Below are 288,358 nucleotides of genomic sequence, written 5' to 3'. Positions count from 1 at the left end.
TGATACCTCAGAGTTGTTTTGATTTGCATCTCTTTGATTATAAGAGATTTAGAACACTTCTTCATGTGCTTATTAACAGTTTTGATTTCTTTATCTGAGAACTGCCTATCCATGTCCCTTGCCCATTTATCAATTGGAGAATGGCTTGATTTTTTGTACAATTGATTTAGCTCTTTATAAATTTGAGTAATTAGACCTTTGTCAGAGGCTTTTGTAATGAAGATTGTTTCCCAATTTGTTACTTCCCTTCTAATTTTGGTTATATTGGTTTTGTTTGTATAAAACCTTTTTAATTTGATGTACTTAAAATTATTTATTTTACATTTTGTGACTCTTTCTATGTCTTGCTTGGTTTTAAAGTCTTTCCCTTCCCAAAAGTCTGACATGTATACTATTCTGTGTTTACCCAATTTACTTATGGTTTCCTTCTTTATGTTTAAGTCATTCACCCATTTTGAATTTATCTTGGTGTAGGGTGTGAGGTGCTGATCCAAACCTAATCTCTCCCACACTGTCTTCCAGTTTTCCCAGCAGTTTTTATTGAATAGTGGATTTTTGTCCCAAAAGCTGGGATCTTTGGGTTTATCGTATATTGTCTTGCTGAGGCCGCTTTCCCCCAGTCTATTCCACTGATCTTCCTTTCTGTCTCTTAGCCAGTACCAAATTGTTTTGATGACTGCTGCTTTGTAATATAGTTTAAGGTCTGGGACTGCAAGGCCCCCATCATATGTGTTTTTTTTTTCATTATTCCCCTGGATATCCTTGATCTTTTGTTATTCCAGATGAATTTTGTTATGGTTTTTTCTAAATCAGTAAAGAAATATTTTGGGAGTTCAATGAGTATGGCACTAAATAGATAAATAAGTTAGGGTAGGATGGTCATTTTTATTATATTGGCTCTTCCTATCCATGAGCAGTTAATGTTTTTCCAATTGCTCAAGTCTAGTTTTAGTTGTGTGGAGAGTGTTTTGTAGTTGTGTTCATATAGTTCCTGTGTTTGTCTCGGGAGATAGATTCCTAGGTATTTTATTTTGTCTAAGGTGATTTTGAATGGGATTTCTCTTTCTAGTTCTTGCTGCTGAGCTGTGTTGGAGATATATAGAAAAGCTGATGACTTATGTGGGTTTATTTTGTATCCTGCAACTTTGCTAAAGTTGTTGATTATTTCAATTAGCTTTTTGGTTGAATCTCTAGGATTCTTTAAGTAGACCATCATGTCATCTGCAAAGAGTGATAATTTGGTCTCCTCCTTGCCTATTTTGATGCCTTCAATTTCTTTATCTTCTCTAATTGCTACTGCTAGTGTTTCTAGTACAATGTCAAATAGTAGAGGTGATAATGGGCATCCTTGTTTCACTCCTGATCTTATTGGGAATGCGTCTAGTTTATCCCCATTGCAGATGATATTAGCTGATGGTTTTAGATATATACTGCTTATTATTTTTAGTAATGACCCTTCTATTCCTGTGCTTTCTAGTGTTTTTAATAGGAATGGGTGTTGTATTTTATCAAAGGCTTTTTCTGCGTCTATTGAGATAGTCATGTGGTTCTTGTTGGTTTGCTTGTTGATGTGGTCAATTATGTGGATGGTTTTCCTAATATTGAACCAGCCCTGCATCCCTGGGATAAATCCTACTTGATCATGGTGGATGATCCTTCTGATCACTTGCTGGAGTCTTTTTGCTAGTATCCTATTTAAGATTTTTGCATCTATATTCATTAGGGAGATTGGTCTATAGTTTTCTTTCTCTGTTTTTGACCTGCCTGGTTTTGGAATCAGTACCATGTTTGTGTCATAAAAGGATTTTGGTAGAACTCCCTCTTTGCTTATTATGTCAAATTGTTTGTATAGTATTGGGATTAACTGTTCTCTGAATGTTTGATAGAATTCACTGGTGAATCCATCAGGCCCTGGGGATTTTTTCTTAGGAAGTTCTTTGATAGCTTGTTGGATTTCATTTTCTGATATGGGATTATTTAAGAATTCTATTTCTTCTTCTGTTAGTCTAGGCAGTTTGTATTTTTACATATATTCATCCATATCCCCTAAATTGGTGTATTTATTGCCATATAATTGGGCAAAGTAATTTTTAATGATTGCCTTAATTTCCTCTTCATCGGAGGTGATGTCCCCTTTTTCATCTTTGATGCTGTTAATTTGCTTTTCTTCCTTCCTTTTTAAAATTAGATTGACCAGTACTTTGTCTATTTTGTTTGTTTTTTCAAAGTACCAGCTTCTAGTCTTATTTATTAGTTCAATAGTTCTATCACTTTTGGTTTTATTAATTTCTCCCTTGATTTTTAGGATCTCTAGTTGGGTTTTCTTCTGGGGGGGTTTTAATTTGTTCGCTTTCAAGTTTTTTGATTTGTATTTCCAATTCATTGATCTCTGTGCTCCCTAGTTTGTTAATATGTGCACTCAGGGATATGAATTTTCCTCTGATTACTGCTTTGGTTGCATCCCATAAGGTTTGAAAGGATGTCTCACCATTGTCATTTTCCTCGATGAAATTATTAATTGTTTCTATGATTTTTTCTCTAACTAACTAATTTTGGAGTATCATATTATTTAATTTCCAATTAATTTTTTATTTGGTTCTCTATATACCCTTACTGATCATTATTTTTATTGCCTTATGATCTGAAAAGGATGCATTTATTATTTCTGCTTTTCTGCATTTGTATGCCATGTTTTTGTGACCTAATGTATGGTCAATATTTGTGAATGTGCCATGTGGTGCTGAGGAGAAGGTGTATTCCTTTTTATCTCTATTTACTTTTCTCCATATGTCTATTAACTCTAATTTTTCTAAGATTTTATTCACTTCTTTTACCTCCTTATTTATTTATTTATTTATTTGATTTATCTAAATATGCTTATGGTGCATACATGTTGATGAATGATATTTCCTCATTATCTATAGTGCCTTTTAACAAAATATATTTACCTTCCCTATCCCTTTTAATCAGGTCTATTTTTGTTTTGGCTTTGTCAGATATCATGATTGTAACTCCTGCCTTCTTTCTATCAGTTGAGACCCAGAAGGTCTTACTCCATCCTTTAATTCTGACCTTGTGAGTATCTACCTGCCTCATGTGTGTTTCTTGAAGACAACATATGGTAGGGTTTGGATTCTAATCCATTCTGCTATTTGTCTACGTTTTATGGGTGAGTTCATCCCATTCATGTTCAAAGTTATGATTGTCATTTGTGGACTCCCTGGCATTTTGATACCCTCCCCTAATTCTGACCTTTCTTTTTTAGCTATAACCTTTTAAGCCAGTGATTTACTTTAAATCAGTCCCCCTAGTCCCCTCCCTTGATAGGTTTCCCTTTCTATCCCCTCCCTTTTTGTTCCCTCCCCCTCCCCCTGTCCTTCCCTCCTCTTTTGTGTCCCTCCCGTACCCCCCTTGGTTTTCCCTTCTCCATTACCCTGTTGGATAAGATAAAATTCAAGATCCCAATGGATTTGGATGCTCTTCCCTCTCAGAGTTGATTTCACTGAGAGTAAGGATTAAGTAAAAACTTTTTTCCTCCTCTTCTTATAGGAGAATTCTTCCCCTCCCCTTCTGTGAATTTTGAAATTTCTCAGACTTGTGAACCTTAAAAATTTCCCAGACCCTACTTCATAAGGCTGGGTTAAGACCATTCCCCATTTAGGCAGTGAAGGTACTTGATCAGGAATGTGAGAAATCTACTTCACCATACTTAAGCATGCCCTAGGGGAAGATAAAGTTGTAAACTCTTTTCTGAACAATGAAAAGTACTTAAACCCATACTTAACCCATGCCTATTTTTAGAACTAATACAAAGGGGTACTAAATACCTATAAAGGTCAAACAACTTGTGAATTTACAAGGAACAAAGAGCTGAGAAACTTACTCAGAGCTTTCCTGGTGTGAATTACTCAAAAGTTCACACCTTCTTAGGTGTGAACTAAGAATGGTCTGTCCTTTGAAAAACGTCTACTGTGATTGCTAGATTTAAGAATTTAGGGGAGGTGACAAAGGAGAAAATGCCCTTTAAAAGGAGACGAAAAGCTCTCTCTGAAAAAAAGTCAGCTGGGGAAGGCTGCCTTGAAGGGTCTCTCTCGAGACTCTCTCAGGGACATTTCAGATTGAGGATTGAGCTGGTGAAGGCAGCTGAGATGGAGCTGGCCTGGTATCACTAGAATCCTTGCTTGGACAGATCTTGTGGTGAGTGATTAAGGACTGACTGATCTTTTCTCTTAAGGGCTTAGGCCTGGGTTGGCCAGGACTGGCCAGGGCCAGCTTATCCCTTTCTCATGATTTCCTTTTTCTCTCTTTCTTTAATTACTCATTGTATTATTAATGAAATTCTCTATAAAACCCAGTTGACTTGGGTATATTCATAATTGGGAATATTTCCCTGGCGACCACCTTATATTTGATTTGAAACAAGACACTGTAGTGAAAACATAATTTCTGCAGTCACAACTTACTCATCCACTCTTATATCTGTCACAAATTAAGTCTTCCACTATTTTAATCATTACAGTTTATAACCTCAACAATTTTAACTGCCACAGTTTATGGCTCCTACTCTTTTAAATGTTACACTTCCCATGTGTATCTTTGTGTGAGAAAGATTATTCTATTTAGTTTTTTCCTATTTCTTGGAGTATATCTTAGTACCATCGACAATTCCCCCCTCCCTTTTTCTTTCTATCCCCCCCTTTTCTCCCTATCATCTTGATGCCCCAAACTTTCCCTATGTGTGATTCTTCTTACTACTCTAATGATGCATATAATTTTTGAGAGTTACACATTACATTTTCCCCACATATTAGTATATATAATTTGATATAAATGTAGTCCTTATAGAAGAGAGTTTGAATTAAAAAAAAGATAACATTTTTCTCCTTTTCCCTTTCCTTCATATTTACCTTTTCATATTTCTCTTGCTCTTTGTGTTTGGATGTCGAACTTTCCACAGAGCTCTGGTCTTTTCTTTATAAACACTTGGAAATCTTGTATTTTATTGAATGCCCATACTTTCCCATGGAAGTATATAGTCAGTTTTGATGGGTAGCTGATTCTTGGTTGAAGACCCAGCTCTCTTGCTTTTCTGAATATCATGTTCCATGCCTTACGGTCATTCAGAATAGAAATTGCTAGGTCCTGTGTGACCCTGATTTGTGTTCCTTTGTATCTAAATTGTCTTTTTCTGGCTTCTTGTAAGATTTTTTCTTTTGCTTGGAAGCTTTGGAATTTGGCAATTATATTCCTGGGAGTTGTCTTTTGGGGATTTAGTGTAGATGGTGTTCTGTGAACTCTTTCAATGCATATTTTGTCCCCTTGTTCTAGAATCTCTGGGCAGTTTTCTTTGATGATATCATGTATTATGATTTCAAGACTACTGTTTATTTCTGGCTTTTCTGGGAGACCAATGATTCTCAGATTGTCTCTCCTTCCTCTGTTTTCCAGGTCTGTCACCTTGTCAGTGAGATATTTTATGTTATCTTCTAGTTCTTTAGTCTTTTGACTTTGCTTTATTAATTCTTGCTCTTTTGCAAGATCATTATCTTCCAGTTGCCTGATTCTGACCTTTAAGGACTGGTTTTCCCTTTCAGTTTGGTCTGACTTGTTTTTTGAGACTTTGAGCTGTTTCTGCATTTGCATATTTTGGTTTCTCAGATTGCTGAGTTCCTTTTGCACTGTTTCCCATTTTTCCTGCCAGAAGACTTCCATCTTTTTGATAATTTCCAATTTAAATTCTTCAAGAGTTTGTGGAGAATTTCCATTTCCATTGGAAGGTTTTGGAGCATTTGTTTGTGTTTCCTCTTCTATACCCTCTGTATTTTGTATTTTTGCTCCATAAAATGTGTCCAAAGTCACTCCCTTCTTCTTGTTTTTCTTGGTGTTTGGAGGCTTTTGCACTTCTTACTGTTTGCCATCTCTATGCTTTTCCTTCCTCTTTCCTGTCAGAAATCTGAGTGAGGAGGACTGGCTCTTAGTATATCTGTCTGATGGTCTGAGGCTTTAGCTCTAGGCAAATTGTCCATTCTCCGCAGCTGCCCTGTCTTTCCTGGGAGGCCCAGGGTCTGTCCTCCCCTGCCTGCCAGCATTTCGGGTGTTACTGCTCTTAGTTCCCTCCAGTTGCTTCTCTGCTGCCTTAGTTCCATGCTCTGAGCCTGGCATAGCACTGTCTGCAAGGTACCTTAGTGCCTTTGCTGGCCCTGAAGTTCCTGTCCTTTCAGAGGGCCCTGCACTCTAAGGGGGGAAGGGCCCTGGCGTCCCTGAGCTCTGAGGGCTCCTGATGGGATTAGGTTCATCTGGGTTGGTCTGGATGTGCCCCAAGGCAAAAACCTCCAGTGAGACTCCGATGGAAGGACCCAGCCAGGTAATTACAGTCTCTCCCCTGTCTCTCTCAGGGTGCCTCCCTGCCATCTGTGTTGGATTCTCCGAGACTGGCCCAGGTTGCTTTCAAGGTATGTCCTTCAGAACAACCCCTTTGCAGGCCCTGAGGTTCCTGTCCTTTCAGAGGGCCCTGCACTCTAAGGGGTGAGGGGTCCTGGCCCCTCTGAGCTCTGAGGACTCCTGATGGGATTATGTTCAGTTGGGTTGGTCTGGATGTACCCCAAGGCAAAAACCTCTGATGAGACTCTAATGGAAGGACCCAGCCAGGGGACTACAGGCTCCCCCCCCATCTCTCTCAGGGTGCTTCCCTGTCATCTGTGTTGGACACCCCGAGACTGGCCCAGGTTGCTTTTAAGGTGCACCCTTAAAAGCAGCACTTTTGCTGGCCCTGAGGTTTCCGCTGCTGCTGCTGTGGGCTCAGCGCTCTGGGCTGGGGGGTAGGGGTCCTGGGACCTTCCTTCTGCCTTCCCCTTAGACCTGAGTGTTCTAGGATTCTGGCTTTTGGGGGGTGTACCTTTTGATCTGAGTTCAGAAGGAGGGTTCCCCAGCTCTGTCCTTTTGTTAAGTTTGAATTTCAGTCCTCTAGGAGCATTCAGTTTGTGATTGGTAAGGAAGGGTTTTCAGAGGTCTGAACTTTTGCTGCTTCTAAGCTGCCATCTTGAACAGAAATCTGAGGGTATACCTTTTAAGTTCAGTCCAGCAAGAGGGTTCATTGGCTCTGTCTTGTTGTTAGGTTTGCTTTTCAGACCCCTAGGAGCATTTAGTTTGCAATCAGTAAGGAAGGGTTTTCAGAGGTCTGAACATTTGCTGCCTCTTGGACAATTTTATCTCAAGATCCTGGCCCAAACAATAAACCTGATTTTTATGTGTTTCCTTTTTGTTCATTCCCCTACCAAATCCCACTATTACAGCTTGGAAGAGCCGGCTAGGTTTATTGTATGTATAGTGTGGGTATAATATTTCTTAAGTATAGGAAAGTAACCATAGGGAGTTCAGTTTGAGTCAACATTCTAAACCATCTCTGAGACACTAGAAGCTCAAGGATAAAGCCAAATAGAATTCTGAATGCTTGGCTTGCCCACGGCAGGTTATTTTTGATTGCATCACATATTCCCAGTGGCCATCTTGGAAACACTTTTTTTTTTTAATTTGAAAATTGTAGCATCTTATTTGTTATCTCTAAAAAGAACATTGTAACAATATTATTTCAAATTCTACTGTACCTATGGATGCTAATATGTTATCAGGCATGTTAGATACTATGTTAATTTTGTTATATGAATTTGTAATGTGTATTCCTTATTTTATATTTGTTTATTTCCCTAATTATTGTCATTATATATTTCAAATGGACTGTATGAAGCCTGTAATGGATATGAAGTTAAGTTTGCAGACTTAATCTTGAATTAAAACTCATAGAAAGATAGAGGAATATACATGCTCTTAATCCTTGGATATTTCCTCCTTTATCCTCCATCTCCCATTGGAAGAACTAGGGAGAAAAAACCAGCATTTTCACTTGCTAGTGTGGATGCTGCTGTGTTTGGGCTGATAGCTTATAATCACCGACTCTCAGAGCTTGAAGATACCTGAGATATCTACTCCAACTCATAATGGAACAACAGTCCTTTCTACATCTTTACCAGGTGGCCATTTTGAATCCCCTTGATGACCTCTAAGGAGGGGGAAGTTATTACTTCCAGAGACATCCCATTACACTTCTGGATAGACTAATCCTTAGGAAGATTTCCTTGTCTAGATGTGAAATCAGTATCTGTGCAATGTTCACTCAGGTCCTAGGTGTATCCTCCTATAATACTTTGCTTCAAATATTCCTTCAAGTATATGAAGACAAACATTTTATCCCCTCCATATTTTCTCTTCTCTTCAGTAAACATCTCCAATCCCTGAAATCAACACTCCATAACTTTTTCTAGTTCCCTCATCATTCTGTTCTAAACTATTGTGCCAGAGACTGGACATACTATACCAGATATAGCTTGAGTAAGGAAGGATATTACAGAGTACTGCTTAAAAGAGTTTGGTGGGGGACAAAAGAGAACAAGGAAGATTCTGAGAGGTAGGAGAGTGTTGGCAACTGAGGGAGAGAAGGGCTAAGGAGACTTATTCCTTATATTTCACAGAGGAAATGTTACTAGAAGAATGGAAAAATTTATAGACTTTCCTACATTTTTTTCTAGAAAACTGGTGTCTACATGAAGGGAAGTACAATGGAAAATGACAAATTTTTTCTCATGATAACATTTTTGAAGCTCTGTTGGGATCAAAAGAAGATGAGATAGGAGCCTGAATAAATGTTCTGATAGCAGAAAATGACAAATAACCAAGTCCTTCAAATGTTCCATTGCCTTTCCAGGCAACATCAACTTCAACATGGTTTAAAGGATTAAGTTGTATGGGAGGCTTCCTATTCAGGAATATCTCTAGACTAAGCATGTTGTTGTGGAAAGGGGAGTGAATTTGGAATTATAGGATGTAGGTTCATATTTCAATTCTGCTACTCACTATCTTTATGACCTTTGAAAAATCTTTTAACATATTTATTGGTCTTCAGTTTTCTAATCCATAGAGTGAAGATTATCTCTAAAATACTTTCTAGGGTTAAATTTACAATCTCCATAAAACTTGTAGCTTCATGTTTTCCAAGTTGGGGTGATAAGAAGGAAAATGTTACCAAAGGGTCCATATCCCTTGCTTCATGAATCTCACAAAAATGTTACCAGGAAACCATGTCTTCATATTTGAGGTGGTTCAAAATCAACCTGATATTGAATATTTCTTCTCTTCTCCCTCCCCAGACTAATAAGTAAGTTCTTTTATTTCTGTCTCGACAAAGATACTGGAGTGATTTACTATTTCTTTCTACAGCTCATTTTACAGATGAGGAAATTGAGATATACAGGTGAAGTGACTTGCCAATGGTCACACACCTGGGAGGTATCTGAGGCTACATTTGAACTCAGGTTTTCCTGAGTCCAGGCTTCCATGAACTCTATCCCAGGGCTTTATCCACTGCTCCACTTAGGTGTTCCTTTTCTCCTGAGACAAATCTTCTACTCTATATCCAAATTCCAGTTATTGGTCTCTAGTTTATTCTTGGGTCTCTGGGTTATCTACAAGGTCTGATGAGAGACAGTGACATGACTGAGTCACAGATTGGCTGAATATCCTTAAAATGGAGGTATTAAGCCAACACAAATTGTTCTGCAGTTTTCTTTCTCCAGTCATCAGATTCCTCAATTGTCTGTGCAGAACATTCTTCCCTCATCTCAAGGAGAGGAAAGGGCAACACAGAGGAGGACTGGAGGCAGGAAGGCCAGCAGAGAAAGGGAGGAAGTTGGGAAAAGGGTTGAGGCTGGGATCTTATTTCTCAGGAAGTTTCTGGTTCAAACAGGGAGCAGAGCTGTGTGTTCCCGAGGGCGTATGGGAGGCGGAAAGTGCTACCCAGAATCAGAAGCTGATGGGTGAGTAACAGACAAATGAAACAGCTTTCTTGCTGTGGATTTCCTGTCAGTTTCAGTTTTGCTCTCCTAACCCGCGTGTGTTCATTCTGCCCACTGAACGCTGAAGTTTTCGGTATTCTATTTGCTATTGGGTCACTGAGCCGGAGTGGAACCAATTAGAAGTTCTATAAACCCGGGTACATAGTTTTCAGGGATCTTTCGGCTTCCTCTGCCCCGGGACCATGGAGCCTTCTGTGCTGTCGCTCTTTGTGCTGGGGGTTGTGGCCCTAACCGAGACCCGGGCAGGTGAGGAGAGAAGAGTATTAGAGGGCAGCCTGGATACGGGGCCAAACATTCGGGGTTAGATATGCGGGTATCCAGGTGCTCTGCTACCTAGAGCGACTCCAACAAAGCCACGAGGGGGCTTCCCGGAAAGGAGCTGCTTAATCTAAGTGCAGTCTGGGTGGAGGGAAGGAACTAGAAATAAGCGGGTGTGTGCACCAGGGGGCCTGGCAGACCTTAGATGTGCCTTGGCAGGAGGGTGGGGGTCCTTCAGGGTCTCTTAGTTGGGGTAGGAGAGCGGACTGGTGACTGGGTGTGGGGACAGGCAGTGAGGGCAGAGCTGGCCAGAGAGAGAAACGGTGTTACGGAGGCGTCTGGGAACTGCGACATCCAAGGGCGAGGACAGAAGTCAGGAGCAATTTCGTTAATGAGTTCTCTGGGCAGTTGGGGAGGGTGGGAGGAGATGAGGGCCAGGTGAGGACATAAGTTGGGGCTGGGGAGTATGTGAGACATGGGACCCAGGGCAGACGTGGGGCGGGGCAGTCTACCCTTTCGGACACTAGGACCTGCGGGATTGTTTTCAGTGCAGGTAGTTTCTTGATCTCAAAGCACTATAGCAGGGATGGCAAGCCTATGCAGGAGTGCCAAAGGGCGTGCAGAGGTCCCTGTGGCCTGGCGGTCTGCCCTCTAAACTCCACCCCCCAGAGTTTGTTACTAGAAAGGCCGAGATTCTGGAGCTGAGCTGCTCCCTCCCCTCTCCAGGGTGCCTGAGGACATTTCTCACATCACAGCCTCTCCCCCAGCAGCCCAAAGGGAGCTTCCTCCCTCCCCTGTGTGGGCTTCACCTTCTCTAAAAGCTACCCTCACGGAGCCATAGTCATGAGATTACTGTGGCCCAGGGAGGGACCTGCAGTGTGGGGGTGCAGAGGCTGGGGGTGGGCAGCCAAGGTGGGGAGGGGGAGCCTGGAGTCACCCATGGTGTGAGGGAGGTTCGGGGGTTACACCCCGGCCTGGCTGTAGACACCCCAGGGGGAAGGAGGAGCTGCCCTGAGCCCGGCCTGTGATCTCCTGCTGTCTCAGGCTCTCACTCCATGAGGTATTTCTATACTTCCATGTCCCGGCCTGAGCTCGGGGACTCGAAGTTCATCTCGGTGGGCTACGTGGACGATCAGCAGTTTGTGCGCTTCAACAGCAGCAGCGAGAGTCAGAGGATGGAGCCCCGGGCGGCCTGGATAGACAAGGTGGATGAGGAGGACCGGAACCACTGGGAGCGGAACACGCAGCGCTCCAGGGGAAAAGCAGAGATTGACTGAGGGAGCCTGGAGAACCTGCTCGGATACTACAACCAGAGATGGGCGTTGCATGCTGATCCCGGGTCACCCCCAGCAGAGCAGGGAGGGGGGAGGCGGGTCACTCCCACAATCAGCTGCGGCTCCCACTTGGAATGGGGGGGGGTGCTGCACCCTATCTTACCACGCTCTCTCAGGGGAGTTCTTGGGGGGGGGGGCAGCACCAGGTGGGGCTCTTCCTGAGGTGCTGACCAGGGCCGGGGGCGGGGCAGGGCTTCACACCATCCAGGGAATGATGGGCTGTGAGGTTTCCCCTGATGGCAGCTTCAGGAAGGGGATTTACCAATTCTCCTACTTTGGACACGACTACATTGCCCTGGATTGGGAGACTGGCTCGTAGACAGCAGCAGACACTGGAGCTGAGAACACCTTAAACATAAAATGAAGATCATAATAGAACCTACCTCTAAGGGTCATTGTGAGGATCAAATGAAACAACATGTGTAAAGCACTTGGCATCTAGTGGTCAATAAATGCTTATTCCATTCCCCCTTGCCCTTTCCTGAAGTCCCAATCTTCTGCCTCTCCCATTTCTCCTCCTAAACCACACCCATAACCCTGTATCTATAATAGTCCAAATTTCACTTCTGTTCCCAGGCAACAGTTCTAACACTTCTAGAAACTGTTGATTTTTCACTCCCTTCCCAACACCAACATTCACCAACAGATTCTTCTGAATGATGCTAGACACCTGCTCTTGTGGGTAATCACAGTCACAAGCTCCCCACCATCGTCCTCATCTCTGTAAGTATAAGTGGCAACATGTTGAAGAGGGGGCAACCCCACACTTTTGCCTTATTCTATTCCATTCCAAAGGCCCAAGGATCTTCTAAAAGACTTTACACCATTAAAATAGTCTCAAAACTTTATTGGGTCATTCTCTTGGTGTGGGGAATAAAAGCACAGAAGAAAAAATACTGTGTTCCAACAAAGAGTAACCAAAAGAAAAAAAATTCAGAGGATGAAAAAAGTCAGAAATTCTAGACTTTTTCTCCTTTACATGTTCTGAGTCTCAGATCTTAATGATCTGGATCAGAGGAGTTAAATATGTGTCAGGAACCATATTATAATGCAATTGTGGAATAGCTATGTTACTTGGTGGTTAGAAAGCCAGGACTAAAAACAGGAGGTCCTGAGTTCAGTTCAGACCTCAGTCATTTCCTAGCTATGTGCCCCTGGGTAAGTCACTTAACCCCAGTTGTCTAGCTCTTACTGCTCTTCTGTCTTGGAACCAATAGTTAGTATTGATTCCAAGACAAAAGGTAAGGTGCAATTGGGAAATTTTTTAAATTATTTTTTTTACAGTTTTTGAAATTTATTTAGTCAATTTAGAACATTATTCCTTGGTTACAAGAATCACATTTTCCTCCCTCCCCTCCCCCACCCTTCCTGCAGCCAACACGCAATTACATGTGTCCTTGATCAGAACCTATTTCCATGTTGTTAGTGTTTGCATTAGGATGTTCACTTAGAGTCTACATCCCCAGCCATATCCACATTAACCCATGTATTCAAGCATTTGTTTTTCTTCTGTGTTTTTACTCCCACAGTTTTTCCTCTGAATGTGGATAATGTTTTTTCTCATTGATTCCTCCAAGTTGTTCAGGATCACTGCATTGTCACTAATGGAAAAGTCCATTACATTTGATTGTACCACAGTGTATAGGTCTCTGTGTACAATATTGTCCTGGTTTTGCTCCTTTCACTCTGCATCAATTCCTGGAGGTCATTCCAGTTCACAATTGGGAAATTCTTAACAATATCAAGATACAATAAAACATAAATGTGAATATGGAGTTTTCTAAGGCAAAATATAGCCCAGGGATCCTTATTTACCAAGCCAGGCACCTAGAAAATGCTTGTTAATGACTTGAGTGTTTGATTATGGTACTAGAGCGGGAGCAGACTGTGAATTTGATGAACAGGGAATGTTCTTGGCTCCTCGAAGAGACTGGATGGTTCACATGGTAATGAGCATGGTGGAATGGGGATGGTAGTTTGGAACCAGTTGTCACACACTGAGCCTAGAGGAAAAGAGCAGGGAAATGAGGGCAGTTTAAAAAAAATAAAGATCTTTAGACAAGAAGATGTACCATATCTTCATTTTATAACCTACTTGTTAAATGATGAAAGTATAGAGAGATGCTCAAGTCCCACCTGGCTGGTTAGCTGGGAGAGGGAGAGCATGTGGCCATCTACCCAGAGTTTCTAATCATTAGCTATCTCAGCAAGCCCAGAGTCAGATGGAGGAATAAGGGCCCATTTCCTGTCTTCTCTGTCAACTTATGCACTTTGTGATATCCCTTTCTAGAATCTCTCTCAGACCTCAATTAGACTCACAAGAAGTGAGTCTTCTGGACTTTTGAGGGTTCCTCTTTCCCTTTGCCATTTGGCAATACCTGATTGATTTCATTACCAAAGAGATTCCTTGTTTACAGATAAACTGAGCAAATACATTGCCCCAAGTATCAAGAATGTGGCTTCTTTCTTTTTTTTTTTTAAATCCTTACCTTCCATCTTGGAGTCAATACTGTGTATTGGCTCCAAGGCAGAAGAGTGGTAAGGGCTAGGCAATGGGGGTCAAGTGACTTGCCCAGGGTCACACAGCTGGGAAGTGGCTGAGGCCAGATTTGAACCTAGGACCTCCTGTCACTAGGCCTGGCTCTCAAGCCACTGAGCTACCCAGCTGTCCCCGGTTTATTTCTTCTTTAGAGAAGTCCTTCAACCTTCATAGCCTTCTTCCACCCAAAGTGTTCATAAATGAGGAAGATTTCCTCCTCCCCTATTTGGGAGCAGGGGTCAATCTTCATCCTAAGTGCCCAGGTCCTATACTACACCCATCTCTATGCCTTTGTCAATACCATTCCCTGTGCCCCAAATGTCCCCTCTCTCACGAAATCTATAGAAATCCTCTTCATCTGTTTACTATTCTTAACAATTTTCACACCTTCCAAGAACTCTTCCCCAAATGTCTCAGATGGAAATGATTCTCTTCAAGACTCAAGTAGCATTTTGTTGAAGCTTCTGTATGCTTGTGTCTCCAGCTGCTTGTATGTTAGAGTGATTGGCTCTCAAGACTGGAAGCTCCCCAAGGGCAGAATCCATAGTTTTTTGCTTGATTACTTCTGAAACTGCACAAGCTGTTAATGGATTGGCTGCTCTTTTGAATGAAAATCACCAGGAAAGAGCTACTAGAGATTAGGAGTAGCTCCATCCTCTGGGCCATTGGGAAAGCCTACAGCTGCTCCTCTCCCAGTCCTTGAATGATGGCAGGGAATGCAGGCCAATTAGTTGCTGGTAGCCAACCAGCTTCTTTCTGCTAATTTTCCCCAGTCACTCAATCCAAGAGCAAAGTCTCCCAACCCCCAAGCACAAGCCCTGCAGGAAGAGCCAAGTAGAGGGAGCACCACTAGACTAGGGATCTCCCCCTATTTGCTTCCAGAGCTGCCTCTCCCCTTACACTGTCCTGGGAAGGAGTTAGGGTGAGGATTCATGATTCTCAGAGAGATCCCCTACTCCCCCCTACTCCTGCCCCCAACTCATAGCATTGCAGAAGCTAACTTACCTAGGGCACAATTACTGCAGACCCATTTCACCCTTCCTGTGTAAGATTCTCCCCAGAGACAGCTTTCCTTTACTCTCACCCCTATCTCCACTCCCAATTATCACACTATTCCTGAAGAGAGCAAAGAAGAAATGGCGTGGGAGGCTCTTCTAGAAACTAATGCCTAGTGGGGACCCCCCACCCCGACCTCACTCACAGACTCACACTCCTTCCATCCAGCCTGAGTTCCGTGAGTCAGCCGCCAGGAGGAATGGTTTCACTTGCTACCCTTCCCTCTTTGTTCCTGCCAGAAACACCCATTGTGGCTGCTGTGCACATCCCTTCTGGCTCCAGGAAAGTGCTCAGCGCGCTCACCCTCTTGCATCCTCCAGACACTGAGCCCTGCTCCTTTGAGGCCCCCGGCTCTCCTTTGAACCAGGGACCTGGAGCCCAGACTGTCCTGCATTGCGTATAAGAGCGCCCCTGCCCTGACTGGTCCTCGTACTCCAAGCTTGATCTGCTTTAGCTGCGGGGTGACTTGCAGTATCTGTGGGCTGGCGGTAGGGGCCAGAGAAGCCGGCAGATCCGAAGAAACTCCTGGCAGGGGCTCAGCTTGGACCTGGGTTCTTCCCCCTCCTTCAGGACTCCGGCGGTCTCCTCTTGCCCCCAGGGCTTGTCTTTCTCCTCTTGGGGATCCAAGGACCCTCCTCCACTTTCGCTTTCTTTTCCCAGAAGAGACTCCCATTCTCGCTAGTAGTGCGTGTTGGCTCAGTTCGAGTCACAGAGTAAGGAGGTATCTGAGGTCAGATTTGAATCCAGGTACTTCTGACTCCAGATTTGTCTCTCTATCCACTATACTTCCTATCTGCTCTTCTGTGATGAGTTTTGCAGTGGAGAAACTGTAGCTGGACTATTTTTCTCTGATGATTCATAATCATACCCAGATTCTAACAACCTTATGCAGGATGAAAGTATCAGTGGAGATTCCCTAAAAATGAGCCAGTTTTCTAAAGGACATCCAGATTGGAGTGTCCAAGAGAGCATTCATGGTGTGGACCTTTAAGATAGGGAAAGAGACTAAGGATAGATAAAGTGATCTGAGAATTATCAGAAATGGATCCAAGGCAGTACCTTTGGGGACCCCAGCATTTAGCTGATATGGCATGCATGAAGAAATTGTAAAAGTGATCTAGAAGAAGTAGACAGGATAATATAGTGTCATGAAAATCTGGAGTGGAGAGCACATCCAAGAGGAAAAGCTGGACTACACTGTCAAGTGATTCACCCAAGTGAAGAAAGATGAGGATTAATAAGAGGACATGTCATTTGGCAATGAGAAACATTATTGGCGTCTTTGGAGAAAAGTCCCAGTTGAATGTTGGAAGGCAGATTAGAGAGGATTTAGAAGAGAGGAAGAAGAGAAAAAATAGGGACACCATTTGTATGATTTTTTTTCCAGAAGATTATCTGAGAAAGTTTGGAAACATAATCTAAATCTTTTGATTTTTTTTTCATACTCCTTTGGTCTTTTTAAAAAATATTTTATTTTGTAGTAATTGTCAGTATAGGCCGGTACTGGCCAAGTAATAGAATGATTGATCAATGGAATAGATCAGATACCCAATATACACAGGTAAAAGATCTTAGCAACCTAATATTTGCCAAACCCAAAGTCCCTAGGTTTTGGAATAAGAGCTCACTGTATAACAAAAACTGCTGGGAAATTTAGAAAACAGCATGTTAAAAACTAGGTATAGACCAATATTTCATACCCTATAGCAAGATAAGGTCCAAATGGGTATATGATTTAGATATATTGTGATACCATAAGTAAATTAGGGGAACATAGAATAGTTTACCTTGCAGATATATGGAGAAGGGAAGCATTTATGATCAAACAAGAGACAGAAAACGTGAGATGTAAGATGAATAATTTAAATTGAATTAAATTTAAAAGTTTTTGGACAAAAGAAAACCCTATGTAAACAGGATTATAAGGGAAACAACTAACTTGGAAAAAAGTTTACTATAAATTTCTGTTAAAGGTCTTGTTTTTCAAATATATAAAGAGCAAAGTTAGATTTATAAAAATGCTAGATATTCCCAATTGACAAATGGGCAAAAGAAATAACAAGCAATTTTCAGGAAAAGAAAGTAAAGTTATTAATAAACATAAGAAAAAATGTTCTGAAATACTTTTAATTAGAGAAATGCAAATTAAAACAACTTTGAGTTACCACCTTACACTTATCAGATTGATCTGTATGACAGTAAAGGAAAGTAATAAATGTTGGAGGGGATGTGGCAAAATTGGGACACTAATGCATTGTTGGTGTAATTGTGAACTGCTCCAACCATTCTGGAGAGCAATTTAGAACTATGCTCAAAGTGCTATTAACCAATGCACACATGCCCTTTGATCCTGTAGTACCATTATTGGGTTTGTATCCAATAGAGATTTAAAAAAGGGGGTGGGGAGAACCTATGTGTATAAAAATATTTCTAGTAGCTCTTTTTGTAGTGTTAAAGAATTGGATATTGAGCAGATATCCATCATTTGGGGAATAGCTGAACAAATTTTGGTACATGCTGGTGATGAAATACTATTGTGTTATAAAAAATGATAAGCAAAATGATGTCAGAATACGCTGGAAAGATCTGCATGAACTGATGCAGAATGAAATAAATAGAACCAGGAGAACATACAAGAGTAACAGAAATATTGTACAATGATCACTTGTGAAAACTTGGCTACTCTCAACAATGCAATGATCTGGGACAATCCTGAAAGATTTTTGACAGGGAATGCCCTCCACCTGTTGTAGACATCTCTCACATTAGTGTATTTTTGGTTTTATTTTGGGGTTTTGGTTACATAAGACTTTGCTCTTACAACAATGAACAATATAGAAGTATGATTTCCATAAAAAATGCAATAAAATAACTGTAGACAACATAAAATTCCTGGGGATACATCTGCCAAGACAAACCCAGGAACTATTTGAACACAATTACAAAACCCTCTTCACACGAACTAAGTCAAACCTAAGGAACTGGAAAAACCTCAGTTACTTATGAGCAGGCAGAGCCAATATAATAAAAATGTTGATTTTATCTAAACTAATCCACTTTTTCAGAGCCATACCAATCAAACCACCAAAAACTATTTTATAGAGGTAGAAAAAATAACCACAAAATTCATCTAGAAAAGTCCAGAATATCAATGAAATAAAGTGTAAAGGAAGGTCACCTCTTACTACCAAACCTCAAGTGGCAGTCATCAAAGCAATCTGTAATTAGATCAGAAGTAGATTGGTGGACCAACAGAATAGAGATGGGACACAATACACAGCAGAAAATGACCGTAGTAATGTTTGATAAACCCAAGGATTCAAGCCTCTTTGTTAAGAACTGATTCTTTCACAAAAACTGCTGGGAAGAATGAAAAATAATATGCCAGAAACTAGATGAAGACTAACACCTTCCACTGTATATACCAAAATACCGTAAAAATGAGGATACAACTCAGACATAAAGGGTGCTACAGTAAGCCAATCTGAGGAGCATGAAATAGCTTATCTTTAGTCAGATCTATGGATAAATGAAGAATTTATGAGTGAAATAAGGGAGTTACTTGAGCTGTATAGATGGTATTTGATCAAGTGCTTAGCTTTGTCTGTGTCAGGCTGCAGGCTGGTCTGGTGGCCTCAGACCTGATTCAGTGATACAAGGCAATCTGACTCCTGTCTTCTTTATAAAAGGGTTTATTTGTGTACTTTCACACAGGGAAGGAAGGAGGGCCAAAGGAATTTTCCCTAATCTCTAATTCTCTAGTTCTCCTCCCACCAAACATAAGAGATTCTCTTAGATCTCTTCTTCTGGTCTTGGTTCTGCTGACTGCTACTCTGACTGTCTTTGAACCCCCAAATCCCTATCTGGCCTTCTTGACTATTGGTCCTCCAAATATGATTGGTAGATGAAATCTAGTTCAGGTTGCTTTGATAGGGTCAAGCTGAATGACAAAGTCAACCTAAATGGTCCAATCAAGTGGCTGCAGCTTCACTTGATGGCAGACTGATGTTCTTGCCTCAGGTTGGTTTCTTCTCAGTAAATAAGATAACAAGTAGTAAACTGAAACTCAGGAACACAGTCAGTGGGAACAGATGTAACTCTGGTGGATAAATCTCCATTTGGAGACCGAATAGATGGTGAGAGCAATCTTGGGTGCAGGGTCAAGTGGCTTCCAACTGAAAGTTTGTTATTTTCCTTGTCAGGAAGGGATTTCTCTGAGCTTTCAGAGAGACAGGAACCAAAGTGCCCCTGCTATATTCTGTTATTCTTTATATATATTCCTGACACTCATTGGAACTTTTCTCTTGTGTTCAATGCATGAGCCACCCTGGATTGCAAAGAAATCCCCTGACTTTTGCAAAACTTCTCCCTTCTCTATTATTCTTTTATGAGTAAACACTAAATAGCGAGTGTTACACGATATAAAATGGATAATTTTGACTATGCCAAATTTAAAGAGTTTTGCACAAACAAAATCAATACAAGTAAGATTAGAAGGAAAACAAATTTCTGATTTTATATGAGAGGGGAAAAAGAAAAAAAATTTACAGAAAGTGTCTCTGATGAAGACCCATTTTTCAAGTATATATAGAAGAGTCAAAATTAAGAAAATATAAGATATTCCTCAAGTGAACAATGGCCAATGGACATAAATAGTTCTCAGATGAAGAATTCAATGCTATCTATAGTCATATGATCCAAATCATTACTGATTAGAAAAATTAACATTAAAACAACTCTGAGGTACCACCTCATGTCAAGCAGATTGACTAATATTACAGAAAGGGGGAATGATATATGTTGGAGGGGATGTGGGTAAAATGGAACACTAATGCACTGTTGGGGAAGTTGTGTATTGATATAACCATTTTGGAGTGCAATTTGTAGCTATGCCCAAAGGATTATAAAACTGTGTATAGAGTTTCATCCAGCAATACCTGGACTAGGTCTGTATCCTATAGAGATTTTTAAAAAAAAGGAGAAAAGGATCTATTAGGACAAATATATTTCTAGCAGTTCTTTTTGTAGAGGAAAAGAATTGGGAACTGAGGAAGTGCCTGGGAAGTGGTTGAACAAATTATGGTATATGAATGTATTAGAAAACTGCTGTGTTATAAGAAATGATGAGCAGGAGGAGGATTTTAGAGAAACCTGGAAAGACTTAAGTGAACTGGTGCAAAGTGAAGTCAGAATAAGTAGGAGAACATTGTAACCGGGAAAATGTGTAAATGGCCAAACTGTAAGGGTTTGGCCACAGTGGTAAGATAATTTTTAGTGTCTTGATTTAAATAAAAAATAAGTGGTCACAATGGGAAAATTCCCAAATATGAAAACACCCAAGTCAGCTGGGTTTTATGGAGATTTAAATTAATACAAATGAAGGAATTAAGAAAGAGAGAATAGATAGTAGCCAAGCAGTAGGCCTAGGACAAATGGCCTAGGCCTGAGCCTAAGGGACAGTGTCCTTATTAACTCACCACAAGATTGTCCCAAGCAACTTCTAATCCATCACTGAAATCCTTAACTCCTGAACTGAGATCCTCCTCTGAACTCCTCCACCTCCAGAGGAACTCCAAAACTCTCTCCTAAGTTCAGAGAGCCAGCTCCTTTTAAAGAGAAATTTTTCTTATGTCACCTCCCCTAAATCTTCACATCTACCAATCACAGTAGACAGTTTCCCCAGGACTGACCATTTTTAGTTCACATCTTCTTTTGTTATCACCTTCTCTGAGTAGACTAAAACTTCACACCTCTTTGCTAAAATTGCCCTTTGTAAGTTGCTTGACCTTTTAGTGATTAATTTATCTTTATAGGTACTTAGTACCCTTTTGTATTAGATCTAAAAATAGACCTAGCTTAAGGGTTTTTACTTCACTATAAGTATGAGTTAGGGACTTTTCATTGTTCAGTAAGGAGTTTACAACTTTATCTTCCCCTAGAGTATGCCTAAGTATGGGTGGAGTGATTTTAAAGTTCTCAATACATTCCTGACCAAGTACCTCCATTGTTTCAAATGGGCAATAGCTTAACCAAATCTTCTAAGGTATAGTCTGAGCAATTTTTAAGATTCACAACATTATGCAAAACAACAAAAATATTATATTATGAACAACTGTCAAGGATGCAGTTCCTCTCGGCAAAACAGTGATGCCCAGAGCACTTATGATGAAAAATGCTATCCACCCACAGATAAAGAACTGATAGAGTCTGAATATAGATAAATATAGATAAAAGCACTCCATTCTTCACTGTATTTTCTTTATTTTTAAAAATGTCTTTTTATAAAATGTGAGAAAATATGGAAATATGTTTTGTATGACAGAATTTGTATAATCAATAACAAATGGCTTACCATCTCAGAAAGAGGGGAAGAGAAGAAGGGAGGGAGGGAATGGGGAAGTCAAAATGTTGAAAATGAAGCTGAAAATTGTGTTTTTTTTTCTGTGTAAGAGGGAAAACAAAACATTAATAAAGAAAAAAATGGTTATGTCAGTTAATATTTTTACCAGTAGTGTAGGTGTCCCAATTTTTCTACATTCCCTCCAATGTTTCTGATTTCTTCTTTATCCAAATAGATAGATGGTTGATCATATCTCACAATTGTTTTGAATGGCATTGTTCTAATCAACAATGATGTTGGGAACATTTCATATGACTATTTATAATTCTTAAATGTTCTCTTTTGACTATTTTCCAGCTCAGTTGTTTTTGCAATGAGAAATTTCACATTTTCTTTTTTTATCCTTTTCTTTTGTTTTATTATTTTTAACTTTCCAATAATTTCATTTATTCATTCATTTTTATTATAAAGATATTTTATTTTGCCAATTACATGTAATAAAAAATTTCAGTTAAAATTTTCTAGAATGATAGTATAGTGGCTGGCCAGCAACTGATATCTAGTGGTGGTAACTTAAGGAGGAGAAAGAAGTCAGGAGAAAGGGTTAACAAATTGAGAGAGACACACAGATTAATTGAATGATAAGGAACAGCACTTGTTCCTTTAATATCTTCCTTTGTAGGGCCTTCAGTGAAGGAAGATATGGATAACCAAGAATACGTGGAATGGAGAAATCCTAGATAGGAATACAAGTGGCCAAGAGTGGTTGTAGGAAAGATGGGGAACCTAAACTCCTGGTGAGTGGGAAACAAAAGAACAAAGGAAGAAGATACTTAGAGAACCAGAGTAAGGCTCCTGATAAGGAGAGGTTCAGAAAGCCATACCCAGGACTAGAGAGAAAAAGAAGGGAGAAGTGCCTTCCTGGTTGTGATTAGGAGGTACGTAATGCATATGTAACAATGCATAGTGGATTTACATTGGCTTGACATATTAATGATGCACAAGCTAGAGGCATGGGTAAATTCAGCCTGCGCTTTCCAAAGTCCCAGAACAAAGACCGCATGGCCTGCTCATAAATCATGCATTGGAATGCTGTTTGACCAGGCCAGAGCTAAGCCTTGTGTGGCTCAGGCCCAGAGATTCTTCTGGCCTCTTAGCTGTCTCATTAACTGCTCTGACCAAGTATAATATAATATCAATACATCAACCATATTTTCCAGATGTATATGCCTGGAATCCTACAGATAAGATCCATATTTTCACACTTCCTCCTTTTCCTCCCAAGCTGTCAACAATTTAATTTGGTTATTTATGTATTATCATGCAAAACATATTTCTACATTGTTCATTTTTGTATGAGAATAATCCCAAAACCAAACCCCCAAAAGAAAAACTCAAATAAGTTAAAGCGAAAAATCATATGCTTTGATCTGCATTCTGACTCCAACAATCTTTCTCTGGAGGTAGATAACATTCTTTGTCTTAAGGTCCACAGAATTTTGTCTTGGCAGACAGACTCCCAAACATATTCTATTGTCTGTAGTTACTTTTTTATTTTGTTGAAAATGTCTTCATTTATTCCAGAAACAAATTTACACAAGTTTCCCATGGTTACATGATTCCTGTTGACTCCCTTCTCTCTCCCCTGCCAGAGTTGATAAGCAATTCTACTGGGTTATATGTGTTATATCACTCAAAACCTATTTCCATATTATTTATTTTTGTAACAGAGCAATCTTTTAAAATATAAACCCCAAACCTTATACCCAAATAAACAAGTGATAAATCATATGTTTTCTTCTGTCTACAGTTATTTAAAAGGAAATTTCTTTTTCTGTCTCTTACTGCTAAGTTTTTTGGTAATATATAAAAATGCTGATGAATTACATGGGTTTATTTTCAAATTTACCAAAGGTGTTCATCATTTCAACTAGTTGATTCTCTGACTGCACTTCTTTCTGTCTCTCTTCCTCAAGCACTAAACCAATGGGTAGAGTCTCCCCAGTGGGCACAAGACCTAAAGGCAGAACTAAGCCTGGGTTGCATCACTGGACCAGGAGAATGCCATCTGCTCCCAGACTTCTCTAATACTTCATGAGTATCCTGAGAAGCAGTCCTCATGTCTCTTTAGCTCTATTCCTGAATGCACATACCCAGTACACCATTCTTGCATTCTGAGCTCTACCTTGCCTATCCAGACACAATTTCTCTTTCCTCTTTCTCCTTCTCCTCCACAATTTCCTCAGGAGAGAGTAAGGTAAAATGACCTAGGAGCCTCTTCTCCCAGACACCAAAGTCAAATTTATGACTCCATGTCCCTGTCACCCTTTCACCAGCTCTATATGGAAGTTTCCCCATCCATTGTGAATTCATTGGCACAGGGGTGGATTGAAGCCGTGGGGGTGGGAGTGGGGTGGAGCAGGAAGAATGGCTTCATTTGTCTCTTCAGGACGCTCAGGCTCAGCCAGACTCTAATTTCTGAACCTCTTCCTCCATCTCCCTTTGCTCCTGTCCCCCAAATACATTTCTGAACCTATGTACATTTCTGGGCTCTACAAGTCTCCAGCATGCTCATCCTGCCACATTATCAGGCCACTGAGTCTTGCTGCTTGAGGACCAAGTTCTGCTCTCAAATTAGGCACCTGGAGCCAACTGTATCCTTTTTAGCCTTTCCCACTCCTGACGTGGTTATGATATGGCTCCAAGCCTAATCTCTCTAGTTGGTGGTGATTTTAATAATTCACAAATGAAGGGAGCTCAGTTTGTGTCTGGGTTCCTTCCTCATTTTCATTAATACTCCTATTTGTGCCTCCAAGGTTTGGTTCTCTTGAGCTGTGGATCAAAGGACCCATCTCAGCTTTCAGGCTCTTTTCCCAGAAACTCTTTAAATTCTTGCTAGTAGTATTGGCTGTCACAGTTTGCTCTGGGCCAGGGAAGGTCCCCTCATTCTACCTCTCTCCCCAACCCTAAGCCACTCCAGGATCTTGCTTGGGATTCAAAGTCACCTTCAGGATTCATATCGTTGGCTTAAATGGAAAGAATTGGGAAAAGGATAAAGAGTTGGGATCCCAGGACTGTAACCTGAACAATCACCTCTTTTCACCTCCTGTTATGGCCTCAGATCTTCTTTGAATTTCTCTGCTAGAAAGATCTGTGGGAGCAGAAACACAGAAGAAAAACAATTGCTTGATCATATGGGTTGATGGGGATATGAGTGAGGATTTAGACTAAATGATCACCCTCATGCAAATACTAATAATATAGGTCTTGATCAATGACATGTAAAACCCAGTGGAATTGAGCATTGGCTATAGGAGGGGGGTTGGAGGAGGAAAGGAAAAGAACATGAATCATGTAACCATGGAAAATTTTTCTTAATTATTCAATAAAATTAAATTTGAAAAAGGAATTTCTCTGCTGTTGCCCTTTCAGAGTGAGTCCTAGATGACTGTGTAACAACTCTGTGCTTCTACTGCTTTATGTCCTGCCTGCATGAACAAAGGAATGAAGGGCTCTATTTTTGGTGATGACAAGCAGGGCAGGATAGAGAGATTCCTTTGCCTCTTTTGACCTCAGTTGTTTCATCCAAGAAGTAAGGACCCTCTGTGGTTTGGCTTCCTTATTCAACTGCCACTTTTCCTGGAAGTTACCAAGGATCTCTTAAATTGCCAAATCTAATGTTTTGCCCCAATCCTCCTTCTTGACCTGGCTGCATCATTTGACAGTGAAGATCATATTTGCCTCCTGAAGAGGCATGATATTGCTCTTTCCTGGTTCTCCTTCTATCTGTCTGACTGTACCTTCTTGACCACCTTTACTGGTTATTCATGGCATATCTTATCCACTAACTGTGAATGTCTCTCAGGATTTTGCCTTGGACCCCTTTTTCTTTTTCTTTACTCTGTTGTGACCTCATCAACTCTCATGGATTTATTCATTGTCTCTATGCTGATGATTCTCAGATCAATTTATCTTGTCCTGCTCTATTCTCTCACCTTTAGACCCATGTTACCAGTTGCCTCTTGGACATTTCAAACTGGATGACTTCTAGGTGATTATCTCATTCTTTGTGACTTCCCACTTATTCCTTCATTTCACATAGTGGTCCTATTTTGGGCTTGGCAGTGGAGAATTAATAGGTTGGTTTTTGGATTTCTGATTCCATTGCCAAATCCAATATATCACTACTACATAGAGGATTTTAATCAAAACTCTTGAGAAGAAAGAAAGTGAAAAAGAAACAGAAAGAGCTAGAGGAGGAGGTCCAGGAGGAGAGGGAGGAGAAAGAAGAGAAAATAAAAAACTCCATGACCGTCCCCTTGAGCTTGTTTCATTATTGAATACTCTCATTTTTAAAAAACGGAGAAAGACATTCATTTCTTTCTGGAAAAGAGTTTTATTTTCCTCAACAGAAGCTGGAGTTAAAGGTCAGAACCTGCCAAAATGATTCAGATGTCAAACTTTCAGAATATATTTGAATGCCATTTATTTCCAGCATGACTGGAAAGGAAAACAAACCAAAGATAAGCTCACCTATACTGTGAGTGGATGAGAAGACAGAGAGGGATGATAGTTCATCCTGAGGGTCCTAAAAGCTGTTGGACTTTCGATAATCCCTGGGCTGACTATCTAGCATCAAGATACTAAGATATTGAGCAGTTGATTAGCTTTCCCTAGTATTAGATGTCCTCATCTGCCAACACAGATTTCAAACTATACACCCAGGAAGCTACAAAAATTTACATCAAGTTGAAACTGACTACTCTTAGGCAGACTAGATCCCTACATTCCCAGGGTGCAGAGACAAAAAGACAGACTATAGCAATCCGACCTGTGGCAGCTACATAAAGTATTTCCTTAGTGGGTTTGGGCTCAAGGAGAAAGGAGTCGGAGAAAATGGGTGATAAATCAAGAGACACAGACAAGTTAAAATATATATGGGGAGCGGCACTGGCCCCTGATAATATTTTCCTTAGAAAAATAATTAAAGGAAAATATGAGAAATAAGAGAACATGTGGAAGTAAGAATTACTAGATAGGAAAAGAGAATCAAAGTGATGATTTTTTTCTTTCCTTTTTTTCTTTTTTCTTTTTAAATTTTATATTTTATTTGATCATTTCCAAGCATTGTTCATTAAAGACATGAATCATTTTCTTTTCCTCCCCCCTACCCCCCATAGCCGACGCGTAAATCCACTGAGCATTACATGTTTTCTTGATTTGAACCCATTGCTATGTTGTTAATATTTGCATTAGAGTGTTCATTTAGAGTCTCTCCTCTGTCATGTCCCCTAAACCGCTGAATTCAGGCAGTTGCTTTTCCTCGGTGTTTCTAATCCCATAGTTTATCCTTTGCTTATAAATAGTGTTTTTTTCTCCTAGATCCCTGCAAATTGTTCAGGGAAATTACACCGCCACTAATGGAGAAGTCCATTACGTTCGATTATACCACAGTGTATTAGTCTCTGTGTACAATGTTCTCCTGGTTCTGCTCCTCTCGCTCTGCATCACTTCCTGGAGGTTGTTCCAGTCTCCATGGAACTCCTCCACTTTATTATTCCTTTTAGCACAATAGTATTCCATCACCAACATATACCACAATTTGCTCAGCCATTCCCCAATTGATGGGCATACCCTCGTTTTCCAGTTTTTGGCCACCACAAAGAGCGCAGCTATGAATATTTTTGTACAAGTCTTTTTGTCCATTATCTCTTTGGGGTACAGACCCAGCACTGCTATGGCTGGATCAAAGGGTAGATATTCTTTTGTCGCCCTTTGGGCATAGTTCCAAATTGCCCTCCAGAATGGTTGGATCAGTTCACAAGTCCACCAGCAATGAATTAATGTCCCTACTTTGCCACATCCCCTCCAGCATTCATTACTTTCCTTTGCTGTCATGTTAGCCAATCTGCTAGGTGTGAGGTGATACCTCAGAGTTGTTTTGATTTGCATCTCTCTGATTATAAGAGATTTAGAACACTTCTTCATGTGCTTATTAAGAGTTTTGATTTCTTTATCTGAGAACTGCCTATCCATGTCCCTTGCCCATTTATCAATTGGAGAATGGCTTGATTTTTTGTACAGTTGATTTAGCTCTTTATATATTTGAGTAATTAAACCTTTGTCAGAGGTTTCTATGAAGATTTTTTACCAGTTTGTTGTTTCCCTTCTGATTTTAGTTACATTGGTTTTGTTTGTGCAAAAGCTTTTTAATTTGATGTAGTCAAAATTATTTATTTTACATTTTGTGATTCTTTCTATGTCTTGCTTGGTTTTAAAGTCTTTGCCCTCCTAAAGGTCTGACATGTATACTATTCTGTGTTTACCCCATTTACTTATGGTTTCCTTCTTTATGTTTAAGTCACTCACCCATTTTGAATTTATCTTGGTGTAGGGTGTGAGGTGTTGATCTATTCCTAGTCTCTCCCACACTGTCTTCCAATTTTCCCAACAGTTTTTATCGAATAGTGGATTTTTGTCCCAAAACCTGGGATCTTTGGGTTTATCGTATACTGTCTTGCTGAGGTCGCTTTCCCCCAGTCTATTCCACTGATCTTCCTTTCTGTTTCTTAGCCAGTACCAAATTGTTTTGATGACTGCTGCTTTGTAATATAGTTTAAGGTCAGGGACTGCAAGGCCCTCATCATATGTGTGTTTTTTTTTTCATTATTTCCCTGGATATCCTTGATCTTTTGTTCTTCCAAATGAACTTTGTTATGGTTTTTTCTAAATCAGTGAAGAAGTATTTTGGTAGTTCAATGGGTATGGCACTAAATAGATAAATAAGTTTGGGTAGGATGGTCATTTTTATTATATTGGCTCGTCCTATCCATGAGCAGTTAATGTTTTTCCAATTGCTCAAGTCTAGTTTTAGTTGTGTGGCGAGTGTTTTGTAGTTGTGTTCATATAGTTCCTGTGTTTGTCTTAAGAGGTAGATTCCTAGGTATTTTATTTTGTCTAAGGTGATTTTGAATGGGATTTCTCTTTCTAGTTCTTGCTGCTGAGCTGTGTTGGAGATATATAGAAAAGCTGATGATTTATGTGGGTTTATTTTGTATCCTGCAACTTTGCTAAAGTTGTTGATTATTTCAATTAGCTTTTTGGTTGAATCTCTAGAATTCTTGAAGTAGACCATCATGTCATCTGCAAAGAGTGATAACTTGGTCTCCTCCTTGCCTATTTTGATGCCTTCAATTTCTTTTTCTTCTCTAATTGCTACTGCTAGTGTTTCTAGTACAATGTCAAATAGTAGGGGTTATAATGGGCATCCTTGTTTCACTCCTGATCTTATTGGGAATGCGTCTAGTTTATCTCCATTGCAGATGATATTAGCTGATGGTTTTAGATATATACTGCTTATTATTTTTAGTAATGACCCTTCTATTCCTATGCTTTCTAGTGTTTTTAATAGGAATGGGTGTTGTATTTTATCAAAGGCTTTTTCTGCATCTATTGAGATAATCATGTGGTTCTTGTTGGTTTGCTTGTTGATGTGGTCAATTATGTGGATGGTTTTCCTAATATTGAACCAGCCCTGCATCCCTGGGATAAATCCTACTTGATCATGGTGGATGATCCTTCTGATCACTTGCTGGAGTCTTTTTGCTAGTATTCTATTTAAGATTTTTGCATCTATATTCATTAGGGAGATTGGTCTATAGTTTTCTTTCTCTGTTTTTGACCTGCCTGGTTTTGGAATCAGTACCATGTTTGTGTCGTAAAAGGAGTTTGGTAGAACTCCCTCTTTGCTTATTATGTTAAATAGTTTGTATAGTATTGGGATTAACTGTTCTCTGAATGTTTGATAGAATTCACAGGTGAATCCATCAGGCCCTGGGGATTTTTTTCTTAGGAAGTTCTTTGATGGCTTGTTGGATTTCATTTTCTGATATGGGATTATTTAAGAATTCTATTTCCTCTTCTGTTAGTCTAGGCAATTTGTATTTTTGTATATATTCATCCATATCCCCTAAATTGGTGTATTTATTGCCATATAATTGGGCAAAGTAATTTCTAATGATTGCCTTAATTTCCTCTTCATCGGAGGTGCTGTCCCCCTTTTCATCTTTAATGCTGTTAATTTGATTTTCTTCCTTCCTTTTTTAAATGAGATTGACCAGTACTTTGTCTATTTTGTTTGTTTTTTCAAAGTACCAGCTTCTTGTCTTATTTATTAAATCAATAGTTCTATCATTTTCGATTTTATTAATTTCTCCCTTAATTTTTAGGATTTCTAGTTTGGTTTTCTGCTGGGGGGTTTTAATTTGATCGCTTTCGAGTTTTTTCATTTGCATTTCCAATTGATTGATCTCTGCTCTCCCTAGTTTGTTAATATAAGCATTCAGGGATATGAATTTACCTCTGATTACTGCTTTGGCTGCATCCCAAAAGGTTTGAAAGGATGTCTCGCCATTGTCATTTTCCTTGATGAAATTATTAATTGTTTCTATGATTTCTTCTTTAACTAAATGATTTTGGAGTATCATATTGTTTAATTTCCAATTGGTTTTAGATTTGGTTTTCCACGTACCATTACTAATCATTATTTTTATTGCCTTGTGATCTGAGAAGGCTTTATTTATTATTTCTGCTTTTCTGCATTTGTGTGCTATGTTTCTGTGACCTAATGTATGGTCATTTTTTGTGAATGTGCCATGTGGTGCTGAGAAGAAGGTGTATTCCTTTTTATCTCTATTTATTTTTCTCCATATGTCTATTAATTCTAATTTTTCTAAGATTTTATTCACTTCTTTTACCTCTTTCTTATTTATTTTTTGATTTGATTTATCTAAATTTGATAATGGTTGGTTTAAGTCTCCCACTAATATGGTTTTACTGTCTATTTCTTCCTTCAATTCTCCTAGTTTCTCCATTAGAAATTTGGGTGCTATATTATTTGGTTCATACATGTTGATTAGTGATATTTCCTCATTATCTAAAGTCCCTTTTAACAAAATATAATTATCTCCCCTATCCCTTTTGATCAGGTCTATTTTTGCTTTGGCTTTATCAGATATCATGATTATCACTCCTGCCTTCTTTCTGTCAGTTGAGGCCCAGAAGGTCTTACTCCATCCTTTAATTCTGACCTTGTGGGTGTCAACCCGCCTCATGTGTGTTTCTTGAAGACAACATATGGTAGGGTTTTGGATTCTAATCCATTCTGCTATTCGTCTACATTTTATGGGTGAGTTCATCCCATTCACGTTCAAAGTTATGATTGTCATTTGTGGACTCCCTGGCATTTTGATAGCATTCCCTAATTCTAACCTTTTCTTCTTTGGCTCTACCTTTTAGTCCAGTGATTTACTTTGAATCAGTCCCCTTGTCCCCTCCCTTGATGTTTCCCTTTTTAGTCCCTCCCTTTTTGTTTCCTCCCCCCTCTCTTTCCCTCCTTTTTTTGTTTTCCCTCTCCCCCTCACACCCCCCCCCCTTGGTTTTCCCTTCTCCCTACCCTTGTTGGGTAAGATAGAATTCAAGATCCCAATGGATCTGGATGTTTTTCCCTCTCAGAGTTGATTTCCCTGAGATTAAGGTTTAAGTAGAAAACCCTCTCTTCCTCTCCTTCTTATGGGAGTTTTCTTCCCCTCCTCTTCCCATGTGAATCTTTGTGTGAGAAAGATTATTCTATTTGGTCTTTCTTTACCCCCTATTTACACTTTACATTTTCCCCACATGTCAGTATACATAGATTGATATAAATGTAGTCCTTATAGAAGAGAGTTTGAGTAAAAGAAGAAGATAACATTTTTCTCCTTTCCCCTTTCCTTAATATTTACCTTTTTAGGTATTCCTTACTCTTTGTTTTTCAGTATCAAACTTTCCACAGAGCTCTGGTCTTTTCTTTGGAAAAAGTTGGAAGTCTTCTATTTTTTTGAATGCCCATACTTTCCCTTGGAAGTATATAGTCAGTTTTGCTGGGTAGCTGATTCTTGGTTGAAGATCCAGCTCTCTTGCCTTTCTGAAGATCATGTTCAATGCCTTACGATCATTCAGAGTAGAACTTGCAACGTCTTGTGTGATCCTGATTGGCATTTCTTTATATCTAAATTGTCTTTTTCTGGCTTCCTGTAGGATTTTTTCTTTTGTTTGAGAGCTTTGGAATTTGGCAATTACATTCCTGGGAGTTGTCTTTTGGGGGTTTAGTGTAGAAGGTGTTCTGTGAGCTCTGTCAGTGGCTGTATTGCCCCCTTGTTCTAGAATCTCTGGGCAATTTTCTTTGATTATATCTTGTATCACGATGTTGAGTTTGGTGTTTATTTCTGGCTTTTCTGGGAGTCCAATTATTCTTAAATTATCTCTTCTCCCTCTATTTTCCAGATCTGTCACCTTGTTGGTGAGATAGTTTATGTTGTCTTCTAATTTCTTGGTATTTTGGCTTTGCTTTATTAATTCTTGATCTTTTACAGGATCGTTGTCTTCCAGCTGCCTGATTCTGGCCTTTAAAGCGTGGTTTTCCTTTTCAGTTTGGTCACACCGGTTTTGTAGATGCGTGAATTTCTTTTGCATTATTTCCCACTTCCTCCCAGAAGGCTTCCATCTTTTTGGTCATTTCTGATTCAAATTCTTCATGGGTTTGTGGAGAGTTTCCATTTCCTTTGGAAGGTTTCGGAGCATTTTCTTGTATATCGTCTTCTATCTCCTCTGTATTTTGTATTTTGGCTCCGTAGAATGTGTCCAAAGTCACCCCTTTCTTCTTATTTTTCTTGGTATTTTGGGGCTTCTGTGCTTCTGTGGAGTTTGCCATCTCTGAATGTGGAGGATTAGCTTTTCTTATCTCTGTCTGGTGTTCAGAGGCTTTAGTCCTGGGCAGATTGTCGGTTCTATGAGCTTCCCCTGGGTTAAACTGAGTATGCCTTAAGGCAATGACTTTCACTGGAACTGGAATGGAAGGGTCGGACCAGGGGGCCACACTCTCCCCCGATTCTCTCTGTTTCCCTGCTGCTAAGGTGCCCCCTCGACTGGACTGGGTCGGGTTGCTTTCCGGAAGTTGCCTTCAGAATAGCTGGCCTTGAGGCTGTTTTGTCGGCCCTGAGGTTTGCTGTTGTTTCAGAGGACCCTGCTCTCTGTGGGGGAAGGGGCCGCGGCTTCCCAGAGCTCTGAGGGCAGTGACTTTCACTGAGACTTGGATAGCAGGATCCAGCTAGTGAGGCTGTCTTGCCCGTCCTGAGGGTTGCTGTTGTTTCAGATGTCCCTGCTCTCTGAGGGGGGCGGGGCTGCGGCTTCCCGGAGCCTTGGACTCTGTGCTCCTAACCCTTAGGTCCGAGTGATCTCGGGTTCTGGCTTTTGAGGGGGGCTATACCTTTTGATCCAGGTCCAGGTCCAGGAGGAGGATTCCCAGGGTCTGTGCTGTTGATCATTTTGAATTTTGGCGCCTTAGGAGCTTATAGTTTGAGATCGGTTGGGAAGGGTTTTCCGGAGATCTGAACTTTAGCTTTCTCTAAGCCGCCATCTTGACCGGAACCTCTTTTCTTTCCTTTTTTAAATTAGACTGATTAGTACTTTGTCTATTTTATTTGTTTTTTTTCAATGTACAAGCTTCTAGTCTTATTTATTAAATCAATAGTTCTTTGACTTTCAATTTTATTAATTTCTCCTTTGATTTTTAGGATCTCTAATTTAGTCTTCATCTGAGGATTTTTAATTTGTTCGCTTTCTTGTTTTTTAATTTGCATGCCCTATTCATTGACCTCTGCCCTTCTTAATTTGTTAATATATGAACTCAAGGATATAAATTTGCCCCTGAGTACTGCTTTGGCTGCATCCCTTAGGTTTTGAAAGGATTTCTCATCATTGTAATTTTCTTCAGTGAAGTTATTAATTGTTTCTACAATTTGTTATTTAACCGGTTTTGGAGAAACGTATTGTTTAATTTCCAATTAATTTTTGATATACCCCTCCATGTACACTTACTAATTATAATTTTCATTGCATTATTATCTGAGAAGGTTGCATTTATTATTTCTGCCCTTTTGCACTCTTTTGCAATGTTTTTATGCCCCAGTACATGGTCAATTTTTGTGAGAGTACCATGTGCTGCTGAAAAGAAGGTATATTCCCTTTTGTACCTATTTATTTTTCTCCACATGTCTACTAACTCTAATTTTTCTAAGATTTCATTCACTTCTCTTACCTCTTTCTTATTTATTTTTTGGTTTGATTTATCTAGTTCAGATAGAGGAAGATTCAGGTCTCCCACTAATATAGTTTTTCTATTTCATCATTGAGCTCCTCTAGTTTCTCCTTTAGAAATTTGGATGCTATGCTATTTGGTGCATACATGTTGAGTACAGATATTTCCCCATTGTCTATACTGCCTTTTATCAGGATGTAAATACCTTCCCTATCTCTTTTAACTGGATTTATTTTTACTTTGGCTTTGTCAGATATCATGACTGCGACTCCTGCCTTCTTTCTATCAGTTGATGCCCAGTAGATTTGGCTGAATCCTCTTACTTTCATCCTATGAGTATTTATCTTCCTCATGTGTGTCTCTTGCAGACAGCATATGGTAGGGTTTCGGATTCTAATCCACTCTGCTATTCACTTGCGTTTTATGGGTGAGTTCATTCCATTCACACTCAGAGTTATGATTACCAGCTGTGTATTTCTTAGCATTTTGATTTCTACTCCTGGTCCTGCCTTTTATTCTTTCACTATTTCCTTCTACTCCAATGTTTGTTTATAATCAGTCCCCCTATTTCCCACCCTTATTTTACTTCCCTTTCTACCCCCTCCCTTCTTGTTGCCCCCCCTTATTTTTCCTGTAGTCTTTCTAAAATTGCCCCCCCCTTCTGTCCCTTGCTTCCCTCTCCACCAGTCCATTTGTTACCCTTCTATTCCACTATAGGGGGGAAATCTATTCTCTGCCCCAATGGATTGGATTGTTCTTCCCTCTTTGGGTCAGTTTCAAAGCACATAAGAGTTGAGTATTTCCTTTCTCCAACCTCTTTACCCTTCCAGTGTATTGATGTTCTCCCCCCTCCTGCCATGAGCTTTTTTGTGACATATAAATTTACCCCCATTTGTTTCTTTTCCCATTTCTTTTAGTATTAATCTCTTTTTTTTGCTCTAGTTGTATATATATATATATACACACACACATGTATATGTATTTTTGCATGCATATATCTATATACCTATTTATGTCTTGTCCTTTCATCCTATACAGTTTGTCACTGTTCCCTCAAAGCATAATTCTTCTAGCTGCTCAGGTGATAGCAACAGTTTTTAAGAGTTACCAGTGACCTGTTTTCTTATAGAGATACATATCATTTTAACTCAATGAGCCTCTTAAATTTGTTGTTGTTGTTGTTTTGTTTTATTTTTCTTTCCCCCCTCTTTTTTAATTACCTTTTGATGGTTCTCTAGAGTTCTGTGCTTGGACATCAAATTTTCTGTTCAGGTCTGGTCTTTTCTTTACAAATTCTTGGAATTCTTCTATTTTGTTGGATGACCATACTTTCCCCTGTAAGAATATAGTCAGTTTCACTGGGTAGTTGATTCTTGGTTGTAGACATAGTTGCCTTGCTTTCTGGAATATCATATTCTATGCCTTTTGGTCCTTCAGTGTGGATGCAGCCAGATCCTGCATTATTCTCACTGTGGTTTCGTGGTATCTTAATGACTTCTTCTTGGCAGCTTGTAATATCTTTTCTTTGGTCTGATAGTTCTTGAATTTGGCTATAACATTCCTGGGTGTTGTCAGTTGGGGATTAACTTGACACAGCCCTGCCCACAAGGTACACCCTCCAGACCAGCACCTTTGCCTGTCCAGAAGTTCCCACTGTCGCTGGAGTCTCAGCGCTCTAGGTGGGAGGGGTATGGTCCTGGGACCTTCCTTCTGCCTTCCACTTAAAACCGAGTGTTCTTGGATTCCGGCTTTTTAGGGGGCTTTTTAAGGGACCTTTTGAATTAAGTCCAGCAGGAGGGTTCCTTGGCTCTGTCTTGTTAATTTTGATGTTCGGTCCCCTAGGAGCATTCAGTTTGTGATCGGGAAGGAAGGGTATTCAGAGGTCTGAACTTCTGCTCCATCTAGGCCACCATCTTGACTCCACCACTCCTTCTTGATCTGTATTTTTTGATGGCTGAAGAATGAATGACAAAAAGTGAAAGGTAAAGTCTTTGAAACTTCTATGTCTTCCATAGAAAGTTTCTAAATGTATTGTGTATTTTATAATACCTATAAAATAAATCTCTTGTTTAGTATTGTGAAGCATGCTCTCATCATTGAATCATTTGTGTGAATAAAATGGTTAAATGACATAAAGTACAGGATCCTTAGATCTAATTTTAAATGAATCCTAGTGTTAACTACAATATGAGAAAAGACTTAAACTGTAACATGTAACATGAATAACATTTTCATCCTCTCAGATTAAAAACCAGAATTCCACAATTTGTTGTCTATAAGAAACACATTTAAAGGAGGGGGATATACACAAAGTAAAGGTCAGGGACTGGAGCAGAATCCATTATGCTTCAGCAGCATTAAAAAAAGAAGAGTAATGAATATGATCTCAGATATAGCAAAAGAAAAAATAGATCAAATAAGAAAGTGCTGATACCTACGTGAGGAAGAGCAAAACCAGAAAGAAAACTGTATGTCAATTTCTCTAGTGAATATAAAAAAGAAAATACTAGCAAGGTTACAAGGAAAATTGACTAGGACAAGGTAGAATGGATATCAGGAATGCAGGGCTGGTTCAATATTAGGAAACTAATCAGCATAATTTACTATATCAATAACAAAACCAAAAGAAATCTTATGATTTCTGTCTTTCCCATTAGATTGTAAACCCTGTGAGGACAGGGACTCTCTCCTCTGTGTATCATCATTGTCTCACACAGGAACTGTTACAGAATAGGTGCTTAATAAATATGTTGTTGTTCTTTTTTGTTTCATGGGGTGATGTCTTGTTTGTAAATTGGAATTCTAGGAGGCTGAATTACACAAAGTCTTCTGGCTCCTTCTCTCTTCCAGAGCCACTGAAGTGGCAAGACAAAAGTCAGGGTGAGTGGCAAGGGTCCAGGATACACTAGATGACATTGTCATTGTTGATGTCTGTCCAAGTTCCAAGTGCTTCTCTGCAGCACCTGTTTCAGCTGCCTCCATGGCCACACATTGTTTTCATCTGCCCATGCTTCCCAGGGAAGTCTTCACGTGCCTGGTTACACATCCTCCTAACTCTGGATAGGATTCAGGCCCCTTTTGCCCTCCCTGGACCTGAACTTCTTCCTCTGTAAAATGAGTGAGTTGGACTAGCTGTTTTCTAGAGAGCTTTTTAAGCTCCAAATCCCAGGAGCCTCCCATTTTTAATGAAAATAGGACTCAATCCTTAGATTTTAATCAATTGATGAAGATTGTCTGGATAGGTAGAAAAAAGGAGAGATGGAAGAGAAATATCCTATTCTACTTTTTCCTCATAGCTAATCACAGCAGTCCCCCTCACACAAGTTACACCAGGGAGCCAGAGTTCTGAGGAAAGGCTGGTTCCACTCCTTCACTGAAGCATCCCTTTTTCCTTTTTCCTTTTCCCAATTAACTTTATTTCTTTCCTTCTCCAAGGGCTGCTGACTAGCATGTGTGCCACTGACTTGATGAAGGTCCCAAGTTGAGCCTTGGAGAATAGTTTCCAGTCGACAAGTGCTGGTGATCTTTTAAATGCTAGACAGATTAGGCCAATTTAGGTTAGAGCCCAAGACAACCTTTATGGCCTCAATCAGTGTTTTCCATATTTTATGTATGAATGGAATGGGGGTGCAGGGTCCCCTGGAAACCCCAAGTCTCTAGATGAATCCCAGGTAAGGAAAGAGTATATGAGGAATTCCTCCTTCCTGGACCTCAGGAATGCTGCTGGTGGAAGAAAGCTAGCTCTGGTGCAACCAAAGAGACAACTGCATCAACAAAGAATTCTTTGATACATTTCCTTCTGTTTTAGGTGCATTTCCTCTAGTTTTATGATGAGGGCTTAGCACAGATGTATACCTTCTGTTTATACCTCAAACATCACCAGATTCTCTTAGATATACAACTCATCCACCTTTATGATCAAGACTTAATATCATAAACAATGTATACCTATTTATACCCCAGACACCAAGGCACCTCACCCAGGAATATCATCCAGTCCTCCTCATTTGTCACCTTCCCCACCTTCATTTCCTGGTCATGAAGTCTCTGTACTTGAAGGTATAAAATCCTGGATCCCTTCCTCCCAAGGAAGGTTGACTTCACCTGCTCCTGTCTTCCTTCCTTTCATTCAATAAATTCCTCAATGCTTAAAGATAATACCAAGTTCTCCCACAACAGCAACATTTCCTCCTTCCTATTCCCTCCTTTTTTATTTTATTTTTTTTTACAAAATTAAATATTTCGACAACCTTTAGTTTTAGACAATAAATTCTACTAGTTGAAAATTTCCAACTATTTTCAGAGTGTTATAAATGAAGAACACTTGCAAAAAGCCAGACTCATGGTCAGGTGCCCATGAAGGCTCTGTTTCATTCTAGCAAGAATGGGCAACCAGTGGAATATAAGGCTGAGTGCAAAGTGCTCATTTTAGCAAGCACTCTTTTATCCTATTGCCAATACACAGAATTCCCTCTCCTGCATTCCCCAATGGCTGACCACTGGGCATTGGGAAGTGTCATGGAAGAATTTCACCTGAGGACCCCTTGGTATGATCCCACTCCTGTCACATACATTTCCATGTATCATGGGTAGAAAGTGGCTGCCACATTGGAAGAGATTATTTATTAGTTTCATTAATACCTATTAAGCATGTGAATAAAGTATTGGGTGACCCTTCCAATGTCATTGTTGTCCCAGCTGTCCTGAACCTGTTCCAGCTACCCCTGGCCTCCTCCCCATTCCTTCTTCTGTTGATTATTGTCTTGTTGGAGAAGAGCCACATTTGCCACTGCTTAGGAGATTTCTGAAAGTATTTTAATTTTTGTAAAGTTAAAGTTTTTTGAAATCAAGATAATATAATTTCTCTTCCCCAAATGAATGATACTGATAAATATAATAAATATTGAATAATATGGAAATAAGTACTATAACATTTGTGTAACCCAGTGGAATTGCTTGTCGGCTCTGGGAAGGGGGAAGGGAAAGAAAATGAATCATGTAAACATGGAAAATATTTTTTTAAATTAGAATAACAGATATTATAATGGGTGCTTTAGTACTTTTACCATTTCTACAGGGTTTACCTCCATCTTTTCATAGAACCAGTTCAAATGCAGCCAGGACTGGGGAAGAGAGTCTCTGTGTGTCATGAACTGATTCTGAGGAAGATGGCGGCTGGGTGCATTCATTGTGGGCTGGACCAGTTTTTTCTTGCTAGGCTTCATTTTGGGGACTGATTTCAGTTTCACTTACTGTAAAAATTGGAATGATTTATCTCAGTGGGACCAATAATACCGGTGATTGCTTTACTTCCTCCCCCCAATATCCCTCCCCATAGAAAAGGGTCTGGCACTCTGGCTGCTGGGAAGTCCTACCATATTAGATACCAGTCTGTGTGCAGAAGGGCAGGGCTTAGGGGAGAAGCAGAGGCCAGAAGGTGGCTGTAGGGGGAGTGTAAGGGGAGAACAGAGAAGCAAAGCTGGGGGAAGGAGAGAGGAATGGAGGTGGGAAGGGCAGAGATGGGATGCTGTAGGAGTCTCCTCTCCCTTTGTGTCACTCACCTTTTTCCTACAGTACTTTCTCCCCAGGCAGAACAGTCAGATCCAGGTAGGTTGGCAGTCTGGAAGGTGGTCCAGGAGGCTGTGGGGAGCCTTAAAAATGTTGGGCATTTGGGGGAAGAAAAGGATGAAACAAGGTAGTGAGGGCTGAGGGGACAAGAAGACCATCAACCTCAGTGCACTGTGGAATGCTTTATGGAGTGAACACTCTTTCCTCTCTCCCTGACCTCCATTCCTGGTGAATCTGCTCTCTTGTTGGACTTCCTCCATGCCAAGGTGCTGCCTTCCTGCTCAACACAGACTCAAGAAAGCCAAGAATGCCAAGAACCTGGGACAAAGAAACAGAATTCCCAGAGGGTAAAGGAGGCTGTCTCTAGGGTGGGAATGAACACAGTCACAAGAAGAAAGGCCACCCAAGAGGTTTGCTGGGCTCCTGCTTAGAAATGGACACAGGACAGTGCCCCAGAGGGAATGGGGGCCCTCCACTGAAACCAGCAAAGTCTGGTGAGTTTTTATGGAGTTCTCTAGGTGGGATGAGCCCAGGCATGAGGAATGGGGATCAAAAAGCCCAGAGACAGTTGCTGATTCCTGCTATGGGGGGCAGGGAGGACTCTTGGGCCAGGGGAGGTCAACTGATCCTCACATTCTGTGTTGGCACAGGAAAGAACTTTGGGGAGTCACTGCTTTTCTTACACTGCCCCTGTGACTCCTCATCCCTGTTAGAGGTTCTGGACTTCCCTGGGGCTTCTTCCTTTGGGGTCTCAGGGAGGCAGCAGCATTGCTTACACCTGCAACTCCTAGGAAATAGAGGGGAGAGTCATGAGGTCTAGGCAGAGGGAGTAGCCATTGCTTGTCTCACCACAAGGGCCCCCTTTGGGCAAAGTCACATTAAGGTTAGGGAAATAGTTGGCATCTACCTTGGAATTGAGGACAGCAAAGCAAGGGAGAGAGAAAGAACTGAGAAATCATTTCTTGTAATGACAATATCTTTATATATGTTTACATAAATAATCTAATTACAATGGGTAGAGTCCTGATAAGCAGGTCTACAAAGAGAGGGTTCTTCCTTTGTGATAGGGACCCAAGGAGAGGCAGGGAGTCTGGGAACCAGGGTGAAGAATGACAGACACAGACAAATCAGTGATTAAATAGGGCAGGCAAACCCCTATGATATTTCCTTGGAAGGAAAATATAAGAACTAAGGAACATGAGGTAGAGGAGGAGATTAAGGTAGAAATGCAAGCCGAGAAGGGCTATAGCCTCGAGGGAGGAGAAGATTTAGAGAGAGACAGAGAGGGAGATTCCTAGAGCAGATTGAAGGTCCAAGAGAGATTCATGGGGGCCACCTCTGCCTTTATTCCCGAGTGATTAGGGTGGTGTTCTCAAGCACGTTACAAAGCATAGACAATTAAGATTGGATGATGAGGTAAGAGTAACATCTTTTTGGGCGTGTGGATTTCAACCCTTGCTTTCTCAATGGAATGTGACTCCCAGCCAAAATGTTAATGAGTTTGTCTTGGGCAATAGGCCACATGGCCTGGTCAAGATTTCATTCACAAACATCCGAGTATAACCTTGTGTCTAAAGACACAGTAATCATACAATCATTTATATTTCATAGATGTGAATATACTTGGAATGCTACACAAAGCATAATGTAGCATTCCAGACATATAAGCATCTGGGAAGTATGGTTGATGTCTTAAATACTTGATCAGATCAGTTAATGATCAATGTATAGACAGTTCTAAGGGCAGGAGAATTCCTGAGCCTAAGCCACAAAGGCTTAGCCCTCACCTTGTCAAACCACATTCCTCTGAAAAGAGCATGTCAGGTGAATCCCCACCTCCTCTGATCTTGTCATTGTCTATTCAACCAATGTTAAGACCTCCGTGCTATGTTACTTATTCATTGATCACCTCTCAATCCACAATAAATGCTGGAACATGGGCGCTATTCTCCTTCTTGATTCCTGCAACCTTGGAGTTCTTCCTTCTATTTCTCTTTATCTTTCCTAGTGCCACTCTTGGCCATGTGCTGTCTATCTCGGAATTCTTACTTCCACGTGTTCTCTTATTTCACATGTTTTCGTTTAATTATTTTACAAAGGAAAATATCATCAGGATCAAGCGCCACTCCCCTTATCAATTAACTTGTCGTGTCTTCATTTATCACCCATTTTCCTCAGATTACTTTCTCCTTCTCAAGACATAACCCACAAAGGAAAATCTTTATGTAGCAACTGCTGGTCAGATTGTTATACACGAAAATGCAAAATAATGGCAGATGAGACAACTGAGGCCTGAGGGGATCTGACTTGCCTCACCCAGCAAGGAGGCAGAAAGGAACTAGAGCCCAGCTTCTCTCCTTCCTTCCTTTCCTTTACAAGGAGGGACAGCTGAGATTCAGGAGGGGGCAAAGGAGACATGCCTAATGCCACAGAAGGCTTGATCCATAGCTTGTTCCCCCTCATCAGCCTCACCCAATGAGACCCCTCGATGCTGTGCAGTCCTGGTTCCTCCTGGCTGGTCTGGTTAGGGAAAGTGCTTAGTCTAGGAAAAAGAAACACAGGCTTTCCCTAGAAGCAAGGGACTTCCCTCCCTGTGACCACCTCATGTGATCACACCCTCATATGAAATCCCTTGGACCTTAGAATTTTCTAACCCTAAATTAGAGGAAGCAGAGATAGGAGGGAAACTCTATATAGAGGGGCAATGAGCATTTTTTTTTGTTTTGCACCCCTCGGCAGTATAATAATGACTAAGAACCCCTTCTGGGAATAGTACATTAATTTATTTGTTTATTTTTGTGAACATGATTTATTCCCAAGTGTTTTAGGTTTTCCCTGCTCTCCCTGCCTTCTGGAAGGCACCATCTGGAAAACATGTGTAGGTAAAAATTAGGTCTTTCATATTATCATTTAACTCTTTAGCTGTATATAATGACTTCTTGGTTCTATTCATTTTGCTGTTTATTACCTCACATAGTTCTTTCCAATTATTTTTAAATCTTGCCTTCCATCCTAGAATCAGTACTGTGAATTGCTTCTAAGGCAGAAGAGCAGTAAGGTCTAGGCAATGCAGGTTAAGTTGCTTGCCCAGGATCACACAGCTAAGAAATGTCTGAGACCAAATTTCATCCCAGGACCTCACATCTCTAGGCCTGTTTGTCAATCCACTGAACTACACTGTTGTCCCCTCCAGATTTTTAAGAAATTAATTTATTTTTCATTTCTTATGGCAAAGTAGTGTTCCATCACAATCATATACCCCAGTTTGTTTAGTCACTCTTTAATTGAGTACCAAACCTTCATTTTCCAGAGTAAACCTCAAAATTTCTCAGACTTATGAATGTTAGGGGTTTCCCCCATTGGGGAATCTTCTACTTAAAAAAATTCCCTAGCAGATGGTGAGAACTCTACTTGAGTGTGGGGGCTCCTAGCTATGGGAGTGTCCCTGCTCCACCCTACTTAAGACTGCTTTAGGACAGAAAACTGCTGGCTAAACAATGAAAGTACTTTGATCCATGCTTATGGAAGGGACAGGAAGTTCTTTGAGTCATGACTGTTTTGGAATTGATACAATGGGATACTAAGTACCTATAAAGGTGGGGCAACTTGTAAACTACTTAAACCTAAAAGGGTGATAACTTATTCAGAGGTTTTTTCTTAATGAAATTTGTCGACACAGCAGCATTTTTTCCTGACTTACTAAAGAGATTAAAACTACTCAGCTGTGAATTCAAAATGGGCAGTCCTTTAGAAACATCTACAGTGATTGGTAGATGTAAGGACTTAGGGGAGGTGACAGAGGAGATTTTGCCCTTAAAAATAAGAGCTCAGAGAAGAGCAAAGGATCTCGATTTCTGATTAGCATTCTGGAGGATCTCATTCTGAGAGACCCATTTCCTTGAGGACTGATGCTTGAGGGCTCTTTCCTTGGAGATAGGTCTCTTTTGAGGAGAAGTGCTCTTGGAGGAAATCTCATTCTGAAGGAGAGCTCCTTGAGGAGCTCCTCTGAGGGGCTCTGTCCCTCTGGGGTAGGAGCTCTGGAGGCTCTTGAGAGAGGTCCTTTGAAACAATCTCTGGCTGGAAGACTCTTTGAGGAAGGATGCTGGCCTGGTGTCACTAGTATCCTTGTTTAGTCAGATCTTGTGGTGAGTGATAAAAAACTGACTGATTTCTCTTTTAAGACTCAGGTCTTGGCCATATTGGCTTGAGGCCCTTCATACTTATTCCTTTCTTATTCTCTCTCTCTTTCTTTGATTACTCATTGTATTGTTAATTAAAATCTCTATAAAACCCAATTGACTTGGGTATTTGAATAATTGGGAATATTTCCCTCTCTACCACCTTATATTTGATTTTAAACCCAAGACACTGTAGTGAAACATATTTCTGCGGTCAAATTTACTCACCCTCTCATATCTATCACAATTTATATCTTCCACTATTTTAATCACTACAGTTTAAGACCTCAACCATTTAAAATCTCACACCAGTTCTTTGCCACCACAAAGACAGCTACTATAAATATTTTGGAAGGAATAGATCCTTTTCCTTTCTCCTGATCTTCTTGGGGAAAATACCCAGGAATAGTATTCCTAGATCTAAGGGATTACACATTTTATGACTCTCTAGACATAATTTAAAATTGCTCTCCAAAATGGTTTGATCAATTCACAGTTCTACCAACAGTGTATTAGTGTCCCCATTTTTCCATATACACTACAACATTTGCTCTTTTGGTTTATTTTTTTGTTCTTTTGTTTCACAAGGAAAAATACTTTCAAATGCACCAATAAAACACATAAGATCACAAAAGATATCCATTTACATAGAAATAAAAATGTGATCCCCCTTACTAGTCCATGTTCATTGACACCTTGATGTTGATCCTTGAATTCCTACAAAGGTAGAAGAGTTGATCTTGGATCTTAGGTATAGAACCTTTATGGTAGATAGTGAATGAGAAACTGGGCACCTCCATTCGGTTTTTGCTACTACTATCCCTCATTAATATGTCAAGCATGCTCTTGGGCACCTCCTCCCAATTCCATGAATCTGCACAATTTTAGTAATTCTAGCACTTGTCAAGTCTTACAAAGTCTAGCCTTGTCACTGGAGTCATTAGGGAGGAAGTGTGTGAAAAAATTCCTGGCCTCAAGCAACAATAGAGGTGGACTCTAATGGAAGCCCAAAGTGGAAGATAGTGGCTTTGATATCCACATCACTGCCATAAACTCTTTTGTATGGATTTATGAGTGGGGAGTGTGGATGAAGTCAATTTATTAGTCAGAAAAATTTCAGGCAGGTGTAATGTTTCTGTATCCACCCCATCTCTCTTCTTCTCCCTTCCTGAACTTACGTTCTTCCCCTTCACCTCCTGAAACTCAGGGCAGAGAGATTTTGGGCACAAAGACAGAGAGTTTGTCAAGGATATGAGCAACTACATCCTGGAGTCATCATGGGAGGAAGTCTATGAAAAGACTTGTGGACCCCAGTAAGAATGGAGTTTGATAAATTGAATAATTGTGACTATATTAAATTAAAAAGATTTTGTACAGACAAAACCAATGTTACCATGATTAGAAGAAAAACATCAAACTGGGGAAAATGTTTTTCCAATGATAATTTCTTTTATGATATTTTACCAAAAGATGAATTTGCATAAGATATATTTATGTGAAGCGAGAACTCTGTGTATAGAAATTCCAAGTACTCAGAAAGGTGCTTTAGAGCACACTTCCCTGGTTCCTTTCTACTAAATGGACCCCTGTCTGATGTCTCTCAGTTCTGTCCTGCTCTTACATGAGTTATACTTAATATCAGTGCATGTATCTGAGTTGTAAATTGAGTCCTTTTCTCCTCTTTCCCATTTCCCAATAAATCTTTGTATTGAATAGATTCCCATCATTTTACATGTTTTCTCAGTTTTGGAATTATTTTTTTCAAATAATTTGTATAATATTTGGATTAGTTTTTCTTTAAATGTTTGATAGAATTCACTTGTGACTCCATCTGGCCCTGAGGATTTTTTCTTAGGAAGTTCCTTGATGGTTTATTCAATTTCTTTTTCTGAGATAGGATTATTTAAGTATTCTATTGCCTCTTTTGTTAATCTAGGCTGTAACATACCAGGCATGTTGGCATCTGGGAAGTATGGTTAATGTATTAAATACTTGATCAGATCAGTTAATGATCAATGTATAGATAGTTCTAAGGGCAAGGGAATTCCTGAGCCTAAGCCACAAAGGCTTAGCCCTCACCTTGTCAAACCACATTCCTCTGAAAAGCACATGTCAGGTGAATCCCCTCCTCCTCTGATCTTGCCATTGTCTATTCAACCAATGTTAAGACCTACGTGCTATGTTACTTATTCATTGATCACCTCTCAATCCACAATAAATGCTGAGGCAGGGTGTGCTATTCTCCCTCTTGATTCCTGCAACCTTGGAGTTCTTCCTTCTATCTCTCTTTATCTTTCCTAGATCCACTCTTGGCCACGTGCTCTCTATCTCAGAATTCTTACTTCCATGTGTTCTCTTATTTCTCATGTTTTCCTTTAATTAATTTTCAAAGGAAAACATTATAGTAGCTACTGCCGCTCCCCATATCAATTAACTTGTCTTTGAGTCTTCATTTATCACCCATTTTTCTCAGGCTCCCTTCTCCTTCTCAAGCTACAACCCTCAAAGAAAAATAATATAGCAACCGCTGGTTGGGTTGTTATATAGGTAATTTTTATTTTTATAAATATTCACCCAGATTGTCATATTTATTGTCATATAATTGAGCAAAGTAGTTCTTAATGATTAACTTAATTTCCTCTTCATTAAAAGTGAGATCATCCTTTTCATCTTTGACACTATTAATTTGCTTCTCTTCTTTCTTTTTTCATTAGATCAGCTAGTACTTTATTTTATTTTTTTCAAAGTACCAGTGTAAAGAACATCAGGGTAATCATGGCAGCAGTCTAGGTGCAGGAATCCTCCTCTCCTCAGCACTTATGGATATAAACTGCCTCAAAAGACAAAAACAAAAACAAAAACAAAAACAAATTCTTATGAACAAAGGGACTCTACAGTAGGGAGCAGAATTGAAGGTACGTGGCATTTGGGCATTTCCACACTATAAGGGTGTGAAATAGCTTCTGACAAAATGAGAGCTAATCTATACCCCCGACCCCATCTATGAAGCCAGAGTCAGAGCCAGAGTGTGCAAGAATCAGTGAGTGAGTGAGGGGCACCTCTAGGTCCTTGGCAGCTGACTAAGAACACCAAAGACCAACCCCTGAGAGTAGGTAAATCTGAAACTCCAGCAGGCTGAAGAGCTCAGACTGTGGGTGCCTGTGGGGAGATAGCACAGAGAAGGGCAGAAAATAGTAGAAGCTTCAAAGACTCCAGATGTGACATTAGGCAAAATTCTTGCTTCTTAGCTCCATACACAGAGTGCATGCCCTCCTCACTTAGATTTCTAACTTGAAAGGGAAGGAAAAACCACCATAGTGATGGCAAACAGTACCCAGGAACAACTTTCCAACACCAAGAAAAAACAAGAGGAAGGGGTTGACCCTAGATAATTTTTATGGAGGAAAAATCTAGACTACAGAGGAAAAAGCAGAAGAGAAAATACAAATAAGTGTGCTAAAACCTTCCAAAAATGGAAATTGGCCACAGACCCTTGAAGAATTTAAATGGGAGGTTATCAAAAAGATGGAAACCTTCTGGCAAGAAAAGTAGTGTATAGTTCAAAAAGAAAATAACAGTTTAAAGGACAAGGACTCCCAATGGGAGAAATAGCTGGATGCCATGTAAAGGAGGATAGACCAAACCAAAAAGGAAAACCAGTCTTTAAAGACCAGAATTAGGCAATTGGAAGTCAGTGATATTGCAAAACAGCAAGAATTAATAAAGCAAAGCCAAAAGTCTTACAAAATAGAAGAAAACATAAAATATCTCATTGGCAAGATGACAGATCAGGAAAACTGATCATAAAGAGACAATTTGAGAATCACTGGTCTCTCTGAAAACCCAGAAATAAACAGAAATTATTCAAGAAAACTGCTCTGATGATCTTGAACAAAGGGGCAAAACAGACATTGACAGATTTCATAGAACACCCTCTACACTAAATCCTCAAAAGACAACTCCCAGGAATGTAATTGCCAAATTTAAGAGCTTCCAAGCTAAGGAGAAAATTTTACAAGAAGCCAAAAAGAGACAATTCAGATATCAAGGAGCACCAATCAAGATTACGCAAAACCTGGCAGTTTTCACACTAAAGGTCCTCAAGACTTGGAATATGATATTCAGAAATACAAGAGAATTTGTTTTCAACCAAGCATCACCTACCCATCAAAACTGACTACATACTTCTAGGGGAAAGTAAGGGCATTGAACAAAATAGATGATTTCCAAGTACTTGTAAAGAAAAGACCAGAACTAAGTGGAAAGTTTGATATCCAAACACAAAAATCAAGAGAAACATGAAAAGGTAAATAAGAGAGGGAAAAGGGGAAAATGTTTTTATTTAAATTTTCTTCTTTAAGGTCTTCAATAAGATCAAATTGTTTATATTATTATAGGGGGGATGTTATTTGTAACTCTCAAAAATATATTCACTATTATAGTAATTAGAAGAATCATTCACAGGAAGAGATTGGGGTAATAAGTGGTATAAGATGATATGCAAAAAAGAAAAAGGGAGGGGGAAATTGAAGATGGCACGAAGAGAAACCTGAAGAAATAGGATGAATAGGATAATCTTTATCACACAAAGAGACACATGGGAAGGGGAAAATACTCTTATAAGAAGGAGAGGAAGAGAGTACTAATAGGTAATACTAAAACCTTACTCTCAGTGAAATCAGTTCTGAGAGGGAAGAACATCTAGATCCATTGGAATATTGAATTCTATCTTACTGTACAGGGAAAGTAAGATGGGAATATTAAGGGGGGAAGGGTGGCAAGGAGTATAAAAAGGGAAGGATAGAGAGGGGGGAAGGAACTTAACAGATCCTAAAAAAATTGTAAGAAAGGAACAAAAAGGAAGGGGGCAGAAAGGGAAGCATATTAAGTATGGGGATTAGGGGAACTGATGAAAAGCAAACCACTGGTTTAAAAGAATATAGCAAAAGAAGAAAGGACATAACTAGGAAAGGATATCAAAATGCTGGGGAATACACAAGAGGCAATCATAACTTTGAACGTAAATGGAAGGTACTCGCCTATAAAAGGAAAAGAAATAGTAGAGCAGATTAGAAACCAAAATCCTACCATATGTTGTCTATAAGAAACACACATGAGGTGGGTAGACACTCACAAGGTTAGAATTAAAGGTTACAGCAAAATCTATTGGACCTCAATTGAGAGAAAGAAGGCAGGAGTTGCAATCATGATATCTGACAAAGTCAAAGTAAAAATAGATCTGATTAAAAGGGATAGGGAAGGTAACTACATCCCGATAAAAGGTAGTATAGGCAATGAGGAAATATCAGTAATCAACATGTATGCACCAAATGGCATAGCATCCAGATTTTTAAAGGAGAAACTAGTGGAGCTCAAGGATGAAATAGAATGAAAAACCATACTAGTCAGAGACCTGAACCTTCCTCAATCAGAACTAGATAAATCAAAACAAAAAATAAATAAGAAAGAGATAAGAGAAATGAATGAAATCTTTAAAAATTAGAATTAATGAATATATTGAGAAAAATAAATAGCGACAAAAAGGAATACACCTTTTCAGCAGAACATGGTACATTCACAAAGATTGACCATGTACTAGGGCATAAAAATATGGCAAACAAATGTAGAAAAGCAGAAATAATAAATACAACCTCTTCAGATCATAATGCAATAAAATAATAATCAATAAGGGTACATGGAGAGCCAAGTCAAAAATTAATTGGAAATTATATGATTCTACAAAATTAGTTATTTAAAGAACAAATCATAGAAACAATTAATAATTTCATTGAAGAAAATGACTCCTTTCAAAATATATGAGATTCCGTCAAAGCAATACTCCGGGGGAAATTTATATCCTTGAGTTCATACATTAACAAATTATGGAAGGCAGGGGTCAATGAATTGGGCATGCAAATTTAAAAACTAAAAAACAAATTTAAAATCCCCAAGAGAAAACTAAATTAGAGATCCTAAATATTAAAGGAGAAATTAATAAAATTGAAAGTAAAGGAACTATTGAATTAATAAACAAAACTAGAAATGGGCACTTTGAAAAAACAAATAAAATAGAAAAAGTACTGTTCAATGTAATAAATAAAAAGGAAAGAAGAAAACCAAATTGACAGTATCCAAGATGAAAAGGGAGACCTCACCTCTAATGAGGAGGAAATTAAGGCAATCATTAAAAATTATTATGCCCAACAAGCAATGAATTAATGTACCTACTTTGCTACATCCCCTCTAGCATTTATTACTTTCCTTTGCTGTCATGTTAGCCAATCTGCTAGGTGTGAGGTGATACCTCAGAGGTGTTTTGATTTGCATCTCTCTGATTATAAGAGATTTAGAGCACTTTTTTCATGTGCTTATTAATAGTTTTGATTTCTTTGGCTGAAAACTGCCTGTTCATGTCACTTGCCCATTTATCAATTGGAGAATGGTTTGATTTTTGGTACAATTGATTTAGCTCTCTATAAATTTGAGTAATTAGATGTTTTTCAGAGGTTTTTGTTATGAAAATTTTTCCCAGTTTGTTGCTTCCCTTCTCATTTTGGTTTCATTGTTTTTGTTTGTACAAAAACTTTTTTATTTGATGTGATCAAAATTGTTTATTTTACATTTTGTGACTCTTTCTATGTCTTGCTTGGTTTTAAAGTCTTTCCCTTTCCAAAGGTCTGACATGTATTCTATTCTGTGTTCACCTAATTTACTTATAGTTTCCTTCTTTATGTTCAAGTGATTCACCCATTCTGAGTTTATCTTGGTGTAGGGTGTGAGGTGTTGATCCAGACCTAATCTCTCCAACACTGTCTTTCAGTTTTCCCAGCAGGTTTTGTGCAAAAAGGAATAATAAAGTGGAGGAATTCCATGGAGACTGGAACAACCTCCAGGAAGTGATGCAGAGTGAGAGGAGCAGAACCAGGAAAACATTGTACACAGAGACTGAAACACTGTGGTACAGTCGAACGTAATGGACTTCTCCATTATTCAATACAATGTCCCTGAACATTCTTCAGGGATCTAGGAGAAAAAATACTATCCACAAGTAGAGGACCATTTGTGGGAGTAAAAACACCAAAGAAAAGCAACTGCTTTACTACAGGGGTGGAAGGGACATAAATGAGGAGAGACTCTAAATGAACAGCCTAATGCAAATACCAACAACATGGAAATGGGTTCGAATCAAAGACACATGTGATACCTAGTCGTTGGCTATGGGAAGGGTTGTGGGAGGGGGGGAGGAAAAGAAAATGATCTTTGTTTTCAAGGAATAATGTTGGAAAATGACCAAATAAAATAATGTATAAAATTAAAAAAATTATTATGCCCAATTATATGGTAACAAATATGGCAATCTAGGTGATATGGATGAATATTTACAGAAATATAAATTGCCTGGATTAATAGTAGAAGAAATAGAATACTTAAATAACTCTGTATCAGAAAAAGAAATTGAATAAGCCGTCAAAGAACTCCCTAAGAAAAGATTCCCAGGACCCAAAGGATTCACAAGTGAATTATATCAAACATTCAAAGAACAACTGATCCCAATATTACATAAAGTATTTGACATAATAAGTAAAGAGGGAGTTCTACCAAATCCCTTTTAGGACACAAATATGTTACTGATTACAAAGCCAGGCAGGTCAAAAACAGAAAATGAAAACTATAGACCAATTTCCTTAATGAATACAGATGCAAAAATCTTGAATAGAATAGTAGCAAAAAGATTCCAGTAAGTCATCACGAGGGTTATTCATTATGATCAGATGGGATTTATACCAGGAATGCAAGGATGGTTCAATATTAGGAAAACCATCCACATAATTGACCATATCAACAAGCAAACCAACAAAAATCACATGCAGAAAAAGCCTTTGACAAAATACAACACGCATTCCTATTGAAAACACTAGAAAGTGTAGGTATAGAAGATCTTTTTCTAAAAATAATAAACAGTATTTATCTAAAACCATCAGCAAACATCATCTGCAATGGGGATAAGCTAGATGCATTCACAATAAGATCAGGAGTGAAACAAGGATGCACATTATCACTTCTATTATTCAGCTTTGTATTAGAAATACTAGCAGTAGCAATTAGAGAAGGAAAAGAAATTGAAGGTATTAAAATTGACAATGAGGAGACCAAGCTATCATTCTTTGTGGATGATATGATGGTCTACTTAAAGAATCCTAGAGAATCCACTAAAAATCTAGTGGAAATATCAACAACTTTAGCAAAGTTTCTGGATGCAAAATAAATCCACATAAGTCATCAGCATTTCCATACATCTCCAACAAATCTCAGCAGCAAGAATTAGAAAGAGAAATTCCATTTAAATTCACCCTAGACAAAATAAAATACTTGGGAATCTATCTTCCAAGACAAACACTATATGAACACAACTACAAAACACTTTCCACACAATTAAAACTAGATCTAAACAATTGAAAAAACATTAACTTCTAATGGGTGGGATGAGCTAACATAACAAAAATGACTATCCTACCCAAATTTATTTACTTATTTAGTTCCATACCCATTGAACTACTAAAAAACTTTTTTACTGAATTAGAAAAAAACACAACAAAGTTCATTTGGAAGAACAAATGACCAAGGATATCCAGGGAAATAATGAAAAAAAATGTGAAGGAAGGTGGCCTTTCTAAAAAGGTTAAAATTATGGTTGAGACTGAATGTAATAATTATTTTGGTTGCCAAGGATTTTATTTATAAAGTACTAATGAAACACCCAAGTCAGCTGGAAATTTTATGGTGATTTAATTGATAGTGGAGGAGATTAAGGAGAAGGAAGAAGGAAAGGAGTAGGTTTTCTTCCCTACCCCTCCTCCTGCCCCCCACCGCCCTCCCCCCACTCCCTGACTGGCTCCTGAGAGGCACCATTCACTTCCTTGGATTTCTGATCCAATCCTTCGAGGGAGTTGGACACTGCATACTCTCCAAGTCCACACGCAAAAACACCCCCAAAGGGGGTTTGCGACTCCTTCACAGGCTCTGATTTAGCAAAAGCTGCCCACATATGATTTGGGTTATAACCCCAGCTGTTTAGCTGAATGCTGTGAGCCTAGAAAACTCACACATACAAGCACAAGCACACATGCTTTCACAGAAGCACTTTCCAAAGTCCTTACCTCCTGGTCCTGGGCCTCTAGATCTCACTGGGGGTCTCCAACTGCAATGGGGCACTTCATAGATTGAGTATGGACACTCAGAACTTCAATTATTTGAACTGTGATTTATTGATAGAAAAAATAAAGAATAAGCTGAGACAGCCTACCCTACTGGAAGCTGCATCAGACTAACATTATAGGATAGTTAAAAAACTTTTTTTTTAATTTTTATTTTTGTTAATATTTTAATTTATTTTTATTTGGTCAATTTCAAAATTATTCCTTGGTTACAAAAATCATATTCTATTTCCCCCCCCCCCCCCCCCCGCCCGCCCTTCCAGTAGCTGATGTGCAATTCTACTGGGTATTACATGTGACCTTTATCAGAACCTATTTCCATGTTGTTGATGTTTGCACTAGGATGTTCATTTAGGGTCTATATCCCCAATCATATCCCCCTCAATCCATGTATTCAAGCAGTTGTTTTTCTTCAGTGTTTCTACTCCCACAGTTTTTTTTTTTTATTATAAGACAGTTCCTATAGGTTACAAGACACAAAGTTATTTCCTTTCACAAATAGGTTCTTGTTTGAGAATCAACAAACCTTATCACAAACACAGGTATGTGTAGTCAGAGACAATACTTAGATTACTCAGGGGTTGTTATCTTTTACATGTACTTAATTCATGGACCCCTGGTGAACTAGGGCTTTACTCACCCAGCATGTGAAGACTGTTTCGGCAGAACAGGCGGAAGAAACCAACAAGAAGGTTTAACGGCTGAGATGGCAATGCAGCAAGGCACTGTGGAGTGCTTAGGGCGTGTTGGAGCACAAAAGACAACATGGCCATCCATTGCAGCTGAGGAAGTCTCCAGGTGTAACGACTGTTACCAGGTGCCACTGGACTCAGGCTTCCAATGCTGAGAGAGTGGGACTGTCTCTGTGCATCGACTTTTCCACTTAAATCTTCATGCACAAGTGTCTTTGTGCACAAAAACACACAAAGACAATCGTCATCCTCAGTTACCGAGAGACGACTACTACTACTACTACTACTACTACTACTACTACTACTACTACTACTACTACTACTACTACTACTACTACTACTACTTAATTCACTTAGCCCTGGTTAGCTAAGTGTTATCTTGCATTCCATCCTGACCTCTTTGATATTCCTGAAATTTCTTTGTTTCTTGACCCTCCTACTTCTCATCCCTAGGCTAATTAGAGTTTAGTCTGCTGCCTGCATAAGTGGCTTGACCTTCTTGGGGGGCAGAGCTGGGTCTGTTTCCTAAAAATGCAGGAAGGGTTTGATCTGCTTTATCTATTTCAATTTTATTATATTCCCTTATTGGGACTACTTCACCAACTCCTTGTCTTATTTATTAGTTCAATAGTTCTTTTACTTTCAATTTTATTAATTTGTCCTTTAATTTTTAGTGCTTCTAACTTGAGGATTTTTAATTTGTACTTTTTCTCATTTTTTAAGTTATAATCCTGATTCATTGATCTTTTCCCTATCTATTTTGTTAGTACTGGCACTCAACAATATAAATTTTCCCCTGAGTACAGCTTCAGCTGTATTCCATAGGTTTTGATATGATATCTCCTCATTGTCCTCTTTAATGAAGTCTAGGATTGTTTCTAAGATTTCTTCTATGACCCACCAGTTTTGAAGAATTAGATTATATAGTTTCCAATGAACTTTAAATGTGCCTTTCCATGAACTCTTGTTCATGTGCAGACTTTTTCTCTTTAGGGAAGGCAAGAGACTATCTACTTCGGATATTTTTCTTCAAAGCTGTATCTCTGTCTCAGGAAATTACATAAACCTGAATCCCTAGACCTGAGCCTCAACCCCTGAAGAAACTTTTGGTGGAAAATTGAATAGGGATCTCCTGTTTCCCTCTTCCCTAATTTGCCATCCCAGACCTATTGACTAATAAACAGATCATATAATTTACCAAAGAATTAGACATCTTTTCTTCAATGTACTAAGGGGATCACAGATAACAATTATCTAGAGAAGAGATTAGAAACCAAAGACTGAAGGGGATTTTCTCTTACACTTAAGTTCTGGTCAGAGATCCACCTCCATTTTCTCTGGGACAGCTCTGCCTGGGAGGGAAGTGGTGTTTCTCTTTATCTGTTCCCTCCTTCAGTTACCTGTCATACTTTGGTTCCTGATTCCTAGCTAGTACAAAGGGAAAGTAGAAAGGGAAAGATATATGCAACTGACTGCAAGATTCCAGAGAAGAGCAAAGGGATGAAAGGTTTTAGTAGAAAGGGAAAGATATATGCAACTGAATGCAAAATTCCAGAGAAGAGCAAGGAGAGGAAAGGCTTTCTTAGATGAGCAATGCAAAAGACCAGAAGTACACAATAGAACGGGAAAGGCATGAGATCTGTTCAAGAAAATTAGAGATATCAAAGGAATGTTTCATGCAAAAATGGCCAAGGTTTTCCTACTGAGCTCAAGGATCAGCACATGTTGTGCTGCTCTCCCAGTGACTTACTCTGTACCTTGTCCAGTGGAGCACTCATTGTTCAGAACCTGGTAGCAACCTGCCTTCTTAGACTTCTTTCTATTAGTGTCTTTTGGGGACTCTCTACTTCAGTCAAATTGGTGTTCCCTCTCCCTCCAACAAGAGGCAGAGGACCCAAAGGTAGAATTCTCATTTGGCCACTAAAGCCAAATGACATGTTCATATCTTTAGATCTCCTTTTCCTGACTTCCATTCTAAAGTCCCTTATAGCTCTTAATCCTATTTAGGCAACATTCTGTACTTTCCTACCTCTGTACCTTCATCCATACTGTTCCAGGATGACCAGGATGCCCCTCAATGACAACAGCAGCAGAAATCTTACTCATCTGTTCAGACTCAGCTCAACAATTGTTACCTCCTGTAAGAAGACTTCCCAGATCCCTTCAGCTGGGAAATGATCAGTTCATCCATAGGCCTGAAACAGCATGAACTTTTATTTTACTGTATTTGCTGTTGTTGCTTGTGTTGTGAAGATTGGGTTTAGCTATCTCCTAAATGTAACAGTGAAGATACTTAGCTCTTTCTTTTTTGTGAAGATAAAATTGTAATCTCCTGATTGTAACAATGAAGGTACTTAACTCTTCCTTTATAGTGAAGCTAGAATTGTAAGCTAAAATCTATTTTTAGATTTTAACTACAAAAAGGTGTTAAGTAACTACAAAAGGTGAACTTAACAAAAGAGATATTAAGTAACCCAAAAAGATATAATCTAACCAGAGAAGGTGAGAACTAAAGAATGAGCAGTCCTGGAAAAAAGCATCTGTTGTTATTGGTAGACATGAAATTTAGGGGAGGTAACACAAGAGAGAAAGATCTTTAAAAAGAGGACCAAAAAGGAGAAGGAGATTTTTGAAAGATGGTTAGTCACCCGGGCTTGGAGTGAAGGATCATTCATGCGGATTCAGACATCTCGACATTTGTTTGGATATTCAGGCACTGACTCAGAGGAGCAACTGGAATACAGACACCCAGACTTCTTTTTGACTGTCATCTTTGGTGAGTGAAAAGCTGACTTAGTGACTCCGCCTTTCTGGAGGCATGAAGCCTCCAGGAAAGGCCTAACTTCTTGAGACTCTCTTCCCCTGGTGGGACCTAGAAATTCTAACAGATATAAGAGGAAGCTAGAGGTTTTTTTTTTCCTCTCTCTCTCTCCTTAATAGCATCCTTCTATTGTAATCATTGCAAATAAACTACTACAAATTCCATTTACTTTAGTAATTCATTTTGGGATTTAGAAATTAAATCCCTGGCGACCACCGAATTAATATATTATCAGTCCAACCACAATTTAATTTTAACAGTATGTTGTACTGATTGCTGCTACCAAGACCTATCTGGACCCATGTTTTATCTACTTCATTTCTTTTGACTATGCATGTACTCTGCATGGAATGGGTGCTTTTTTTTTTTTTTTACTAAACTAACCAGGAAGGGAGGTACAAAATTTTAGGAGAACCTGAATAGTGGTTCTTGGCCTCCTCCTCCAGGACTTGACTGGTGGCAGTGAATGCAAGCCTTCTAGCTACTGGCAGCCTACCTGGTTTCCTGCTCCTCTTCCTCAGGCTCTCAACCAATGGGCAGAGCCTCCTCAGTGTGCAAAAGTCCTGAAAGCAGAAGCAAGCAGGAAGAACCACCAGGCCAGGAGACTGTCAGTTGCCCTCAGAGTTCTCTGTTAATTCATGAGTACCCTGAGAAGCACTCCCTGTGATGACTTACTGTTCTTAGATGTTCTCCTTAGCTCCATTGCAGAATGTACATACCTGCCTCGCAACCGGTGCCTGACCCCGCTATACCACCATCAGATGATGCCTCCTCACTTGGACACAGTGGAGTTCTACTCTCTACTGGATGGAGTCACTCTTCATCATCTACTATCTAGAGGGCCCAAAAGCTCAGTACCTGGCCACCAAGGCCCTCAAGAAACAGTCCTGGTGATTTCACACAAAATACGTGATGTCATTTCAGTGGCATGAGGAGCCCAAGACCATCACAGATGTGTTTGAGCAGGGCATCTACATCTACTGGCCAGCAGAAGAAGGAGGGGTTCACCTTCGAGTACTTGGAGGATGGGTACCTGCAGAGACCCCTGCCCGCCACCCCTCCCCCTCCCCTGGCCCACACCACAGCTCTGCCCTCCCTGCCTGCCCCATCCCTTGGGGGCCAGGGAGGTTCTCAGTGCCAGGGACTCTCCCCCCATCCCCAGCTGGGGAAGGACTTGTGTTTCATAAACCTATTTTCATTTTTGAAGATATTTATGAATAAATAGTTTTATATGAAAAAAATTACTTTATTTATTATTTTATTACTTCATTCCCAACTCTTCCTTGCCTGTGCAGTGCTCCTCCCCAGAGATAATTTCCCTTTACTCTTTGCTCCTTTTCCTTCCTTCCTTCCTTCCTTCCTTCCTTCCTTCCTTCCTTCCTTCCTTCCTTCCTTCCTTCCTTCCTTCCTTCCTTCCTTCCTTCCTTCCTTCCTTCCTTCCTTCCTTCCTTCCTTCCTTCCTTCCTTCCTTCCTTCTTTCCTTCCTTCTTTCCTTCCTTCCTTCTTTCCTTCTTCTCCCTCCTCTCTCTGACTCAATGAGAGAGGCCTCCAGAAGTGTTAGAGGCCAAGGGTTCAACTCATCTCCCTGGGAGGAGGCCTTCTAGCCTTCTCTGTCTCCTTGTCAGCCTCCAGGCTCCGTATTCTCCAGTCCCATAGACATCTCTGTCAAGACAAAGTGGACTTCCTTTCTGCTACGACCAGCCCTTGGCTCCCTTACACACCCCTACTGGAGCTGGTGAAGATAATTCAATGTGAAGAATAAGAAACTCAAGTCACTAGTGGCCCTAATGATGGGGAGAGAGGAGGAAGGGAATTGGCCTCACTGGATCCTTTCATCCCTGACAACTCTCATCCTCTCTCTCTTCTGCCCTTTGGAACTAAAGTCCTTGAAAAGGCATCTACAAAAGGCATCTCTGCTTTCTCTTCTCTCTCCTTTTTACAATCTATCCTCTGGTCTTATTCCACTGAAGTCACTCTCTTCAAATTTCCTAAAGATGTCTTAGTTACTACATCCAATGGCCTTTTCTTCATTCTCATTCTCCCTGATCTCTGCAACCTTTGACACTGCTAATCCCTCTCTCCTCCTTGAAACTTTCATCTCTCTAGAATTTGGGGGGCACCACTCCCTCCCCGTTTTCCTCCCATATATCTGACTGCTCCTTTTCTGTGTCCTTGGCTCAGTCCTCCACCATATTATGACCTATCACTGTCGCTGTCCCTCAGGGGTTGTGACCTGAAACCTCTTCTCTTCTTCCTTTATAGTGCTTCACTCTGTGATCTCATCAGTTCCTGAAATGATTCGCAAGTTGACCTTTCCTGCCCCATTATCTCTGCTGACCTCCAGTCTCCCATCTCCACTTGCCTCCCAGACATCTCAAACTGGATGTCCATTAGACATCTTCAATTCAATAAGGCCAAACAAAATTAATTATCTTTCCCCCAAAGCCTTCTTTACCTCCTACTTTCCCTCTTCTTGTAGAGGATAATACTATGTTGCAGTCCTTCAGGCTCCCGACCTAGTTGCTATTCTAGAGTCCTTACTATTTCTACCCCTTAACTCCCATTTCCAAGCTGTTGACCAAGTTTGTTCATTTTACTTTGTCAACAATTCCTGAATACTCTCCCTTCTGTCCTCTGACACTCCAATGCCACCTCATTCAGGATTATACAATAACCTGCTGCTGAGTCTGCCTGCCTCAACTCTCTGCCCAACCTGATCATCCTCCTTTCAGTCATTAGAATGATTTTTCTAAAATGTAGATCTCATCCCCTCCCCTCCCTACTCAATGAACTCCAGTGGCTTTCTACTGCCTCCAGGTTCAAATACAAAATGCTCTATTGGGTATTCAAAGCTTTATGTAAATTGTCCCCTTCTTGCCTTTCCAGTCCTCCTACACCTTACTTCCTGGCGTTGACTTTTCTGTTCAATGACATGGTACACCTTGCTGCTCCATGAAGAAGACACTACATCTCTTGGCTCTGTCTGTCTGTCCTGCTTGGAATGCTCTTCCTCCTCTACTCTGACCACTCACCTCCCTGACTTCCTTTCAGTCTCACCAAAAATCCCACCTCCAACAGAAAGTTTTCCCCAGTTATTCTTCAATCTACTGCCTTCCTTGTGAATCATGTCCCATCTATTCTATATAGTGTTCTGGCTAGAGTAATATAAAAGGTCAGAGGAGAGTTCTAAATTGCTGAGGGACTGAGAGCATGAAATATGGAATTTAAGAAAAGAAGAAAAAAAAGAAAAAAGACTCCAACATAGTATTAGGTTCAGAGAATCTCACTTGCCTCTACCTAGCTTTTGGCTAGTGCCTTTATTTATTTATTTGTTTATTTGTTTTTCAAGTATTTTAACTAGTTTATCAATGCAAGTAAGAAACTATGGAATCAAATGAAAAAATCCTTCTCCATCCCATGCACATATGATATGTTTCTTTTTAAAAATTTTTTCATTTTTAAATATTTTTCTAAATTTACATGATTCATTTTTTTCTTCCCTCTTCCCTCCCCCCTCCCAGAGATGACAAGTAATTCCAGTGGGTTATACAAATGCAATTCCTTTATATCTATTTCCATATTATTCATTTTTGTTATAGAGTGATTTTTAAGGGCTAAACCCCAAATCACATATCCACAAATACTTGTGATAAGTGACGTCATTTGTTCTTCTTTTGCATTTCTACTCCCATAGCTCTTTCTCTCAATGTGGTTAAGCATTGCTTCCCATAAGTCTTTCAGGAGGGTCCTGGCTTGTTGCATTGCCACTAGTAGCAAAGTCCATTACCTTCAATTGTTCGACAATCTTTTACTTTCAGTGTACAATGTTCTCCTGGTTCTACTCATTTCACTCTGCGTCAGTTCATTGAGGTTCTCCCAACTCATTTAGAAATCCTCCAGATCATCATTTCTTACAGCACAATAGTATTCCATCACCATCATATGCCATAATTCGTTCAGCCATTTCCCAATTGAGGGACAAACCTTCATTTTTTAGGGGTTTTTTTTTCCACCACAAAGAGTGTGGTTATGAATGTTTTTGTACATGTATTTTTCCTTATTATCTCTTTGGGGTACAAACTCAGCAGTGGTATAGCTGGATCAAAAGACAGGCAGTCTTTTAAAGCCCTTTGGCATAGTTCCAAATTGCCTTTCAGAATGACTAGATTAATTCACAACTCCACCAACAGTGCAGTAGTGTCCCAATTTTGCCAAATCCCCTTCAATATTTATTATTTTCCTTGACTGTTATATCAGTCAGTTTGTGGCTAGCATTTCTATTAGCATATCAACATTCATTGATTATCTGATTGATATAACAAGTATAACAGAATAAACAATGCTGTGGGTTACATCAAAATAATCAGTTACGTTATAACTTGGTTAATAACAAATTTCTATTATACTCAAAGGCCACATTCTTCATGTCTCTGTAACATTTGCTAAGGAAATAGAACAGATGAAACAAAGAAGATACTTGACTGAGAACTTACCTGGAAGACAGGAGGACTGTCAGATGCTTCTACTGTCTATCTGGAGGGAGCTTTTGGAGTGTAAATTCGAGAGTTGTATAGAAGGATAATCAGAAGTGCCATAATGGTCACTCTTTGAAGGTGAGGAAGTTTCCTTTCTAGTCTGTTGAGCAATTCCAGATAAAGTTAGTCAATTTAGTAAAGCTCCCACTAATTAAATTTTCTATTGAAGTTCTTGGCATTTATTAACCCTGTCAATTTCTGATATGGCCACAATGAGACAATTGGCTTTTGTGTAATTAGGATTTGCTCCCCAGAACTCTCTTTCCTAGCACCCATCTCTGTTCTCACATCATGTCCTCATGTTTTAGAGATAAAGTTGTGAGTGTAGCTCCGCCCTCTCTCTCTTCTCCCTGAAATGTGGCTGTGGTGGTTGTGTGCTTGCCAGGCAGGATAATTTTTCTCATGTGGCTTTACTCAGGATTTTACTTTTTTCTTTTATTTCTCCTGCTTCAAGTGATTATTACTCTTATAAAATATAATACTTGGAGATATTGGATAATAATGTAAATTTAACATTGTCGGCAACCAGAAGTCTGGAGTTTACAACCCTTACTCCTCTGTAAGTTGGTGGAGCAATTTTTTTAATAGCCAAAAAGACAGATTAGTTTTAAAAGCCTCTGCTGCTCTCACTCCTCCTCTTCATCCTGCTGCCACCATTGCTGTTGCTGCTGCCAGCCATTGCTACTGCCTCCCACATTTAATCAGATGCTGCCTGGGGGTCCTTGCCAAGGCTTCCCAGCAAGGCTGCCACAGCTTCTCCAGCACACTGCCAGTCTGGTAAGAGGTTTTCTGCCTGGAGGCTAATGCCTTAAATCCCCCTTTCCATTACATTGCTAATACTTGAGTGCTTGCTGCTGCCTTGGAAGCCCAGGTGTTTCTCTTAAGCAATAATTAGCTTCCTCAGGGCTTTCTCCTGGGGGAAAGCTTCCACTCTCTTAACACCCTCCTCACATAGTTTAGGAGAACAATCATGGGGAACAGCAGTCCCCTACTCTTGTGGCAGTGAAAGCAAGAGGCTCCCTGGTGTTTTTATCCCTAGTGGGGGAGAGGAAGGAAGGTTACTCTTCTAAAACTCTTAACTTTACTCCTAGCTAGTTCATACTATGGTAGTGCCACCTCTGGGCAGGAAGTAGAATTGCAAGCATAGCCCAGTTTTCTGTCTATCTCAAACAGCTCCCATTCCCAGAGGGCACTTCCTATCTCACACAGTTCAAGGTCTTAGGATGTCTTTTCTTACTACCATTCCTGAGAGTACTTGCACAGATTGGATACTTTGAAATTTATCCATTCCTCCCCAAGAAAAAAACAACTAAAACATATCTTGAGGAATCTCAAGATGCAGAAGGGAGATTCTACCCAGTGTCTGCAACACATCCAATATGGGATTCATTCACACTCACTGCAGAAATCCATCCCTGTGTGGGGAACCCCAGAAGTGTGACCAAAGGAATCTAGATGGATGAAGATTTTCAGGTGGGGAAGGAACCTCAATGAGTCTGGAGCTGAATTTCAAGCCTTTTCAGACTCCATTTGCCTTATTGAAGTTAACTGTTTCAGTATGTTCCTCTCCAAATAGTGAAGTCTATGTAACACAGCTACCCAAATTGCAGAAATGGACTCGCATTCATTTCTCACATCCTGTCATCCTTATTGTATTTGCTGATTGTTTGCTTTAAAATTCAATTTCGTTTTTTTTTAAGTTCACATATCAATCTAATCTATAATATTCTGTTACACTATGTCATTTTCAGCTACTGTGTTTTGACCATTAGCCATATGTTCTGTTACATTGTCCTTATTTGCACCCTTCCCCTATGACTGGGCTAGAGAAAGTACCATTGTAACATCTATACATGACTTGGACAAACCTTCTTGTAAGTTGAAGGTCCTGAGTTCCATCCTCAAAAGGAGGGTGTGATACAGTGGGAGAGGCTTCTGGAGACAAGAAGAGTCACTTAGCTTGGACTTGGTCCATCTGAGCAGATTGTCTTTTACCTTAGGGTCCATTATTCAGTATGAAACTGCTAGCCTGAGATTCCCTTCAGGGCAGATTCTCTCTGGAACAGAGAACAAGAACAAGCTTTGGGGTCTGCAACTTACAAGGTAATCCTAAAGCTTGGGGCTCATCAGATATTACTAGGCTACAAGTTTAGTGTTTCTAGATTCCATGTTGATCACATGTATAAATGATCCTCTCTTTTCCTTTCTCCTGATCATCCCCATTTTTCCCACTTAGATTCAAGCTGTCCCTGCCTCTGGGCTGCTTTTCACTGCCTACATCCAATACATTTTCTATAATTGTTATAGTTTTAGAGCATTTCCCCATATAATTGTTGATAGTTTTGATTTCTTCCTTTGAAAGCCCCTAAGCCCATGTTTCCTATATATTGATTTGGAATTTTGAATCCTAGAGACTATATTTCCCATAATCCCCTTTTTCCTTTTCCTGTTTGTGCATCTCCTTTTGTGGATTGAATTTTTAAGTTTCTGTTTCCACCCACATGGCTTCTTGGGCTTGTACCAGCTGGAAGTAGGGAGCAGCTTTTTGCCTTCTCTTTTTTTTTTAATTTCTCTGGTTGTTTTTAATTTCTCTCTGCTCTAAGTAGATTTTTAATAAATAGTATTAAAATAAGACTTGGAATATTAAATATTAATTTTAATCTTTACACCAACTTGTTCATAAAACTCTCACTTGGCCAGCCATCCCAACTATTTCCCTACTTTGGCTAAAATCCTTGAGAAGGCATTCTACAACCAGTGCCTCATTTCTATTCCCCTTAACTCTCTTCTGAAGTCTGCACAGTCTGCCTTTTGTCCTTATCCGTTCAACTCAAGTTGATCTTTCCAAAACTAGGAATGTGAGTGTAGTGAAGATGGTAGACCCAGAAAAAGCATTTTTGCCTCATGAATTCAGCTGGTATCCTTCATGACAACCTAGAAAATGTCAGACCAAATTTTGATTGAGAATAGCAAAAGAAATCACAGTGAGCAATTTTTCCAGTCCAAGATAACTTAGGAAGATAGAGAGATCTATAGATACTGGGGTTGGAGATGGCAATGAATGGGCAGAGTGGGCAGGCAATAGTGAAGAGTATTTCATTGACAAGGGAAAAAATGGAATTCAGCTAGAGAATCTAGGCAGGAAGTTCCAGAGTAGAAAGAGATCCTAGGGGACCCTGGAACTAGTGCTGAGAGCAGGCATGAATGCCATCTGATAGCTTTATCACTTATTTCCCAGCTTTGGGTAACAAATTTAAGTTGGAGAGGAAATATGCAAGATTTCCTTCTGTTGTGGAGTGCAGAGGTGAACCCTGGGGGTTTGGGAAGGGTACCTTTTGTAAGAATGCAAGACTCTGAAATTTAGCTTAAAAATAAAAAGTGAAATTTATTAATTTGGAAGGTAATGTTGAATATGGCCAGAAGGGCAGCAAAGGTGGAAGCCTGCCTCCTACGTGGAACATCATGGATAGAAAAGCTGTCCCCAGAGGGCATCAATTCTGGGGGTTTTATACTCTTGACAACAGTGAAGACAAGACTCTAGTGGTAAGTACTGAAGCAAGGAGTGGGGGGAGGTTTGCCTGAAGGCATAGAGGGTGGACCTTTTGATTTAGGACAGATGGATGAGGTGTGTAGGATTCCAGGCATATACATCTGGAAAATGTGGTTGATGTATTGATATTATATTATACTTGGTCAGAGCAGCTAATTAGACAACTCAAAGGCCAGAAGAATCTCTGGGCCTGAGCCACAGAAGGCTTAGCTCTAACCTGGTCAAACAGCATTCCTTTGAAAGGAGCATGGTCAGACCTCTGGAGGGTCAGTGAAAGTTGGGCTTCACCATGTTTCCTTTGTTCTCACCATTCTTAACATTCTGGCAGGAATCCAGACTTCTTTGTCTTTCCTGGGCTAGAGTTATCCAGGGCTGGAATGTGTTGTCATTAGCATCTCAAACCAATGTGTATCCACTACATGTTGTTACATATGTATTAGGTACCTCACAATCCTTGCTATAATAAAAAACAGGAAGACAAGTGGCGCTGCCCCTCCCTCTCTCTCTGACTCTGGCTTTCTGCCATCTGGATAGCTCCTTCTCTGGAGCCCCACTATGGTCTCTAAGGATCTTAACCTTTGTTCCTTCCCACTTGGAAGCCTCTTCTCTGTAACTCTGATTCCTATTATCATGCTTGCTCTCTATTCCTATCTAGTAATCTATTCCAGGCGTTCTTTGTTATTCATATCTTCCTTCACTGAATACCCTATAAAGGAAGATATTACAAGGGTAAGTGCTGCCCTTCCATCACAATTAATCTGTGTGTCTCTATCAATTTATTAACCCTCCCCCCCCACTTCTTTCACCTCCTCAAGTTACTATCCACTAGGAAATCCTTTATGCAACAGTTGCTGGTCAGCCTTTGCAAGGTGAGTCTCTCTGCCTATCTCAAGTCAATGGGACTCTCATAGAAGGGTAATCCTCAAGGTCAGAAGTTTGGGGTTGGGAGTCACCAGGGCCTAAGGGAGGAAAGGAATTTCCCTGATAATAGTTTGCCTGAGTTTCTGGGGGGTACAGTGCCCACACCACTTCCCCAGGCAGCCGATTTCTAGGTGTTTTACTTAAAGTCAGAAGGTTTTGGCTCTTTTAGTACTTGGGTTGCTTGGAGGCACAGTGGATAAAGTGCCAGAGCTGGAGTCAGGCAGATTCCTCTTCCTGTGTTCAAATATGGTCTCACCTAGAAACTGTGTGACCCTGGGCAAGTTCATCTTGTTTGTCTTAATTACCTGAAATGTAAAATGAGCTGGAGAAGGAAATGGTAAATCACTCCAGTATCTTTGTTAAGAACACTTCAGATGCTGCCATGAAAAGTGAAACACAACTGAAAACAACAGAGCTCTTAGTACTTACTTCTAACTATTTCCTTTGGAGCACTGGGATCCCTAGCTTTGCAGAGTGCCCAGAGTCTATTGTGTCTCAAATGGCTCCCTGTGTCCCTGCAGTTAACACAGCTTATGACACTGAATTCCACCCCAGCTCCCAGTTTGCAGACTTAATCTTGAACTAAAACTCATAGAAAGCTAGAGGAATACACATGCTCTTAATCCTTGGATATCTCCTCCTTTACCCTCCATCTCCCATTGGAAGAACTAGGGAGAAAAACCCCCAGCATTTTCACTTGCTAGTGTGGATTCTGATGTGTTTGGGTTAATAACTCAGAATCATTGACTCGCAGAGCTCCAAGTACCTGAGATCTCTACTCCAACTCATAATGGCACAACAGTCCTTTCTATATCTTAACCAGGTGGCCATTTAGAATCCTCTTGATGACCTCCAAAGAGGGGGAAGCTATTACTTCCAGAGACATCCCATTACCCTTCTGGATAGGCTAATCCTTAGGAAGATTTCCTTATCTAGATATGAAATCAGTATCTTTGCAATGTTCACTCAGATCCTAGGTGTGTCCTCTTTGTATCATCTAATTCTTTCCTCCAAACAATTCTTCGAGTATATGAAGACAACCATTTTATCCCCTACATATTTTCTCTTCTCTTTAGTAAACATTCCCAATCCCTGAAATCAACACTCCATAACTTTTTCTAGTTCCCTCACCATTGTGTTCTAAACTATTATGCCACAGACTGGACATACTATACCAGATGTAGCTTGAATAAGGAAGGATATTGCAGAAGTATTGCTTAAAGGAGTTTGGTGGGGGATAAAAGAGAACAAGGAAGACTCTGAGAGGTAGGAGAATGTTAGCAACTGAGGGAGAGAAGGGCTAAGGATATTTATTCCTGATTTTTCAAGGAGGAAATGTTACTGGAAGAATGGAACAATTTTAAGGACTTGCCTACATTTTTTTTTCTAGAAAACTGGTGACTACATAATTGCATTATGGGGAAGGAGAGTACAATGGAAAATGACAAATTTTTTCTCATGATAACATTTTTGAAGCTCTGTTGGGATCAAAAGAAGATGAGATAGGAGCTTGAATAAATGTTCTGATAGCAGAAAATGATAAATAACCAAGTCCTTCAACTGTTCAATTGCCTTTCTAGGCAACATCAACTTCAACATGGTTTGAAGGATTAAGGTGTTGGGGAGGCTTCCTCTTCAGGAATATCTCTAGACTAGCATGTTGTTGTGGAAAGAGGAGTGAATTTAGAATTATAGGGTGTAGGTTCTGATTTCAATTCTGCTATTCAGTACCTTTATGACTTTTAAAAAATCTTTTAATTCATTTATTGGTCTTCAGTTTTCTAATCCATAGAATGAAGATTATCTCTAAAATATACTTTCTAGGGTTAAATTTACAATCTCCATAAAACTTGTAGTTTCATGTTTTCCAAGTTGGGGTGATAAGAAGGAAAATTTTACCCAAAGGTCCATGTCCCTTGTTTCATGAGTCTCTCACAAAAATGTTATGGGGAAATCATGTCTTCATATTTGATGTGTTTCAGAATCAACCTGATAGTGAATATTTCTTCTCTTCTTCCTCCTCATACCAATAAGTAAGTTCTTTTATTTCTATCTCATCTAATTTGTGACCACATTTGGGGTTTTCTTAACAAGGATATTGGAGTGGTTTACTATTTCTTTCTGCAGCTCATTTTACAGATGAGTGAATTGAGATAAACAGGGTGAAGTGACTTGCCCAATGTCACATACCTAGGAAGTATCTGAGGCTACATTTGAACTCAGGTTTTCCTGAGTCCAGGCTTCTATACACTCTATCCCAGGGCTTTATCCACTGCTCCACTTAGGTGTTCCTTTTCTCCTGAGACAAATCTTCTACTCTATATCCAAATTCCAGTTATTGGTCTCTGGTTTATTCTTGGGTCTCTGGGTTATCTACAAGGTCTGAGGAGAGACAGTGACATGACTTGACTGAGTCACAGCTGGACTGGATATCCTTAAAGTGGAGGTGTTAAGAGGGCAACTGGGTTGCTCAGTGGATTGAGAGCCAGGACTAGAGATGGGAGGTCCTAGGTTCAAATGTACCCTCAGACACGTCCCAGCTGTGTGACCCTGGGCAAGTCACTTGACCCCCATTGCCTAGCCCTTACCACTCTTCTTCCTTGGAGCCAATACACAGTATTGACTCTAAGATGGAAGGTAAGGGTTAAAAAAAAAAAACCAAAAAACGGAGGTGTTAAGCCAACACAAATTGTTTTGTAGATTTCTTTCTCTGGTCATCAGATTCCTCAGTTGTCTGTGCAGAAAATCTTCCCTCATCTCAAGGAGAGGAAAGGGCGACACTGAGGAGGGCTGGAGGCAGGAAGGCCAGAAGAGAAGGGATGAAGTTGGGAAAAGGGTTGAGGCTGGGATCTTATTTCTCAGGAACTCTCTGCATCAAACAGGGAGCAGGAGAGCTGTGTGTTCCCGGAGGGCGGATGGGAGGCAGAAGGTGCCATCCAGAATCAGAGGCTGTTTGATGAGTAACAGACTGATGAAAGTCTCTGCTGCTGGGGATTTCCTCTGGGTCGGTTTCGGTTTTGCTCTCCTAACCTGCATGTGTTCATTCTGCCCATCCACCGATGACGTTTTTGGTGTTCCATTTGCTATTGGGCTGCAGAGTCCGAGTGTAGCCAATCAGAAGTTAAGGATTCGCCCATATATATATTAGCCGGGGTACTTTATTTCAGGGATCTTTCGGCTTCCTCTGCCCCGGGACCATGAAGCCTTCTCTGCTGTCGCTCTTTGTGCTGGGGGTTGTGGCCCTGACCGAGACCCGGGCAGGTGAGGAGAGAAGAGTATTAGAGGGCAGCCTGGATACGGGGCCAAACATTCGGGGTTAGATATGCGGGTATCCGGGGGCTCCGCTACGGACAGCGACTCCAACACAGCCCCGAGGGGGCTTCCCGGAAAGGAGCTGCTTAATCTCAGTGCAGTCTGGGCGGAGGTGAAGGGAAGAAAGAAGGAATAAGCGGGTGAATGTCCTGGGGGGGGGGGAGTTTGGCAGGTGCTTTGCAGGAGGGTGGGGGTCCTGCAGGGTCTCTGAGTTGGGGGAGGGGAGCGGGCTGGTGCCGGGGTGTGAGGCCAGGACAGTGAGGGCAGAGCTGGCCGGAGGGAGAAACGGTGTGACAGAGACGTCTGGGAGCCCCGACACCCAGGGGTGAGGACAGAAGAGGCGGGAGCAGCTTCGTTAAGGAGCTTCACAGGGCAGTGGGGGGTTGGGGGTGGGAGGAGATGGGGGCCAGGTGAGGACTTAAGGAAGGGACTCAGGTGCAGAGAAGGAGAGACGTGGGGCGGGGCAGTCTACCCTTTCGGACACTAGGACCTGCGGGATTGTTTTCAGTGCAGGTGGTTTCTTGATCTCAAAGCACTATAGCAGGGATGGCAAGCCTATGCGGGAGTGCCAAAGGGCGTGCAGAGGTCTCTGTGGCCCGGCCGGCTGCCCTCTAAGCTCCACCCCCAGAGTTTGTTACTAGAAAGGCTGAGAGTCTGGAGCCCAGCTGCTCCCTCCCCTCTCCAGGGTGCCTGAGGACATTTCTCACATCACAGCCTCTCCCCCAGCAGCCCAAAGGGAGCTTCCTCCCTCCCCTGTGTGGGCTTCTCCCTCTCTAAAAGGTGCCCTTGGGGGCAGCTGGGTAACTCAGTGGATTGAGGGCCAGGCCTAGAGACGGGAAGTCCTGGGTTCAAATTTGGCCTCAGACACTTCTCAGTTGTGTGACCCTGGGCAAGTCACTTGACCCCCATTGCCTAGTCTTTACCACTCTTCTGCCTTGGAGCCAATACACAGTACTGACTCCAGGAAGGAAGGTGAGTGTTTAAAAAAAAAAGGTGCCCTCACAGAGCCATAACCATGAGATTACTGTGGCCCAGGGAGGGGCCTGCAGTGTGGGGTGCAGAGGCTGGGGGGCAGCCAAGGTGGGGAGGAGGAGCCTGGAGTCACCCCCGGTGTGAGGGGTTCAGGGTTCGCCCACGGTGTGAGGGGGTTCAGGGGTCACACCCAGGCCCGGCTGTAGACACCCCAGGGGGGAGGAGGAGCTGCCCTGAGCCCGGCCTGTGCCCCCCCCGCTTCCCCTCTCAGGCTCTCACTCCTTGAGGTATTTCGACACTTCCATGTCCCGGCCTGAGCTCGGGGACTCGCAGTTCATCTCGGTGGGCTACGTGGACGATCAGCAGTTCGTGCGCTTCGACAGCAGCAGCGAGAGTCCGAGGGCGGAGCCCCGGGCGGCCTGGATGGACAAGGTGGACCAGGAGGACCCGGACTACTGGGAGAGGCAGACGCAGAACTCCAGGAGGAATGCACAGACTTACCAAGTGAACCTGGAGACAGCACTCGGATACTACAACCAGAGCCGGGGCGGTGCGTGCTGGTCTGGGTCACCCCCAGCAGAGCAGGGAGGGGGGAGGCGGGTCACTCCCACAGTCAGCTGCGGCTCCCACTGGGGCATGGGGGGGGCTGCACCCCGCCCTGCCACGCCCTCTCAGGAGGGTTGGGGGGGCAGCACCGGGTGGGGCCCTTCCTGAGGTGCTGACCAGGCCGGGGGCGGGGCAGGGCTTCACACCTTCCAGAGAATGATCGGCTGCGAGGTTTACCCTGATGGCAGCTTCAGGAAGGGGTTTTACCAACTCGCCTACGATGGACACGACTACATCGCCCTGGACAGGGAGACCCTCACGTGGACAGCAGCAGACCCTGGAGCTGAGAACACCAGGCGCAAGTGGGAGGCAGAGAGGAGCATCGCAGAGAGAGTGAAAGCCTATCTGGAGGAGGAGTGTGTGCAGTGGCTGAAGAAGTACCTGCAGATGGGGAAGGATGTTCTGCTGAGGACAGGTACTGCCCCACCGCAGTGTGCTCGGCATTCAAGGCCCAGCCTCAGCCTCCACTGGCCTCTCTGCACCCCCCCTACAGCCCCAGCCCGGGTGTCCAGACCCCCAGAGCCCCCCTTAGACCTGGGGCCGGAGGTGGGGTCCCTCCTGTCCCCCATCAGACCCTCCCCCAGGGCAGGGACAGAAGGGGAGCCCAGAGACGCCTCTGACCTTCTCCCCCAGACCCCCCTTCTGCCAGGGTGAGCCGGCACAGCGGCCCAGACGGGGAGGTGAGCCTGCGGTGCCAGGCCCAGGGCTTCTACCCTGCCGAGATCTCCCTGACGTGGCTGCGGGATGGCGAGGAGCAGCTCCAGGACACGGAGTTCATTGAGACCAGGCCGGGGGGAGATGGCACCTTCCAGAAGTGGGCCGCTGTGGCCATGGCCCCGGGCCAGGAGGACAGATACAGCTGCCGGGTTCAGCACGAGGCCCTGGCCCAGCCCCTCAGCCTGAGATGGGGTCAGTGAGGAGGGCCGGCCAAGGGGGAGGAAGAGGGAGCTCTGGGGGGCCTCTGGGGAGGGCCCAGAGAATGCCAGGCACACCCAGCTCAGGCCTTTCTCTCTTTCCCTCCTCAGAGCCCGAGGCTCCCTCCGTGTGGGTCATTGTGGGGGTCACTGCTGGGGTCCTGGTCCTGGTCACTGCAGTGGTGGCTGGAGCTGTGATCCTGAGGAGAAGGAATTCAGGTAGAGAAGCCTGGAGGGGGCCCATCAGGCAGCAGGAGGCTGGCCCAGGGGGGAAACTGCTTCAGCTTCAGAGCAGAGATGAATGGGGGGAATTCAGCCAAGGAAAGGGATGTGTCTGTGGCTGAGGGAGACACTGGAAGCTCCTGGATAAAGGCCTGGAGGTTGGAAATTGCCCATTTGGGGTTCCTTTTGTTCACTTCCTCTTGGATCTGGATTCTGTACTGGAGTGGTCATCGAGTCACACTTGTAACCTGTTGTGTCCAAGAGACAAATCAAGTGAACTTCTGGGCCCTTCAGAGGGTTTCCTCTCCTGGGTGCCCAGCTGCCATTGCTTTATCTTTTCTAGGTGGAAAAGGAGGAGCTTATGTTCCAGCTGCAGGTAAGTGAAGGGTTAACATGGAGGCTAGAAAGAGGAGGCTCAGCCTCTATGGCCTTTGAGACAGGAGAAGTGAAAGGCAGAGGAAAGACTCACCCCAGCAGCCTTTTGGGGTCCCCTTCCCTTCCCACACCCCCTTTCCCTCAATGATGCCCCTCACTGGGTCGTTTCCCTCCTTTGTCTCCAGACAAGGACAGCGCCCAGGGCTCAGACGTGTCTCTCACAGTCACAGGTGAGGCTCTGGGGGCCCTGGAGCTAGAGGGGGGCTGGGGAGGGGGGACAAAGCAGAGGACCAGCGGGGGAGAGATTCAGGGAGAAGGTGGGTTGGGGGGGAGGCTCCAGGCCACTCGTGACTTGGAGGATCTCCTTTAATCTGTCTCTGTATTCTGCAGCTTGAGAGAATCTCCTTGTGCAGAGCTGAGGAAAAATCCTGGAGATGTTGAAGGCTGCATTTCCTGTCTTGTTCCTGTTGACCTCTGGCCTCTCTCCCCATCACTGGCCCCTGGGATCATTACTGTAATCTAGTGATCCAACCCCAGGAGAATCATTGCTGTCCTCACCCTGTTATCTAAGATCCCCCCCTGCCTTCTCTCTGCTTATCTCGGCTTGCAGGGAAACAGCCAGCACTGAGGGCCAGATGGGGCTAGAAACGAGCTTCCTTCACACTGGATGCTGCACTGAACTCTGTGATTTTTTCCCTTCTGTAAAAAATGAATCATGAATTATTTTCTCAAATCTTCTTTTCCCCCCATAATCTCCATTGAATTTCGTGAGCACAAACTAGGTCCTTTGTGCGGCTCCTCTAAGTCATTACCTCCGTGCTTCACGAGGAAAGCTCTCCTGATCCCCTAGTCTGTACCCAAATCTCTCTACCAGCAGAGCTGTGAGGAAATAAACGTCTCCATGATTCACCATCAGTGTCTTGTGGTCCTCCCGATCCCAGAAAAGCCCTCCGTCCCGCCTACACCGGCTCCTAAACCATCAATAACCCCCCTGGCCAGCCTGGCAGAGCTTTACACTTGTGGGGACAGTCTGGGGGTGGGATGATGGTGTGGAGGCCTTCTGGGTGTGTCAGGGGGAAAGAAATGAAAGCTGAACCTGCTCAGGATTCTCTCTCTTTGCCCAGTCTGTGATTGCATGGGGGAGCTGGGACAAAGAGGGGGAGGAGCCTGAGGGGGAGGCACAGTGCATGGCACAGGGGGAGTTTGGCCGGGATTTCTCCTGCTCAGGGGCACTTTCTGACATGAGCTAACCTGAGCTACTGAGGCTTCCAGACAAAGGCCAAGCTCCATCCTCCTCCTGCAGCTGGAACTCTACACTGACAGGCTGAGAGCTTGTTACCCCATAGACCTGCCCTCAGCTCTGACTTCCCAGGTAGATTTAATGAGCTGTTTTGTTGTCCTTTTCCTTCATCATTTGTGTGTGTGCATATGTGTGTGCATGCGTGTGTATATACACATGTGTGCCTGTGGGCACGTGTGCCCTTGCTTTGCTTTTCCTCAGGTGCAGGAGCCTCCCTGAGACCTCAGGACAGACTCCTGGGCCCATCTCAGCTGCTGATGGCCCCTGCACTGGGTACCTTAGACCGTCCCAGGGTTGGGGTTCTTCTTCCCCTCTGCAGAAGGGAAAGGCCTGAATTTGGAGCTCCTGAAGGGGAGCATCTGGTTTCTGAATAGGAAGAAGCCCCAGCCGGCCCCTCCTCTGTCTCTGAGGTCCTGCCCTAGATGTGTTAGAGCCAGCTTGTCCCCTTCCACCATCACTAACTGCCTCCCCATCTCTCCTTCCCCTTGTGAGTGACCCTCCCTGCTGGGACAGTCTTTCCCTCTTTTCTTCTCTCCAGGATACCTTCCTAAACAAGAGAAATACATTTTAATTACATCTATTTCTCTCCCCATTTTCCTGTCAGAGTCAGTCTTTCAGTCACTCCATCCGCTAAGCTTTGGGTAATTTTCCTCTCCTCTGAGGTCTCCCAAGTGTTGGTCACGTTTTGGAATCCTTGTGTGGGAATCCCCTCCCCTCCCTTCATGCTTCCCTTTGAGACTACCTGCGACACCCTGTGTGTGTCCTATATTTTGTCCATACAGAGATTGGGGGTGCTGTGTCCCCCCTCAGTCGGGGAGCTTCTGAGAGAAAGGGTTGGTTTTTTGCCTTTATTTTATCCCTGTTGTTTAGGGCTCTGCCTAGTACAGACTCTTCAGAATGGGGTGACTCAGAGTTTCTACAATATGGAATTGGCCATTCTAACTACGGAGCTGTGAGCAGATGGATTTCCTCATGCTTTTATCTATAGAAGATAGTCATGGGGATGAGCTGATAATCCCTGAACTCCTTTCCATGGCTGATGCTCAATCATTGGGTGAATTTTTTCATTTTTCATAAATAAGACATTTTGAAGTTACTCCTCCAGCCAGAGTTTCCATCTTGTTTCTCCTCAGAATTGCTCGCAGCAGTCTAGAGTTATTCCTGCTCCTCCTTTCTCAGTCCATTTCCCAGGACCTAGTGAAGGCCTCTTTCCAAGCCTGAGGACACTCATCTTCTAGACTGTTCAAGGAGGGCTGGGTCTTGAGTCAATAGAGGAGGGGATTGTTCTTATTAGTGCTTAGAGAGAAGCCTCGTCCTAGCTCCATCCCTGAGTCCTGAGACCCACAGAACTGGAAGGGACCTCGGAGAGAATTCAGTCCAGGATTCTTAACCACTTTTCTGTCTTGGGCTCTGTTGGCAGTCTGGTAAACCTGATGGAGCCCTTCTTGGAATAATGGTTTCAGGGAGAGGAAGTCTTCCTAGAGGGATTGGTAGTGTGTGAAGTAGTACCTGGAGGACCTCCAACCCAGTCCAATTCCAGAAGACTCTTCACAGTGAGTGAACATAGAGGTCACAGAGTCAGGTGTCTGTGTCTCCCAGTGGGGCAGCACCACTACAGAGGCCAGGAGATATGCCATATGGAAGCCAGGGGCCAATGGAAGCATCTTGAAGGATCTGGGGAAGAGCTTAGAGGGAGGCTTAAAAGCTAGTGTGTGGAGCTCAGGGACCTCTTGGCTCTCTTCTCTGTCTCTGTCTTTCTCTTACTATGTGTCAGGCTCTCTGCTGAGTACTTAACAATCATTACCTCATTTCATTTGTACAACAACCCTGGGAGGCAGGTGCTGTTACTTTTCCCATTTTATACCTAAAGAAACTGAAGTAAACAGATGAAGTGACTTGTTCAGGGTCACACAATTATGAAATGTCTAAGATCTGATTTTAATTCAAATCCTGCCTCAGATAGTTATTAACTGGGTGACCTTGGGCAAACCCCTTAACTTGTATTGCCTCAGTTTCCTCAAACATAAAATATAGATCATAATAGAACCTACCTCTAAGGGTCATTGTGAGGATCAAATGAAACAATATGTGTAAAGCACTTGGCACCTCGTGGTCAATAAATGCTTATTCCCCTCCCCCTTGCCCTTTCCTGAAGTCTTAATCTTCTGCCTTTCCCATTTTTCCTGCTAAACCACACCCAAAACCCTGTATCTATAATAGTCCAAATTTCACTTCTGTTCCCAGACAACAGTCCCAACACTTCTAGAAATGTTTGATTTTTTGCTCCAGTCCTACAACCAACATTCACCAACAGATTCTTCTGAAGAGTCCCTTATGGGTAATCACAGTCACAATCTCCCCTGTTTCTATAAGCTCCCCACCATCGTCCTCATCTCTGTAAGTATAAGTGGCATTGCGGTGGGCAACATGTTGAAGAGGGAGCAACCCCACACTCTTGCCCTATTACATTACATTCGAAAAGGCCCTAGGATCTTCTAAAGGACTTTTCACTATTAAAATAGTCTCAAAACTTTATTGGGTCGTGGTGTGGGGAATAAAAGCACAGAAGAAAAAATACTATGTTCCACCAAAGAGTAACCAAAAGAAAAAAATTCAGAGGATGAAAAAGTCAGAAATTCTAGATTTTCTCTCCTTTACATGTTTTGAGTCTCAGAACTTGATGACCTGGATCAGAGGTGTTAAATATGTGTCAGGATCCATAGTATAATGCAATTGTGGAATAGCTAGGTTACTGGGTGGATAGAGAGCCAGAACTAGAAGCAGGAGGTCCTGAGTTCAGTTCAGATCTCAGACATTTCCTAGCTATGTGGTCCTGGACAAGTCACTTAATCCCATTTGCCTAGCCCTTATTGCTCTTCTGCCTTGGAACCAATAGTTAGTATTGATTCCAAGATAAAAGATAAGGTGCAATTGGGAAATTCTTAACAATATCAAGATACAATAAAACATAAATGTTAATATGTGGTTTTCTAAGGCAATATGTAGCCCTGGGATCCTTATATACCAAGCTAGGCACCTAGAAAATGCTTGTTAATGACTTGAGTGTTTGATTATGGTACTAGAGTGGGAGCAGACTGTGAATTTGAAGAACAGGAAATGTTCTTGGCTCCTGAAGAAGGTAACTTGATCATGGTGGAATGGGGATGGTAACTTGGAGCCAGTTGTCACATACTAAGCCTAGAGGAAAAGAGCAGGGAAATAAGGGGAGTTTAAAACTAAAGATCTTTAGACAAGAAGATGTACCAGATCTTCATTTTAGAATTTATTTATTAAATGATGAAAGTATAGAGAGATGCTCAAGTCCTACCTGACTGGCTAGCTGGGAGAGGGAGAGCCTGTGGCCATCTACCCAGAGTTTCCAGCCATTTGTTATCTGAGCAAGCCCAGAGGCAGGTGGAGGAAAAAAGCCCATTTCCTGTCTTCTCTGTAAACTTAAGCACTTTGTGATATCCCTTTCTAGAGCCTCTCTCAGACCTCAATTAGAGGTGAGTCTTCTGGACTTTTGAGGGTTTCTCTTTCCCTTTGCCATGTGGCAATACCTAATTGATTTCATTACCAAAGAGATTCCTTGTTTACAGATAAACTGAGTAAATAAATTGCCCCAAGAATCAAGAATGTGGCTTATTTCTTCTTTAGAGAAATCCTTCAACCTTCATAGCCTCCTTCCACCCAAAGTGTTCATAAATGAGGAAGATTTCCTCTTCTCCTGTTTGGGAGCAGGGGTCAATCTTCATCCTAAGAGTCCAAGTCCTATACTTACCCATCTCTATATCTTTGTCAATACCTTTCCCTGTGCCCCAAATATCCCCTCTCTCACTAAATCTGTAGAAATCTCTTTATCCATTTACAATTTTCACCTCTTCCAAGTAGTCTTCCCCAAATGTCTCAGATGGAAACAATTCTCGACAAGCCTCAAGTAGCATTTTGTTGAAGCTCATGTATGCTTGTGTTTCCAGCTGCTTGTATGGTAGAGTGATTGGCTCTCAAGACTGGAAGCTCCCCAAGGGCAGAAACCAAAGTTTTCTTGCTTGATTACTTCTGACAATGCACAGGCTGTTCATGAAGTAGCTTCTCTTTTGGATGAAAAATCACTAGGAAAGCATTACTAGGGATTAGGAGTAGCTCCATCCTCTGGGCCACTGGGAAAGCCTAGAGCTACTCCTTTCCCAGTCCTTGAATGATGGTAGGGAATGTTAGTTGCTGGCAGCCTTCCTGCTTCTTCCTGCGCATTATCCTCAGTCACTCAATCCAAGAGCAAAGTCTCCCAACCCCCAAATACAAGCCCTGCAGGAAGAGCCAAGTAGAGGGAACACTACTAGCCTAGGGATCTCCCCGTATTTGCTTCCAGAGCTGCCTCTTCCCTTACAGTGCCCTGGGAAGCACTCAGGGTGAGCATTCATGATTTCCAGAGAGATCCCGTACTGCCTGCTACTCCTGCCCCCAACCCACAGCATTGAGAAGCTAACTTACCCAGGGCACAATTACTGCAGACCCATTTCACCCTTCCTGTGTAAGATTCTCCCCAGAGACAGCTTTCCTTCACTCTCACCCCTACCTCCACTCCCAATTATCACACTATTCCTGAAGAGAGCAGAGTTGGCTTGGGAGGCTCTTCTAGAAACTAATGCCTAGTGGGGACCCCCCACCCCGACCTCACCCACAGACTCACATTCCTTCCACCCAGCCGGAGTTCTCTGAGGCAGCTGCCAGGAGGAATCCTTTCACTTGCTACCCTTCCCTCTTTGCTCCTGCCAGAAATACCCATTGTGGCTGCTGTGCACATCCCTCCTGGCTCTGGGAAAGTGCCCAGCGCACTCACCCTCTTGCATTCTCCAGACACCGAGCCCTGCTCCTTTGAGGCCCCCGGCTCTCCTTTGAACCAGGGACCTGGAGCCCAGACTGTCCTGCATTGCGTATAAGAGCGCCCCTGCCCTGACTGGTCCTCGTACTCCAAGCTTGATCTGCTTTAGCTGCTGGGTGACTTGCAGTATCTCTGGGCTGGCGGTAGGGGCCAGAGAAGCCGGCAGATCCGAAGAAACTCCTGGACTGGGGCTCAGCTTGGACCTGGGTTCTTTCCCCTCCTTCAGGACTCCGGCGGTCTCCTCTTGCCCCCAGGGCTTGTCTTTCTCTTCTTGGGGATCCAAGGACCCACCTCCACTTTCGCTTTCTTTTCCCAGAAGAGACTCCCATTCTCGCTAGTAGTGCGCGTTGGCTCAGTTCGAGTCTGCCTTGCCCTGGGCGCTGCCCTCACCCTGACCAAGATGTCAGTCAGAGACACAGTCCAGGCTCGCTGTTACTATTCAGGTAATGCCGCCTCCAGAACCAGGTCCTTCACAGAAATAGGAAGAACGTGGGCAAGCTTCTTCTCCCGCCCCTGGCTGTGGCTCCTCAGAGCCCTTGAATGGCGCTGCTGTCCCTGAATCAATCCTGAATCACTGCAGATACATTGCCCCCCGCTGCTCTTGCTGCCTGCTTGCCTGACTGAAAGAAGGAACAAAGGAACGAATGAATAGCCCGATCCTGGGAATAACAAGCTGGGGAGCGCTGAGGATCCAACTAAGCAGAAAATGTTTCAGGTTTTTCATCCCAAGAGTAAGGAGCCTGAGCTGGGTGACGGCGCTGCAGTCAGTCTGGGAAATGCCAGCCTTGATAGAGGAACTTCGTGTGGCGATCCAGATGTGCAGGATTTTTTCTGTGTGTAGAGGCAAAACTTAGCAGCTGCTCAGTGTCTCAGCATCTTCCCACCCCCAAGGCTCCTTGACTAGCCCAGCCTTACCCAAAGCCCCGAAGACCCCAGTGCCTTCAATGTCTCTCTACTCATTCCCACATTGCAGAATTCATTTTTGTTTTGTTTTCTTTTCCAGTTTCTCTGTATCTGGAGTACAACTGGTATTCAAATACATTCTGAAGATAGTACGAACCTTGTTGATTGTCTCTGGCCTCCATTCCCAAGATCTGTTGAGGAAAATAAAATCTTTTTTTCATTTAAAGAATAAGTTCCTTCCCTTGTCTCTGAAACAGAGGGTATTCACTAATGAAGAAAGCTCAAACTGATGGCCATAAAGACTTTATTTTCTCTTCTCTTACCTCATTTCCTCTTTCTTTTAACTCATCCTCCTCCAATATCTCCCCTTCTTTAATTCCTCCTCTTTCAGCTCTTCCTCCTCTTCTTCAGTTTTCCTCATGCTTCTTCACTCTCTCTTCCTTTTTCTTAAAAGTCTTCGTTAAACATACATATGTTTAATATGTATTGAGAGTTTTTTTAAAAACCCATACCTTGGGGATTAAGAGGAGAGGGGAAGGAGAAAAAAAAATCCTACCTTCCATCTTATTATCAATTCTAAGACAGAAGAACAGTCTAAGGAGTAGGAAAATGGTGTAAGTTAAATGACTTACTCAGGGTCACACAACTAGTAAGTATCTGAGGCCAGATTTGAATCCAGGTTATTCTGACTCTAGACTCTATCCACTGGACTTTTTAGCTGCTACTATGTGTTGAGTTTTGCAGTGGAGAAACTCTAGTTGGGCTATTTTTCTCTGATTCATAAACATACCTGGACTCTAACAACTTTATGTGGGATGAAAATATCAGTGGGAATTCACTAAAAATCATTTAATTTTCTAGAGGACATCCAGATTGGAGTGTCCAAGAGGGCGTTCATATTTGTGGGTCTTAAGATAAGGAAAGAGACTAAGACTAGATAAACAGATCTGAGAATTATCAGCATAGAGATGATCATTGAACCTAAGAGAGCTAATGAGATTACCAAGAGAGAGAAAGTGCTTAGAGAAAAGAGAAATGGATCCAGGGCAGCACCTTTGGAGACCCCAGCAGTTAGCAGACATGACATGCATGAAGAAATTATAAAAGTGATCCAGAAGAAGTAGACAGGAGAACCAAGAGAACATAGTATCATGAAAACCTGGAGAGGAAATCATATCCAAGAAGAAAATCTGGGGTACACTGTCAAATGATTCACCCAAGTGAAGAAAAATGAGGATTAATAAGAGGACCTGTTCTTTGTCAATGAAACATATCATTGGTATCTTTGGAAAAAAGTCCAGATAGAATGTTGGAAAGCTGATTAGAAAAGGTTTATTTTTTTTAAACAATTAACAATTTAGTTTTATTAAAATAGAGATAGTAAAAAATATAGTAAAATGAACATAGTAAAGGAGGGAAATGTAGGAACAAGGTAAAGAAATTTTCCTAATGTCTATACTAGTTATCTTATAACTGCCTATAACTACTATCTAAAACTGCCTATATCTACCTGTAATAATAACCACCCCACAAAGATCCAACCCAATCTACCACCAATCAAAACCAACCCAAAGAATGTTTAATCCAACCCCAATTAGGTCTGTCAATGAAGACCAACCACCTCCCAAAAAATTCAAAAAAGAAAAAAAAGCCTAACAGCCCAAACCAAAAGCCGAAAAGCCCTCTAAATAGGCTATAAAGCCCTCTCAGTAAGCTGAGGTCTGCCTTTATATTGCAGCAACTAAATGCCAACCACCAACCCAACACACACCCAGCAGCCAACTTCCCTGCAACTGCCAGCACCCAACTGTCAGCAACTAACCAGTACCCCTCCCCCCTTGACCAACTGATGCTGGCCTCTTTTATATCCCTTCTTACCTCACTTCCTGTCTCTCCGGTTTCTACTTCCTTTCACTGTGGGCTGGTTAATCCCTACATATCTCTATGGTAAGAGGGCCTCCAGGTCTTCCTTTCACTGTGGGCTGGTTAATGCTTACATATCTTTATGGTAAGAGGGCCTCCAGGTCTCCTGTCAAATTAGAGAAAAGGAATAAAGAATTCCTTTTTACAATACTAAGTATGGATTCCAAGACAGAAGAGCAGCAAGGGCTAGGCCATGGGGTTTAAGTGACTTGTCAGGATCACACAGCTAGGAAGTATCCGAGGTCAATTTTGAACTCAGGACCCTCCATCACAGGCCTGGCTCTTTATCTACTAAGCCACCTAAGTGCCCTGATCTGTTATAATCTTAAGACCCTTTACCACCCTCTGAATGCTTTCCATTTTGTCAATGTCCTTTTCTTCCTCCCTCCCTCCCTCCCTCCCTCCCTCCCTCCCTCCCTTCCTTCCTTCCTTCCTTCCTTCCTTCCTTTCTTCCTTCCTTCCTTCCTTCCTTCCTTCCTTCCTTCCTTCCTTCCTTCCTTCCTTCCTTCCTTCCTTCCTTCCTTCCTTCCTTCCTTCCTTCCTTCCTTCCTTCCTTCCTTCCTTCCTTCCTTCCTTCCTTCCTCCCTCCCTCCCTCCCTCCCTCTCTCTCTCTCTCTCTCTCTTTCTCTCTCTCTCTTTTCTCTCTCTCTTTCTTTCTTTCTCTCTTTCTTTCTTTCTCTCTTTATTTTTTCTTTCTTTCTTTCTTTCTTTCTTTCTTTCTTTCTTTCTTTCTTTCTTTCTTTCTTTCTTTCTTTCTTTCTTTCTTTCTTTCTTTCTTTCTTTCTTTCTTTCTTTCTTTCTTTCTTTCTTTCTTTCTTTCTTTCTTTCTTTCTTTCTTTCTTTCTTTCTTTCTTTCTTTCTTTCTTTCTTTCTTTCTTTCTTTCTTTCTTTCTTTCTTTCTTTCTTTCTTTCTTTCTTTCTTTCTTTCTTTCTCTCTTACCTTTTATCTTAGAACCAACACTGTGTATTGGTTCCAAAGCAGAAGAGCAGTAAGGATAGGCAATGGGGATTTAAGTGACTTGCCCAGGGTCACACAGCCAGGAAGTATTTGAGGTCAGTTTTGAATCCAGGACCTCCATCTCCAGGGGTGGTTCTCAATCTACTGAGCTACACAGCTCAGTAGTTGTGCTCAGTATTGAACCTGATACTTGTGGTATGGTCTGACTAGAGCAAACTAAAGCTGGATTCTCACCTCCTGTTTTAACAGTCTATGACAATTTTAGCTTCATTGGCTGCTATATATCATAGTTGACTCATCATCAATTTTCAGTGAGGCTTGCTCCTGTAATCCCCTGCTAGTGAGGAGGGCAAGGCTTATGAGATACTTGAGCTCTGGAGTTCCAAGCTGTATCAAGCCAGACTGATAAGTAGCTTCTCTAAGTTTGGCACCAATATGGGGAAACTTTGGGAGCAAGGATCCACTGGGCTATCTTAGGGGGCAACTTGATGCAGTCAACAGAGGGCTGTGTCTGGAGTCAGGAAGACCTGGGTTCAAATCCAACCTCATTCACTTACTACTTGTGGGACACTGGGCAAGTCACTTAACCTCTCTCCATCTCAGTTTCTTCAATTGTAAAATATGAATAATAATAGCATCTACTTTGCAAGGTTTGTGAGAATCAAAGGACTTAATATTTGAACAGCACTTAGCACAATGCCTAGCACATAGTAGAGATTATATAAATACTTTTTTCATTCCCCTGTCCAAGGAGAGGCAAACCAACCTAGGTCAGAAATAGAACAGGTCAGGGCACCTAGACAGCTCAGGAGGTAGAAAGCCAGGACTGGAAACAGGATGTCCTGAGTCATGCTCCTTTTATCTTTTATTTCTTTTTGAAAATTTTATTTAATTAAATGATTTAGAATATTTTTCCATGGTTATAAGACTTATGTTCTTTCCCTCCCCTCCCCACACCCCCTTCCTGTATCTGATGCACAATTCTACTGGGCTTAACATGTGTTATTGATCAGGACCTATTTCCATATTATTAATATTTGCACTAGGATGATCTTATAAAGTCTACTTTTGCAGTCATAGCCCCATCCATCCACGTGATCAAGCAATTGTTTTTCTTCTGTGTTTCTTTTCCCACAGTTCTTCCTCTGGATGTGGATAGTGTTCTTTCTCACATGTCCCTCTGAATAGTTCTGGATCATTACATTGTTACTAGAAGTCCATTACCTTTGATTATACCACAGTGTATTAGTCTCTGTGTACAATGTCCTCCTGGTTCTGCTCCATTCACTCTGCATCAATTCCTGGAGATCTTTCCAGTCTCCATGGAATTCCTCCAGTTTATTATTCCTTTGAGCACAACAGTATTCCATCACCAACATATACCACAATTTGTTCAGCCATTTCCCAATCAGAGGGTATCCCCTCATTTTCCAATTTTCTGCCACCACAAAAAGTACAGCTATGAATATTCTTGTACAGGTCTTTTTCCTTATTATCTCTTTGGGGTACAAATCCAGCAGTGCTATGGCTGGGTCAAAGGGCAGACAGTCTTTTAGTGCCTTCCAGAATGGTTGGATCAATTCACAACTCCACTAGCAATGCATTAATGTCCCTATTTTGCCACATCCCCTCTATTACTTTCCTTTGCTGTCATGTTAGCCAATCTGCTAGGTGTGAGGTGATACCTCAGAGTTGTTTTTATTTGCATCTCTCTGATTATAAGAGATTTAGAATATTTTTATGTGTTTAATAATAGTTTTGATTACTTTATCTGAAAATTGCCTATTCATGTCCCTTGCCCATTTATCAATTGGGGAATGGTTTGGCTTTTTGTACAAATGATTTAGCTCCTTATAAATTTGAGTGATTAGACCTTTGTCAGAGCTTTCTCCCATACTGTATTCCAATTTTCCCAGTAGTTTTTGTCAAATAGTGTCAAATTTTTTTTACAGAGCACCAGGAATTTATTATACCTGCCTTCCCCAAAGCCAGGCAACATCTAAGGTCTAGCTAACAGTCCACCTTGCCTTCTCCACCCATGGCCCTGTCTGGGCATCGAGACCCAGAACAGAGGTAGGCCCTGGGCATCAACCCTCCAACCCAAGTCCCCTATCCCATGGCTGAGATAAGAGGGGAGGGGAAGGGAGGCCCAAATATACAAATATCAACAAGAGAGACTGTTGCTGGCCAGAGGGGCCCCCAAGGATCATCAAGCTCTGAGTCCAGGGTCCCCAACTGGCAAACAGCTCCTGAGGAGGGCTACTGGGGAGCCAGGGCCCAGAGCAAGGGGGGAGGCCAAGGGCCCTGCAGCTTCACCTGCAAGTGATAACAAGTAAGTCTGCAAAAAAAGCACCACAGGAAGACACAGACAATTTAAAAAACACCCCCCCCAAAGTGGAGTCCCTGGCACCCTTTGGCCCAGGGTTACAATATAGGGTTTTAAAAAAATTCATTCTCTAGGGGATGAAGGACAGAGCTGTCCCACTAGGGATGGAGGGGTGGGGAGGGGGCAAGCATCAAGGCCAAACACACACACACACACACACACACACATACACACACAACACACTATAGAAAAAGTATGGTCATAGTATGGGCAATAATGAAAGGCACCCCCAGCCCTGCTGGCCACAACAACTCACAGGACGGCCATCTTCCCTCAGGTCCTGACTAGACCAAGGGCCACTCTGGCCAGCCTGGAAATGGCTCAATTAGTTGCAGGGGGAGGAGGGAGGATTTTTGTCTCAAAAGCTGGGATCTTTGGTTTATCATAGACTGCCTTACTGAGGTCACTTACCCCAAGTCTATTCCATTCATCCGCCCTTCTGTCTGTAGGCCAGTACCATATGGTTTTGATGATCACTGCCTTATAGTATAGTTTAGGATCTGGTACTGCTAGGCCACCTTCCTTCTCTTTTTTTCATCATTTCCCTTGATATTCTTTTTTTTAAATTATGGAATGTCCTTATTAATAAATCTATGATAGGGGGCAGCTGGGTAGTTCAGTGGATTGAGAGCTAGGCCTAGAGACGGGAAGTCCTGGGTTCAAATCTGGCCTCAGACACTTCCCAGCTGTGTGACCCTGGGCAAGTCACTTGACCCCCATTGCCTAGCCCTTACCACTCTTCTGCCTTGGAGCCAACAATACACAGTATTGACTCCAAGACGGAAGGTAAGGGTTTAAAAATAAATAAATAATAAATGAACCCATGACAGACATTTGGAGGTGAGAATATGCCAAAATGAGGTATTCGCTTACATAAGTGTGAAGAAATTCCAAGGCAGTAAGAGGACAGTTTGGGGAAATAAAACTGTAGGTTGTCACAAAAAGGTATAATTACATTCTTCCCGGTTTTCTTGTGCTGTGTGCTATAAGTGACAGCATCCTTGCCTGCAGGAGCCACTATGTCATGAGTACAGAGGTTTAAAAGAAAAACCCAACAACAAAACAAAACACAAAACAAAAAAACCCACCATGACTGGACTTAAAAAATTCAAATGTTATCTATACATAAGAAACCAAAACAGTTTTAAATATTATCAACTTTTAAATTAAATTAAAAACAAAAAGGTGAGTTTAAGAATAACGTATATTTTTATACCACATAAACAAATGAAAAAGTATTACATGAAGAAAAATAATGGAACAGAATTTATGTAGGTACCTAACATACTGGCATGCTCTTATATCTAAAAACAAAAATGTAACATTTGTAATATATATGTATATATATATATTTGTCAAGTATTCATTTAATTCTCTAATATAAAACATTTAAAATGTGGAGAATACTTTTTCAAGATACATTAAAGTTTTGTTTAGATAGGCACACCTGCTATTTTTATAAAAACATGGTTACAAAGTGAAATTCAATTGAGTACTCATTTCCAAGATATGCAAAAGTTATTTAACTGTTTAATTGTATTGAAGTTGTCTCCCCTTTTTTAATTGCTTAAGCTCCAACACTGATTGGTATGATTTCCCTTGATATCCTTGATCTTTTGTTCTTCCAAATAAACTTTGTTATTATTTTTTCTAATTCAGTAAAAAAGTTTTTTGGTAGTTTGATGGGTATGGCACTAAGTAAATTAGTTTGGGTAGGATTGTCATTTGTATTGTGTTAGCTCATCCTACCCATGAGCAATTAATATTTTTCCAATTATTTAGATCTAGTTTTGTGTGGAGTATTTTGTAGTTGTGTTCATATAGTTCCTGTTTTTGCCTTGGCAGATGATTCTTAAGTATTTTATATTGTCTATTGTGCTTTTGAAGGGAATTTCTCTTTCTAACTCTTGCTGCTGAGATGAGTTGGAAGTATATAGAAATGCTGATGATTTATGTGGGTTTATTTTGTATCCTGCAAGTTTGCTAAAGTTGTTGATTATTTCCACTAGCTTTTTAGTTGATTCTCTAGGATTCTTTAAGTAGACCATCATATCATTTGCAAAGAGTGATAGCTTGGTCCCCTCATTGCCTATTTTATTTATTTATTTTTAAACATTATTTTATTTGGTCATTTCAAACATTATTTATTAGAAACAAGGATCACCTTTTTATTTTCCTCCCCCCCTCTCCTCACCCCTCCCATTGGCGATGTGTGATTCCTTTGGGTGTCACATGCACCCTCAACCTGAGCCCATTTCCCTGCTATTGGTTTCCCTAGTAGGGTGTTCATTCAGAGTCTCTCCTCAATCATGCTCAATCATGTTCCCTCTACCCCTGTAGTCAAGCTGTTGTCCTTCCTTGGTGTTTTTACTCCCACTGTTTGTCCTTTTTTTTTTCTCCTTGGTCCCTGCAGGTTGTTCAGGGACATTGCATTGAGACTAATGGAGAAGTCCATCACCTTCGATTGTACCACAATGTATCAGTCTCTGTGTATAATGTTCTCCTGGTTCTGCTCCTGTCGCTCTGCATCACTTCCTGGAGGTCGTTCCAGTCTCCATGGAATTCCTCCACTTTATTATTCCTTTGAGCACAATAGTATTCCATCACCAACATATACCACAATTTGTTCAGCCATTCCCCAATTGATGGGCATCCCCTCGTTTTCCAATTTTTTGCCACCACAAAGAGCGCAGCTATGAATATCCTTGTACAAGTCTTTTTCTTTATTATCTCTTTGCGGTACAAACCCAGCAGTGCTATGGCTGGATCAAAGGGCAGACAGTCTTTTATCACCCTTTGGGCATAGTTCCAAATTGCCTTCCAGAATGGTTGGATCAATTCACAACTCTACCAGCAATGAATTAATGTCCTGCATAACAGGCCGTCCAGCGGCTGTTATAAAAAGAATTTTCCTTTGTCGGTTGGGGCTCAAGAAGGAACAAGGAGTCTGAGAAAATGGGTGAAGAATAAGGGACACAGACAAGTCAATATTTTTGATAGGGAAGGCATGAATCCCTGAGATATTCTCCTTAGAAAGATAATTAAGGGAAAACGTGAGAAGTATGCAGACAAGAGGAAGTAAGAATTCCTAGATGGAAAGCATGTGGCCAAGAGTGGCCTTAGGAAAGATAAAGAGAAAGACAGTAGTGAGAACTTCAAGGTTGCAGGAAACAAGAGGAGGAATCATGCCTCACCCCAGGCTTTATTGTGGATCCTGAGGATGAATGAATATGTAACAAAGCATAGTTGATACTCATTGGTAGCATAGATAATGACAAGATCAGAGTATGTGGGGATACACCTGACATGCTCTTTTCAGAGGAATGAGGTTTGACCAGGTAAGGGCAAAGCCTTTGTGTCTTAGGCCCAGGAATTCTCTTGCCCTTAGAACTGCCTATACATTGATCATTAACTGCTCTGATCAAGTATTTAATACATCAACCATACTTCCATGCCTGGTATGCTACATCCCGACTTTGCCACATCCCCTCCAGCATTCATTACTTTCCTTCACTGTCATGTTAGCCAATCTGCTAGGTGTGAGGTGATACCTCAGAGTTGTTTTGATTTCCATCTTTCTGATTATAAGAGATTTAAAACACCTTTTCATATGCTTATTAATAGTTTTGATTTCTTTATCTGAAAATTGCCTATTGATGTCCCTTGCCCATTTATCAGTTGGAGAATGGCTTGATTTTTTTGTACAATTGGTTTAGCTCTTTATAAATTTGAATAATTAGACCTTTGTCTGAGGTTTTTGTTATGAAGATTGTTTCCCAATTTGTTGCTTCCATTCTAATTTTGGTTACTTTGGTTTTGTTTGTATAAAACCTATTTAATTTGATGTAATCAAAATTATTTATTTTATATTTTGTGACTCTTTCTATGACTTGCTTGGTTTTAAAGTCTTTCCCTTCCCAAAGGTCTGACATGTATACTATTATGTGTTCACCTAATTTACTTATAGTTTCCTTCTTTATGTTCAAGTCATTCACCCATTCTGAGTTTATCTTGGAGTAGGGTGTGAGGTGATGATCCAGACCTAAACTCTCCCACACTGTCTTCCAATTTTCCCAGCAGTTTTTGTCAAATAGTGGATTTTTGTCCCAAAAGCTGGGGTCTTTGGGTTTGTCATAGACTGTCATGCTGAGGTCACTTACCGCAAGTATATTGAGGTCACTTACCCCAAGTGTATTCCATTGATCCTCCTTTCTGTCTCTTAGCCAGTACCAAATTGTTTTGATGACCGCTGCTTTATACTATAGTTTGAGATCTGGGACTGCAAGGCCACCTTCCTTTGTATTTTTTTTTTCATTATTTCCCTGGATATCTTTGATCCTTTGTTCTTCCAAATTAACTTTGTTATGTTTTGTTTTTTTTTTTCTAATTCAGTAAAGAAATTTTTTGGAAGTTCAATGGGTATGGCACTAAATAGATCAGTTTGGGTAGGATTTTCATTTTTTATTATATTGGCTCATCCTACCCATGAGGAATTAATGTTTTTCCAATTGCTCAAGTCTAGTTTTAACTGTGTGGAGAGTGTTTTGTAGTTGTGCTCATATAGTTCCTGTGTTTGTCTCGGGAGATAGATTTCTAAGTATTTTATTTTGTCTAAGGTGATTTTGAATGGGATTTCTCTTTCTAATTCTTGCTGCTGAGATGTGTTGACAATATATAGGAATGCTGATGACTTATGTGGGTTTATTTTGTATCCTGCAACTTTGCTAAAGTTGTTGGTTATTTTGATTAACTATTTTGTTGATTCTCTAGGATTCTTTAAGTAGACCATCATATCATCTGCAAAGAGTGATAACTTGGTCTCCTCATTGCCTATTTTAATGCCTTCAATTTTTTTCTTCTCTAATTGCTACTGCTAGTGTTTCTAGTACAATGTTAAATAATAGAGGTGATAATGGGCATCCTTGTTTCACTCCTGATCTTATTGGGAATGCATCTAGTTTATCCCCATTGTAGATGATGTTTGCTGATGGTTTTAGATATATACTGTTTATTATTTTTAGGAAAGACCCTTCTATTCCTATACTTTCTAATGTTTTTACTAGGAATGGGTGTTGTATTTTATGAAAGGATTTTTCTGCATCTATTGAAATAATCATGTGATTTTTGTCAGTTTGCTTGTTGATATGGTCAATTATGCGGATGGTTTTCCTAATATTGAACCAGCTCTGCATTCCTGGTATGAATCCTACTTGATCATAGTGAATGACCCTCCTGAGCACTTGCTGAGGTCTTTTTGCTAGTATCCTGTTTAAGATTTTTGCATCTATGTTCATTAGGGAGATTGGTCTGTAGCTTTCTTTCTCCGTTTTGATCTACCTGGCATTGAAATCAGTACCATATTTGTGTCATAAAAGGAGTTTGGTAGCACTCCCTCTTTGCTTATTATGTCAATATTTCAATCTTCACTTTTCCCTCTTATTCTAGAATCTTGGGGCAGTTTTCTTGGATAATTTTCTGTAGGATGATGTTCAGACTTTTTCTTTTGTCATGGTCTTCCAGAAGACCAATGATTCTTAAGTTGTCTCTCCTGGACTGATTTTCTAAATCTTCTGTTTTTTGAATGAGGTGTTTCATATTTTTCTCAATTTTTTTCATTTTTTTGATTTTGTTTTAGTTTCCCGCTGCCTTGTGAAGTCACTTGTTTCTAATTGTTGCATTGGGGTTTTTAAAGACTGAATTCCATCCCTGGATTTTTGGTCATCCTCCTTCTGGTCTGATTTTCTTTGGATGTCATATTTCATTTTCTTTGCTTCATCTTTCATCTTCTTTGCTTCATCTTTCTTCTCCTTTGCCTCATTTTCAAGCTGATTAATTTTGGTTTTCAAGATACTATTTTCGATTTCCAGATGACTTATCTTGCTTTTTAAGTTCTTTTCCCAGTTGTCTTCAGCCTTTCTTAATTGTGTTTGGAATTGTATTTTGAGTTCTTCCAAAGCCTATGTCCAATTAGCTGGAGTTTCTGTGTTTTTGCTTGGTGTTCCTTGATGTGTTATGTTTGCTCTTTGTTCATTGCCTGGATAGAAGCTGTCAATTGCAATTTCTTTTTTTTCCTGTTGTTTCCTTATATTTACCCCTTCTTTTCCCCCTGTAGTTGCCTGCACTCTTGCTCCTCTCATTATGTTTTGGATCTGTGGGTTTGGGCTTTCCTGTCAACCTTCACCCTTGGAGCTTAGCAAGGCACTCAGAGCAGTCTGTGGGGTAGGGGTGTTGGAGATTGAGCTTCCCTGCCTTTTAAAAGCTTTATAAGATTAATCCTGGGCATAGTTGAAGTTGCAGAGCTGGATGTACCCTGAGGCCAAAACCTCGGGAAGAGGGGGGGGCAATATGGAGTGTCTAGGCTGCTCTGCGCTTCTTATCCAACTGCTTCCCCATGCCTATGTTCAGAGCCCTGAACCAGGCACAGCTTTGCCCACAAAGATTCCAGCCACTGCTGGAGGCTCAGTGTTTTAGGTGAGGGAGGGGTCCTGGGATTTTCCTTCTTCCTTCCCCTTAAACCTGAGTGTTCTTGAATTCAGGCTTTTTGGGGGCGTACCTTTTAAGTTGAGTCCAGTAGGAGTGTTCCTTGGCTCTATCCTGCTGTTAGGTTTGGTTTTCAGTCCCCTAGGAGCATTTGATTTTGAATTGGTAAGAAAGGGTTTACAGAGGTATGAACCTTCCCTGTGTCTGTGCTGCCATCTGGACTCTGTCCTCGCCCCAGCCATGTTTCTAAGATACCAGAATGAAACATTAAAATATGGTAGCTGGAAATTGGAAAATACCTAAATCTGGTTTGTGTAAAATTTGCCCTTTAACCCTGCACCTAGCAGCAAATGTTTTTTGCTACCTATCTCCTAAGGAATTCTGATTGATTGTGAAAGCTGATTAAAAGCAACAATGATTTTCTTAGCTGGTCATCCCACAGGTCAGTGGGAACCTGTACAATAATCATAGCAATTTTAATAGTAAGGGAAGTTAGTGGGAGAAGTCACATAAGGGGGGGGCTGAGTGGGTGTCTCATCTTTTCTGGAGACTGCTTTGCAGCCTCAGTTTCCACCTGTGATCATGTCAGAGAGTGTGTGTTTGATGGCCCTCAGCACTTCTCTTTTAGAACCAATACATAATATTGATTCTGTGACTGAAGGTAAGGGTTTAGGAAAAAACAAAAAAAACTTCAATGGCTCCCTGTTCATTCTAGTATAAAACACAAACTCCTTTGTTTGACATTGAAAGCACCAACCATTTCCACATTTTATTTTACTAGATTCCATTCACTCTACCTTTTAGTCAGACTGACTTATTTGCTATATCCTGACCTTGACACAATCTCACACCTCCATTCCTTTGTACAAGCTAAATGCCATGTTTAAAATGTCCTTCCTTTAATTCTGTCTCAACCTTCTAAACTGTTTTGCTTCTTTTAAATTTCAGCCCAAATTCCTGGTTCTCTGGGAATCCTTGCCTGCTTCCCTTACCTGCTAGTGTTTTCTTACTCCTTAATTCATCTCCTGCTTGCTTGTTTATAAACTGCACCCCCTAATGACATGGAGATTTCTTGTAGGCAGCTGCTGTTTATTAATTTTTTCTTTGTGTTCTCAACCCCTTATCTTCCCCACAGGAGGGTTTCAAGTGCAAATATTCAATGGAGCTGAAGGGGATAAATCAGTAGATTAGGATCCCAGGTCCTTTCTCTCTCCCTCATTTTTACCTTTTCCCTCTGTAAAATGGGTTAGATAATATGTAGGACCCTTTTAGCTCTAAGCCTTTAGAGCCTCTTCTGTAAAAGAGGGGTGGAAGGTGGTAACTGAGGAGTTCTTGAGAGGAATGAATAAGATGGTGAACATGTAGACCTGAAGTATAAATAAGAGGAAGCTGCTGCTGCTATTGCTACCACCATCCCCACCAGCAGATGAGAATGTACAAGTGTGTAAGCTCAGGAAAATGCAAGGTATAGGCAAATGCAACAATGGTTTAGGATGGCTTCCTTTCTACTACATGGCTTAGGACCATGCTCAGTATTCCTTTTCCCATTTCCACCCTACCCCCTTCTCCTTCCCAGGAGAGATGTACCCAGTGCCAGGCAAGGATCTTGTAGCTGTCACTATGGAAGGAGAGACTTTCCAATATGGTGAGTGAATGAGGAGTCAGGAGAGCTGAGCAGGGACAGCCAGCACTCTTGGGAGAAAGACTGATGAGTTTCCTTTTTCTTTCCTCTTCTTTCCAAAGGGCTCCACTGCTTTCCTTCCTTGAAGGCTTCTGACTGCCACTTGTGCTATTGCCTGAACCAAAGTCCTGGGTTAGCCCCAGAGAAGTTCCTCCAATCAACAAAGGGCTTTGCTTTATGATATCTTAGTTACTAGGCAGATTAGGATGACACAGTTTAGCACCCCAAGCAACCTTCATAGCCTCACCCAAGATTTCCCTAACCCCACCCCAGCCCCCTTTAAAAAAAAATCAAATTCATATCACTTACAATTGTAGATAGTGAGTTTTACTAACTGAAAATGTCAATTTCTTACTATTCTCAAGTTAAAGTTCTTTGGAAACCAAGTTATAATTGTATTGAACAAAATGACGTTAAGAAACATAACAGATGATACAACAAATGCTTTAGTACTTTTAACTTTTATACAAAGATTAACTTCATGTTTACACAGGACAAGTTCAAATGCAGCAAGAGACAGGAAAGAGGGTGATGCTGACTGACTGGACATTCATTGTCAGTAGGAGCAGTTGACTTAATTTTGGAGACTGATTTAAACTTTACTTTTATATTTAAAAACCACCTAGTTTGGAAAACTGTACCCCTCTAAAATCCTGGCCAGAGTTGGGGTGGTTTGTATGGGAAGGGACAGAAGGTCTTAGGAGGACTGATGGGTGGAAAAATGCTTCTTCTCCTGATGTACTGTCCTAGTAGCCGCTGACCCTAGACATCTCAGAATTCAGTGTTCCCCCTGTACTTCTTCTAGGTCCAATTCATCACTATTTCAGCTCAAATATTCTCTGTACCTCCCTGCAGAGGGTGATACCACCACCACCATCTCCATCTCTTTTCCAGAATTCCCTAATACTATTTAGTTTCCTAACAATTCAGTCCCTCCTCCCTTTGTATCAACTTTTTTGGGCTTGACCATATCCCAGTCTTTCATCTCTTTCAGTCACTCCCAAATTCATTCACTATTTTTAAAAATAAAATTTTTATTTCTAGCTTTATATTTTTAACCTCACCCAGATTTCTTAATGCATCTCTCTTCCTCTCCTTATCCAGAGAGGCTTCCTTTATAATAAAGGGAAAAAAAGGGGGGGGGTAAACAGCTTATCAAATGTACTGTCCATATTGAAGAAGTCTGATATATTTAATGTTCCACGTCCAAAGTAGTCCATATCTGCAAAAAGACAAAAGAGAACGTCTTCTTGGGGTGGGAGTGGGGAAATATTAATCGTTTTAATTAAGCATCAACGGGGCAAAAGCTTCCAGGAGCTGCCATACCAAGTCTTTCCCGGGTGGGATAGGCAGGGAGGACCATCTCAGGAATAAGGTAAATTCCGAACGAGAATGTCGGAATCCTGGCCTTGAGGGTTTTGTGCGCCCCCTCCTGGCCAACTCAGGGGGGAGCGGATCTCCAGCTTGCTGGTTTCAGATCCCGGAAGCGAAAGTGAAAGGGACCGGAGATTGGGGTCCCGGACTGAAGCAGGAAGGACTGGAGCCCCAGAGCAAGCCCCGGAGACACTGGGCGCTGCTAGGAATTCAGATCCCGCCGCGAGCTCCGCTGCTGCTTCTGCGGCTTCTGAGTCCGCGCTGCAGGTAGGCAAGTCCTTGCTGGGGACCCCCATGGAGCTGGACCGCTCCTCTTTCCATCCTCTGTTCCGCCCCGGTGACCTTCGGAGTCACGGGCTAGAAGAGGGGAAAAGGAGCAGGGAAGTTGCTGAGGAGGCTCACGTTGGGAGGTTTCAAAGGTTCCGTTTGGCGTCACCAAATGTTAGGAGAATTCTCTGCCTCCCCCTCCTCCCAAGAAACAGCCACAACCTCCGAGTTCTGGAGAAGTGGAAAGATCTCTGGCGGAGGGTGGGCTCACACCGGAACCTCTCCTCCTCTCTCAGACCCTGGCTAAAGCGCTTCTTTACTTTGAACATGTTTCCTCATCTTTGGAAACAATGGGATTGGGCTAGTATCCTAATTCCCGGGAGCCCATTAAGCAAGCTACTATGATTGGGAAGCTGCGGAGGATTTTGGGGTTCCCTTTTGGTAGGGAGGGATGCTTTTCTGAGAAAGGAGTAAATGGGGGCCTGGGATGACCATGCTCTCTGCCACAATCAAGCCTTTTTCTTTCCCAGGTGCCAGCATGCAGCTCATTACCTTCAGGCCCTGGGCTCCCCTCCTCCTGACTGACCTGACCCTGCTCTGGTTATTGCAGAGGCTACTGGGAGCCCTGTTCCCTCTGGGACTCCTTGGCCTCTGGCTGGAGGGGCTTTTTCGGATGGGAGTTCTATGGGGGGTTCTGAGTTTATTGGGGGACTGTGGGAAGATCAGGGAACTACTGCCTGTCTTGTGTCTGAGCACCCCCCTTTTCCTGTCCCTGAGGACTCTGGTTCCAGGGGCCCTGAGTGCCCCACCTGTGCTCCTAGCCTCAGCCCCTTGGGCCTGGTTGCTGGTGGCTTATGGAGGGGCAGGCCTGGGCTGGGCTGTGTGGAAGATGCTGAGCCCCTCTGAAGCCCCTTCCTCAGCACAGGAGAAGGAGCAAGGCCAGGAGAACAAAGCCATGATGGGGAGGCTGCTGAGACTGTCCTGGCCTGACTTGCCCTTCCTTGCTGCTGCTTTCTTCTTCTTGACTACGGCTGTCATAGGTGAAAGGACAGGCAGGGAGTGGGGAGAGGTGGGGGGGCATGAATGGAGGTGAACATGGCAATGGGTCCTTGATGTTACTCCTGCTCATCCCCCCCTCCAGGTGAGATGTTCATCCCCCACTATACTGGCCGTGTGATTGACATCCTGGGCCAGGACTTTGAAGCTGATGCTTTTGTCACTGCCATCTTCTTCATGTGCCTCTTCTCCCTTGGAAGGTCAGTGGCTTGGTGATGGGGAGGGGAGGAGGTAGGGAATCTTTCAGTCTCTGCTGCCACTTACTGTCTGTGTAACCTTGAGACGATTACGTCATATCTCTGGGCCTTAATTTCCTCATCAGTGAAATGAAGGAGGTTGGAGCAGATTCTAAAATCCTGTGATCCTGAGGGAATTTCTCATCACCCAAACCTTTGTGATTTCCATTGACCTAGAAGCACAGTCTGTCCTCAAGTGCAGGGAAAGCATTATCTCCCACAAGACCTAGATCTGGGTACGCTACTTTTTTAGATGCTCCTAATCAGAGGTAGGAGACATGAAATAGCCCCCCCCCATCTTTGGGTTCCTTTTCTGTTGTTGCAGATGTACTAATCTGTAGTCCTAGAGCTATGACTGATCAGGGGAAAAGAGGCCATACATTTGACGAAGGGTTCAGCTACATTTGGATGTATTCATTTGATTATTCATTCATTCAGAAATATTTATTTAGCAGTGATGACAGTGGAGATATTATTTTGTTCTTGTAGTCCCTTGCCTTCTCTGCCATGAGAGGGGAGTTATGGCTCATTATCTGCTCTTACTTTCTGCCCTTTTTAGATATGCAGAGTTGCATTTCCTTTCAGTGATTCTTTCATGTACTTTGTGGCATCACTATATATATTATTCTCTTGGTTTTGTTTATTTCATTTTGCCTCAGTTTATACAAATCTCCCCATTTTCTCAGAATTCCCTGTAATTGACATTTCTTACTATAAATTATATTCCACAGTCATATATTTTCATTTTTTTAGTCATTCTCCAGCCAATGGGTTTTTACTTTGTTTGCAATTCTTTGTTACTGTTTATGAACATTTGAATGTATATATTGGACCATTGTTTCTGTTTTTGATTTGCTTAGCACATAAAACCAATCATGAGACTGGATGGTGTAGTCACATTATGTGCATGATCTGTAACTGTTGGACCACTTCATAACTTAGTGTGTCTGTCTTCCCACAGCCCCTCCAGCATTGACTTTGTCATCTTGATCAGTTGTATTCAACTCTCTCCACTTGTAGACATGCTCAGGCCTACCCAGGAAGCAAAAGAAGCTCATGTTTGTTTCCATTGTTTTCCCTAATCTTCTAATTTGACCTATATTCTCTGCCATCAATGACCTACCTTTTGCTAATCCAAGACCCTTTCTAAGATTTATTCCATCTCAATCATTCTGCAGTATTTGACATACTCCCTCATCCCTAAACTTTTGTGTCACTGCATTACACTGGTATTCCCTTAAATTTCTGACACTTTTCCTTTTTTTATGGACAAGCTCTCCAGGCCTATTCATATGGGAGTTCCTTAAGGTTCAAATTAACTCTACAGACCTTGAATTTTTCTCACATTTTACTTTCTGGGGTTGATTCATGCTGTTGGTTTCACACTTACTTTCCTTCTGATGATTCCCAATGCCATGTTCTGTTTCCTCACCTGAGCTCAGGCCAACATCTTCAGCTGCCTGCTAGACATCTTTTTCACCTCAGTTCAACCTATCCCAAATCAGGGTCATCACATTTCTTCTCAGACTGTCTACAAGAGAATCATCACTTCTCAAACCTATTTCAGTCCCTACTTCCTTATATCCACCTATGGCATCATCATTCTATTCACTGACTATCAGAACTTTAGGGCACCTTTGACTTCTCCCATCATATTCCAACTGAGTCTTGCACATTCATTATACATTATTTCATTACAATTTCTGGTTTCCTTCTCTTCTTTCCATCCCCACTGCCACTGCCCTAGCCTAGGCTCTCATCACTTCATGCCTGGATTGCTTCAAGTCTTCTTCCTGGTGTTCCTGACTCTAGTAATGCTCTCTCTTTTAATTCATACTAGATTCATATTTTTTTTTCATTTTTCATTTAATTCATACTTAGATTCATTTTCCTGCAACCAAATTTTTATCACATTCATCTCTTCCTCAACATCTTTCATCCTTCTTTTGCCTGGAGGGTCACATCAGCTGACAGTATGGTCCTGTAAGAAATAATGTAACTCCTACCCTATTTTGATTAACCCTTGCCCAGGCTAGATCAATGATTTTATCCATGTTATCCAATTTAATGTAATTCCATAGGGGTAGTGATTAAGTTCTAGAGATTTCTTTTTTTTTAAGTTCTTACTTTCCATCTTAGAATCAATACTGTGTATTGGTTCCAAAGCAGAAGAGCAGTAAGGGGTAGTTAGGGTTAAGTGACTTGCCCAGGGTCACACAGCTTGGAATTATCTGAGGCCACATTTGAACCCAAGACCTCATTAGATATTTCTTTTAAGGATAATCAACTAATCTTAAAGAACAATATAATTAGAAGTAATTAGATGTAGGTTATAGTTGAATAGGTTCTTTCCTCTCAGGTTAACCTTATGCTAAACTTTATAGCTTATCAGCATGACTTGCAAGATTAGAAAAAGAAACTCTCTCACCCTAGGCCTGAACATTTAGGCACTATAATAACCTTACTCATCCAAATCAGCTCAGGGTCTGTTGCTAGAGTACCCAGGACCCATTGCTAAAGTAGGTGTCATAAGGATGGGGTATAGATGGGCTGGTTGCCTTGTGCCCATTTTATGGTTTGGTAGCAACATGACTTCAGGGTATACCAAGGGTTTGGAACCAACAGATGAAATAACACATGACTACCTGGACTGCCAGGGTATATAAGGATAAGTTTGGTCCCTAAAGGGTATAAAAGCTATACTGAAGAAAGGAGGGCTCTCAGACCCGGAGGAAGGCCTGGGATCATATTTGTTGAATGGAACTAGGTCCCTCTAATATGTAGTTACTGGCTCGGAGCTCTGCCACAGTTGTTTTATTGCACATTGAACTCATTTCTGGTATTACACCATCCACTCTTATGTCTCACTTCTCCCCACTGAATACCCTCTGCTGCAATCAGGCAAGTTTCCTTACCATCCCTTAAATATGCTTTGTTCCTTCTCACCTCTGTGCCTTTCTTTGATTGGATTAATGAATGACTTAAGTGTTTAAAGGCTGGCTATGTGAGAAGCACTGAGATAAGCATTGCAAATACACTTAGAAGAGTAAGAGAGTCCCTTATTTCAAAGAGCTTCCATTCTAGTGGGAGAGAGAATATTTCAGCTGCAAGTCAGATGGAAAGGTTCTTGGAGCATAGCCATGAAGCCTTACGAATCATTTCTGGGGGATTCTTCATGATATTGTGTAGCTCTTGGTGTATAAAGGGTTCCATCTTGGAGTGAAATTGACTCATCAGCCAAAAAATAGTCTAATTCTATCACTTAACTGTTTCTGATAACAAGGGAGGGCAAAGTGTAAGCTCTGCAAAAGTGGTCTCTGGGTAGAGTTTCAATTTCTCAAGAAGCACTGAAGTGAAAGAATGACACTTTGAGCAACATGTCCATTTATCTCCATCAACCAGATCAGTTTGTGGGGGGACTTGAATTAGTTCATAGAAACATCATTTCACAGAACTCATCCAGTTCTGTGCTTTCATTTTTTCTCTCTATTTTTTCTCTTTCTTTCCTTTCCTCCTTCCCTCCCTCCATCCCTCCCTCCCTCCCTCCCTCCCATCCTTCTTTCTCTCACTAAAATTCAGAAGTATCTTCCATCCTTACCAGAGAAGACATCATTTAACAAAGAGATGTTGTTTCTATATCATCCTCAGTGTTTGTTTTCTTTTAGCATCTCAATAAGACTGAGAGACAGCTAAGTAGTACAGTGTACAAAGCAATGAGCCTGAAGAACTGAGTTCAAATGCAGGCTCATATACCTGAGCTATGTAACCTTGAGCAAGTCACTTAACTTTTGTTTGCCTCAGTTTCCTGTAAAATAGAGATAATAGCAATAGTATCTAAATCTCAAAGTTTTATGAAGGATAAAATAACATTTGTGAGAGCACTTTACAGTCCCTGACATATAGTAAGTGCTTTATAAATTTGACTTTCATTATCATTATTTTTTTTTGGAAAACTTTCTTTCATGTCTGTTGACCTAATAGGAAAAGGGGTTTGTTTCTCTTATGTGGGTAGAAAGGAATCCTTAGGAACATGGTGGGCAGTTAATCAACCAAGTCAATAACTCAGAGAGCACCAGGAAAATTGAGGTAGGGAATAAGAATCTTGGCTAGTCAGATGAAGTATATGTGAGGGTCCCTTTCTGATGGTTCTATGTCATCATACCATATCTTTCACTTTTCCTACAGTCCCAACAATCTTAAGTGGTGAGCCAAACATCAAACACGAATTCATTAGGACTGTGGAATTGAATTTTACTGTCCTCTTTCTACACAGGTTTCCCCTGTTATGTCTCTCCTTCATCCCCATCCATCCACTCCTATTCTTTCTGGTGCTATTTCCCCAGGTTTGCCTCTTTATGTCTCTCCCTTATATATATATAACCCTCCTCTTCAGTTGATTTTCTCCTCTTTTCCTCATCCATTCTTCCCACGATTCTTCATGCTAACTCATTTCCACCTGCATTTCTCCTCATTCTTTTGTCTTTCTCATCCCTTAGCTCATTATCTGCAGGTTTCCGAGGAGGTTTCTTCATGCTTGTCCTCTCTCGGATCAACCTGCGCATTCGGCGTCTGCTCTTCTCTTCTCTACTACACCAGGACCTCAGCTTCTTCCAGGAGACCAAGACAGGTGAGGTTCAGAGTCTGGCCCTTTAGTTTCTTTGGGCTTTTCCTCAGGTCCCCTTTCATGTTACACTGAGTTGAGTGCCTGTCAGAATGGGTGGTGGTAACGTCGTCCCTCTCCCAATAGCAATGGGGAGGAGGCAGGGTCTTAGAGGTGGAATTTTGAATTTTGATGACCCTGATTGTGAGTTGCCCCAACTGTGATTTCTGGGTCTGACCCATGTTGGAGCATAATCTCATTCTCTCCTCCCCAGGTGAGTTAAATTCACGCCTGTCTTCAGACACCAACTTGATGAGCCGTTGGCTTCCTTTAAATGCCAATGTATTCCTGCGGAGCCTAGTGAAGGTTGTGGGACTGTATGGCTTCATGTTCAGTCTCTCACCTCGACTCGCTGTCCTCTCCCTGCTGGAAGTGCCCCTTTCAATGGCTACTGAGAAGATCTACAATGCCCGACATCAGGTATGTGTGGGCAGGAGCACAGCTTAGAGAGGCATGGAGTGGTGCTGGTGCCATGGGCTGCAGGAGGAGCCTTGAGAGAGAGAATGGAGGCCAAGGTGGGGGAAGCAGGGAGCTGGGGTTGAGGTGGGGAGTGGCTCCAATATGGGAGGTAGGAACCTTGGGTGGAGTGGGGTCTCTTATCTCTTTGCCCCACTCACCTTCCCTCTGAAACCTTCTCCCAGACAGTGCTCCAGCAGATCCAGGATGCTGTAGCAAAGGCTGGACAGGTGGTGAGGGAGGCTGTGGGAAGCCTGAAAACCGTGAGGAGTTTTGGAGCAGAGGAGGATGAAGCCCAGCGCTATGAGGAAGCCTTGGAGCATAAGCGTCAGCTGGAGTGGCGCCGGGACTGGGAGAGAGCTGCATACCTGCTCCTCCGTCGGGTGAGCCAGACCTAATAGTGTAGTGGGACATAGTGTAAAATGGAGATTTGAACCCTAGACTTCAATCCCCAGAAGTCCTTGGTACTTCCCAGAATTCCCTATAATCTCACCTGAGTTTCCACCTGGAGGAGATCACAAGGAGTATTTAACTGGCAGCAACGCCTACTTCACCCTCTCCCATTGCAATGATGTAGTGGGTAATCTAAGCGCAGGGGCTTTGAATGGGCTAATCAGTCCTAGGCACGTGGTTTTGTATTTTGTATTCTTAATTCTAATAATCCTTAATAAACCTCTTTTAAATATAATACTTCTATATATTAGAGACTAAAATTAATTTTACAATAGCCAAGGAGGTTCAACAAGTAAAAGTGCATCTCCAGGTGACCCTTTTCTCAGAACTCTGATCTTTGATACTTGACCCTTCATCTTCCGTTCCTAACTCCTTGGTCCCTTCTCTCCTAATCAGTATCCTCACTATTGGTCTCTCCTTGTAGAGAGAGGAAAAGGGATATGAGTTGGAGAGGGACCCCCAGGTGAGGTGCTCAGCCCCAGCCTCATCCCACTTTCCCCTTCTCCAACAGGTTCTTCAACTGGGGATGCAAGTGTTAATGCTGAATTGTGGGCTAAGGCAGATCTTGTCTGGAGAGCTCTCCAGGGGAGGCCTTGTCTCCTTTCTGCTCTATCAGGGGGACGTGGGGAGTTATGTACAGGTAAGGCAATAGATTCTCTGAATTTATTTCAGATTCAGGCCTGCTGGGGGTGGGATGTAAATTTTGGAAGAGTGGTTTGCCATATACCTGATTTTGTGTTTGTGAGGAAATAGGAAGGACTCTATAACTCTGTTGTTGAAGTCTCTGTGACTCTACTTCATTGACTCTGTACCCTCATGTTTCTCTAGACTCTAGTGTACATCTGTGGGGACATGGTGAGCAATGTGGGTGCTGCAGAGAAAGTTTTCCACTACCTGGACCGTGAGCCACAGATGCCTCGTCCTGGGGTACTGGCCCCTCCTTCCCTCCGTGGCCTCGTGGAATTCCAAGATGTCTTCTTTGCCTATCCCATGCAGCCAACCAAACCTGTGCTCAAGGTGCCTGAGATGGGAGGAAACCAGGCATCCAGTCCTATAGCCCTCAGCTTTCTTCTGTCTGAAAGGGGTGATGGGTCTGACCCTGGTTTTCAACCCTTATTCTTCTGAGCCACAAGGAAGCGATTCCTTCATGGCGAGAGAGGAAGTCTCTGGCTACTTTCCTCATTGATTATTGCCTCCTATTTCCTTCCTCTTTAGGGAGTGACATTCACCCTGTATCCCGGAAAAGTGACAGCCCTGGTGGGGCCCAATGGGGCTGGGAAGAGCTCAGTGGCTGCACTGCTGCAGAATCTCTACCAGCCCACAAGGGGCCAGCTGCTGCTGGATGGGGAGCCCCTGCCCCAGTATGAGCACAAGTACCTGCACTCACAGGTGACCATGGATCAAGAGGAGAGGGAGATGAAGTTGAGGAAGGAAGCCCTGGGGAGAAGAAAATCAGGGGATGGATAGCGCTGGGGAAGAGAGAAATTTCTTCTCCTGAAGACCTTTGGAGTGAGGGAGGGTCCTTTGCTCCCTGCCCTGGGGTCGCTCACCCCGTGTACCATTTCCACATAGGTGTCTGTGGTTGGGCAGGAGCCTGTGCTGTTCTCAGGGTCTGTAAGGGACAACATTGCTTATGGGCTGGAGAGCTGCAGAGATGCTGAGGTGATGGCTGCTGTCCGGGCAGCTGGTGCTGACGGATTCATTGACAATATGGAGCACGGCCTGGACACAGGTACCTTTACCAAGCTTTAAGACTCTGGCAGTGCTTACAAAAGCATTATTATATTATTATTATTGTAGACAAAAGGGAATTTGACCGTTTGCTGATGAGGGCGTCCGGGCGGCATTGGGTGTATTAATTCTAAAGCTGGCATTGTTCCCTGTACTTCCTTCTACCCTGGGGCTTCTCATTTATATAAAAGTTCTTTGGGCCTGCTCACCCAGGCTTTTTGCCTCGGATACTATGTGATTTGTGTGAGACACAGGAGTGATGCCGCCTTTCCCAGGATGGCACCATTGGGCACACATCCGTAGGATTCTCTTAATCTGATCAGAGAGGAGATGGTGGAGGGCACGACTGGAGACAAAAGTGTTACCTCTGCACGGAAGGGTCACCGACCTCATCCCTGACGAAGGCATGTTTTCTGTTTCTTCAGCTGTGGGGGAGAAGGGGAGCCAGGTGTCTGCAGGACAGAAGCAGTGTCTGGCCATTGCTCGGGCCCTGGTGCGGAATCCCCGAGTCCTCATTCTAGACGAGGCCACCAGTGCATTGGACACGGAGTGTGAGCAGGCGGTAAGGGCGAGGTGCTGGGCAAGAGCCAGAACTCTTGAGGCCAATGAGGCCAGGCCTGAGCCACATATGGCAGGGTTGGTAGGGAAAGACAGCTCTGCAAGGGGTTATATGGGGCAAAGGAGATGGGGGAAGCCCGTCTGGGTTAGGTCCCTCCAGGCCTGGGGATGGCTACAGATCCTGGCAGTGAAGAGGATAGTAGGGACATTGCGTTTGTATCTCTTCTCAGCTTTCTGCCTTCTGGTCAGTGGAGCACAAAGGAGGCTTCTGAGTAGATGCTGGATATTGTGATAGAGGTGGATCTCCATGGTTCTCTCCCCTTTTCCTCACACATTCCACCCTAGAAACCGACGGGCCGCATTTCCATTATTGTCTTAGGTGCAGTAAGCAGTTCTGGGGTTGGCAGAGAGGTTTTTATGCTTGTTTTTCTAACACCCTGCCTTCTCACCCCCAGCTTCAGGAGAGCATGCTGCAAGGGCATCGGACAGTGCTGGTGATTGCACATCGTCTGCAGACAGTGCAGGCTGCTGACCACATCCTGGTGCTGGAGCAAGGGAAGCTGGTGGAGCAGGGGACTCACACTCAGCTCATGGCCCAGAGAGGCCTCTATCACCACCTGGTACAGAGGCAATTTGAAGCCTGAGTCCCTGAAGGAAAGTTGGGGGGAGGGGCCTTTTTATATTGTTTTTTTTTTAGGATCCACAGCAGTCCTTAATTTGAGTGCCTCTAGACTGGGCTCCTGTACAATAGCTAACATAAATGGAGAGAGGAGAGGGATTTGGATAAGAGGTAGCTTCAGGGCTGTCCCACTGGAGATTTGGTTGTTTTCTTGCTTCTGTACAGAGTCCTGCATACCCCTGTGTGTGAATGTGCTAATGAATGGTTTTTCATTTTTTAATTGAAAAATTTTATCTAATTAATTAATTAATTTAGAATATTTTTCCATGGGTACATGATTCATGTTCTTTCTTCTCTCCCCCCCCCCCCATAGCCAACACATAATTCCACTGGGTTTTATTTGTGTCATTGATCCAGACCTATTTCCATATTATTAATATTTGCACTAGAGTGATCTTTTAGACTCTACATCCCCAGTCATATCCCCTCAACCCATGTGATCAAACAGTTGTTTTTCTTCTGTGTTTCTAGTCCCACAGTTCTTCCTGTGAATGTGGATAGTGTAATAAATGGTTTTTCTAAGGATGTAAATGATGGTGAGGAGAGAACTAAGTTGATATTAGTACTAAACTCTATGCACTTATGGAGAGAAGGTCTGGACTAGTCTTGCTGGAACTTCCTTATGGTGTTAAGTGCTCTTTTATTCTAGGTTTTCAGGGATAATTCAAGATGGAGTCCTGCCAGCTCTCAAAGTTGTTTGATCTAGGTCTGATAGATGCCCCTGCTCCATAAATAAAAGGTCATGAATCTCTAGAAAAATAATGAAGAAAATGGGAAGGAAGTTGCCTAATAGTAACAGATCTCAAACTATACTACAAAACAGTATTCATCAAAGGTGATTTTTGATCTACATCAGAGGAAGAGATTAGGTACCCAATATACAGGTATACAGGAATGGTATAACAGAGGGTTTGATGAATGTAAAATTGTCAGCTACTGGAGTGGGAACTCATTTTTTAACAAACACTGAAAATACTGGGAAGTAGCCTGTCAGAAACTAGGTCTAGACCCATGGTGGTGAACCTATGGCACATGTGCCACAGGTGGCCCACAGAGACCTCTCTGTTGGCATGCCAAAGCACAGAATTTGCCAGAGTTCTTTACTAGAAAGCCAGAGGGAGGCAGGCCTGGGCTGATCCCCTCCCTCTCTCCATGCATGCCTGTGGATGTCACCAGCCCCTCTGCCCAGCAGCCCAATAGGAGCCCTTTCTCCCTTCCCTTTCTGGAATAATGGAGGGTGGGGCAGGGTACTCCATCTTTAAAGGGTTTGCATTCATTGGTCTAAACCAACATTTCACACACTATGTGTGTGTGTGTGTGTGTGTATATATATAACAAGGTAAGCTCCAGTGGAGTCCATGGCTTAGACATAAAGAATGTTATCCTAAACAAATGAGAGGATCAAGGAAGAAATTACTTTTCTGATCTTTCTGAAAGAGAAAAAGGTTTTAACTAAAAAATGGATAGAGAGGATCACATAGAGGTTAACTAGATATTTCTGATTACATAAAATTAAGAAATATTTGCATAAATAAGATTGAAGCAGATAAAAATAAATTGGGTAAGAGGTTAACTGGGGGGAAATATTCATTTCAATTTTTCCAGTTGCTCTCATTTCCAAAATATATAAGGAATTTATTTAAATTTATAAAGTTAAGCACCATCTTCAGCTGATCATCAAAGTATATGAATGAGTAGTTTTTAAAGGAAGCAATCCAAGCTATCAATAGTCCTGGAAAAATGCTCCAAATTATTAGAGAAAGTAAATTTAAAGCACCTCTATGGTTCCACTGCACATTCATCTAATTGACAGGGTTGATAAAAAAGAAAGTGCTAAAAGTTGGAAGAGTTGAAACAAAGTAAACATGTGAATCACTGCTAATGCTGCTGTATGTTATATAGTCACTCTGGAAAGTCACTGAAACTAGTTTAGAAAATCATTAAATTGTGCATAAACTTTGCATTAGCAACATTATACCTAGGCTTATACCTTAAAGCAGTGATGGAAAACCTATGGCACATGTGCCAAAAGGATACTCAGAAGTTTCTCTGTAGGCTACTATAGCCACTGGCCAGAGTTGGTTATTAGAAAGCCAAAGGGTCTGGGGCTGAGCTGATCCCCTTCCCCTCTCCATGCACCTGAGGACATTCCTCATTTCACCCACCCCTGTCTGAGATAAGGGGGTAGAGTGGGGGAGGGGAGGTGGGGGATGGGACAGGGCACTCAGGCTCTGGGGAGGTGGGACCTGGCCCACCATCTCCTAAAAGTTCACCATCACTGCCCTAAAGAGTTCAAATAAAGAGGAAAAGATCCTATCTGCACAAAAATATTTGTAACAACTATTTGTCTTATCAGGAATCAAAATCAATTCCCCATCAATTGGGGAAGTAATTATGGCATGTTAATATAATGGACTATTCTATTCTAATCACAATATATTATCACATACATATATAGGTGTAATTGCAATATAATTACAATATATTAAAATACATTTATGGTATATAGAAAAACTTGGGCCTGAGGAGGTGAGCTAATTCACTACTCACAGTGAGGTGGAAGAAAAGGAATTAGACTCCAGGAGTCCTGGATACCAGCCCAGAAACCTTGTCTTTCTAACAGACTGTCTGTCTCAGCCAGGACCTTTCTTGTTATTTTAGTTTGATCCTTTTTTAAACCACCAGCCAAACAAGGAAGCAGAACAGAGATTCATGGGGTGGGGGTGGGGGTGGGGGGAAGGGTGGCGTTTCTACCCACACATTCCCCCCAACCAATGGGACTTCGAGATGCTGAAACGTCACCGGTTACTGCCCCCATTAGGTTAGGGAAGATTCCTATTCTAGGAAAAAGAAACTCATGTTTTCCCTTAAAAGTAGGGCCTTCCCAGTCCGTGGCCAAGTCCCGTGATCATAGCCTGATCTGAAAACCCCTGCGCCTTGGAATTTTCTTTGCCCTGTGCGGGAGGAGGCAGGGATCCGATGGAAACTGCCAAGAAAGGGTGCTTAAACCTTTTTTGGTGTCATTATGGCAGTCTGATGACGACCTTCTGGGAATAATGTTTTTAAATGCACAAATAAATACAAAGTATTACAAAGAATATTTATTATATGTAAAGATGTGACTCCCCACCCCACCCCAGCCAACTTCACGGACTCCCTGAAATCCATCCACACAGCCCGGGGGTCTTAGACTTGAGGTTAAAAGAATCCTCGCTTAAAAAGAATGATAGATAAGCACCCCAGAACCCCTCCCGGGTTCCTAACCACCAGCGTCCTTCATTGAGGAATAAGTTATTTATCTGCAAGCGCCATCCCCTCTTTTTGAACAATCCTTACAATCCTGGCCCTAGTCCACTTTTGGAGATCGAGCCCCGGCGGCCCGGGGCGTGGTCTGGGAAAAGGCTCCAGCGCCCTCTGAGGAAAGGAGGGAGATCTGGAATCCAAGGGAGGGGGCAGAGGCTTCGGCGTCCTCCAGCTGAGGTGAACCCTTTTCCCAGGATCCATCGTGGGGGCGAGGTTGAGGGACGGGGATGAAGCCTCTTCGATAGGCAGGAAAAATTCAGGCTTACGGATCCTTTGTCCCCACTTTTCCGGAGTCAAACCGCCGAGTGCCTTCAGGGACGCAATTTACAAATCAAGCAATTCTGTCCAGGATGTGCGTTAGCTCTGAAGTCCAGAATACCGGTTCCCCCCCGAGATTTCCTTAGGCTTTCTAGAAAAGACCTCCTGCCGCTTTCCTCTCTCCGCCCCATCTTTGGGTTTCCCTTTATTTCCTGGTCCTAGGTCACCCCCAGAATCACGGCTTGTTTTAGAGGCTCAGAGAGAGGACTGTGCCCTGGGCTTTCCTCTCCAGAGCTTCACCCCTTTGCAGCCTTTTCGTTGAGAGGAGGGAGCTTTCCAGTTAACTGGAGGCAGGAGGTGGAGCGGAGCTGAAAGTCTTCCAGCTAAGGACTTTATGGAACTTCCCTACCTAGAGGAAGCAACGTTTTGAATTATTGATCCTTCTTGTCCTATGCCAAGGGAAGACCAGGACTAAAGAACTCAGTCAGCCCCGCACTGAATCTTGACAAGTTTAAAGACTATATTCGCAGATAATTGTTTGAACTGGGTTCCCTCTGCTGGTCAAAGAAAGTCCTGTTTGGACTCCTTGTTCAAAGTTCTTAAAAACACACACACACAGAACCTTCTGTCTTAAAATTTGTATATTATTAGTTCCAAAGTAGTAGAGCAGAAAGGGTTAGGCAAATGGAAAAAGGAGGCATGTTCACGGTCATACAACTAGGAAGTGTCTGAGGTCAAATTTGAACTCAGAACCTCTGCTCTTCAGCCCTGAATCTCTATCCACCAAACCACCCTAAAATCTGGTCTTTGAAAGGGGATTATTGGACCTTTGCTTCCAGAGGCAGAAGGGAAAGTACCAGTGGTGAGATCAAACAATGCTCCATTTCTTATTTCTTATGCATTCATCTTGTTTGTACAGAAGCTTCGGTTTCATACAATAACAATGATCAATTTTATCTTTCATAATTGCAAGGAGATCATCTTTGTTTCAAAGACCTGCTTAGGGGTTAAGAATTCACTTCCTGGGGGCAGCAAGGTAGCTCAGTGGTTTGGGAGCCAGGTCCAGAGATGGGAGGTCCTGGCCTTAGACACTTCCCAGCAGTGTGACCCTGGGCAAGTCCCTTAACCCCCATGTCCTAGCCTTTACCACTCTTCTGCCTAGTGTGAAAATTTATAACTACAGAAAGACTTGCAAGCAATGGAAGCTTGAAGATCTGTAAACCAGGAAGATTCCGAAGGAGAATGTGACCAGGTGGAAGGCAGTATGAACAAGCTGGCACAAACTGTTTTTACTACTTCTTTTTCTTCCTTGAAACTCTGAGGAAAAAAGTTGACAGAGAGACTTATTTTGTAGTTTCTGGCTACTGGTTTCAACTTGAGGACTTGGGCTTAGCTCTGAAGATCCTTTAAAATTATTAGCAATATTCCCTTAAGAGACAATTCAACTCTACTTTCTTAATATTGAATTTCTAATAGATTAGGGAAACCCCAAATTTCCCTCTCTCCTATCCCCATTCCTTTACACCTCTTCTTTACAAATAAAATAAAAAATAAATCCCTATATTCAGTACTAGAGAGTGAGATTTAGTCTGTTAAAACCTGCAGTTAACTTATCATCTCTGAATCACTGTTGAAACCAACAGAAGGAAACAGGAAGTGGGTGTGGGGAGGAGAGTTGAGAATTCAGTCTCTCCTGAATCTTATTTCTTAGAGTTATTGTTCCAGTTTTCTCTTTACCTTAAATACCCTAGTAATTGAGCCTCTAATACACTTGGAACCAATACTCGGTATTAATTCTAAGATAGAAGGTAAGGGTTTAAAAAAAAAAAGAATTCACCTTCTACCCAGGTCTTTGAAGCAATGACGATCTCTTCCAAACTGGAAAAAAAAAAAAGAAATGATATCAACTATTCAGGTCTGTGTCCATTTTGAACTTATTATGGAATATGGTATAAGCCATTGGATTGAGACTGATTTCTGACAGACTGCTGACCACTCTCCCCAGTACTTGTCAAATCTGGAGTTCACTCCTAGATAATTTATGTTTTTAGGTTGATCAAACATTGAAACATTGAGCCCTTGCCCTCAGGGAGTTTACATTCTAAATGAAGAAACAACATATGCCATCAATGGCATGTTATCAAATTTGTGGACAACCACATAAGCTGGAAGGGATAATTAACACCATGAAGGACAGATTTAGAATTCAAAAATGTCTTGACTGGATTAAAAAAAAAATTTAGAAAAATTTTCAGAAGCAATGTCTGAATTGATATCTGGAGGTCTGACTTACAACTTAATGTGTGAAAGGGCAGCTGGAAAAGCTAATATAAATGTAGGCTGTGCCCACAGTGACATAGCTTCAGGGAGAGGGTGGGGATGGTTCTGTTGGGCTCTGCCCTGGACAGACTGCATGTGTTTTACTAACAAAGACCACATACCTCGTGACCCACTGTCTTTATTTAACCCAAAGGTTTTTTCTTTTTAACTTTATCTAATGATCAAGCAGGGGGTCTCCAACAGGAGTCCTTTAAGATCTTGCCACTAAGGAACAGGAGATTATAGAAGCAGCATACAAGTAATCTAGTTGAGACTCATGTCAGTAAGACTGGAGGGTCCCTCCTATGTTGGCTCATTCTTACCTCCCAAAGCACAGCAGTGAAATCATCCTTAAGATTTCACTGATCCATTAATTCATTGCTGGTGAAGTTGTGAATTGTTCCAACCATTCTGGAGGGAAATTTGGAACTATGCCCAAAGGAAGCTTAAGGCTGTCTGCCCTTTAATCCAGCCATAGCACTGCTGGGTTTGCATCCCAAAGAGATAATAAGGGAAAAGATTTGTACAAGAATACTCATAGCTGTGCTCTTTGTGGTGGCAAAAAAATTTGGAAAATGAGGGGATGCCCTTTGATTGGGGAATGGCTGAACAAGTTGTGGTATATGTTGGTGATGGAATACTATTGTGCTCAAAGGAATAATAAAGTCGAGGAATTCCATGGGAACTGGAAAGATCTCCAGGAAATGATTCAGAGTGAAAGGAGCAGAACCAGGAGAACATTGTACACAGAGACTGATACACTGTGGTACAATCGAATGTAATGGACTTCTTTACTAGCAGGAATGAAATGATCCAGAAGTATTCAGAGGGACATATGAGAAAGAACACTATCCACATCCAGAGGAAGAACTGTGGGAAAAGAAACACAGAAGAAAAACAACTGCTTGATCACATGAGTCAATGGGGATATGACTAGGAAAGTAGACTCTAAAAGATCCCCCTAGTGCAAATATTAATAATATGGTAATAGGTCCTGATCAATGACACATGTTAAACCCAGTAGAATTGCACATCAGATATGGGAAGGGGGGAGGGGAGAGAAAGAACATGAATCTTATAACCATAGAAGAATATTCTAAATTAATTAATTAAATTTTTTTTTTCAAAAAAAGATTTCAGTGATCCAGAGGACTAAGGCTAGAACAGCTGCTTTACGTTCTTGGGCATCTAAGGCATATAGACCCAGCCAATAGTAATTGGTGTCTCTCAGACTTGACAAAATTCCCACTGGCATTAGAGTTCCCATACCTGTCTAAGTAGGTGTGTATGAATTTGAAAGTAGCCCACTGTTCCAAAGCTGGGCTTCTGCTGACTATTCTTTCCATGCTGTTATTGAGTTAAATTTTCTATTATGTTGTACAAGTGTCTCCTATTGCAATCCTGAACCTTATGCCATGGCCCAGAGCACATAGGAGATTTTTCTTTTGGGTCCCAGCAGCAAAACTAAAAGCATGATATAGAAATTAAAAAGAACAATTGAGGTTTGTCATCTTGGAACATTTCCTTGATATTGCTTCCCCAGAGTGGAAAGGTTTCCCCAGGAAAGAATAGATTTCTCCCATTGAAGGTCTTCAGATAAAGACTAGAATGATAGAATGACCTTTTTCTTAGTATATAGAGAGATATTTTTCAGATCTCTTTAATGGACCAGATTGGCTTTTCCCTTTTTTTGAAAATAATTAGTTAATTTAGAATATTTTTCTATGGTTACAAGATTCATATTCTTCCCCTTCCCTCCCCCATTCCTTCCCATAGCTGATTCACAATTCCACTTGGTTTTACATGTCATTGATCAAGACCTAATGGACCAGATTAAAGGGCCATTGTTGTCTCCTCCAACTCTGAAATGTTGTGATTCTTCCCTTATCTTGTCTCTGTATCTCTGTATCCTGGACTAAGTCTCTCTCCACCTTTCTGGGGCTGAGGTTCCTCCTTTTAAAAAGGAAGATGGGATGATCTCTAATCTCCGAGGAATTTAGCACCTAGGAAAACAGGGCCAGGCCATGTCTCTGTATTTCCAATGGCTCATTTCCTGAGAGATTGGAAAGAAGGAATCATCAAAGGTCCTGTGGGTGCCTATCCTTCTACCCTTCAGCCATTTCCAGCTATCGAACATGATCCTGGTCTCCTCTCTTCTGCTACTGAGCCTCTGTGAGTCCATCTAGTCCTCCTCCTTATCCCCCACTCTCCCTTCCACTCCTTAGCAGTGATTGAAGGAAGCAGGAACTAATATAGTTGAGTGCCCAATAAAAGAACTGTGGGGTGGGGGTGGGGGAAGCTGTGTAGCTCAGTGGATTGAGAGCCAGACCTAGAGACAGGAGGTCTTAGGTTGAAATCTGGCCTCAGTCACTTCCCAGCTGTGTGACCCTGGGCAAGTCACAACCCCCATTGCCTAGCCCTTACTGCTCTTCTGCCTTGGAACCAATACACAGTGTTGATTCCAAGATGTAAGGTAAGGGTTTTAAAAAAATAAAAAATAAAAGAGCTGGGAGGATGGGCTTCTGGGACTTTGGAGAAGCATAGGCTGAGGGACAGACATCTACATCCATGAAAGAGTCTCAAGTTATGAGATGGACACTTAGATCATTCAGTGGTTAGGGACTGGGAATGCGAGATACTTGTCTCATTGAGGGGTCAATTTGACTGAAGGCAAATTGGAAGCTGACCTCCACCCACTTTCATTGTAGGGCATTTGGGTTACACGGCTGGCACACCACCTGGTGAGTAACTGCATTGATTCCCTACTCTTCCTCCAATCTATCCCCTATTTCCCTTTGAATTCTTGCAGTCTTCAGTCACTAATATCTTCTAGGGACCAGGCATCAGCTTGTCCTTGGATCCTGTCCCCCATTTCTTGCCCTTATCCTGTTGTAACCTATCCTTACTCCCTCTCCCTTGACCGGTCCCTAAGAATCACAGAAGGAATGCAAAGGGGACATAGAGAGGGTTAATTCTAATTCACCCACCCTCAACTTAACAGATGGAAAATTCGAAGTTTAAAGAGCTCACCTCACTCCAAATCCAAGCTTCCTGAGCCTTAAGGCACTGGCATTTACTGAAAGTATTCACTCAAATTCTTCTCTTTCCTAGGAAAAGATTTTTACCCCAAACCCACTCTCAGTGCTAAACCTGGGCCTGTATTGGCCCCAGGGGGAAACTTAACTTTGTTGTGCCAAGTGCCAGTTCCAGCCACAAGATTCATCTTGAACAAAGTGGGAGAGGTCCAACCAGTCCAGATTCAGGAATCCTCGGAGTTTGGAGCTGAGTTCCTCTTTGAAAGGGTGACCCCCACTCATGGAGGCAGTTATAGCTGCTGCTACCAGACTTCTTATAACGTATGGTCTCAGCCAAGTGACTCCGTGGAAGTGTGGGTGACAGGTGAGGCTGGGGAATGGGAGAGAAGATGCATGAAACCTAGTAAGAGTACAAAGGTAGGTGGAGGGAGAGGAAATGATCAGACCTTAAAGAACCCTTGTAAATGGTCACCTCTCTTTTTCTGCCATAAAAAAGTGAGCCAAATGTGAAGGATTGTGTCCATTCTGAGCTGGGGGCATTCATAGGAGGGGTAGAGCTGCCTGGGGATCAGGAGACTCAAATGTCAGTCCCGATATGGGCACGAGCGTGGATATGGACAAGGCAAGTTATGTCCAGAAAGGAATGACTGGAATAGGAATGTAAACCAACTCATAGGAGAAGCAGTCGAAGGTGTGGGAGAAATTTAGGATACAAAAGAGGTCCGTGGCGGCAGAGGGTGACAAATGGTTGCTGTTTCTCAGTATTGTAAAGGGGTACTATGGGAAAGGGGGGATTCTTATCCAAAGGAGCACCTGTCACAGCTTAGCACTTGAAAGTGTTAGAACCTAGAGATGGGGCCCAACTATGTCATCTGTTTAATGGGTAAATTGAGTCTTTAAAAAACAGTAAGACAATCAAAGTATCAGAGTCTAAGATAGAGGCATACATGGAATAATAGTCACAAATGTTCAAGATGGAAGGGACTTAGAGATCCAGTCTAACTCCCTCACTTTATAGATGAGGAAATTGAGTCCCAAAAGAAGGAAAGACATTTACCTGAGGGGACACAGTAGGTCAAACAGAACTGAACCAGCATCTTCTGAGGCTCTTTCTATCACTTCATATTGGGATTAGACAGAAAATCGATCTGGGGGCACTGGGGGCAGAACTGGAGGGCTAGAGGGCCAGAGGGGCAAGAATAGAGGGGAACCTAAGCTTTTCCTCTTCCTTCTACAGACATGTTACCAAAGCCCTGGCTCATAGCAATGCCAGGTCCCGTGGTGGTACCAGGCACCAATGTGAGCCTGCGCTGCCATGGCCCACTAGGGGGGATGAGCTTTGCTCTTTATCGTGTGGGCTTCCCAGGGCCCCTACAGTACCTCAGTTCCGCCCAGCCTTGGGCTGACTTTTCCCTTCAGGACTTCATGGCTCCTGGAACCTACAGCTGTTACTACCATACACCTTTTGCTCCATACATCTTGTCTAAGAGGAGTGACCCTTTGATCATCAGCTGGTCAGGTGAGGGGACCCAGGAAGTTGAATGCCATCTCTCTAACCCTTTCGCAAAATCTAGTATCCTGTCCCATAGACTTCTCAGGGACCTTAATATATCCCATTCCCTGGCCTTGGGCCTTTTATTTTTGGAATCTAGGCAGATTATCCTTACATCTCCTTTAGCCAGGTATCCTACTACACAATTCTTTTGGGAACATGTCATCCTTTCTAGCTCCCAATGCTTTTTGAATATCCAGGCATTCTTCTCTTAAAAAAAAAATTAAACCGAGCTAAGAATCCATCTTGTCCTTACCTCAGACTATGCCCCCTCAGAGATTCATGTAGTCATTCTCCCAGTTTCCCCAATACTCCTGAAGTTCTACTCATCAATGGATCTGGGTAATCCTTTCTGCCCTTTCAGGTTCCACTCCCCAGGATTATACTACAGGCAACCTCATTCGAATGGTCCTGGCTGGACTGGTTCTCCTCACCCTGGGGACACTGGTGTTACTAGACTGGAACAGAGGAAGGGGCTGCCAAGACTGAACCTAGAGATCCCCTTGAGCAACAGAGTTAAAGTAAAGACACTGGGTCTTGAGGTGTGGAATGGGGTGACATGACCTGGAGATATGAGGGTTCTTTGGAGAAGGATGAAAAGGTATTGTGGGAAAGCTTGATGGGTTTAACTTGTATTATTGGGACTAGAAGCTAAAATAATGGAATGGAATGGAATGGGCCTCTGCTGTTGGACTTAGAGGTTGGGATAAAGGATGGAAAAATTTGCAAACTTTTCCATCCTTCATCACAAGGTGTGATAAATTCCTGACAGTCACATGCTACATTATTACAATTAAACATCCACATTTATGTCCATATTGTATTTTGAATATTCAAAGTTGTCTATGTATTTATATATCTACTTTTTGTATATTCTATGATCTAGTAATTTTCTTTCTGCAAGCAGAAATATATGTGTATATATATATGTATGCATATATATATACATTTTAAAACAAACTATATATCTATCATGAGTGAATGACCGAACAATGACAATTCTCTATAGCTATCTATCTGTGGGTTTTAAAATTAGTAATCAATAACTAAGTATTATATTTTATAAAGTTTTATTAAAAATAACTAAAACAAAAGAACTACCTGACTTCAGCCTGATTGCAGGTTCAAAAGAGAGAGTGAGGGAGGAGTTACAGCCACTGAAATACAATCATGAATAATGTGGGGACACAGGAAAATGGGGAATATTAAGGGACTTCTGGGGGATGAAATCCAAAGGCTCAAAATCTCCATTTATACATACATATCTATCTATCTATCTATCTATCTATCTATCTATCTATCTATCTATCTATCTATAATAAGTTCACATTTTGGGACCAAATAGAATAATTCAATACCTTAATCACTTAAAATCTTAAACATAGTAATAACCAGTGGATATGAACTAGATATGAACTCTGACAATTTTGTTCAAAATTCAAGGTTCTTTCTACTATATTGTGTGGCCAGAGGGAATATAGCAAATGCTAAACTACCTTCCCTTCTGTAAAATTGAGATTTGAAATCTGGGCTACAAGCCCTTGCTCCACTTCCCCAAAATGCTTTGTAATCCTACGGAATTCTGAGGTGGGCGAGATCGAGAAGGTATTTAAGCTGATTACAAAGGCTTTTGAGGGCTCTTTTGGACTTCCATTTTGGAGCAGATGCATCTCTTCTGTGATGTGAGGTTATCTGGCCTAGGCCTCTGGCCTAGGCATGTGTTTTTTCTTATTCTGTATTTTCTTTAATCTTTAACCTTTAATAAACCTCTAAAAAATATAATACTCCTTGCAGAGAGAAACTAATTTCTACCTGCCTCAGTCTCCCAAAATTTTAACTGTTACACTTCTTTGCCCTCCCCTCCCCAACTTGTACCCACCCACTCGAGCAAGTTATAGATTCTACTATTTCTCTCTCACTCTCTCTCTCTCTCTCTCTCTCTCTCTCTCTCTCTCTCTCTGTCTCTCTCTCTCTCCCTCTCTCTCTCGTCCTCTCTCTCCATGCTTTGTGTGTGTTGCTGAATTTCTAAAACTGTTCCTTTTGAACCCCCTGATAACATATTTCCTGTTACAAATTAGTTGCCTACCTCAATTAGCTCTTAATAAGAGGCATTTACTCAAAAGGAAAAGCAAGAACAATAATTATACAACACTATTCCCAGAAACCGGGGATGCAAGATGCTACCAGTGCACACAAGTTTGTGGGTGACAGTGAACACAAACTGACATTACCATGGTAATAAACCATTTGTGTAGAGAATCCATGCATCCAGAGAAACTAACAACTCTGGAAGTGCAGGATTTGATAATCTTTTTCATTCTTGGGATCAGTCTTCACCAAGGTCACTGATAGGGATGGTGGCTATGCAGTCCTCTTCTTGTGATACTGGTTGCCCTTCTACGAACCTCTCTTTGATTCCTCTTGGATGCTACATTAGGCTAAGTTTCCTTCCAAAAGGGCAGATCTCACAGGAAAGCTGCCACAGTGTCTTCCTTCATCATACATCCCTTATACATTATTGCTAAAAGTGTCCACAACTTGGCATGTGAACTAATAATTAATTTATGCAATTTTGAAAAGGGGAAAGGCATACTTGGTTCTTTGAGTAATTGCCAGGAAAGACCATGATGGCAAAGGGAAGTGAGGCTTCAATTGCATTTTAATAAGGCACAGAGGGCATAGGGACAAATGGAACCAAGAGTACAGAAACAAGTGGTAAGAAGGGAATGTAGATGCAGATGTTGGACTGAGGGATAGAGTGGTGAAGGAAGATAATCCTTACCAGGAAGAGGATGAGGTGTTGGGAAAGGCACTGAAAATCAATCCTATATCCATGGATTAGACTTTAGAGCACTTGGCAGCATGGACACAGATAGAGAAGGAGGAGTGCTTGGGAGTCCAGTTTGAAGTCTCATTTTATAGGATTTTTGAAGGAAGAGACTAATCTTATCTGTGCCACCTTGGGGTTAGTTAATTAACATATACTAATCATTGTTTAAAGAAAAAATCTTGATTAGGGCTTTGCCCTAATAAATCAGGCAAGTTCAGGAAAATGAGGCAAAATTTTTTTTATTATCACGTACAAGGCATCCATATTGTAAGGGGTAGCCTCAAGCGCAAGATTCGGACCATTTTTAAAGATGTATTTTTGTAATATAAGAAGAAAATCAGAATAGGTTCACATTTCTTTTTTTAAACCTTTTAAACCTTTAAACCGTTTAAACCTTCCATCTTGAAGTCAATACTGTGTATTGGCTCCAAGGCAGAAGAGTGGTAAGGCCTAGGCAATGGGGGTCAAGTGAGCCCAGGGTCACCCAGCTGGGAAGTCTTGTAGGCCAAATCTGAACCCAGGACCTCCCATCTCTAGACCTGGCTCTCAATCCCCTGAGCTACCCAGGTGCCCAGGTGCCCCCTAGGTTCACATTTCTTAAAGGGGATGAGCTACTATATCTATCATGGACGATATCCAAGTAGATGTTGATTTCTAAAAAAGGCATCAAGGCAACTGTGACTTCCCTTTCCTATGTTTGAGTTGACATGTGAGGGTTGCCAGTACATCCATGAAGTCCCCCTTATGAGAGGGCTGTTATAGCCTGTGTAGCTCCATACCTTAAAAGAGGGCCAAAACATATATTCATTAAAGAAGGATGGGAAATCATGGGCTCATTTGAATTACCTTCATAGTAGTAGATAAATTCTTCACAATAATTCAATATCATTTCAGAGCTGTTTGTAAAAGTTTAAAGTTTACATATCTATATAATTTTAAAATTATCAGCACCATGCAGTGTTCTGTTGGTCTTCTGAAACTTTTCTGAGATGAAAATCTAATAAAGGACCAAAAGTCCCTGACAGCAAAGCTTATATTAACAGGATATGGTTTTTGTTTTATATATAACAACATATATTACAATATAGTTAGTAAATTATGTTCCTTTGATCTTTGAGACAGATTACATGTGACTTCCAGGTTTCCCTTTGCAAATTATATTGGCTACTTGTAAACATGTTATACTGATTGGTGAGGGGTGGTGGTTCAGGGGATCAGAACAAGATACAATTTTCACACAGTACAAAATCCATGCTCTATCTTTATTACAGTCAACATATTCCCCAAGCTAAACCTTCAAAGAGTCCTTCCTCTAAAACCAGTCCTCCAGTAACAAAAGAGTCATTGTCTATTGATCCCTGAAAACAAATATATAATGACAACTGAACAATGGCATCTTACCAAACACCAGCCAGTTCAGAATTAGACAGGGATATGATTGGAAAATAAAGACATTAGACCAAGAAATAGAAAAGACAAATGAAGAGTTGAATCAGAATGTAACAAGATTGGGGCATATAGAAGCATAGGGGTGTTCAGGGAGTACTAGAAGTCCTGGTATGAGGACTTGCTAAACCCTTTTTAGAATTGCTCATCCACCTTTGGTGCCCACCTTTCACCCAATTCTCATCTGTGGCTCAAAGAAGCTATAAAACGGACATTGACCATACCCTGGTAAATCATTCCAGAAAGGTGGGCTAAACCATTTTGAGGTTAACCAATAAACCCCAAACCCATCAGTGATTTAGGGGAATGTCAGCCCCACATGTGAAGAATTCCTCTGGTAGAATGAGCAGATGAAGACAATTTGTTCCAATAACCATGAAAGTGGCTGAACTAGGAGGCTGTGGAGTACTTAGAGTGTGGTCAGACTTGGACTGTATCCTGGGACATCACTAGTCCTTTTCACTTTTGTCCTGTCACTGGACTTCAAAGATTTTGTAAGAGAAAGTGAGCCTGATAACTTTGCACAATTCTGCCTTATTTAAATTGGATCTACTAGACCACCCTGGGATGCCATTGGTCCTCTTTGGAAAAGGAGGAAAAAGAACAACAAATAGTTAAAAACTGAGTCTCCTTGGGGGAAAATGAAAACATTGTTAGAGGAGGGAACACCTCCTGGACAACTCATAACACAAATTGAGGAAACATTGCACCTCGTCTGCAACACATTTCACAGATTTGTCTCCAACATCTGGCAGTACTCCCTTCCCAGATTTGCTTCTTGAAGGTCCCTTGGCCTGGCCTCAGAGTTCCTCACACTTCAGCTCTGCAGTCAGCATTCAGTGAAGTCCCATCCTCTGATACTGCTGTCTGAGTTTTCTCTACTTACTGCCTTCTGTTTAAGCAGTGACTTGCTTCTCTGCCACTTTCTTCCTAAAGGAAAATGTTATTCTTTGTGAGAAATCCCTGGAGTCATCATACTTGGTAACCAATCAACATGTTGTCACCAACATGTTAGAAAGGCCTGGATCATACCCAGATGCCACCCCAAAGAGAGGCTCATGTAGGTGTCCAAAACTCCCCAATTTCCTTCTCTTAGGAGCCTTCATCAAAGAGTCCCAAAGTGTCTCTCCTAGCTTTTTGAGGGTGATATCCTTAAAGGCTGTTCTGTCCCATGGTCAAGCTGTGTGTTTCTTGTCCAACAGCTCCCCAGTAAGGCTTTCTTATGCTTCAGTTAAACTCGTGTACTAATTTTTATTTTCCCTTTCAACTCCCATCACGCTTTTCCTCATCCCATTTTAGCTCCAAATAATGTAACATGCCATGAAGCTTCAATGAGCTGCAAGGAGAAACGTGATAATGGGGGGGCAGAGAGAAAGAGAGAGAGAGAGAGAGAGAGAGAGAGAGAGAGAGAGAGAGAGAGAGAGAGAGAAAGTAAGAGAGAGAGAGAGAGACCCCTTTCCTAAATGCCTTCTTGAGATCTATTGAAGTTCTGGAAGAGCTGTCTCCTCTTCCTTCTGGGCTGGCAAAAAGTCCTGGTGCCCTTACAAATGAGTGACACTTCTGTGCCTCATTTGTTTTTTCCAATTGCATGCTCTGGCGTCCCCTTCTTCAGCACTGAGTGACATCACAGCTTTTTTTTTTCTCTTTATGCTGCCTGCCAAGTCTTTGTTCCCCTAGGAACCCAAATCAGTGTCTGCCCTAGCCCAAATTTCAAATCAAGCCAAAACAACAAGCATTTATTATTGCTTCCTCTATGCTTTAATTACTAGAGATATAAGGAAAGGCAGCAAAAATGACTGCCCTCAAGGAGCTCACATTCCAATGGCAAAGGCAACATGTAAACATCTATATGAAAACAAGATTATACATATACATATATAGAGTATACATGTGTTATATGTAACACATACAATATTACATATAATATATACATATGTATATGTGTATTTTTTAATTGGAAGTGATATCAGAGGGAATATATTATATTAATATTGAGGCTAAATTGATAAAAGGGAACAGTCACCCTGGGCTTTTTGGGTACTCACAGGGAAAGGCCATGATTGTCAGTGGGAAATGGGGTGTACCTCAAAATTTAACAAGGCACAAACTGGGGAAAGGTAGAGAGGGATATAAAGGCAGACTAGGTGGAGATAGAGGATGGAGTGGGGGAGAGAGGTATGGAGAAGAAGCATGGGGAAGAGGGTAGGGAGGAGGAAGAGACAGAAAGTTTCACCTATGTAACCATGGATTAGGTTAGGATCACTTTGTACCCAGAGGAGATGGATGAATACTGGAAGCAGGAGTTTGAGGTTACATTTTTATAGTTCTTTTTTGAGTGCAGACTGATTCCTATCTGTGCCATCTTGGGATTAGTTCATTAACATATCCACATCAAGTCAAAGTTATCAGTATCTTTTGAAGTTCTGCTACTCTGGAAATATGGAGGTCTGGGATTTATTTGGAATTTACATACAGAAACCTTGACAGCAGCACCTAGATGGCTTTTGTTGATTCAGCACATTCCAACAGTATGTAAAATTTGGTTAATATGTGATATAATTTACAAATTATGCTCCTTTGAACTTTGGGATGATTGTGTGTGACTTCTATGTTCCCCTTTTGTGCTCTCATTTCCTGCTAGTGCCCCTTGATATTCGCTACATATAAATTTACTTACTATACTGACTAGAATTGGGAGGGAGTTGTCATTAGGACCAGAACAAGATCTAATTTTGATACAATCCATCCCCTGGTTCCCTGGACATGATTATACACTACCACAGCTACAAAGTAATATAAACAAACAAGCAAACAAAAAAAAACACAACTAAAATCATAGCAATTTACAACAACCACAATAACACCAAAAGATCATTGCAGGAATCTTGCATATTTGTCTAGAAAAAAGGAAAAAGATCAGAAAACATATATTAGCCTTGACAAAATGTTTTTGAAATCTGTGATGAGAGCATCAATAGTTTTTTTTCTTGGGTGCTCATATTGTCCATGATTGGGGCTCTTTTTTTAAATGGGATCATCCCACACCAAAGCACAAACTTCTCATTGGCTATATCATCGATAGTTCAAGACTGGCCAGTGGTCCCATCACTATAGCTCCCAAAGAATGGTGTCTTTCTATCAAGTTCTCTGATGGAATGATCAATTTGATCCTTTAGTTGCTCTGCAATTGCAAACTATGCATCATTTAGCTACCTATGGACCTCTTCCTCTACAACACCCCAGAGGCAACATGTCCAATAAGAGTTCCCAGATCTATCAGGACACGTCCTACTGTACTCCAGTCACAGTGCAAATCATGGAGCATTTCTATAGAAGGTAAGGTTTCATAGTGACTAGGACACATGATCAAGTTAAACAAGAAAGGTATCCAAACAATGCTCTCCAATTTGCATATGGATAGAGTGTTGAGCTAATTGGCTAAAACAGGTAAGATTCAGGCACCATGTGCCTTTCTAAGTGTCCCCATGTTCCCTAGGTTGATATGACAAAAGGAATGAATGAGGCTGTGTAGGCTGTATTTTTCTGTGTTCAGGGTCCTGGTAGCCATACTTTGGTTGGCAGTCTTGGAGACTAGTCCCATATATTTTGTGGGATCTTTGGGCTTGACTCTGGGTTTTAATTGATCCATTGACCCTGTACCTCAAATGACTATATCCAGTTGTTGAGCCTTCTCCTGTTGAACTACCAATAGCTACTGTGCATCCGGATCCTAGGATGATAATAGTGTCTCCAAAAAGTCCCTCAAAACTTATAAGAAAGAACGCTATCCACATCCAGAGAAAGAACTGTGGGAGTAGAAACACAGAAGAAAAACAACTGCTTGATCACATGGGTTGATGGGGATAATATGATTGGGGATGTAGACTCTAAGCGATCATCCTAGTGCAAATATCAATAATATGGAAATAGGTCTGGATCAATGACACACGCAAGACCCAGTGGAATTGCTCATTAGCTATGGGAAGGAGATGGAAAGAGGGGAGGGAGGGAACATGATTCATGTAACCATGAGAAAATATCCCAAATTAATTAATTAAATAAATAAACTTTTTAAAAAGTCTCTCAAAGATACCATGATGAAGATGCTCACATGTAAGGAATTTCCTCATTTTACAGGGGGTACTGGTTATGCTACTACATGAGCTATGGTGATGAGGGTGAGCACAAGGCTGTTACCTAGGTCATGATGGGATACAACTCTGAGTGCCTCTTTAGCTGATGCTCAAGGTGAGAAGTTGGTTGACAGGGCAATGCCTGGGGGCTCAGGGGACATTATCCCTTGGGTAGTGAGTTCAGTGGTTGTGAGCTTCGGGATGGTTAAGGAGAGGAAGTTCTGGATTTTAGAAAGAGTGGATTGTATTGAGAAAAGAACTGAGAATCTATGAGTATCCTGCACCATAAGTGGAGTAGATTCTGTGTCACTCTCCATGGTTCTTGATACATTCTTCAAGGTGGGGGACATGTCTGAATTTCCTTCTGGCATGGACTCAGTACCCCTGGTTAGAGCTGAGATTATTACCTTGGAGTTGTTAGGTAAGAGAGTTTTCCTGGTCTCATTCACTCCCCTTAGTGGGTTTGCCGTTACATTGGGGGCAATTATGCCATTAGAGCTTAGGGGTACCCCTACTGTTCCACCTGTTAGTGTGAAGAACACAGGAGCCCAAGGTGGTCTGATCCCTATTACAATGGGTGTTTCCCTCCCCTCTTTGGATAAGGGATTCCACTGTGCTACCACTGCCTTATTTGACATTTATACTGTTTCACTCTCTTCTACCCCCTGGTCCCTGATCACTCTGAAGGAAAAGTAATGTGGTTGCCCTATAGAATAAGGGTGAGGAAGTCCAGGATTCCATTATGGTACCATTTTTGGCTATTAGTATTGGCATGAAGAATGAGGGAAGGGTCAGGATGAGTTGTAGGCATTGTGATGGGAGTTCAAGGAGTCATAGAGTTCAGTGTGCAGATTGCTTCAAGAAGCATCTCTTCCCACTTGAGAATCTACTTTTCCACTAAAAGCTTGAATAGGGTGATTTTTAAGTATTCCTTATAGGGGCAGCTAGGAGGTTCAGTGGATCAAGAGCCAGACCAAGAGATGTGAAGTCTGTGACAAGGAAATTTCCTTCAGATGGTGTCATCTGAAGGAAAACCCCTGCTCCCTAGAAGTTTCTATAACCAAATTTGTCAATCTATTCATAAAAATGGTCATTTTGACACCCAGGGCATCGTGGACTCTGTCAAGAGAGTATGGATAGCCCCTGGTATAACCACTATAGCCTCTAAAGTATGTTCAGCCTGTCCTATCTGCCAGGCATATAACCAACATGCATATCGTGGAAAAGCCTTTGGGGGACTTCCTCTGGCTTACACACCTTTTGAACATCTACAGATAGATTTCATTACAATGCCAAAGGCTGGACGTTATAAATTTTGTCTAGTAATTGTAGATCAACTAAGCAGATGGCCGGAAGCATTTCCTACAACCCGAGCCACAGCAGATTTTGTTGCAAAGATACTTTTAAAAGAAATTATTCCTCGTTTTGGCCTGCCAGCATGTATTGACTCCAGTAGAGGGAGTCATTTTACCGATTCTGCCTTAAACCAAATATATTCTTGCTTGGGGATAACTCCAAAATTCCATGTTCCATATCACCCCCAGAGCTCAGGCCAAGTGGAGAGGATGAATAAAGAACTTAAGACTATGATTGGCAAATTATGCACTGAGACCCATTTAAAATGGCCTGAAATTCTCCCTCTGGCCCTATTTTATCTTAGAAGCAGGCCTAGAGGAGACTTACATATTTCACCATTTGAGATGCTTTTTGGATTTCCGCCTATACAGGCTAAGCCTTTCTCCCCGGCTTATACATCGCTATTAGGGGGAGATATTACTATTGCTTTCTATATACAGGAGTTACAGCACAAACTATGTGAACTTCATGAATCTGGAACTGCAGTACAAGCCGGACCATTAGACTTTTCTCTGCATGACCTGAACCCAGGAGATAAAGTTTATATCAAGAATTTCAAGCGAACTGGAGCAACTCAACCTTCATGGGAAGGACCATTCCAAATATTATTAACTACTCCAACATCTATAAAGATTGGAGAAAGAGACTCTTGGATTCACTGCTCACATGTGAAGAAAGCATCTTCTGCTGAGACCGATTGACTCTATCCTATCATATGAATTGTGACTCTATCTTATCATATGAATTGGAGATAATAATCCATAGACAAATGGATGCTGTTTTTTTCAAGAATATATTGAATTACTTATTTTTTTCTTATTTTTCTTATTTATTTTCTTTTATTTTTTGATCAGAATATTTGAATTTTTTTCATATTTTGAACTGAAGGTACACATAATTAATATTAATATTATTTTTTCCTGCAGTAATACAAGTTATATATATACTCTTGCTATAATATCAATATATGCCTAAAAGCTTTAAACTATGGGAACCTGCCATTTATTGATAAAATATTATAGGACTGTGATTAATGTTTGTGTCTGATTCCAGGAAAAGGGATAAAAACAAGGAGCACAGACTAAACCTGAATAGTGCCAATAGAGCACACAAGAAATATTAAAGTGAGACTCGAGGTTGCGATGCTTAACTTATGTTTAAGTTGTAGGACTTCCTTGTATCTACACTCTTTTCGAAGTACTCAAACAAGTACAAAGCTTGACTATCATGCTGGATCCCTATATCCCTGAAGGAAAAAAAAATCAGACAAGGGAATGACATTTCCCCATCAAAATAGAATTCTTATTCTTTTCTTCTTATATTATGGCAACTTCCTGTAGTCTTGGCTACAAATGGCTAAGTGAAATATTACTGCATCCTGTCCTACATACTTGTGGGATAGAAATTACTTTAAACTGGACCTATACAAGGTCTATTTTGAATTTTTATTATGTTTTTTATTATTTTTCTATTTTGATAATTGACACATACACCCCCATAACTGAACATTACATTCTGAACTAAACTTTATATATATATATATATATATATACATATGTATTTATATATATATATATATATATATTTAATACTTACTTCAGGGGGGATTGTATTTTAATTTAAAATCTAAGAATTTTTTTTTGAAATTTTTTTGTTTGAGATTGTATTTTTATAAAAATCCAAGAATTTTGTTTAAGATTTTACTGTTATAAAAAATTCAAAGATTTTGATTCTGTTTGAGAAAAGATCTTCAAGAAAGAAGCTTGAAACTTTTATATCCAGAGAATGAACTGTTGCAGAAAGATGCCGAAAACCTACACTTCATTAAGAAGATCAAGAATGAATTTTGGATGTGATTGATTGGACTGAACTTTTGATTGAACATTTATTGTAACTGTACACATTTATGCCAAAAGGGACTGCCCCTAATTTGGCTTTCTGTCAATGCACCTAGCAAACATTGGTTTTGCTTTCTTTTCTTTTCTATTTCCTCTCTCACTATTCTAATTTCTCTTAGAAAATTGAATATTGTGTATATCTTTAGTTAGAAGTGAATTTAGAACTACAAAATGATTATGTTAAATGATCAATGGGGAGACTAGTCTCCCAATGATCATCAGGGGGGATTGTAAACCTTAAAATTTCTTAGACTTATAAATGTTGGAAATTTCACCATTGGGAAATTTCATACTTGAAAAATTTCCTATTGAGAGTGGGAACTCTATTGGAATGTGAACCCCATTGGCATGGGAGGTTCCTCCTCCTCTCTTCTTAAGATTACTTTAGAACAGAAACCTTTTGCTGAACAATGGAAAGGGCTTTGACCTATGCTTAAGCATAGAACAGGAATTTCTTTGAGTCATGATTGATTTTAGAATTGATACAATGGAGATACTTGGAATGACAGAACCAGGTCTTGGAAATTGCAATCTCCACCCTACTCAGTCCTAACAGAATTTAGGAAGGGCTGCAGCATAGATCAAAATTTAATTATTCCAATCTCTACCCTACTCAGGGTAACAGGATTTAGGAAGGGCTGTAGCAAAAGATCAAGATTTAATTATTTGAGAATATGACCTTCAACAGACATGTGCAAAGCCACAACACTTCTGGGTGGTCCTGGGTTAAGCTAGAGTCACCATTGGCACAGGGAAGACATGGACAGTGATTGGTATATGTGAGAACTGAGGGGAGGGAACTTGGATGGTTTCCTTAAAGATAGAGGGGTCTGAGGACTGGGGGGTGGGTTTGAGAGTTTTGGCTCTGAGTGGTTGGAGAGGTGCTCTGAGAAGCTTGCTCTGAAGGAAGCTGGAGGTGGAGGCCCCTGAGACTGTTTCTCCATTTTGGTCACATGAGTAATAGGGACTGATCTCCTTTCTTTGCCCCAGCTATCTAAGGGCTTGGGCCTTTTGGCCCAGCCTAAACAGAAGGGGTATTTAAGCCCTATTCCCTTCTCTCCCCTTTCTCTCTCCCTCTCTCTCTCTATCTCTAATTCCTTTCTTCCTCCTGTTTGTAATTAAACTCTATAAAAGGTTGATGGCTGACTTGAGTTTTCATTTAGGAATTACATAGCTGAATTCCTTGGTGATCTTAAATTAATATATATCAGTTTTTAAAAGTGATTTCCTTGTCACAAGTCCTGGGTTCAAAACTGGCCTCAGACACTTCCTAGGTGTGTGACCCTGAACAAATCACTAAAATCTCATTGCCTAGCCCTCACTATCCTTCTGCCTTGGAACCAATACACAATATTGATTCCAAGATGGAAGGTAAGGTTTTTTTTTTTAAAAAAGCATTAATTATGTTTTTCAATCAGTCCAGAAGCCTAGGGATTATAGGGCAGTTAGAACTACTACAAAATACCATGACCTTTGCCCATTGCTACATGGCCTACCATTGATTTTTTATCTGAAATAGAAAGTCAGAGGTTCGAAGTTCTGAACATAAATGTTTTATTTGCAAGCCTAGCAAAAACAAATTAGGTCATTTGACTCTTAAGTAGTAGTCAGAGACAAACTGAAGGATTTACAGAGAACATTTTTATTATCAATAAAGAAGGATCACAAGCTACAGAATCTGTTTTGATTGATGTCTTTAAAAAAAACCTCATCTTCTGTCTTAGAATCAATATTAATTATCAGTTCTAAGGCAGAAAAGTGATTAGGGCTAGGCAACTGGGGTTAAATGACTTGACTAGAGTCACATAGCTAGGAACCGTTTGAGGTCATATTTGAACACCCAACTCCAGCCTCAGCACTGCCTGACTGTTCCTCTTGAATGATTTCTGATTGGTTAGGGGTTAACAAAGATTGGAATGAGGAACTTGAGTGCTTTGTAATATTGGACTGGTGAACATTTTGAGGGCATAAGAGGACATTTCTATGTAATTGGCTATAGAATTACAGCGGTTACAACTGATTATCATGGAATTACTTAGCTAAATGGAAGGTATGATGCTTGTGGTAAATGTGGTTAAAATGTTATCTTAGATGAACAGAGAGCTAAAGCAGAGGGTAACTTAGACTTGAGAAATGAGGAAATGAGAAATGAGCAAGGAGCTCAGTTCTGCAAAAATGAGGAACTTAGCCTACGCTGGTTATATGTATTTCTTTGTCTGAAAGCTATTTGAATTAGTTGAGCTAAAAAGAAATTATTAGGGAACTCAGTACTAACTTGATTGAGAATTGTTTCTTTCACCACATTGTAAAATGAGTATGTTGGTCACTGTGGATGGCTGTGGGAGAACCAAAAGGTGAGAGGATTTCCTTTGACAGTCCAGTGATGACATTCAGGGCTGTGGGACCCCTACATCGACCATTCTGCCAAGAGGAAGGCATATTTCATAGCTCCTTGCCCAGAGGATAAAGGTCCTCTAAAGCCCACTTGACTAATTGGGTGATGTGCTTGCCTTTTAACAGTTCTGCTCTTAAATCCATGTTCCACGGGTATAATGCAGTACCTATCTCACGTTCCCCAGTGACCAGGTCAATGAGTGCGGTGGAGGCTGTCATACCCCACCTCCTCTACCAGTATGGAAGACTGGTTGTCCCTAAATGTCCAAGGCACTCATGTACCTATTTCACAACTTCTTTTTCCATATGGGGTTTGTCCTATGTAGTAATGGTGTGGTCTGGGCTGCTGGTCATATGAGACTATTGATCACTTGGTTGAATTCTGCTCCCTCTATATTTCCTCCCCTGGAAGCAGAGACATGACCGACCAAGACTGGGTGGGTTTGTGTGTATGCCCAAACCATAGCCATGAAGTGAACTTGGACAAGGTCAGGAGCAGAGTCTCCAATCATGATGTCATCCACACAGTGCCCTCTGCAGAGTCCCTCTGGTACTGAGAGGTCCTCCAAGTCCTGATGGCACAGTGTGTGGGTGATGACAAGGTCCTTCCACAGTTCAGTGCCTCATACTAATTGGCTTTGAATTTGCCAATCATCCTTGGCCCACTTGCTTGACCAAAGTGCATTTGGCAACTGTCCAGAAATCAGCATAGATGTGGAGGAAGCTCTTCTTCCCTTGCTTCAAGAGTCCCTCAAGGCTAAGTGGATGGCCTTGTAAGAATTAAAAGTAATTCCCAAATCTCCAAGTATTATATTTAATAAGATTTATTGAAATAAAAAGCTAGAGTAAAGCCTGCCTTCCCAGTACCACACGAGGGAAAAGAGAGAGAGAGCGAGAGGGAGGAGCCACAAAATTTATATACAAACAACATAAAAACGCAAACGTGAGGACAAAGGGAAAAGGGATGTTGGGAGATGAAGTCCAAAGATACAAAATTTCTAATTAATACAGCCTTTAACTATCCCAGTGGTGCTATGTCCTCTGCCAAAATCCATATGGATATCACAGGGCATAAAGCTGCAACTACCCAATGGAGATTCTCACTGGAACCAGAGGCACCGCCATCTGTAAAATAAGCCTCTCCTCTATTGTCATTTGCCAGTTGAACCTATTGTGGGCTCTACTTAGTGAGTGGGTCAGGCACTGGGGTTGGGGAGCATATCTCCTGGGCCTGGGCTTGTTTCGTCTGCTGAGGTAGATTGCTGACTCCTTGGGGGCCCAGCTTAGCCCAGTCCTGTAAAAACCATTTCTATTTTAACAGGGTGGCTTCAGTGACTCAACTTCCTGGGCGTGTTTTCCGTTACCTAGGGCAGTATGGATAATTCAGCCCTCAGAGGGACAAGAGACTGTGCCTGTCAAGAGCTCTGTGGCCATCAGAGCCCAGGGGACAACCAGCACCTGCTTCTCCAGGAGCAAATACCGGGTAGCAATATCTGGGAACTTTTTGCTTCAGATCCCCAATGGCAGTCTCTTGCCACTATGGAGAGTCCATAGATTCCAGAAGGCATCAGAGGATGTTGCTGAGGCCTCTATCTGGAACTCATCATCTTGGAGGCACTAAAGACAATCCCTGTGATGTCCAGCTTGACTGCAGCAAGAGCTTTCTGTTGCTCTAGACCCCACTGAAAGGTGGAGGATTTACGTACCACCAAATAGATGGGAGCAAGGAGGGCTGTGAAATGGGGAAAATATCCCCAAACCCAAAGACGCCCACCAGATAGGCTTTCTTAACATCAAAGGGAGTTTTGGGGGGGACTAACTTTTTGAAGACTGGGTTGGGGATGTCCCTGCCTTTATGGGCTCATAAGTACCCTAAGAATTTCACCTAGTGGAAAGCAGCTTGTATTTTATTAGGGGCCTTTTATTGCCCAGCCACGACTGGCCAGATATCCAAACTGTAATCATAAAGTGGACTTGGACAGGGTGGGGCAGAGCCTCTGGTCATGATGTCCTCTACACAGTGCCCTCTGCAGGGTCCCTCTGAGAGGTCCATGAGACAGCAGAGTGTGTGGGTGATGACAAGGCTGTTCAGATCTCTCATGGGTAGCCTGGTGAAAGCATGTTGTACTTCCTGAAATGGAAAAGGAAATGGGTGTTGGGAGTCTGAGAATATGGGCCCAGAGGAAAACAGATTAGCCAAGCTTAGTACTTGCTGCAAGCCAAGAGCAGCCCGAGGACCTCCACCACATTGGGCAGCGGGGCATTAATCGGAGGGGCATTCCTACAGTTAGTCGCTATTCATCCTGGGTTGTTTCTGGACAAATCAGACTGGTGAATCAAGAGGGGAGACTGGGAGTAATCACACCTTCAATAAGTAAATCCTTGGTGAAGGGACACAGATAATCTCTCTCTCCCTAAGCTTAAACTGTAGGCTGTTCACAGTTCTCGTGGGGCAGGTCATGACACTGCCTCCCCCCTGGCCTGGCCGACGTTCAGTTCTGATACCTTAGATTTGGTCCAAGTGGCCAGCCGCCCTCCTAGGACGTCCATGACAAGCAGGGGAAGGGGATGGCACACAGGGACTTTAGCTACTGATGCTCAGGGCACTGTGGCTTCTGCTACGACATCTGGGCTCTTTGGAGAGCGGCACCTCCCTCTCCCTGGATGAGGATAATGGGGTCCCAGGAGGCAGGGCTGCTGGGACTAGAGCGATCTGAGACCTGCTACACTTCACTGCTGCCGGTTTCTGGGGGTTCTCCATACGGTGAATGCCACGAAGGGGTGATTCCAGTGTTCTTAGGGCTGCCTGGATCCCAGGAGGTCCATCAGGGGCTCTGTCGGATATAGAGGTCTGGGGCCTCTGGGGAGAGCCTCTTGTAGGAGGCGAGATCTGATCTGTTGTTTCAAGAAAGCCAGAGAATCCAGGGAGCAGAGACCGAGATGGGGAGCATTCCAGGTCTGAGGGACAGCCAGGGAAAGGGCACAGTTAGGAGATGGAGCGTTCTCTTCAAGGAATAGGAAGGAAAACCAACATCGCAGGATCTTAATGTATGTGGAGGGGATTCAAGCCAAGACAACTAGCCTTTATTAGGTACCAGTTATGCATCAGGCATGGCGCTAAATGCTAGGGATACAATGCTGGGAAAGTAGGAAAGAAGCAGGTTATAAGGGCTTTACAAGCCCCAAAGGGGACTTCTATTTGATTATATACAGACTGTATTGGTTATATATAGAATATAGAATATAGAATATATTGAATATAGAGAACACATATTGAATATATATTGATTATCTAATGAATACATATCCAGGCATATATAATATATATAATGAATATCTAATGAATATATGTCCAGGCATACATAATATATAATGAATATATATAATATACATAATGAATACCTAATGAATATATATCCAGGCATATAATAAGACTATATAATGAATATACATCCAGGTATATATAATATATATGATGAATATCTAATGAATATCTAATATATAATGAATATATAATGAATATATATCCAGGTATATATAATATATATAATGAATATCTAATGAATATATAATATATAATGAATATCTAATGAATATATATCCAGGCATATATAATATATATAATGAATATTTAATGATTATATATATAATATATAATGAATATTTAATGAATACATATCCAGGCATATATAAGACTATCTAATGAATATACATCCAGGTATATAAAATATATATAATGAATATCTAATGAATACATATCCAGGTATATATAGAATATACATAATGAATATCTAATGAATATATAATATATATTGAATATCTAATGAATATACATCCAGGTATAGATAATATATATAATGAATATTTAATGAATATATATATAATATATAATGAATATCTAATGAATACATATCCAGGCATATATAATAAATAATGAAAATCCAATGAATATATGTCTAGGCATACATAATATATAATGAATATCCAATAAATATATATATAATATACATAATGAATATCTAATGAATACACATCCAGGTATATATAATATATATAATGAATATCTAATGAATATACATCCAGGTATATATAATATATATAATGAATATTTAATGAATATATATAATATACATAATGAATATCTAATGAATACATATCCAGGCATATATAAGACTATCTAATGAATATACATCCTGGTATATATAATATATCTAATGAATATTTAATGAATATATAATATATAATGAATATCTAATGAATACATATCCAGGCATATATAATACATAATGAATATCCAATGAATATATGTCCAGGCATATATAATATATAATGAATATCCAATGAATATATATAATATATAATGAATATCTAATGAATACACATCCAGGCATATATAATATATATAATGAATATACATCCAATGTAGGGAGCCAGTAGGGCTTAGGGGAGTGACATGACCCCAGTGTTAGAAGATGATTTTGTTATTTGAATTTGGAATGAGGAGAGACTTCGGGGCCGGGAGACCAATCAGAAGGCTACGGAGGGGCAGCTGGGTGACTCAGAGTGTAGAGCACCAGGCCTCTTTGAGGTGGGAGGACCTGGGTTCAAATATGACCTAGCTGTGTGATTCTGGGCAATTCACTAGACCCCAATTGCCTTGCCTTTACCCCTCTTCTACCTTAGAACTGATACATAGTATCACTTCTAAGATAGATGGTAAGGTTTTTTATTTTATTGATTTTTTATTTAAAAGAAGGCTATTGATCAATTTTGAGGTGATGAAGGTCTGTCTGTCCCAGGGTAGGGCAGGTTTGGTGAAGAAAAGGCCTTTTTCAGCAGAGTTTATAGTTTATAGTTTTTTTTTCAGCTCTTGGATCTCTTAGTCTGGGATGGGCAGAAGCCTCTCCTCTGATTCTCTCAGGACCTCTACTTTGAGGTCGTCCCTCCCCTATATTAGGTGGGGAGACCCAGGGATTCTGTTTGACAGTCCTTCCTGACTCAGAGGAAGTTCTCTTCAATAAGAGGAGTAACATTTGAAAACATACAATATTGATTCAGTTATTTCTGTAAAGAAAGAAGAAAGTGGTAAAATGACAGAAACTTCATGTTTAGTAATTTTGAATTTTAAAAAATTGGGGAAATGCAAACAATTGCAGCGAAGTTAATAATTTTGCTGTGTGACAAAACAATTGTCAAGTATGTGTTTAGAGAAGATTTTATTAAGAACTTGAAGTGGGGGGAGGGGGCATCTGGTAGCTCAGGAGATTGAGAGCCAGGCCTGGAGACAGGGGGTCCTTAGTTCAAATCTGACCTCAGATACTTCCTAGCTGGGTGACCCTGGGCAAGTCACTTAACCCCCATTGCCTAGTCCCTACCACTCTTCTGCCTTGGAATCAATACACTGTATTGACTCCAAGACGGAAGGTAAGGGTTTAAAAAAAATAAAGTTGAAGTGGTGTCAGACATGTCCTAGCTGTGTGACCCTGGGCAAGTCACTTAACCCCATTGCTTAATCCTTCCTGCTCTTCTGCCTTAAAACCAATACACAGCATTGATTCCAAGACAAAGGATAAGTACTAAAAAAACAAAACTAAAGAAGCTACCCATTTCTATCAATGCAGTGTCTAGTTCAATTCAAGATATGTCTAGTAGGAGTAGTAGTCTCTCGGTAATGAGGATGACGATTGTCTTTGTGCGCTTTCATAGATGAGTGTGCACAGAGACACTTGTGCGTGAAGGAGATTTAAGTGGAAAAGCCGATGCACAGAGACAGCCCCGCTCTCTCGGCGTTGGAAGCCTGGGTCCAGAGGCATGAAAGGTCGTTACGCCTGGAGACTTCCTCAGCTGCAGTGGGTGGCCGGTCTGTGCTCCGACACGCCCTGAGCACTCCACGGTGCCTCGCTGCGTCGCCACAGGAGCTTAACATAGTAAATTAAACCATAATCATAGAAGGAAGAAGCTCAACATGGATAACATGACTGAAGTGCGATGGTGGTGATGATATTTATATAGTATTTACTATGTGCCAGGCACGGTGCTGAGCACTTTCAATTATTATTTCATTTGATCCTCACAGTAACCCTGGCAGGTAGGGTGTTATTATTTCCCCATTTTAGAGATGAGGTAACTGAGGAAAACAGATTAAGTAGGTGCTAATATTATTCCCATTTTACAGATGGAAAGTGAAGCAAATGGAATTTTTAAATGACTTTCCTGGGGACCTTCCTTCAACAAGTTTCTGAAGTTGGATGGGAACTCGTCCACTTGCTTGGAGACCTAGTGCTCCATCCATTGTGCCACCGTGCTTTACTCAGAAACTGGTGAAGAAACAGATTGAAACAGATTGATAGAAAAGTTTTTTTTTTTTTAATAACCCTTACCTTCTGCCTTGGAATCAGTTTGAAGTATTGACTCCAAGGCAGAAGAGGGGTAAGGGCTAGGCAATGGGGGTTCAGTGACTTGCCCAGGGTCACACAGCTAGGAAGTGTCTAAGGCCAGATTTGAACTAAGGACCCCCGTCTCCAGGCCTGGCTCTCCATTCACAGTAGTAGAAAATTTTAAAGATGACATTTATGTTTTCCACTTACATGAGTCAACTTATTCTTGTAACCTAGCAATTTTAATTGTATTTGTAAGATAATTATAGGATCTATTTAATAGGACAGACAACTAGGGAAGAAGTTTTTAAATAATTCATACTTCGAATGAAAGCAATTCAGTTTGCCCCATAGTGAAATTTCCACACATGAAGCAAAATTAACTTGAATAGAGCGTGGACACATTGCAGAATACACAAAACAAATTTTGGCATCAAAAAGAATGTCACAAGACTGAGAAGCATACTAGCTGATACTGTCAAAATAATCAATTTTATCAAAGCAAGACCAACTAAATTGATTATTTATCATTTCATGCAGAGAAATGGGCAGCAAGCATGTTACACATGTAACATGCACAGATGTTGGGTGGCTTTTCCATGACAGAGTTAGGACTTATCGGTGTGAACTGAGAGACGTTCTTTGTCTTCTTCACTGAATTTCCTTTTCATTTGAGTGTGCCAATGATATAACGTGTCTGAAAAGGCAAGCATATTTAGAGGCTATCTTTTCAATAATTAACTAACATCATATTTATTTCTTATATGAAATAGAAAAGGGAGAGGCTCCAAGTTTCTGAGTATAATGATTTCTTTTTGGCAAGGCTAGGAGGCTCAGTGGATGTAGAGGGAGGTCCTGGGTTCAAAGCTGATTTCAGGTAACTTCCTCACTGGGTGACCCTGGGCAAGTCACTTAACCCCAGTTGTCTTGCCCGTTAGTGCTCTGCCCTGGAACCAATATTGATTAGTATAATATTGATTCTAAGAGGTAAGGGTTTGTTTGAAAAAATTACAGCAATATATCACAAACATCTTATACTATGACCAGACCAGAGGGGATTTATATATGGTTCAACAACAGGAAAACAATAATTGATCACATCAATAACAAAACAACAAAAACTGTATAATTATTGTCAATAGAAGCAGAAAAAACTTTTGATAAAATATAGCCTCCATTTGTATTAAAATACTTGAAAGCATAAGAATAACTAGAGCATGAACTCTGAATAATGAGTCTTTCTGAGTTCAGGCATCTGTCTCCTGTGTCACTGAGCTGCCTCTTGCTAAATTACTTCTTTTAACCTTACAGACTGTCCTACATAAAATATTCATAATTATTTAAAATTAGTTTTCTAATTGTATATTTAGAGTTTTGTCATAGAGTAAATATTTATATTTTATAATTCTAATTATATAATATAAATTTTATTTTGGAGACTTTTTGGGCAAAAGTTATTATTGTAATTATTTGAAACATTTGATGAATAAGCCTAAGAGAGTGCATACACAATATATTAAATTATGCTGGGAGTTCAGACAACATTGCTGTTTTTGCTGAAAGGAGATCTCAGAACAACAACATGAGAACCATTGAGAACTCAGGGACATATCTAGATGGTAGGAGGGTTCTCCCTGCAGTTCATGTCAGGCACTTTGATTCCTGAGGTATATAATCATTGAATTTTGGAGTTGAAAGGGCTCTTGGGTATATATATATATATATATATATATATATATATATATATATACATAGAGAGAGAGAGAGAGAGAGAGAGAGAGAGTTATACTAGAAAAATATATTTTTATAATTTTTTATAATTGAAGGAACTCAAAATTGATTACAATTCTGTCTATTCTGAGGCTTAGAATTGTATTGAAGACCTACCTCGACATTTTCTCGGCCTTGGGGTAGTCATTCTCTACAGTGAGGAAGAGCCCCAGACAACTGAATGGAGTGTAGAGTACTGACTCTGAGGTCAAAGGAGCCAGACTCAAATCTTATGTCTGGCACTTACTATTGTTGAAGGATTCATTCAATACTGTCTATTTGTTGCTCCACTAAAACATTATTCTGATGACAGACATACTCACCAGAAACCACGGCCACACTCCATCTGAGCTGAATATCCCTTAAAAATACTAATCATAAAATAAAACATTAAACATACAAAACATACTAAATTTTGATTCCAAGACAGAAGAGCAGTAAAGGGCTAGGCAGCTGGGGTTAAGTCACTTACTCAGGGTCACACAGTCACTTGGAAGTCTCTAACACCACATTTGAACCCAGGACCTCCTATCTCAAGAACTGGCTCTCTATCCACTGAGCCACCAAGTTGCTCTGACAACCTTGTTTTATGAAACCCCAAACTGACCCTTGTCTGAAAGAAACTACCCTGACTGACCCTTGTCCCAAACTGAACAATAAGCCCTCAAGTACCCCTTGATCTCCTTAGACAGAAGTAGCAGATATATAATCAAATATTAAATACTCTTTTTGTTTTCTTAGATTCTCCTTTGATATCTAGATCTCTCCCAGGTCCCCCAGTCTCTGGCTATCGTGTCTATCATGTCCCAGACATTTTAGACTATGGCTAGTGCTGTTTCCAAGTGGGTGACAGAGCATAAGCCCTCTCCAAAAATTGATAAAAGCACACCATATTTTGTACTTCCCTGGAAGTCCCAGAACTGAGGTTCTGTGTGTCTTCCCAGATGAATCTTCTTACCTTGATTAAAGATCTTTCTTATACCTACTTTGGTAGTTCTATGTTTTTTTCAGGTTGTCAGCTCCTATTTTTACATTTTGTAATTACTTAAGAATATCGGAAAATCAAAAAACTAAAAAAAGAATATAGAAAAACCAAATGAGAGCAATATGAAGTAGATGAGGATAGGTGGTAGGCACAGTGATGAAGCTGAAATTTGATTATTCTGGGAACAAAGGCTTCAAGCTGAGCAGGAGCTTTTCTATTACTCCTGCCTAGTGGTAGCAGAATTTCCTATGAGAAAGGCAGTTTACCTTTGATCTTTTGGATGGCAACGGTTAGCCTACCCATAACTCTGTGCAGCAGGGTCAAGATCTATCAGATGGCAATAAAACTAGCTATTCCTAAATCCCTGATTCCACATTACTTGTTTGATGATCTTGTCTTAGAGGGTGGAAAATTCTTCATAACTCTTGTTTAATTTTTTAAACATTATTTTATTTGGTTATTTACAAAAATTATTCATTGGAAACAATGATCATTTTCTTTTCCTCCCCCACCCCCTCCCACCACTTCTCCCATAGCCAACGCACAATTCCACCGGGTTTCACATGTGTTCTTGATTTGAACCCATTTCCATGTTGTTGGTATTTGCACTAGAGTGTTCATTTAGAGTCTCTCCTCAGTCATTTCCCCTCAACCCCTGTAGTCAAGCAGTTGCTTTTCATCGGTGTTTTTATTCCCACAGTTTATCCCCTGCTTGTGGATAGTGTTTTTTAGATCCCTGAAGATTGTTCAGGGACATTGCATTGCCACTAATGGAGAAGTCCATCACCTTCGATTGTACCACAATGTATCAGTCTCTGTGTACAATGTTCTCCTGGTTCTGCTCCTCTCGCTCTGCATCACTTCCTGGAGGTTGTTCCAGTCTCCATGGAACTCCTCCACTTTATTATTCCTTTTAGCACAATAGTGTTCCATCACCAACATATACCACAGTTTGTTCAGCCATTCCCCAATTGATGGGCATCCCCTCGTTTTCCAAGTTTTGGCCACCACAAAGAGCGCAGCTATGAATATTTTTGTACAAGTCTTTGTGTCCATTATCTCTTTGGGGTACAGACCCAGCAGTGCTATGGCTGGGTCAAAGGGTAGATATTCTTTTGTCGCCCTTTGGGCATAGTTCCAAATTGCCCTCCAGAATGGTTGGATCAGTTCACAGCTCCACCAGCAATGAATTAATGTCCCTACTTTGCCACATCCCCTCCATCATTCATTACTTTCCTTTGCTGTTATGTTAGCCAATCTGCTAGGTGTGAGGTGATACCTCAGAGTTGTTTTGATTTGCATCTCTCTGATTATAAGAGATGTAGAGCACTTCTTCATGTGCTTGTTAATAGTTTTAATTTCTTTATCTGAGAACTGCCTATCCATTTCCCTTGCCCATTTATCAATTGGAGAATGGCTTGATTTTTTGTACAATTTATTTAGCTCATTATAAATATGATATATTTATATGAACATATGAATATGATATATGAAATATAAAAATTAAACCTTTGTCAGAGGTTTCTATGAAGATTTTTTCCCAATTTGTTGTTTCCCTTCTGATTTTAGTTACATTGGTTTTGTTTGTACAAAAGCTTTTTAGTTTGATGTAGTCAAAATTATTTATTTTACATTTTGTGATTCTTTCTATATCTTGCTTGGTTTTAAAGCCTTTCCCCTCCCAAAGGTCTGACATGTATACTATTCTGTGTTTACCCAATTTACTTATGGTTTCCTTCTTTATGTTTAAGTCACTCACCCATTTTGAATTTATCTTGGTGTAGGGTGTGAGGTGTTGATCTATTCCTAGTCTCTCCCACACTGTCTTCCAATTTTCCCAGCAGTTTTTATCGAATAGTGGATTTTTGTCCCAAAAGCTGGGATCTTTGGGTTTATCGTATACTGTCTTGCTGAGGTCGCTTTCCCCCAGTCTATTCCACTGATCTTCCTTTCTGTTTCTTAGCCAGTACCAAATTGTTTTGATGACTGCTGCTTTGTAATATAGTTTTAGGTCAGGGACTGCAAGGCCCCCATCGTATGTGTTTTTTTTCATTATTTCCCTGGATATCCTTGATCTTTTGTTCTTCCAAATGAACTTTGTTATGGTTTTTTCTAAATCAGTGAAGAAGTATTTTGGTAGTTCAATGGGTATGGCACTAAATAGATAAATAAGTTTGGGTAGGATGGTCATTTTTATTATATTGGCTCGTCCTATCCATGAGCAGTTAATGTTTTTCCATTTGTTCAAGTCTAGTTTTAGTTGTGTGGCGAGTGTTTTGTAGTTGTGTTCATATAGTTCCTGTGTTTGTTTTGGGAGGTAGATTCCTAGGTAATTTATTTTATCTAAGGTGATTTTGAATGGGATTTCTCTTTCTAGTTCTTGCGGCTGAGCTGTGTTGGAGATATATAAAAAAGCTGATGATTTATGTGGGTTTATTTTGTATCCTGCAACTTTGCTAAAGTTGTTGATTATTTCAATTAGCTTTTTGGTTGAATCTCTAGGATTCTTTAAGTAGATCATCATGTCATCCGCAAAGAGTGATAACTTGGTCTCCTCCTTGCCTATTTTGATGCCTTCAATTCCTTTATCTTCTCTAATTGCTACTGCTAGTGTTTCTAGTACAATGTCAAATAGTAGAGGTGATAATGGGCATCCTTGTTTCACTCCTGATCTTATTGGGAATGCGTCTAGTTTATCCCCATTGCAGATGATATTAGCTGATGGTTTTAGATATATACTGTTTATTATTTTTAGGAATGACCCTTCTATTCCTATGCTTTCTAGTGTTTTTAATAGGAATGGGTGTTGTATTTTATCAAAGGCTTTTTCTGCATCTATTGAGATAATCATGTGGTTCTTGCTGGTTTGCTTGTTGATGTGGTCAATGATGTGGATGGTTTTCCTAATGTTGAACCAGCCCTGCATCCCTGGTATGAATCCTACTTGATCATGGTGAATGATCCTTCTGATCACTTGCTGGAGTCTTTTTGCTAGTATCCTATTAAAGATTTTTGCATCTATATTCATTAGGGAGATTGGCCTATAGTTTTCTTTCTCTGTTTTTGGCTTGCCTGGCTTTGGAATCAGTACCATGTTTGTGTCATAAAAGGAGTTTGGTAGAACTCCTTCTTTGCTTATTATGTCAAATAGTTTATATAGTATTGGGATTAACTGTTCTCTGAATGTTTGATAGAATTCACAGGTGAATCCATCAGGCCCTGGGGATTTTTTCTAAGGAAGTTCATTGATTGCTTGTTGGATTTCAATTTCTGATATGGGATTATTTAAGAATTCTATTTCCTCTTCTGTTAGTCTAGGCAGTTTGTATTTTTGTATATATTCATCCATTTCTCCTAAATTGGTGTATTTATTGCCATATAATTGGGCAAAGTAATTTCTAATGATTGCCTTAATTTCCTCTTCATCAGAGGTGCTGTCCCCCTTTTCATCTTTAATGCTGTGAATTTGCTTTTCTTCCTTCCTTTTTTTAATTAGATTGACGAGTACTTTGTCTATTTTGTTTGTTTTTTCAAAGTACCAGCTTCTTGTCTTATTTATTAAATCAATAGTTCTATCACTTTCGATTTTATTAATTTCTCCCTTAATTTTTAGGATTTCTAATTTGGTTTTCTGCTGGGGGTTTTTAATTTGATCGTTTTCGAGTTTTTTCACTTGCATTTCCAATTGATTGATCTCTGCTCTCCCTTATTTGTTAATATAAGTATTCAGGGATATGAATTTACCTCTGATTACCACTTTGGCTGCATCCCAAAAGGTTTGAAAGGATGTTTCGCCATTGTCATTTTCCTCGATGAAATTATTAATTGTTTCTATGATTTCTTCTTTAACTAAACGGTTTTGGAGTATCATATTGTTTAATTTCCAATTGGTTTTAGATTTGGTTTTCCATGTACCATTACTAATCATTATTTTTATTGCCTTGTGATCTGAGAAGGCTGCATTCATTATTTCTGCTTTTTTGCATTTGTGTGCTACGTTTCTGTGACCTAATGTATGGTTAATTTTTGTGAATGTGCCATGTGGTGCTGAGAAGAAGGTGTATTCCTTTTTATCCCTATTTATTTTTCTCCATATGTCTATTAATTCTAATTTTTCTAAGATTTCATTCACTTCTTTTACCTCTTTCTTATTTATTTTTTGATTTGATTTATCTAAATTTGATAATGGTTGGTTTAAGTCTCCCACTAGTATGGTTTTATTGTCTATTTCTTCCTTCAATTCTCCTAGTTTCTCCATTAGAAATTTGGGTGCTATATTATTTGGTGCATACATGTTGATTAATGATATTTCCTCATTGTCTAGAGTCCCTTTTAACAAAATATAATTACCTTCCCTATCCCTTTTGATCAGGTCTATTTTTGCATTGGCTTTATCAGATATCATGATTACCACTCCTGCCTTCTTTCTATCAGTTGAGGCCCAGAAGGTCTTACTCCATCCTTTAATTCTGACCTTGTGGGTGTCAACCCGCCTCATGTGTGTTTCTTGAAGACAACATATGGTAGGGTTTTGGCTTCTAATCCATTCTGCTATTCGTCTACGTTTTATGGGTGAATTCATCCCATTCACATTCAAAGTTATGATTGTCATTTGTGGACTCCCTGGCATTTTGATTGCCTTCCTTGATTCTAACCTTTTCTTCTTCGGCTCTACCTTTTAGTCCAGTGATTTACTTTGAATCAGTCCCCCTTGTCCCCTCCCTTGATGTTTCCCTTTTTAGTCCCTCCCTTTTTGTTCCCTCCCCCTCCCCCCTCTCTTTCCCTCCCTTTTTGTTCTCTCTCTCCCCCTCCCCCCCTTGGTTTTCCCTTCTCCTTACCCTTGTTGGGTAAGATAGAATTCAAGATCCCAATGGATCTGGATGTTTTTCCCTCTCAGAGTTGATTTCCCTGAGATTAAGGTTTAAGTAACCCCCGCCCTCTTCCTCTCCTTCTTATAGGAGTTTTCTTCCCCTCCCCTTCCCATGTGAATCTTTGTGTGAGAACGATTATTCTATTTGGTCTTTCTTTACCCGCTATTTATACACTACATTTTCCCCACATATTAGTATACATAGATTGATATAAATGTAGTCCTTATAGAAGAGAGTTTGAGTAAAAGAAGAAGATAACATTTTTCCCCTTTCCTTAATATTTACCTTTTCAGGTATTCCTTGCTCTTTGATTTTCGGTATCAAACTTTCCACAGAGCTCTGGTCTTTTCTTTGCAAAAAGTTGGAAGTCTTCTATTTTGTTGAATGCCCATACTTTCCTTTGGAAGTATATAGTCAGTTTTGCTGGGTAGCTGATTCTTGGTTGGAGACCCAGCTCTCTTGCCTTTCTGAAGATCATGTTCCATGCCTTACGATCATTCAGAGTAGAACTTGCAAGGTCTTGTGTGACCCTGATTGGCATTCCTTTATATCTAAATTGTCTTTTTCTGGCTTCTTGTAGGATTTTTTCTTTTGTTTGAAAGTTTTAGAATTTGGCAATTACATTCCTGGGAGTTGTCTTTTGGGGGTTTAGTGTAGAAGGTGTTCTGTGAGCTCTGTCAGTGGCTGTATTGCCCCCTTGTTCTAGAATCTCTGGGCAATTTTCTTTGATTATATCTTGTATCACCATGTCCAGTTTGGTGTTTATTTCTGGCTTTTCTGGGAGTCCAATTATTCTTAAATTATCCCTTCTCCCTCTATTTTCCAGATCTATCACCTTGTTGGTGAGATATTTTATGTTCTCTTCTAATTTCTTGGTGTTTTGGCTTTGCTTTATTAGTTCTTGCTTTAAAGCCTGGTTTTCCTTTTCAGTTTCATCATACCGGTTTTGTAGATGCGTGAATTTCTTTTGCATTATTTCCAACTTTTCCTCCCAGAAGGCTTCCATCTTTTTGGTCATTTCTGATTCAAATTCTACATGGGGTTGTGGAGAGTTTCCATTTCCTTTGGAAAATTTTGGAGCATTTTCTTGTATATCTTCTTCTATCTGCTCTGTATTTTGTATTTTGGCTCCATAGAATGTGTCCAAAGTCGCCCCTTTCTTCTTATTTTTCTTGGTATTTTGGGGCTTCTGTGCTTCTGTGGAGTTTGCCATCTCTGAATGTGGAGGATTAGCTTTTCTTATCTCTATGTGGTGTTCAGAGGCTTTAGTCCTGGGCAGATTGTCCGTTCTATGAGCTTTCCCTGGGTTAAACTGAATATGCCTCACTGGCACTGGAATTGAAGGGTCGGACCACGTTGATTTCCGGAAGTTGCCTTCAGAATCGCTGGCCGTGAGGCTTTTTCTTCGGCCTGCGGGGGGATGGGCTGCAGCTTCCCCGAGCTCCGAGGGCAGGGACTTTCACTGAGACTTGGATGGCAGGATCCAGCCCCTGAGGCTGTCTTGCTCCAGGCAGTGACTTTCACTGGGACTTGGATAGAAGGCCCTGAGGGTTGTTGTTCCGAGGACCCTGCTCTCTGAACCTGGCCGGGCTGCAGCTTCCCGGAGCCTTGGACTCTGCGCTCCTACCCCTTAGGTCCGAGTGATCTCGGGTTCTGGCTTTTGAGGGGAGCGGTACCTTTTGATCCGGGTCCAGGTCCAGGAGGAGGGTTCCCAGGGTCTGTGCTGTTGATCGTTTTGAATTTCGGAGCCTTAGGAGCTTATAGTTTGAGATCGGTCGGGAAGGGTTTTCCGGAGATCTGAACTTTAGCTTTCTCTAAGCCGCCATCTTAACCGGAAGTCCCTAGATAATTTTTATGGAGGAAAAATCTAGACTGCAGAGGAAAAAGAAGAAGAGGAAATACAAATAAATGTGCTAATACCTTCCAAAAATGGAAATTGGCCACAGACCCTTGAAGAATTTAAATTGGAGTTTATCAAAAAGATGGAAACCCTCTGGCAAGAAAAGTGGTGTATACTTCAAAAAGAAAACAGTTTAAAGGACAAGAACTCCCAATGGGAGAAACAGCTAGATGCCATGTAAAGGAGGATAGACCAAACCAAAAGGGAAAACCAATCTTTAAAGACCAGAATTAGGCCATTGGAAGTCAGTGATATTGCAAAACAGCAAGAATTAATAAAGCAAAGTCAAAAGACTGAAAATAATGGAAGAAAACATAAAATATCTCACTGGCAAGATGACAGATCAGGAAAACTGATCATAAAGAGACAATTTGAGAATCATTGGCCTCTCTGAAAACCCAGAAATAAACAGAAATTATTCAAGAAAACTGCCCTGATGATCTTGAACAAGGGGGAAAAACAGACATTGACAGAGTTCATAGAACACCCTCTACACTAAATCCTCAAAAGACAATTCCCAGGAATGTAATTGCCAAATTTAAGAGCTTCCAAGCTAAGGAGAAAATTTTACAAGAAGCCAAAAAGAGACAATTCAGATATCAAGGAGCACCAATCAGGATTACACAAAATCTGGCAGTATAAAAAGGGAGGGAAAGAGAGGCAGGAGGGAACTTAACAGACCCTCAAAAATAATAAAAAGGGAACAAAAAGGGAGGGGTCAGAAAGGGAAACATATTAAGGGTGGGTATTAGGGGGATTGATTAAAAGAAAACCACTGGTTTAAAAGAATATAGGAAAAGAAGAGAGGACATAACTAGGAGAATATAACAAACTGCTGAGTAATAGACAAGAGGCAATCATAACTTTGAACTTAAATGGGAGGAACTTGTCTATAAAAGGAAAAGAAATAGTAGAGCAGATTAGAGACCAAAATCCTACTATATATTGTCTACAAGAAACACATATGAGGTGGGTAGACACTCACAAGGTTAGAATTAAAGGTTGGAGAAAAATCTATTGGGCCTCAATTGAGAGAAAGAAGGCAGGAGTTGCAATCATGATATCTGACAAAGTCAAAGTAAAAATAGATCTGATTAAAAGGGATAGGGAAGGTAACTACATCCTGATAAAAAGGAGTATAGGCAATGAGGAAATATCACTAATCAACATGTATGCACCAAATGGCATAGCATCCAAATTTCTAAAGGAGCTCAAGGATGAAATAGAATGAAAAACCATACTAGTCAGAGACCTGAACCTTCCTCAATCAGAACTAGATAGATCAAAACAAAAAATAAATAAGAATGAGGTGAGAGAAATGAATGAAATCTTAATAAATTAGAATTAATGGATATATGGATATATGGGGAAAAATAAATAGTGAAAAAAAGTAATACACCTTTTCAGCAGCACATGGTACATTCACAAAGATTGACCATATACTAGGGCATAAAAACATGGCAAACAAATGTAGAAAAGCAGAAATAAAAACCTCTTCAGATCATAATGCAATAAAATAATAATCAATAAGGGTACATGGAGAGCCAAATCAAAAATTAATTGGAAATTATATAATATGATTCTACAAAATTGGTTATTTAAAGAATAAATCATAGAAACACTTAATAATTTCATTAAAGAAAATGACAATAACACATCCTTTCAAAATATATGGGATGCAGCCAAAGCAATACTCAAGGGGGAATTTATATCCTTGAGTTCATACATTAACAAATTATGAAGGGCAGAGGTCAATAAATTGGGCATGCAAATTTAAAAACTAGAAAACAAATTTAAAATCCCCAGAAGAAAACTAAATTAGAGATCCTAAAAATTAGAGGAGATGTTAATAAAATTGAAAGTAAAGGACTATTGAATTAATAAACAAGACTAGAAACTGGCACTTTGAAAAAACAAATAAAATAGAAAAAGTACTGGTCAATCTAATAAAAAAAGGAAAGAAGAAAACCAAATTGACAGTATCCAAGAAGAAAAGGGCGACCTCACCTCTAATGAAGAGGAAATTAAGGCAATCATTAAAATTTATTATGACCAACAAGCAATGAATTAATGTCTCTATTTTGCCATATCCCTTCCAGCATTCATTACTTTCCTTTGCTATCATGTTAGCCAATCTGCTAGGTTTGAGTTGATACCTCAGAGTTGTTTTGATTTGCATCTCTCTGATTATAATAGATTTAGAGCACTTTTTCATGTGCTTATTAATAGTTTTGATTACTTTGGCTGAAAACTGCCTGCTCATGTCCCTTGCCCATTTATCAATTGGAGAATGGTTTGATTTTTTTGTACAATTGATTTAGCTCTTTACAAATTTGAGTAATTAAACCTTTGTCAGAGATTTTTGTTATGAAAAATTTTTCCCAGTTTTTTGCTTCCCTTCTCATTTTGGTTTCATTGGCTTTGTTTGTACAAAAACTTTTTTATTTGATGTAATTAAAATTGTTTATTTTACATTTCTTTCTATGTCTTGCTTGGTTTTAAAGTCCTTCCCTTCCCAAAGGTCTGACATGTATACTATTCTGTGTTCACCTAATTTACTTATAGTTTCCTTCTTTATGTTCATGTCATTCACCCATTCTGAGTTTATCTTGGTGTAGGGTGTGAGGTGTTGATCCAGACCTAATGTCTCCCACACTGTCTTCCAGTTTTCCCAGCAGTTTTTGTGCAAAAAGGAATAATAAAATGGAGGAATTCCATGGAGACTGGAACAACTTCCAGGAAGTGATGCATTATGAGAGGAGCAGAACCAGGAAAACATTGTACACAGAGAGTGAAACATTGTGGTACAATCAAACATAATGGACTTCTCCATTCGTGTCAATACAACTTCCCTGAACATTCTGCAGGGATCTAGGAGAAAAAATACTATCCACCAGCAAAGGATAAATTGTGGGAGTAAAAACACTGAAGAAAAGCAACTGCTTTACTAAAGGGGTGGAAGGGACATGAATGAGGAGAGACTCTAAATGAACAGCCTAATGCTAATACCAACAACATGGAAATAGGTTCAAATCAATGACACATGTGATACCTAATGGAATAACATGTCGGCTATGGGAGGCGTTGTGGGAGGTGGGGAGGAAAAGAAAATTATCTTTGTTTCCAAGGAATAGTGTTGGAAAACGACCAAATAAAATAATGTATAAAATTAAAAAAAATTATTATGCCCAATTATATGGTAACTAACATGGCAATCTAGTTGATATGGATGAATATTTACAAAAATATAAATTGCCTGGATTAACAATAGAAGAAATAGAATCCTTAAATAACTCCATATCAGAAAAAGAAATTGAACAAGCCATCAAAGAACTCCCTAAGAAAAAAATTCCCAGGACCTGAAGGATTCACAAGTGAATTCTATCAAACATTCAAAGAGCAGCTGATCCCAATATTACATAAACAAATTGACATAATAAGTAAAGAGGGAGTTCTACTAAATACCTTTTACAACACAAATATGGTACTTATTACAAAGCCAGGCAGGTCAAAAACAGAGAACAAAAACTATAGACCAATTTCCTTAATGAATACAGATGCAAAAATCTTGAATAGAATACTAGCAAAAAGACCTCAGGAAGTGATCACGAGGGTTATTCATTATGATAATATGGGATTTATACCAGGAATGCAAGGATGGTTCAATATTAGGAAAACCATCCACATAATTGACCATATCAACAAGCAAACCAACAAAAATCACATGCAGAAAAAGCCTTTGACAAAATACAACACACATTCCTATTGAAAACACTAGAAAGTGTAGGTATAGAAGATCTTTTCCTAAAAATAATAAAAAGTATTTATCTAAAACCATCATCAAACATCATCTGCAATGGGGATAAACTAGATGCATTCCCAATAAGATCAGGAATGAAACAAGGATGCCCATTATCTCCCCTGTTACTTAACATTGTACTAGAAACACTAGCAGTAGCAATTAGAGAAGGAAAAGAAATTGAAGGTATTAAAATTGGCAATGAGGAGACCAAGCTATCACTCTTTGTGGATGATATGATGGTATACTTAAAGAATCCTAGAGAATCCACTAAAAATCTATGGGAAATAAACAACAACTTTAGCAAAGTTGCCGGATACAAAATAAATCCACATACGTCATCAGCACTTCCATATATCTACAACACATCTCAGAAGCAAGAATTAGAAAGAGAAATTCCATTTAAAATCACCCTAGACAATATAAAATACTTGGGAATCTATCTGCCTAGACAAACACTATATGAACACAACTACAAAACACTTTCCACACAATTAAAACTAAATCTAAACAATAGGAAAAACATTAACTGCTCATGGGTAGGATGAACTAACATAATAAAAATGACCATCCTACCCAAACTTATTTAGTTCCATACCCAATGATCTACCAAAAAACTTTTTTTACTGAATTAGAAAAAAACACAACAAAGTTCATTTGGAAGAACAAAAGATCAAGAATATCCAGGGAAATAGTGAAAAAAATGTGAAGGAAGTTGGCCTTTCTAAAAAGGTTAAAATTATGGTTGAGACTGAATGTAATAATTATTTTGGTTGCCAAGGATTTTATTTATAAAATACTAATGAAACACCCAAGTCAGCTGGAAATTTTATGGTGATTTAATTGATAGCTGAGAAGATTAAGGAGAAGGAAGAAGGAAAGGAGTAGGTTCCGCCCTCCCCCCCATCCCCCACTGGCCTGGCTCCAGAGAAGGCACCATTCACTTCCTTGGATTTCTGATCCAATCCTTCGAGGGAGTTAGAAACTGCATACTCTCCAAGTCCACACTAAAAAAAACAACCCCAAAAGGGGGTTTGTGACTCCTTCACAGGCTCTGTCTTAGCAAAAGCTGACCACATATGATTTGGGTTATAACCCCAGCCATTTAGCTGAATGCCACAAGCCTAGAAAACTCTCACACGCACAAGCACACGCACACACAAATGCTCTCACAGCAGCCCTCTCCGAAACTGCAATGGGGCACTTCATAGAGTGAGTATGGACACCCAGAACTTCAATTATTGGAACTGTGATTTATTTATAGAAAAAATAAAGAATAAAGAATCTATCAGCTGAGACAGCCTACCCTACTGGAAGCTGCATCAGACTAACATTATAGGATAGTTTAAATTTTTTTAATTTTTATTTTTGTTAATATTTTAATTTATTTTTATTTGATCAATTTCAAACATTATTCCTTGGTTACAAAAATCATATTCTATTCCCCCCTCCCCTCTGCCCTCACTTCCTGTAGCTGATGTGCAATTCCACTGGGTATTACATGTGACCTTGATCAGAACCTATTTCCATGTTGCTGATGTTTGCACTAGGATGTTCATTTAGGGTCTATATCCCCAATCATATCCCCCTCGATCCATGTATTCAAGCAGTTGTTTTTCTTCAGTGTTTCTACTCCCACAGTTTTTTCATTATAAGATAGTTCGTATAGGTTACAAGATACAAAGTTATTTCCTTTCATAAATAGGTTCTTGTTTGAGAATCAACAAACCTTATCACAAACACAGGTATGTGTAGTCAGAGACAATACTTAGATTATTCAGGGGTTGTTATCTTTTACATGTACTTAATTCACTTAGCCCTAGTTAGCTAAGTGTTATCTTACATTCCATCCTGTTATGTTGCATCCCATCTTTAATATTCCTGAAATTCCTTTGTTTCTTGACCTTCCTGCTTCTCATCCCTAGGCTAATTAGAGTCTAGTCTGCTGCCTGTATAAGTGGTTTGACCTTCTTGGGGGGGGTGGTGGTGGTGGTGTCTGTTTCCTAAAAATGCAGGAAGGGTTTGATCTGCTTTATCTATTTCAATTTTATTATCTTACCTTATTGGGCCTACTTCACCAGCTCCTTGTCTTATTTATTAGTTCAATAGTTCCTTTACTTTCAATTTTATTAATTTGTCCTTTAATTTTTAGTGTTTCCAATTTAGTTTTTATCTGAGGATTTTTAATTTGTACTTTTTCTAATTTTTAAAGTTGTAATCCCAATTCATTGATCTTTTCCCTATCTATTTTGTTAGTATTGGCACTCAACAATATAAATTTTCCCCTGAGTATTGCTTTGGCTGTATTCCATAGGTTTTGATATGATATCTCATCATTGTCCTTCTCTTTAATGAAGTCTAGGATTGCTTCTAAGGTTTCTTCTATGACCCACCAGTTTTGAAGAATTAGATTATATAGTTTCTGTAATATTTATTGGGAAAAGAAATGGGGGTGTTGGAAAAACCAGGGGGAAAGGGAGGTTGTAGTAGGGTATGGAGGAGTTGAGGGGAGAGAGGGAATATTGCATGGTGAAGCAAAGGAGAGAGATGCCCCCTGCTGAGAGGAAGCAGCAGGGGTCCCATAAGGACAGTTTGTACTGGAATGACTGAACTGAAGTTCAGCTCCCTCTATGCCCAGAAAAGATAGTCCACTTATCTGACTGCGAATTCAAATAATATCAAGTTTTTTCATCAGTTGGGATTGGAGTTTTTTTCTCAGCTTCAGAGCTGAGGCCAGGCCCAGAGGCTGGCAGAGGGTTTCTCCCACTCCTGTTACTCTATATTAGTCCTCGCTTTGTCTACTTCAGAATCTTAGCAGTAGACAGAAAGCAAACAAGAACAGGTCTGACTTTCAGAAGTGATTGGGCCTGAATCTTTGAGCTGAACCAAGAAGAAACACCCCACAACAGACTGGGCTGAACAAGCTCCTCCCTCCTCCAACACCAGGAAGGAAGACCAAACCCCGGCATGAAGGAAGTACTGGTCAGAAGACCCAACTGCCACTCCCAGTTGCCCCTTCCCCCACAAACTGTCAGTCTTATTTCCTTTCCACATTTCCAATGAACTTTAAATCTGCCTTTCCATGAACTCTTGTTCATGTTCAGACTTTTTCCCTTTAGGAAAGGCAAGAGACTATCTACCTCAGATATTTTCCTTCAAAGCTGTATCTCTGTCTCAGGAAATTACATAAACCCGAATCCCTAGACCTGAGCCTTAACCCCTGAAGAAACTTTAGGTGGAAAATTGAATAGGGACCTCCTGTTTCCCTCTTCCCTAATTTACCATCCCAGACCTATTGACTAATAAATAGATCATATAATTTACCAAAGAGTTAGACATCTTTTCTTCAATGTACTAAGGGGATCACAGAAAACAATTATCTAGAGAAGAGATTAGAAACCAAAGACTGAAGGGGATTTTCTCTTACTCTTCAGTTCTGGTTAGAGATCCAACTCCATTTTCTCTGGGACAGCTCTGCCTGGGAGGGAAGTGGTCTTTCTCCTTATCTGTTCCCTCCTTCAGTTACCTGTCATACTTTGGTTCCTGATTCCTAGCTAGTACAAAGGGAAAGTAGAAAGGGAAAGATATATGCAACTGAATGCAAAATTCCAGAGAAGAGCAAGGAGAGGAAAGGCTTTCTTAGATGAGCAATGCAAAAGACCAGAAGTACACAATAGAATGGGAAAGGCATGAGATCTATTCAAGAAAATTAGAGATATCAAAGGAATGTTTCATGCAAAAATGGCCAAGGTTTTACTGCTGAGCTCAAGGATCTGCACATGTTGTGCTGCTGTCCCAGTGACTTACTCTGTACCTTGTCCAGTGGAGCACTCATTGTTCAGAACCTGGTAGCAACTGCCTTCTTAGACTTCTTTCTATTTAGTGTCCTTTGGGGACTCTCTACTTCAGTCAAATTGGTGATCCCTCTCCCTCCAACAAGAGGCAGAGGACCCAAAGGTAGTATTCTCATTTGGGCACTAAAGCCTGGGACATGTTCATGTCTTTAGATCTCCTTTTCCTGACTTCCACTCTAAAGTCCCTTTTAGCTCTTAATCCTATTTAGCCGACATTCTGTACATTCCTACCTCTGTACCTTTATCCATACTGTTCCTGGATGGCCAGGATGCCTCTCAATGACAGCAGTAGCAGAAATCTGTAAGAAGACTTCTCAGATCCCTTCAGCTGGGAAATTATCAGTCCATCCACAGACCTGAAACAGCATGAACCTCTATTTTACTCTATTTGCTGTTGTTGCTTGTGTTATGAAGATTGAGTTTAGCTATCTCCTGTATGTAACAATGAAGATACTTAGCTCTTTATTGTGAAGATAAAATTGCAATCTCCTGATTGTAACAATGAAGGTACTTAACTCTTAATTTATAGTGAAGCTAGAATTGTAAGCTAAAATATATTTTTAGATTTTAACTACAAAAAGCTGTTAAGTAACTACAAAAGGTGAATTAACCTAAAAAAAAGTGTTAAGTAACTAAAAAAGGTGAACTTAATGAAAGAGGTATTAGGTAACCCAAAAAGATATAATCTAACCAGAGAAGGTAAGAACTAAAGAATGGGCAGTCCTGGAAAAAAGCGTCTGTTGTTATTGGTAGACATGAAATTTAGGGGAGGTGACACAAGAGAAAAAGATCTTTAAAAAGAGGACCAAAAGGGAGAAGGAGATTTTTGAAAGATGGTTAGTCACCCGGGCTTGGAGTGAAGGATCATTCATGCGGATTCAGACATTTCGACATTTGTTCAGACATTCAAGCACTGACTCAGAGGAGCGACTGAAATACAGACACCCAGACTTCTTTTAGACTGTCATTTTTGGTGAGTGAAACCTGACTTAGTGACCCCGCCTTTCTGGAGGCATGAAGCCTCCAGGAAAGGCCTAACTTCTTGAGACTCTCTTCCCCTGCTGGAACCTAAAAATTCTAACAGATATAAGAGGAAGCCAGAGTTTGTTTGTTTTTTTCTCTCTCTCCTTAATAGCATCCTTCTATTGTAATCATTGCAAATAAACTACTACAAATTCCATTTATTTTAGTAATTCATTTTGGGATTTAGAAATTAAATCCCTGGTGAACATCTAATTAATATATTATCAGTCCAACCACAATTTAATTTTAACAGTGTGTTGTACTGATTGCTGCTACCAAGACCTATATGGACCCATGTTTTACTTACTTCATTTCTTTTGCCTCTGCATGTACTCTGCATGGAATGGGTGCTTTTGTTGGACTAAAGTGACCAGGAAGGGAGGTACTAAATTTTAGGAGACCCTGAATAGTGGTTCTTGGCCTCCTCCTCCAGGACTTGACTGATGGCAGTGAATGCAAGCCTTCTGGCTACTGGAAGCCTCCCTGGTTTCCTACTCCTCTTCCTCAGGCTCTCAAGCAATGGGCAGAGCCTCCTCAGTGTGCACAAGTCCTGAAAGCAGAAGCAAGCAGGAAGAACAACCAGGCCAGGAGACTGTCAGTTGCCCTCAGAGTTCTCTGTTCCTTCATGAGTACCCTGAGAAGCACTCACTGTGATGACTGATTGTTCTTAAATGTTCTCTTTAGCTCCATTGCAGAATGTACATACCTGCCTCGCAACCCGTGCCTGACCCCACTGTACCACCATCAGATGCCACCTCCTCACTTGGACACAGTGGAGTTCTACCAGCACCTCTGGACGGAGTTGCTCTTCTTCATCTTCTACTATCTAGAGGGCACGAAAGCTCAGTATCTGGCCACCAAGTCCCTCAAGAAGCAGTCCTGGTGATTTCACACCAAATACATGATGTCATTTCAGTGGCATGAGGAGCCCAAGACCTTCATGGATGAGTTTGAGAAGGGCACCTACATCTACTTTGACTATGAGAAGTGGGGCCAGAGGAAGAAGGAGGGGTTCAACTTCGAGTACTTGGAGGATGGGGACCTGCAGTGACCCCTGCCCGCCACCCCTCCCCCTCCCCTTGGCCCACACCATGGATCTGCCCTCCCTGAGTGCCCCATCCGTTGGGGGCCAGGGTGGCTCTCAGTGCCAGGGACTCTTCCCCCATTCCCAGCTGGGGAAGGACTTGTTTTTTGTAAACCTATTTTCATTTTTGAAGACATTTATGAATAAATAGTTTTATATGAAAAAATTACTTTATTCATTATTTCATTACTTCATTTGCAACTCTTCCTTGCCTGTGCAGTGTTTCTCCCAAGAGATAATTTCCCTTTACTCTTTGCTCTTCTTCCTTCCTTCCTTCCTTCCTTCCTTCCTTCCTTCCTTCCTTCCTTCCTTCCTTCCTTCCTTCCTTCCTTCCTTCCTCCCTCCCTCCCTCCCTCCCTCCCTTCCTTCCTCCCTTCCTTCCTTCCTTCCTTCCTTCCTTCCTTCCTTCCTTCCTTCCTTCCTTCCTTCCTTCCTTCCTTCCTTCCTTCCTTCCTTCCTTCCTTCCTGTAGCAGTCCACCCCTAGCTATGGGCAAGGGAAACAGTTGGTATGTACAGATTGTCTTAGAAGACAGCATACTCAGTCTTGAGTATGCTCAGTATTGCATGTGGCTAGGAAAGCCTCTGACCCTTGACCCCAGCTTCCCCCAGGTTAGGCGGGAACACAGGTCTCTTTGTGCTCACCTGGTTAAGAGAAACCACACCTATACCTTGTCATTAACCAATGATGATCATCCCTATGTACTGTGTATATTTACATATCAAAGAGATTAAATAGGGCCCAGCCAGCTCCACCTCGCTCTCTTCTGCTCTTGCTCCCTTCCAGCTCGCACTGATGGCTGTCCTTGCTGGAGGCTGGCCTTGGGCCAGGCTCCATCTTTAATCTTTCTCTATCATCTCTCTGACCTGTGTGATATTGAATCTGGATCTCTGGACTGGTAAAAGCCTTCGGAAGGGTCCTTTGATCAGAGCTTGGCTGTGGCTTATTGGTAATTAATAAAGACTCATTCCTGCCACCTCATATCTCTACTTCGACTCAGTCATCCCCCTTGTGGTATCTAAAACTTCTATCCTTTCTCTATCTTCCTACCTTAAAGCTTCTCTCTCCCCTCTGAGGAAGCTTTACTTCCTCCCTCCCTTCCTTCCTCCCTCCCTACCTCCTTCCCTCCCTCCTTCCTCCCTCCCTTCCTTCCTTCCTCCCTCCCTTCCTTCCTTCCTTCCTTCCTTCCTTCCTTCCTTCCTTCCTTCCTTCCTTCCTTCCTTCCTTCCTTCCTTCCTTCTTTCCTTCCTGTTTTCCTCCCATATATCTGACTGTTCCTTTTCTGTGTTCTTGGCTCAGTCCTCCACCAGATTATGACCTATCTGTCGATATCCCTCAAGGGTTCTGACCTGAACCTTCTTCTCTTCTTCCTTCATAGTGCTTCACTCTGTGATCTCATCAGCTCCAAAAATGATTCTCAAGTTGACCTTTCCTGCCACAGTATCTCTACTGACCTCCACTCTCCCATCTCCACCTGCCTTCCAGACATCTCAAACTGGATGTCCATTAGACATCTTCAATTCAATAAGGCCAAACATAATTCATTATCTTTTCCCCTAAACCCTCCTTACCTCCTCCTTTCTCTCTTACTGTAGAGGATAATACTATGTTGCAGTCCTTCAGGCTCCCAATCTAGTTGCTATTCTGGAGTCCTTACTATTTCTCCCCTCCCACCTACCCCCACTCCCATTTTCAAGCTGTTGCCAAAATTTGTTCTTTTTACTTTGTCAACAATTCCTGAATACTCTCCCCTCTGTCTTCTGACACTCCAATGCCACCTCATTCAGGATTATACAATAGCCTGTTGTTGAGTCTGCCTGCCTCAACTCTCTGCCCAACCTGATCATCCTCCTTTCTGTCATTAGAATGATTTTTCTAAAATGCAGGTCTCATCCCCTCTCCTCTCTACTCAATAAACTCCAGTGGCTTTCTACTGTCTCCAGGTTCAAATACAAAATACTCTATTGGGTATTGAAAGCTTTATATAATTTGTCCCCTTCTTGACTTTCTAGTCTTCCTACACCTTACTACCTGGCATGGACTCTTCTGTTCAATGACATGGGACATCTTACTACTCCATGAAGAAGTTGCTACATCTCTTGGCTCTGCCTGTCTGCCCTTCTTGGAATGCTCTTCCTCCTCTACTCTGACCACTCACCTCCCTAGCTTCCTTTCAGTCTCACCAAAAATCCCACCTCCAACAGGAAGCTTTCCCCAGCTCTTCTTAAATCTGCCTTCCCTCTATGAATTATGTCCCATCTATTCTACATAGTGTTCTGGCTAGAGTAATATAAAGGGTCAGAGGAGAGTTCTAAACTGCTGAGGGACTGAGAGCATGAAATATGGAATTTAATGAAATATGGAAAAAAAAAGACTCGAACACACTATTAGGTTTAGAGAGAATCTCACTTGTCTCCACCTACCAGGGACTTTTGTCTAGTGCCTTTATTTATTTATTTGTTTGGTTGGTTTTCAAGTATTTTAAGTAGTTTATCAATGTAAGTAAGAAACTATGGGATCAAATATGAAAATCCTTCTTTTTCCTATGCACATATAAGATGTTTCTATTTTAAAATTTCAATTTTAAATATTTTTCCATATTTACATGATTCATTTTTTTCTCTTCCCTCTTCCTCCCCCCTCCCAGAGCTGACAAGTAATTCCAGTGGGTTATACAAATGCTATTCCTAGATATCTATTTCCATATTTTTCATTTTTGTTATAGAGTGATTTTAAAGGCTAAACCCCAAATCACATATCCACAAATACTTGTGATAAGTGACATCATTTGTTCTTCTTTTGCATTTCTACTCCCATAGTTCTTTCTCTCAATGTGGTTAAGCATTGCTTCCCATAAGTCTTTCAGGAGTGTCCTGGCTTGTTGCATTGCCACTAGTAGCAAAGTCCATTACCTTCAATTGTTCTACAATCTTTTACTTTCAGTGTACAGTGTTCTCCTGGTTCTACTCATTTCACTCTGCATCAGTTCATTGAGGTTTTCCCAGCTCATTTAGAAATCCTCCAGATCATCATTTCTTTTAGCACAATAGTATTCCATCACCATCAAATGCCACAATTCGTTCAGCCATTTCCCAATTGAGGGACAAACCTTCATTTTTTAGTTTGGTTTTTTTGTCACCACAAAGAGCGTGGTTATGAATGTTTTTGTACATGTATTTTTCCTTATTATATCTTTGGAGTACAAACTCAGCAGTGGTATAGCTGGATTAAAGGACAGGCAGTCTTTTAAAGCCCTTTGGCATAGTTCCAAATTGCCTTCCAGAATGACTAGATTAATTCACAACTCCACCAGCAATGCACTAGTGTCCCAATTTTGCCAAATCCCCTTCAATATTTATTATTTTCCTTGACTGTTATATTGGCCAGTCTGTGGCTAGCACTTCTATTAGCATATCAATGTACATTGATTATTTGATTGATATAACAGACATAACAGAACAAACAATGCTGTGGGTTACATCAAAATAATCAGTTCTGTTATAACTTGGTTAATAACAAATTTCTATTGCAGTCAAAGGCCACATTCGTCATGTCTCTGGATTATTTGCTAAGGAAATAGAACAGATGAAAGAAAGAAGATACTTGACTGAGAAGTTACCTGGAAGACAGGAGGACTGTCAGATCCTCCTACTGTCTATCTGGAGGGAGCTTTTGGAGTATAAATTCCAGAGTTGTATAGAAGGATAATCAGAAGTGCCATAATGGTCACTCTTTGAAGGTGAGGTAGTTTCCTTTCTAGTCTGTTGAGCAATTCCAGATAAAGTTAGTCAATTTAGTAAAGCTCCCACTAATTAAATTTTCTATTGAAGTTCTCAACATTTATTAATCCTGTGACTTTCTGATATGGCCACAATGAGAAAATTGGCTTTTGTGTAATTAAGATTTGCTCCTCAGAACTCTCTTTCCCAGCACCCATCTCTGTTCTCACATCATGTTCTCATGTTTTAGAGATAAAGTTGTAAGTGTAGCTCTGCCCTCTCTCTCTTCTCCCTGAAATGTGGCTGTGGTGGTTGTGTGCTTGCCAGGCAGGATAATTTTTCTCATGTGGCTTTACTCAGACTTTTACTTTTTTCTTTTATTTCTCCTACTTCAAGTGATTATTACTCTTATATAATATAATACTTGGAGTTATTGGATATTAATTTAAATTTAACATTGTTGGCAATCAGAAGTCTGGAGTTTACAACCTTTGCTCCTCTCTATGTCGGTAGAGGAATTTTTTTAATAGCCCAAAAGACAGATTAGTTTTAAAACCCTCTGGCTGCTCTCACTCCTCTTCTTCATCCTGCTGCCACCATTCCTGTTGCTGCTGCCAGCCATTGCCTCTGCCTCCCACATTTGACCAGATGCTGCCTGGGGGTCCTTGCTAAGGCTTCCCAGCAAGGCTGCCACTGCTTTTCTTGAGCACATTGCCTGCCTTGTAAGAGGTTTTCTGCCTGGAGGCTGATGCCTTAAATTCCCCCCTTTCCATTACATTGCTAATACTTGAGTGCTTGCTGCTGCCTTGGAAGCCCAGGTGTTTCTCTTAAGCAATAATTAGCTTCCTCAGGGCTTTCCCCTGGGGGAAAGCTTCCACTCTCTTAACAACCTCCTCACATAGCTTAGGAGAACAATCATGGGGAACAGCAGTCCCCTACTCTTGTGGCAGTGAAAGCAAGAGGCTCCCTGGTGCTTTTATCCCTAGTGGGGGAGAGGAAGGAAGGTTACTCTTCTAAAACTCTTAACTTTACTCCTAGCTAGTTCGTAGTGCCACCTCTGGGCAGGAAGTAGAATTGCAAGCATAGCCCAGTTTTCTGTTTATCTCAAACAGCTCCCATTCCCAGAGAGCATTACCTAGCTCCCACAGCTCAAGGTCTTAGGATGTCTTTTCTTACTACCATTCCCGGGAGTACTTGCACAGATTGGATACTTTGAAATTTATCCATTCCTCCCCAAGAAAAAAACAACTAAAACATATCTTGAGGAATCTCAAGATGCAGAAGGGAGATTCTACCCAGTGTCTGCAACACATCCAATATGGGATTCATTCACACTATGCTCACTGCAGAAATCCATCCCTTTATGGGGGACCAAAGGAATGTAGATGGATGAAGATTTTCAGGAGGGGAAGGAACCTCAATGGGTCTGGAGCTGAATTTTAAGCCTTTTCAGACTCCATTTGCCTTATTGATGTTAACTGTTTCAGTTTGTTCCTCTCCAAATAGTGAAGTCTATGTAACACAGCTACCCAAATTGCAGAAAAGGACTCTTGCATTCATTTCTCATATCTTGTCATCCTTATTGTATTTGCTGATTGTTTGCTTTAAAATTCTATTTCATTTTTTTAAGTTCACATATCAATCTAATCTATAATATTCTGTTACACTATGTCATTTTCAGTTACTGTGTTTTGGCCATTAGCCATATGTTCTGTTACATTGTCTTTATTTGCACCCTTCCCCTATGACTGGACTAGAGAAAGTACCATTCTAGCATGTATACACAACTTAGACAAACCTTCTTGTAAGCTGAAGGTCCTGAGTTCCATCCTCAAAAGGAGGGTGTGATACAGTGGGAGAGGCTTCTGGAGACAAGAAGAGTCACTTAGCTTGGACTTGGCCCACCTGAGCAGATTGTCTTTTACCTTAGGGTCCATTATTCAGTATGAAACTGCTAGCCTGAGATTCCCTTCAGGGCAGATTCTCTCTGGAACAGAGAACAAATACAAGCTTTGGGGTCTCCAATTTACAAGCTAATCCTAAAGCTTGGAGCTCATCAGATCTTACTCAGCTCCAAGTTTGGTGTTTCTAGATTCCATGTCGACCACATGTACAAGTGATCCTCTCTTTTCCTTTCTCCTCCAGCCCATTTCCCATTGATCATCCCCATTTTTCCCACTTAGATTCAACCTGTCCCTGCCTCTGGGCTGCTTTTCACTGCCTACCTCCAATATGTTTTCTATAATTGCTATGGTTTTAGAGAATTTCCCCATATAATTGTTGATAGTTCTGATTTCTTCCTTTGAAAGCCCCTAAGCCCATGTTTCCTATGTATTGATTTGGAATTTTGATCCCTAGAGACTATATTTCCCATGATCCCCTTTTTCCTTTTCCTGTTTGTGCATCTCCTTTTCTGGATTGAATTTTTAAGTTTCTGTTTCCAACCACATGGCTTCTTGGGCCTGTACCAGCTGGAAGTAGGGAGCAGTTTTTTGCCTTTCTCTGTTTGTTTTTTAATTTCTCTGGTTGTTTTTAATTTCTCTCTACTCTAAGTAGATTTTTTAAAATAATATTTTATTTGATCATTTCCAAGCATTATTCATTAAAGACAAAGATCATTTTCTTTTCCTCCCTCCCACCCCCCATAGCCGACGCATGATTCCACTGGGTGTCACATGTGTTCTTGATTCGAACCCATTTCTATGTTGTCAATATTTGCATTAGAGTTTCGTTTAGAGTCTCTCCTCTGTCATGTCCCCTCAACCGCTGTAGTCAGGCAGTTGCTTTTCCTCGGTGTTTCCACTCCCATAGTTTATCCTTTGCTTATGAATAGTGTTTTTTCTCCTAGATCCCTGCAGATTGTTCCGGAACATTACACCACCACCAATGGAGAAGTCCATTACCTTTGATTATACCACAGTGTATTAGTCTCTGTGTACAATGTTCTCCTGGTTCTGCTCCTTTCGCTCTGCATCACTCCCTGGAGGTTGTTCCAGTCTCCATGGAATTTCTCCACTTTATTATTCCTTTTTGCACAATAGTATTCCATCACCAACATATACCACAATTTGTTCAGCCATTCCCCAATTGATGGGCATCCCCTCGTTTTCCAGTTTTTGGCCACCACAAAGAGCGCAGCTATGAATATTTTTGTACAAGTCTTTTTGTCCATTATCTCTTTGGGGTACAGACCCAGCAGTGCTATGGCTGGATTAAAGGGTAGACATTCTTTTGTCACCCTTTGGGCATAGTTCCAAATTGCCTTCCACAATGGTTGGATCAGTTCACAACTCCACCAGCAATGAATTAATGTCCCTACTTTGCCACATCCCCTCCAGCATTCATTACTTTCCATAGCTGTCATGTTAGCCAATCTGCTAGGTGTGAGGTGGTACCTCAGAGTTGTTTTGATTTGCATCTCTCTGATTATAAGAGATTTAGAACACTTCTTCATGTGCTTACTAATAGTTTTGATTTCTTTTTCTGAGAACTGACTATCCATGTCCCTCTAAGTAGATTTTTAATAAATAATATTAAAATAAGACGAAGTATCGAATATTAATTTTAATCTTTACACCAACTTGTTCATAAAACTCTCACTTGGCCAGCCATCCCAACTATTTCCCTCCTTTGGCTAAAATCCTTGAGAAGGCATTCTACAGCCAGTGCCTCATTTCTATTTCCCTTAACTCTCTTATGAAGTCTGCACAGTCTGCCTTTTGTCCTTATCCATTCAACTCATGTTGGTCTTTCCAAAACTAGGAATGTGAGTGTAGTGAAGATGGTAGACTCAGAAAAAGCAATTTTGCCTCATGAATTCAGCTCATATTCTTCACGACAACCTAGAAAATGTCAGACCAAATTTTGATTGAGAATAGCAAGAGAAATCACAGTGAGCAATTTTTCCAGTCCAAGATAACTTAGGAAGATAGAGAGATCTATAAACACTGGGGTTGGAGATGGCAATGAATAGAGTGGGCAGGCAATAGTGAAGAGTATTTCATTGACAAGGAAAAAAATGGAATTCAGTTAGAGAATCTAGGCAGGAAGTTCCAGTGTAGAAAGAGATCCTAGGGGACCCTGTAACTAGTGCTGAGAGCAGGAATGAATGCCATCTGATACCTCTATCACTCATTTCCCAGCTTTGGGTAACAAATTTAAGTTGGAGAGGAAATATGCAAGATTTCCTTCTGTTGTGGAGTGCAGAGGTGAACCCTGGGGGTTTGGGAAGGGTAACTCTTGTAAGAATGCAAGACTCTGAAATTTAGCTTAAAAATAAAAAGCAAAATTTATTAATTTGGAAGGTAATGTTGAATATGGCCAGGAGGGCTACAAAGGTGGAAGCCTGCCTCCCAGGTGGAACAGCATGGATAGAAAAGCTGTCCCCAGAGGGCATCAATTCTGGGGGTTTTATACTCTTGACAACAGTGAAGACAAGACTCTAGAGTGGTAAGCACTGAAGCAAGGAGTGGGGGGAAGTTTGCCTGAAGGCATAGCGGGTGGACCTTGTGATTTGGAGGACAGATAAATGAGGTGTGTAGGATTCCAGGCATATACATTTGGAAAATGTGGATGATGTATTGATATTATATTATACTTGGTCAGAGCAGCTAATTAGACAACTCAAAGGCCATAAGAATCTCTGGGCCTGAGCCACAGAAGGCTTAGCTCTAACCTGGTCAAACAGCATTCCTTTGAAAGGAGCATAGTCAGACCTCTGGAGGGTCAGTGAAAGTTGGGCTTCACCATGTTTCCTTTGTTCTCAGCATTCTTAACATTCTGGCAGGAATCCAGACTTCTTTGTCTTTCCTGGGCTAGAGTTATCCAGGGCTGGAATGTGTTGTCATTAGCATCTCAAACCAATGTGTATCCACTACGTGTTGTTACATATGTATTAGGTACCTCACAATCCTTGCCATAATAAAAGACAGGAAGACAAGTGGCGCTGCCCCTTCCTCTCTCTCTGACTCTGGCTTTCTGCCATCTGGATAGCTCCTTCTCTGGAGCCCCACTATGGTCTCTCAGGATCTTAACCTTTGTTCCTTCCAGCTTGGAAGCCTCTTCTCTGTAACTCTGATTCCTATTATCATGCTTGCTCTCTATTCCTATCTAGTAATCTATTCCAGGCGTTCTTTGTTATTCATATCTTCCTTCACTGAATACCCTATAAAGCAAGATATAACAAAGGTAAGCACCGCCCTTCCATCACATCTCCCAACTTCTTTCTCCTCCTCAAGTTACTACCCACTAGGAAATCCTTTATGCAACAGTTGCTGGTCAGCCTTTGCAAGGTGTGTCTCTCTGCCTATCTCAAGTCAATGGGACTATCAAAGAAGAGTAATCCTCAAGGTCAGACCTTTGGGGTTGGGAGTCACCAGGGCCTAAGGGAGGAAAGGAATTTCCCTGATAATAGTTTGCCTGAGTTTCTGGGGGGTACAATGCCCACACCACTTCCCCAGGCAGCCGATTTCTAGGTGTTTTACTTAAAGTCAGAAGGTTTTGGCTCTTTTAGTACTTGGGTGGCTGGGAGGCACAGTGGATAAAGTGCCAGAGCTGAAGTCAGGCAGATTTCTCTTCCTGTGTTCAAATATGGTCTCACCTAGAAACTGTGTGACCCTGGGCAAGTTTATCTTGTTTGTCTTAATTACCTGAAATGTTAAATGAGCTGGAGAAGGAAATGGTAAATCACTCCAGTATCTTTGTTAAGAACACTTCAGATGCTGCCATGAAAAGTGAAACACAACTGAAAACAACAGAGCGCTTAGTACTTACTTCTTACTATTTCCTTTGCAGCACTGGGATCCCTAGCTTTGCAGAGTGCCCAGAGCCTATTGTGTCTGAAATGTCTCCCTGTGTCCCTGCAGTTAACACAGTTTATGATACTGAATTCCAACTTAGCTCCCAGTTTGCAGACTTAATCTTGAACTAAAACTCATAGAAAGCTAGAGGAATACACATGCTCTTAATCCTTGGATATCTCCTCCTTTACCCTCCATCTCCCATTGGAAGAACTAGGGAGAAAAAAAACCAGCTTTTTCACTTGCTAGTGTGGATTCTGATGTGTTTGGGTTAATAACTCAGAATCATTGACTCGCAGAGATCCAAGTACCTGAGATCTCTACTTCAACTCATAATGGCACAACAGTCCTTTCTACATCTTAACCAGGTGGCCATTTAGAATCCTCTTGATGACCTCCAAAGAGGGGGAAGCTATTACTTCCAGAGATATCCCATTACACTTCTGGATAGGCTAATCCTTAGGAAGATTTCCTTATCTAGATATGAAATCAGTATCTTTGCAATGTTCACTCAGATCCTAGGTGTGTCCTCTTTGTATCATCTAATTCTTTCCTCCAAACAATCCTTCGAGTATATGAAGACAACCATTTTATCCCCTCCATATTTTCTCTTCTCTTTAGTAAACATTCCCAATCCCTGAAATCAACACTCCATAACTTTTTCTAGTTCCCTCACCATTGTGTTCTAAACTATTGTGCCATAGACTGGACATACTATACCAGATGTAGCGTGAGTAAGGAAGGATATTGCAGAAGTACTGCTTAAAGGAGTTTGGTGGGGGATAAAAGAGAACAAGGAAGACTCTGAGAGGTAGGAGAATGTTAGCAACTGAGGGAGAGAAGGGCTAAGGAGATTTATTCCTGATTTTTCAAGGAGGAAATGTTACTGGAAGAATGGAACAATTTTAAGGACTTGCCTACATTTTTTTTTCTAGAAAACTGGTGACTACATAATTGCATTATGGGGAAGGAGAGTACAATGGAAAATGATAAACTTTTTCTAACGAGAACAGTTTTGAAGCTCTGTTGGGATCAAAAGACGATGAAATAGGAGCTTGAATAAATGTTCTAGTAGTAGAAAATGACAAATAACCAAGTCTTTCAACTGTTCAATTGCCTTTCTAGGCAACATCAACTTCAAAATGGTTTGAAGGATTAAGGTGTTGGGGAGGCTTCCTCTTCAGGAATATCTCTAGACTAGCATGTTGTTGTGGAAAGAGGAGTGAATTTAGAATTATAGGGTGTAGGTTGAGATTTCAATTCTGCTATTCAGTACCTTTATGACTTTTAAAAAATCTTTTAATACATTTATTGGTCTTCAGTTTTCTAATCCATAGAATGAAGATTATCTCTAAAAATATACTTTCTAGGGTTAAATTTACAATCTCCATAAAACTTGTAGTTTCATGTTTTCCAAGTTGGGGTGATAAGAAGGAAAATTTTACCCAAAGGTCCATATCCCTTGTTTCATGAGTCTCTCATAAAAATGTTATGGGGAAATCATGTCTTCATATTTGATGTGGTTCAGAATCAACCCGATTGTGAATATTTCTTCTCTTCTTCCTCCCCATACCAATAAGTAAGTTCTTTTATTTCTATCTCATCTAATTTGTGACCACATTTGGGGTTTTCTTAACAAGGATATTGGAGTGGTTTACTATTTCATTCTGCAGCTCTTTTTACAGATGAGTGAATTGAGATAAACAGGGTGAAGTGACTTGCTCAGTGTCACATACCTAGGAAGTATCTGAGGCTACATTTGAACTCAGGTTTTCCTGAGTCCAGGCTTCTATGCACTCTATCCCAGGGCTTTATCCACTGCTCCACTTAGGTGTTCCTTTTCTCCTGAGACAAATCCTCTACTCTATATCCAAATTCCAGTTATTGGTCTCTGGTTTATTCTTGGGTCTCTGGGTTATCTACAAGGTCTGAGGAGAGACAGTGACATGACTTGACTGAGTCACAGCAGAACTGGATATCCTTAAAGTGGAGGGGTTAAGAGGGCAGCTGGGTTCCTCAGTGGATTGAGAGCCAGGACTAGAGATGGGAGGTCCTAGGTTCAAATCTGGCCTCAGACACTTCCCAGCTGTGTGACCCTGGGCAAGTCACTTGACCCCCATTGCCTAGCCCTTACCACTCTTCTGCCTTGGAGCCAATACACAGTATTGACTCTAAGATGGAAGGTAAGGGTTAAAAAACAAAAACAAAACGGAAGTGTTAAGCCAACACAAATTGTTCTGCAGATTTCTTTCTCTGGTCATCAGATTCCTCAGTCATCTGTGCAGAAAATCTTCCCTCATCTCAAGGAGAGGAAAGGGCGACAATGAGGAGGGCTGGAGGAAGGAAGGCCAGCAGAGAAGGGATGAAGATGGGAAAAGGGTTGAGGCTGGGATCTTATTTCTCAGGAACTCTCTGAATCAAACAGGGAGCAGGAGAGCTGTGTGTTCCCGGAGGGCGTATGGGAGGCAGAAGGTGCCATCCAGAATCAGAGGTTGTTTGATGAGTAACAGACTGATGAAAGTCTCTGCTGCTGGGGATTTCCTCTGGGTCGGTTTCGGTTTTGCTCTCCTAACCTGCGTGTGTTCATTCTGCCCATCCACCGATGACGTTTTTGGTGTTCCATTTGCTATTGGGCTGCAGAGTCCGAGTGCAGCCAATCAGAAGTTAAGGATTCGCCCATATATATATTAGCCGGGGTACTTTATTTCAGGGATCTTTGGGCTTCCTCTGCCCCGGCACCATGGAGCCTTCTCTGCTGTCGCTCTTTGTGCTGGGGGTTGTGGCCCTGACCGAGACCCGGGCAGGTGAGGAGGGAAGAGTATGAGAGGGCAGCCTGGATGCGGGGCCAAACATTCGGGGTTAGATATGCGGGTATCCGGGGGCTCCGCTATGGACAGCGACTCCAACACAGCCCCGAGGGGGCTTCCCGGAAAGGAGCTGCTTAATCTCAGTGCAGTCTGGGCGGAGGTGAAGGGAAGAAAGAAGGAATAAGCGGGTGAATGTCCTGGGGGGGGGGGGCGGGAGTTTGGCAGGTGCTCTGGCAGGAGGGTGGGGGTCCTGCAGGGTCTCTTAGTTGGGGAGGGGAGCGGGCTGGTGGCGGGGTGTGAGGCCAGGACAGTGAGGGCACAGCTGGCCGGAGGGAGAAACGGTGTGACAGAGACGTCTGGGAGCCCCGACACCCAGGGGTGAGGACAGAAGAGGCAGGAGCAGCTTCGTTAAGGAGCTTCACAGGGCAGTGGGGGGTTGGGGGTGGGAGGAGATGGGGGCCAGGTGAGGACTTAAGGAAGGGACTCAGGTGCAGAGAAGGAGAGACGTGGGGCGGGGCAGTCTACCCTTTCGGGCACTAGGACCTGCGGGATTGTTTTCAGTGCAGGTGGTTTCTTGATCTCAAAGCACTATAGCAGGGATAGCAAGCCTATGCAGGAGTGCCCAAGGGCGTGCAGAGGTCTCTGTGGCCCGGCCGGCTGCCCTCTAAGCTCCACCCCCAGAGATTGTTACTAGAAAGGCTGAGATTCTGGAGCGGAGCTGCTCCCTCCCCTCTCCAGGGTGCCTGAGGACATTTCTCAGGTCACAGCCTCTCCCCCAGCAGCCCAAAGGGAGCTTCCTCCCTCCCCTGTGTGGGCTTCTCCCTCTCTAAAAGGTGCCCTTGGGGGCAGCTGGGTAACTCAGTGAATTGAGGGCCAGGCCTAGAGAGGAGAGGTCCTGGGTTCAAATTTGGCTTCAGACACTTGCCAGCTGTGTGACCCTGGGCAAGTCACTTGACCCGCATTGCCTAGTCTTTACCACTCTTCTACCTTGGAGCCAATACACAGTACTGACTCCAGGACGGAAGGTGAGTGTTTAAAAAAAAAAGAAAAAGGTGCCCTCACAGAGATTACTGTGGCCCAGGGAGGGACCTGCAGTGTGGGGGTGCAGAGGCTGGGGGGCAGCCAAGGTGGGGAGGAGGAGCCTGGAGTCACCCACGGTGTGAGGGGTTCAGGGTTCGCCCATGGTGTGAGGGGGTTCAGGGTCACACCCAGGCCCGGCTGTAGACACCCCATTGGGGAGGAGGAGCTGCCCTGAGCCCGGCCTGTGACCCCCCCCTTCCCCTCTCAGGCTCTCACTCCATGAGGTATTTCTACACTGCCATGTCCCGGCCTGAGCTCGGGGACTCGCAGTTCATCTCGGTGGGCTACGTGGACGATCAGCAGTTTGTGCGCTTCGACAGCAGCAGCGAGAGTCAGAGGATGGAGCCCCGGGCGGCCTGGATGGACAAGGTGGACCAGGAGGACCCGGACTACTGGGAGCAGAACACACAGATCAATAGGAGGAATGCACAGACTTACAGAGTGAACCTGGAGACCCTGCTCGGATACTACAACCAGAGCCGGGGCGGTGCGTGCTGGTCCCGGGTCACCCCCAGCAGAGCAGGGAGGGGGGAGGCGGGTCACTCCCACAGTCAGCTGCGGCTCCCACTGGGGCATGGGGGGGGGGTGCACCCCGCCCTGCCACGCCCTCTCAGGGGGAATCTGGGGGGGAGGGGCAGCCCCGGGTGGGGCCCTTCCTGAGGTGCTGACCAGGCCGGGGGCGGGGCAGGGCTTCACACCATCCAGAGAATGTATGGCTGCGAGGTTCACCCTGATGGCAGCTTCAGGAAGGGGTTTTACCAACTCGCCTACGATGGACGCGACTACATCGCCCTGGACAGGGAGACCCTCACGTGGACAGCAGCAGATACTGGAGCTGAGAACACCAAGCGCAAGTGGGAGGCAGAGAGGAGCTTCACAGAGGGACATAAAGCCTATCTGGAGGAGACCTGCGTGCAGTGGGTGAAGAAGTACCTGCAGATGGGGAAGGATGTTCTGCTGAGGACAGGTACTGCCCCACCGCAGTGTGCTCGGCATTCAAGGCCCAGCCTCAGCCTCCACTGGCCTCTCTGCACCCCCCTACAGCCCCAGCCCGGGTGTCCAGACCCCCAGAGCCCCCTTAGACCTGGGGCCGGAGGTGGGGTCCCTCCTGTCCCCCATCAGACCCTCCCCCAGGGCAGGGACAGAAGGGGAGCCCAGAGATGCCTCTGACCTTCTCCCTAAGACCCCCCTTCTGTCAGAGTGAGCCGGCACAGCGGCCCAGACGGGGAGGTGAGCCTGCGGTGCCGGGCCCAGGGCTTCTACCCTGCCGAGATCTCCCTGACGTGGCTGCGGGATGGCGAGGAGCAGCTCCAGGACACGGAGTTCATTGAGACCAGGCCGGGGGGAGATGGCACCTTCCAGAAGTGGGCCGCTGTGGCCATGGCCCCGGGCCAGGAGGACAGATACAGCTGCCGGGTCCAGCACGAGGCCCTGGCCCAGCCCCTCAGCCTGAGATGGGGTCAGTGAGGAGGGCCGGCCAACGGGGAGGAAGAGGGAGCTCTGGGGGGCCTCTGGGGAGGGCCCAGAGAATGCCAGGCACACCCAGCTCAGGCCTTTCTCTCTTTCCCTCCTCAGAGCCCGAGGCCTCCTCCGTGTGGGTCATTGTGGGGGTCACTGCTGGGGTCCTGGTCCTGGTCACTGCAGTGGTGGCTGGAGCTGTGATCCTGAGGAGAAGGAATTCAGGTAGAGAAGCCTGGAGGGGGCCCATCAGGCAGCAAGAGGCTGGCCCAGGGGGGAAACAGCTTCAGCCTCAGAGCAGAGATGAATGGGGGGAATTCAGCCAAGGAAAGGGATGTGTCTGTGGCTGAGGGGGACACTGGAAGCTCCTGGATAAAGGCCTGGAGGTTGGAAGTTGCCCTTTTGTGGTTCCTTTTGTTCACTTCCTCTTGGATCTGGATTCTGTACTGGAGTGGTCATGAAGTCACACTTGTAACCTGTTGTGTCTAAGAAACAAATCAAGTGAACTTCTGGGCCCTTCAGAGGGTTTCCTCTCATGGATGCCCAACTGCCATTGTTTTATCTTTTCTAGGTGGAAAAGGAGGAGCGTATGTTCCAGCTGCAGGTAAGTGAAGGGTTAACATGGAGGCTAGAAAGAGGAGGCTCAGCCTCTATGGCCTTTGAGACAGGAGAAGTGAAAGGCAGAGGAAAGGCTCACCCCAGCAGCCTTTTGGGGTCCCCTTCCCTTCCCACACCCCCTTTCCCTCAATGATGCCCCTCACTGGGTCGTTTCCCTCCTTTGTCTCCAGACAAGGACAGCGCCCAGGGCTCAGACGTGTCTCTCACAGTCACAGGTGAGGCTCTGGGGGCCCTGGAGCTGGAGGGGGGCTGGGGAGGGGGGACAAAGCAGAGGACCAGCAGGGGAGAGATTCAGGGAGAAGGTGGGTTGGGGGGGAGGCTCCAGGCCACACGTGACTTGGAGGATCTCCTTTAATCTGTCTCTGTATTCTGCAGCTTGAGAGAATCTCCTTGTGCAGAGCTGAGGAAAAATCCTGGAGATGTTGAAGGCTGCGTTTCCTGTCTTGTTCCTGTTGACCTCTGGCCTCTCTCCCCATCACTGGCCCCTGGGATCATTACTGTAATCTAGTGATCCATCCCCAGGAAGAATCATTGCTGCCCTCACCCTGTTATCTAAGATCCCCCCCTGCCTTCTCTCTGCTTATCTCAGTTTGCAGGGAAACAGCCAGCACTGAGGGCCAGATGGGGCTAGAAACGAGCTTCCTTCACACTGGAGGCTGCACTGAACTCTGTGATTTTTTCCCTTCTGTAAAAAATGAATCATGAATTATTTTCTTGAATCTTCTTCTTTCCCCCATAATCTCCATTGAATTTCGTGAGCACAAACCAGGTCCTTTGTGCGGCTCCTGTAAGTCATTACCTCCGTGCTTCACGAGGAAAGCTCTCCTGATCCCCTAGTCTGTACCCAAATCTCTCTACCAGCAGAGCTGTGAGGAAATAAACGTCTCCATGATTCACCATCAGTGTCTTGTGGTCCTCCCGATCCCAGAAAAGCCCTCCGTCCCGCCTACACCGTCTCCTGAACCATCAATAACCCCCCTGGCCAGCCTGGCAGAGCTTTACACTTGTGGGGACAGTCTGGGGGTGGGATGATGGTGTGGAGGCCTTCTGGGTGTGTCAGGGGGAAAGAAATGAAAGCTGAGCCTGCTCAGGATTCTCTCTCTTTGCCCAGTCTGTGATTGCAAGGGGGAGCTGGGACAAAGAGGGGGAGGAGCCTGAGGGGGAGGCACAGTGCATGGCACAGGGGGAGTTTGGTCAGGATTTCTCCTGCTCAGGGGCACTTTCTGACATGAGCTAACCTGAGCTACTGAGGCTTCCAGACAAAGGCCAAGCTCCATCCTCCTCCTGCAGCTGGAAGAGGCTGAGAGCTTGTTACCCCATAGACCTGCCCTCAGCTCTGACTTCCCAGTTAGATTTAATGAGCTGTTTTGTTGTCCTTTTCCTCCATCATTTGTGTGTGTGCATGCGTGTGTATATACACGTGTGTGCCTGTGGGCACGTGTGCCCTTGCCTTGCCTTTCCTCAGGTGCAGGAGCCTCCCTGAGACCTCAGGACAGACTCCTGGGCCCATCTCAGCTGCTGATGGCCCCTGCACTGGGTACCTTAGACCGTCCCAGGGTTGGGGTTCTTCTTCCCCTCTGCAGAAGGGAAAGGCCTGAATCTGGAGCTCCTGAAGGGGAGCATCTGGTTTCTGAATAGGAAGAAGCCCCAGCCGGCCCCTCCTCTGTCTCTGAGGTCCTGCCCTAGATGTGTTAGAGCCAGTTTGTCCCCTTCCACCCTCACTAACTGCCTCCCCATCTCTCCTTCCCCTTGTGAGTGACCCTCCCTGCTGGGACAGACGTTCCCTCTTTTCTTCTCTCCAGGACACCTTCCTAAACAAGAGAAATACATTTTAATTACATCTATTTCTCTCCCCATTTTCCTGTCAGAGTCAGTCTTTCAGTCACTCCATCCGCTAAGCTTTGGGTAATTTTCCTCTCATCTGAGGTCACCCAAGTGTTGGTCACGTTTTGGAATCCTTGTGTGGGAATCCCCTCCCCTCCCTTCATGCTTCCCTTTGAGACTCTCTGCGACTTACCCTGTGTGTGTCCTATATTTTGTCCATACAGAGTTTGGGGGTGCTGTGTCCCCCCTCAGTCGGGGAGCTTCTGAGAGAAAGGGTTGGTTTTTTGCCTTTCTTTTATCCCTGTTGTTTAGGGCTCTGCCTAGTACAAACTCTTCAGAATGGGGTGACTCGGAGTCTCTACAATATGGAATTGGCCATTCTAACTACGGAGCTGTGAGCAGATGGATTTCCTCATGCTTTTATCTATAGAAGATAGTCATGGGGATGAGTTGATAATCCCTGAACTCTTTCCATGGCTGATGCTCAATCATTGGGTGGATTTTTTTCATTTTTCATAAATAAGACATTTTGAAGTTACTCCTCCAGTCAGAGTTTCCATCTTGTTTCTCCTCAGAATTGCTCCCAGCAGTCTAGAGTTATTCCTGCTCCTCCTTTCTCAGTCCATTTCCCAGGACCTAGTGAAGGCCTCTTTCCAAGCCTGAGGACACTCATCTTCTAGACTGTTCAAGGAGGGTCTTGAGTCAATAGAGGAGGGGATTGTTCTTAGTAGTGCTTAGAGAGAAGCCTCGTCCTAGCTCCATCCCTGAGTCCTGAGACCCACAGAACTGGAAGGGACCTCGGAGAGAATTCAGTCCAGGATTCTTAACCACTTTTCTGTCTTGGGCTCTGTTGACAGTCTGGTAAACCTGATGGAGCCCTTCTTGGAATAATGGTTTCAGGGAGAGGAAGTCTTCCTAGAGGGATTGGTAGTGTGTGAAGTAGTACCTGGAGGACCTCCAACCCAGTCCAATTCCAGAAGACTCTTCACAGTGGGTGAACATAGAGGTCACAGAGTCAGGTGTCTGGGTCTCCCAGTGTGGCAGCACCACTACAGAGGCCAGGAGATATGCCATATGGAAGCCAGGGGCCAATGGAAGCATCTTGAAGGATCTGGGGAAGAGCTTAGAGGGAGGCTTAAAAGCTAGTGTGTGGAGCTCAGGGACCCCTTGGCTCTCTTCTCTGTCTCTGTCTTTCTCTTACTATGTGTCAGGCTCTCTGCTGAGTACTTAACAATCATTACCTCATTTCATCTCCACAACAACCCTGGGAGGCAGGTGCTGTTACTTTTCCCATTTTATACCTAAAGAAACTGAAGTAAACAGATGAAGTGACTTGTTCAGGGCCACACAATTATGAAATGTCTAAGATCTGATCTTAATTCAAATCCGTTCTCAGACACTTATTAACTGGGTGACCTTGGGCAAACCCCTTAACCTTTATTGCCTCAGTTTCCTCAAACATAAAGTGCAGATCATAATAGAACCTACCTCTAAGGGTTATTATGAGGATCAAATGAAGCAACATGTGTGAAGCACTTGGCACCTAGTGGTCAATAAATGCTTATTCCCTTCCCCCTTGCCCTTTCTTGAAGTCCCAATCTTCTGCCTCTCCCATTTCTCCTGCTAAACCACACCCAAAACTCTGTGTCTATAATAGTCCAAATTTCACTTCTGTTCCCAGGCAACAGTTTCAGCATTCTAGAAACATTTTATTTTTCACTCCCTTCCCAACACCAACATTCACCAACAGATTCTTCTGAAGGATGCCAGGCACCTGCCATTGGGTAATCATAGTCACAATCTACCCTTCTTCTATAAGCTCCCCACCATCGTCCTCATCTCTGTAAGTGTAAGTGGCATTGCAGTGGGCAACATGTTGAAGAGGAAGCAACCCCACACTCTTGCCCTATTTCATTCTATTCCAAAAGGCCCAAGGATCTTCTAAAGGACTTTCCACCATTAAAATAGTCTCAAAACTTTATTGGGTCATGGTGTGGGGCATAAAAGCACAGAAGAAAAAATACTATGTTCCACCAAAGAGTAACCAAAAGAAAAAAATTCAGAGAATGAAAAAATTCAGAAATTCTAGACTTTTTCTCCTTTACATGTTCTGAATCTCAGATCTTAATGACCTGGATTATAGGAGTTAAATATGTGTCAGGATCCATAGTATAATGCAATTGTGGAATAGCTACATTACTTGGTGGTTAGAGAGCCAGGACTAGAAACAGGAGGTCCTGAGTTCAGTTCAGACCTCAGACATTTCCTAGCTATGCGACCCTGGGTAAGTCACTTAACCCCAGTTGTCTAGTCCATACTGCTCTTCTGCCTTGGAACCAATACTTAGTATTGATTCCAAGACAAAAGGTAAGGTACAATTGGAAATTTTTTAAATTATTGTTTTCTTTGTTTGTTTGTTTGTTTTATAGTTTTTGAATTAATTTATTTAGTCAATTTAGAACATTATTCATTGGTTACAAGAATCACATCATTTCCCTCCCTTCCCTCCCCCCACATTTCCCATAGCCCACACTCAATTCCACTGGGTATTACATGTGTCCTTGATCAGAACCTATTTCCATGTTGTTGGTGTTTGCATTAGGATGTTCATTTAGTGTCTACATCCCCAGCCATATCCCTTTGATCCATGTATTCAAGCAGTTGTTTTTCTTCTGTGTTTTTACTCCCACTGTTTTTCTTCTGAATGTGGATAATGATTTTTCTTATTGATTCCTCCAAGTTGTTCAGGATCACTGCATTGCCACTAATGGAGAAGTCCATTACATTTGTCCATACAATGGAGAAGTCCATACATTACATAGGTCTTTATGTACAATATTGTACTGGTTTTGCTCCTTTCATTCTGCATCAGTTCCAATTCACAATTAGGAAATTCTTTTTTTTTTTAAATAAACATTACAGTTTAATGAACTAAGCAGTATATAATACTCTAGAATTCCAAGAATCTGATAGTTTTAGTTTCCATTTCTGCCACTAACTGGTTATTTACACATTTCATAAACATCTTGTACCCCAAAGTCCTTATCTTTGAAGTGAAATAACTGCCCTATTTCATAGGTATATAAGAAGGATAATAATTATTATAGCACTTGGCAAATAGAAAATGCAGTATAAAAGCTAAATATAAATACTAAAAAATACAATATAGAATTTTTTTCCAGTGATTTGAAGTTACAGGTATAGCTGAACATCAAACTCTCGAAATGATGTTATATAATACACCAATCAATGTTTTTAATATACTGCTTCTCAATGTTTTAATAGTCTTTAAAAATTAAATGCAAAAGCTGAAAATGGAAAGAGAAGGGATATTCATCAGGCCATAGGGTTTATAAAAATAATTTTTAATGAATTTAGTAACTGACAACTCTCTGATAACTCAAAAGCTGTTAGAATGCAACCTACTTAAGGACAATAACTATTGGTGCATTTTATGTAGTAGACACCTAATAAATATTTGAGGAATTAAATAATTTACTAAGCTCTAATTAGTTTATATTAAAAAAAATACAAAAAACAGAATCATAGATTTAGAGCCGGAAGCAACCTTACAGGTCATGAAGTCCAACCCTTTCATCTGACAGATGAGGAAACTGAGGTCCAGAGGTGTGAAGTGACTTGCCTGGTATCATGTAGTTAGTAAGTTGCAGTTACAAATTTAAACTGAAGTCCTCTGACACTAAATCCTGAGCTCTTAATATTGCACTACTTCCACTTTATAGATAAGGAAAAGAGACTTCATTTAAGCGATTTAATTGTTCAAAGCTAGTGTTACTAAATACTGTATCTAAGTTTTGATCTTCAGTGAAAATTTCAGAGCTAACAACCACATTTAGAGGAAAAGTTAAGAATGTTACTTGCTGTCCAGAATCCATCTTCTTTGTTTATATGTACATTTGTTTACATAAACAATTAATTGATTTAGGGTAGGAAACTTTAAGATAATAGAACTCAATTTATTTAGTTCATTTTGCTGCCTCCAGACAAAACTGCATTTAAATGGAGAATTTATGTTTCATATTGTTTCTTCAGGGATCCAAGCTTATCAGTTAAATACTCTTCCACTGACAGTTGTGACAGAATTCAGAAGTTGGTGATTGGAACAAAATGTCTACTATTGTGATCTTCACTCCAAATTAAATCAGTTTCCTGTGTTAAAAAATTTAAAAATTCTTAGTACAAGGTTTACTGAAGCAATTAGTGCCCCATAAAATATTTTCTCATATATAATATTTAAAGTTTTCAGTCCCCTTAAATGTAGTTCAGTATTTTTAAAGCATTCCCTCTAAAAAATGCTTCAGTGTAGAAAAAGCATCACTTTGTTTGGAATCATAATTAGAAAGCTTTCTCATTAGAATTCCTTTACTATTATAGTTGTTTGTAATAACATAATCACAGATTTGTTAGGTTGTCATATTTCTAAATTATATTTTGCTATAATGGTCAAACAGAAGTACCCAGTAGTTTAGAGTCAATAGGTATTTGGATATTCATAGTATGGGGAATAATACTGTGGTTAATGTCATTTTACTGTTGAAAGGGAGCATCATTTCTGAAAGGATACAATTACTCTTCATGCCCTGGAATGGTACCATGTTGAAAAGAAATATTAATATTCATGCTGACAGTATTTACATTCCCATGCAGAAAAGGTAATAGAATTAAAGAATGTTCAAATGGATACATTTTGAGTGCATAAATGTAAATGTAAAATATGAAAGTCTTTCTATATGGCACTACTTCATTATGAGTGAATTCCATATTAGCCATTTTCCCTATAGATTCTTAATTAAAATCTATCAGTTCTGGAAAGGTGTTATTAACAGCCCAAATGGCATTAGAGAGTAAATACAGAACAGTTTTTAAGCATCGTGATGCAGAGATGTTTATGTTGGAGAACCCAAGAACATGAGCTAGATTCTGCATTGATTTTCTAGGCCATTTAAGGCAACATTATCCTAATGAAGTTCTCAGAATGCCATGAAAGATAATTGTTGGACTTCCGGTCAAGATGGCGGCATAGAAGCTGCGAAAGTTCAGACCTTGGAAACCCTTCCTTACAGATCACAAACAGAGTGCTCCTAGGACACCGAAATTCAAGCTGAGTAACAGGATAGACCTGGGGAACCCTCCTCCTGGACCTGGATCAAAAGGTACCACACCCCACAAGCCAGAACCCTAGATCACTCGGATCTAAGGGGTAGGCAGAAGGAGGGTCCCAGGACCCATCCCCCCAACCCAGAGTGCTGAGCCCACAGCAGCATCGGGAATCTCAGGGCTCTGTGGACTCACCTTGAAAGCAACCTGAGCCAGTCCCCAGGGTGCCCAACACAGACGGCAGGGAAACATAGAGAGAAGGGGGAAGCTGGTAGCCCCCTGGCTGGGTCCTTCCATCTGAGTCTCAAGGGAGGTCCCAGCTTTAGGGCACCAGCTGAACCCAATCCCATAAGGAGCCTTCAGAGCTACTGAAAGGACAGAAAACTCAGGGCTGGCAAAGGGATTGCTCCGAAGAGCTTACCTTGAAAGTAACCTGGGCCAGTTTCTGGGCATTCAACACAGACTGTGGAGGAGGAGGTTGTTTTTTTTCTTTTTTTTTGGCTCGGGGATCATTCGGTCCACACCACCTGAACCTAATCCCATCAGGAGCCCTCAGAGCTTCTGAAAGAACAAAAACCTCAGGGCCAGCAAAGGGCTTACCTTGAAAAAAACCTGGGCCAGTCTCCAGGCATTCAACACAGATTGTGGAGGAGGAGGTTTTTTGCTTCAGGGCTCATTTGGCCCAAACCAGGTGAACCTAATCCCATCGGGAGCCCTCAGAGCCCAGGGAGGCCACACATCTCCCCCCTTAGAGAGCAGGGTCTTCTGAAAAAATAGAAACCCAGAGGCAGAGTCAAGATGGCAGCCTAGAAGGAGCATAGACCTGGAAGCCTGGCCAGAGCTTTGGAGATCCTCCATATTTGCTCCAGCCATCCAGGAAGTTTAAAACTCAGAGTAAATCCAGCCCAACTAAGCTGAACTCAATCCCATCAAAAGTCTCCAGAATGCAGGGAAACCCAGGCTCCCCCCCCATCCTCATTGACTGCTGGACTTTAAGCCAATCAAAAGCCTCCAGAGGACAGGAAAGCTCAAACCCCCAACAACCCTCCCCCAGAGATTACACCAAGAGATCTTGTCGGGTTGTCCCTAATGGACTTCCCTGACCAGCAGGGTCCCACAAGGGAAGGGGCTCACCTTTGTGATGGGACCCGAGGAGAGGTAGGAACCAAGAACCAGGGTGGAGAATGAAAGACAGGAACAAGTCAGTGTTTGAATAGGCAGGCAGACCTATGATACTCCCTTTGATAGGAAAGTATGAGTACAAAGGAACACGAGGTGGATGAGGAGATTAAGATAGGGAATGCAGGCTGAGATGGTTACAGCCTCAGGGAAGGAGAAGGTTGAGAGGAGAGAGAGACATAGTCATTGCTAGAGAAGATTGAAGATCCAAGATAGAGAGAGAGAGAGAAATTCAAGGTCGCCGCCTCTGTATTTATTGCCTTCCTCTGATTAGGGAAGTATTCTCAAGCATGTAGTAACCATGTTACAAAGCATGGACAATAAGGATTGGATAGTGGGGTGAGAGTAACACCTTTTTGGGCGTGTAGATTACAACCCATGCTTTCCCGGGCGAGTGCTCCGAACATGTTAATGAGTTTGTCTTAGGCAACAGGCTGCGTGGTCAGGTCAAAGTTACCTTCACAAACCTAATCGGTAAAACCTTATGCTTGGAGACACAGTTGCCATACAGTCATTTATGATTCATAGATGTGAATATGCTTGGGATGCTACATATCCCCCTTTTTGTTTTTTAAAATAAAATGAAAGGTGATTGATATAGAAATGTGACTAAAATTAAAATATAAAAATCATGTAGCATCAGCAATTGATGCTTGAGGTGATTAAAAATAGATATTCAAAATATATTGCCAAAGCCTTGGCTGAAAAAAGTAAGTGTGATTAACAACAATAATGAAATCTTCCTCTTTACTCATAAAGATTATTGCAAAGATAAAATGTGTTCTTATTAATAAACAATCAAAATCAAGGATGAAAATTTTCATAAACGATTAAAAATAATGACAAAAGTAATGAGAAAATATTTTTCACTCTGATTATCCTGAATTATTGAGGTAATAGTCCCATAGAACATAGGATAGGTGCATTAGATTATTACCCACACACAGTTAGGATTATAAGAAGTTGCCAGTGCTTTCATAGCAAGATAAAAGATGACTGTATCTGGATATGAAGGGGAATTTCCTTTTTCTCCCTTGTACTGATTATGCATTTTAGGGATATACCCACCTAGATGCCTGCCACACAGCAATATGGTTGGACTTTGATACCCAAGCCACCTGTGAATGAGGGTGTCAAGCACCGTGTCCCAGGACCTCCAACCTCAGCAGCCCACATATATCCATCTCTTATGGAATATATGCCTGTGTGTGTGGCTTTGGCTATACGGCCCATTGAGGTGTCCTCTGCATTCCCTTTTTATGCAATCAGTGATGGTATCCCAGGATAGTCACCTGCAACTTTAACAAATGCTGTCACGTTCTTGTAATCTGATACTGTTGGGTACATATTAAGAGAAACATTTGCATCTTCATTGCTCAGGATTAGAGTGTTAAAAGTACTTGAAATATTTTTCAAAATATAAGAGAAAAGTGAAAACAACATAGTATAATCAAAATATTCAGAGAAAATGGTGAGAGCATCAAATCAAAATTGCTCAATAGGATTAAAAATGATATTAAAATGGTGTAAAAATGTTCTTAAAAATACTTTCTGTCTTATCCCCCCCCCCTTTTTTGAATAGCATCTGCATTGACCTTCTGGGCAGCCTGTCTTTCAGCTGGATCATTTCAGTTTTCTTCCATGGACTTCTGGTATCTGAGAAAATAAACAGAAATCTCGACCCCAAAAGAAAGCCTTATTGGGTCTTGTTAAATTAGAAAGTGGCTGAAAATATCTCCTTCTGGTGTTTGGAGTTTGGGGCTTATCAATTCCTTTGAGCCCCTTTTGAAATTGCTTGCATTTAGGCCATGGATTATCCCATTCAGCCCATGTATTGCTGTTACAAGCACTGTTACTCCACAATTGCTTTGGAATAGTTAGATATGCCCAATTATTTAAGAGATCTGTAATAACTTTGCATACTTTATCATTTTGAGCTTAATTCTATACATTAGGAGAGTGATTATCTCCCATCACATGTTAGCTTTAAAATTTTTATACCACAGGGGCATTCAGTAATGCCTCCCTTAGTCCACAATGTCCAGTTCAGATACTTCTTTGAAATGCATGAGTGACATGATAACATTCACAAAAGTTTGCACTGGTAGGTAATTTCATTGTGTGCATAAAATATTGAGGAATACTGGACTTGGCACTCTGATGTGTCAGAGAGTGCAAGTGCTCTGTGTCTGCCAAAAGCAGTGTCCTCAAGGCCATTTGCCTTTGATAGTGATTTCACTTTGGCTTTGCAATAAGGCTTACGTAGATGTTTAATATTCACGTTTTAAACCAATAATAATAAAAGCATTATACCATAAATCACATTTGATTTTACCAGCTTGTGCTGTGATCTTAAGCAGTAGCCTATCTGCATGTAACTTTTGCTTTTGTATCAATTTATGCTGTGCATTTAACAATATCTGCTGTACCCTAAATAGATGCAGTAAATGTAAGCATAGTAATTGCTGTGATGTTATTATTTTTAAACTGTCAAATTTAAATTTTTGACTGAAAAGATTTTGATAATGTGAATGGACTTATCAATTTTACCTAAGAGTTTTACAAGATTCTGTTGCCAAAAATGCAAATAATAACCTATTGCAAATAATATTTGAGCTTGTACATTAGTAATTGGATTTATACTGCAATAATGATTAGGATTGATATATGCAATTTGAATGAGTGGTAGTGTTGCCCATTCTAAACCACACATAAGTCACTGTTACTGGTTAACAAATTAATTAATAACCTTAATAATTTATTACTGATTAACAATTTGAATCCTACCAGCACTGTTTTTACTCTGATGCCTTGCAATGTTGAGAGTGTGTCTCGTATTTAGAATTGATGCTATATTATTTTGAGATTGAGCAATTCTAATTAATTTGCTTTTTGGATAAAGTAGCAGTAATGTGCTTTACATACAATTTTTTAACTTTATACAGGTTTTTAAATAATGGCTGCTAATTTTTATCCTTGTTGACCTTATGTCCTATTTAAGAATTTAATGATTCCTACATCTTTAAAATTTGAATATATAGGAAAGTTTTCTAAAGCGTATGCCAATTGATGTCAGTCAATTAAAAATTTGCACTGATTATTAATTTTGCTTTTGATAATATTCAATACTTGTCATAAAAACTTGTAACCTGAGGTGTAGGCGTATTGCCCTCTATCAATTTATCAAACTGCTTGATTAAGTTTCCTTTCCAGATCCAAATAGTTTTGGTAGTGAGTCACATGGTTGCAAGAATCCATGTGGATTTACCTCTGAAAACCTTGATAAATTTGTGTTTATACCTTGGTTTTTGGCCTACAGTTATACAATAATTCATTTTAAAATATTATTACAGATAAAATATCTCCTGTAGCATATGACAAAAGTCAGAGAAAGATTTTTAACTTTAAAACTTTGCCTTTTAAGGAATACAATTAGACCTTCTTATGTAATTTTGCCATGTCTAATCCAAATTAAGACAATTTAATTTTTAAATTTTGCTTCTGTGAGATTTAAAATGGTTGAGGTCTTAAACTGTAGTGATTAAAATAGTGGAAGATATAAATTGTGATAGATATAAGAGAGGGTGAATAAATTTGACCATAGAAATATGTTTCACTACAGTGTCTTGGTTTTTAAATCAAATATAAGGTGGTCGCCAGGGAAATATTCCCAATTATTCAAATACCCAAATCAATTGGGTTTTATAGAGATTTTAATTAACAATACAATGAGTAGTCAAAGAGAGAGAGAAAGAGTAAGAAAAGAATAAGTATGACGGGCCTCAAGCCAATATGGCCTAGACCTGAGCCTTAAGAGAGGAATCAGTCAGTTTTTTTAACACTCACCATAAGATCTGTCTAAGTAAGGATTTCTAATGACACCAGGCCAGCAGCATCTCAGCTGCTTTCACCAGCTCCCTCCTCCATCTGAATGTTTCAGAATCAGTCTCCTCAGAATGAGTCTTTCCAATCTGAATGTTTCAGAATGACCCCCAGCTCTTCTCTGAGCTCTTATTTTTAAGGGCAAAATCTCCTCTGTCACCTCCCCTAAGTCCTTACATCTACCAATCACTGTAGATGTTTCTAAAGGACCGCCCATTCTTAGTCCACACCTAAGAAGGTGTGGATTTTTGAGTAATTCACACCAGGAAAGCTCTGAGTAAGTTTCCCAGTTCTTTGTTCCTTGTAAATTCACAAGTTGCTTGACCTTTATAGGTACTTAGCTTAAGAAAAGTATGGGTTTAAGTACTTTTCATTGTTCAGAAAAGAGTTTACAACTTTATCTTCCCCTAGGGCAGACCCAAGTAGGTAAAATAGAATTCTCACATTCCTGCTTTAAGTAGAGTTCACTGCCCAAATGGGGAATGGTCTTAATCCAATCTTATAAAGTAGGGTCTGAGAAATTTTAAGGTTTACAATCCCCCCTGATGATCATTGGGAGACTAGTTTCCCCATTGATCATTTAACATTATCATTTTGTAGTTCTATGTAGCAGTCCACCCCTAGCTATGGGCAAGGGGAATGGTTGGTATGTGCAGATTGCCTTAAAAGAGCATGCTCAGTCTTGAGCATGCTCAGTATTGCACATGGCTGGGAAGGCCTCTGACCCTTGACCCCAGCTTCTCCCAGGTTCGGCGGGAAAACAGGTTTCTTTGTTCTCACCTGGTTAAGAGAAACCACTCCTATGCCTTGTCATTAACCAATGAGAATCATCCGTATGTACTGTGTATATTTGCATATCAAAAACTATATTTAGCCCAGCAAGCTCCACCTCTCTCTCTCTCCTTCTCTTTCAGGCTAGCTGATGGCTGTCCTTGCAGGAGCTTGGCCTCTGGCCAAGCTCCATCTCTAATCTTTCTCTATTCATCTCTCTGACCTGTGTGGTAAATATGGATCTCAGGACTGGTAAAAGCCTACAGAATGGTCCTTTGATCAGAGCTTGGCTGTGGCTCATTGATAATTAATAAAGACTCATTCTGACCACCTCATATCTCTAATTTGACTCCGTCATCCCCCTCGTGGGATCCAAAAATTCTATCCTGTCTCTATCTTCCTACCTTGTGGCTTCTCTCCCCTCTGAGAGAGCTACATTCTAAATGCACTTCTAACTATAGATATACACAATATTCAATTTTCTAAGAGAAATTAGAATAGTGAGGTAGGAAATAGAAAAGAAAAGAAAGCAAAACCAATGTTTTGCTGGGTGCATTGACAGAAAGCCAAATTAGGGGCAGTCCCTTTTGGCATAAATGTGTACATTTACAATAAATGTTCAATCAAAGTTCAGTTCAATCAATCATATATAAAGTTCATTCTTGATCTCCTTGATGAAGTGTAAATTTTCCCACATCTTTCTGCAACAGTTCATTCTCTGGATATAAAAGTTTCAAGCTTCTTTCTTGAAGATCTTTTCTCGAACAAATCAAATCTTGAATTTTTATAAAAGTACAATCTTAAACAAAAAATCAAAATTCTTCGATTTTTATAAAAAGACAATCTCAAACAAAAAATTCAAAAATTCTTAGATTTTAAATTAAAATACAATCCCCCCCTGAAGTAAATATAAAAAAACATTCAGTTCAACTCAGAATGCAATGTTGAGTTATGGGGGTGTATGAGTCAATTATCAAAAGAAGAGAAAAATAATCAAAAACATAAGGAAAAATTCAAAATAGGCCCTTGTATAGGTCCAATATAAAGTAATTTCTATCCCACAAGTCTGTAGGACAGAATGCAGTAATATTTCACTTAGTCATTTGTAGCCAAGACTACAGGAAGTTGCCATAATATAAGAAGAGAAGAATTAGAATTCTATTTTGATGGGGAAATGTCATTCCCTCATCTGATTTTTTTTTTGTCATTCTCAGGGACATAGGGAGCCAGCATGATAGTCAAATTTTGTACTTGTATGAGTACTTTGTAAAGAGTGTAGATACAAGGAAGTCCTACGACTTAACATATGTCAAGCTTCACAACGTCGAGTCTCACATTAGTATTTCATGTGTGCTCTTTTTGGCACTATTCAGGTTAAGTCTGTGCTCCTTGTTTTTTATCCCTTTTTCTGGAATCATACATAAACATTAATCACAGTCCTATAATATTTTATCAATAAATGGCAGGTTCCCATAGTTTAAAGCTTTTAGGTATATATTGATATTATAGCAAGAATATATATTAACTTCTATTATTGCAGGGAAAAATATTAATATTAATTATGTGTACCCCTGAACAACAATTTTTAACAAATTGCCTACGTATTTGTCTAATGTCTCTTTCTCTGGGTAAATCAAGGTCCATATATGTATTCCCTACGCCAATAAGTCTGTCCATAAACTGGGAGGGTGTTTCATCAATATGTTGTCGCGTTTTTTCAAATTTTGACCATTTTTCAGGTCTATCAGAGCAAGCTCTCATGGCTGTCAATAATGCTTCTCTGGCCTGGTTTAGTTTTGTGTAATCTAATTCAACATTGGGGTTCCAATGTGGATCTTCAGTTGGCCAATAATGTCCTCTTCTACCTCGCTTTTGATTAGCCAGAGAGACAAATTTATTTTTTTCTCTCTTTGTTAATAATTCTTCTAATATATTCTCAACATCCAACTAAGTGGGGTCAAAAGTTCTGAATATGTTCTCTAATTTTTTTATAATTAATATTGGTTAGTCCTCAAATGATGGCATATCTTCCTTCAATTTTTTTTTTAATCCTCAGGGGTAAAAGGTGTATGATGTCTTACAGATATCAAGTTTCCATTTTTATTAAAAGTGGGTACTCCCCTTAAAGGAAATAAACTATCTGAATTATTTGGTACTCCTATTTCTAGGCATCTTGCTCCATTTTCAGTTGGGTAAGTCTTAGAAATAGAAGAGTTGAGCACATTAAAAGGAAGGGTTTGTTGTTGTCCCATTGTGCCAGAAAATTCAGAGGTAGGATGTGAATTTAGGTTGGAATGTGAACTTAAAGTAGATTGTGTAGGATGAGAAGGAGGAGCCAAGGAAGAAGTGTGAAAGAATACAGAGGTGTTTGGATTGGAGGAATCCGTAAGGTGTGAAGTAGAGGGATTAAGATCAGAAGTACTGGTAGGGTGTGAATTTAGATTTGATTGTGTTGGGTTGGAAGCATGGGTGGGGTGTGAATTCAGAGTTGATTGATTAGAGTTAGAGTTTTCTGAGGCCAAGGGGGCAGGGGGAGGGGTGGGTTCATTAAGAGGGTTATTGTCCATAGCAGGGTGGGACAGAGGTTCTGATATTGTTCTTAACTCTCTGTTAATGCTTCTTATAAAAGTTACAATCTCTCCCTGACCTTCCTCTATAAGGTCCTGTCTAGTATTTAGTTTTTCCATTTGTTGAATATGAGAGGGAGCAATTCTTTGGTTTGACTGAGAATTGAGTTCTTCAAGGAAATACAATATTAAAATTACAACAATCAAAAACTCAAGGGAAAGTAGTATGTTGATTAGATTTTGCCATAAGTCCCATGTGATGAGCTCTTTCAAAGAGACAAGGAATTCTGTATTCATAAGATTGGTCATGGGACTGATGAGCCAGCTGCTAAGTAAGCTGCAGACCAATGCTTGTACTAAGAAAAGAACAAAGTATTTACTGAAACTCCAGTTGTTAACTAAGTTCTGAACTGTCTGTGACTCCATATTTCTAAAGTAAAAACGTGGGAAGAAGGGCAAGGCCGAAAAGTTTCCCCAGGTTTTTCTAGTCCTAATTTAGGCAATTGCTAGCCAGGAACTTAGGGCCCTGTTGTTAAGATCTAAAACAGCTTAATTTAAGGAGAATCAAAAAGGTTTTTTACTCACCCGTTCTTGCAGCTGTAAATTTGAAGTCAAGTTAAAACAGAAAACAAAACTGACTGATAGACAAGTAATAAGGCAAAGAGATTTCACAGAAGTCTTTTGAGGGTTTCTCACCAACTTCGTAAGGTCGCCATAAACTGTGAGATTTAAAATGGTTGAGGTCTTAAACTGTAGTGATTAAAATAGTGGAAGATATAAATTGTGATAGATATAAGAGAGGGTGAGTAAATTTGACCGCAGAAAATATGTTTCACTACAGTGTCTTGGTTTTTAAATAAAATATAAGGTGGTCACCAGGGAAATATTCCCAGTTATTCAAATACCCAAGTCATTTGGGTTTTATAGAGACTTTAATTAATACAAATGTGGAATTAAAGAAAAGAGAGAAAGAGAGAAAAAGGAAAATAAGTATGAAGGGCCTTAAGCCAACATGGCCTAGACCTGAGTCTTAAGAGAGAGATCAGTCAGTCAGTCTTTTAACACTCACCATAAGGTCTGCCTAAGCAAGGATTCTAGTGAAACCAGGCCAGCATCATCTCAGCTGCTTTCACCAGCTCCCTCCTCCATCTTAATGTTTCAGAGTCAGTCCTTCTTCAATCAGAATGTTTCAGAATGAGTCCTCCTCAATCTGAATGTTTCAGAAAGACCTCCTCAATCTGAATGTTTCAGAATGATCTCCAGCTCTTCTCTAAGCTGTTATTTTTAAGGGCAAAATTTCCTATATCACCTCCCCTAAATTCTTCCATCTACCAATCACTGTAGATGTTTTCCAAAAGACAGCCCATTTTGAATTCACAGCTGAGTAGATTAATCTCTTTAGTAAGTCAGAAAAAATGCTGCTATGTCAACTAATTTCATTAAGAGAAAATCTCTGAGTAAGTTTTCACCTTTTAGGTCTAAGTAGTTTACAAGTTGCCCCACCTTTATAGGCACTTAGCATCCCATTGTATCAATTCCAAAAATAGGCATGGCTCAAAGAACTCATTTCCTTTATAATTATGGTTTTCAAGTACTTTCATTGTTTAGCAAGAAGTTTTATGCCCTAAAGCATTCTTAAGTACGGGTGGAAGAGAGGTCCTCCCATAGCAGGGAGTTTTCTCCCCTAAAGCAGTCCCAAGTAGGGATGGGGTAGAGATCCTCCCATAGCAAGGAGTTTTCACATTCAAGTAGAGTTCTCACTATCTGGTAGGGAATTATTTCAAGTAGGGAATTGGAGGATTCCTCAATGTGGAGTAAAATTTTTAACATTCATAAGTCTGTGAAATTTTAAGGTTTACAAAACAGATGCACTTGAACTAAAACAAGAAAATAGTGTCCTGAAAGCCAAAATCATCCAGATGGAAAATGAGGCAAAGGAGATGAAAGATGAGGCAAAGGAGATGAAAGACGAGGTAAAGAGGATGAAAGATGATCTTCAAAGAAAATCAGACCAGAAGGAAAAAGACGACCAAAAAGCCAGAGGTGGAATCCAATCTTTAAGAACCAGCATAAAACAACTAGAATCAAGTGAACTCACAAGGCAGCAGGACACTATAAAACAAAACAAAAAGAATGAAAAAATTGAAGAAAATGTGAAGCATCTCATTCACAAAACAGACGATTTAGAAAATCGTTCAAGAAGAGACAATTTAAGAATAATTGGACTACCAGAAGACCACGACAAAAGAAAAAGCCTGGACATAATACTAGAGGAAATTATCCAGGAAAATTGTCCCGAGATCCTAGAACAAGAGGGGAAAGTGGAGATTGAAAGAATCCACAGATCACCCCCTGTATTTAATCCCCAACTGACAACACCAAGAAATGTTTTAGCCAAATTCAAAAACAATCAGGTGAAAGAACAGATATTACAAGCTAACAAGAAGAAGCCATTCAGATACCATGGAAACATGGTGAGGATAACTCTGTCTGCATCCACACTGAAGGACCAAAAGGCATGGAATATGATATTCCGGAAATCAAGGGAACTAGGTCTACAGCCAAGAATAAAATACCCATCAAAACTGACTATATTCTTACAGGGGAAAGTATGGTCATTTAACACAACAGAAGAGTTCCAAGCATTCATAAATAAAAGACCAGACCTGAACAGAAAATTTGAAGTCCAACCACAGAACTCAAGAGAATCATCAAAAGGTAATTAAAAAAGAGGGGAAAACAACAACAACAACAACAACAAATTTTTAAGAGATTCAATAGGTTAAAATGAAATGTATCCCTATAAGAAAAGAGGTCATTGGCAACTCTTAAAAACTTTTGCTATCACCTGAGCAGCTAGAAGAATTACACTCAGAGGGAACAGTGACAAACTGTATAGGATGAAAGGACAAGACATAAATAGGTATATAGGTATATGCATGCATAAATACATATACGTGTGTATGTATATATATATATATACATGACTAAAGCTAAAAAAGAAAAGAGGTTATGACTAAAAGAAATGGGAAAAATAAACAAATGGGGGGTAAATTTATATGTCACAAAGAAGCCCATGGCGGGAGGGGGGAGAACATCAATACACTGGAAGGGTAAAGAGGTTGGAGACAGGAAATACTCAACTCTTATGTACTTTGAAACTGACCCAAAGAGGGAAGAACAATCCAATCCATTGGGGAAGAGAATAGATTTGCACCCTATAGGGGAGTAGAAGGGTATAAAACAGACTGGTGGGGAGGGAAGCAGTACAAGGGAGGGAGAGGGTGGGGAGGAAATTTTAAAAAGACTACAGAGGAAAATAAGGGAGGGAATAAGAAGGGAGGGGGGGTAGAAAGGGAAGTAAAATAAGGGGAGAAAGGGGGGGGATGACTATAAACAAACATTGGTACAGAAGGAAATAGTGAAAGAAGAAAAGGCAGGACCAGGAGTAGAAATCAAAATGCTGGGAAACACAGCTAGTAATCATAACTCTGAATGTGAATGGAATGAACTCACCCATAAAACACAAGAGAATAGCATAGTGGATTAGAATCCAAAACCCTACCATATGCTGTCTGCAAGAAACACACATGAGGAAGGTTGATACGCATAGGGTGAAAGTAAGAGGATGGAGCCAAACCTATTGGGCATCAAATGATAAAAAGAAGGCAGGAATAGTAATCATGATATCGGACAAAGCCAAAGTAAAAATAAATCCAGTTAAAAGAGATAGGGAAGGTAATTACATCCTGATAAAAGGCAGTATAGACAACGAGGAAATATTTGTACTCAATATGTATGCAGCAAATGGCAGAGCATCCAAATTTTTAAAGGAGAAACTAGAGGAGCTCAAGGATGAAATAGATAGAAAAACTATACTAGTGGGATATCTGAACCTTCCCCTATCCAAACTAGATAAATCAAATAAAAAAATAAATAAGAAAGAGGTGAGAGAAGTGAATGAAATCTTAGAAAAACTAGAGTTAGTAGACATATGGAGAAAAATAAATAGGGACAAAAAGGAATACACCTTCTTTTCAGCAGCACATGGCACAAAAATTGACCATGTACTAGGGCACAAAATCTTTGCAAACAAGTGCAAAAGGGCAGAAATAATAAATGCAACCTCAGACCACAATGCAATAAAAATAATAATTAGTAAGGGTACATGGATAGATAAATCAAAAATTAATTGGAAATTAAACAATATGATTCTCCAAAACCAGCTAGTTAAAGAACAAATCAGAAACAATAACTTCATTGAAGAAAATGACAATGGTGAGACATCCTTTCAAAACTTATGGGATGCAGCCAAAGCAGTACTCAGTGGGAAATTTATATCCTTGAGTTCATATATAAACAAATTAAGAAGGGCAGAGTTCAATGAATTGGGCATGCAAATTAAAAAACTAGAAAGTGAACAAATTAAAAACCCTCAGATGAAGACTAAATTAGAGATCCTAAAAATCAAAGGAGAAATTAATAAAATTGAAAGTCAAAAAACTATTGATTTAATAAATAAGACTAGAAGCTGGTACTTTGAAAAAACAAATAAAATTGACAAAGTACTAGTCAGTCTAATTAAAAAAAGGAAAGAAAAAAAACAAATTGACAGTATCCAAGATGAAAAGGGAGACCTCACCTCTAATGAAGAAGAAATCAATGCAATCATTAAAAACTACTATGCCCAATTATATGGCAAAAAATATGGAAATCTAAATAATATGGATGAATACTTAAAAAAATATAAATTGCCTAGGCTAGAAGAAGAAGAAATAAATTACCTAAACAACCCCATATCAGAAAAAGAAATTGAACAAGTCATCAAAGAACTCCCTAAGAAAAAATTCCCAAGCCCAGATGGATTCACAAATGAATTCTATCAAACATTCAAAGAACAGCTAACCCTGATACTATACAAACTATTTGACAGAATAAGCCAAGAAGGGGTTCTACCAAATTCTTTTTATGACACAAACATGGTACTGATCCCAAAGCCAGGTAGATCAAAAATGGAGAAAGAAAACTATAGGCCAATCTCCCTAATGAATATAGATGCAAAAATCTTAAATAGGATACTAGCAAAAAGACTCCAGCAAGTCACCACAAGGGTTATCCACTACAATCAAGTAGGATTCATACCAGGAATGCAAGGATGGTTCAATATTAGGAAAACCATCCACATAATTGACCATATAAACAAGCAAACTGACAAAAATCACATGATTATCTCAATAGATGCAGAAAAAGCCTTTGACAAAATACAACACCCATTCCTAGTGAAAACACTAGAAAGTATAGGAATAGAAGGGCCTTTCCTAAAAATAATAAACAGTATATACTTAAAACCATCAGCAAACATCATCTGCAATGGGGAAAAACTCAAAGCCTTCCCAATAACATCAGGAGTCAAACAAGGATGCCCATTATCACCTTTATTATTTAATATTGTACTAGAAACACTAGCAGTAGCAATTAGAGAAGAAAAAGAAATTGGAGGTATTAAAATTGGCAATGAGGAGACCAAGCTGTCATTCTTTGCTGATGATATGATGATTTACTTAAAGAATCCTAGGGAAGCAACCAAAAAGCTAATCGAAATAATCAACAATTTTAGCAAAGTTGCAGGATACAAAATAAACCCACATAAGTCATCAGCATTTCTATATATCTCCAACCCAGTTCAGCAGCAAGAATTAGGAAGAGAAATTCTATTTAAAGTCACCCGAGACAATATAAAATACTTAGGAATCTATCTGCCGAGACAAACACAGGAACTATATGAAGACAACTACAAAACACTCTCCACACAATTAAAACTAGATCTAAAGAATTGGAAAAACATTGATTGCTCATGGGTGGGACAAGCTAACATAATAAAAATGACCATCCTACCCAGACTTATCTATCTATTTAGTGCCAACACTATTTTACTGAATTAGAGAAAATGATAATAAAGTTTATTTGGAAGAATAAAGGATCAAGGATATCCAGGGAAATAATGAAAAAAATTACAAAGGAATGTGGCCTTGCAGTCCCAGAACTCAAACTATATTACAAAGTAGTGGTTATCAAAACAATTTGGTACTGGCTAAGAGACAGAAAGGAGGATCAGTGGAATAGACTTGGGGTAAATGACTTCAGTAAGACAGTCTTTGACAAACCCAAAGACCCCAGCTTTTGGGACAAAAATCCAGTATTTGATAAAAACTGCTGGGAAAATTGGAAGACAGTGTTGGAGAGATTAGGTTTGGATCAAAACCTGTAACAGTTAAAATTTAGGGGAGACGGGGAGACTGAGGCATCTGAGGCAGGTAGAAATTAGTTTCTCTCTGCAAGAAGTATTATATTTTTTAGAGGTTTATTAAAGGTTAAAGATTAAAGAATATACAAATAAGAAACATGTGCCTAGGCCAGAAGCCTAGACAAAATAACCTCACATCACGCAAGAGATGCGCCTGCTCCAAAACGGAAGTCCAAAAAGAGCCAAGAGAGAGACCCCTCAAAAGCCTTTGAATCAGCTTAAACACCTTCTCGATCTCGGCCCAGGTAGGATTACAAGGCATTCTGGAGAAGTGGAGCAAAGGCTCGTGGGGATTGTAGTCCTGTATTCGAGTCTATTTTTTACATTCCATCGTGTGATCATTTTTGGAAAAATTAATTTTTCCCCAAAAGGATCATAAAAACATAATAAACTTAAAAGATTACAATAGTGTGAGGATAAGAGAAAAAAGAATAAAACCAATAATTGCTGAACACATTGACAAAAAGCCATTAGGGGGCAGTCCCCTTTGGCATAAAAGTATACATACAAATAAATGTTCAATCAACCACATCCAAAGTTCAATTTTGTGCAACTTGTGGTCTGGAGGCTTCTTCATGGTGGCTTCTCCAACAGTTCAGTTCTGGATTCAGAGAGGTAGCATCTTCTTTACCTAAAATTCTTCTCAAAAGGAATTTAAACTTTGTAATTAAATAATGATATTTTTTTACATTCCCCCGTGTTGTGGGTGATTGAAAGATTAAGAATCAGTTAGGGATGCATGTCTGAGGTATGAGGTATATGAATCAATTGGCAAGAGATATTAAAAAGACATCAGAAAATCCAAAAGAAAAGAAAAATTTCTTGATGAAAATATAGACTATCAAAGTCTTATGTGTAAAAATTCCAAGTAGAAGAAAAATAAATCTATAACAGGTCCTTCAATCAGGGCCCAATCAAAATGATCTAAGTAATGATGCATTTACCCAGTCAGTGCCAGGACTACAGAAAGGTACCACACTATGAGAGGCAGAAAAGAAAGGGACCAGATTATAGGAGCCAAGGTTTTGGGGATACTGGTCTGTGAGTATCTTCAGGGTGAGTGTGGATACAAGGAAAGCCTATGTCTTAACACATGTTAAATACAGTAACCTCGAGTCTTCACACTAGGTTCAAGACCTTTGTATTGGCCTAGAAGTGCATCAATCCATCCTAGATTGGCCTTTCTTTGGCTCTTTGAAATGGCTCTTGTGTGTATATCTTCTCCTGGAATCAGACAGAATCATTAAGCAAAATCCCATAATTTATTTAAATAATTAGTGGCATCATTTTTATATTCATAAGCTTTTTGGGCATGCTGACAAATGTATCTTACACTTGTAGTACTGAAAAATCAAAAGGTTAAAGAAAATCTTAATACTGGTGACATGTGCTTCAAATATAAAAAGGAGAGAAAAAATAATAAAAAAACTGAAAAAGTATATTGCACATGCAAGAAAAATATAATAATAAAAGTGCTTTAAAAATTCAAAAATATAGCTTATAATCATTGACACTCTGTGTCAGTTAAGAAAATATAAAATGCAAGGCTTTCTCACCAAAAAATGAGATCCATTTCCTCTTTGTATCTGGCCATGATCACTGTGAGTAGAAGGCAAATGAATTGAACATGGTTAACAATTTTTTTATCTTTAAAAATACAGTAGTACAAATATGTAGATATCAAAATCCCCAAAATTCTCAATAGCCCAATTAATTACAGTAGCAAACAAACACACTTTCATATTTCACATAAGTTGCTGTATAACATTTTTAAAACCTATGAATTGATGGACATTTGTCACAATTTTTACAAACATAGCAATCTTTCAACCTTGGTAATAAACATATATTTTTTTAAACAAAGTAAAACTCATCTAGGATTAAGAGCATAATCAAAAAATCTATATATCATTCTGGTGCAAGTAAAGTAGTGAGCTGAAGAGTATAAATAAAGGGGTGCTCCTTTTGGAGGCTTTTTAAGGGTACAAATGCCCTGAAATTAACTGCCCAACTTCCATTCACATGTGGGAAGGTTGGGGTTTATAAAATGTATTTCACTTCAGCTAATGGGCCTTACCTCGTGGTAGGGGCAGGCAAAAATAACCAGATTGTTAAAAAAAAATTCCAAAAATCATATTTAAAAAACCCTTAAAATCAAATCATTTGAGGTATTTAGCACATTAAAATTCCAAAGGTTGTTAATACAATTATAACCAGTTCTGAAGTCCATCTATCCTCAGCAAAATAGAAAAAAGCTGTTTTTTCATATATGGGCTTATTCACAATAATATTTGTTCAACACAGTTATAGGGGAAAACAACAGAATTTTAAAACTCAGTACATTCAAAATAAATTCAATCAACCTTCAGTTCAAGCAGAATAATATTGAATCCAGTAATATATGAACTTAAAATCACAAAGTTAAACCATAACAAAAAATGCAATAGAATACAGAGATTTTTATAAACCATTGGAGTCTGAAATGCCTTAGAATATAGCCTTTAGTCTTTAAAGTTCCTTGGGTGGGTTTTTTTGTTTGTTTGTTTGTTTTTAATTATCCATTTGTCTATTGTCCGAAGGTAGAGTAGTAAAGGCTATCGATCTGCTGCTCGGAGCCCCACAGCTGGGGAGTATCTGAGGCCAGATTTTAACCCAGGACCATGCTCTCAGTTCCCTGAGCCACCCATTTGCAAATTCAAAGTTGAATCTTTGGGCTGAATGTTTCTTCTGGCACGCAGGTGAAATCAATGAAATTACCAGAATAGTCAAAAATCCTTTTAAACAGCCCATTGCTTTTTAAGTTTCTGTTTGAAAAATCTGTTTCTTCTCCTCTCCCTTTTCTCTCTCCCCTGCTCTGATCCCCCTGTGGTCAATACCCCCATCCACGTGGAGGCTTAGCCTAAGGGAAAATTACCGGTCTCCTTTCCCTCTCTCCCCTCCACCCACTTGGCCAATACTGTTACCAGCTGGTCGCAATGAGTCCTCAGCAATCTGCTCCAAGGATCTGGGTGATGAGCCCGCTGGGGTCACACTTGTGGGGCTGGGGCTGGGGTGATGAGCCGTCTGGGTTGGAGGCCAGATGGGTGAGAGACAGACCGCCCGGGTGGGTCGGGGCAGGAGCCGGAGCACAGCTTGGGCACCAGGTGAGAGGCCAGGAGGAGAAACAGGCGCCGATCAAGATGGTTTTCTAAAGAGTATCTTGGAGAATCATGGCTTTTAAAAAAATTCTCTAGGCTAAAAAAATTTTTGAGAAGTTCTCATCCAATCTAGTGGTCGCCAAAAACTGTAACAGTTAAAATTTAGGGGAGATGGGGAGACTGAGGCATCTGAGGCAGGTAGAAATTAGTTTCTCTCTGTAAGAAGTATTATATTTTTTAGAGGTTTATTAAAGGTTAAAGATTAAAGAATATACAAGTAAGAAACATGTGCCTAGGCCAGAGGCCTAGACAAAATAACCTCACATCACGCAAGAGACACGCCTGCTCCAAAATGGAAGTCCAAAAAGAGCCAAGAGAGAGACCCCTCAAAAGCCTTTGAATCAGCTTAAATACCTTCTCGTTCTCGGCCCAGGTGAGATTACAAGGCATTCTGGGGAAGTGGAGCAAAGGCTCATGGGGATTGTAGTCCTGTATTCGAGTATTTTTTACACACCTCACACCCTACACCAAGATAAACTCAGAATGGGCAAATGACTTGAATATAAAGAAGGAAACTATAAGTAAATTAGGTGAACACAGAATAGTATACATGTCAGACCTTTGGGAAGGGAAAGATTTTAAAACCAAGCAAGACTTAGAAAGAGTCACAAAATGCAAAATAAATATTTTTGACTACATCAAATTAAAAAGGTTTTGTACAAACAAAACCAATGTAACTAAAATTAGAAGGAAAACAACAAATTGGGAAATGATCTTCATAACAAAAACCTCTGACAAAGGTCTAATTACTCAAATCTATAAAGAGCTAAACCAGTTGTACAAAAAATCAAGCCATTCTCCAATTGAAAAATGGGCAAGGGACATGAATAGGCAATTTTCAGTTAAAGAAATCAAGACTATTAATAAGCACATGAAAAAGTGTTCTAGATCTCTTATAATCAGAGAGATGCAAATCAAAACAACTCTGAGGTATCACCTCACACCTAGCAGATTGTTCAAACATAACAGCAATGGAAAGTAATGAATGCTGGAGGGGGTGTGGCAAAATGGGGACATTAATGCATTGCTGGTGGAGCTGTGAACTGATCCAACCATTCTGGAGGGCAATTTGGAACTATGCCCAAAGGGCGATAAAAGAATGTCTACCCTTTGATCCAGCCAGAGCACTGCTGGGTTTGTACCCCAAAGAGATAATAAGGAAAAAGACTTGTACAAGAATATTCATAGCTACACTCTTTGTGGTGGCCAAAAATTGGAAAATGAGGGGATGCCCTTTGATTGGGGAATGGCTGAACAAATTGTGGTATATGTTGGTGATGGAATACTATTGTGCTCAAAGGAATAATAAAGTGGAGGAATTCCATGGGAACTGGAATGACCTCCAGGAATTGATGCAGAGTGAGAGGAGCAGAACCAGAAGAACATTGTACACAGAGACTGACACACTGTGATACAAGAGAACATAATGGACTTCTCCAGTAATGGCTTTACAATATCCCTGAACAACCTGCAGTGATCTACAAGAAAGAAAAAAAAACTATCCTCAAGCAGAGGACAAACTGAGGGAGTAAAAACACAGGAAAAGCAACTGCCTGACTACAGAGGTTGAGGGGAAATGATCGAGGAGAGAAGCTAAATGAGTGCTCTAATGCAAATACCAACAACAAGGAAATGGGTTCAGAGCAAGGACACATGTGATACCCAGAGGAATCACGCCTTGGATAGGGAAGGGGTGGAGGGGGTTGGGGAGGAAGAAAAGAAAATGATCTGTTTCCAATGAACAATGTATGAAAATGACCAAATAAAATAATGTTTTAAAAACTAAAAAAAAAGAAAAAGAAAGATAATTGTCTTATACTGGTACTTGGATATAGCAATAATTTCATATCCACAAATAGGTATCAAAGATAATGATTAAAAAAGATAGAAATAATAAATTAGAAGTACCATCTTGATGTGTGATGTGGAGTTTTGTATTGTTTTTAGAGTATGCAGCCTTTAATCCCCCAAAATGAAATTCATTTCAAACTTAATAGTGACAACATGTGCTTTGACTTTTTATAGTGTAGAGTGCTTAGTTCTTAATACTACTATCTAATTTTCAACTTCAAAACTATAACTATGCCTCACAAATTGGTTCTGATTTTTAAATTATTTTATTAACTTTGGCAGAACTCGAATTAACTTCTCATTTTTTAAAGTTAAAAACAATTGAAAGCATGGTAAGAAATATGGCAGTAAGATGTTTTTAATTTATATTAATGTGAACTTTTCAAAGTTTCAGAAAAATTAAATTAACCAAAAAATGGTGTTGCTAATAATTTTAATCTATTAAAAACAGATATTTTACTAAGTAACATTTTAATACCCTAGTAACTACTATATTGCAAAGATCTTTAATTCATTTTACTGAGATTTTGCCTTTATTCTTGGTAGTTTCAGAAGAGGTTAAAAGTACTAATAAGAGCAATCTAATCAGCTACATTTTCTATAAGAAAAACTGAATTAGCAAGATTTCATTTACTGAAGCCTAAATTTTAGTATTATTTCTTACTTTTAGAAAAGTTACAATAAACAGAGTATTGCCTGTTTCTAGCCCTTTGTCGGTCACTCATTTCACATAGAGGTGTCAAACTCAAATAGAAAGGTTTTTATTTATTTCATTCTCTTCCCAATTACATTTTAATCTGATTCCAGCTGCACTTGAGAGTTTTGGAAGTTGTACATTTCTTAATTTAGCTTTAAGCACTTCATTAAGAATGACTAACCTCAAATACTGATCTTAAATTAGTTTTCTGCTATAATTCCCAAGTCGATTTACACATTTTGGAAGGAGAACAAACTTCATGTAGGATAGGAAACCTTAATGAACCAGTTGTTCCAGATATGAAATTATCACAAAATATTTTTTATCAGTGCATTGAGGTGGGCAGCTAGACTCTGAATTGGGCTCTTACCTTTTCCCCCAGGAATATGCAATATGTGATAGCTTATCTATGTTTTTAAAAGCATCAGGGAAGTCTTATATAGTTTCATGTTTGGCTACAGTTAATTTATCTTACATGTTTGTCACTGAAAAATTTCCCAAGCTGATCTTCTAATATATAAAAAGTATTCCTCTATTATACTGCACAAAGCAGTTGTTCATCATCCGTCAGGCCAACTCAAGCTAGGCCCTCTTTGCAAGTGCAGCCACATACTGGTGCCCCAGAGCAACAAAGTTCAGAATAAGAACTTAATGGTCTGTCCACAAATGCATGCAAATTAGGTCATCATTTAAAAAAGCCACCATGATAGGGGTGTTAATCAGACTCTTGTGAGGGGAAGAGAAATATAAGGATTCAAATATAAGACATGCCGCATCAGTTGGTTCACAACTGCCTAATGTTGGGCTTTATTTCCTTTTCTTCTTTCTCATCCTCACTATCATCAGCGTGTTGTATGATCAGAGCCATAGACCTGTCCTCTACAATCTCCACATAGGATTTTTTTTCCTTTCACTCAGTTGCCACTTGGGCTTCTTTTCTCCATGTGAAGAGGACACACATGGTCGTTCAGCTTCCAGGTTATGGGGATGCTGTCTAGGCCAGCTTCAGCGAGGCCCTCCTTACACAGTCTGTAGCTCCTTGTTCCTTCTTGCACTGCTTGCCCAGGTAGATCAGTCACATGGCACCTGCATTGTCAGCATATCAGCTTGCATGCCTGAGGAATTGTTGGAAATGGCTCCTTAGACGGTGTAGCCTGCTGAGTCTTTGCCCACAGGCCTCACAACGGTCAGGCCATTCTCCTGTATGGCAAGGAAGGTGGCGCTTTACGTCTGCTTTCCTTTTCACCACGTGTGTGCAGAACAGGCATCTGACTCTCATTTTAGGCAGCTCATCTATATTCCAGCTACCCACAACACCTAGAATTAAAGGCATTTTGGAACAGGGTTTACCCGTTTTAGGTGACTTGCATGTAGATCGGGAGGACTCTTGTTCCTGATGGGGACCTGGGAGGCTTCTGGGTGTGACATCAGATTATTTGCCTTACGTAAGCCCCGCACGAGGGCAGTCAATTCCAGCATCATTTTGTACTTTTTCTTCGGATGGAGGGTGTGATTGGGGGCCTCAGAAGTTCCATCTTCAAGTTTGCTTCACTTGTAATGAGGAACATCTGTAGACTACGGTAACTCCCAAGGCCTGGACTTTTGAACCAAGGCTTGTCTTGTTCATGATTGGTTGGGGGTTGCTGCGGGTTCCATTGGGAAGTTGGATCATAGTTGTAATTGCTCCAAGGTTTGTCCCTCATGGCACACGTCCTTGATCCGGCTTCAATGAGATTATGGACTGCTGTCTCCATGGCACCTGGTATTAGAAGAAGAACGTTCCGCTACACCATTGGAATTGGCATCTTCATCTGAGAGTCTGAAGTAGCGATCCTTCTCTTTCTCACTTATGTCAAGTGAGGACTTAATGAAGGTCTTACATACACTAATGACATCAGTCATTTGAAGGAAACTAGCAGCTGACGTCACTTCTATGACATTTTGACCAGTGAGAGAAAGTCTGCCTGAATATACAAAGTCTAGAATAGCAGTAAAAGTGTCAGGAGAGAAAGCTTGAAATGTAGCTGTGGTTGGTTGTCATGTTTCCTTTGAGCTCTGAGAAAGAAGCACTTTACAATAGCCTCTGCTTGCAAAGAGCACATTTCTATGTGCTTTGAAGACTTTCCCTTCAACTAGAACACTGCAGTCACAAAACACATCTTGCTTGTGCTGCTCGTTAGGTTGTTGCAACAGGTGAGACTGATGTGAGGAAATCTCCATCCTGTAAATTAGTTGGTACTGCTGCGGAAAAACCTGTTGTGCCAAATGGATTCAAAATAGGGAATCTCCAAAATCTGTCAACTTTGGTCATCTTGTATTTTCGAGTGCCACAGGCTGGAGGGCATCCCAGCAGCAGAGCAAGGGAATTGCCCCTTCGGGAAATTCTTAACAATATCAAGATACAATAAAACATAAGTGCTAATATGTGGTTTTCTAAGGCAATATGTAGCCCAGGGATCCTTATATACCAAGCCAGGCACCTAGAAAATGCTTTTTAATGACTTGACTGTTTGATTCTGGTACTAGAGTGGGAGCAGACTGTGAATTTGAAGAACAGGAAATGTTCTTTGCTCCTCAAAGAGACTGGATGGCTCACATGGTATCTTGAGTATGGTGGAATGGGGATGGTAGTTTGGAGCCAGTTGTCACACACTGAGCCTAGAGGAAAAGAGCAGGGAAATGAGGCCACTTTAAAAAATAAAGATCTTTAGACAAGAAGATAAAGCATACCTTCATTTTATAACCTACTTATTAAATGATGAAAGTATAGAGAGATGCTCAAGTCCTACCTGACTGGCTAGCTGGGAGAGGGAGAGCCTGTGTCCATCTACCCAGAGTTTCCAGCCATTTGTTATCTGAGCAAGCCCAGAGTCAGATGGAGGAATAAAGGTCCATTTCCTGTCTTCTCTGTCAACTTATGCACTTTGTGATATCCCTTTCTAGAATCTCTCTCAGACCTCAATTAGACTCACAAGAGGTGAGTCTCCTGGACTTTTGAGGGTTTCTCCTTCCCTTTGCCATTTGGCAATACCTGATTGATTTCATTACCAAAGAGAATCCTTGTTTACAGATAAACTGAGTAAATAAACTGCCCCAAGAATCAAGAATGTGTCTTATTTCTTCTTTAGAGAAGTCCTTCAGCCTTCATAGCCTCCTTCCACCCAAAGTGTTAATACATGAGAAAGATATCCTCCTCCCCTGTTTGAGGTCAGGTGTCGATCTTCATCTTAAGAGCCTAGGTCCTATACTTACCCATCTCTATGCCTTTGTCAATACCATTCCCTGTGCCCCAAATGTACCTTCTCTCACTAAATCTGTAGAAATCCTCTTTATCTTAATCTTCTAAACAATTTTCACATCTTCCAAGAAGTCTTCCCCCAAAATATCAGATGGAAATAATTCTCGACAAGCCTCAAGTAGCATTTTGTTGAAGCTTCTGTATGCTTGTGTTGCCAGCTGCTTGTATGTTAGAGGATTGGCTCTCAAGACTGGAAGATCCCCAAGGGCAGAACCCATAGTTTTCTTGCTTGATTACTTCTGACACTGCACAGGCTGTTAATGGATTGACTGCTCTTTTGGATGAAAAGCACCAGGAAAGAGTTACTAGGGACTAGGACTAACTCCATGCTCTGGGTCATTGGGAAAGCCTAGAGCTGCTCCTCTCCCAGTCTTTGAATGGTGGCAGGGAATGCAGGCCAGTTAGTTGCTGGCAGGATTCCTGCTTCTTCTTGCTCATTTTCCTCAGTCACTCAATCCAAGAGCAAAGTCTCCCAAACCCCAAGCACAAGCCCTGCAGGAAGAGCCAAGTAAAGGGAGCACCACTAGACTAGGGATCTGCCCCTATTTGCTTCCAGAGCTGCCTCTCCTCTTACAGTGTCCTGGGAAGCAGTCAGGGTGAGGATTCATGATTCTCAGACAGATCCCCTACTACCCCCTTCTCCTGCCCCCAATCCACAGCATTGCAAGATCTAACTTACCCAGGGCACAATTACTGCAGACCCATTTCACCCTTCCTGTGTAAGATTCTCCCCAGAGACAGCTTTCCTTCACTCTCACCCCTACCTTCCACTCCCAATTATCCCACTATTCCTGACGAGAGCAAAGGGGAAATGTCTTGGGAGGCTCTTCTAGAAACTAATGGCTAGTGGGTCCCCCACCCCGACCTCACCCACAGATTCACACTCCTTCCACCCAGCCTGAGTTCTGTGAGGCAGCCGCCAGGAGGAATGGTTTCACTTGCTAGCCTTCCCTCTTTGCTCCTGCCAGAAACACCCATTGTGGCTCTGAGAAAGTGCCCAGCGAGCTCACCCTCTTGCATCCCCCAGACACTGAGACCTGTTCCTTTGAGGCCCGGCTCTCCTTTGAACCAGGGACCTGGAGCCCAGGCTGCAGTACATTGCGTATAAGAGCGCCCCTGCCCTGACTGGTCCTCGTACTCCAAGCTTGATCTGCTTAGCTGCTGCGTGACTTGCAGAATCTGTGGGCGGGCGGCAGGGGCTAGAGAAGCCAGAAGATTTGAAGAAACTCCTGGACTGGGGCTCAGATTGGACCTGGGTTCTTCCTGCTCTTTCAGGTTTCTGGGTCTCCTCTTGCCCCCAGGGCTTGTCTTTCTCCTCTTGGGGATCCAAGGACCCACCTCCACTTTCGCTTTCTTTTCCCAGAAGAGACTCCCATTCTCGCTAGTAGTGCGCGTTGGCTCAGTTCGAGTCTGCCTTGCCCTAGGCGCTGCCCTCACCGTGACCAAGTCGTCAGTCAGAGACACAGTCCAGGCTCGCTGATACTATTCAGGTAATGCCGCCTCCAGAACCAGGTCCTTCACAGAAATAGGAAGAACCTGGACAAGCTTCTTCTCTCGCACTTGGCTGAGGCTCCTCAGAGCCCTTGAATGGCGCTGCTGTCCCGAGTCCATCCTGAATCACTGCAGATACATTGCCCCCCGCTGCTCTTGCTGCCTGCTTGCCTGACTGAAAGAGGGAACAAAGGAACGAATGAATAGCTCGATCCTGGGAATAACAAGCTGAGGAGCGCTGAGGATCCAACTAAGCAGAAAAGCTTTCAGGATTTTCATCCCAAGAGGAAGGAGCCTGAGCTGTGTGAAGGCGCTGTAGTCGGCCTGGGAAATGCCGGCTTTGATAGAGGAACCTCGTGTAGTGTCCCGGATGTACAGGATGGTGTCTGTGTGTGACTGCTGGGAGGAAGAGCTAAGCATCTGCTCATGTCTCAGCATCTTCTTACCCCCAAGGCTCCTTAGCTAGCCCAGCCTTACCCAAAGGCGTGCAGACCCCAGTGCCTTCAGTGCCTCTCTACTCATCCCCTCATTGCAGAATTCATGTTTGTTTTGTTTTGTTTTCTTTTCCAGTTTCTCTGTGTCTGGAGTACAACTGGTATTCAAATACATTCTGAAGATAGAACACATCAGAATCTCGTTGGTTGTCTCTGGCCTCCATCCCCAAGTTCTGTGGAGGGAAATAAAGCCTTTTTTCACTTAAAGTATAAGTTCCTTCCCTTGTCTCTCAAACTGAGGGTATTCACTAATGAAGAAAGCTCTAGAGGATGGCCATAAAAGTCTTTACTTTCTCCTCTTTCTCTTACTCTGTTACCTCCTTTTTGCTCTTCTTTAATTCCTCCTCCTACAGTATCTCCTCTTCTTTTTATTCCACATCTTTCATCTCTCCCTCCTCTTAAGTTTTCACCATTCTTCATTCCCCTCTTCCTTTTTCTTAAACGTCTTGATTAAATGTATATGTTTAATATGCCACAGTAATGTAATGAGGTTTAAAAAAAAAACAACTCTTACCTTGGAGGGTAGGGGGATAGGGGAGGGAGAAAAAAAATCCTACCTTCCAGCATGGTATCAATTCTAAGACAGAAGAGCAATAATGACTGGGCAAATGGGGTAAGTGACTTGCCCAAGGTCACACAACTAGGAAGTATCTGAGGTCAGATGTGAATCCAGGTTCTTCTGACTCCAGACTTGGCTCTCTATCCACTGTCTTTCCTAGCTGCTCCTCTGTGTTGAGTTTTGCAGTGGAGAAACTGTAGCTGGGCTATTTTTCTCTGATGACTCATAATCATACCCAGACTCTAACAATCTTATATAGGATGAAAGTATCAGTGGGGATTCCCTAAAATGAGCTAATTTTCTAGAAGACATCCAGTTTAGAGTGTCCAAGAGGACCTTCATGGTGTGGACCTTAAGATAGGGAAGGAGACTAAGAATAGATAAAGTGCACTTCCAGTCAAGATGGCGGCATAGAAGCAGCGAAAGTTCAGACCTCGGAAACCCTTCCTTACCAATCGCAAACAAAGTGCTCCTAGGCCACCGAAATTCAAGCTGAACAACAGGTAGACGTGGGGAAACCTCCTCCTGGACCTGAATCAAAAGGTACCGCACCCCAAAAGCCAGAACCCTAGATCACTTGGATCTAAAGGGTAGACAGAAAGAAGGTTCCAGGATCCATCCCCCCAACCCATAGTGCTGAGCCCACAGCAGCAGCGGGAACCTCAGGGCTCTGAGGACTCACCTTGAAAGCAACTTGAGCCAGTCTCCGGGGCGCCCAACACAGACGGCAGGGAAACATAGAGAGAAGGGGGTTTAATGTACAAAAATACAAAGTTGGAGGAGAAAAGAAAAAGAACATGAATCATATAACTATGGAAAAATTTCCTTAATTATTCAATAAAACTAAATTTAAAAAAAAGAATTTCTCTACTGTTGCTTTTTCAGAGTGAGTCCTAGATGACTGTGTAACAACTCTGTGCTGCTGGTGCTTTATTTCCTGTCTGCCTGAATGAACAAAGGAATGAAGGGCTCTGTTTTTGGTAATGACAAGTAGTGACCTCAGCTCTTTCATCCAAGAAGTAAGGACCCTCTGTGGTTTAGCTTCCTTATTCAACTGCCACTTTTCCTGAATGTTACCAAGGATCTCTTAAATTGACAAATCTAATGTTTTGCCCCAGTCCTCCTTCTTGCCCTGGCTGCATCATTTGACAGTGAAGACCATCTTTGCCTCCTGAAGAGGAGGAAGATATTGCTCTTTCCTGGTTCTCCTTCTATCTGTCTGACTGTTCCTTCTTGATCACTTTTACTGGTTATTCATGGCATATCTTATCCACTCACTGTGAATGTCTCTCAGGATTTTGCCTTGGACCCCTTTTTCTTTTCTTTTATTACTCTGTTGTGATCTCATCAACTCTCATGGATTTATTCATTGTCTCTCTGCTGATGATTCTCAGATCAATTTATCTTGCCTTGCTCTATTCTCTAACCTTTAGACCCATGCTATCTGTTGCCTCTTGGACATTTCAAACTGGATGTCTTCTAGGTAATTATCTCATCCTTTGTGACTTCCCACTTATTCCTTCATCTCACATAGTGGTCTTATTTTGGGCTTGGCAGAGCTTGATTTTGGATCTCTGACTCCACTGCCAAATCTAAAATATAACTACTACATATAGGAGTTTAATCAAAACTTTTGAGAAGAAAGTGAAAAAGAAACAGCAAGAGCTAGAGGAGGTGGTCCAGGAGGAGAGGGAGGAGAAAGAAGAGAAAATAAAAGACTCTATGACCCTCCACTTGAGCTTGTTTCATTGTTGAATACTCTCATTTTTTTTAAAAACCCTTACCTTCCATATTGGAGTCAATACTGTGTATTGGCTCCAAGGCAGAAGAGTGGTAAGGATTAGGCAATGGGGGTCAAGTGATTTGCCCAAGGTCACAGAGCTGGGAAGTGTCTGAGGCCAGATTTGAACCTAGGACCTCCCATCTCTAGGCCTGGTTCTCAATCCACTGAGCTACCCAGCTGCCCCCTCTCATTTTTAAAAGATGGAGAAAAACATTTATTTCTTTATGGAAAAGAGTTTTCTTTTCCTCAACAGAAGCTGGAGTTAAAGGCCAGAGTCTACCAAATTGATTCAGATGTCAAATGTTCAGAATATATTTGAATGCCATTTATTTCTAGCATGACTGGAAAGGAAAACAAACCAAAGATAAGCTCACCTTTACTGCAAAGGGATGAGAAGAAAGGGCTGATAGTTCATCCTGAGGGCACTGGAAGCTATTGGACTTTGGTTAATCCCTGGGCTGACTAATGGTTAAGATGCTGAGACATTGGGCAGCTGATTAGCTTTCCCTAGTATTAGAAGTCCTCATCTGCCAACACAAATTTCAACCTGCACACCCAGGAAACTACAAAAATTTACAACATCCAGTAGAAACTGGCTACTCTCAAGCCGACTAGATCCCTACATTCCCAGGGTGCAGAGACAAAAAGACAGCCTCCAAATCTAGAAAGCCTATTCTTCATTGACAATGTTATACACTGAAAATCTCCCTTCTTACATATATGAGAAGATATTAGACTTAAAATGAACCCCAGAAATTACTTAGTACCCCTCATGCAGGCCTGGGACATTGAATAATTAATCTTATCAATGAGGAGAAAGTACCACATTACTGTTTCCTTGAGCTAAAAGTTATACAGCCACACTAGAAAATTCCCCATCTACTTCCTCATCTGCTCCTCATTTCTCAACCACATGTTATACATGTTATCTTATACAGAGCATGTTATACATGTTATCTTATTTGACCCTTACAAGAACTCTTAGTAGGTACTTTTAGTTATTATTATCATCCCCATTTTATAGATGATGAAACAATCTGATTTTCTCAGCACAAGAGCTAGTGAGTGTCTAAGGAAGATTGGAACTAAGATCTTCCTGAGTCCAGCACTCAATCCATCACACTATTCAGCCCACTAGGTGATCTCAGATGACATGGATTGAACTCTAATCTGTACACAGATGATTCTCCAAGTCTATGTATTGAGCCTTTTCTAACTTCTGAGCTCCAATCTTGACTCAAAAACAGCCTTTTCAACAATCCCACCTGGATGGAACAAAAGGCATCTCAAACTCGACATGTCCAAAATAGAACTCATCTTCCCCATGAAATTCATTCCTCTAACCTTCCCATTTTCTTTTGAGGACAGTTTCTGATTTACTGAATTTCACAAATGCAGTCATCTTTCCATCACTACATTCCCTCACCACTTCTCCATTTACTCTACCTTTCAGCCAGACTGGCCTGCTTGCTAGTCAATCTCCCACCTCCATTTCAAGCTGAATGCCATGTTTGACATATTCTTCCTTAAATTCAGACCCTATCTTCATCTGTCTTGCCCACAAGAGGGCTTTACAAGTGAATTTTCAATGGAGTTGAAGGAGAAAAATCACTGGATTAGGATTCTAAGTCTTTTCCCTCTCTCTAATTCTTACCATTCCCCTCTGAAAAATGGGTTCAATGTGTAGATTAAAAATTAATATCCGAAATACTCCAAGTATTATATTTACAAAGTTTATTAAAAATATCTTGATGTAAAAAGCCTGAGTAAAGCCAGTCTTCCTAGCCTTGCACATGGGAAAAGAGAGTGAGAAAGGCAGAATTACAGTCAACTATATAGGAACATGACTATATAAAGTGATGGAGAGAGGAGAGGAATTCTGGGAAATACAAAATGAATTCTGGGGAACATAGTTCAAAGGTAGAAATTTTCCATGCAGATGATACCCAAGGCCCTTTTAGCTCTGTCTTAAGAGCCTCCTGTGTAAAAGTGGGATGAGGGTTTAATGTTTCCATAGCCCAGTTATTGAGAAGAATGAATAAAATAATGAACTTGCAGACCTGCAGTATAAATAAATGGAAGTTGATGCTGCCATTGCTACTCCACCAGCAGATGAGAATGCACAAGTGTGAGAGTTCTGGATGTTTAACATGTGTTAAGACATAGGCTTTCCTTGTATCCACACTCACCCTAAAGATACTCACAGACGAGTATCCCTGAAACCTTGGCTCCTATAATCTGGTCCCCTTTTCTGCCTCTCATAGTGTGGTACCTTTCTGTAGTCCTGGCACTGACTGGGTAAATGCATCATTACTTAGATCATTTTGATTGGGCCCTGATTGAAGGACCTGTTATAGATTTATTTTTCTTCTACTTGGAATTTTTACACATAAGACTTTGATAGTCTATATTTTCATCCAGAAATTTTTCTTTTGGATTTTCTGATGTCTTTTTAATATCTCTTGCCAATTGATTCATATACCTCATACCTCAGCCATGCATCCCTTCGTGGTTGCCATCTGTAACAGTTAAAATTTAGGGGAGATGGGGAGACTGAGGCAGGTAGAAATTAGTTTCTCTCTGCAAGAAGTATTATATTTTTTAGAGGTTTATTAAAGGTTAAAGATTAAAGAATATACAAGTAAGAAGCATGTGCCTAGGCCAGAGGCCTAGACAAAATAACCTCACATCACGCAAGAGACAGCCTGCTCCAAAACGGAAGTCCAAAAAGAGCCAAGAGCCACTATCAATAGGGAATTTTTCAAGTATGAAATTTCCCAATGGTGAAATTTCCAACATTTATAAGTCTAAGAAATTTTGAGGTTTACAATGCAAGGTATAGGCAAATGCAGCAATGGTTTATTATGGCTTCCTTTCTACTACTACATGGCTTAGGACCATGTTGGCAATTCCTTTTCCCTCCCAAGAGGGAAAGCAGAGACTTTCTAATAAGGTGAATGATTGAGGAGCCAGCAGGGCTGAGTGAGAGCTGCGAACACTCTAGGGGAAAAGGTGGTTGCATCTTAGACTGAAGCACCACATTTTTCCTTCCTTTCCTTTCCAAAGGGCTCCACTTCTTCCCTTCCCTGAAAGCTCCTGACTGCCCCTTGTGCCACTGGCTGGATCAAGGACCTGGATTAGCCCCAGAGAAGCTCCTCCAATCAACAAAGGGCTTTGCTTAATATTATCTTCTCTTTAGTCAGATGAGGCTGTCCCAGGTTGGGGCCCCAGGCAACCTTCACGGCCTCACCCAAGGTATTCAGTACTTTAGGTGGCAACCCCAACTCCACCTTTCTTTTAAAAACTCAAGTTGCCATACCATTTACAGGTTTAGACAGTAAGTTTTACAAATTGAAAATTTTAAAAAATATTTTTTTACTGTTCTCAAATATTTCAATTTCTCTAAACTTAAAGTTTTTGGAAATCAAGTTTTAATTGTACTGAACAAAATAATGTTGAGAAATATAACAGATGATAGAACAGATGTTGTAGTACTTGTAGTTTTATGCAAGTTCAAATGCCCCAAAGACTGAAAAAGAGTCTGGATATGTCATGAACTGAGGGTGATGGTGGCTGGGCTGAATTCAATGTCAGTGGGAACACTGAAGCCTCAGTTTTGGTGACTGATTCAAATCTCTGTTTTATATTTTAACGAATTGGATTTATTTACATAGAATTGTACCAGAGAGCATCCAACAATTTTGATGGTTACTTTCCTTTGCTTTCCACAATCCTTCTGATTTTGGAAAACTATACATCTAACATCCTGGCCAGAGTTGGGGGTGGTATGTAAGGGAAGGGGGAAAAGGTCTTAGATGGGAAGAAAAGTATATTTCCAGAACCTTTTTTCCTCAGCTGATTTTCCATCTCCTATTGCACTGTGCTCGAAATGACCCTAGACATGATCTCAGGATTCAGTGTTTCCCTTTTACTTCTTCTAGGTCCAACTATCTCAATCCATATTCTCTGCACTTCCTTGCAGAGGGTTAATCCTCCCCCCCCCCCATCTCCATCTCTTTTCCTAACACTATTTAGTTTTCTAACAGTTCAGTCCTACCCCTCCCCCCCATCCCTTTTGTGTCAGCTTCTCTGGATTTGACCTTATCACAGTCTCTTTCAGACACTCTCCAATCCAGTCGCTATTTTTAAAAATAATTTTTAATTTTCCTTTTGTCTGTAGCATCTACATTTCCTCTTATCCCGCTCCGCCACCACCCCCTTTCCCAGAGAGGCTTCCTTTATAATAATGAATAAAAAACGAGCAAAATACAGCCCATGGAATTTAGTGTCCATATTGAAGAAATCTGAAGTATTTAATGTTCCATGTCCAAAGTTGCCCATATCTGCAAAAAGACAAAAGAGAATGTATTCTTGGGGTGGGGGTGGGGAGAGTTTAATTTTTTTTTTTTTTACTGCAGCAGCTTCAGGCTAAAAGCTTCCAGGAGCTGCCATACCAAGTCTTTCCAGAGTGGGACAGTCAGGGAGGACTATCTCAGTAATAAGGTAAGTTTTTGGAAAGAGAATGTCAGAATCCTGGCCTTGAGGGTTTTGTGCGCCCCCTCCTGGACTACTTGGTTGGGGGCGGCTCCTTAGCTTGCTGGTTTCAGGTTCCAGAAGCGAAAGTGAAAGTGACCAGGGCCTGGGTTCCACGACTGAGGCAGTAAGGACTGGAGCCCCAGAGCAGGCGCTAGAGCCACTGAGGGCGCTGCTCAGAATTCAGACCTCCCGGGGTTCCCCGCTGTTGCTGCCGCCTCAGAGTCTGCTCTGCAAGCAGGCAAGTCCTTGCTGGGGACCCCCATGGAGCTGGGCCGCTCCTTCCTCCATCCTCTGCTTCACCCAGGTGGCCTTAGAAGTCACGGGCTAGAAGAGGGGGAAGGAGCAGGGAAGGTGCTGAGGAAGCTCATATTGGAAGTTTCAAAGGTCCCGTTTGACCATCATCAAATATTAGGGGAATTCTCTGCCTCCCCCTCCTCCCAAGAAACGGCTGCCCTGGGGAAGTAGAAAGATCTCTGGAGCAGGCGTGAGCGCACACTGGAACCTCTGCTCCTCTCTCAGACTCTGGCCAAATCGCTTCATTTCTCTGAAGATATTTCCTCATCTGTGGAAAAAATGGGGTTGGGCTAGATGACCCCCATTGTCCTTAATTATCCTAATTCCCAGGAGCCCATTAAGCAAACTACTATAACTGGGAAGCTGCAGAGGAGTTTGGGATTCCCTTCTGGTAGGGAGGGACGCTTTTCTTGGAAAGGAGTAAATGGGGGCCTTGGATGAAGGCGCTCCCTTTCACATCTGTTAGAGAAAAGATGATCTGTATTTTTTGATGGCTGAAGAATGAATGATAAAAAGTGAAAGGCAAACCCTTTGAAACTTCTATAACTTCTTCCATAGAAAGTTTCTAAATGTATGGTGTATTTTGTAATACCTATGCAAATAAATGTCTCGTTTAGTATTCTGAAGCATGCTCTTATCATTGAATCATTTGTGTGAATAAAATGGTTAAATGACTTAAAGTGCAGGAATCCTTAGATGTAATTTTAAATGAATCCTAGTGTTAACTACAATATGAGAAAACATTTAAACTGTAAAATATATCATGAATGGTTTTCATTATGTCAGATTAAAAACCAGAATTCCACAATTTGTTGTCTATAAGAAACACATTTAAAGGAGGGGGATATACAAAGAAAAGGTCAGGGACTGGAGCTGAATCCATTATGCTTCAGCAGCATTAAAAAAAGAAGAAGAAGAAATATGATCTCAGATATAGCAAAAGAAAAAATAGATCAAATAAGAATGTGCTTGTAAAGAGACTTCCGGGTAAGCATGGAGGCAGTCTAGATGCGGGACACTTCCTCTCCCCAGCACACACCGACAAAGACTACCTCAAAAGATCTCAAAAATCATTTTCAGAAGACAGTAGGGTGCAGCATTGAAGGTACCTGGGACTGGGCCACTTCAAAACTATAAGAGGGTGAAAAAGCTTCCACCCAAAAGTGAGCTGATCCACCCTTCCCCACCCCACCTACAGAGCCAGAGACAGAGCACGCCAGAACCATTGAGTGAGGGAGGGGCAGCTTTAGAGTGAGCAAGGGGCACCTCTAGGTCCTTGAGAGCTGACTAGAACTGCCAGAGACCTACCCCTGAAAGCAGCTAGACTGGAAACACAGGCAGGTAGGGAAATACAGACCTTGGACACCCCTGATGAGGTAGCATAGAGAAGAGCTTCAAAGGACTTCGGAGATTTGAGAGCTTGCCTCAGGCAAAACCCTTGCTCCTTAACTCCATACACAGAGAACCTGACCAGCTTACTCAGATTTCTGATTAAAAAGGGAAGGAAAACATACATGGAGATGACTAACTGTGCACAGGAGCCTCAAAATCCTTCCAAAACAAACAAACAAACAAACAAAAATAAAAGGCTGTGACCCTTGAGAATTTTTATGGAGGAAAAACCCAGGCTATAGAGGAAATACTGGATGAAATTCAAACAAAGGCAAAACATAAAAAAACTGGAAATTGTCCACAACCCTGGAAGAATTTCAATTGGAGCTCATAAAAAATATGGAAGTCTTCTGGAAAGAGAAGTGGAAAATGGTTTAAAAAAATGAAGAAATCATAGCTGAATACCAAAAGGTTAAAGCAGAAAACCAGGTCTTAAGGACCAGAATTGAGCAACTGGAAACCAATGATCTTGCAAAACAGAAAGGCTTAATAAAGCAAAGTCAAAAGACTGAAAAAATAGAAGAAAACATAAAATATCTCAATGACAAAGTGACAGATCAGGAAAACAGATGAAGGACAGATAATTTGAGCATCATCGGTCTACCTGAAAAGCCAGAAATAAACAGAAATCTTGACATCATACTACAAGAGATCATCCAAACAGACTGCACTGATGTCCTTGAACAAGGGAGCAAAATAGACATTAAAAGAGTACATAGAACACCATCTACACTAAATCCCCAAAAGACAAGTCCAAGAAATGTAATTGCCAAATTCCAGAGCTTTCAAGCTAAGGAGAAAATTCTATAAGAAACCAAAAAGAGAAAATTCAGATACCAAGGAGCACCAATCAGGATCACACAAGACCTGGCAGCTTCCACAGAAAAATTTAGGCAGGTGTAATGTTTTTGAATCCTTCCCTCTTCTCTTCTCCCTTTCCTGAACTTACATTCTTCCCCTTCACCTCCTGAAACACAGGGCAGAGAGATTTTGAGCACAAAGATAGAAAGTCTTTCAAGGATATGGGCAGCTACATACTGGAGTCATCATGGGAGAAATTCTATGAAAAGACTTCTGGACCCCAGTAAGAATGGAGTTTGATAAAAATGAATAATTTTGAATTTATTAAATTTTGAATTTTGTACAAACAAAACCAATGTTACCATGATTAGAAGAAAAACATCAGGGGGCAGCTGGGTGACTCAGTGGATTGAGAGCCAGGCCTAGAGATGGGAGGTCCTAGTTTCAAATCTGGCCTCAGACACTTCCCAGCTCTGTGACCCTGGGCAAGTCACTTAACTCCCATTGCCTAGCCATTACCACTCTTCTGCCTTGGAGCCAATACACAGTATTCTCTGTGACCCTGGGCAAGTCACTTAACCCCCATTGCCTAGCCATTACCACTCTTCTGCCTTGGAGCCAATACACAGTATTGACTCTAAGACAGAAGGTAAGGGTAGAAGGAGGAGGAGGAGGAGGAGGAGAAGGAGGAGGAGGAAGAGGAAGAAGAGGAAGAAGAAGAGGAAGAAGAGGAAGAGGAAGAAGAAGAAGAAGAGGAAGAAGAAGAAGAAGAAGAAGAAGAAGAAGAAGAAGAAGAAGAAGAAGAAGAAGAAGAAGAAGAAGAAGAAGAAGAAGAAGAAGAAGAAGAAGAAGAAGAAGAAGAAGAAGAAGAAGAAGAAGAAGAAGAAGAAGAAGAAGAAGAAGAAGAAGAAGAAGAAGAAGAAGAAGAAGAAGAAGAAGAAGAAGAAGAAGAAGAAGAAGAAGAAGAAGAAGAAGAAGAAGAAGAAGAAGAAGAAGAAGAAGAAGAAGAAGAAGAAGATCAAACTGAGGAAAAATATTTTTCCAATGATAATTTCTTTTATTATGTTTTACCAAAAGATGAATTTGCATAAGATATATTTATATGAAGTGAGAACTCTGTGTATAGAAATTCCAAGTACTCAGAAGGGCACTTTAGAGCACACTTTCCTGGTCCCTGTCTACTAAATGGACTCCTGTCTGTTGTCTCTCAATACTGTGTTGCTCTTACATGAGTTATACTCAATATCAGTATATGAATCTGACTTGTAAATTGAGTCCTTTTCCCCGCTTTCCCATTTCCAAATAAATCTTTGTATTGAATAGATTCCCATCATTTTAAATGTTTTCTCAGTTTTGGAATTATTTTTAAAAATAATTTGTAGAATATTTGGATTAGTTTTTCTTTAAATGTTTGATAGAATTCACTTGTGACTCCATCTGGCCCTGAGGATTTTTTTCTTAGGAAGTTCCTTGATGGTTTATTCAATTTCTTTTTCTGAGATGGGATTATTTAAGTATTCGATTTCCTCTTTTGTTAATATAGGCAATTTATATTTTTATAAATATTCACCCACTTCACCTAGATTGTCATATTTATTGTCATATAATTGAGCAAAATAGTTCTTAATGATTACCTTAATTCCCTTTTCATTAAAGGTGAGATCATCCTTTTCATATTTGATTCTGTTAATTTGCTTCTCTTCTTTCTTTTTTTATTAGATCAACTAGTACTTTTATCTATTTTATTTGTTTTTTCAATGTACCAGTGCAAAGATCTTCTGGGCAATCATGGAAGCATTCTAGAAGCAGGCCTCCCCCTCTCCACAAAATGTACAGATATAGACAGACTCAAAAGACCAAAAATACTAAATTCTTATTAATAAAGGGGTTCTACAGTAGGCAACAGCATTGAAGGTATGTGGGATTTGGGCATTTCCACATAATAAGGGCGTAAAAAAGCTTCCACCAAAATGAAAGCTGATCTACCCTCCCCCACCTGTAAACCTTAAAATTTCTTAGACTTATAAATGTTGGAAATTTCACCATTGGGAAATTTCATACTTGAAAAATTTCCTACTGATAATCTATTGGAATGTGAACCCCATTGGCATGGGAGGGTCCTTCTCCTCCCTACTTAAGATTACTTTAGGACAGAAACCTTTTGCTGAACAATGGAAAGGGCTTTGACCTATGATTAAGCATAGAACAGGAAGTTCTTTGAATCATGATTGATTTTAGAATTGATACAATAGAGATACTTGGAATGACAGAATCAGGTCTTGGAACTTCCAATCTCCACCCTACTCAGGGTAACAGGATTTAGGAAGGGCTGCAGCAAAGGATCAAGATTTAATTATTTGAGAATATGACCTTCAACAGACATGTGCAAAGCCACAGACCTCTGGGCAGTCCTGGGTTAAGCTAGAGCCACCATTGGCACAGGAAGACATGGACAGTGATTGGTAGATGTGAGAACTGAGGGGAGGGAACTTGGATGGTTTCCTTAAAGATAGACGGGTCTGAGGACTAGGGGGAGGTTGGAGAGGTTTTGCTCTGAGAGGTTGTGCTCTGAGAAGCTTGCTCTGAAGGAAGCTGGAGGTGGAGGCCCCTGAGACTGTTTCTCCATTTTGGTCACGTGAGTGATAGGGGCTGATCTCTTTTCTTTGCCTCAGCTATAAGGGCTTGGGCCTTTTGGCCCAGTCTAAACAGAGGGGAGTATTTAAGCCCTATTCCCTTCTCTCTCTCTCTCTCTCTCTCTCTCTCTCTCTCTCTCTCTCTCTCTCTCTCTCTAATACCTAACTTCCTCCTGTTTGTAATTAAACTCCATAAAAGGTTGACTGCTGACTTGAGTTTTCACTTAGGAATTACATAGCTGAATTCCTTGGCGACCTTAAATTAATATATATCAGTCTTTTAAAGTGATTTCCTTTTCACATTGTGGCTGACCACACGGGAGTCTAAAGAATTCTGAAATTTCTTGCCTTTTTACCCTACCTTCTCACCACTTAGTTCCTTTTAACAGCAAACTTGGCTTAAAGACACAGCTGCTAGAACACGTGAGTCTAAAAAACTTTTTCTATCTTCTCTTTTCTCCTTAAGTTAAATTGGAATCAGCAGTTTTTCTTTTTCTTCCCTTTAATCTTAAGGGACAGCTGGGTAGCTCAGTGGAGTGAGAGCCAGGCCTAGAGACAGAAGGTCCTGGGTTCAAATCGGATCTCGGATACTTCCCAGCTGTGTGACTCTGATAGTTATATAGAAAACAGCGGTTTTAAATCTCAGCAACAGGACCCTAAAGTCCTGGCTGGAAGAGCTATTTCTAAATATCCTTTCCCTTAAGGAACAACTTCCTAGATTAGAAAAAAAAAATCCGTGGAAAGTTTGCTGCTTTGCCCTGCTCCCCATGTGTTTTGTGAAGACTGTTAGAGAAATAATTACAAAATATATATAAAAATGAGTACTACATTCTTTGACATTTATATGGCAGCTGAAGAATTAGGGGCATTGAGGAATGCAGGATACCTCCAAATTTTTATATTAATAGGTACTGTCATTTTTGTACTCCTCAATACTATATTTAGAGATGCTAAAACAAAAAATATTGAGGATAAAATAGAAAAAATTGAGGATAAAATGCAAGCCCAATTAGAAGATCTAAAATGTTTCTTACAGGATCAATGGGAAAACACCCACTCTACCAGAAACAGACCTGTTTCTGAACCTTTGAATGAGGAAATTTCCTTCCCTGAAACAGAGATGGAAAACACCTTCCCTATAGCCCAGTTAACAGACTGCTTCTCTCGTGCAGTGCAAATCTTGACTGAATTTAATCCCCAAAACCCTTCCCCTGCAATCCCAGTTTCTCATGTTCCCTCTCCTACAGAAAACCAAATTCCAACACAAAGGAGATCTTGTCCTCCTAGAGAAACCTGTCCTTGTCAAACTGACCCACAGGTACAAAATTCAACTAGAGGGCTGTTTCCTCTAAGAGAAGTACCTGAAATAGGACGGAATGGGGATGTGGTGACTTTAAGACATAGGATACCATTTACTCCACAAGAAATAAATGAATTTACACGAAATATCCCCACATATGAACAAGATCCTTTTCTAGTAGCAAAAAAGATGGGAGACATATTTTTTCAGTATAATCCATCTTACAAAGGCTTTGAGAACTTGCTACAGGCTTTTTGAACTGAACGTGAAAAAAATAAAATAATTGCTCATGTCAACAAAACCCGGGGATGTAATGCAGCACATTGGCCATCTCAGGATCCCAAATGGGACTATAACAACCCTGAGGATTATCTACAACTATACCATTGTAGAGAGGCCATCCTCACGGCAATGAAGGAATGTGCAGACAGTACAGATAAGTGGATAGAACTTGAAAAATTAAGGAAAAGGAAGAAGAAACACCCTCCAGATTTATGGATAGATTAATCGAGTTTGGGGACAGATACTTAGATTGGGACCTAACTAAAGAGAGTAGCTTAAGACAAGTTAGAAGGATCTTTGTAAATAACTCTTGCAAAGCAATTAAGAATTATTTTAGAACACAATACCCAAGATGGTCAAATATGGACCTTGAAGAATTGCGAAAAACAGCTATATATGTTTTAAAGGGAAACAAAGAAAAGGAGGAAGAAAATAATGATGACATGGAGGAAATGAAGAAAAAATGAGATATTTAATAGATAGGATAACTAAATTAGAAAGTGGGCATGATAATGAGCCAACGACAATTGCCCCTCTCCAGAAATACAATTATCAATCCATTACTTGCGACTTCTGTGAGAAGAAGGGCCACAAAATGATTGAATGTAGAACCTTTCTTAAGGTGATTGGAAGGAATACACAGTTTAATAATAGCTTTAGAAATAATAACTATAGAAATGATGATAATGGTTATAGAAACCAGAATTCTAGAAATTATAATAATGACTATGGAAATAACTATAATGAATATAGAAATAAGAACTTTAGAAACCAGAATTATAGAAATAGGAATTGGGAAAATAATGACAGTGCTCCAAATGAAGAAAATTATAATGATAATGAACAACAACAATATATGAGAAATGGCGCTCGTTCAAAAAATACTTGTGGTACTAATGACCCTCAGAGAGGTGCCCTTCAGGGGGGTGCCCAAGGAATATCCCAAACACAATGATGGTGTCCAGGGGGTGGGGGGACTGGGGCACAGGAATCAGAGGATACAATTTTTTATTTCCTGGACCCTGATGTCATACTACCCATTGTACCTATCCACTGCCCCCCCCATACTAATGAAGCCCATGTTACATTAAAGGTGGGTAACACCTATTATGATTGTCTATTAGACACCAGAGCTTCCTGGTCTGTATTAAAGAGAACACCTGATTTACAACGTTATTCTGTTGGCTCAGAGAATGTAATGGGAGTATCAGGCATAACCCAAAGCGTTAAAAGACTTCCTCCTAGAATGGTGTCTGTAGGACCCCTAGAGGTACAACACTCCTTCCTTTTGATGCCTGACTCCCCTTTAAATTTGCTGGGTAGGGACCTTCTATGCAAACTCAGAGCCACAATAACCTGCTCCCCAGATGGTTCATTATCATTAGAAGTACCAGAGGAATCTTTAAATTTACTCCCTGTAATTCTCTCAGAGAGTCAGGAGAAAAAAGAGCATCCCGTCTTTGCAATACCTAAAGATATACCTGAGTCTCTTTGGGCCACATCTTCTTCCAATGTAGGTTTACTTAAGTCGCCTGTTCCTGTGCAGATAAAAACTAAATCTAGCCAACCTCCTATCCCTCAGTATCCCCTCTCAAAGGAGGCAATTGAGGGTATTACACCAGTTATTAACTCATTAATAGAACAGGGAATAATAATCCCTTGCAAATCTGAATACAACACGCTCATTCTGTCAATTAAAAAACCAAAAAGAGGGCCCGATGGCAAGCACCTCTATAGATTCGTACAGGATCTAAGGGCAGTGAATAATCATGTTATAAAGAGACACTCTGTAGTTTCTAACATACATAGTATTATTTCATCCATTCCTAGCACAGCTACATACTTTACAGTAGTAGACTTGTGTTCAGCTTTCTTCTCCATACCTATACATGAGAACTCCAGGCATATTTTTGCTTTCACCTGGAAGGGCTCACAATATACCTGGTGTAGGCTGCCACAGGGTTATGTCAAAAGTCCGAGCTTATTTGAGCAAATTTTAAGCCAAGACACAGACAATATAACGTATAAAAATAGCAAATTAATCAAATATGTAGATGATCTACTCTTGGCTTCAACAGATACAAAAACATGTCAAGAAGATAGCAAACACCTTCTTTTGGAATTGCACAAAAGAGGACATAAAATCTCTAAGGATAAAGTTCAGTGGTGTCTCCAAAAAGTAGAATATTTGGGATTCATCTTGACTGTGGGTGATCATTATATTTCTCCAAAACGAATTGAGAATATTCAAAAATTGAGTGCTCCTACCACTAAGAAACAGCTGAGAGCAATTTTAGGAGCAACAGGGTTTTGCAGACAATGGATTCCTTGCTATGGGGAAATTACTAAACCCCTTATAGCATTAACAAAGGATTCAGTTCCTGAACCCCTCAAATTAGAGCCTGAACACCTGTCAGCTCTATCAGATCTAAAAAAGGCTATCATGTCTACCCCTGCTCTAGGCATACCAGATTACAACAAGCCATCTTAATATGTGCATGAGCAAAGAGGAGTAGCCTCTGGCGTCTTAACTCAGACTTTGGGACCTTCTCAGCGCCCAATTGCTTATTATTCTGCCCAACTAGACCCAGTAGCAGCAGGAGCACCACCATGCCTTAGAGGAGTAGCTGCTACAGTCTTACTAGTAACAAAAACCGTTGACTTAGTATTGGGATGTCCATTAACAATAATGTGCCCACATGAGATAGAAGCATTATTGATAAAACAGAACACAGGCATTCTCGGATCAGAGAATTACAAGGTATGAAATAACCTTATTAAATAGTGAAAATATTACCTTGAAACACTGTTCAACTCTTAACCCTGCCACCTTGCTTCCAGATTTACCAGATTTACCAGATTTACTTCAGGAGAACCATTACATGGACATTAGTGTCCATGGCAGAAAAGCCTCGAGATAATCTCTTGGACACTCCCTTAGGCAATGCAGATCTGATTTTATTTACCGATGGTTCCTCTTTTATGAGGGATGGCATACGTTACACTGGAGCTGCCGTAGTCTCAGAATTTGCCACTGAGTGGTCAGCTTCACTACCTTCTAACATTAGAGCTCAAAGAGCAGAACTCATAGCTCTAAAACAAGCTTGTATAATTGCCAAGGATAAAAGGCAACAATTTATACGGATTCTAGATATGCTTTTGGCATTTGTCACTCAGTCGGGATGCTGTGGCTCCAGAGAGGATTTTTAACCTCAGCTGGAAAATCCATAGCTAATGCAGAAATTATTAATGAAGTTTTTTCTGCTCTCAAACTGCCTAAAGCAACTCAACCTTCATGGGAAGGACCATTCCAAATATTATTAACTACTCCAACATCTATGAAGATTGGAGAAAGAGACTCTTGGATTCACTGCTCACATGTGAAGAAAGCATCTTCTGCTGAGACTGATTGACTCTATCCTATCATATGAATTGTGACTCTATCTTATCATAAGAATTGGAGATAATAATCCATAGACAAATGGATGCTGTTTTTTTTTTCAAGAATATATTGAATTACTGATTTTTTCTTATTTTTTTATTTCTTTTATTTTTTGATCAGAATATTTGATTTTTTTCTCATTTTTTGTACTGAAGGTACACATAATTAATATTAATATTTTTTCCCTGCAGTAATACAAGTTAATATATATACTCTTGCTATAATATCAATATATGCCTAAAAGCTTTAAACTATGGGAACCTGCCATTTATTGATAAAATATTATAGGACTGTGATTAATGTTTGTGTCTGATTCCAGGAAAAGGGATAAAAACAAGGAGCACAGACAAAACCTGAATAGTTCCAATAGAGCACACATGAAATATTAAAGTGAGACTCGAGGTTGCGATGCTTAACTTATGTTTAAGTCGTAGGACTTCCTTGTATCTACACTGTTTTCGAAGTACTCAAACAAGTACAAAGCTTGACTATCATGCTGGCTCCCTATATCCCTGAGGGAAAAATCAGACAAGGGAATGACATTTCCCCATCAAAATAGAATTCTAATTCTTTCCTTCTTATATTATGGCAACTTCCTGTAGTCTTGGCTACAAATGGCTAAGTGAAATATTACTGCATTCTGTCCTACATACTTGTGGGATAGAAATTACTTTAAACTGGACCTATACAAGGTCTATTTTGAATTTTTCTTATGTTTTTGATTATTTTTCTATTCTTTTGATAATTGACACATACACCCCCATAACTGAACATTGCATTCTGAGCTAAACTTGATATTTCTTTTAAAATACTTACTTCAGGGGGGATTGTATTTTAATTTAAAATCTAAGAATTTTTGAATTTTTTTTGTTTGAGATTGTACTTTTATAAAAATCCAAGAATTTTGTTTAAGATTTTACTTTTATAAAAAAAAAAAATTCAAAGATTTTGATTTTGTTCGAGAAAAGATCTTCAAGAAAGAAGCTTGAAACTTTTATATCCAGAGAATGAACTGTTGCAGAAAGATGCCGAAACCCTACACTTCAACAAGAAGATCAAGAATGAACTTTGGATATGATTGATTGGACTGAACTTTTGATTGAACATTTATTGTAACTGTACACATTTATGCCAAAAGGGACTGCCCCTAATTTGGCTTTCTGTCAATGCTCCTAGCAAAACATTGGTTTTTCTTTCTTTTCTTTTCTATTTCCTCTCTCACTATTCTAATTTCTCTTACATAATTGAATATTGTGTACATCTATAGTTAGAAGTGCATTTAGAACTACAAAATGATTATGTTAAATGATCAATGGGGAGACTAGTCTCCCAATGATCATCAGGGGGGATTGTAAACCTCAAAATTTCTTAGACTTATAAATGTTGGAAATTTCACCATTGGGAAATTTCATACTTGAAAAATTTCCTACTGATAGTCTATTGGAATGTGAACCCCATTGGCATGGGAGGGTCCTTCTCCTCCCTACTTAGATTACTTTACGGCAGAAACCTTTTGCTGAACAATGGAAAGGACTTTGACCTATGCTTAAGCATAGAACAGGAAGTTCTTTGAGTCATGATTGATTTTAGAATTGATACAATAGAGATACTTGGAATGACAGAATCAGGTCTTGGAACTTCCAATCTCCACCCTACTCAGGGTAACAGGATTTAGGAAGGGCTGCAGCAAAGGATCAAGATTTAATTATTTGAGAATATGACCTTCAACAGACATGTGCAAAGCCACAGACCTCTGGGCAGTCCTGGGTTAAGCTAGAGCCACCATTGGCACAGGAAGACATGGACAGTGATTGGTAGATGTGAGAACTGAGGGGAGGGAACTTGGATGGTTTCCTTAAAGATAGACGGGTCTGAGGACTAGGGGGAGGTTGGAGAGGTTTTGCTCTGAGAGGTTGTGCTCTGAGAAGCTTGCTCTGAAGGAAGCTGGAGGTGGAGGCCCCTGAGACTGTTTCTCCATTTTGGTCACGTGAGTGATAGGGGCTGATCTCTTTTCTTTGCCTCAGCTATCTAAGGGCTTGGGCCTTTTGGCCCAGCCTAAACAGAGGGGGGTATTTAAGCCCTATTCCCTTCTCTCTCTCTCTCTCTCTCTCTCTCTCTCTCTCTCTCTCTCTCTCTCTCTCTCTCTAATACCTAACTCCCTCCTGTTTGTAATTAAACTCCATAAAAGGTTGACTGCTGACTTGAGTTTTCACTTAGGAATTACATAGCTGAATTCCTTGGTGACATTAAATTAATATATATCAGTCTTTTAAAGTGATTTCCTTATCACACACACCCCACCTATGGAGCCAGAGTCAGAGCCAGCATGTGCTAGAATCAGGGATTGAGCAAAGGGCACCTCTAGCATGAATGAGGAGCACCTCTAGGTCCTTGGCAGCTGACTCAGACCACCAAAGACCAACCCCTGAGAGCATCTAAACCTGAAACTCCAGCTGAAGGAAGAGCCCAGACTGTGGGTGCTTGCGGGGAGATAGCACAGAGAAGGGCAGCAAATAGTAGAAGCTTCAGAGACCCCAGAGGTGGCCTCAGGCAAAATCCTTGCTCCTTATCTCTATACAAAGAGAACATGCCCTCCTCACTCAGATTTCTGACTGGAAAGGGAAAGAAAAAACCACCATAGTGATGGCAAACAGTGCCCAGGAACAACTTCCCAACACAAGGATAAACAGGAAGACCTAGATAATCTTTGTGGGGGAAAAATCCAGACTAGAGAGGAAATAGCAGAAGAGGAAATACAAATAAATGCTCTAAAACCTTCCAAAAAATTGAAATTGACTTCAAGCTGTCGAAGAATTTAAATTTGGAGCTTAATAAAAAGATGGAAACCTTCTGGCAAGAAAAGTGGGGTATAGTACAAAAAGAAAATAACAGTTTAAAAGACAAGAACTCCCAATTGGAGAAATAGTTGGATGCCACAAAAAGCAGGATAGACCAAATCAAAAAGGAAAACCAATATTTAAAGACCAGAATTAAGCAATTGGAAGTCAAGATCTTGCAAAACAGCAAGAATTAATAAAGCAGAGTTAAAAGACTGATAAAACAGAAGAAAACATAAAATATCTCACTGACAAGATAAGGAAATCAGGAAAACTGATCACAAAGAGGCAATTTGAGAATCATTGGTCTATCTGAAAACTCAGAAATAAATAGAAATCTTGACATCAGAATACAAGAAATTATGCAAGAAAACTGCCCTGATATTCTTGAACAAGGGGGAAAACTAGATATTGAAAAACACTAAATCGTCAAAAGACAACCTCCAGAAATGTAATTGCCAAATTCAAGAGCTTACAAGCTAAGGAGAAAATTTTACAAAAAGCCAAAAAGAGACAATTCAGATATCAAGGAACACCAATCATGATTGCACATGACCTGGCAGCTTCCACACTAAAGGATCACAAGACTTGGAATATGATATTCAGAAAGGCAAGAGAATTGGGTTTTCAACCAAGAATTACCTACCCATCAAAAATGACTATATACTTCCAGGGGAAAGTATGGGCATTCAATAAAACAGAAGATTTCCAAGTACTTCTAAAGAAAAGACTAGAACTAAGTGGAAAGTTTGATATCCAAATACAAAAATCAAGAGAAACATAAAAAGGTAAATAAGAAAGAGAGGGAAATGGGGAAAATGTTTTTTTTTTAATTTAAATTTTCTTCTTTAAGGGCTTTAATGAGATCAAATTGTTTACATTAATATAGGGGGAAATGTTATTTGTAACTCTCAAAAATTATATTCACTATTATAGTAATTAGAAGAATCATTCACAGGAAGAGATTGGGGTAATAAGTGCTATAAGATGATATGCAAAAAAAGAAAAAGGGAGGGGGGAATTGAAGATGGCACTAAGAGAAATTTGAAGAAATACGATAAATAGGATAATCTTTATCACACAAAGAAACACATGGAAAGGGGAGGGGAAGAATACTCTTATAAGAAGGAGAGGAAGAGAATACTAATAGGTAATACTAAAACCTTACTCTCAGTGAAATCAGTTCTGAGAGAGAAGAGCATCTAGATCCATTGGAGTATTGAATTCTATCATACTCTTTAGGAAAAGTAAGATGGGAAAATTAAGGGGGGGGCGTCAAGGAGTATAAAAAGGGAGGGAAAGAGAGGGGGGGAATTAACAGACCCTAAAAAAAATAAGAAGAAGGGAACAAAAAGGGATGTGGCAGCAAGGGAATCATATTAAGGGTGGGGATTAGTGGGACTGATTAAAAGCAAACCACTAATTTAAAAGAATATAGCAAAAGAAGAAAGGACAGAAGTAGGAGATGATATCAAAATACAGGGGAATACACACGTGGCAATCATAACTTTGAACGTAAATGGCATGAACTCACCTATAAAAGGAAAACAAATAGCAGAGCAGATTAGGAATTAAAGACTGGAGCAAAATCTATGGGCCTCAACTGAGAGAAAGAAGGCAGGAGTTGCAATCATGATATCTGAGAAAGTCAAATTAAAACAGTTCTGATTAATAGGGATAGGGAAGGTAACTACATCCTATTAAAAGGCAGTACAGACAATGAGGAAATATCAACAATCAACATATATACACCAAATGGTATAGCATCCAAATTCCTAAAGGAGAAACTAGTGGATCTCAAGGATGAGATAAAATGAAAAACCATACTAGATGGAGACCTGAACTTTCCTCAATCAAAACTAGATAAATCAACCCAAAAATAAATAAGAAAGAGGTAAGAAAAATGAATGAAATCTTAGAAAAATTAGAGTAAATAGATATATAAAGGAAAATATATAGCGACAAAAAGGAATACAACTTTTCAGCAGCACATGATACATTCATAAAGATTGATCATGTACTAGGCCATAAAAACATGGCAGACAAATGCAGAAAAGCAAAAATAATAAATGCAACTTTTTAAGATCATAATTTCAATAAAAATAATCAGTAAGGGTACATGGAGAGCCAAATAAAAAATAATTGGAAATTAAATATGATTCTACAAAATTGGTTAGATAAGGAACAAATCATATAAACAATTAATAATTTCATTGAAGAATGATAACACTGATAAGACATCCTTTCAAAATCTATGGGATGCAGCCAAAGCCAAAGAGGGAAATTTATATCCTTAAGTTCATATATTAACAAATTATGTAGGGCAGAGGTCAATGAATTGGGCATGCAAATTAAAAAAAAAACTAGAAAACAAACAAATTAAAAATCCTCAGATGAAAACTAAATTAGGGATTCCTAAAAATTAAAGGAGAAATTAATAAAGTTGAAAGTAAAAGAGCTATTGAATAAATAAACAAGACTAGAAACTGGCACTTAGAAAAAACAAATAAAATAGACAAAGTACTAGTCAGTCTAATTAAAAAAAGGAAAGAAATAAACCAAATTGACAGTATCCAAGACGAAAAGGGAGACCTTACCTCTATTGAAGAGGAAATTAAGGCAATCATTAAAAATTATTATGCCCAATTATATGGCAACAAATATGGCAATCTAGGTGATATGGATGAATATTTACAAAAATATAAATTGCCTGGATTTGCAATAGAAGAAATAGAATACTTAAATAACCCCGTATCAGAAAAAGAAATCAAACAAGCAATCAAAGAACTCCATAAGAAAAAAATCCCCAGGGCATCAAGGATTCACAAGTGAATTCTATCAAACATTCAAAGAAAAATGAATCCCAATACTATATAAACTATTTGACATAATAAGCAAAGAGAAATTTCTACCAAATCCCCTTTATGACACAAATATGGTACTGATTCCAAAGCCAGGCTCAAAAACAAAGAAAGAAAACTATAGACCAGTCTCCTTAATGAATACAGATGCAAAAATCTTAAATAGAATACTAGCAAAAAAAATACTAGCAAGTGATCACTAGGGTTATTTATTATGATTAGGTGGGATTTATACCAGGAATGAAAGAATGGTTCAATATTAGGAAAACCATCCGTATAATTGATCATCAGCAAGCAAACCAACAAAAATGACCTGCAGAAAAAGCCTTTGACAAAACACAACACTCATTCCTATTGAAAACACTAGAAAGTGAAGGTATAGAAGATCTTTTCCTAAAAATGATAAACAATATTTATCTAAAACCATTAGCAAACATCATCTGCAATGGGGATAAACTAGATGCATTCCCAATAAGATCAGGAGTGAAACAAGGATGCACATTATCAGTTCTATTATTCAGCTTTGTATTAGAAATACTAGCAGTAGCAATTAGAGAAGAAAAAGAAATTGAAGGTGTTAAAATTGGCAATGAGGAGACCAAGCTATCACTCTTTGCAGATGATATGATGGTCTACTTAAAGAATCCTAGAGGACTTCCGGTCAAGATGGCAGCTTAGAGGCAGCAAAAGTTCAGACCTCTGAAAACCCTTCTTTACAGATCACAAACTGAATGCTCCTAGGACACTCAAATTCCAACTGAACAACAGGACAGACCCTGGGAACCCTCCTCCTGGACCAGGATCAAAAGGTACGATCCTCCAAAAGCCAGAACCCTAGATCACTTGGATCTAAAGGGTAGGCAGAAGGAAGGTCCCAGGACCCATCCCCCCCCAACTCAGAGTGCTGAGCTTGTGGCAACAGCGGGAACCTCAGGGCTGGCTATTCTGAAGGACTCACCTTGAAAGCAACCTGAGCCAGTCCCCAGGGTGCCCCACACAGGCGGCAGGAAAACATAGAGAGAAGGGGGAAGCCTGTAGTCCCCTGGCTGGGTCCTTCCATCTGAGTCTTAAGGGAAGTTCCAGCTTTAGGGCACCAGCTGAACCTAATCCCATCAGGAGCCCTCAGAGCTTCTGAAAGGACAGAAATCTCAGGGCTGACAAAGGGGTTGTTCCGAAAGGCTTACATTGAAAGTAACCTGGACCAGTCTCCAGGCATTCAACACAGACTGCAAAGGAGTTTTTTTTTTTTGCTTTGGGAATCATTTGGCCCAAACCAGCTGAACTTAATCCCATCAGGAGCCCCCAGAACCCAGGGATGCCACAACACCTCCCCCTTAGAGAGCAGGGTCTTCAGAAAAAAACAGAAACCTCAGGGCCGGCAAAGGCACCGAGATACCTTGTGGACAGTGCTGACAGTGCTGTGCCACGCCCAGAGCATGGAAGTAAGGCCGCGGAGAAGCAATTAGAGGGAACTGAGAGCCGTAACTCCTGAAATGCTGGCAGACAGGGGAGGACAGACCCTGGGCCTCTCCGGGAATACAGTGCAGCTGCAGAGAATGGACAATTTGCCTGGGGCTAAAGCCTTGGACCATCAGATAGATACACTAAGAGTCAGTCCTCCTCACTCAGACAGAGATGGAAAATGTACAGAAGTACAAAAACCTCCAAACACCAAGAAAAGCAAGAAGAAGGGGGTGACTTTGGACACATTATATGGAGCAAAAATACAAAATACAGAGGAGATAGAAGAGGAAACACAAGCAAATGCCCCGAAACCCTCCAAAGGAAATGGAAATTCTCCACAAACTCTTGAAGAATTTAAATCGGAAATGATAAAAAAGATGGAAGCCTTCTGGCAGGAAAAGTGGGAAATAATGCAAAAGGAATTCAACAATCTGAAACATGAAAAAACTCAACTAAAAGAACAGTTTGACCAAACTGAAAAGGAAAACTAGGCTTTAAAGGTCAGAATCAGGCAACTGGAAGACAACGATCTTGCAAAAGAGCAAGAAATAATAAAGGAAAGCCAAAAGACCAAGAAATTAGAAGAGAACATAAAATATCTCACTGACAAGGTGATAGACTTGGAAAATAGAGGGAGAAGAGACAATTTAAGAATAATTGGACTACCAGAAAAGCCAGAAATAAATAATAATCTCGACATTATAATACAAGATATAATCAAAGAAAACTGCCCAAAGATTCTAGAACAAGGGGGCAATACAGGCATTGAAAGAGTTCACAGAACACTTTACTCTACACTAAATCCCCAAAAGACAACTCCCAGGAATGGAATTGCCAAATTCCAAAGCTTTCAAGCAAAAGAAAAATCTTACAAGAAGCCAGAAAAATACAATTTAGATATAAATGAATGCCAATCAGGGTCACACAAGACCTTGCAATTTCCACTCTGAATGACCGTAAGGCATGGAACATGATTTTCAGAAAGGCAAGGGAGCTGGGTCTTCAACCAAGAATCAACTATCCATCAAAACTTACTATCTACTTCCAGGGGAAAGTTTGGGCATTCAACAAAATAGAAGATTTCCAGGTTTTTTCAAAGAAAAGATCAGAGCTCTGTGGAAAGTTCGATATTGAAAAACAAAGAGTATGGAATACCTGAAAAGGTAAATATGAAGGAAAGGGAAAAGGAGAAAAATGTCATCTTTTTTTATTCAAACTCTCTTCTATAAGAACTACATTTATATCAATTTATATATATTAATATGTGAGGAAAATGTAATGTGTAACTCTCAAAAATTATATGCATCATCAGAGTAGTAAGAAGAATCATGCATAGGGAATGTTTGGGGCATCAAGATGATATGGAGAAAGGGGGGAATAGAAAGGAAAAGGGAGAGGGGAATCATTGATGGTACTAAGATATACTCCAAGAAATAGGGGGGAGAGAAAAAAACTAAATAGAATAATCTTTCTTACACAAAGATACACATAGGAAGGGGACAGGGAGAAAACTCCTATAAGGAGAGGGAGAGAGTTTTTATTTAAGCCTTACTCTCAGTGAAATCAACTCTGAGAGGGAAGATCATCCAGATCCATTGGGATCTTGAATTCTATCTTATCCAACAGGGGTAGGAAGAAGGGAAAACAAAGGGGGAGAGGGGGGAGGGAACAGAAAAAGGGAGGTAAGGAGAGGGGGGAAGGGGAGGGAACAAAAAGGGAGGGGCTAGAAAGGGAAACATATCAAGGGAGGGGTCTAGAGGGACTGATTTAAAGTAAATCACTGGCTAAAAAGGTTAGAGCTAAAGAAGAAAGGTCAGAATTAGGGGAGGATATCAAAATGCCAGGGAGTCCACAAGTGACAATCATAACTTTGAACATGAATGGAATGACCTCACCCATAAAAAGTAGACAAATAGCAGAATGGATTAGAATTCAAAACCCTACCATATGTTGTCTTCAAGAAACACACATGAGGAGGGTAGACACCCACAAGGTCAGAATTAAAAGATGGAGTAAGACCTTCTGAACCTCAACTGATAGAAAGAAGGCAGGAGTTGCAATCATGATATCTGACAAAGCCAAAGCAAAAATAGACCTGATTAAAAGGGATAGGGAAGGTAATTATATTTTGTTAAAAGGGACTTTAGATAACGAGGAAATATCACTAATCAACATGTATGCACCAAATAGTATAGCACCCAAATTTCTAATGGAGAAACTAGGAGAATTGAAGGAAGAAATAGACAGTAAAACCATATTAGTGGGAGATCTGAACCAACCACTATTAAATTTAGATAAATCAAATAAAAAAATAAATAAGAAAGAGGTAAAAGAAGTGAATGAAATCTTAGAAAAATTAGAATTAATAGACCTATGGAGAAAAATAAATAGGGATAAAAAGGAATACACCTTCTTCTCAGCACCACACAGGACATTTACAAAGATTGACCATACATTAGGTCACAGAAACACAGCACACAAATGCAGAAAAGCAGAAATAATAAATAAAGCCTTTTCAGATCACAAGGCAATAAAAATAATAATCAGTATATGGAAACGTTATATGGAAAACCAAATCAAAAATTAATTGAAAATTAAGTATTATGATATTCCAAAATTGGTTAGTTAGAGAACAAATCATAGAAACAATTAGTAATTTCATCGAGGAAAATGACAATGGTGAGACATCCTTTCAAACCTTTTGGGATGCAGTCAAAGCAGTAATCAGAGGTAAATTCATATCCCTGAGTGCATATATTAACAAACTAGGGAGGGCAGAGATCAATGAATTGGAAATGCAAACAAAAAACTTAAAAGCAAACAACTTAAAAAATCCCAGCAGAAAACCAAACTAGAATACCTAAAAATTAAGGGAGAAATTAATAAAATCAAAAGTGATAGAACTATTGATTTAATAAATAAGACAAGAAGCTGGTACTTTGAAAAAACAAACAAAATAGACAAAGTACTGGTCAATCTAATTTAAAAAAGGAAAGAAGAAAAGCAAATTAACAGCATCAAAGACAAAAAGGGGGACATCACCTCCAATGAGGAGGAAATTAAGGCAATCATTAAAAATTACTTTGCTCAATTATATGGGAATAAATACACCAATCTAGGTGACATGGAAGAATACATACAAAAATACAAACTGCCTAGACTAACAGAAGAAGAAATAGAATTCTTAAATAATCCCATATCAGAAAATGGAATCCAACAGGCCATCAAAAACTCCCTAAGAAAAAATCCCCACGACCCGACGGATTCACAAGTGAATTCTATCAAACATTCAGAGAACAATTGATCCCAATACTATACAAACTATTCGACATAATAAGCAAAGAGGGAGTTCTACCAAACTCCTTTTATGACAAAAATGTGGTACTGATTCCAAAACCAGGCAGGTCAAAAACAGAGAAAGAATTTAGAGACCAATCTCCCTAATGAATATAGATGCAAAATTCTAAAATAGGATACTAGCAAAAAGACTCCATCAAGTGATCAGAAGGGTTATTCACCATGATCAAGTAGGATTTATACCAGGAATGCAGGGCTGGTTCAATATTAGGAAACCATCCACATAATCGACCATATCAACAAGCAAACCAACAAAAATCACATGATTATTTCAATAGACACAGAAAAAGCCTTTGATAAAAATACAACACCCATTCCTATGAAAAACACTAGAAAGCATAGGAATAGAAGGGTTGTTCCTAAAAATAATAAACAGAATATATCTAAAACCGTCAGCTAATATCATCTGCAATGGGGATAAACTAGATGCATTCCCAATAAGATCAGGAGTGAAACAAGGATGCCCATTATCACCTCTACTATTTGACATTGTACTAGAGACACTAGCAGTAGCAATTAGAGAAGAAAAAGAAATTGAAGGCATCAAAATAGGCAAGGAGGAGACCAAGTTATCACTCTTTGCAGATGACATGATGGTCTACTTAAAGAATCCTAGAGATTCAACCAAAAAGCTAATTGAAATAATCAACAACTTTAGCAAAGTTGCAGGATACAAAATAAACCTGCACAAGTCATCAGCATTTCTATATATCTCCAACACAGCTCAGCAGCAAGAACTAGAAAGAGAAATCCCATGCAAAATCACCTTAGACAAAATAAAATACCTAGGAATCTATTTCCCGAGACAAACACAGGAACTATATGAACACAACTACAAAACACTCGCCACACAACTAAAATTAGACTTGAGCAAATGGAAAAACATTTACGGCTCATGGATAGGACGAGCCAATATAATAAAAATGACCATCCTACCCAAACTTATTTATCTATTTAGTGCCATACCCATTGAACTACCAAAATACTTCTTCACTGAATTAGAAAAAACCATAACAAAGTTCATTTGGAAGAATAAAAGATCAAGGATATCCAGGGAAATAATGAAAAAAAAAAACACATATGATGGGGGCCTTGCAGTCCCTGACCTAAAACTATATTACAAAGCAGCAGCCATCAAAACAATTTGGTACTGGCTAAGAAACAGAAAGGAAGATCAGTGGAATAGACTGGGGGAAAGCGACCTCAGCAAGACAGTATACGATAAACCCAAAGATCCCAGCTTTTGGGACAAAAATCCACTATTCGATAAAAACTGTTGGGAAAATTGGAAGACAGTGTGGGAGAGACTAGGAATACATCAACACCTCACACCCTACACCAAGATAAATTCAAAATGGGTGAGTGACTTAAACATAAAGAAGGAAACCATAAGTAAATTGGGTAAACACAGAATAGTATACATGTCAGACCTTTGGGAGGGGAAAGGCTTTAAAACCAAGCAAGATATAGAAAGAATCACAAAATGTAAAATAAATAATTTTGACTACATCAAACTAAAAAGCTTTTGTACAAACAAAACCAATGTAACTAAAATCAGAAGGGAAACAACAAATTGGGAAAAAATCTTCATAGAAACCTCTGACAAAGGTTTAATTACTCATATTTATAAAGAGCTAAATCAATTGTACAAAAAATCAAGCCATTCTCCAATTGACAAATGGGCAAGGTACGTGGATAGGCAGTTCTCAGATAAAGAAATCAAAACTATTAACAAGCACATGAAGAAGTGTTCTAAATCCCTTATAATCAGAGAGATGCAAATCAAAACAACTCTGAGGTATCACCTCACACCTAGCAGATTGGCTAACATAACAGCAAAGGAAAGTAATGAATGCTGGAGGGGATGTGGCAAAGTAGGGACATTAATTCATTGCTGGTGGAGTTGTGAATTGATCCAACCATTCTGGAGGGCAATTTGGAACTATGCCCAAAGGGCGACAAAAGAATATCTACCCTTTGACCCAGCCATAGCACTGCTGGGTCTGTACCCCAAAGAGATAATGGACAAAAAGACTTGTACAAAAATATTCATAGCTGCGCTCTTTGTGGTGGCCAAAAACTGGAAAATGAGGGGATGCCCATCAATTGGGGAATGGCTGAACAAACTGTGGTATATGTTGGTGTTGGAATACTATTGTGCTAAAAGGAATAATAAAGTGGAGGAGTTCCATGGAGAATGGAACAACCTCCAGGAAGTGATGCAGAGCGAGAGGAGCAGAACCAGGAGAACATTGTACACAGAGACTAATACACTGTGGTATAATCGAACGTAATGGACGTCTCCATAAATGTTGGTGTAATGTCCCTGAACAATTTGCAGGGATCCAGGAGAAAAAAAACACTATTCATAAGCAAAGGATAAACTATGGGAGTGGAAACACCGAGGAAAAGCAACTGCCTGAATACAGAGGTTGAGGGGATATGACAGAGGAGAGACTCTAAATGAACACTCTAATGCAAATATTATCAACAAAGCAATGGGTTCAAATCAAGAAAACATCTAATGCCCAGTGGACTTACGCGTCGGCTATGGGGGGTGGGGGGGAGGAAAAGAAAATGATCTCTGTCTTTAACGAATAATGCTTGGAAATGATCAAATAAAATATATTTTTAAAAAAATTGTTGGGAAAATTGGAAGACAGTGTGGGAGAGATTAGGTTTGGATCAACACCTCACACCCTACACCAAGATAAATTCAAAATGGTTGAATGAGTTGAACATAAGGAAGGAAACTATAAGTAAATTAGGCAAACACAGAATAGTATACCTGTCAGACCTTTGGGAAGGAAAAGACTTTAAAACCAAGCAAGACATAGAAAGTGTCACAAAATGTAAAATAAATAATTTCGACTACATCAAATTAAAAAGCTTTTGTACAAACAAAACCAGTATAACTAAAATCAGAAGGAAAGCAACAAATTGGGAAGCAATCTTCATAAAAACCTCTGACAAAGGTTTAATTACTCAAATTTATAAAGAGCTTAACCAATTGTACAAAAAATCAAGCCATTCTCTAATTGATAAATGGGCAAGGGACATGAACAGGCAGTTCTCAGCCAAAGGAATCAAAATATTAATAAGCACATGAAAAAGAGCTCTACATCTCTTATAATCAGAGAGATGCAAATCAAAACAACTCTGAGGTATCACCTCACACCTAGCAGACTGGCTAACATGACAGCTATGAAAAGTAATGAATGCTGGAGGGGATGTGGAAAAGTAGGGACACTTATTCATTGCTGGTGGAGTTGTGAATTAATCCAACCATTCTGCTGGAGGGCAATTTGGAACTATGCCCAAAGGGTGATGAAATACTGTCTGCCCTTTGATCCAGCCATAGCACTACTGGGTTTGTACCCCAAAGAAATAATAGGGGAAAATACTTGTACAAGAATATTCATACCTGCACTCTTTGTGGTGGCCAAAGATTGGAAAATGAGGGGATGCCCTTCAATTGGGGAATGGCTGAACAAAATGTGGTATATGTTGGTGATGGAATATTATTGTACTAAAAGGAATAATAAAGTAGAGGAATTCCATGGGGACTGGAACAACCTTCAGGAAGTGATGCAGAGCCAAAGGAGCAAAACTAGGAAAACATTGTACACAGAGACTAATACACTGTGGTACAATCGAAGGTAATGGACTTCTCCATTAGGGTCAATGCAATGTCCCAGAACAACTTGCAGGGATCTAAAAAATACTATCCACAAGAAGAGGATAAACTGTGGAAGTAAAAATACCAGTGAAAAGCAACTGCTTGACTACAGGGGCTGAGGGGAAATGAATGAGGAGAGACTCTAAATGAACACTCTAGTGCAAATACCAACAACATGGAAATGGGTTTGAATCAAGAATACATGTGAAACCCAGTGGAATCACGCGTTGGCTATGGGATGGGGGTGGGGGAAGAAAATGATCTTTGTCTCTAATGAATAACGCTTGGAAATGATTAAATAAAAAATTATTTTTTTAAAAAAAGAAAGGTTCTACATTCCATCATTTTGTGGCCCCTCTTCTCACTAAAGTGGCAGGTTACTGATTTATTCGTGAATTCCAGCAAAGGGGCTATGGTCTCTCCCTTATTTTTCAATTGTCTCTTTTACATTTCAATTTCTTTCTTTATGTCTTCCACTAACATATTGCCTTCCTCAGGTCTTTTTACATGACCATTATAAACATAGGTTGCTACTCTCCTCAATTCTTCAAGGTCCATAGATTCCCAATTAGGACAGCTAGTCTTTTTTTTTCTTCTAAACTCCAATAAAACTTTATTTTTTTTTATTTTTATTTGGTCATTTCCAAACATTATTCATTGGAAACAAAGATCATTTTCTTTTTTTCCCTCTCCCCCTCCCTCCACCTCTCCCACAGCCAACATGCAATTCAACTGGGTATCACATCTGTTCTTGATTCAAACCCATTTCCATGTTGTTGGTATTTGCATTAGAGTGTTCATTTAGAGTCTCTCCTCAGTCATATCCCCTCAGCCGCTGTAGTCAAACAGTTGCTTTTCGTCAGTGTTTTCACTCCCACAGTTTATCCTCTGCTTGTGGATAGTGTTTTTTAGATCACTGCAGATTGTTCAGGGACATTGCATTGACCCTAATGGAGAAGTCCATTACCTTCGATTGTACCACAATGTATCAGTCTCTGTGTACAATGTTTTCCTAGTTCTGCTCCTTTCACTCTGCATCACTTCCTGGCAGTTGTTCCAGTCTCCATGGAATTCCTCCACTTTATTATTCCTTTTAGCACAATAGTATTCCATCACCAACATATACCACAGTTTGTTCAGCAATTCTCCAATTGAAGGGCATCCCCTCATTTTCCAATTTTTGGCCACCACAAAGAGTGCTGCTATGAATATTCTTGTACAAGTCTTTTTCCTTATTATCTCTTTGGGGTACAAACCCAGCAGTGCTATGGCTGGATCAAAGGACAGACAGTCTTTTATCGCCCTTTGGGCATAGTTCCAAATTGCCCTCCAGAATGGTTGGATCAATTCACAACTCCACCAGCAATGCATTCATGTCCCTACTTTTGCCGCATCCCCCCCAGCATTCATTATTTTCCATAGCTATTATGTTAGCCAATCTGCTAGGTGTGAGGTGATACCTCAGAGTTGTTTTGATTTGCATCTCTCTGATTATAAGAGATTTAGAACACTTTTTCATTTGCTTATTAATAGTTTTGATTCCTTTGGCTGAGAACTGCCTGTTCATGTCCCTTGCCCATTTATCAATTGGAGAATGGCTTGGTTTTTTGTACAATTGGTTAAGCTCTTTATAAATTTGAGTAATTAAACCTTTGTCAGAGGTTTTTATGAAGATTGTTTCCCAATTTGTTGCTACCCTTCTGATTTTAGTTACATTGGTTTTGTTTGTACAAAAGCTTTTTTTTTTATTTTACATTTTGTGACTCTTTCTAAGTCTTGCTTGGTTTTAAAACCTTTCCCTTCCCAAAGGTCTAACAGGTATACTATTCTGTGCTCACCTAATTTATTTATAGTTTCCTTCTTTATGTTCAAGTCATTCACCCATTCTGAATTTATCTTGGTGTAGGATGTGAGGTGTTGATCCAAACCTAGTCTCTCCCACACTGTCTTCCAGTTTTCCGAGCAGTTTTTATCAAATAATGGATTTTTTTTCCAAAAGCTGGAATCTTTGGGTTTGTCATAAACTGTCTTGCTGAGATCATTTAGGCCAAGTCTATTCCACTCATCCTCCTTTCTGTCTCTTAGCCAGTACCAAACTGTTTTGATAACTACTGCTTTATAGTATAGTTTGAGATCTGGGACTGCAAGTCCTCCTTCCTTTTTTTTCATGATTTCCCTGGATATCCTTGATCTTTTGTTCTTCCAAATGAACTTAGTTATGGTTTTTTCTAATTCAGTAAAGAAGTTTTTGGGTAGTTCAATGGGTATGGCACTAAATAAGTAAATTAATTTGGGTAGGATTGTCATTTTATTATGTTAGCTCATCCTACCCATCAGCAATCAATGTTTTTCCATTTGTTTAGATCTAGTTTTAGCTGTGTGGAAAGTGTTTTATAGTTGTGTCCATATAGTTCCTGTGTTTGTTTCGGCAGATAGATTCCCAAGTATTTTATATTGTCTAGGGTGATTTTAAATGGAATTTCTCTCTCTATTTCTTGCTGCTGAGATGTGTTGGAAATATATAGAAATGCTGATGACTTATGCGGGTTTATTTTGTATCCTGCAACTTTGCTAAAGTCGTTGATTATTTCGAGTAACTTTTTGGTTGATTCTCTAGGATTCCTTAAGTAAACCATCATATCATCTGCAAAGAGTGATAACTTTGTCTCCTCATTGCCAATTTTAATACCTTCAATTTCTTTTTCTTCTCTAATTGCTACTGCTAGTGTTTCTAGTACAATATTAAATAATAGAGGTGATAATGGGCATCCTTGTTTTACTCCTGATCTTATTGGAAAGGCTTCTAGTTTATCCCCAGTGCAGATGATGTTTGCTGATGGTTTTAGATATATACTGTTTATTATTTTTAGGAAAGGCCCTTCTATTCCTATACTTTTTAGTGTTTTCAGTAGGAATGGGTGTTGTATTTTATCAAAGGCTTTTTCTGTGTCTATTGAGATAATCATGTGATTTTTGTCAGTTTGCTTGTTAATATGGTCAATTATGTGGATGGTTTTCCTAATATTGAACCATCCTTGCATTCCTGGTATGAATCTTGCCTGGTCATAGTGGATAACCCTTGTGATGACTTGCTGGAGTCTTTTTGCTAGTATCCTATTTAAGGTTTTTGTGTCTATATTCATTAGGGAGATTGGTCTATAGTTTTCTTTCTCTGTTTTTGACCTGCCTGGCTTTGGGATCAGTACTATGTTTGTGTCATAGAATGAATTTGGTGGAACTCCTTCTTGGCCTATTCTGTCAAATAGTTTGTTTAATATTGGGATTAGTTGTTCTTTGAATGTTTGATAGAATTCATTTGTGAATCCATCTGGGCCTGGTGATTTTTTCTTAGGGAGTTCTTTGATGGCTTGTTCAATTTCTTTTTCTCAAATGGGGTTGTTAAGGTAATGTATTTCTTCCTCTTTTAGTCTAGGCAATTTATATTTTTGTAAATATTCATCCATATCACCTAGATTGCCATATTTGTTGCCATATAATTGGGCATAGTAGTTTTTAATGATTGCCTTAATTTCCTCTTCATTAGAGGTGAAGTCTCCTTTTTCATCTTGGATACTGTCAATTTGGTTTATTTCTTTCCTTTTTTTTAAATTAGACTGACTAGTACTTTGTCTATTTTATTTGTTTTTTCAAAGTACCAGCTTCTAGTCTTATTTATTAAATCAATAGTTCTTTGACTTTTGATTTTATTAATTTCTCCTTTGAGTTTTAGGATCTCTAATTTAGTCTTCATCTGAGGGTTTTTAATTTGTTCGCTTTCTAGTTTTTTAATTTGCATGCCCAATTCGTTGACCTCTGCCCTTCTTAATTTGTTTATATATGAACTCAAGGATATCAATTTCCCCCTGAGTACTGCTTTGGCTGCATCCCATAGGTTTTGAAAGGATGTCTCACCATTGTCATTTTCTTCAATGAAGTTATTAATTGTTTCTATGATTTGTTCTTTAACTAACTGGTTTTGGAGAATCATATTATTTAATTTCCAATTAATTTTCTATTTACGTCTCCATGTTCCCTTACTAATTATTATTTTCATTGCATTGTGATCTGAGAAAGTTGCATTTATTATTTCTGCTCTTTTGCACTTGTTTGCAATGTTTTTTATGCCCTAATACATGGTCAATTTTTGTGAATGTACCATGTGCTGCAGAAAAGAAGGTATATTCCTTTTTGTCCCTATTTATTTTTCTCCACATGTCTACTAACTCTAATTTTTCTAAGATTTCATTCACTTCTCTTACCTCTTTCTTATTTATTTTTTGGTTTGATTTATCTAGTTCGGATAGGGGAAGGTTCAGATCTCCCACTAGTATAGTTTTTCTATCTATTTCATCCTTGAGCTCCTCTAGTTTCTCCTTTAAAAATTTGGATGCTCTGCCATTTGGTGGATATATATTGAGTATAGATATTTCCTCATTGTCTATACTGCCTTTTATCAGGATGTAATTACCTTCCCTATCTCTTTTAACTAGATTTATTTTTACTTTGGCTTTGTCGGATATCATGATTGTGACTCCTGCCTTCTTTCTGTCAGTTGATGCCCAATAGATTTGGCTCCACCCTCTTACTTTCACCCTATGTGTGTCTACCTTTCTCATATGTGTTTCTTGTAGACAGCATATGGTAGGGTTTTGGACTCTAATCCATTCTGCTATTCGCTTGCGTTTTATGGGTGAGTTCATTCCATTCACATTCAGAGTTATAATTACTAGCTGTGTGTTTCCCAGCATTTTAATTTCTGCTCCTTTTCCTGCCTTTTCTTCTTTCCCTATTTCCTTCTACACCAATGTTTGCTTTTGAACAGACCCCCTTATTCCCACCCTTATTTTACTTCCCTTTCTACCCCCCTCCCTATTTATCCCCCTTATTTTCCTTATAGTCTTTCTAAATCTATTCTCTGCCCCCAATGGATTGGATTGTTTTTCCCTCTTTGAGTCACTTTCAAATCACATAAAAGTTGAGTATTTCCTGTCTCTGACCTCATTACCCTTCCAGTGTATTGATGTTCTCCCCCCTCCCACCATGAGCTTCTTTATGACATATAAATTTACCCCCATTTGTTTCTTTCCCCATTCCTTTTAATATTCACCTATTTTAAGCTCTAGTTATATATATATGCATACTTATGCATATGTACTTTTGCATGCATATATCTATATACCTATTTATGTCTTGTCCTTTCATCCTATACAGTTTGTTGCTGTTCCCTCTAAGTATACTTCCTTTTGCTGCCCAGGTAGTAACAACAGTTTTTAAGAGTTACCAATGACCTCTTTTCTTATAATATCATTTTAACTTATTGAGTCTCTTAAATTTTTTTTTTCATTTTTCTTTTTTCCCCTCTTTTTTAAATTACTTTTTGATGATTCTCTTGCTTGGACATCAGATTTTCTGTTCAGGTCTGGTCTTTTCTTTACGAATTCTTGGAATTCTTCTATTTTGTTGAATGACCATACTTTCCCCTGTAAGAATATAGTCAGTTTTGCTGGGTAGTTGATTCTTGGTTGTAGACCTAGTTCCCTTGCTTTCCGGAATATCGTATTCCACGCCTTTCTTTTTTTCAGTGTGGAGGCAGCCAGATCCTGAGTTATCCTCACTGTGGTTCCTTGGTATCTGAATGACTTCTTCTTGGCAGCTTGTAATATCTTTTCTTTGGTCTGATAGTCCTTGAATTTGGCTATAACATTCCTGGGTGTTGTCAGTTGGGGATTAAGTACAGGAGGTGATCTGTGGATTCAGTCTCCACTTTTTCCTCTTGTTCAAGGATTTTGGGGCAGTTTTCTTTAATAATTTCCTTTAATATAATGTCCAGGCTTTTTCTTTTGTCATGGTCTTCTGGTAGGCCAATAATTCTTAAATTGTCTCTCCTTGAACGATTTTCTAAATCCTCTGTTTTGTGAATGAGATGCTTCATATTTTCCTCAATTTTTTCATTCTTTTGGTTTTGTTTTATGGAGTCCTGCTGCCTTGTGAAGTCACTGGATTCTAATTGTATTCTGGTTCTTAAAGACTGGATTTCATCCTTAGTTTTTTGGTCATTCTTTTCCTTTTGGTTGGATTTTCTTTGGAGGTCATCTTTCATCTCCTTTGCCTCATTTTCCAGCTGGTTGATTTTGGCTTTCAAGACACAATTTTCTGTTTCTAGATGACTTATCTTAGTTTTTAAGTTCTTTTCCCAATTGTCATCAGCCTCTCTTAATTGTGTTTTGAATTGCATTTTGAGTTCTTCCAAAGCCTGTATCCAATTCGCTGGGATTTCTGATTTTTCCTTTGCTGTTCCTTCCCCCTCTGTTTCATTCACTCTTTGCTCATTACCTGTGCAGAAGCTGTCTATTGTAATTTCCTTCTTCTTTTTCTGTTGTTTGCTCGAGTTTACCCCTTCTTTGCTCCCCGTATTTGGCTGTGCTCTTGCTCCTCTCATTTTGTTTTGGTTTTGGGGCTGTCAGTCTCCCCTCTTGGAGCTTTGTCAGATCTCTTGGTACAGTCTCTAGGGGAGAAATGTTAGCTTCCCTGTCCTCTGGAGGCTTTTGCTTGGATTGAATTCAAGTGGGTTGGGCTGTATGCGGTATGAAACTGAGGCTCTGAAAACACCTGGAAGGCTGAGCCACCCAGGCTCACTCCAGTTCTCTCTATCTGTTCCTCCACTGTCCACAAGTGCCTTTGCCCTCCTCCCTAAACTCTGAGGAGTTCTGATTGAATTGGCTGGATTGATCTGGTTGTGCCCCAAGGCAAAAGTGAGGCTGGAGTCCGATGGAGGGACCCAGCCATGGCCCCCTCTCTCCCTGGCTTCCTCCCTGCTGTCCAAGCTGGATTCTCCGAGCCCGGCACCCTGCTGCTCACAAGGTAGACCCTCCAAGCCAGCACCTTTGGCCACTCAAAGGTTCCCGCTGCTGTTGCTGCAGGATCAGCGCTCTGGGTTGTGGGGGAGGGGTCCTGGGATCTACCCTCTCCCTTCCCCTTAGCCCTGAGTATTCTCAGATTCCTGCTTTTGGGTGGCGTACCTTTTGATTTGAGTCCAGAAGAAGGGTTCCCCCGCTTCTGTCCTGTTGTTCAGGTTGGGTTTCGGCGCCCTAGGAGCATTCAGTCTGTATCTGTAAGGAAGGGTCTTCCATGAGGTCTGAACTCTTGCTGCTTGCTAAGCCTCCATCTTGACTCCACCCCCCAGGAAGCTAGTTTTAAAGTAGTCTTTTACCACTGAACAACAATTCTCAACAAATTGTCTACATATTTGTCTAATGTCCCTTTCTCTGGATAAATCAAGGTCCATATATGTATTCCCTATGTCAATAAGTCTGTCCATAAATTGGGAGGGTGTTTCATCAATCTCTTGTCTGGTTCTTTCAAATTTTGACCATTTTTCAAGTCTATCAGAGCAAGCTCTCATAGCTGTCAATAATGCTTCTCTGACCTGGTTTAGTTTTATATGATCTAGTTCAACATTCATGTTCCAATGTGGATCTTCTGTTGGCCAATAATTTCCTTTTTTACCTTGTTTTTGATTAGCCAGAGAGACAATATTATTTTTTTTCTCTTTTTGTTAAAAATGTCTCTAATAAATTCCCAACATCCATCCAAGTGGGGTCAAAAGTTCTGAATATGTTCTCTAATTTTTTTATAATTAATATTGGTTCTTCCTCAAATGATTGCACATCTTCCTTCAATTTACTTAAATCCTCAGGGCTAAAAGGTATATGATGTCTTACAGATACCAAGTTTCCATTTTTATTAAAAATGGGTACTTCCCTTAAAGGAAATAACCTATCTTAATTATTTGGTACTCCTATTTCTGTTTCTAGACTTCTTGCTCCATTCTCAATGAGGTAAATATGAGAAATAGAAGAATTGGGTACACTAAGGGAGAGGGTTTGTTGTTGTCCCATAGTGCCAGAAAGATCAGAGGTAGGAAATATCTGAGAATTGAATTGAGCAGGGTGGGAAGGAGGAGCAAAGGGAGAAGTGTGAAAGGATACAGAGGTGTTAGGATTGGAGGAATCAGTAAGGTGTGAAGTGGAGGCATTAGGATCAGAAGCATGGGTGGGGTGTGTACTTAGAGTTCAGGGTGTGGTAGGGTTGGAAGAATGGGTGTGGTGTGTACTTAGAGTTAAGGGTGTGGAATCTGAAGTATGGTCAGTGGGAGGAGTGGGTTGGTTAGAAGTAGGGTTCTCTGAGGCGGAGGGTGCAGGGGGAGGGGTGGGTTGGTTAAGAGCAGGGGTTTCCAAGGCAGAGTTGGCAGGAGGAGCAGTGGGTTGGCTAGGAGGGTTATTGTCCAGAGCAGGGTGGGACAGAGATTCTGATAATGTTCTTAACTCTTTTTTAATGTTTCTCATAAAAGTTACGATCTCCCCATGACTTCCCTCTTTAAGCTCCTGCTGAGTATTTAGTTCTGCATTTTGTTGAATATGAGAGGGAGCAATTGGTTGGTTTGACTGAGAAATGAGTTCTTCAAGGAGATCCAATATTACAATTACAATAATCAAAAACTCAAGGGAAAATAGTATGTCGATTAGATTTTGCCATAAGTTCCATGAGATGAGCCCTTTCAGAGAGACAAGGAATTCTGTATTTACAAGTTTGGTCATGGAGGTGATGAGCCAGCTGTTAAGTAAGTTGCAGACCAAAGCTTGTACTAAAAAAAGAACAAAGTATTTACTGAAAAGTCAGTTGTTAACTATGTTCTGAACTGGCTGTAACTCCATATTTCTAAAGTAAACATGTGGGAAGTAGGACAAGGCCAAAACTTCCCCCAGGTTTGTCTTAATCTTAATTTAGGCAGTTGTTCCCTAAAGGAAAGGATTTAGAAACAGTTCTTCTAGTCAGAACTTTAGGGCCCTGTTGCTAAGATCTAAAACAGCTGTATTCTATTTAATTTAAGGAGAATCAAAAAGGTTTTTTACTCACCCACTCTTGCAGCTGTGTTCTTCAAGCCAAGTTAGCAATGTTTAAAAAAAACTGACTGATAGAGCAAGTAATAAAGAGAGAAAGGAAAGAGATTTCATAGAAACTTTTTGAGGGTTTTCTCACCAACTTCGTGGTCTGCCATAAACTGTTACCATTAAAGTAGTTGGAGCCATTAACTGCCACAGTTTATGGCTCCAACTACTTTAATTGTAACAGCTCTAAGTAGATTTTTAATAAATAGTATTAAAATAAGACTTGGAGTATTGAATATTAATTTTAATCTTTACAACAACTTGTTCATACAACTCTCACTTGGCCAGCCATTCCAACTATCTCCCTCCTTTGGCTAAAATCCTTGAGAAGGCATTCTACAACCAATGCCTCATTTCTATTCCCCCTAACTCTCTTCTGAAATCTGTACAGTCTGCTTTCTGTCCTTATCCATTCAACTCAAGTTGGTCTTTCCAAAACTAGTAATGTGAGTGTAGTGAAGATGGTAGACTCAGAAAAAGCATTTTTGCCTCAGGCATTCAGCTCATATCCTTCATAACAACCTAGAAAATATCAGACCAAATTTTGATTGAGAATAGCAAGAGAAATCACAGTGAGCAATTTTTCCAGTCCAAGACAGCTTAGGAAGATAGAGAGATCTATAGACACTGGGGTTGGAGATGGCAATGAATAGAGTGGGCAGGCAATAGTGAAGAGTATTTCATTGACAAGGAAAAAAATGGAATTCTGTTAGAGAATCTGGGCAGGAAGCTCCAGAGTAGAAAGAGATCCTAGGGGATCCGGAAACTAGTGCTGAGAGCAGGAATGAATGTCATCTGATAGCTCTATCACTTAATACCCAGCTTTGGGTAACAAATTTAAGTTGGAGAGGAAATATGCACAATTTCCTTATGTTGTGGAGTGAGTACAGAGGTGAACCCTGGGGGTTTGGGAAGGGTACCTTTTGTAAGAATACAAGACTCTGAAATTTAGCTTAAAAATAAAAAGTGAAATTTATTAATTTGGAAGGTAAGATTGAATCTGGGCAGGAGTGCAGCAAAGGTGGAAGTCTGCCTCCAAGGTGGAACAGCATAGATGGAAAGCTGCTTCTTGGGGGGACAGCATGGATTTTAAAGCTGTCCCCTAAGGACATCAATTCGGGGGGGGGTTATACTCTTGGCAATAGTGAAGACAAGACTCTAGAGTGGTAAGCAATGAAGCAAGGAGTGGGGGGAGGTTTGCCTCAAGGTATAGCGGTAGACCTTAGGATTTGGAGGACAGATGAATGAGGTGTGTCTTTCTGCCCATCTCAAATCAATGGGACTATCAAAGAAGGGTAATCCTCAAGGTCAGATGTTTTGGGTTGGGAGTCACCATGGCCTAAGGGAGCAAATGAATTTCCCTCATAATAGTTTGCCTGAGTTTCTGGGGGTACAATGCCCCTGCGACTTCCCCAGGCAGCCGATTTCCAAGTGTTTTACTCAAAGTCAAAAGATTTTGGCTATCTCTCTTTTAGTACTTGGGTGGCTGGGAGGCACAGTGGATAAAGTGCCAGAGCTGGAGTCAGGCAAATTTCTCTTCCTCTGTTCAAATCTGGTCTCACCTAGAAACTGTGTGACCCTGAGCAAGTTCATCTTGTTTGTCTTAATTACCTGAAATGTAAAATGAGCTGGAGAAGGAAATGGTAAATCACTCCAGTATCTTTGTTAAGAGCACCTCAGATGGCATCATGACAAGAGAAACACAACTGAAAACAACAGAGCTCTTGGTACTTACGTCTTACTATTTCCTTTGCAGCACTGGGATCCCTAGCTTTGCAGAGTGCCCAGAGCCTATTGTGCCTCAAATGTCTCCCTGTGTCCCTGCAGTTAACATAGCCTATGGCACTGAATTTCACCCCAGTTCCCAGTTTACAGACTTAATCTTGAATTAAAACTCATAGAAAGCTAGAGGAATATACATGCTCTTAATCCTTGGATATCGCCACCTTTCCCCTCCATCTCCCATTGGAAGAACTACGGAGAAAAAAACCAGCATTTTCACTTGCTAGTGTGGATGCTGATGTGTTTGGGCTAATAACTCAGAATCACTGACTCTCAGAGCTCTAAAGTACCTGAGATATCTACTCCAACTCCTAATGGAACAACAGTTCTTTCTACATCTTAACCAGGTGGCCATTTAGATAACTCTTGACGACCTCCAAGGAGGGGGAAGCTATTACTTCCAGAGACATCCCATTACACTTCTGGATAGGCTAATCCTTAGGAAGATTTCCTTATCTAGATGTGAAATCAGTATCTGTGCAATGTTCACACAAGTCCTAGGTATGTCCTCTTTGTATCATCTAATTCTTTCCTCCAAACAATCCTACGAGTATATGAAGACAACCATTTTATCCCCTCCATATTTTCTCTTCTCTTTAGTAAACATTCCCAATCCCTGAAATCAATACTTCATAACTTTTTCTAGTTCCCTCACCATTCTGTTCTAAAATACTGTGCCACAGGCTGGACATAATATACCAGATGTAGCTTGAGTAAGGAAGGATATTGCAGAAGTACTGCTTAAAGGAGTTTGGTGGGGGACAAAAGAGAACAAGGAAGACTCTGAGAGGTAGGAGAATGTTAGCAACTGAGGGAGAGAAGGGCTAAGGATATTTATTCCTGATTTTTCAAGGAGGAAATGTTACTGGAAGAATGGAACAATTTTAAGGACTTGCCTACATTTTTTTCTAGAAAACTGGTGACTACATAATTGCATTATGGGGAAGGAGAGTACAATGGAAAATGATAAACTTTTTCTAACGATAACAGTTTTGAAGCTCTGTTGGGATCAAAAGAAGATGAGATAGTAGCTTGAATAAATGTTCTGATAGCACAAAATGATAAATAACTAAGTCCTTCAAATATTCCATTGTCTTTCCAGGCAACATCAACTTCAACATGGTTTGATGGATTAAGGTATAGGGGAGGTTTCCTCTTCAGGAATATCTCTAGACTAGTATGTTGCTGTGGAAAGGAGTGAATTTGGAATTATGGGGTGCAGGTTCTGATTTCAATTCTGCTATTCACTAACTATGACTTTTTAAAAATCTTTTAATACATTTATTGGTCTTCAGTTTTCTAATCCATAGAATGAAGATTATCTCTAAAATATACTTTCTAGGGTGAAATTTACAATCTCCATAAAACTTGTAGCTTCATGTTTTCCAAGTTGGGGTGATAAGAAGGAAAATGTAACCAAAAGGTCCATATCCCTTATTTCATGAGTCTCTGACAAAAATTTTATGGGGAAATCATGTCTTCATATTTGAGGTGGTTCAGAATCAACCTGATAGTGAATATTTCTTCTCTTCCCCCTTCCCATACTAATAAGTAAGTTCTTTTATTTCTGTCTCATATAATTTGTGACCCCATTTTGGGTTTTCTTGACAAAGATACTGGAGTGGTTTACTATTTCTTTCTGCAGCTCATTTTACAGATGAGTAAATTGAGATAAACAGGGTGAAGTGACTTGCCCAGTGTCACATACCTAGGAAGTATCTGAGGCTACATTTGAACTCAGGTTTTCCTGAGTCCAGGCTTCTATGCACTCTATTACACAGCCTTATCCACTGCTCCACTTAGGTGTTCCTTTTCTCCTGAGACATATCCTCTACTCTATATCCAAATTACAGTTATTGGTCTCTGGTTTATTTTTGGGTCTCTGAGTTATCTACAAGGTCTGAGGAGAGACAGTAACATGACTTGACTGAGTCATAGCTGGACTGGATATCCTTAAAATGGAGGTGTTAAGGGAGCAGCTGGGTTGCTCAGTGGATTGAGAGCCAGGACTAGAGATGGGATGTCCTAGGTTCAAATCTGGCCTCAGACACTTCCCAGCTGTGTGACTCAGGGCAAGTCACTTGACCCCCATTGCCTAACCCTTACCACTCTTCTGCCTTGGAGCCAATACACAGTATTGACTCCAAGACAGAAGGTACGGGTTTAAAAAAAAAATGGAGGTGTTAGTCCAAGACAAATTGCTCTGCAGAATTCTTTCTCTGGTCATCAGATTCCTCAGTTGTTTGTGCAGAAAATCTTCCCTCATCTCAAGGAGAGGAAAGGGTGACATTGAGGAGGTCTGGAGGTAGGAAGGCCAGCAGAGAAGGGATGAAGATGGGGAAAGGGTTGAGGCTGGGATCTTATTTCTCAGGAACTCTCTGGACCAAACAGGGAGCAGGAGAGCTGTGTGTTCTCGGAGGGCGGATGGGAGGCAGAAGGTGCCATCCAGAATTAGAGGCTGTTTGGTGAGTAACAGGCTGATGAAAAGTCTCTGCTGCTGGGGATTTCCTCTGGGTCGGTTTCGGTTTTGCTCTCCTAACCTGCCTGTGTTCATTCTGCCCATCCACCGATGACGTGTTTGGACTTCCATTTGCTATTGGGCTTCAGAGTCTGAGTGGAGCCAATCAGAAGTTAAAGATTCGCCCTTATATAAACCAGGGTACATTATTTCAGGGATCTTTGGGCTTCCTCTGCCCGGGGACCATGAAGCCATCTCTGCTGTCGCTCTTTGTGCTGGGGGTTGTGGCCCTGACCGAGACCCGGGCAGGTGAGGAGGGAAGAGTATTAGAGGGCAGCCTGGATGCGGGGCCAAACATCCGGGGTTAGATATGCGGGTATCCGGGGGCTCCGCTACGGACAGCGACTCCAACACAGCCCCGAGGGGGCTCCACGGAAACGAGCTGCTTAATCTCAGTGCAGTCTGGGTGGAGGTGAAGGGAAGAAAGAAGGACTAAGCGGGTAAATGTCCCCCGGGGGCGGGAGCCTGGCAGTAGGGTGGGGGTCCTGCAGGGCCTCTTAGTTGGGGAGGGGAGTGGGCTGGTGGCGGGGTGTGAGGCCAGGACAGTGAGAGCAGAGCTGGCCGGAGAGAGAAACGGTGTGACAGAGACGTCTGGGAGCCCCGACACCCAGGGGTGAGGACAGAAGAGGCAGGAGCAGCTTCGTTAAGGAGCTTCACAGGGCAATGGGGTGGAGAGGGAGCGGGGGGGGGGGGGAGGAGATGGGGGCCAGGTGAGGACTTAAGGAAGGGACTCTGGTGCAGAGAAGGAGAGACGTGGGCGGGGAAGTCTACCCTTTCGGGCACTAGGACCTGCGGGATTGTTTTCAGTGCAGGTGGTTTCTTGATCTCAAAGCGCTATAGCAGGGATGGCAAATCTATTGCATTGGTGCCAAAGGACATGCAGGGCTCCCTGTGGCCCGGAGGGCTGCCCTTTAAGCTCCACCCCCCAGAGTTTGTTACTAGAAAGGCTGAGATTCTGGAGCCGAGCTGCTCCCTCCCCTCTCCAGGGTGCCTGAGGACATTTCTCACATCACTGCCTCTCCCTCAGCATCCCGAAGGGAGCTTTCTCCCTCCCCTGTGTGGACTTCTCCCTCTCTAAAAGGTGCCCTCGCAGAGCCATAGCCGTGAGATTACTGTGGCCCAGGGAGCGACCTGCAGTGTGGGGGTGCAGAAGCTGGGGGGCAGCCAAGGTGGGGAGGGGGTGGTAGGGTCAGGGGTCACCCATGATGTGAGGGGGTCCAGGGGTCACACCCAGGCGAGGCTGTAGGCTCCCATTGGGGAGGAGGAGCTGCCCTGAGCCCGGCCTGTGATCTCCCCCTGTCTCAGGCTCTCACTCCTTGAGGTATTTTGGCACTGCCATGTCCCGGCCTGAGCTCGGGGACTCGCAGTTCATCTCGGTGGGCTACGTGGACGATCAGCAGTTTGTGCGCTTCGACAGCAGCAGCAAGAGTCAGAGGGTGGAGCCCCGGGCGGCCTGGATGGACCAGATGGATGAGGAGGACCGGAACTACTGGGAGGGGCAGACGCAGATCAATAGGAGGACTGCACAGAGTTACCAAGTGAACCTGGAGACCCTGCTTGGATACTACAACCAGAGCCGGGGCGGTGCGTGCTGGTCTGGGTCACCCCCAGCAGAGCAGGGTGGGGGGAGGCGGGTCACTCCCACAGTCAGCTGCGGCTCCCACTGGGGCATGGGGGGGGCTGCACCCCGCCCTGCCACGCCCTCTCAGGAGGGTTGGGGGGGGCAGCACCGGGTGGGGCCCTTCCTGAGGTGCTGACCAGGCTGCGGGTGGGGCAGGGCTTCACACCATCCAGAGAATGTATGGCTGCGAGGTTCACCCTGATGGCAGCTTCAGGAAGGGGTTTTGGCAATACGCCTACGATGGACACGACTACATCGCCCTGGACAGGGAGACCCTCACGTGGACAGCAGCAGACCCTGGAGCTGAGAACACCAAGCGCAAATTGGACCCTGAGAGGAGCATCGCAGAGAGATATAAAGCCTATGTGGAGGAGACCTGCGTGCAGTGGCTGAAGAAGTACCTGCAGATGGGGAAGGATGTTCTGCTGAGGACAGGTACCACCCTGCCCCGCCCCAGTGTGCTCGGCATTCAAGGCCCAGCCTCAGCCTCCACTGGCCTCTCTGCACCCCCCCTACAGCCCCAGCCCGGGTGTCCAGACCCCCAGAGCCCCCTTAGACCTGGGGCTGGAGGTGGGGTCCCTCCTGTCCCCCATCAGACCCTCCCCCAGGGCAGGGACAGAAGGGGAGCCCAGAGATGCCTCTGACCTTCTCCCTAAGACCCCCCTTCTGCCAGGGTGAGCCGGCACAGCGGCCCAGACGGGGAGGTGAGCCTGCGGTGCCGGGCCCAGGGCTTCTACCCTGCCGAGATCTCCCTGACGTGGCTGCGGGATGGCGAGGAGCAGCTCCAGGACACGGAGTTCATTGAGACCAGGCCGGGGGGAGATGGCACCTTCCAGAAGTGGGCCGCTGTGGCCATGGCCCCGGGCCAGGAGGACAGATACAGCTGCCGGGTCCAGCACGAGGCCCTGGCCCAGCCCCTCAGCCTGAGATGGGGTCAGTGAGGAGGGCCGGCCAAGGGGGAGGAAGAGGGAGCTCTGGGGGGCCTCTGGGGAGGGCCCAGAGAATGCCAGGCACACCCAGCTCAGGCCTTTCTCTCTTTCCCTCCTCAGAGCCCGAGGCCCCCTCCGTGTGGGTCATTGTGGGGGTCACTGCTGGGGTCCTGGTCCTGGTCACTGCAGTGGTGGCTGGAGCTGTGATCCTGAGGAGAAGGAATTCAGGTAGAGAAGCCTGGAGGGGGCCCATCAGGCAGGAGGAGGCTGGCCCAGGGGGGAAACTGCTTCAGCCTCAGAGCAGAGATGAATGGGGGGAATTCAGGCAAGGAAAGGGATGTGTCTGTGGCTGAGGAAGACACTGGAAGCTCCTGGATAAAGGCCTGGAGGTTGGAAATTGCCCATTTGGGGTTCCTTTTGTTCATTTCCTCTTGGATCTGGATTCTGTACTGGAGTGGTTGTGGAGTCACACTTGTAACCTGTTGTGTCTAAGAGACAAATCAAGTGAAGTTCTGGGCCCTTCAGAGGGTTTCCTCTCCTGGGTGCCCAACTGCCATTGTTTTATCTTTTCTAGGTGGAAAAGGAGGAGCGTATGTTCCAGCTGCAGGTAAGTGAAGGGTTAACATGGAGGCTAGAAAGAGGAGGCTCAGCCTCTATGGCCTTTGAGACAGGAGAAGTGAAAGGCAGAGGAAAGGCTCACCCCAGCAGCCTTTTGGGGTCCCCTTCCCTTCCCACACCCCCTTTCCCTCAATGATGCCCCTCACTGGGTCGTTTCCCTCCTTTGTCTCCAGACAAGGACAGTGCCCAGGGCTCAGACGTGTCTCTCACCGCCACAGGTGAGGCTCTGGGGGTCCTGGAGCTGGAGGGGGGCTGGGGAGGGGGGACAAAGCAGAGGACCAGCAGGGGAGAGATTCAGGGAGAAGGTGGGTTGGGGGGGAGGCTCCAGGCCACACGTGACTTGGAGGATCTCCTTTAATCTGTCTCTGTATTCTGCAGCTTGAGAGAATCTCCTTGTGCAGAGCTGAGGAAAACTCCTGGAGATGTTGAAGGCTGCATTTCCTGTCTTGTTCCTGTTGACCTCTGGCCTCTCTCCCCATCACTGGCCCCTGGGATCATTACTGTAATCTAGTGATCCATCCCCAGGAAGAATCATTGCTGCCCTCACCCTGTTATCTAAGATCCCCCCCTGCCTTCTCTCTGCTTATCTCAGTTTGCAGGGAAACAGCCAGCACTGAGGGCCAGATGGGGCTAGAAATGAGCTTCCTTCACACTGGATGCTGCACTGAACTCTGATTTTTTCCCTTCTGTAAAAAATGAATCATGAATTATTTTCTTGAATCTTCTTCTTTCCCCCCATAATCTCCATTGAATTTTGTGAGCACAAACCAGGTCCTTTGTGCGGCTCCTGTAAGTCATTACCCTCCGTGCTTCACGAGGAAAGCTCTCCTGATCCCCTAGTCTGTACCCAAATCTCTCTACCCCCAGAGCTGTGAGGAAATAAACGTCTCCATGATTCACCATCAGTGTCTTGTGGTCCTCCCGATCCCAGAAAAGCCCTCCGTCCCGCCTACACCGTCTCCTGAACCATCAATAACCCCCCCGGCCAGCCTGGCAGAGCTTTACACTTGTGGGGACAGTCTGGGGGTGGGATGATGGTGTGGAGGCCTTCTGGGCGTGTCAGGGGGAAAGAAATGAAAGCTGAACCTGCTCAGGATTCTCTCTCTTTGCCCAGTCTGTGATTGCAAGGGGGAGCTGGGACAAAGAGGGGGAGGAGCCTGAGGGGGAGGCACAGTGCATGGCACAGGGGGAGTTTGGTCCGGATTTCTCCTGCTCAGGGGCACTTTCTGACATGAGCTAACCTGAGCTACTGAGGCTTCCAGACAAAGGCCAAGCTCCATCCTCCTCCTGCAGCTGGAAGAGGCTGAGAGCTTGTTACCCCATAGACCTGCCCTCAGCCCTGACTTCCCAGTTAGATTTAATGAGCTGTTTTGTTGTCCTTTTCCTCCATCATTTGTGTGTGTGCATGCGTGTGTATATACATGTGTGTGCCTGTGGGCACGTGTGCCCTTGCCTTGCCTTTCCTCAGGTGCAGGAGCCTCCCTGAGACCTCAGGACAGACTCCTGGGCCCATGTCAGCTGCTGATGGCCCCTGCACTGGGTACCTTAGACCGTCCCAGGGTTGGGGTTCTTCTTCCCCTCTGCAGAAGGGAAAGGCCTGAATCTGGAGCTCCTGAAGGGGAGCATCTGGTTTCAGAATAGGAAGAAGCCCCAGCCGGCCCCTCCTCTGTCTCTGAGGTCCTGCCCTAGATGTGTTAGAGCCTGTTTGTCCCCTTCCACCCTCACTAACTGCCTCCCCATCTCTCCTTCCCCTTGTGAGTGACCCTCCCTGCTGGGACAGACGTTCCCTCTTTTCTTCTCTCCAGGATACCTTCCTAAACAAGAGAAATACATTTTAATTACATCTATTTCTCTCCCCATTTTCCTGTCAGAGTCAGTCTTTCAGTCACTCCATCCACTAAGCTTTGGGTAATTTTCCTCTCATCTGAGGTCACCCAAGTGTTGGTCACGTTTTGGAATCCTTGTGTGGGAATCCCCTCCCCTCCCTTCATGCTTCCCTTTGAGACTCTCTGCGACACCCTGTGTGTGTCCTATATTTTGTCCATACAGAGTTTGGGGGTGCTGTGTCCCCCCTCAGTCGGGGAGCTTCTGAGAGAAAGGGTTGGTTTTTTGCCTTTCTTTTATCCCTGTTGTTTAGGGCTCTGCCTAGTACAGACTCTTCAGAATGGGGTGACTCGGAGTCTCTACAATATGGAATTGGCCATTCTAACTACGGAGCTGTGAGCAGATGGATTTCCTCATGCTTTTATCTATAGAAGATAGTCATGGGGATGAGTTGATAATCCCTGAACTCCTTTCCATGGCTGATGCTCAATCATTGGGTGGATTTCTTTCATTTTTCATAAATAAGACATTTTGAAGTTACTCCTCCAGTCAGAGTTTCCATCTTGTTTCTCCTCAGAATTGCTCGCAGCAGTCTAGAGTTATTCCTGCTCCTCCTTTCTCAGTCCATTTCCCAGGACCTAGTGAAGGCCTCTTTCCAAGCCTGAGGACACTCATCTTCTAGACTGTTCAAGGAGGGCTGGGTCTTGAGTCAATAGAGGAGGGGATTGTTCTTATTAGTGCTTAGAGAGAAGCCTCGTCCTAGCTCCATCCCTGAGTCCTGAGACCCACAGAACTGGAAGGGACCTCGGAGAGAATTCAGTCCAGGATTCTTAACCACTTTTCTGTCTTGGGCTCTGTTGACAGTCTGGTAAAACTGATGGAGCCCTTCTTGGAATAATGGTTTCAGGGAGAGGAAGTCTTCCTAGAGGGATTGGTAGTGTGTGAAGTAATACCTGGAGCACCTCCAACCCAGTCCAATTCCAGAAGACTCTTCACAGTGAGTGAACATAGAGGTCACAGAGTCAGGTGTCTGGGTCTCCCAGTGGGGCAGCACCAGTACAGAGGCCAGGAGATATGCCATATGGAAGCCAGGGGCCAATGGAAGCATCTCGAAGGATCTGGGGAAGAGCTTAGAGGGAGGCTTAAAAGCTAGTGTGTGGAGCTCAGGGACCTCTTGGCTCTCTTCTCTGTCTCTGTCTTTCTCTTCCTATGTGTCAGGCTCTCTGCTGAGTACTTAATAATCATTACCTCATTTCATTTGTACAACCACCCTGGGAGGCAGGTGCTGTTACTTTTCCCATTTTATACCTAAAGAAACTGAAGTAAACAGATGAAGTGACTTGTTCAGGGTCACACAATTATGAAATGTCTAAGATCTGATTTTAATTCAAATCCTGCCTCAGATAGTTATTAACTGGGTGACCTTGGGCAAACCCCTTAACTTGTATTGCCTCAGTTTCCTCAAACATAAAATATAGATCATAATAGAACCTACCTCTAAGGGTCATTGTGAGGATCAAATGAAACAATATGTGTAAAGCACTTGGCACCTAGTGGTCAATAAATGCTTATCCCCCTCCCCCTTGCCCTTTCCTGAAGTCTTAATCTTCTGCCTCTCCCATTTCTCCTGCTAAACCACACCCAAAACCCTGTATCTATAATAGTCCAAATTTCACTTCTGGTCCCAGACAACAGTTCTAACACTTCTAGAAATGTTTGATTTTTTGCTCCAGTCCTACAACCAACATTCACCAACAGATTCTTCTGAAGAGTCCCTTATGGGTAATCACAGTCACAATCTCCCCTGTTTCTATAAGCTCCCCACCATCGTCCTCATCTCTGTAAGTATAAGTGGCATTGCAGTGGGCAACATGTTGAAGAGGGAGCAACCCCACACTCTTGCCCTACTACATTACATTCGAAAAGGCCCAAGGATCTTCTAAAGGACTTTTCACTATTAAAATAGTCTCAAAACTTTATTGGGTCGTGGTGTGGGGAATAAAAGCACAGAAGAAAAAATACTATGTTCCACCAAAGAGTAACCAAAAGAAAAAAATTCAGAGGATGAAAAAGTCAGAAATTCTAGATTTTCTCTCCTTTACATGTTTTGAGTCTCAGAACTTGATGACCTGGATCAGAGGGGTTAAATATGTGTCAGGATCCATAGTATAATGCAATTGTGGAATAGCTAGGTTACTGGGTGGATAGAGAGCCAGGACTAGAAGCAGGAGGTCCTGAGTTCAGTTCAGATCTCAGACATTTCCTAGCTATGTGGTCCTGGACAAATCACTTAATCCCATTTGCCTAGGCCTTATTGCTCTTCTGCCTTGGAACCAATAGTTAGTATTGATTCCAAGATAAAAGATAAGGTGCAATTGGGAAATTCTTAACAATATCAAGATACAATAAAACATAAATGTTAATATGTGGTTTTCTAAGGCAATATGTAGCCCTGGGATCCTTATATACCAAGCCAGGCACCTAGAAAATGCTTGTTAATGACTTGAGTGTTTGATTATGGTACTAGAGTGGGAGCAGACTGTGAATTTGAAGAACAGGAAATGTTCTTTGCTCCTGAAGAAGGTAACTTGATCATGGTGGGGGGGATGGTAGCTTGGAGCCAGTTGTCACATACTAAGCCTAGAGGAAAAGAGCAGGGAAATAAGGGCAGTTTAAAACTAAAGATATTTAGACAAGAAGATGTACCAGATCTTCATTTTATAACTTATTTATTAAATGATGAAAGTATAGAGAGATGCTCAAGTCCTACCTGACTGGCTAGCTGGGAGAGGGAGAGCCTGTGGCCATCTACCCAGAGTTTCCAGCCATTTGTTATCTGAGCAAGCCCAGAGGCAAGTAGAGGAAAAAAGCCCATTTCCTGTCTTCTCTGTAAACTTAAGCACTTTGTGATATCCCTTTCTAGAGCCTCTCTCAGACCTCAATTAGAGGTGAGTCTTCTGGACTTTTGAGGGTTTCTCTTTCCCTTTGCCATGTGGCAATACCTGATTGATTTCATTACCAAAGAGATTCCTTGTTTACAGATAAACCGAGTAAATAAATTGCCCCAAGTATCAAGAATGTGGCTTATTTCTTCTTTAGAGAAGTCTGTCAGCCTTCATAGCCTCCTTCCACCCAAAGTGTTCATAAATGAGGAAGATTTCCTCTTCTCCTGTTTGGGAGCAGGGGTCAATCTTCATCCTAAGAGTCCAAGTCCTATACTTACCCATCTCTATATCTTTGTCAATACCTTTCCCTGTGCCCCAAATGTCCCCTCTCTCACTAAATCTGTAGAAATCTCTTTATCCGTTTACAATTTTCACCTCTTCCAAGTAGTCTTCCCCAAATGTCTCAGATGGAAACAATTCTCGACAAGCCTCAAGTAGCATTTTGTTGAAGCTCATGTATGCTTGTGTTTCCAGCTGCTTGTATGGTAGAGTGATTGGCTCTCAAGACTGGAAACTCCCCAAGGGCAGAAACCAAAGTTTTCTTGCTTGATTACTTCTGACAATGCACAGGCTGTTCATGAAGTAGCTTCTCTTTTGGATGAAAAATCACTAGGAAAGCATTACTAGGGATTAGGAGTAGCTCCATCCTCTGGGCCACTGGGAAAGCCTAGAGCTACTCCTTTCCCAGTCCTTGAATGATGGTAGGGAATGTTAGTTGCTGGCAGCCTTCCTGCTTCTTCCTGCTCATTATCCTCAGTCACTCAATCCAAGAGCAAAGTCTCCCAACCCCCAAACACAAGCCCTGCAGGAAGAGCCAAGTAGAGGGAACACTACTAGGGATCTCCCCCTATTTGCTTCCAGAGCTGCCTCTTCCCTTACAGTGTCCTGGGAAGCACTCAGGGTGAGCATTCATGATTTCCAGAGAGATCCCGTACTGCCTGCTACTCCTGCCCCCAACCCACAGCATTGAGAAGCTAACTTACCCAGGGCACAATTACTGCAGACCCATTTCACCCTTCCTGTGTAAGATTCTCCCCAGAGACAGCTTTCCTTCACTCTCACCCCTACCTCCACTCCCAATTGTGACACTATTCCTGAAGAGAGCAAAGGGGAAATGGCTTGGGAGGCTCTTCTAGAAACTAATGCCTAGTGGGGACCCCCCACCCCGACCTCACCCACAGACTCAAATTCCTTCCACCCAGCCTGAGTTCTGTGAGGCAGCCGCCAGGAGGAATCGTTTCACTTGCTACCCTTCCTTCTTTGCTCCTGCCAGAAATACCCATTGTGGCTGCTGTGCACATCCCTCCTGGCTCTGGAAAAGTGCCCAGCACACTCACCCTCCTGCATTCTCCAGACACTGAGCCCTACTCCTTTGAGGCCCCCGGCTCTCCTTTGAACCAGGGACCTGGAGCCCAGGTTGCCCTGCATTGCGTATAAGAGCGCCCCTGCCCTGACTGGTCCTCATACGCCAAGCTTGATCTGCTTTAGCTGCTGGGTGACTTGCAGTATCTGTGGGCTGGCGGTAGGGGCCAGAGAAGCCCGCAGATCCGAAGAAACTCCAGGGCAGGGGCTCAGCTTGGACCTGGGTTCTTCCCCCTCCTTCAGGACTCCGGCCGTCTCCTCTTGACTCCAGGGCTTGGCTTTGTCCTCTTGGGGATCCAAGGACCCACCTCCACTTTCGCTTTCTTTTCCCAGAAGAGACTCCCATTCTCGCTAGTAGTGCGCGTTGGCTCAGTTCGAGTCTGCCTTGCCCTGGGCGCTGCCCTCACCCTGACCAAGATGTCAGTCAGAGACACAGTCCAGGCTCGCTGTTACTATTCAGGTAATGCCGCCTCCAGAACCAGGTCCTTCACAGAAATAGGAAGACCGTGAACAAGCTTCTACTCCCGCCCCTGGCTGTGGCTCCTCAGAGCCCTTGAATGGCGCTGCTGTCCCGAGTCCGTCCTGAATCACTGCAGATACATTGCCCCCCGCTGCTCTTGCTGCCTGCTTGCCTGACTGAAAGAAGGAACAAAGGAACGAAAGAATAGCTCGATCCTGGGAATAACAAGCTGGGGAGCGCTGAGGATCCAACTAAGCAGAAAAGGTTTCAGGTTTTTCATCCCAAGAGTAAGGAGCCTGAGCTGGGCGACGGCGCTGCAGTCAGTCTGGGAAATGCCAGCTTTGATAGAGGAACTTAGTGTGGTGTCCCAGATGTGCAGGATTTTTTCTGTGTGTGGAGGCAAAACTTAGCAGCTGCTCAGTGTCTCAGCATCTTCCCACCCCCAAGGCTCCTTGACCAGCCCAGCCTTACCCAAAGCCCCGAAGACCCCAGTGCCTTCAATGTCTCTCAACTCATTCCCACATTGCAGAATTCATTTTTGTTTTGTTTTCTTTTCCAGTTTCTCTGTATCTGGAGTACAACTGGTATTCAAATACATTCTGAAGATAGTATGAATCTTGTTGATTGTCTCTGGCCTCCATTCCCAAGATCTGTTGAGGAAAATAAAATCTTTTTTTTCATTTAAAGAATAAGTTCCTTCCCTTGTCTCTGAAACAGAGGGTATTCACTAATGAAGAAAGCTCAAACTGATGGCCATAAAGACTTTATTTTCTCTTCTCTTACCTCATTTCCTCTTTCTCTTTTAACTCATCCTCCTCCAATATCTCCCCTTCTTTAATTCCTCCTCTTTCAGCTCTTCCTTCTCTTCTTCAGTTTTCCTCATGCTTCTTCACTCTCTCTTCCTTTTTCTTAAAAGTCTTTGTTAAACATACATATGTTTAATATGTATTGAGAGTTTTTTTAAAAACCCATACCTTGGGGATTAAGAGGAGAGGGGAAGGAGAAAAAAAAATCCTACCTTCCATCTTATTATCAATTCTAAGACAGAAGAACAGTCTAAGGAGTAGGAAAATGGTGTAAGTTAAATGACTTACTCAGGGTCACACAACTAGTAAGTATCTGAGGCCAGATTTGAATCCAGGTTATTCTGACTCTAGACTCTATCCACTGGACTTTCTAGCTGCTACTATGTGTTGAGTTTTGCAGTGGAGAAACTCTAGCTGGGCTATTTTTCTCTGATTCATAAACATACCTGGACTCTAACAACCTTACGTGGGATGAAAATATCAGTGGGAATTCACTAAAAATCATTTAATTTTCTAGAGGACATCCAGATTGGAGTGTCCAAGAGAGTGTTCCTGTTTGTGGGTCTTAAGATAAGGAAAGAGACTAAGACTAGATAAACAGATCTGAGAATTATCAGCATAGAGATGATCATTGAACCTAAGAGAGCTAATGAGATTACCAAGAGAGAGAAAGTGCTTAGAGAAAAGAGAAATGGATCCAGGGCAGCACCTTTGGAGACCCCAGCAGTTAGCAGACATGACATGCATGAAGAAATTATAAAAGTGATCCAGAAGAAGTAGACAGGAGAACCAAGAGAACATAGTATCATGAAAACCTGGAGAGGAAAGCATATCCAAGAAGAAAATCTGGGGTACACTGTCAAATGATTCACCCAAGTGAAGAAAAATGAGGATTAATGAGAGGACCTTTTCTTTGACAATGAAACACATCATTGGTATCTTTGGAAAAAAGTCCAGATAGAATGTTGGAAATCTGATTAGAGAAGGTTTATTTTTTTTAAACAATTAACAATTTAGTTTTATTAAAATAGAGATAGTAAAAAATATAGTAAAATGAACATAGTAAAGGAGGGAAATGTAGGAACAAGGTAAAGAAATTTTCCTAATGTCTATACTAGTTATCTTATAACAGCCTATAACTACTATCTAAAACTTCCTATATCTACCTATAATAATAACCACCCCACAAAGATCCAACCCAATCTACCACCAATCAAAACCAACCCAAAGAGTGTTTAATCCAACCCCAATTAGGTCTGTCAATGAAGACCAACCACCTCCCCAAAAGTTCAAAAAAGAAAAAAAGCCGAACAGCCCAAACCAAAAGCCGAAAAGCCCTCTAAATAGGCTATAAAGCCCTCTCAGTAAGCTGAGGTCTGCCTTTATATTGCAGCAACTAAATGCCAACCACCAACCCAACACACACCCAGCAGCCAACTTCCCTGCAACTGCCAGCACCCAACTGTCAGCAACTAACCAGTACCCCTCCCCCCTTGACCAACTGATGCTGGCCCCTTTTATATCCCCTTCTTACCTCACTTCCTGTCTCTCCGGTTTCTACTTCCTTTCACGGTGGGCTGGTTAATCCCTACATATCTCTATGGTAAGAGGGCCTCCAGGTCTCCTGTCAAATTAGAGAAAAGGAATAAAGAATTCCTTTTTACAATACTAAGTATGGATTCCAAGACAGAAGAGCAGCAAGGGCTAGGCCATGGGTTTTAAGTGACTTGTCAGGATCACACAGCTAGGAAGTATCTGAGGTCAGTTTTGAACTCAGGACCTTCCATCACAGGCCTGGCTCTTTATCTACTAAGCCACCTAAGTGCCCTGATCTGTTATAATCTTAAGACCCTTTACCACCCTCTGAATGCTTTCCATTTTGTCAATGTCCTTTTCTTCCTTCCTTCCTTCCTTCCTTCCTTCCTTCCTTCCTTCCTTCCTTCCTTCCTTCCTTCCTTCCTTCCTTCCTTCCTTCCTTCCTTCCTTCCTTCCTTCCTTCCTTCCTTCCTTCCTTCCTTCCTTCCTCCCTCCCTCCCTCCCTCCCTTCCTCCCTTCCTTCCTTCCTTCCTTCCTTCCTTCCTTCCTTCCTTCCTTCCTTCCTTCCTTCCTTCCTTCCTATCTTCCTTCCTTCCTTCCTTCCTTCCTTTCTTCCTTCCTTCCTTCCTTCCTTCCTTCCTTCCTTCCTTCCTTCCTTCCTTCCTTCCTTCCTATCTTCCTTCTTTCCTTCCTATCTTCCTATCTTCCTTCCTTCCTTCCTTCCTTCCTTCCTTCCTTCCTTCCTTCCTTCCTTCCTTCCTTCCTTCCTTCCTTCCTTCCTTCCTTCCTTCCTTCCTTCCTTCCTTCCTTCCTTCCTTCCTTCCTTCCTTCCTTCCTATCTTCCTTCCTTCCTTCCTTCCTTCCTTCCTATCTTCCTTCCTTCCTTCCTTCCTTCCTTCCTTCCTTCCTTCCTTCCTTCCTTCCTTCCTTCCTTCCTTCCTTCCTTCCTTCCTTCCTTCCTTCCTTCCTTCCTTCCTTCCTTCCTTCCTTCCTATCTTCCTTCCTATCTTCCTTCCTTCCTTCCTTCCTTCCTTCCTTCCTTCCTTCCTTCCTTCCTTCCTTCCTTCCTTCCTTCCTTCCTATCTTCCTTCCTTCCTTCCTTCCTTCCTTCCTTCCTTCCTTCCTTCCTTCCTTCCTTCCTTCCTTTCTTCCTTTCTTCCTTTCTTTCTTTCTTTCTTTCTTTCTTTCTTTCTTTCTTTCTTTCTTTCTTTCTTTCTTTCTTTCTTTCTTTCTTTCTTTCTTTCTTTCTTTCTTTCTTTCTTTCTTTCTTTCTTTCTTTCTTTCTTTCTTTCTTTCTTTCTTTCTTTCTTTCTTTCTTTCTTTCTTTCTTTCTTTCTTTCTTTCTTTCTTTCTTCCTTCCTTTCTTTCTTTCTTCCTTTCTTCCTTTCTTCCTTTCTTCCTTTCTTCCTTCCTTTCTTCCTTCCTTTCTCTCTTACCTTTTACCTTAGAACCAAAACTGTTTATTGGTTCCAAAGCAGAAGAGCAGTAAGGATAGGCAATGGGGATTTAAGTGACTTGCTCAGGGTCACACAGCCAGGAAATATTTGAGGTCAGTTTTGAATCCAGGACCTCCATCTCCAGGGGTGGTTCTCAATCTACTGAGCTACACAGCTCAGTAGTTGTGCTCAATATTGAACCTGATACTCTTGGTATGGTCTGACTAGAGCAAACTAAAGCTGGATTCTCACCTCCTGTTTTAACAGTCTATGACATTTTTAGCTTTATTGGCTGCTATATATCATAGTTGACTCATCATCAATTTTCAGTGAGGTGTGCTCCTGTAATGCCCTGCTAGTGAGGAGGCCAAGGCTTATGGGCTACTTGAGCTCTGTAGTTCCAAGCTGTATTGAGCCAGACTGATAAGTAGCTTCACTAAGTTTGGCACCAATATGGGGAACCTTTGGGAGCAAGGAACCACTGGGCTATCTTAGGGGGCAACTTGATGCAGTCAACAGAGCGCTGTGTCTGGAGTCAGGAAGACCTGGGTTCAAATCCAACTTCATTCACTTACTACTTGTGGGACACTGGGCAAGTCACTTAACCTCTCTCCATCTCAGTTTCTTCAACTGTAAAATATGAATAATAATAGCATCTACTTTGCAGGGATTGTGAGAATCAAAGGACTTAATATTTGAACAGCACTTAGCACAATGCCTAGCACATAGTAGAGATTATATAAATACTTTTTTCATTCCCCTGTCCAAGGAGAGGCAAACCAACCTAGGTCAGAAATAGAACAGGTCAGGGCACCTAGGCAGCTCAGGAGGTAGAAAGCCAGGACTGGAAACAGGATGTCCTGAGTCATGTTCCTTCGATCTTTTATTTCTTTTTGAAAATTTTATTTAATTAAATGATTTAGAATATTTTTCCATGGTTATAAGACTTATGTTCTTTCCCTCCCCTCCCCACACCCCCTTCTTGTATCTGATGCACAATTCTATTGGGCTTAACATGTGTTATTGATCAGGACCTATTTCCATATTATTAATATTTGCACTAGGATGATCTTATAAAGTCTACTTTTGCAGTCATAGCCCCATCCACCCACGTGATCAAGCAATTGTTTTTCTTCTGTATTTCTTTTCCCACAGTTCTTCCCCTGGATGTGGATAGCATTCTTTCTCACATGTCCCTCTGAATAGTTCTGGATCATTACATTGTTACTAGAAGTCCATTACATTTGATTTTACCACAGTGTATCAGTCTCTGTGTACAATGTCCTCCTGGTTCTGCTCCTCTCACTCTGCATCAATTCCTGGAGATCTTTCCAGTCTCCATGGAATTCCTCCAGTTTATTATTCCTTTGAGCACAACAGTATTCCATCACCAACATATACCATAATTTGTTCAGCCATTTCCCAATCAGAGGGCATCCCCTCATTTTCCAATTTTCTGCCACCACAAAAAGTACAGCTATGAAAATTCTTGTACAAGTCTTTTCCCTTATTATCTCTTTGGGGTACAAATCTAGCAGTGCTATGGCTGGGTCAAAGGGCAGACAGTCTTTTAGTGCCTTCCAGAATGGTTGGATCAATTCACAACTCCACCAGCAATGCATTAATGTCCCTATTTTGCCACATCCCCTCTATTACTTTCCTTTGCTGTCATGTTAGCCAATCTGCTAGGTGTGAGATGATACCTCAGAGTTGTTTTTATTTGCATCTCTCTGATTATAAGAGATTTAGAATATTTTAAAGTGCTTAATAATAGTTTTGATTACTTTATCTGAAAATTGCCTATTCATGTCCCTTGCCCATTTATCAATTGGGGAATGGTTTGACTTTTTGTACAAATGATTTAGCTCCTTATAAATTTGAGTGATTAGACCTTTGTCAGAGCTTTCTCCCATACTGTATTCCAATTTTCCCAGTAGTTTTTGTCAAATAATGTCAAATTTTTTTTTACAGAGCAGCAGGAATTTATTATACCTGCCTTCCCCAAAGCCAAGCAACATCTAAGGCCTAGCTAACAGTCCCCCTTGCCTTCTCCACCCATGGCCCTGTCTGGGCATCGAGACCCAGAACAGAGGTAGGCCCTGGGCATCAACCCTCCAGCCCAAGTCCCCTATCCCATGGCTGAGATCTGAGGGGAGGGGAGGGGAGGCCCAAATATACAAATATCAACAAGAGAGACTGTTGCTGGCCAGAGGGGCCCCCGAGGATCATCAAGCTCTGAGTCCAGGCAAACAGCTCCTCAGGAGGGCTACTGGGGAGCCAAGGCCTAGAGCAAGGGGGGAGGCCAAGGGCCCTGCAGCTTCACCTGCAAGTAATAACAAGTAAGTCTGCAAAAAAAAAGGCACCACAGGAAGACACAGACAATTTAAAAAACAACCCCCCCAAAAAAAGTGGAGTCCCTGGCACCCTTTGGGCCCAGGGTTACAATATAGGGTTTTTTTTGTTTTCAGTCTTTTTTTCCTCTTTTTTTCTTTTTTTTTATTTAAACATTATTTTATTTGGTCCTTTTCATACATTGTTCATTGGAAACAAAGATCGTTTTCTTTTCCTCCCCCCCGCCCCCCCCTTTCCCTCTCTCATAGCCGACGCATGATTCCACTGGTTATCACATGTGTTCTTGACTCGAACCCATTTCCCTGTTGTTGGAATTTGCATTATAGTGTTCATTTAGAGACTCTCCTCAGTCTTATCTCCTCCAACCCTGTAGTCAAGCAGTTCTTTTTCATCGATGTTTTTACTCCCACAGTTTATCCTCTGCTTGTGGGTAGTATTTTTTTTTTAGATCCCTGCAGATTGTTCAGGGAAATTGCATTGATACTAATGGAGAAGTCTATCACCTTCGATTGTACCACAATGTATCAGTCTCTGTGTATAATGTTTTCCTGGTTCTGCTCCTTTCGCTCTGCATCACTTCCTGGAAGTTGTTCCAGTCTCCATGGAATTCCTCCACTTTATTATTCCTTTTAGCACAATAGTATTCCATCACCAACATATACCACAATTTGTTCAGCCATTCCCCAATTGATGGGCATCCCCTCATTTTCCAATTTTTGGCCACCACAAAGAGCGCAGCTATGAATATTCTTGTACAAGTCTTTTTGTCCATTATCTCTTTGGGGTACAAGCCCAGCAGTGCTATGGCTGGATCAAAGGGCAAACAATCTTTTATCGCCCTTTGGACATAGTTCCAAATTGCCCTCCAGAATGGTTGGATCAATTCACAACTCCACCAGCAATGAATTAATGTCCCCACTTTGCCACATCCCCTCCAGCATTCATTACTTTGCATAGCTGTCATGTTAGCCAATCTGCTAGGTGTGAGGTGATACCTCAGAGTTGTTTTGATTTGCATCTCTCTGATTATAAGAGATGTAGAGCACTTTTTCATGTGCTTATTAATAGTTTTGATTTCTTTGGCTGAGAACTGCCTGTTCATGTCCCTTGCCCATTTGTCAATTGGAGAATGGCTTGATTTTTTGTACAATTGATTTAGTTCTTTATAAATTTGTGTAATTAAACCTTTGTCAGAGGTTTTTATGAAGATTATTTCCCAATTTGTTGCTACCCTTCTGATTTTAGTTACATTGGTTTTGTTTGTACAAAAACTTTTCAATTTGATGTAATCCAGATTATTTATTTTGCATTTTGTAACTCTTTCTAATTCTTGCTTGGTTTTGAAGTATTTCCCTTCCCAAAGGTCTGACATGTATACTATTCTGTGTTCACCTAATTTTCTTATAGTTTCCTTCTTTATGTTCAAGTCATTCACCCATTTTGAATTTATCTTGGTGTAGGGTGTGAGGTGTTGATCTAAGCCTAATCTTTCCCACACTGTCCTCCAATTTTCCCAGCAGTTTTTATGAAATAGTGGATTTTTGTCCCAAAAGCTGGGATCTTTGGGTTTGTCATATACTGTCTTGCTGAGGTTGCTTGCCCCCAGTCTATTCCACTGATCCTCCTTTCTGTCTCTTAGCCAGTACCAAATTGTTTTGATGACCGCTGCTTTGTAATATAGTCTGAGATCTGGGACTGCAAGACCCCCTTCCTTTGTATTTTTTTTTCATTATTTCCCTGGATATCCTTGATCTTTTGTTCTTCCAAATGAACTTTGTTATGGTTTTTTCTAAATCAGTAAAAAAAAATTTTGGAAGTTCCATGGGTATGGCACTAAATAGATAGATGAGTTTGGGTAGGATGGTCATTTTTATTATATTGGCTCGTCCTACCCATGAGCAGTTAATGTTCTTCCAATTGTTCAAGTCTAGTTTTAGTTGTGTGGAAAGTGTTTTGTAGTTGTATTCATATAGATCCTGTGTTTGTCTCGGGAGATAGATTCCTAAGTATTTTATTTTGTCTAAGGAAATTTTGAATGGGATTTCTCTTTCTAATTTTTGCTGCTGAGTTGTGTTGGAATTATATAGAAAGGCTGATGACTTATGTGGGTTTATTTTGTATCCTGCAACTTTACTAAAGTTGTTGATTATTTCGATTAGCTTTTTGGTTGAATCTCTAGGATTCTTTAAGTAGACCATCATGTCATCTGCAAAGAGCGATAATTTGGTCTCCTCCTTGCCTATTTTGATGCCTTCAATTTCTTTTTCTTCTCTAATTGCTACTGCTAGTGTTTCTAATACAATGTCAAATAATAGAGGTGATAATGGGCATCCTTGTTTCACTCCTGATCTTAATGGGAATGGATTTCGTTTATCCCCATTGTAGATGATATTAGCTGATGGTTTTAAATATATACTGTTTATTGTTTTTAGGAATGACCCTTCTATTCCTATGCTTTCTAGTGTTTTTAATAGGAATGGGTGTTGTATTTTATCAAAGGCTTTTTCTGCATCTATTGAGATAATCATGTGGTTCTTGTTGGTTTGCTTGTTGATGTGGTCAATTATGTGGATAGTTTTCCTAATGTTGAACCAGCCCTGCATCCCTGGTATAAATCCTACTTGATCATGGTGGATGACCCTTCTAATCACTTGCTGGAGTCTTTTTGCTGGTATCCTATTTAAGATTTTTGCATCTATATTCATTAGGGAGATTGGTCTATAATTTTCTTTCTCTATTTTTGGCCTGCCTGGTTTTGGAATCAGTACCATGCTTGTGTCATAAAAGGATTTTGGTAGAACTCCCTCTTTGCTTATTATGTCAAATAGTTTGTATAGTATTGGGATTAACTGTTCTCTGAATGTTTGATAGAATTCGCTGGTGAATCCATCAGGCCCTGGGGATTTTTTCTTAGGAAGTTCTTTGATGGCCTGTTGGATTTCTTTTTCTGATATGGGATTATTTAAGAAAACTATTTCTTTTTCTGTTAGTGTAGGCAATTTATATTTTTGTAAATATTCATCCATATCACCTAGGTTGGTATATTTATTGTCATATAGTTGGGCAAAGTAGTTATTAATGATTGCCTTAATTTCCTCTTCATTGGAGGTGAGATCCCCCTTCTTATCCTTGATGCTGTTAATTTGCCTTTCTTCTTTCCTTTTTTTAATTAAATTAACCAGTACTTTGTCTATTTTGTCTGTTTTTTCAAAGTACCAACTTCTAATCTTGTTTATTAGCTCAATAGTTCTGTCACTTTCTATTTTATTAATTTCTCCCTTAATTTTTAGGATCTCTAGTATGGTTTTTTTCTGGGGGTTTTTAATTTGTTCATTCTCAAGTTTTTTGATTTGCATTTCCAATTCCTTGGTCTCTGTCCTCCCTAATTTGTTAATATATGTACTCAGGGATATGAATTTTCCTCTAAGTACTGCCTTGGCTGCATCCCATAAGGTTTGAAAGGATGTTTCGCCGTTGTCATTTTCTTCAACGAAATTGTTAATTCTTTCTATGATTTCTTCTCTAACTATCCGATTTTGGAGTATCATATTATTTAATTTCCAATTAATTTTTGATTTGGGTCTCCATGTACCCTTGCCGATCCATATTTTAATTGCCTTGTGGTCTGAAAAGGCTGCAGTTAATATTTCTGCTTTTCTGCATTTGAGTGCCATGTTTCTATGACCTAGTGTATGATCTATTTTTGTGAATGTGCCATGTGGTGCTGAAAAGAAGGTGTATTCTTTTTTGTCCCTATTTATTTTTCTCCATATGTCTATTAACTCTAATTTTTCTAAGATTTCATTCACCTCTTTTACCTCTTTCTTGTTTATTTTTTGGTTTGATTTATCTAAATTTGATAGTGGTTGGTTCAAATCTCCCACTAATATGGTTTTACTGTCTATTTCCTCCTTCAATTCTCCTAGTTTCTCTATTAAAAATTTGGATGCTATACCATTTGGTACATACATGTTGATTAGTGATATTTCCTCATTGTCTATACTTCCTTTTAGCAGAATATATTTACCTTCCCTGTCCCTTTTGATCAGGTCTATTTGTACTTTGGCTTTGTCAGATATCATGATTGCAACTCCTGCCTTTTTTCTATCGGTTGAGGCCCAAAAGGTCTTCCTCTGTGGGGTACTGGGGAGTCCTTTTGTTCCTCGAAAGGTGATTTTATGCTCCTTTGATGTAGTCTATTTCGTTCGGTGCTGGGGAGAGGAAGCATGTGGCGTCTAGATTGCAGCCATGATTACCCGGAAGTACAATATAGGGTTTTAAAAAAATTCATTCTCTAGGGGATGAAGGACAGAGCTGTCCCACTAGGGATGGAGGGGGTGGGGAGGGGGCAAACATCAGGGCCAAACACACACACACACACACACACACACACACACACACATAACACACTATAGAAAAAGTATGGTATTAGTATGGGCAATAATGAAAGGCACCTGCAGCCCTGCTGGCCACAACAACTCACAGGACGGCCATCTTCCCTCAGGTCCTGACTAGACCAAGGGCCACTCTGGCCAGCCTGGAAATGGCTCAATTAGTTGCAGGGGGAGGAGGGAGGATTTTTGTCTCAAAAGCTGGGATCTTTGGTTTATCATAGACTGCCTTACTGAGGTCACTTACCCCAAGTCTATTCCATTCATCCTCCCTTCTGTCTGTAGGCCAGTACAATATGGTTTTGATGATCACTGCCTTATAGTATAGTTTAGGATCTGGTACTGCTAGGCCACCTTCCTTCTCTTTTTTTTTCATCATTTCCCTTGATATTCTTTTTTTAAAATTCTGGAATGTCCTTATTAATAAACCTATGATAGGGGGCAGCTGGGTAGCTCAGTGGATTGAGAGCTAGGCCTAGAGACGGGAGGTCCTGGGTTCAAATCTGGCCTCAGACACTTCCCAGCTTTGTGACCCTGGGCAAGTCACTTGACCCCCATTGCCTAGCCCTTACCACTCTTCTGCCTTGGAGCCAACAATACACAGTATTGACTCCAAGATGGAAGGTAAGGGTTTAAAAATAAATAAATAAAAAATAAATAAACCTATGACAGACATTTGGAGGTGAGAATATGCCAAAATGAGGTATTCGCTTACGTAAGTGTGAAGAAATTCCAAGGCAGTAAGAGGACAGTTTGGGGAAATAAAACTGCAGGTTGTCACAAAAAGGTATAATTACATTCTTCCCGGTTTTCTTGTGTTGTGTGCTATAAGTGACTGCACCCTTGCCTGCAGGGGCCACTATGTGATGAGTACAGAGGTTTAAAAGAAAAACCCAACAACAAAACAAAACACAAAACAGAAAAACCCACCATGACTGGACTTAAAAAATTCAAATGTTATCTATACATAAGAAACCAAAACAGTTTTAGATATTATCAACTGTTAAAAACAACAAAGGTGAGTTTAAGAATAACGTATATATTTATACCACATAAACAAATGAAAAAGTATTACATGAAGAAAAATAACATAACAGAATTTATGTAGGTACCTAACATACTGGCATGCTCTTATATCTAAAAACAAAAATGTAACATTTGTAATATACATGTATATATGTATATATATATATATTTGTCAAGTATTCATTTAATTCTCTAATATAAAACATTTAAAATGTGGAGAATACTTTTTCAAGATACATTAAAGTTTTGTTTAGATAGGCACACCTGCTCTTCTTATAAAAACATGCTTACAAAGTGAAATTCAACTGAGTACTCATTTCCAAGATATGCAAAAGTTATTTAACTGTTTAATCATATTGAAGTTTTCTCCCCTTTTTAATTGCTTAAGCTCCAACACTGATTGGTATGATTTCCCTTGATATCCTTGAGTTTTTGTTCTTCCAAATAAACTTTTTTATTATTTTTTTCTAATTCAGTAAAAAAGATTTTTGGTAGTTTGATGGGTATGGCACTAAGTAAATTAGTTTGGGTAGGATTGTCATTTGTATTATGTTAGCTCATCCTACCATGAGCAATTAATGTTTTTCCAATTATTTAGATCTAGATTTGTGTGGAGTATTTTGTAGTTGTGTTCATATAGTTCCTGTTTTTGTCTTGGCAGATGATTCTTAAGTATTTTATATTGTCTATTGTGCTTTTGAAGGGAATTTCTCTTTCTAACTCTTGCTGCTGAGATGAGTTGGAAGTATATAAAAATGCTGATGATTTATGTGGGTTTATTTTGTATCCTGCAAGTTTGCTAAAGTTGTTGATTATTTCCACTAGCTTTTTAGTTGATTCTCTAAGATTCTTTAGCAGACCATCATATCATTTGCAAAGAGTGATAGCTTGGTCTCCTCATTACCTATTTTATTTATTTATTTTTAAACATTATTTTATTTGGTCATTTTCAAACGTTATTTATTAGAAACAAGGATCACCTTTTTTCCCCTCCCCCCCTCTCCCCACCCCTCCCATTGGAGATATGTGATTCCTCTGGGTGTCACATGCGCCTTCAACCTGAGCCCATTTCCCTGCTATTGGTTTCCCTAGTAGGGTGTTCGTTCAGAGTCTCTCCTCAATCATATGCCCTCTACCCCTATAGTCAAGCTGTTGTCCTTCCTCCTTGTTTTTACTCCCACTGTTTGTCCTCTGCTTCTGGGTAGTGTTTTTTTGTTTTGTTTTTTTCTCCTTGGTCCCTGCAGGTTGTTCAGGGACATTGCATTGAGACTAATGGAGAAGTCCATTACGTTCTCTTGTACCACAATGTGTCAGTCTCTGTGTACAATGTTCTCCTGGTTCTGCTCCTCTCACTCTGCATCACTTCCTGGAGGTCGTTCCAGTCTCCATGAAATTCCTCCACTTTATTATTCCTTTGACCACAATAGTATCCCATCAACAACATAGAACACAATTTGTTCAGCCATTCCCCAATTGAAGGGCATCCAATTTTTGGCCACCACAAAGAGCGCAGCTATGAATATTCTTGTACAAGTCTTTTTACTTATTGTCTCTTTGGGGTACAAACCCAGCAGTGCTATGGCTGGACTAAAGGGCAGTCTTTTATCACCCTTTGGGCATAGTTCCAAATTGCTTTCCAGAATAGTTGGATCAATTCACAACTCCACCAGCAATGAATTAATGTCCTGCATAACAGGCCGTCTAGCTGCTGTTATAAAAAGCATTTTCCTTTGTGGGTTGGGGCTCAAGAATGAACAAGGAGTCTGAGAAAATGGGTGAAGAATAAGGGACACAGACAAGTCAATATTTTTGATAGGGAAGGCATGAATCTCTGAGGATATTTTCCTTGGAAAGATAATTAAGAGAAAATGTGAGAAGTATGCAGACAAGAGGAAGTAAGAATTCCTAGATGGAAAGCATGTGGCCAAGAGTGGCCTTAGGAAAGATAAAGAGAAAGACAGTAGTGAGAACTTCAAGGTTGTAGGAAACAAGAGGAGGAATCATGCCTCACCCCAGGCTTTATTGTGGATCTTGAGGATGAATGAATATGTAACAAAGCATAGTTGATACTCATTGGTAGCATAGATAATGACAAGATCAGAGTAGGTGGGGATACACCTGACATGCTCTTTTCAGAGGAATGAGGTTTGACCAGGTAAGGGCAAAGCCTTTGTGTCTTAGGCCCAGGAATTCTCTTGCCCTTAGAACTGTCTATACATTGATCATTAACTGCTCTGATCAAGTACATCAACCATACTTCCATGCCTGGTATGCTACATCCCGACTTTGCCACATCCCCTCCAGCATTCATTACTTTCCTTCACTGTCATGTTATCCAATCTGCTAGGTGTGAGGTGATACCTCAGAGTTGTTTTGATTTCCATCTCTCTGATTATAAGAGATTTAGAACACCTTTTCATATGCTTATTAATAGTTTTGATTTCTTTATCTGAAAATTGCCTATTGATGTCCCTTGCCCATTTATCAGTTGGAGAATGGCTTGATTTTTTTGTATAATTGGTTTAGCTCTTTATAAATTTGAGTAATTAGACCTTTGTCAGAGGTTTTTGTTATGAAGATTGTTTCCCAATTTGTTGCTTCCCTTCTAATTTTGGTTGCTTTGGTTTTGTTTGTATAAAACCTATTTAATTTGATGTAATCAAAGTTATTTATTTTACATTTTGTGACTCTTTCTATGTCTTGCTTGGTTTTAAAGTCTTTCCCTTCCTAAAGGTCTGACATGTATACTATTCTGTGTTCACCTAATTTTCTTATAGTTTCCTTCTTTATGTTCAAGTCATTCACCCATTCTGAGTTTATCTTGGAGTAGGGTGTGAGGTGATGATCTAGACCTAAACTCTCCCACACTGTCTTCCAGTTTTCCCAGCAGTATTTGTAAAATATTGGATTTTTGTCCCAAAAGCTGGGGTCTTTGGGTTTGTCATAGACTGTCATGCTGAGGTCACTTACCCCAAGTGTATTGAGGTCACTTACTCCAAGTGTATTCCATTGATCCTCCTTTCTGTCTCTTAGCCAGTACCAAATTGTTTTTGATGACCACTACTTTATACTATAATTTGAGATCTTGGACTGCAAGGCCACCTTCCTTTGTTTTTTTTTTTTTTCATTATTTCTCTGGATATCCTTGATCCTTTGTTCTTCCAGATTAACTTTGTTATGTTTTTTTTTCTAATTCAGTAAAGAAAATTTTGGAAGTTCAATGGGTATGGTACTAAATAAATAGATAGATCAGTTTGGGTAGGATTTTCATTTTTTATTATATTGGCTAATCCTACCCATGAGCAGTTAATGTTTTTCCAATTGCTCAAGTCTAGTTTTAACTGTGTGGAGAGTGTTTTGTAGTTGTGTTCGTATAGTTCCTGTGTTTGTCTCAGGAGATAGATTCCTAAGTATTTTATTTTGTCTAAGGTGATTTTGAATGGAATTTCTCTTTTCTAGTTCTTGCTGCTGAGCTGTGTTGGAAATATATAGGAATGCTGATGACTTATGTGGGTTTATTTTGTATCCTGCAACTTTGCAAAAGTTGTTGGTTATTTCGATTAACTATTTTGTTGATTCTCTAGGATTCTTTAAGTAAACCATCATATCATCTGCAAAGAGTGATAACTTGGTCTCCTCATTGCCTATTTTAATGCCTTCAATTTTTTTTCTTCTCTAATTGCTACTGCTAGTGTTTCTAGTACAATGTTCAGTAATAGAGGTGATAATGGGCATCCTTGTTTCACTCCTGATCTTATTGGGAACCCATCTAATTTATCCCCATTGCAGATGATGTTTGCTGATGGTTTTAGATATATACTGTTTATTGTTTTTAGGAAAGACCCTTCTATTCCTATACTTTCTAATGTTTTTACTAGGAATGGGTGTTGTATTTTATCAAAGGATTTTTCTGCATCTTTTGAAATAATCATGTGATTTTTGTCCGTTTGCTTGTTGATATGGTCAATTATATGGATGGTTTTCCTAATATTGAACCAGCTCTGCATTCCTGGTATGAATCCTACTTGATCATAGTGAATGACCCTCCTGAGCACTTGCTGAGGTCTTTTTGCTAGTATCCTGTTTAAGATTTTTGCATCTATGTTCATTAGGGAGATTGGTCTGTAGTTTTCTTTCTCCATTTTGATCTACCTGGCTTTGAAATCAGTACCATGTTTGTGTCATAAAAGGAGTTTGGTAGCACTCTCTCTTTGCTTATTATGTCAAATAGTTTGTATAGTATTGGGATTCGCTGTTCTTTGAATGTTTGATAGAATTCATTTGTGAATTCATCAGGCCCTGGGGATTTATTTTTAGGTAGTTCTTTGATGGCCTGTTGGATTTCACTTTCTGATATGGGGTTATTTAAATATTCTATTTCTTCTTCTGTTAATCTAGGATCCATATTGCCTAGATTGCCATATTTATTGCCATATAATTGGGCAAAATAGTTTTTTTAATGATTGCCTTAATTTTCTATTCATTAAAGGTGAGGTCTCCCTTTTCATCTTGTATACTGTCATTTGGTTTTCTTCTTTCCTTTTTTTTTTCATTTGATTGACCAGTACTTTGTCTATTTTATTTGCTTTTTCAAAGTACCAGCTTCTATTCTTATTTATTAATTTCATAGTTCTTTTACTTTCAATTTTGTTAATTTCTCCTTTAATTTTTAAGATCTCTAATTTAGTTTTCATCTGAGGATTTTAAATTTTTTCACTTTCTAGTTTTTTAATTTGCATGTCCAGTTTATTGACCTCTGCCCTCCCTAATTTGTTAATATATGATCTCAAGAATATAAATTTCCCCCACTTACTTTCACCCTATGTGTGTCTACCTACCTCTTGGGTGTTTCTTGTAGACAGCATATGGTAGGGTTTTGGTTTCTAATCCACTCTGCTATTCACTTGCGCTTTATGGATAAATTCATTCCATTCACATTCAGAGTTATGATTACCAGCTGTGTATTTCACAGCATTTTGATTTCCACTCCTAGTCCTGCCCTTTTTCTTTCACTATTTCCTTCTACACCAGTGTTTTGATTTTAATCAGTCCCCCTAATTTCCACCCTTATTTTACTTCACTTTCTGCCCCCCTCCATTCCTATTCTCCCCTTATTTTTTCCAATCTTTTTAAAATACCTCCCATCCTCTCTCTCTCTTGTATTGCTTCCCTCACCACTAGTCTGTTTGTTACCCTTCTACTTCTGTATAGGGCGCAAATCAATTCTCTGCCCAAATGGATTTGATTGTTCTTCCCTCTTTGAGTCAATTTCAATGCATGTAAGAATTGAGAATTTTCCATATCCAACCTCTTTACCCTTCCAGTGAATTGATGTTCTCCCCCTCTCCCACCATGTACCTCTTTGTGAGATATAAATTTACCCCATTTTGTTTCTTTTCCCATTTCTCTTAATATTAACCTCTTTTTAACTCTAGTTGTGTATATATTTATTTATGCATACATATGTCTATATACATATTTATATCTTGGCATTTCATACTATACAGTTTGTCACTGTTCCCTCTAAGTATAGTTCTTCTAACTACCCAGGTGATAATAATTTTTAAGAATTACTAATATTCTCATTTTTAATAGGAATATAGATCATTTTAACTTATTGGTTCCCTTAAAAAGGGTTGGTTTTTTTCTTTTTTCCACCTTTCTTAATTATCTTTTGATGATTCTCTTGGGTTCTGTGTTTGGGCATCAAATTTTCTGTTCAGGTCTGGTCTTTTCTTTACAAATGCTTGGAATTCTTCTTTTTTATTAAATTATCATTCTTTCTCCTGTAAGAATATAGTCAGTTTTTCTGGGTAGTTGATTCTTGGTTGTCGACCTATTTTCCTTGCTTTCTGGAATATCATATTACTTGCCTTTTGGTTCTTCAGTGTAGATGTAGCCAAATCCTGTTTTATCCTCCCTGTAGTTCCATGGTATCTGAATGACTTCTTCTTAGCAGCTCGTAATGTTTTTTCCTTGGTCTGATAGTTCTTGAATTTGGCTATAATATTCCTGGGTGTTTTCAGTTGGGGATTAAGTACAGGAGGTGATTTGAGGATTCTTTCAATCTCCATTTTCCCCTCTTATTCTAGAATCTTGGGGCAGTTTTCTTGGATAATTTTCTGTAGGGTGATGTTCAGACTTTTTCTTTTGTCATGGTCTTCCAGAAGACCAATGGTTCTTAAGTTGTCTCTCCTGGACTGATTTTCTAAATCTTTTGTTTTTTGATTGAGGTGTTTCATATTTTCCTCAATTTTTTCATTTTTTTGATTTTGTTTTAGTTTCCCTCTGCCTTGTGAAGTCACTTGTTTCTAATTGTTGTATTGGGGTTTTTAAAGACTGAATTCCATCCCTGGATTTTTGGTCATCCTCCTTCTGGTCTGATTTTCTTTGGATGCCATCTTTCATTTTCTTTGCCTCATCTTTCATCTTCTTTGCCTCATCTTTCTTCTCCTTTGCCTCATTTTCAAGCTGATTAATTTTGGTTTTCAAGATACTATTTTCTATTTCCAGATGACTTATCTTGCTTTTTAAGTTCTTTTCCCAGTTGTCTTCAGCCTCTCTTAATTGTGTTTGGAATTGTATTTTGAGTTCTTCCAAAGCCTATGTCCAATTAGCTGGAGTTTCTGTGTTTTTGCTTGGTGTTCTTTGACCCGTTATATTTGCTCTTTGTTCATTGCCTGGATAGAAGCTGTCAATTGTAATTTCTTTTTTTTCCTGTTGTTTCCTTATATTTACCCCTTCTTTTCCCCCTGTAGTTGCCTGCACTTCTGCTCCTCTCATTATGTTTTGGATCTGTGGGTTTGGGCTTTCCTGTCAACCTTCACCCTTGGAGCTTAGCAAGGCACTCAGAGCAGTCTGTGGGGTAGGGGTGTTGGAGATTGAGCTTCCCTGCCCTCTAAAAGCTTGATAAGATTAATCCTGGGCAGAGTTGAACTTGCAGAGCTGGATGTATCCTGAGACCAAAACCTCAGGAAGGGGGGGGCAATATGGAGTGTATCGGATGCTCTGCACTTCTTATCCAACTGCTTCCCCATGCCTATGTTCAGAGCCCTGAACCAGGCACAGCTTTGCCCATAAAGATTCCAGCCACTGCTGGAGGCTCAGTGTTTTAGATGAGGGAGGGGTCCTTGGATTTTCCTTCTTCGTTCCCCTTAAACCTGAGTGTTCTTGAATTCAGGCTTTTTGGGGGCGTACCTTTTAAGTTGAGTCCAGTAGGAGTGTTCCTTGGTTCTATCCTGTTGTTAGGTTTGGTTTTCAGTCCCCTAGGAGCAGTTGGTTTTGAATTGGTAAGAAAGGGTTTTCAGAGGTATGAACCTTCCCTGTGTCTGTGCTGCCATCTGGACTCTGTCCTCGCCCCAGCCATGTTTCTAAAATACCAGAATGAAACATTAAAATATGGTAGCCGGAAATTGGAAAATACCTAAATCTGGTTTGTGTTAAATTTACCCTTTAACCCTGTACCTAGCAGCAAATGTTATTTGCTACCTATCTCCTAAGGAATTCTGATTGATTGTGAAAGCTGATTAAAAGCAACAATGATTTTCTTAGCTGGTCATCCCACAGGTCAGTGGGAACCAGTACAATAATCACAGCAATTTTAATAGTAAGGGAAGTTAGTGGGAGAAGTCACATAAGGGGGGGGGGGGGGCTGAGTGGATGTCTCATCTTTTCTGGAGACTGCTTTGCAGCCTCAGTTTCCACCTGTGATCATGTCAGAGAGTGTGTGTTTGATGGCCCTCAGCACTTCTCTTTTAGAACCAATACATAATATTGATTCTGTGACTGAAGGTGAGGGTTTAGGAAAAAACAAAAAAAAACTTCAATGGCTTCCTGTTCATTCTAGTATAAAACACAAACTCCTTTGTTTGACATTGAAAGCACCAACCATTTCCACATTTTATTTTACTAGATTCCATTCACTCTACCTTTTAGTAAGACTGACCTATTTGCTATATCCTGACCTTGACACAATCTCACACCTCCATTCCTTTGTACAAGCTAAATGCCATGTTTGAAATGTTCTTCCTTTAATTCTGTCTCAACCTTCTAAACTGTTTTGCTTCTTTTAATTTTCAGCCCAAATTCCAGGTTCTCTGGGAATCCTTACCTGCTTCCCTTACCTGCTAGTGTTTTCTTACTCCTTAATTCATCTCGTGCTTGCTTGTTTATAAACTGCACCCCCTAATGACATGGAGATTTTTTGTAGGCAGCTGCTGTTTTTTCATTTTTTCTTTGTGTTCTTAACCCCTTATCTTCCCCACAGGAGGGTTTTAAGAGCAAATATTCAATGGAGCTGTAGGGGATAAATCAGTGGATTAGGATCCCAGGTCCTTTCTCTCTCCCTCATTTTTACCTTTTCCCTCTGTAAAATGGGTTAGATAATATGTAGGACCCTTTTAGCTCTAAGCCTTTAGAGCCTCTTCTGTAAAAGGGGGGCGGAAGGTGGTAACTGAGGAGTTCTTGAGAGGAATGAATAAGATGGTGAACATATAGACCTGAAGTATAAATAAGAGGAAGCTGCTGCTGCTATTGCTACCACCATCCCCACCAGCAGATGAGAATGTACAAGTGTGTAAGCTCTGGAAAATGCAAGGTATAGGCAAATGCAACAATGGTTTAAGATGGCTTCCTTTCTACTACATGGCTTAGGACCATGCTCGGTATTCCTTTTCCCATTTCCACCCTACCCCCTTCTCCTTCCCAGGAGAGATGTACCCAGTGCCAGGCAAGGATCTTGTAGCTGTCACTATGGAAGGAGAGACTTTCCAATATGGTGAGTGAATGAGGAGTCAGGAGAGCTGAGCAGGGACAGCCAGCACTCTTGGGAGAAAGACGGATGAGTTTCCTTTTTCTTTCCTCTTCTTTCCAAAGGGCTCCACTGCTTTCCTTCCTTGAAGGCTTCTGACTGCCACTTGTGCTATTGCCTGAACCAAAGTCCTGGGTTAGCCTCAGAGAAGTTCCTCCAATCAACAAAGGGCTTAGTTACTAGGCAGATTAGGATGACACAGTTTAGCGCCCAAACCAACCTTCATAGCCTCACCCAAGACTTCCCTAACCCCACCCAGCCCCCTTTAAAAAAAATCAAATTCACATCACTTACAATTGTAGATAGTGAGTTTTACTAACTGAAAATGTCAATTTCTTACTATTCTCAAGTTATTTCAGTTTTTCTAGAGTTAAAGTTCTTTGGAAACCAAGTTATAATTGTATTGAACAAAATGACGTTTAGAAACATAACAGATGATACAACAGATGCTTTAGTACTTTTAACTTTTATACAAAGATTAACTTTATGTTTACACAGGACAAGTTCAAATGCAGGAAGAGACAGGAAAGAGGGTGATGCTGACTGAGGGTGATGGTGGCCGGACATTCAGTCAGTAGGAGCAGTTGACTTAATTTTGGAGACTGATTTAAACTTTACTTTTATATGTAAAAACCACCTAGTTTGGAAGACTGTACCCCTCTAAAATCCTGGCCAGAGTTGGTGTGGTTTGTATGGGAAGGGACAGAAGGTCTTAGGAAGACTGATGGGTGGAAAAATGCTTCTTCTCCTGATGTACTGTCCTAGTAGCGGCTGACCCTAGACATCTCAGAATTCAGTGTTCCCCCTGTACTTCTTCTAGGTCCAACTCATCACTATCTCAGTCCATATTCTCTGTACCTCTCTGCAGAGGGTGATACCACCACCACCATCTCCATCTCTTTTCCAGAATTCCCTAATACTATTTAGTTTCCTAACAACTCAGTCCCTCCTCCCTTTGTATCAACTTTTTTTGGGCTTGACCATATCCCAGTCTTTCGTCTCTTTCAGTCACTCCCAAATTCATTCACTATTTTTAAAAATAAAATTTTTATTTCTAGCTTTATATTTTTAACCTCACCCAGATTTCTTAATGCATCTCTCTTCTTCTCCTTATCCAGAGAGGCTTCCTTTATAATAAAGGGAAAAAAGGGGGGGGTAAACAGCTTATCAAATGTACTGTCCATATTGAAGAAGTCTGATATATTTAATGTTCCACGTCCAAAGTAGTCCATATCTGCAAAAAGACAAAAGAGAACGTCTTCTTGGGGTGGGAGTGGGGAAATATTAATCGTTTTAATTTAGCATCAACGGGGCAAAAGCTTCCAGGAGCTGCGATACCAAGTCTTTCCCGGGTGGGATAGGCAGGGAGGACCATCTCAGGAATAAGGTAAATTTTCCGAATGAGAATGTCGGAATCCTGGCCTTGAGGGTTTTGTGCGCCCCCTCCTGGCCAACTCGGGGGGAGCGGATCTCCAGGTTGCTGGCTTCAGATCCCGGAAGCGAAAGTGAAAGTGACCAGAGATTGGGGTCCGGGACTGAAGCAGGAAGGACTGGAGCCCCAGAGCAAGCCCCGGAGACACTGGGCGCTGCTAGGAATACAGATCCCGCCGCGAGCCCCGCTGCTGCTGCGGCTTCTGAGTCCGCGCTGCAGGCAGGCAAGTCCTTGCTGGGGACCCCCATGGAGCTGGACCGCTCCTCTTTCCATCCTCTGTTCCGCCCCGGTGACCTTCGGAGTCACGGGCTAGAAGAGGGGAAAAGGAGCAGGGAAGGTGCTGAGGAGGCTCACGTTGGGAGGTTTCAAAGGTTCCGTTTGGCGTCACCAAATGTTAGGAGAATTCTCTGCCTCCCCCTCCTCCCAAGAAACAGCCACAACCTCTGAGTCCTGGAGAAGTGGAAAGATCTCTGGCGGAGGGGTGGGCTCACACCGGAACCTCTCCTCCTCTCTCAGACCCTGGCTAAAGCGCTTCTTTACTTTGAACATGTTTCCTCATCTTTGGAAACAATGGGATTGGGCTAGTATCCTAATTCCCGGGAGCCCATTAAGCAAGCTACTGTGATTGGGAAGCTGCGGAGGATTTTGGGGTTCCCTTTTCGTAGGGAGGGATGCTTTTCTGAGAAAGGAGTAAATGGGGGCCTGGGATGACCATGCTCTCTGCCACAATCAAGCCTTTTTCTTTCCCAGGTGCCAGCATGCAGCTCATTACCTTCAGGCCCTGGGCTCCCCTCCTCCTGACTGACCTGACCCTGCTCTGGTTATTGCAGAGGCTACTGGGAGCCCTGTTCCCTCTAGGACTCCTTGGCCTCTGGCTGGAGGGGGTTTTTCGGATGGGAGTTCTATGGGGGGTTCTGAGTTTATTGGGGGACTGTGGGAAGATCAGGGAACTACTGCCTGTCTTGTGTCTGAGCACCCCCCTTTTCCTGTCTCTGAGGACTCTGGTTCCAGGGGCCCTGAGTGCCCCACCTGTGCTCCTAGCCTCAGCCCCTTGGGCCTGGTTGCTGGTGGCTTATGGAGGGGCAGGCCTGGCCTGGGCTGTGTGGAAGATGCTGAGCCCCTCTGAAGCCCCTTCCTCAGCACAGGAGAAGGAGCAAGGCCAGGAGAACAAAGCCATGATGGGGAGGCTGCTGAGACTGTCCTGGCCTGACTTGCCCTTCCTTGCTGCTGCTTTCTTCTTCTTGACTACGGCTGTCATAGGTGAAAGGACAGGCAGGGAGTGGGGAGAGGTGGGGCGGCATGAATGGAAGTGAACATGGCAATGGGTCCTTGATGTTCCTCCTGCTCATCCCCCCCTCCAGGTGAGATGTTCATCCCCCACTATACTGGCCGTGTGATTGACATCCTGGGCCAGGACTTTGACCCTGATGCTTTTGTCACTGCCATCTTCTTCATGTGCCTCTTCTCCCTTGGAAGGTCAGTGGCTTGGTGATGGGGAGGGGAGGAGGTAGGGAATCTTTCAGTCTCTGCTGCCACTTACTGTCTGTGTAACCTTGAGACAATTACGTCATATCTCTGGGCCTTAATTTCCTCATCAGTGAAATGAAGGAGGTTGGAGCAGATTCTAAAATCCTGTGATCCTGAGGGAATTTCTCATCACCCAAACCTTTGTGATTTCCATTGACCTAGAAGCCCAGTCTGTCCTCAAGTGCAGGGAAAGCATTATCTCCCACAAGACCTAGATCTGGGTATAATACTTTTTAGATGCTCCTAATCAGAGGTAGGAGACATGAAATAGTCCCCCCCCCATCTTTGGGTTCCCTTTCTGTTGTTGCAGATGTACTAATCTGTAGTCCTAGAGCTATGACTGATCAGGGGAAAAGAGGCCATACATTTGACGAAGGGTTCAGCTACATTTGGATGTATTCATTTGATTATTCATTCATTCAGAAATATTTATTTAGCAGTGATGACAGTGGAGATATTATTTTGTTCTTGTAGTCCCTTGCCTTCTCTGCCATGAGAGGGGAGTTATGGCTCATTATCTGCTCTTACTTTCTGGCCTTTTTAGATATGCAGAGTTGCATTTCCTTTCAGTGATATTTTCATGTACTTTATGGCATCACTATATATATTATTCTCTTGGTTTTGTTTATTTCATTTTGCCTCAGTTTATACAAATCTCCCCATTTTCTCAGAATTCCCTGTAATTGACATTTCTTACTATAAATTATATTCCACAGTCATATATTTTCATTTTTTTAGTCATTCTCCAGCCAATGGGTTTTTACTTTGTTTGCAATTCTTTGTTACTGTTTATGAACATTTGAATGTATATATTGGACCATTGTTTCTGTTTTTGATTTGCTTAGCACATAAAACCAATCATGAGACTGGATGGAGTAGTCACATTTCGTGCATGATCTGTAACTGTTGGACCACTTCATAACTTAGTGTGTCTGTCTTCCCACAGCCCCTCCAGCATTGACTTTGTCATCTTGATCAGTTGTATTCAACTCTCTCCACTTGTAGACATGCTCAGGCCTACCCAGGAAGCAAAAGAAGCTCATGTTTGTTTCCATTGTTTTCCCTAATCTTCTAATTTGACCTATATTCTCTGCCATCAATGACCTACCTTTTGCTAATCCAAGACCCTTTCTAAGATTTATTTCATCTCAATCATTCTGCAGTATTTGACATACTCCCTCATCCCTAAACTTTTGTGTCACTGCATTACACTGGTATTCCCTTAAATTTCTGACACTTTTCCTTTTTTTATGGACAAGCTCTCCAGGCCTATTCATATCGGAGTTCCTTAAGGTTCAAATTAACTCTACAGACCTTGAATTTTTCTCACATTTTACTTTCTGGGGTTGATTCATGCTGTTGGTTTCACACTTACTTTCCTTCTGATGATTCCCAATGCCATGTTCTGTTTCCTCACCTGAGCTCAGGCCAACATCTTCAGCTGCCTGCTAGACATCTTTTTCACCTCAGTTCAACCTATCCCAAATCAGGGTCATCACATTTCTTCTCAGACTGTCTACAAGAGAATCATCACTTCTCAAACCTATTTCAGTCCCTACTTCCTTATATCCACCTGTGGCGTCATCATTCTATTCACTGACTATCAGAACTTTAGGGCACCTTTGACTTCTCCCATCATAGTCCAACTGAGTCTTGCACATTCATTATACATTATTTCATTACAATTTCTGGTTTCCTTCTCTTCTTTCCATCCCCACTGCCACTGCCCTAGCCTAGGCTCTCATCACTTCATGCCTGGATTGCTTCAAGTCTTCTTCCTGGTGTTCCTGACTCTAGTAATGCTCTCTCTTTTAATTCATACTAGATTCATATTTTTTTTCATTTTTCATTTAATTCATACTTAGATTCATTTTCCTGCAACCAAATTTTTATCACATTCATCTCTTCCTCAACATCTTTCATCCTTCTTTTGCCTGGAGGGTCACATCAGCTGACAGTATGGTCCTGTAAGAAATAATGTAACTCCTACCCTATTTTGATTAACCCTTGCCCAGGCTAGATCAATGATTTTATCCATGTTATCCAATTTAATGTAATTCCATAGGGGTAGTGATTAAGTTCTAGAGATTTCTTTTTTTTTAAGTTCTTACCTTCCATCTTAGAATCAATACTGTGTATTGGTTCCAAAGCAGAAGAGCAGTAAGGGGTAGTTAGGGTTAAGTGACTTGCCCAGGGTCATACAGCTTGGAATTATCTGAGGCCACATTTGAACCCAAGACCTCATTAGATATTTCTTTTAAGGATAATCAACTAATCTTAAAGAACAATATAATTAGAAGTAATTAGATGTAGGTTATAGTTGAATAGGTTCTTTCCTCTCAGGTTAACCTTATGCTAAACTTTATAGCTTATCAGCATGACTTGCAAGATTACAAAAAGAAACTCTCTCACCCTAGGCCTGAACATTTAGGCACTATAATAACCTTACTCATCCAAATCAGCTCAGGGTCTGTTGCTAGAGTACCCAGGACCCATTGCTAAAGTAGGTGTCATAAGGATGGGGTATAGATGGGCTGGTTGCCTTATGCCCATTTTATGGTTTGGTAGCAACATGACTTCAGGGTATACCAAGGGTTTGGAACCAACAGATGAAATAACACATGACTACCTGGACTGCCAGGGTATATAAGGATAAGTTTGGTCCCTAAAGGGTATAAAAGCTATACTGAAGAAAGGAGGGCTCTCAGACCCGGAGGAAGGCCTGGGATCATATTTGTTGAATGGAACTAGGTCCCTCTAATAAGTAGTTACTGGCTCGGAGCTCTGCCACAGTTGTTTTATTGCACATTGAACTCATTTCTTGTATTACACCATCCACTCTTATGTCTCACTTCTCCCCACTGAATACCCTCTGCTCCAATCAGGCAAGTTTCCTTACCATCCCTTAAATATGCTTTGTTCCTTCTCACCTCTGTGCCTTTCTTTGATTGGATTAATGAGTGACTTAAGTGTTTAAAGGCTGGCTATGTGAGAAGCACTGAGATAAGCATTGCAAATACACTTAGAAGAGTAAGAGAGTCCTTTATTTCAAAGAGCTTCCATTCTAGTGGGAGAGAGAATATTTCAGCTGCAAGTCAGATGGAAAGGTTCTTGGAGCATAGCCATGAAGCCTTACATATCATTTCTGGGGGATTCTTCATGATATTGCGTAGCTCTTGGTGTATAAAGGGTTCCATCTTGGAGTGAAATTGACTCATCAGCCAAAAAATAGTCTAATTCTATCACTTAACTGTTTCTGATAACAAGGGAGGGCAAAGTGTACACTCTGCAAAAGTGGTCTCTGGGTAGAGTTTCAATTTCTCAAGAAGCACTGAAGTGAAAGAATGACACTTTGAGCGACATGTCCATTTATCTCCATCAACCAGATCAGTTTGTGGGGGGACTTGAATTAGTTCATAGAAACATCATTTCACAGAACTCATCCAGTTCTGTGCTTTCATTTTTTCTCTCTATTTTTTCTCTTTCTTTCCTTCCCTCCTTCCCTCCCTCCCTCCCTCCCTCCCTCCCTCCCATCCTTCTTTCTCTCACTAAAATTCAGAAGTATCTTCCATCCTTACCAGAGAAGACATCATTTAACAAAGAGATGTTGTTTCTATATCATCCTCAGTGTTTGTTTTCTTTTAGCATCTCAATAAGACTGAGAGACAGCTAAGTAGTACAGTGTACAAAGCAATGAGCCTGAAGAACTGAGTTCAAATGCAGGCTCATATACCTGAGCTATGTAACCTTGAGCAAGTCACTTAACTTTTTTTGCCTCAGTTTCCTGTAAAATAGAGATAATAGCAATAGTATCTAAATCTCAAAGTTTTATGAAGGATAAAATAACATTTGTGAGAGCACTTTACAGTCCCTGACATATAGTAAGTGCTTTATAAATTTGACTTTCATTATCATTATTTTTTTTTGGAAAACTTTCTTTCATGTCTGTTGACCTAATAGGAAAAGGGGTTTGTTTCTCTTATGTGGGTAGAAAGGAATCCTTAGGAACATGGTGGGCAGTTAATCAACCAAGTCAATAACTCAGAGAGCACCAGGAAAATTGAGGTAGGGAATAAGAATCTTGGCTAGTCAGATGAAGTATATGTGAGGGTCCCTTTCTGATGGTTCTATGTCATCATACCATATCTTTCACTTTTCCTACAGTCCCAACAATCTTAAGTGGTGAGCCAAACATCAAACACGAATTCATTAGGACTGTGGAATTGAATTTTACTGTCCTCTTTCTACACAGGTTTCCCCTGTTATGTCTCTCCTTCATCCCCATCCATCCACTCCAGTCACCTATTCTTTCTGGTGCTATTTCCCCAGGTTTACCTCTTTATGTCTCTCCCTTATATATATATATATATATATATATATATATATATATATATCCCTCCTCTTCAGTTGACTTTCTCCTCTTTTCCTCATCTATTCTTCCCATGATTCTTCATGATAACTCATTTCCACCTGCATTTCTCCTCATTCTTTTGTCTTTCTCATCCCTTAGCTCACTATCTGCAGGTTTCCGAGGAGGTTTCTTCATGCTTGTCCTCTCTCGGATCAACCTGCGCATTCGGCGTCTGCTCTTCTCTTCTCTACTACACCAGGACCTCACCTTCTTCCAGGAGACCAAGACAGGTGAGGTTCTGACTCTGGCCCTTTAGTTTCTTTGGGCTTTTCCTCAGGTCCCCTTTCATGTTACACTGAGCTGAGTGCCTGTCAGAATGGGTGGTGGTAACGTCATCCCTCTCCCAATAGCAATGGGGAGGAGGCAGGGTCTTAGAGGTGGAATTTTGAATTTTGATGACCCTGATTGTGAGTTGCTCCAACTGTGGTTTCTGGGTCTGACCCATGTTGGAGCATAATCTCATTCTCTCCTCCCCAGGTGAGTTAAATTCACGCCTGTCTTCAGACACCAACTTGATGAGCCGTTGGCTTCCTTTAAATGCCAATGTATTCCTGCGGAGCCTAGTGAAGGTTGTGGGACTGTATGGCTTCATGTTCAGTCTCTCACCTCGACTCGCTGTCCTCTCCCTGCTGGAAGTGCCCCTTTCAATGGCTACTGAGAAGATCTACAATGCCCGACATCAGGTATGTGTGGGCAGGAGCACAGCTTAGAGGAGAGGCATGGAGTGGTGCTGGTGCCATGGGCTGCAGGAGGAGCCTTGAGAGAGAGAATGGAGGCCAAGGTGGGGGAAGCAGGGAGCTGGGGTTGAGGTGGGGAATGGCTCCAATATGGGAGGCAGGAAACTTGGGTGGAGTGGGGTCTCTTATCTCTTTGCCCCACTCACCTTCCCTCTGAAACCTTCTCCCAGACAGTGCTCCAGCAGATCCAGGATGCTGTAGCAAAGGCTGGACAGGTGGTGAGGGAGGCTGTGGGAAGCCTGAAAACCGTGAGGAGTTTTGGAGCAGAGGAGGATGAAGCCCAGCGCTATGAGGAAGCCTTGGAGCACAAGCGTCAGCTGGAGTGGCGCCGGGACTGGGAGAGAGCGGCATACCTGCTCCTCCGTCGGGTGAGCCAGACCTAATAGTGTAGTGGGACATAGTGTAAAATGGAGATTTGAACCCTAGACTTCAATCCCCAGAAGTCCTTGGTACTTCCCAGAATTCCCTATAATCTCACCTGAGTTTCCACCTGGAGGAGATCACAAGGAGTATTTAACTGGCAGCAAAGCCTACTTCACCCTCTCCCATTGCAATGATGTAGTGGGCAAGCTAAGCACAGGGGTTTTGAATGGGCTAATCAGTCCTAGGCACGTGGTTTTGTATTTTGTATTCTTAATTCTAATAATCCTTAATAAACCTCTTTTAAATATAATACTTCTATATATTAGAGTCTAAAATTAATTTTACAATAGCCAAGGAGGTTCAACAAGTATAAGTGCATCTCCAGGTGACACTTTTCTCAGAACTCTGATCTTTGATACTTGACCCTTCATCTTCCGTTCCTAACTCCTTGGTCCCTTCTCTCCTAATCAGTATCCTCACTATTGGTCTCTCCTTGTAGAGAGAGGAAAAGGGATATGAGTTGGAGAGGGACCCCCAGGTGAGGTGCTCAGCCCCAGCCTCATCCCACTTTCCCCTTCTCCAACAGGTTCTTCAACTGGGGATGCAAGTGTTAATGCTGAATTGTGGGCTAAGGCAGATCTTGTCTGGAGAGCTCTCCAGGGGAGGCCTTGTCTCCTTTCTGCTCTATCAGGGGAACGTGGGGAGATCTGTACAGGTAAGGCAATAGATTCTCTGCCTTTATTTCAGATTCAGGCCTGCTGGGGGTGGGATGTAAATTTTGGAAGAATGGTTTGCCATATACCTGATTTTGTGTTTGTGAGGAAATAGGAAGGACTCTATAACTCTGTTGTTGAAGTCTCTGTGACTCTACTTCATTGACTCTGTACCCTCATGTTTCTCTAGACTCTAGTGTACATCTGTGGGGACATGGTGAGCAATGTGGGTGCTGCAGAGAAAGTTTTCCACTACCTGGACCGTGAGCCACAGATGCCTCGTCCTGGGGTACTGGCCCCTCCTTCCCTCCGTGGCCTCGTGGAATTCCAAGATGTCTTCTTTGCCTATCCCATGCAGCCAAACAAACCTGTGCTCAAGGTACCTGAGATGGGAGGAAACCAGGCATCCAGTCCTATAGCTCTCAGCTTTCTTCTGTCTGAAAGGGGTGATGGGTCTGACCCTGGTTTTCAACCCTGATTCTCCTGAGCCACAAGGAAGCGATTCCTTCATGGCGAGAGAGGAAGTCTCTGGCTACTTTCCTCATTGATTATTGCCTTCTATTTCCTTCCTCTTTAGGGAGTGACATTCACCCTGTATCCCGGGAAAGTGACAGCCCTGGTGGGGCCCAATGGGGCTGGGAAGAGCTCAGTGGCTGCACTGCTGCAGAATCTCTACCAGCCCACAAGGGGCCAGCTGCTGCTGGATGGGGAGCCCCTGCCCCAGTATGAGCACAAGTACCTGCACTCACAGGTGACCATGGATCAAGAGGAGAGGGAGATGAAGTTGAGGAAGGAAGCCCTGGGGAGAAGAAAATCAGGGGATGGACAGCGCTGGGGAAGAGAGAAATTTCTTCTCCTGAAGACCTTTGGAGTGAGGGAGGGTCCTTTGGTCCCTGCCCTGGGGTAGCTCACCCCGTGTACCATTTCCACATAGGTGTCTGTGGTTGGACAGGAGCCTGTGCTCTTCTCAGGGTCTGTAAGGGACAACATTGCATATGGACTGGAGAGCTGCAGAGATGCTGAGGTGATGGCTGCTGTCCGGGCAGCTGGTGCTGATGGATTCATTAACAATATGGAGCACGGCTTGGACACAGGTACCTTTACCAAGCTTTAAGACTCTGGCAGTGCTTACAAAAGCATTATTATATTATTATTATTGTAGACAAAAGGGAATTGACCGTTTGCTGTTGAGGGCGTCCGGGCGGCATTGGGTGTATTAATTCTAAAGCTGGCATTGTTCCCTGTACTTCCTTCTACCCTGGGGCTTCTCATTTATATAAAAGTTCTTTGGGCCTGCTCACCCAGGCTTTTTGCCTCGGATACTATGTGACTTGTGTGAGACACAGGAGTGATGCTGCCTTTCCCAGGATGGCCCCATTGGGCACACATCCCTAGGATTCTCTTAATCTGATCAGAGAGGAGATGGTGGAGGGCACGACTGGAGACAAAAGTGTTACCTCTGCACGGAAGGGTCACCGACCTCATCCCTGACGAAGGCATGTTTTCTGTTTCTTCAGCTGTGGGGGAGAAGGGGAGCCAGGTGTCTGCAGGACAGAAGCAGTGTCTGGCCATTGCTCGGGCCCTGGTGCGGAATCCCCGAGTCCTCATTCTAGACGAGGCCACCAGTGCATTGGACACGGAGTGTGAGCAGGCGGTAAGGGCGAGGTGCTGGGCAAGAGCCAGAACTCTTGAGGCCAATGAGGCCAGGCCTGAGCCACGTATGGCAGGGTTGGTAGGGAAAGACAGCTCTGCAAGGGGTTATATGGGGCAAAGGAGATGGGGGAAGCCCGTCTGGGTTAGGCCTCTCCAGGCCTGGGGATGGCTACAGATCCTGGCAGTGAAGAGGATAGTAGAGACATTGCGTTTGTATCTCTTCTCAGCTTTCTGCCTTCTGGTCAGTGGAGCACAAAGGAGGCTTCTGAGTAGATGCTGGATATTGTGATAGAGGTGGATCTCCATGGTTCTCTCCCCTTTTCCTTACACATTCCACCCTAGAAACCGACGGGCCGCATTTCCCTTATTGTCTTAGGTGCAGTAAGCAGTTCTGGGGTTGGCATAGAGGTTTTTATGCTTGTTTTTCTAACGCCCTGCCTTCTCACCCCCAGCTTCAGGAGAGCATGCTGCAAGGGCATCGGACAGTGCTGGTGATTGCACATAGCCTGCAGACAGTGCAGGCTGCTGACCACATCCTGGTGCTGGAGCAAGGGAAGCTGGTGGAGCAGGGGACTCACACTCAGCTCATGGCCCAGAGAGGCCTCTATCACCACCTGGTACAGAGGCAATTTGAAGCCTGAGTCCCTGAAGGAAAGTTGGGGGGAGGGGCCTTTTTATATTGTTTTTTTTTAGGATCCACAGCAGTCCTTAATTTGAGTGCCTCTAGACTGGGCTCCTGTACAATAGCTAACATAAATGGAGAGAGGAGAGGGATTTGGATAAGAGGTAGCTTCAGGGCTGTCCCACTGGAGATTTGGTTGTTTTCTTGCTTCTGTACAGAGTCCTGCATACCCCTGTGTGTGAATGTGCTAATGAATGGTTTTTCATTTTTTAATTGAAAAATTTTATCTAATTAATTAATTAATTTAGAATATTTTTCCATGGGTACATGATTCATGTTCTTTCTTCTCTCCCCCCCCCCCATAGCCAACACATAATTCCACTGGGTTTTATTTGTGTCATTGATCCAGACCTATTTCCATATTATTAATATTTGCACTAGAGTAATCTTTTAGACTCTACATCCCCAGTCATATCCCCTCAACCCATGTGATCAAACAGTTGTTTTTCTTCTGTGTTTCTAGTCCCACAGTTCTTCCTGTGAATGTGG

At 41.2% G+C, this 288,358-nt stretch overlaps 6 protein-coding genes, 1 non-coding gene and 1 pseudogene across 19 annotated transcripts in view; 7 read left to right on the top strand and 1 right to left on the bottom strand.

Moving 5' to 3' along the window:
* Nucleotides 1–9,842: 9,842 nt before the first annotated feature.
* On the top strand, nucleotides 9,843–13,266 carry LOC100026640 (class I histocompatibility antigen, Gogo-C*0202 alpha chain-like). Its single transcript, XM_016430984.2, has 2 exons — nucleotides 9,843–10,151; nucleotides 11,208–13,266. The coding sequence occupies exons 1-2, from the start codon at nucleotides 10,088–10,090 to the stop codon at nucleotides 11,438–11,440; spliced, it is 297 nt and encodes a 98-aa protein (XP_016286470.2). The 5' UTR covers nucleotides 9,843–10,087; the 3' UTR covers nucleotides 11,441–13,266.
* Nucleotides 13,267–68,161: 54,895 nt separating this feature from the next.
* Nucleotides 68,162–250,304, top strand: LOC100025731 (RLA class I histocompatibility antigen, alpha chain 11/11-like). Of its 6 annotated transcripts, XM_056817980.1 has the most exons (9): nucleotides 246,407–246,485; nucleotides 247,264–247,317; nucleotides 247,542–247,820; nucleotides 248,014–248,292; nucleotides 248,515–248,790; nucleotides 248,907–249,014; nucleotides 249,361–249,393; nucleotides 249,578–249,622; nucleotides 249,783–250,304. In XM_056817980.1, the coding sequence occupies exons 1-9, from the start codon at nucleotides 246,422–246,424 to the stop codon at nucleotides 249,785–249,787; spliced, it is 1,143 nt and encodes a 380-aa protein (XP_056673958.1). In that variant the 5' UTR covers nucleotides 246,407–246,421; the 3' UTR covers nucleotides 249,788–250,304. The 6 variants fall into 6 exon arrangements, with proteins under 6 accessions (XP_056673962.1, XP_007483712.2, XP_007483713.2 ...); XM_056817984.1 differs by lacking the exons at nucleotides 246,407–246,485; nucleotides 247,264–247,317; nucleotides 247,542–247,820; ... (2 more) ...; nucleotides 248,907–249,014; nucleotides 249,361–249,393 and adding exons at nucleotides 68,162–68,306; nucleotides 69,601–69,879; nucleotides 70,072–70,350; ... (1 more) ...; nucleotides 70,961–71,068; nucleotides 71,415–71,447; XM_007483650.2 differs by lacking the exons at nucleotides 246,407–246,485; nucleotides 247,264–247,317; nucleotides 247,542–247,820; ... (4 more) ...; nucleotides 249,578–249,622; nucleotides 249,783–250,304 and adding exons at nucleotides 68,162–68,306; nucleotides 69,601–69,879; nucleotides 70,072–70,350; ... (3 more) ...; nucleotides 71,632–71,676; nucleotides 71,837–72,356.
* Nucleotides 93,398–103,960, top strand: LOC100026571 (antigen peptide transporter 2-like). Of its 3 annotated transcripts, XM_056817968.1 has the most exons (12): nucleotides 93,398–93,600; nucleotides 94,131–94,640; nucleotides 94,742–94,856; nucleotides 99,389–99,524; nucleotides 99,772–99,972; nucleotides 100,194–100,391; nucleotides 100,973–101,101; nucleotides 101,290–101,478; nucleotides 101,677–101,850; nucleotides 102,034–102,193; nucleotides 102,618–102,754; nucleotides 103,206–103,960. In XM_056817968.1, the coding sequence occupies exons 2-12, from the start codon at nucleotides 94,139–94,141 to the stop codon at nucleotides 103,392–103,394; spliced, it is 2,130 nt and encodes a 709-aa protein (XP_056673946.1). In that variant the 5' UTR covers nucleotides 93,398–93,600; nucleotides 94,131–94,138; the 3' UTR covers nucleotides 103,395–103,960. The 3 variants fall into 3 exon arrangements, with proteins under 3 accessions (XP_056673946.1, XP_056673945.1, XP_056673947.1); XM_056817967.1 differs by lacking the exon at nucleotides 93,398–93,600 and having other exon boundaries at nucleotides 94,021–94,640; XM_056817969.1 differs by lacking the exons at nucleotides 93,398–93,600; nucleotides 101,290–101,478 and having other exon boundaries at nucleotides 94,021–94,640.
* LOC130457597 (osteoclast-associated immunoglobulin-like receptor) lies at nucleotides 111,445–115,431 on the top strand. Its single transcript, XM_056820184.1, has 5 exons — nucleotides 111,445–111,481; nucleotides 112,018–112,050; nucleotides 112,421–112,708; nucleotides 113,582–113,863; nucleotides 114,261–115,431. Exons 1-5 carry the CDS (start codon nucleotides 111,445–111,447, stop codon nucleotides 114,383–114,385), a joined length of 765 nt encoding a protein of 254 aa, XP_056676162.1. The 3' UTR covers nucleotides 114,386–115,431.
* On the top strand, nucleotides 165,683–169,992 carry MHC-I (BOLA class I histocompatibility antigen, alpha chain BL3-7). 3 transcript variants are annotated; one of them, XM_007483647.3, is made up of 8 exons: nucleotides 165,683–165,936; nucleotides 167,228–167,506; nucleotides 167,708–167,986; nucleotides 168,203–168,478; nucleotides 168,595–168,702; nucleotides 169,049–169,081; nucleotides 169,266–169,310; nucleotides 169,471–169,992. In XM_007483647.3, the coding sequence occupies exons 1-8, from the start codon at nucleotides 165,873–165,875 to the stop codon at nucleotides 169,473–169,475; spliced, it is 1,089 nt and encodes a 362-aa protein (XP_007483709.2). In that variant the 5' UTR covers nucleotides 165,683–165,872; the 3' UTR covers nucleotides 169,476–169,992. The 3 variants fall into 3 exon arrangements, with proteins under 3 accessions (XP_007483709.2, XP_056673965.1, XP_056673966.1); XM_056817988.1 differs by lacking the exon at nucleotides 165,683–165,936 and adding an exon at nucleotides 166,022–166,127; XM_056817987.1 differs by lacking the exon at nucleotides 169,266–169,310 and having other exon boundaries at nucleotides 165,809–165,936.
* On the bottom strand, nucleotides 190,784–201,891 carry LOC103092867 (zinc finger and BTB domain-containing protein 8A-like; annotated as a pseudogene).
* MIR12327-1 (microRNA mir-12327-1) lies at nucleotides 248,844–248,907 on the top strand. The gene has a single exon (NR_162862.1). It is a non-coding gene; the product is annotated as a microRNA mir-12327-1 (primary transcript).
* Nucleotides 250,305–277,802: 27,498 nt separating the features above from the next.
* The window catches only part of LOC100026438 (antigen peptide transporter 2-like), a 10,590-nt gene continuing 34 nt past the window's right edge, over nucleotides 277,803–288,358 (top strand). Inside the window, exons 1-12 of one of the 4 annotated variants that reach the window (XM_007483646.3) lie at nucleotides 277,803–278,006; nucleotides 278,534–279,043; nucleotides 279,145–279,259; nucleotides 283,821–283,951; nucleotides 284,199–284,404; nucleotides 284,629–284,826; nucleotides 285,408–285,536; nucleotides 285,725–285,913; nucleotides 286,112–286,285; nucleotides 286,469–286,628; nucleotides 287,052–287,188; nucleotides 287,640–288,358. The exon at nucleotides 287,640–288,358 is cut by the window's right edge and continues 34 nt beyond it. In XM_007483646.3, coding sequence (XP_007483708.2) covers nucleotides 278,542–279,043; nucleotides 279,145–279,259; nucleotides 283,821–283,951; nucleotides 284,199–284,404; nucleotides 284,629–284,826; nucleotides 285,408–285,536; nucleotides 285,725–285,913; nucleotides 286,112–286,285; nucleotides 286,469–286,628; nucleotides 287,052–287,188; nucleotides 287,640–287,828 — 2,130 coding nt within the window. In that variant the 5' untranslated portion in view covers nucleotides 277,803–278,006; nucleotides 278,534–278,541 and the 3' untranslated portion in view covers nucleotides 287,829–288,358. Of the gene's footprint in view, nucleotides 278,007–278,533; nucleotides 279,044–279,144; nucleotides 279,260–283,820; nucleotides 283,957–284,198; nucleotides 284,405–284,628; nucleotides 284,827–285,407; nucleotides 285,537–285,724; nucleotides 285,914–286,111; nucleotides 286,286–286,468; nucleotides 286,629–287,051; nucleotides 287,189–287,639 lie in introns of all 4 variants that reach the window. The other 3 variants (XM_056817971.1, XM_056817972.1, XM_056817973.1) reach the window with 3 other exon arrangements.

This window comes from Monodelphis domestica, chromosome 2 (assembly GCF_027887165.1).
Source record: "Monodelphis domestica isolate mMonDom1 chromosome 2, mMonDom1.pri, whole genome shotgun sequence".
Taxonomy (NCBI): domain Eukaryota; kingdom Metazoa; phylum Chordata; class Mammalia; order Didelphimorphia; family Didelphidae; genus Monodelphis; species Monodelphis domestica.
This window is presented reverse-complemented; position numbering and strand designations above follow the sequence as displayed.

Excerpts from the sequence above, each read along its gene's own strand:
- LOC100026640 (XM_016430984.2), top strand. The coding sequence starts at position 10,088 with ATGGAGCCTTCTGTGCTGTCGCTCTTTGTGCTGGGGGTTGTGGCCCTA. Across the intron at positions 10,152-11,207 it reads CCTAACCGAGACCCGGGCAG|GCTCTCACTCCATGAGGTAT; the intron begins GTGAGGAGAGAA and ends CTGCTGTCTCAG.
- LOC100026571 (XM_056817967.1), top strand. The coding sequence starts at position 94,088 with ATGACCATGCTCTCTGCCACAATCAAGCCTTTTTCTTTCCCAGGTGCC. Across the intron at positions 99,973-100,193 it reads TCTACAATGCCCGACATCAG|ACAGTGCTCCAGCAGATCCA; the intron begins GTATGTGTGGGC and ends ACCTTCTCCCAG. Across the intron at positions 101,479-101,676 it reads CAACCAAACCTGTGCTCAAG|GGAGTGACATTCACCCTGTA; the intron begins GTGCCTGAGATG and ends CTTCCTCTTTAG.
- LOC130457597 (XM_056820184.1), top strand. The coding sequence starts at position 111,445 with ATGATCCTGGTCTCCTCTCTTCTGCTACTGAGCCTCT. Across the intron at positions 111,482-112,017 it reads TCTTCTGCTACTGAGCCTCT|GGCATTTGGGTTACACGGCT; the intron begins GTGAGTCCATCT and ends CTTTCATTGTAG. Across the intron at positions 113,864-114,260 it reads TTTGATCATCAGCTGGTCAG|GTTCCACTCCCCAGGATTAT; the intron begins GTGAGGGGACCC and ends CTGCCCTTTCAG.
- MHC-I (XM_007483647.3), top strand. The coding sequence starts at position 165,873 with ATGGAGCCTTCTCTGCTGTCGCTCTTTGTGCTGGGGGTTGTGGCCCTG. Across the intron at positions 167,987-168,202 it reads GGATGTTCTGCTGAGGACAG|ACCCCCCTTCTGTCAGAGTG; the intron begins GTACTGCCCCAC and ends CTTCTCCCTAAG. Across the intron at positions 169,082-169,265 it reads AGCGTATGTTCCAGCTGCAG|ACAAGGACAGCGCCCAGGGC; the intron begins GTAAGTGAAGGG and ends CTTTGTCTCCAG.
- LOC100025731 (XM_056817980.1), top strand. The coding sequence starts at position 246,422 with ATGAAGCCATCTCTGCTGTCGCTCTTTGTGCTGGGGGTTGTGGCCCTG. Across the intron at positions 247,821-248,013 it reads CTACAACCAGAGCCGGGGCG|GGCTTCACACCATCCAGAGA; the intron begins GTGCGTGCTGGT and ends CGGGTGGGGCAG. Across the intron at positions 248,293-248,514 it reads GGATGTTCTGCTGAGGACAG|ACCCCCCTTCTGCCAGGGTG; the intron begins GTACCACCCTGC and ends CTTCTCCCTAAG.